Source organism: Pan troglodytes, chromosome 9, assembly GCF_028858775.2.
Source record: "Pan troglodytes isolate AG18354 chromosome 9, NHGRI_mPanTro3-v2.0_pri, whole genome shotgun sequence".
Taxonomy (NCBI): domain Eukaryota; kingdom Metazoa; phylum Chordata; class Mammalia; order Primates; family Hominidae; genus Pan; species Pan troglodytes.
The window spans coordinates 132,976,547-133,264,904 of NC_072407.2; the positions used below are offsets into that span (position 1 = coordinate 132,976,547).

The 288,358-nt window shown below is 42.9% G+C and overlaps 1 long non-coding RNA gene across 1 annotated transcript; it reads right to left on the reverse strand.

Moving 5' to 3' along the window:
• Positions 1 to 137,088: 137,088 nt before the first annotated feature.
• LOC104001383 (uncharacterized) lies at positions 137,089 to 139,645 on the reverse strand. The gene is made up of 3 exons (XR_673159.4): positions 139,287 to 139,645; positions 139,003 to 139,109; positions 137,089 to 138,781 (listed from the first exon to the last, which is right to left on the reverse strand). It is a non-coding gene; the product is annotated as an uncharacterized LOC104001383 (long non-coding RNA).
• Positions 139,646 to 288,358: the final 148,713 nt, after the last annotated feature.

The following is a 288,358-nucleotide window of genomic DNA, read 5'->3' on the forward strand; positions in this document are numbered from 1 at the left end:
CACGAATGCTTGGGAATCAGTGAAAGAATGAGAGCAACATCTCAGGGCTGAATCTCTGAGCCATGTGTATAGGCAAGACTTCATTCTCTACACAGTTCACCCCACTTACTCATTCTCCTTTCTTTTTCTCATTCTTCTTTGCCCTCAACCAGAAGCCTGAGCCTTTCATCTGGTGTTCAGGGAGCCCACTTCTCACCTAGGGCCCAGCGGCTGAATAATCATTACCAATTAGAATACATAGGTATTGTCATTTAGCATAAGTTTTCACAAGGCAGCGTCCTGTCCATACTAAGTAGTTATGCATGTGGGTACACTGGATGGAGGACGCTTTTCAAACAGTGAATTGATTAACCTATTAACTGGTATGTATTGAGTCCATGCAACATGCCTGGTACTAGTGATGTGGGGCTGAGGGAGGAAGAAGTTAGATTTTTATGCAATTGTCACTATTTGGTGCTAACAAAATTACCTCTACACTCAAGGAGTTTTTATATAGCTGGAGTTGCTTAATGGCCATATATTGCAAAAGTGGAGGCCAGGGATAGGTGAACATAACCACCAGAGGATGACAGAAGGAGGGGCTGCTAGGAGGTTGGGGAGCAGAACTTGCCTTGGGTCCTGAAAGTGGGTAATAGTCATATGCTGGAGAATAACACACCCAAACACTGGAGGACACAGCGAGCTCCGTGTGTGGGGCCAACTGGCAAGAGCCTGGTGGAGACCTTGTGCCTGTAGGGAAACAAAGCCACCTGGAGGGGCAGGGGCCAGATCCTAGGGGCAGTTAAGAGTAAGCCTTACCTTACCTTCTTGCTTTGGCTGTTGTAGATTCAGGACAAGCTGGGAATTCCACAGAGTTGTGCTTTGTGGAGATTAGACTAGCAGTGTGGGAAGACCTGTGTGGGAAGCCCTTTTTCTTGATAAGTTTTCTTTTAAGGTTTTTCGTTTTCATCCAAGGATACTAATTAGCAATGAAGGCATGTTAGATTAACTAATTTCCTTGAAAGGATATTTCCTTTAAAGATTACCTAGTCTCACATAAAGAGAGGTCAAGAATAAGCTCCTCGCTGTGTTTACAATTTTGATAGTATCTTCTGAGGCATGCTCCAGCTCTGCTCGGGGCCTCAAAATGCATTCCTAGCGCTCTCATCTTGAGGGAGGTGTCTTGGTGCTGGGCATCTCAAGCCGGAGGTCTCTGCAGATGCTGTTTCCTGAGTAGGGCTCTGATCTGGAGGCTCGTAGCATCTCAGAAGTTCCTCATGCCCAATGTCTGTGAAAATACAAGAAAGCCTTTCACCTAGCCTCTTTTTTTTTTTTTTTTTTTTTTTTTTGCTGTTGAGGGATTTTTACATTTAGTTCAATGACTGGAGGTGACACAGCTCCAACAATGGTCTGCAGTGAGTTGTCTGAGACCACTGGGACACACTTATGGATCTATAAAACAAAGAACAAACAAACAATAAACACGCGTATCACAGCAGAGGGTGGCACTATGTTGAAAATCCTTAAATAAACTCAGACCATGTTCTAAACTGACTTCATAGTGCATAATGGACTCTCCCATCTAGCTTTGTTTTTACGTGAAAACCCATTTTGGATTGCAAGTCAAGGGCTCAGGTGTGCATTTTTCTCTAGTGCAACTGTGAGAAAGGGAAGGGATCTTCTTCACCTTTTCTCTTTGCCTTGAAGAACAAACAGGCTGCTTACAGCCCTGGCAGTGGGACTTGGGAGTCTGGTGACCAGGGACAGCTCAGGTTTACGTCTGCTGTCCTGTGTACCCACGACTGGAGCTTCCAGGGACAGCTCAGGTTTACGCCCACTGTCCTGTGTACCCACAACTAGAGCCTTCTTTCATTTTCAGAAGTTCCCGGTTTGGACAATACATTGAAATACGCAAAACAGCTGATCACCAGAATGACCCTACTTACGAGGCCTTGAGCGCTACAGCAGGGAAGGAAGGCGGTGGCGGGAAGGAGGAGGCACGTGGGGATTTGAGTATGTCTGTAGGGGTGGCGTGCTGGGGGTGCACAGTCTGCTGGTGGCAAGCCCCTGACATCTCCCGGGACAACACCAGCCGGGAAACATTTCTGAAGAAGGTCTCGGCAGCGAGGAATGATGTAAGGGCTGATTTCTACTTAGGAAAAGTGTCCAAAGAGAACAAGAGGAAGGGAAAGAATGAGAAACCCTGAGAAGGGTCTTAAAGAGTCTGCTCCTCTCCTGTCACCGACTCTTCCTCCCTCTGGTATAAGAGGCACTATGTTTTATTTGCTGAAAATTCTGATGAATGAGGGAAGGAATAGAATTCAGCCAGATTCTCAGGGCTCCTGGGTGGTGGGCGGGCACCTCTCAGCCTGGGCAGGCGCTGATTCCTGCAGAACAAAAAATGGCTGTGAAATGCCCACTTGGGAAGGGGTGGCAGAGCCTCCTCAGCCACAGCACCTACTCCTGGGGCTTAGTCCAAGGCAGAACAATCCTATCCATGCTGCCAGTGGTTCCCCTGCTGTCAACAGGGGTTATCATATCAATAAACCCACAAATAATTGCCTCCACCAACTACTCAATTTCCCAGAGAAGCTAATCCCTGAGGAGGAGAAAAAAAAGAGCGAATGAACCACATCATCAGAAGGCAAAGCAGAAGGAAAATCTCCCCTAGAAAAGTCAAGGCAGCACAGGCTTCTCCGTGAGATGATAACGCAACTGCGTGTGTGACTGGGACAGACTCGTAGCTGCAAAGTAGACCGAGGAGGCCGGGAATCGAGGGGTGGCAGGAGAAGGAAAGAGAATCAGCTTTTTGCCCTGTGCGCCTCATGAAATGAATGATCAAAAGTAAATTACAGACTTGCAAATGAGTGGTTAACGACTGAGACAATACGAGTGCAGGGAGAAGCTCATCAGAACACACTGGGCAAGAGCAGGGGAGCGGAGTGCTGAATACAAATGCTTGCTGCAAAACCGAGCATCAGCGCACACGGCCCCCAGCGGAGGGACGGGTCATTCCCCACACCTGTCACGGGCGAGGGGAGAACGTGCTTGTGGAGCCTTCTTTCAAAGGAGGGGGAGAGGAAGAGACTGCATGGAGGGAAAGAACAGCGGAGAGGAAAAACACCAATGTCACGGAGCCCCCAGCTCCCTGGGAAGCTGATGAGACCAGCCCTTTCTTCCCTAGACAGTGGGGTGGGACATCACTGGCAGCTGGACAGGAATGGAGAGCTATTTGTAGCTGGGGTGGTGGGTGGGTAGGAGAGGCTGAGGGAGATAGGTGAATTCTTTGTAGCAACTCACTGGTTCTGGACCCATGGCTGCCCTGAGTTGTAGAAGTCATTGAAGGGAGTGAGGCTGGGGTCGGGGAGCTCCAGAGTCACATAGGATCCTGGTGAAGCCCTGTCAGCTGCTTAGTCCTTCAGCTGCTGCTCATGCCCTGGGAATTTCAATGAAAGCTGGAGAGCTCAAATGTGGGGAGTGTTTTACTGGGAAGGAAGGTGCCAAGGCAGAGCCATGCTGCATAGAGGAATGCGGGCCATATGTATTTCTAGGGGTGAGCACCCATGTAGCAACCTCTCCACTACTTTGTGACAGAAGGAGGGATTTAGTGAACCATTAGAGCTGGCTTCTCCAAAGAAGACCAATCCTACTGCATACTACAGAGCTCTATGCATTCTGTGGACCGTGGTTAATCATGAAATGCGTACGTTTGAACCCTTACGATGTACCAGGTACTCTGCTAGGTGCCAAGGGTACACAAACGGCTCTAATTTGTCCCTGCATTTAGGAAGCTTCCAGTAAAGTAGGGAAGATGGATATACAAATAATTCAGGAATAATTGCATTATAACAGAAGAATTGCAACATGCAGTTCTTTTCCCAGAGGAGAAAAGGACAGCTAACGCTGAGCACCGTGGGAAGCGTTACAGAGGAGGTGGCGAAAGATCCGGGTCTTAAAGTGCCAGATGAGGGTGTGGGGCGAGGGTGGCAGCAGAGGACAGAGTGTACACAGGCACAGAGTTGGGGAAAGAACATGAGGTGCTTAGAGAATGGCAAGCAGTGTAATGTGGCTTGACAGTAGGAGATGAGTGTAGGGGTGAATCCGGAAACTTAGACTGAGGATAGATTGGAGAAGGTCTGTAAGTCATTCCAGAGAGACTGGACCACCTAAGGTTCCTAAGTAGGGGAAGGGCATGCTGCTGTCTGTGTTTGAAAGTCCTCCCTAGCCACGGGGGATTCACACACACAGAGATGCCTGGGGACATTGGTCCTTCGGCGATTGGGTACATCGGCTGTGCCAGGTGCCTACCTGTGTATGGATTGGGACATGTGCAGGAGGAGCAGCATAGGAAGAGTAGATTGGCAGGGAGAGGCTAGCCATGGGTACAGATGTCTCATTCTACATGAGGGAGAGCCACCTACCCCATGCAGGCTAGAGCCAGCCACACATTGGGCTCTTTCCTGAAGAGCACCTGCTCTTCGGGCTTAACTGGTAAATGCCAATACAAAGGGTGTAGGAATGCAGAGCAAAAGAGAGCTATAGGCAAGTCAAAGCAGTCACATTGGCATCTGCCCATAAATTGCCTTAAGAATCAGGAAATCAAGAAGCTTTCCAATAGGTCTGAATTTCTGATAAATTAGCCAAGACAACTAAGATGGTCTCTTTGCTCCTCTTATCACTTAGGCATGGCATTTGCCCTGATTTAATTTTCATGTGTTGACATTTGCAAAGGATGTTGGGACTGGAATCCTTTTGCTGTCCTGGCATGCTGCTATTTAATCGAATCCCATTGATCCTGTAGGTCACGGTTGAAGTGTCACTTCCTCAGAAGAACCTTTCTCAGCTCCACAGGCTGGCTCTGGCTCTCTCGTTTTGTGTCTCTCCTATCTCTTCAGCAATGGTCTGTTTTAGATCCTTTATTATTGTTTTCCCCTCTAATTTCTACTTCAAAACACATCCACCCAATGATGCATTCTCCCAAGGCTTAGGAGCTGGCTAAACGACTGACTGAAGCCAGAAATACACAGATGAAAAATGTAATGTTAGGACTGCCCTTGGTTAAGTGTGTTGCTTAAGTGAAAGGGGGTGGTTAATTCTTTGGATTTCAGGCATTTGTCATTAACTTATGAGAGGTCCTTATTCCCCAGTGGAAAGGGCCACCCAATGCAAAGGGAAAGAATGGGGACATATTTGACTTGGTGGATCTTCTCCATCATCTCTCAAATTCCACAGTATTACTATATGTCCCCAAGAGACCCTCGTATTTCTGATAGCTCTATCACTTCCAAGGCATTGGCTGGAACATATGGCTCCATCCCAAATGAACAGCTACAACCGTTGCTTGCCAGCTTCATTCTCCACTCCTTCCTTTTAAAGATGAGTGTGTTAGGAGCGGCAAAATATCCAGTTATGTCTCCTAGCCTCCTTTGTACCTGGAGGTAGACATGTAACACAGTTATGGCCCATAAGATGTCAGTGGAAGTCATTCTGCAAGGCTTTTGAAAAGGTTTAAGGAAAACTGTTTAAGGGAACTAGACTCAGCTGGCACATGTACCTTTTCCACTTCCCACATGCTGGAACTAGGATGTGGTGACTGGAGCTGGAGCAGCAATCTTGCAACCATGCGGCGAACACCAAGTGAATTCCAGCAACCTTTGCTTTGACACTTTTGAGCCAGTAAATCAATGTTAGCAACTGGCCACATCTGGATTTCTCATTAAGTGAGAAAAATTACCACCAATCTTGTGTAAACCACCATATTTTGGAGTTTTCTGTTACATGTAGTAAAACTGAGTCCTGAGCTGATGCACCCATCCATCCATTATGGTTTGCAAATTATCTTAGTGAGTGAGTCAGTCAATGTTTGTTGAGTGCCTACTGTGTATGGCACTGGGTTGGGCCCTAGGAGACATCCCTTTCTCAAATTATATGAACACCAATAAACAAGTGCAATTGCCTTATGTGGGTCTACAGGACCCTGCTAGACCAAGCTCCTGCCTCCCTCTCTCATACCGTACTTCATTTCCTGCCATTTTCTCCTCTTTTCCTGCAACGAGCTCTAGTCCCACTGGTCAAATCTGTGGAGCACAGTTTTCCTGGGGGCAGGGCTTTTGGGCTTATTATTCTTTCTGCTTGGATGTGCCTCCCTTTCTCTCCCTCTCTCACCCAGCTTTCTGCAGGGCTTCTCAAGACTTCCATAAATACCACCACCTAACCTTTGGACTGTACATCCAAAGCAAGCCCTTTCCTCTTTTCCCTATAATTTTGGATCTCAACACTATAAAAAAAAACCATTCACAGCACAATCACAATTTGAAACTGTTTTATTAATTTTCGGTCTACGTATTTTGTTTTGTTTTACATGTTTGTCTCTCTCTCTCTATGTCCCATCATCCCACCTCCACCTCATCTGAAGACTGTAGACTCTGCAAGAGCAGGACCATTTCTGTATCACCCAGCATTTTATTCTCATGGCACCTGCATAGCATCTTATGTGCTGCCAACATAAAGGGTGTGATATAGTTTGGCTGTGTCCCACCCAAATCTCATCTTGAATTGTAGTTCCCATAATCCCCACACGTCATGGGAGGGACCCGGTGGGAGGTAATTGACTCATGGGGGCGGTTACTCCTTTGCTGCTGTTCTCCTAATAGTGTCTGAGTTCTCAGGAGATTTGATGGTTTTATAAGGGGCTCTTCCCCCTTTTGCTTGGCATGTCTTCTTGCTGCCGCCATGTGAAGAAGGACTTGTTTGCTTCCCCTTCCACCATGATCGTAAGTTTCCTGAGGTCTCCCCAGCCATGCGGAAATGTGAGTCAATTAAACCTCTTTTGTTTATAAATTGCCCAGTCTTGGGTATGTCTTTATTAGCAGCGCGAGAATGAACTAGTACAGGGTGCTCAGTAAGGACAGTCCATCCTCTTTATTCATGGATTTGTATTTGCAAATTTACCTACTCGCTAACATTTATTTGTAACCCCCAAAATTGATACCCGTAGTGATTTTGCAGTTTTTCACACATATATTCAGAGCTGTGAAAAATTTGAGTCACCCGACATGCAAGTTCCCAACTGAGGTGGAACAAGGCGATGCTCTGCCGTCTTGTTTCAGCTCTCAAACAAGTGTCCTTTTCTCAGTCTTTTTAGTGTTATGTTTTTCGCATTTGTGAGCTTTTTCATGGTGATTTTGTTGTTTAAAATAGTCCCCAAGCATAGCGCTGAAGTGCTGTCTAGTGATCCTATATGCAAAAGGGCTGAGATGTGCCTTAGGGACAAATACCCGTGTTAGATAAGCTTTGCCCAGGCATACATTACAGCATTACTGGCCGTGAGTTCAGTGTTAATGAATCAGCAATATATATTAAATAAGGTGTCTCTAAACAGAAACATACACAAAACAAGGTGACGTATTGATCCATTGACAAAAATGTACCCAAAGGCTTGCAGGAACCTAACCCCGTGCTTCCCCCTAGGAGCAAGGCTCCAGTGTTTGTTAGTTCAGTGTTCATGGTGTCTTGGCAGAACTACTGCACATAAGAATTAACTGTATTTGTTGATGAATGTTAAAGTTCGTGCAGGGCACCCTGGGGGCACAGAGGAGGGAATGGGCATCCCCAGCATGCCAGCCAATGCACAGCCTGGCTGTGTTCTCTACACTTGATCTGGCTGATATTGCTGTTGTTTATTAGTGGTTTATTGCAGGTGGAGGGACATTTCCCTAATTCTCTTGGCACCTTCCTGCAGAGAGACTGCAGTGAGTGCCCGAGAATCCACAAGGTGCCCTGAGGTGGTGATGTTTTTGGAAAGGAAATTAAGAGCCAGCACCTCTCCGTGCCTCCCTGTGTCAGACGATTACAGAGAAGAAGAATGACAAGAGAAAATGAAAAGGAAATGGGCTGACAGCCTGCAGAGTGGTATTTCAACTCCAACACAAAACATTCCCTAGTAATTATAGAATAACCTTCATTTAAATGCAAATCAGCCTGTAATTAAGATAAGGGACCTACCATTTGCCAGCATTTTTTTGTTGTTTCTTTTTATTTTTTAAATTTTTGGGGTGACAATTATGGTTTCTCAGTCATTCTTCTGTTTTATTGATGAGCAGTCATTATGTTTATGGATTGTGTTGTGAGTGCAATATCTGGATAACTGCAGAACAGAAATTAGTGTCACTTACTTTCAGCTGCCCCCAGCAAAAGAAAAAAAATGTGCACAGCGCGTGATGTTGACATAAGCAAAACTTCCTAAGTGGCATGGCCCTGGACGACATCAAATAATGTGCCGTCCCAGATCACCAGGAGCCTGAGACAAATGCACTGAGTCCAGAATTACTGGGGGAAACAAACAGCTTTCCTGATGACTTCTAGCAGAGTCGCTGAGCCCTTGCAAAACACCTGCAGTTGAACCAAGCGCTTTTCCTTGGTAGAAAATGGGCAGAATAAAGATACCATTTTTAGACATCGCAATAGGATCCCCAGAAGGAAAAGATGATGACATGACTGTGGTCTGCATGTTAGTTCGTGACACAGGAAGGTAACCTCTTTTGCTAGGTTAACACTGATCACCTCACTGTCAGCTTCTGTTAACTGTGGTTGACTTGTACTCTGGATTAGAGAAAGTCAGATCCCTGGGTTGGACTAAACACAAAAGGGCTATTTGCAAGGTAAGCATTAATTCATTCAATAAATATACGTATACACACACACACACACTCACACACACGTATTCACATCTATCTTTATCTATCTATGTAATCTATCTGATCTCTCCCCCCCTCTCTCTCTGTCTCTGAGAATCAACAAGTGCCAGAACTGTTCTAGATGCTTGGGTATATAGCAGTGACTCCTTTTTAGGCATAAACCTAAAACAAACCCACACAGCACATGCTGCAGATCTCTTCCACAGCCGCACCTGGCTGTGATTCCAGGAACCTCACCCTGAGGCCTGGTCCGGCCACCTCTACCAGTCCCCGCTGCCGCTACCAGTCCCTTTTCTGAACTTATTGACATAGCTTGGAATGGAAGCCTCCTTTTCAGCCAGAAAGCATTGAAAACAGGGGGTTTCAGAGCAGCTGAAAGGTCCAGCAAGTTCAGTGTGTTCTTTTAATTAGCAAGGGGATTGCATTAATAGTTCATTAGCCATCGCTTAATTAAAAAAACCTTTTTCCCCTTAAGGCCAGGCACGGTGGCTCACGCTTGTAATCCCAGCACTTTGGGAGGTCAAGGCCGGTGGATCATGAGGTCAGGAGATAGAGACCATCCTGGCTGACAGGGTGAAACCCCGTCTCTACTAAAAATACAAAAATTTAGCCAGGTGTGGTGGCGGGCGCCTGTAGTCCCAGCTGCTCCGGAGGCTGAGGCAGGAGAATGGCGTGAACCCGGGAGGCGGAGCTTGCAGTGAGCTGAGATCGCGCCACTGCACTCCAGCCTGGGCGACAGAGCGAGACGCCATCTCAAAAAATAAAAACGAAACAACAACAACAACAACAAAACCTTTTCCCCCTTAAAATGTACAGAACTCAAACTAGGACTTCCCAAGGCATTGTTCTTTTCCATTGGTTTGTTAGGCCGTCTGTGTGCCATCCTACATCCTTCAGGAGAAAGGCAGCTACCTCCTTGGTTTTTTGTTTGTTTTGTGTTTTTAATGAAAAAAGCTCTGAAAGGATACAATATATGTCTGGGATTCTTTGCTGAATTGGAGAGTTTGGGACAATTAGCTGGGTAAAGAGAGGACAGACGAATTCAGATGGCAAATCTGACAAGCCTGACACTCCTCACACGGGGTTGTCACCCCCCATCCTACCTTGTCCTCTGCCACCTTCCCTCAATACCAAGAGGATTTCACACAAAAAAAATCATGCATTTTAAATGAACACACCTTGCCTGAAACGTGGTTCCATAGCTTTCCTTGGACTCTTTATCTCTATTAAGTGTTATCTGTTTATCTGGCTATAGATGTTTCCTAGGGAACCTCAGATGCCCTTGATAGGGTTTACACACTGCTACCGAAGACTGAAATGTGTTTGATGGATTAACTGGGGAACTTACAAAACTTTAATGTCTTTTTTTTTTAAGTGTCTAACTTTGTATCCTCTGGGGTGATTGTTAACTTTAAAAGCCATTTCAAGGTTCAATAAAACTAATGGAGGTGAGATGGGCTGAGTAGAGCATTCCGATTCCTGTTCTCACCATTCCTTATCATCCACACGATGAGCTTGCTAGCAACTCTGCAGTCTCCATGCATAATGTAAACTCATCCTTCATTTTTACTCAAATGACACCTCCTCCGTGGAGCCTTCTCTAAGATCCCCCGAGAATACTAGAATTAATTAGATGTTCTGTAAGAATAAGACATCATTCCCCCACCACCCGATGCTATTTGAATACTCCATATTTCTTGGGGTAGAAAATGGACCTTAAAATTGTTGAAATTTATTATTTGGGGAATCATATGCTGCTTCTACATTCTAAGGAGAAAGCTCAGATTTGTTCTGTGCCATTCCTTTGTCCTAGAAAGGGTCACCTTTTTAAGCATTGCTTTTATGCAGCTTTGAGGCAGATAGCAGCCATCATTTTTAAGAATTCTTAAACTTAGGGGAAATAATCTAAATTCAGATGCTTCAGACTTATGTGTTAGATATTCTGTTTAATAATTAAATAAGGCTGTCTTCATATATGTATTTGGAGAGGATGTCATGAAGTTAGCAAATTTTTATTCCTCTGCTTGTGGCCAGAGAGGTGGGATGAGTTACCTGAATAAGAGGGAAGGAAAACAACTGGAAATGGCTCCTGTCCTGGTGGTCAGTGAGCCCGGGTTACCCCGCAAGACGTTGAAAAATAGGGATGACTATTTGGGCCCCTTTGGAGAGACTGGCCACTGTATTCTGGGAAAGTTACTTATCATAGTGTAATTTTAATTTTCCCTTTAATTCTTGTAGGTTCTTTTCCCCTAAACTTCAGTCAAGTCTTAAAAATATTACAGTTCTGTATTAGCTGTGCTTAGAGCCATAAATGGAGATATTTATATCAGCACTTTGAGGGAAAGAACACAGAGGAGCGTCAAAGCAGTGTTGATAGCATCTATGAGAAATCTGAGGTAATGGACAGAGAAACCTGAAGCAATGACTTGGAGAAAAAGCTGCTGAACAGCAATGAAGATGGATTTGTGCAAGGTTTCAGTACTCCTGCTTGAGGAAGGGACTAGACTGCTTGCAGTTTTGCAGATGAGGGCTCAGTACAATAATTTGGTTCTATAATTTATATCCACGTGAGTGATAAGCCCCACCTGCCTTTGGAGTCTGGGGAGAGAATTTACTCATACTCATTCTTTCTGTTTTCTGGCTTCTAACCAGTTAAGTGTGGATCCAAGGATCCTCATGAAGATAGAAATACAGCATTTGCTTTATTACTGGCAAATCTAGTTTGGAGTATACAGGAGAATTCTGTTCTTTTAAACCTTGGAACCTGCAGGATTCTGGCAAGGACTATTAAGTTGCAGCAGGATGAAGTAGAAATGAATATAAAGCCATTTTCAGGTATCTGCAATAGACACTGTTTTAGTTTATTTCCTCGTGACCTAATTGCTCTTAGTGGGCTCCACCTCCCAATATTGTTGCATTGGTGATTAGGTTTCCAACACATAAATTTTGGGAGACACACACAAATCATAGCAGATACTGATACTATTGTTGAGGTTTGTTACATACATTCAAATTGAGCATTCATATATATATATATGAATATATATATATCTCCTTATATTTTGCCATCAGAGTAAGTTCACAAATCTCCTAAATTTCCTCCTTGGATTCCTTAAGGGTCTGTGGAGCCCAGATTAAGAAACCCTTCCCTGGGAAGAAGTTTAATGAAAAGAAAAACATCAACGAGCATTATTTTAGGGACTACCTTTCCAGGTGCATCTCCCTGGAAGGCTAAAGTTGGCCAAGGTCGGGAGGGCAGCTTCCTGGCCCCAAAGACCCTGCTGTATGCCTTACTCTGCTCCAGCTCTGCCCTGACTTGAGCTCTTTTGCTCCCTTCACCAGCTCACCACGGCCTTAGTGGCCTCCCACCGCCTGTCCCGTTCTGAATTTCACATTGTTCTTAAGTGAGAAAAGCTCATTAAATTTCCCCTCACTCTCTTCTGAAGGGAAAGCAAAACAAACACAACAAAAAATGACAGATATCTTTCTAGACGCCTACAAATTCATCTCTTTCTCGGATATTTTAGTTTCACTGTTGACAGCAGTCAGGAAACTTGGTCAGCATTCCTTCATGGATGGTTCATTAGGGATGGGGAAGAAACATCCATGACAGTCACCAACCCAACCCATTGTTGCTGTGAAAACCACAGAGCAAAGAACATGGTCAGGAAAGCACATAGTTGTTAGTGTGGGCTTCCTAATGACCTTCCTGACAAATGCAGTGGGAAAAAAGCCTCCTCTGCCACTTTGTTGCCACGTTTGTCCAATTACCTGTATTTGAACAGGTCAGAGACTGTGAATGTCATCCTGAACCATTTAGCTGAGTACCTACTATGTGCAGGGCGCTGTATAGGGTGCTGTGCTGATTGCCAAGAAGAATTAAATGATAAACGACAGTAAGCATCTGTCTATAGACCCTTCAGAGGATGGAGGAATACAGGTATCATGATGATTAATTGTATGTGTCAACTTGGCTGGCTAATGGTGCCTAGATATGTGGTTAACTATTATTCTGGATGTTTCTGTGAGAGTGTTTCTGGATGTGATTGACATTTAAATTGGTGAACATTAATGAAAGCAGATTGCCCTTTATGATGTGAATGGGTCTTATCCAGTCATTTAATGCCTAGAAGGATCAAAAGGCTGACCTCCCCTGAGCAGAGGAGACCCAGACAGCAGACAGCCTTTGGACTTGACCTGTAACATCAGCTCCTCTCTAGGTCTCCAGCCTGATGGCCCACCCTACAGATTTTGAACTTTGCTGCCTTCATAATTTTGTGAGCCAGTTTCTTAAAATAAGTCTTTCTTTATTTGTATAGCACATTCTATTGGTTCTGTTTCTCTGGGGAGTCTTGACTAATACAGATATCTCTACATCTTTCTCTTCCATCTGTTTTGTTACTTTTAGAGCATCCTTCCCCCACGAAATTGTCTATGTTCAGACTCTCCTATAGCAGCATTGTTCTCTATTTCCTTAGAGACTTGGTGGAGAAATTCATCTACATGTTTAATAGCAGCCTTGGATTTCTGCAAAGAGAGTCCAAGCTTGCAGAAATAGTCTTTGACTTAAAGAAAATAATAAGCAAAATGAAAATGATTATAGAATACGTAAAGATTGGCCAGGCACGGTGGCTCATACCTATAATCCCAGCACTTTGGGAGGCCGAGATGGGCGGATCACAAGGTCAAGAGATCGAGACCATCCTGGCCAACATGGTGAAACTCCATCTCTACTAAAAATGCAAAAATTAGCTGGGCATGGTGGCGTGTGCCTGTAGTCCCGGCTACTTGGGAGGCTGAGGCAGGAGAATTGCTTGAACCCGGGAGGCAGAGGTTGCAGTGAGCTGAGATCGCGCCATTGCACTCCAGCAATGGAGTGCACTCTGCACTCTGGTGACAGAGTGAGACTCCATCACAAAAACAAAAACAAAAACACTCCAGCCTGGCAACAGAGCAAGACTCTGTCTCAAAGGAAAAAAAGAAAAAAAAAGAATATGTGAAGATTTTCTTTCCTACTCACATAATTGGGGTAAAGAGTGATTTTCTCATCTGATAGTACAATTATTATAATCCATGGCTACAGAGAAGGGGCTAACTCCCCCATGTCTAGTTCAGGACTGGAAAAAAAAGGGGCCAACTCACAAATGGGCTTTGGTTCTGATGGTTTCCTGCTGCTCCTACTCTGTATGTTCTCTTCAGGGGCGATCATCCTAATCCATGACTTCGATGACCAATGCCATACTGATGATGCTTAGGGCCCTGACAAGCTCTGGACTCCTGTATTAGTCCATTTTCACACTGATGATAAAGACATACTGGAGACTGGGTAATTTATAAGGAAAAAGAGGTTTAATGGACTCACAGTTCCACATGGCTGCTAAGGCCTCACAATCATGGTGGAAGGTGAAAGGCGTGTCTCACATGGTGGCAGACAAGAGAAGAGAGCTTGTGCAGGGAATCTCCCCTTTTGAAAACCATCAGATCTCGCGATACTTATTCCCTATCATGAGAACAGCATGGGAAAGACCTGCCCCCACGATTCAATTACCTCCCATCAGGTCCCTCTCACAGCAAGTGGGAATTGTGGGAGCTACAATTCAAGATGAGATTTGGGTGGGGACACAGCCAAACTATATCAGCCCCAGACCCGTATGTCTTCTGTATCTTTACATCTCCTCTTGGAAGTCTCATAGGCCTCTTTATGCTAACATGTTCAAATCTAAGTACATCATCTTTCCTACAAATTCCAGATTCTGTCTCCTTCTTGTGTCCTCTGTCTCAGCAAAGTGCTCTGCTTACCCAACTGTGTAAACCAGAAACCTGGGTTCATTAACATAGTTCAAATTTCCCTCTTCGGCTTATTTCCTTCCACTTGTTTTAGTGCAGTTTTTCATCTGCTCAGGACTGGATTATTACAACATCCCTTTCTCTCCTTCACTTTACCTTCATACGGCTGACTGCATGACCTTTCCAGTGTCCATATTGTTGTTCACCCATTTAAAATCCTTTAATGACTTTCTTTCAGTTTCAAGATAATGGTCAAATTTCACAGCATGGTCTATTATTTATGTATTGTTGCCTAACATATAACCCTAAAACTTAAAGCCCAAACATGGTCTCTGAGCATTAAGAATCTGGGAGTAAGCTTGTAGTCAAGCTGTCAGCTGGGGCCGCCATCTCTGAGTGCTTGACTGACTGGGAGATCTTCTTCGTAGCTTACTCACAGGATTATTGGCAGGGGTTTTCAGTTTCTTACTAATCTTGGACATGACCTGCCATCACTTCTGCTGTGTGCTGTTGGTCATACAGACCAGCCTTGATAGAATGCAGGAGGGGACCACACCACTGTCTGAATACCAGGATCACCGTGGGTAGGGCCATTTTGGAGACTATTTTAGCTTCCGTTTCTATTGCACTTCCATATCAACCTCCATCATAACTATTAATTTCTTCCTTGTGCTCTGGATTTTAGCTATGCTAAACTTCCTATGCATTGTGTTTTCAAAATTCTTTGTCACCACTTGCTGTTTTCTCTTCCTGAAAAATCCTTTCTATTCAATTTTTTTTGCCTGGATAACTCTGTTTTGCCTTCTATGACCCTTAACTGCCAAAAGACCTCCCCTGACATCCCTTGACTCCAACTTTAGGTCTTTCTGTATGCTTTCATAGTGCTCCAACTCATCTCCATTGTGCTACACTCCAGTGTGCTACTAGAGTGCACATTGTGCTACTCTACATTTTATTGTAATTATTGGTTTATGAGTCTCCTACACTCTAGTGTGATGTCCCTGAGTTGAGAGATAGTGGATTATTTATCATCCATTTTATTCCCAATATCGAAGTGCTGGAACACAATAGGAGTTTAATAAATGCGTGATGAATGAGTGAATAAATGAATGCCGAGTTTACTGCAGAATATGAATTTTAGGGAGGAAAGAACACAAGCTCTTCTGTCAAATTTTATTATGTCTTAAAATTTTGTGGGTCAGGATTATGGGAAGGCTTCTCCTAGCAATTCTTTTGCTCCATGTGGCGTTAAGTAAAGTCACTCAGCAGTATTTGACTAGTCCGGAAAGTAAAAGATGTCCTCATTCATGACTGGCACCTTGTTAACCATGACTAAAAGGTTAGGCTCGGCTGGGAGTACCCATTGGGGGCTCAACAGAACGGCAGCTCAGGGTAGTCTGATTTCTTGGATGGCTGTTAAGAGCTCTCAGAGATAGTGTTTCAAGAGAGCAAGTAAGAGACTTCAAGGCTCCTTCTGGCCTAGCTTTGGAACATCACGTATACTGCATTTTATAAGTTCCAGCAAGTCACACAGCCAGCCAGTATCCAATGACAGGAGACTACGAGGTCATGAGTAGCAGGTGGCACAGCTCATTGGGAAGCCAACTCTGGACACTAGCTCCCACAACTATAATCAACTATTGTCATGTTTAGCCTATGCTAACTTTCTCTACTATTTTTTTGAATGTGAAAATTTCCAATGTTTCCATCTTGTCTTTGTGAATAAAAAGGAGGAATATGGCTCTACTACTGTACGTTGAGGCAGAAGAGCAGCTGAATGAAAATTATATCCATAGGGTGTTTTACATAAGTAGATGTCAAAGTTAAAGGAAGTCTATACAGGCATGATAGAGGGCTTTGTTCTTTAATTGCAACCTTTTCAATGGATAATTTGATAAAGATTCTCAACTGCAGTGGAATCTCTTTTCTAAGGGCATTTTAGAGGTGTGTAGTATGATTTTCCATTGTCACAATGTCAATCAGATGTTGTTCATTAATATTTAATTCCATCCTGCAATATAAGGGACAGTCCCACACAACAAAGAATTTTCCTGTCTAAAATTTCATTGGCACTCTTGTTGAGAAACACTGAATACATAAAGATATGCCTCTCATATTTGCGGATGTCACAACCTATTATAATTATGATATGAGAGAACTGACTCAATAGCTGATTATGTGGAAAAAATAGAGATTTTAGTTGGATGCAAGAGCCAACTTCATGATATGTCTGCCAAAAATTGCTGCTATCTTGAGCTATATTAATAGAAATTTCAGTCCAGAACACAGAAAGCTATATTAATAGAAATTCCAGTTCACTATATACTGGTCAAAGAGCTCTTGAAGTTTGATGGTCATTTCTGGGCACCTGGTTTTAAAAGTGGCGTAGATAAATCAAAGAATGGCCAAAAGGAGGACAGAAAGTCTGGAAGCCATGCCTTACGAGTGGGGAAACATGAAAGCGATCTTCGAATATTTGAAATGTTGTGTGAAAGAAGGATTGGGCACATCCTTTGAGATTCTAGAAAGCAAAATTAGGTTAAATGAAGAAAGATTTTTTAACCACTAAAACAGTTTTTCAAAAAATGTAGTGTTCTGCCTTGTGTGATAATTATCCCTGCCTTGAAGGGTCCCTGCAGAGAGCAGACAGCCATGGGCCAAGGGGTGGTTTTAAATTAACTGAATATTATGAAGAGAACACCTATATGAAGTAGTACCCTTCAGTTACTTTTCATTATTGTGATTATTTTATGATTAATGGACTCGTATTTATAAAATACTGTGGACACCACCTCTCCATGCTTCTAAAATAATGCCTCAGTTCTTAATACCTTTCTCTAGCTTCATACCCCTAAAGAAATCCCTTAAGCTAGCTAAGATTTCATTTCTTCAATCACAAAATAAGAAATTATGGTGCTTGACATATTTGTTTAACAGGATAGCTATGATCATCAAATTACCCAATAGTTTTAAGCTGTAAAGTCTAAAACAAAGAAATTATTTTTTTTCATCAAAGTTGTGGACTGTCAATATGCATTCCTATAACTGTCTTTTGCCTGAGAGAAATGTTTTAAAATTATTTTTAAAGCCTATTCTAATGACTTGTCATTGTTTTCCAGCTTTCTGATAAGGTGTGAAGGTCTCTAATAGCTGTCAACAGTGTGTCACAGGGAGTGATTTAATTAGCACTTACTGTTCTCTTATTGGTTGGCCTTTATTTGGTCCAATACAAAGCCCAACTTTTAAACCAAGGGAGAAGACAAGAAAGGGTGACGCAGAGATAAGCTTTTGCTTAAAAAATGTTTATTTGGGGGAAAATGTTATCATCATTATCTTCCAAAACACATTATATTACTAAATGTGTATTGGCATCTACTCTCTTACTTTAAGATGGTTCCAGTTTTTGAAATAGCCCAAATCCCCCAGATTGTTACCAGAAATTATCGAAAGGAGAAGAAACACATTCACTTCAGCTGATTTTTGTTGTTGTTTTTGGAGATCCAAGGTAGTCAAATTAGCCTCAAGAAGCCCTTCTGAAGTCTAAGAAGGAAAACCAAATTACTGTTCATTTAATGTTTAACTAAATTTATTATAGCTAGTAGGCTGGTTTTAGGCTGAATTTATGGTACACTAATGTTAGAATTTTACGCATTCTGTGTACACTTGATAGCACATTGGGGTCTCTTGGTATAATCAACATGTACAATATACTTATGCCCATTTTATGTGAGTTGGAACACACTTTTACTATTTTAAATGATTACAGAAGTTTATAGTTATATTTCTCCCCTTAAATTGTTAGTGATGTCTATAATTTATTTGATGCCACATTCTTGATATGGAACACAATTCCGAATTAGCAATCTTCCTACAGGGAAAATTCTACTTGGTTCATAAAATGCATTTTAGTATGAGATTTCTAGGAATGCAGTTACAAAATGAGGCAACCGTCTGCATTTTCACTAGAGGTAAATGGCGTTTTTTTTTTTTTTTTTAACTAAAGATAAAGATGATAGTTCTTCACATGGAACTGCAAATAAGTGAAAGTGAATACTGATTTCTCCTGACGTTGTGAGCGTTGGTCTTCAGTGCCCTTCCATTTAGAGTCATTCCTTCCTTTACCTTCTGCAAGTGTTTTTACTTCAAAAAACAGAGCGGAAAGGAATTTTCGAAAACATCTTGTCCTAGTCTGACCCTGCAGGTATAAAAATGCTGAGGTCGGGGTGTCACAAGTGACTTGCCTCGACCTGTGGGGCTGGGAAAGGCGGGAGCCAGGCTTGAATTCAGATCTGAATTCAAACCCAGGATGATTTTTCCTATTCACATTTCTCCTTACTATTGTGGTGAAACTTGAGGAAGCAAGCAGGAGACAGCATATGTTATTGGATACTAAGTCCCTGCTATAGAAATGCCCCTCCCCAGTCCCGTCCTCCTCTCCAGGTGTTCTGATGATAATCAATAGTGTTCCAGTTATATTGGGCAATGTCTGGGAAGTTCTAAAGCTCTGCCTAGAAAGGGAAAGTGCCATTTGAGTTGCCAGAACAAAATAAATTTGATGGATTCTCTTACCTCTAAGGTACGCTCTTTGTGATAATTACCCCTTTATTCTCTCTGACCCTTCTGGGCCCAAGGCCTCCCATGCCCAGATTAAATGGTTACTATATACTTATTTATGTTCCATCAGCCAATATCCTTCAGCAAGAGTAGCTGCAACCTTGATTTGTTTTCTCCTTTTACAGCGATGTTGCTGGAAGAGGTGGATGGGACATTTAATTTGGCATTAAATTCTGTGCTGGTGCATTGTCCCCTATGGCAAAAGTGGTGTGGAAGGTTTGCATTTATGATTTTGCTCAGTTCAACTCATTTTTATGCCCAGGGAAAGTTTTTGCTCAAGCTTTTCGTGCTTCTATTGCAGTTTTATTTCTGATTTCATAGAGATGATTTCGTAGAGGGAAACAGTCTGCTTTCCCTTTGTATTCAGACTACCATTTTGCATTTGGAAGTGTTGGCAACAACCTTGTTTCTGCGTGTATGTGCAAAAGAAATAGAATGTTTGAATTTTGAGTTCTCTTCTCAAGGGATGTGGTCTGTGTCAGAGGCAGGCATGACAGGGATACCTTGTATCTGTGAGCTTTTGCCATCCAATGTGCCTGGGAGAGAAAGAGATTCCTTTCAGCTCTTCTTTTCCTGTTTCATTCCCTCCTCTGATTTCATAGTGGATGTTGCAGTGGGGGGTCTACCATCAGCAGGATTCACAACCAACTTGTTCTGTGCTTTAGAGTGATCATCTACGGGATGAGGTTGCCTCAAGGCTTTGCTGGATAGCTGCCAGCCCCGAGACCTGCCAACAGTCCCCTTCTTCTCAAGACCTCACAACACTCCAAATTGTTGCTTTCTCTGCAGAGAAATGCTCTTTGCTCTCTATTTCCTCTTACGGTGGCCCTTTGTCCTCAGCACTCGGCCCGAATTCCTTTCTTCACAAACAATAAAAAGGTATGCCCTCAATTTCTTCCTCCCACCCAAGCATTGACCACATTAGCCCTGTAATCTTTTTTTCTTGGCCCTTGTCTACGCTTATTTCCCAGCGTGTCCTTGGTTAGGAGCAGTGTGTGTGTGTGTGTGTGTGTGTGTGTGTGTGTGTGTGTGTGTATAAAGTGAACTGCAGAGGAAGAAAACAAAGAAGGTGCAACAGCGAAAGACTGCAGGGGCAAGCAAGGCTTCTGGAGGGAACTTGGGCCTCACTGCCACTCTCTTGCCTCGTCCAGGGTTTCTTGATCACTGATGTTTCCAAGTTGATATTGGCAGTTTTGAAGAAGCCTTTGTTCTTCGTGTATGTGAGAGAAAGGGACTAAAAAGGATACAAAAACCACAATTGAAGCTGCTAATCCTGAACAGAGCCCGAGGCTGTGGAAGACAAAAAGCATTGTGCAAAATAAATTGCAAAAGAGAAACAAGAAAATTCACAACGGTTTCCTATGCCTGGCCTATTTCTACAATTCTTCTGTTAATGAATATTCGTTTTCTACCTGTAGTTCAGCACACTGTTAGGGAAGAATCAGTCCTCTAACCACACACAGGCTTTCCCCATGCCGGAACATTCCAGTCTTGTATCACTGGGACAGAACCCCCAAGAGCCACAGGGCGAGACACCACAAGTGCTTCCAGCGTCGATCGCTAGATGGAGCCCGTGTTATGCACAAATCCAGCCCCGAGGGTCCTGGGGTAGCTGGTGAAGCCATTAGCGAGAGGGCAGCAATTTTAAAGGGTGATACTTGATTAAGAGAATCCATTTCTCCTCCAGTTAGCCCAGAAGCCCAATTGCTCTTGCAGGTGCTTAAAAATTTTCAGTATGTGGATTCACGTTATTCTCTCTCTCTCTCTCTCCACCTTGATCAACTATTGCAGGTCTGGATGAGCTCCACTGGCAGCGCTGGTCCCTCCAGGCATCTCGGCAGTAGCTGGAAGCCCCACATTTGGGGTGAGACTCTCTGGCTTCATGCGCATGCTGCTTCAGTATAATTAGCTGTCTAACTGCTCACCCACACTGAGCCCATATGTGTGTTACTAATTATGATTTATTTAAAAACTCTGTTTGCCATTCTTTGTTCTCTATTTCCTCTTTATTGAAGGGCCGAGGGAGGGATTTGATTTGGAAGCTGTTCTGAATGGTAGGTTTTACCTTCCTTTGCATTTTCTGGACTTTTCCTTCTAGTTTCAAAATCTAGGCAGCTTCTGTACCTAACTCTCAGCATGCTGACCTGCTGCTTGCTACCTCTCCCTCCAGCAACAAAATGTACCAGGACAGGTGTGGTCACAGCATTTAGAAGGAAGTAGCTATTACATAAACGGCCACATCAACATATCTGCTGCTCCCAAGTCTGTATTTCCAACACAGACATTATACCCAAGCTTCAAACCCATATATACCATTGCTTACTGGACATCTTCACCTAATTGTACACAGGCAGTTCCAACTCAGTGTGTGCAAAACTGGACCCCAAGTCTTAGCCCCAAACTTGTTCTCCTGCTGTACCTCATCTCGTCCAGAGTAGAAACCGCAGATCCTCAAGTCCTCCCTCTCTCTCTCTCTCCATCTTTACCTTCATGTTTGATGGATTTCACTCCCTCCCAGCTCTCTTCCTGTCATGCTTTCTGTTTCCAGTGCTGCTGTTTAAACCAAACCCTCCCATTCCTGCCTATAGCGTGGCAAGGGGCTCCACTTATCTTCCTCTGTCCAGTCCTGAAACTCATATTCCATCCACACCATGGCCAAGCTCATCTAGCCAGTACACCATAGGCTCAAGTTCTTCACCTGTTTAAAGCTGTCAAAGACCCTCACAAGCCTTAGCAGACCTTTCCTGAGAGCACGCTGTCCCTGGCAGGACCCTCATCTCTGGAGGCTGCGCCCACCCCACCTGGTCGCTGCAGCTCCCTCAGGTCACGTTGCCATGTGGCTGCAGCCCCGGAAGGGACTTTCTCTCCCTCCTTGCCTGAATGGGCCCTGTTTACTTCACCCCTCAGCTTGAGCAGAGCCCTATCCCCACAGGTGCATGTTATCTCCTCCTTTGTGTCGCTGCAGTCCCAGAGCATGTTTCTGCCAGGACTGTTGTCACAAGTCCTTGCAATTGCCTCTGCTTGCTTGCCTTCCCCTAGAGACCATAAACTCCACGAGGCCCGCACTGTGCCATGTGACCCACAGGTATCTGCACAGAGTGCCTAGAACAGCACCTGCTAGTAGCTCCAGAAACACTTAGTGAATGAACAGAAGCCACTACTAGCATAGCACTGGAGCGGGGTGGTGCTCATCAATGGCCAGCTGGACTGACTGGTGTTTGCATGTTTAATTGTGTGTGTGTGTGTAAGAGAAAGAGAGAAAGAGAGAGAGGGGGAGGGAGGGAGAGAAAAACAGAGAGAACAGGACTATTTCTGGGGCTCACAGCAGGTCCTCACTTCTCTCCCTTTTAGTTAATTATTATCTAAATGAAGACCCGCAGGGCACATGGCATTTTGCTTGAAGCCTGAGGGAGGTTACCTACAAAGTGAAATATTCATAAAGTATACAGATGTCATACACTACAAATTCATGCCTGAAGGTGAGAAGAATATTTGAGAAAGAGACACCTGAGAAAGCAAAGGACTGCTAATGAGAGACCTGTGATCAGGAGCCCTGGATTCCAGACAGACCTTAACTAGTCACCCTCCTGGGACAAGGAGGGGCAGAGGAAACAGAGATGCCCCGGAAGGTCCCTTTGAGCTCTGAAGCTGTTGACGTTGAGACTGGAATGTGGGTGCAGTACTTTGCGAGTGTGGCAGATATGGGGAAGTGCTGCTCAAGGCCATGGAACTGGCTGCCCAGCTGAGGGGTGTCCCCTCAGCAGTCAGCCCCTTCAGGGTTTGTCTCAACTGCAGCTCACATCTGGTGACCGAGCTGGGTGGAGGTTCAGAGGTCCAGCCTCCTCAGCTTGACAGGAGACAATGCTGATGGGCAGTGGTCACTCCAGAGCCCCCGCTGGCTGGCTGAGGCTTATTCAGGTCAACTTCACAGTTGAGCTTCTCCCTCTTCACAATGATTTCTCTGCCCTTGTTTCTGGCAGCATTGGTCCCTGATTGTATATTATGTTATGCCCCACTCCATCTCAGCATCTGGTGTAGACAACTGAACCTCTGAAGGTGCTAACCTACGATAGTACTAAGATATGGCCTGAAATGCGGCTTTGTAGCTGGATCACTTTCTGATTGGCCAGAGGACTCCTTCATCAGACGTAGGTGAGCAATAGGAAGCTTCTAGCACAAAGTGGGGGTCCAGTACTTAAAACTCACTGGTGGTGTACTGGCACAAGGAAAGGCACTAATGGGCATGATATATCAGGCATTTGAAAAATATGGAGAAAATAGTATAAGGAAAACGAGGGTTATTGACGCACTACAGAGTGAAACTAACCAGTGGTGAGTAACAAGCAATTGAAAGTCTGGTGTGAAAGCCAGAGGGTGTCTTTGGTTGCAGTCAAAGAAACTCGAACACTCAGGTGGGCTGAGAAAGCTGCGCACTAAGCCTAGGACATATCAAGCAAAGTCACTGAGCTTCAGTTGCCTGGTTAACCACCCAACAAAGGTGGTTATGCAATAGACAAGGTCTTGATAGTAACACTTGGGATCCAGGCTGACTGGTCAGGGGCCTGAAGTGACAGAGATTGAAAGACTGGGGACTAGGAGGTCTAGGGTAGCGGCATGTGGATGGGCATGTTCAAGGCGCCATGTTGAAGATCTTCATGTCATTCCTTAATGACCACCAGATATCATCCTCCAGGGAAAGGACACTCAAAAACCGTCAAAACAAAAGAAGCCAGGGAGTTGACATTAGCCATTAGCGTCTGAATGACATGGCCATGGTGGCAGAGGTGGAGGTCCTGCCTGGGTCCAACAACATGGGCTCGCACTCACCAGGACTGATTCCTGCTACTGCTATGTTCAACCTGCCAGCAACAGAGACTAATGCGGAGACTCCAAAATGGCATGATACCTCAAGGAGACCAAATGGACACTTGAAGGCAAGTTGGCTACATTAGGCCCTTTCCTTCCTGACAGAGCCCAGGTTTTATTTCCAGAGAAGTAGACACACGTTTTAGACATGGGTTTGCCTTTCTGACTCTCAGGTCTCAGCCAGCAGTGCTATTACAGAGCATATGGAGGGTTTAATTTGCTAATTCTGAATCCCACATATCATTGTGCCAGAGCAGGGAGCCCAGTTTAAAGTAATGGAGGCATGGGAGTGGTGCCATGACCATGGGATCCATCAGACGCAGCTCATGCCACACTACCCAGGTTCTGCTGAACTCATAGAGCACTGGGGCTTGCTAACAGCGTCAATAGATTACGAGTTTGAGGGCAATATCATGCAAGGATGGGGTGCTGTCCTCAAAGATGCAGTACACTCACTGAACTGAAAACCTTTACATGGAATTTATCCTCAATAGAAGACAAACACATGAGTCCAGGAACCAAGGGGTCGAAGCAGGAATGATCCCACTAGGACATCCCTAATGGCCCTCTGGGGAATACTGCACAACTCTGGGCCCTGCAGAGTTAGAGCTCCTGGTCCCTCTAAAGGTTACACTCACCAGGGAACACAGCCAGATTTCCACTGAAGTATAAGCCATGGCTGTTGGCATTTTGGGAATGTTGTGTTTTTGGATCAATGGACAAGAAGAGGAGTCACAGCTTGGCATCATCAGGAGTGGGTAGAGCTGTCTAACCCAATGGGGCCAGGGAACAATGCCAGTGGGCGTTTCTTGGTACTGCCTTGTCTAACTGTGACTGTAAATGGACAGGCCCAGCACCCCAGCCCCAGGAATGACATGGTGAGCAGAGGCCCAGGCCCCTCCTCTTGGATTAGAGTCAGTTTGCTAGATAAGCCATTGTGGCCAGCAGAGAGGTGCTAGCTGAGGGTAAGGGTGACCTAGACGTGGTTGTGAAGGGTGGAGACGAACAGCATCAATTACAGCTCCAGGACTAACAGGCTGTGGCTTGTCCCAGCAGCTTCCCTGTCCTAAGTTTCCCCTCTGGAACGACGACCCACCAAAATTCTGGAGGAGTTACTCCCCGAACGTACGTGGAGAAATGGATCCAAGTGGCAAAGGGGTAGACTGTGGAAGACTTGGGGGTGTGTCACTCGGATCCCCTCAGGGATCCTGCCCAGATGTGGTGCAGGCATCTTCCCATTCTCAGGTCCTCAGCATCTACCTCTGTAGAAGGAATGGCCTCATCTGAGGTGACGTCGTCCTTTTGGAGGCAGCCTATGTTTGGTGGCTGGGCAAAGTGGGCATATAAGTGCCTTATATTGGCCATTGTGCCCAACATGAGGAAACTTTGTCAGACACTACTCGCTGAGAGTTCCCTGCCACATGGCACCTCCTCTTCCCTCTGCCCAGGCCTGCCTGCTCCCCTTTCTCTCCTAGTTGTTGATTCCTAATGGACACCTTGCATACCGTGCTCTCCTCACAGTCTGCATCCACACAACTCAACCTACAGCACTGTCCACTAGCAAGAACCTTTCTGCCTCTGGCTAGGACAGATTATTATTATTTTTAAAGTTCAATAGCTTTAAGATTACAAATTATTTTTGGTAACCTGGATGAATTGCATAGTGGTGAATTCTGGGATTTTAGTGTACCCATCACCTGAGTAGTGTATATTGTACCTAACAGGTGGTTTTTCATCCCTCACCCCTCTTCACCCCCTCCCCTTGTGAGTATCCAATGTCTATTATACCACTCTGTATGCCTTTGCATACTCATAGCTTAGCTCCCACTTATAAGTAAGAACATGTGGTATTTAGCTTCCCATTCCTAACTTACTTCACTTAGAATAATGGCCGCCAGTTCCATCCAAGTTGCTGCAAAAGAGTTATTTCTTTTTTTATGGCTGAGTAGTAGTCCATGATGCACACACATGTGTAACACACACACACACACACACACCATGTTCTTTATTCTCTCATCAGTTGATGGGCACTTAGGTTGATTCCATATCATTGCAATTGTGAATTGTCCTACAATAAGCAATGACTTCTTTTCTTTTAAGTAGGTACCTAGTAGTGAAATTTCTAGGTAGAATGATAAATCTATTGTTAGTTCTTTGAGAAATCAAGATTCTTCTTGGTTCTTATGTTGAGAGCCTATTGGTCAGTGCTGAGGTTGTGGAGTTGAAGGCAGCCTAAATTCTCCTTGGTAGACCTCTTCTCTAGCTCCTGCTTAGTTCTGAAGCACAATGCATAGAGGGCCAGAGTGGAAAGCATTCTATCTTTAGTTTCAAAGTGAAAATCTCCTATTAATCTTGACCACACATCTGACTCTTGGCTACAAATCCATTTCTTCTCATACATTCACTATGGTCCTTTCAGGGAATTGAAATTCAATTTAGTGAAGGAAGCTTTGATCTAGTGTTCCCGTGATTGGAGAAAAATAGGAGAAAAATCTCTGTTCAAGACCAGGTATATAACAGCTTTGCAACTTGGTTGGCCGAAAAGGGTGAATCAGGATAAATGTACATGTTTGAAAATAACAGCTCTGAGAGAACAACAGCAATAGTAATAGCCGACCCAGCGAATGTGATGTCCAGATCCATTCGGCCACTCTGTCGCCCCCTCCCTGCAGCCTTAGCCACTTTCCCCAGGAAGCTTCCTGGGGCTGGGTCTTACTGAGCAGACATGTAAGGGCCCTGGCTTCTCAGAGAAGCATGGTCACAGTACTCAGAAGGACCAAGAAGTAGGGCTCTGTGAGGTGAACTATGACCATTAGAAATGGGAGATGCAAAGGAGGCAGGAGATATACTGCCGTCTTTTCCTTCCTAAGGGATTGTTCTTAGATGCAGTAGTTCTGTGTGGCCTCTCTGGAGAGGACTTGTGGAATGAACAACCAGCAGAGTTTTCTTGTGAAGCTGTGGCCATCCCATTATCACATGATTTTGGACCTTTCTCTCCCTCCTTGTTTCCCTTCCTTTCCACCTCATTCTTGTTTCCTGGGATTTCACCTACCTCCTTCCCCTTATTAAGGGTTATCACATGAGCTCTGCCTCAGTTTTCCAGGGAACCTAGGCTAAGGAAGTAATGAATACTGAGTTTTGCTAAGTGCCAGGCATCCTTCTTAGTGTGATATGGGTATTAAATCATTTATTCTCCATAGTAACACCATGAAGTAGGTAGTAGTATTATCTCCACCTTACAGATGAAGAAAGTGAAACACAGACAATGTAGATGACTTGCCCGAGGTCACTATGCTAGGAAGTCTTAGACCCAAAAGTCAGATCAGATATTCTGGCTCCTGAATCTGTGCTCCTGCCTCCTGAAGAATGGCCATTGTCAGAGCATTCGCTAAAATTTCCATGTTTCCAGCACCATGTGGACTGGCAGCTCAGAGAACTTTGCTAATGAATAAAGGAGAAGGGTTACTCCTTTGTGAAATGAGACTCTTAACACCCTCTGCCATGAAAGACCACCATTTGTTGAGTATCCATTGTTGCAGAATGGATTCTGAAAATGAATCTATTCATAGATTTTTTTTTTGTTTTTATAGTATGATTGTTGACTGTCAGTTCTGACTGTTGATGAAGGCTCCCAGAGAGCATGGGCCTTTCTCTTTCCTATCTTAAACACACAACATTACACCAGATGTTGATAAGCTCTATGATCTACTAATGTTTTTGCTCAAAACATCAAAAAGAAGCTTGTGGCTGGGTGTGTGGCCTTGAGTGAAATCTGGGGAGAAAGGTGAACCAGGAGAGAAAATATTCTACCAGCTAGCCTGCTAGAAATGCAAGTCTTCCTCGCATGGGTCTATGAACACCTAATATCCTATTCCCATAAGGATCCACAGGCACACTGGAAGTCCATGAAGAGCCTAAAATCTATAAAAATGTTGTGAGTAGGTCAGTATCTGCACTTCCTTTTCAGTCAGGGGAAGACATATAGATTACATCAGATTCTTGAAACTGTTGCTATTATGGATAGTAAACTAAAATTTGAGGCTTGGCATTATTTTTTTCTGGTGGTCTTGTGTAAGTCATTTAACAAACGGGATCTCAGTTTCCTCATATGGAAATAGAACATGGTACTTCCCAATGGCCAAGGTTGTTGTGAAGATCATATGAGATGAAAAATGCCAGTAGAGGAATGGTGTAATCTCTAAAGTATCTTACCAATGTGGGCTAGATGATCATTGTCATTCCTCATCCTCTGAGCCTGAGACCATAAGATACAGAAGGAAGACTCTGACAGTGACTAAGTACATATGTCTTAGGTTTGGTTCATCCAGATGTTGATCTTGGGAAGAGGATTTGAAGGTGAGTAGTTTATTTGGGGTGTGATGTCAGGATGAATTGGTAGAGGAGTGTTTGGGTGAGAGGGGAAGGAAGGAAGGAATCCTATCAGCATGTGATCATAAGCAGGTTGCTTCTGTGAGCAACTAGGACTCAGTCCCAGAGTATAAAAAATGCTTTCCAGTTGTCTGACTTGAGGGCCAAGGATGCTCCTGCAGCCAGAGAAGCTTTCAGGCAAAGAGTCACAGGTGCTTGCACTAGGAGGCCATCTGCATGTACTAGGGTGGCAAGTGCCAAGAGGAAGCATGGGTGGGACATTGACAGCCAACCGTGTCTGCTACAGCGAATTGTAAGCTAGATACGGTCATGTGCATTATCTATATTAACTTCTAAGTCAGTGGTTCCCAAACATAGCTTCTCACCAGAATTACCAGGGAAGTGTAAAAAATGTCAGACTTTGAGACCCATATTTGGGAAATTTTAAATTCAGAATGTCTAGGGCAAGGTCTAAGAATTGACTTTTTTTTTTTTTCAAAGGCTCTATAGGTAATGCTGATTACCAGTCAGTTTGGGGGAAACATGATACTTAAACCATTCAATGCAGGCATTTTAAGGAAATCGATCTTGGTGTGTTCAGTATTTTATACGAAGTTACATCTATATTGGGGTGGAAGCAAGGTTCCAACCCAGTGGTCATCTCTTTACTTCAAGGTCACACTGCCTCTTCAGGGACCTGTTTCTCTTGCAGAGGCCAGGACCACATCTCTTAAACCCCAAGGGAAAGGGTGGGATGCCTGCATTATGAAGTGTGGAGCCCTGAGCCTGCTCCTGCCAGTCATATGGACTGCCTACCAATAGAAGGAGTCTTCTCAGCAGTCTTTCAACACACTTCTTTTCCACCTTGTTCTCTGCAGTGGCCAGATTCTTACCATGCCATGCCTGGATCATTGAAACTTCCTCCTCACCCACCTCCCTGCCTCAGTCCTCACTTCCTCTAGTCCCATGTCTCACTGCAACACACCCTGCATCACCACCCTCTTTCTCAGATGGACAGGGCTCCCCACTCCTGATCTGTAAAATGGAGTCAAAAGCTCTTGGCGGGGTATAAAGTCCTGCATGACCCAGTTTCATTCTGTCTTGTATCTCTTGTAGGATGTATTAGTCAGCCTACAGGGAGGAGAACAGGAACCTCTCTACGTATTTGAACAGAGAAAATATGGAACCAATTAGCCTGGTATTGCAGGACTGAAAATATGAAAAGGGGACACTAAGGTATACAAAGGTTTAACCACAGAAGGAGCTATTGATCCTAAAGCTGGAGGGTCAAAAAGCAGACATTGGAATTATTAGAACCTAGAAACTTAGAGAGCTGTGGAGATATGGCTGAGATTTCTGAGGAGGGAGAAGTACTAGACAGCTGCTAGTAAGTCAGGGTTCAGAGGAGGGTTCTCTCAGGGGAGGTTCTCATACCTCTAAGGAGAAGAGGGGTTACTCAACTTCTGCTGGGATTCAGAAGTTTGGAGAAAGCCCCTTGTGGAACTGGGCTTAGACCTCTAATGAGAGGGAGTCCCCCTGCCATGGCTTGCACTTGTATGAGAGGTCCCGTAAGGCTGGGAGTCCACGATCCTAGAGGTTGGGACACTTGCAGCTGCCAGGATGAAGAGCCATTACTGGGGCAATGCTGATGGGAAGCACAGCCAGCAGGTAGGAGCTCCCTCTCTAGAGCCAGCTCCTTGTGGGTCCTAACAGGCAGCCAGCTCCAAAGGAGGCCCCAGCCCTAGCACCACACAGCTGGGTAGAGAAGGGCGATGAGGAGCTGAGGGGACAACACCTTAATAACTGGCACAACACCTGCAGTGTTAGAGTCACCAAAGATGCTTGGCCCTTATGCATCTCAACTCTTTGGCGAAGGCTATCCTCTCTCTGTGGAATTTTCTTCCCATCCAAAGGTTGTTTGGCTCCCGTCAGCACTCAAATGTCTCCTCCTGTGAAGCCTTCCAGGTCTGCCCCTATTTCTAAATCCCCAAGCCAGAAAAACACCCTTTCCGTATCCAGTTTCCCCTGGCATTCGTGAAATGATCACATTTTATAATAATTACTTGCTTCAGGTCTGTATCTTCTATTTGACCATGAACTTGTCAAGGGAAAGATGTTGCTTTATTTATCTTGATGTCTTCAATAGTTCAATAAGTGTGTATCAAAAGCCCAGATGTCTGAATGAAGCCAGAATGCAGGGGGCAGGTGCAGATTGCCTGCCTGCAGAGCACAAAGCCCAGAGGAGTCCACAGCTCCAGGACAGGTTGGTGGGAGGCTGCCCTCCCTCCCTTTCAATCATAGTAGAAAAACAGGGAAACAAAAACATAAAACAAACATTGTTTCTGGGAATGTTTTAGAATGTAGAAATAGCATTAGATTTCTAACTTCACATACTTTTGGCCAAAGGAAAGTCGAGAATTGGACTCAAACGTCTCCTGTGTGTGAAGCCTTCCAGGGACCATTCAGCACAACTCACTTCCCTATTTCTCCCACTTCTCCACCCTTCTCTTATTTCTGCAGAACCTTGGCTGCTTACCCATAGCAATTACTTCCTGCTGAGGTCTTCAGTAATATTGGTTTGAGGTTCTGAAGTGTATTTTGATGGGAATTCCCAATGGCTGGCAGTCCTTCTAGAATCTGAGGTCTGTATCACTAATGGTGCAATTTTAGACATTTTTTTTTACAAGGGGCTGTGAGTGAAGGTATTTTTGGAAACCTTCATATTCATACTTGTGTTCCTAAAACTCATTTAAATTCTCATCTAGCACATGCTTATCCAGCTTTAGTGTATTCTAAGAATTCTATTAAACGCTTTGGCATGCATTGTATTATCCAAGTCAATCTCTGCAGCAGCTCTGAGGTGGGTATTATTATCCTGTATTTATATCTCAGGAAGCTGGGAGCAGAGAGATCAAATGACATGTTACAAGTGACAGGGCCAGCATCTGAAACCAGTTCTACTAACTCCATGCTTACGGTTCTTTTCTCATGAATTCTGCTTATAGGCGGGCTCAGCTCCAAACTGGATTTGGTCTCCCAGAGAGTCTGAGATTTGAAGGTATCATGATGAAAGAGAATTTTGTCTCAATGTCCAGAAATAGACCATGATACAGAAAGAAAGGCTAAAGTCCTGTGTAAAAGTCCCTTACTTTTCCAGAGGGCAAAGACCTTCGGGTACATATTTCTCCAGAACATTAGCCCCAGGTGGTGCATGAGTCTCCTACTCTGATGAGGAAATTAACTGGAGAGGTGTGGTCCAGGTGCAAGATCCCTGGCTGGGAAACCAGAGGTATTTCCCCAGGGTCACTGGACTTCCCTGATCTTGGGTTTTCTCCATTGAAGAATTAGTGGTTTAAGTGACATGACCTCCAATGCTCCCCTCAGTTCTAAGATAGAACGAATACTGCCTGTTATGGAATGAAGGGCTCTTTGACCTTGAAGGTCAAGGCCTCTGTCGAGTCTTTAAGCACTGTCAAAAGATGATAAAGGGTCAAAAAGATTGGGAACCTTGAGTCTCTGGTTTAAAAATCAGCTTTCTGGGGGTAGAAGACTCAATTTCCAGCTTGCAACCTGTGAAGGAGATGAATTAGCGGGTCTCAGGCCCAGCATGGACAAATGTCCCCAACATTAACTCTAGTCGTCTCAGCCAACCACTCTCCCCAAATCTCTATGGATTACCCCAATCATCGCCCACTCAGCATTTGGAGCTGGTCTTGCGCTGCCCTGATGAAATGCTAAATAATTCATTACATTCTCTTTTCCTGCTATTGTTGCCTTGAACAGCTCTTGACTCTGCCCTTTGCTGCCACTCCCCAGAGCTCATGTGAATTAGGTTTGGGGAAGAAGACATGTGAGGCTCAGAGGATGCCAGTCCCTAGGGGAGGCAGACAAACATAATCTTGGTTTCTATAGCACCCTGAGACCCCAAACTGCGGAGTCTCCCACATCTCTCATCGTAACATTAAGAGCCGCCTTGGAGTTCACCCGAGGACATGTTCCAGGGAAATCATAGAATATTTATTAGCGTTATTACATTTTCTGCAGCACCTTTCATCCCAAAGGATCCCAAAATGCTTTGCTAACAAAATATCCAGGGAGATTTTATCCACTTCTAAAGTCAAGCCACTGTTCCACACTTTCTCCCTCACCACACCCCTTCCATTTGCCTTCCCCCAATCCATTTCTGCCTGGATTGTCATGACTCTTCATTGCTTATTGGGTAACACTCAAATGCCTTCTCCTGGTCGTATGAGTTTCCTGTGACTGCTGTAACAAATTACCACAGACTCAGTGACTGAGAGCAACACACACTTATTGTCACACAGTTCTGAAAGCCAAAAGTCCTAAATGTGTTTCACTGTGCTGAGAACAAGGTGTTGGCAGGGCTGTGCTCCCTCTGGATGTTCTAGGAGAGAACTCATTTCTGTGCCTTTTCCCACTTCTGGGCCTGTATTCCTGCATTCCTTGCCTCATGCCCTTTCCACCACCTTCAAGATGAGCAGCTCAGCATCTTTAATCCTCTCTGTCCAGGCTTCACATTGCCTTCTCCTGTACTATCAAACCTTTCCATCTCCCACTTATAAGGATGTTTGTGATTACATTTAGGGCCCGTCACCAAATCCAGGATAATCTCCTCATCTGCAAAGTCACATTTGCCATAGAAGGAAACATTCACAGGTTCCAGGGATTAGAGCCTAGATATTGTTGGGGACCATGGTTTAGCCTACCATGCCTGGCATTGAAGGCCTTTTCCCCTGACCAAAGTCAGCATCTAATTCCCACCACTCCCCCACAGCAGACTGCACACCACAGCCACACTGAGCTGCTCAGTTTTCTATTCAGAAAGTTTTGCCTGTTTCTGCTTCTGTGTCTGTGCTCTTGATTGTCTCTTTCTTTGGAATGGAAGTGCCTCCTTTCCTCCGTGGCTCCCTGTTCTCCCTGTTTGCCTTCACTGGAGCAAATCCTCTGACTTGGGAGCCATCCCTGCAGCCTCACTGTCCCCTAGTGTGCGCAGTGTTCACTGGCCCCCCCAGGCCAGGATCCCCTCTCACATGGGACACGCTCCTTGTCTTCACATGGACAGCCTTTAGGAAATGCCACATAAATTATTCCCATGGGAATGATAGTACAGGGAAGGGTTTCAGGTTGATTCCACAACTATGCTTTTGACATTCAACATATATTTATTATTCATTTAAAATACTTATGAAGTTCTTCCTCTGAGTCTGGCCTGATTCACATTGATAAAGATGTATGCCTTAGCCCTTAAGGAATTTAAGGCCTGGAGGGGATTAAACAATAATTGCGAGTCCCACCACTGCTGAGTCAGAGGAAGTTCAGGGTGCCATAAGATCATACACAGAGGGCCTATCTGGCCTCGCAGTGGGTGAGAAGTGAGGGAAATTAATTTAGCAATTAGAGATTCTACTAAAAAGACAATCATAATGTTATTATTCATAGCAAAGATCCACCTTCCATTTGCATAGTGCTTCTTATGAGGTGTGACCATAATGTAATAGAATGAGTTTTCTTATAAAAACCAAACATAACAAATTATATTATAGGGAATCTCAGCGTTGGGAAGGACCTTAAAGGTCATATTGTTCAACTTTCTTTCTGATGCAGCTCTTCCCTCTAAACTACACTTAATGCCTGTGCTTGCCTGAATTCTGCTTGAAAATCTCCAAGGAGTGTGGTTTTTCATGAAAGTCTCCTTGGATTTTATGTGTATGTTAGCGAATAGAAAGGAAAGAGGGTACCTTATACTTACTATCTGCATACGTACATATCAATATATAAAATTTGTGTATATATTGTATATATAGATATATCTGTATATATATATGTATATGTATGTGTGTGTGTGTGTGTGTGTGTGTGTGTGTAAAGCAATTGTGCTGCAATTCCAATTCTGCACAATTGTGGAAGTTCCAAAAATGTGTTGGAAAATTGCATTAATGTTAGAACCTATTGGGATGTATGTATATTCTCTCAAAGTGACTACTTTGACCAGGAACACATACATGCATACACAGGTCTGGAGGTATTTAAAAATTATTGTCTTTATAATTATTTCAAAATAATGTTACAGGGTAAACATTCCCATGACGGCTCTTCCTTTTTTTCTAAAATGGAGATTTGTGCTGAAATGAGGGTGGTTTAGTAAAAAGACTGTGAGTCTCAGATGGACATGAGATCAAATCATGGCTCTTCTTCTTAGAAGCTACATGGCCTTAAATACATTATTTAATATTTCTGAGTCTCAATTTCATCTGTAAAATGAGGCTAATATCATTTTCCTTATAGGACAGTTGCAAAAATAAATATGCCTAGCACATAGCAGAAACTTAAATTATTTTCTACTCTTTTATGAAGAAGTTAAGATGGGTCTTATGGCTAGTTTTGTGGTAAATAAAATAAGAAATAAGAATGTAAGATGATTTTTCTAGGGTTTCATAAACTTCTAAATACCAAGGCTGGGTTAGTTGTTTCTGACATGCCCTTTATTTTTCTCCATTGCAAAAGATGTACATGGTTTTTGTTTTTTTAATGGAGAAATACAAATGTCTGCCTATGTGCACATGCACCTTTATCATCTCCTGACACGTTGCCTCACTTTTTGGTTATGTATATTCCCCTACTCAGTTACCTGAGGAAAAATGTATTGGGACCTTCTCTTTTGGAATTGGAACCCATATCAGTTATCTTAGGAGAGAAGCATTTTTTAATAAGAGGGTACATCTTAAGATGTTTAGGATGCTTTGTGATACATGAAAGCTCACCTGAAGTTTGTCATTGTCATCTCTTTGACTTCTAACCCTGCAGTAGTTAGTTTTACTAAAAGGCTGCACCCAATTCCTCCACCTACATGTAATTCATCAAGCAAGCCCACATCACCCTTTGCTGTCATTGAGTGAATCAGATTCAGCATCAGAGATGAAAGGGTTGCTGTGTTATAAGTCATGATTCAGCCAGGGAATCAGAGTCATGGTAAGTGTGGGTAAGATGTTTATGATGGCAATTAGACCTTACACAATTGAGAAGGAACTGGGAAGCAGAGGTCCACACAACGAGTTGGAGGAACAGAATATGAGTCAGTAGCCAATGGACAATCTGAGACTGTGTCCAGTCTCTGAAGTCAACCATAAAGGGGGCATCTTGGAGGACCATGGGAAATGTTGCTTCTATGCAGCTATAGCCTCTGTGCGTCTGCAGCCAGGTGTCTGATGGTGAGCCTGAGTATTTTCTGGGTTACCAGATGTGTCACTTGAGGAGAGGGCTGAATGTGGAATGGAAAAGAGTGAGAAAAAAGTGAAACCCGTCAGGCAATTTGCATGTGTTTATCACTACATCTGACCATGGCAGCTTCAGAGAATATTGGTTGCTGTTTCACTCCTACCTTCCAGATCTTGTGCAAATTTTTCTTTTGGCCGATTCTAACTTGGAAATATATACAGAAGAAATTCTGGGATAAGTTGTTTCAGTTTAACCAAGTTGATGCAGAAGAATCCACCAGCATTGCTTACTGAAGAAGACAGAGCGAAAAGAGCTCTGCTGTATATATTCTTGTCCACTTTCATCGATACTCAGCAGAAAGCACCCTGACCTTCTTGTGATGTAGTCTACCGAGGGGAAATTGCAATTTATTATTTTTCTTATTGTGGTAAAATTCACATGCAATTAAAGGCCTAGATCTCAAGTGCAATTCAATGAGCTTTGAAAAATACATATACAGTGTAATAAACACCGCAGTGAAATCTTGTAAGCTTTGAAACCAGGTAATGTAAGCTCTCCAAATGTATTTTTAAAAATATTGTTTTGGCTATCCTAGGCCCTTTGTAGTTTTATGTAAATGCTGGAATAAATTTATTGATTTGTATAAAATGGCTGGTTGAAATTTTTCATAGGATTGCATTGACTCTATAGAAAATTTGGGGAGATTTGACATTTCAATAATATTGATTCTCCAATCTATCAATAGCTTATTTCTCCTCATTTATTTATTTTTTATCTCTATCAATAATATTTTGTAGTTTTTGATTCACAACTCTGGTACCTCTTCTGTTAATTTTATTCCTAAATATTTTTTGTTTCATAATGTTATTGTAAATGTTATTTTAAAATTTTATTATTCTAATTTTGCATATTGATATTTATATAGTGACTTTATATGCTGTGATCTTACTTTATTTACTTATAAGTTCTAATAGCTTTTTAAAATATAAATTCTTTAGGATTTTCTATGTAAACTATAATAATATCATTGAATAAATGAAATTTCCTCATTTCTAATTTTTATGCTTTTCATTTATTTTTCAAGCTTTATTTTACTGGTTAGCAGTATAATGTAGGATAGATTTAGTTAAAAGGAACATTCACACTTCGTTTATGAAAGAAGGGGGAAGGAGTTCAATATTTCATTATTAAGTATGTTAATCAGGGGGCTTTTTGTAGATGTCCTTTATCACATTAAGAAGAAGTTCCATCTATTTCGACTTTGCTTAGAGTTTCAACTATGAATGGGTGTTGAGTTTTGCCAATTTTTTTTTTTTTTGAGATGGTGTCTTGCTCTGTTTCCCACTGGAGTGCAGTGGCACAATCTTGGTTCACTGCAACCTCTGCCTCATGGGTTCAAACAATTCTCCTGCCACAGCCTCCTGAGTAGCTGGGATTACAGGGGTACACCACCATGCCTGGCTAATTTTTGTATTTTTAGTAGAGACAGAGTTTTATCACATTGGCCAGGCTGGTCTTGAACTCCTGACCTCAAGCGATCCACCTGCCTCCGTCTCTCGAAGTGCTGGGATTACAGAGGTGAGCCACTGCACTTGGCCCCAAATAATTTTTAAGATGATTATATATTGATATAATACACAGTTTTTCTTCTGGATTTTGTTAATATGATGGATCATATTGACTGATTTTTGAATATTAAAGCAATCTTGCATGCCTGGTATGAACCCCACTTGGAAGCTTTGTATAGTGCTAGGTTTAATTTGCTAATATTGTGTGAAAAGTTTTTGTGTTTATGCTCAGGTTTATTTGGCTATAATTTTTTTAAATTAAAGTGTATTTGTTAAGTTTTGATATCATAATTTGGTTGGCTTTGTAAAACGAGATGAAATGATCATTCTTTATTTTCTGAAGTAGTTTATGAATTATTATATTATTTTTTCTCTATGCCATAGAACTAATAGGCCATTTGGATTTTCTTTATGGTTATGAATTTCACTTTAAAAGAAAACTGCATATGGACTATTTTTATGTTCTATAATTTTGTATCAGTTTTATAAAATTGTGTTTTCAAGGATTTTGTTCATTTCATCTAAGTTGTTAAATCTAGAGGCATAAAGTTATTACAATATTCTTTATTATTCTTTTTATGTCTGTAGGATCTGCAGTGATATCCCCCTTTTTATTTCTGATGCTGGTAATTACTATATTCTCTTTTTTTCCTGATTGGTTTTGCTCAGGTTTACTCAACTTTATTAACAATTTAAAGAACCATGTTTTGTTTTGTTTTTTTATTTTGGGTTTAATTTTCTCTTTTTTTCTACCTTTTTATACTGGAAACTTAGATCACCTATTTTCAAAGTAATAAATTCCCTCCTACCACCATTTGAGAGGTATCATACAAATTTTGACATGTTGTGTTTTCGTTATCATTTAGTTCAGTACAGTTATGTCTCAGTATACATGAAGACTTGGTTCCAGGATTCTGGAGTACAACAGAATCTGTGCGTACTCAAGTCTTGCAGATATATACAGAAAGTTTGCCCCCATATACATGAGTTTTGCATCAAGAGAATATTGTATTTTTACCACATTGGGTTGAAAAGAAATTCACGTATAAGTGGACCCCTGCAGCTCAAACTCATGTTGTTCAAGGTTTAACTGTATTTCCTGACTTCTCTTATTAGTTATACTGTGCTCCATGAATTATTTAGAAGTATGTTGCTTAATTTCCAAATATTTGAGCATTTCTGCATACATATAGTTAGTACTTTTGTACTTAATCTTTTGTTGTCAGAGAACATGTGTAAGATTTCAATCTTCTGAAATGTATTGAAACTTATTTTACATATGTTTACAACATATGATTTGTATGTGCTACACATGTATATATGTTATACCATATATGCCTGAAAATATGTCTATTCTATAGTTTTGGGGTTATAGTGTTTTGAAAATTTCAGTTATATCAAGGCAGTTTATATTGTTGTACAAACCTTTTTATTTCCTTTTTGACTTTTTTTCTAGTTATTCTAATAATTTCTGAGTGAGGGATTTAAAAATCTCCAGCTATAACTGTGTATTTTTCTGTTTCTTTCTTTATTCATGTCTTTTCCTGCTTTGTGTATTTTGAAGCTCTAATATTACAAGCACACGCAGTTCTAGGATTGTCATATCTTCCAAAAGAAATAATCTATTTTTACTATTGTGATATATCTCTGTCTTTGGTAAGATTTCTTGTTGTCTCTTTTGTCTGATATCAATATAGCCACACAAGGTTTCTTATGATTACTATTTGTGTGATTTATCTTGTTCCATCCTTTTACTTTCAACCTATCAGGGTCATTGTATTTACCATGCGTGTCTTGTAGACAGGATATAATTGAGTCTTTTTTTGTTTCCTATACAGTCTGAAAATCTATGCCCTTAACTGGAGTTTGGTGCATTTGCTTTAAATGTAATTATTGATGATCCTGGATTTAATGTATCATCTTGCTATTTACTGACTGTTTGCCTCATCTTCTTTGTTTCTGTTTTTCCTTTTCTGCCTTCTTTTGAATTCACCAAATTATTTTAGTATCCAATTTAATTTTTTCTATTGGCTTTTTAGCTTTACCTCTCTATTTTTCATAGTCATTCTAGGAAGCACTAGGAAGTCCTTACCTTTTTACAGTCTACTTAGAGTTAATATTGTACCTTATAATATAAAATGTAAAAATCCTATAAGAGTGTAATTCCATTTACCCTCACTTTTTCTAGTATTGTTTTCATATATTTTACTCTGAAATGTGCTAAAACCATAAAATACATTTTATGCTGTGAAAGCCAATTGTTTATAAAAGAAATTAAGAGAAGAAAAAAATATTATTTTTATCCACATATTTACCTATTCCTGAGCTCTTCATTCTTTCTTGCATATCAGAAGTTCCATTCTTTTGTTCAAAGAGCTTCCTTCGAGTATTACATCATGGAGGCCTGCTGAACATGAATTCTTTCAGTTTTCACCTATCTAAAAATATATTTATTTTATTTTCACTTTGAAGATTATTTTTTGATATCTATAAAGTTCTGGGCAATTTGTTCTTTTTTTTTTCATTCAGCACCACATAGAATTCATTCATTTATCTTCCAGCTTTCATTATTTCTGATGAGAAGTTAGTCATCATTCATATTGTTGTTCTACTATATGCAATGTATGTTTTTCTCCACTGGCTTCTTTAAAGATTTTTTGTTTGTATTTAGGCTTCAGTAATTTATATATAATGCATTAGGGGTTTTAAAAAAATTCTACATCTGGTGCATCAAAATCTCAGAAATCACCACTAAAGAACTTATCCATGTAACGAAAATCCACCTACACCTACAAAAACTATTGAAATAAAAATAGAATAAAATTCTACGTTGGGTTCATTGACTTTAAATTTGAAGGTCAAATTCTTGGCTTATTTGAAAATGTTTGGTTATTATTTAAACATTTTTTCTTCCCTTTTTCTCTCATCTTTTGGAAATTAACTATGGGTATATTACAACACTTAAGATTTTTTTCACAGAACACTAAATTTCTGTTATTTCTATTTATTAAAAAGTCGTTCTCTCTCTCTCAGTTTAAATACTAAATAGGGATATGTACAAGCTCACTGACTATCTCCTCTGCCATCTCTAATTTGTGTGAAGCTCATTCAGCACATTTTATTTCAGATATTGTAATCTCACTATTAGAATGTCCATTTAATTTTTAAAATGTCTTCTGAGACTTCCAAGTACTCAGTTATATTTACATTGTCTTTTAATATTATATTTTCTTTTGACATATTGAGGATAGCTATTTTAATGTTCTTGCTTGCTAATTCCAATGGGGCCATCTTAGGGTCTGCTTCTATTGGCTATTTTTTTTGCATTCTAGTAATTTGTTATTGTATGGTAGACCCTGTAGGTGATACATTGTAAGGAGTCTGGATTACCTTGTCCTTTTTAAAAGAAAGCTGAATTTTGTCCTGGCAGGCAGTTAAATTGTTGGCAGATCTTTTTGAACCTGTTAGGATTGTTTTTATTTGGATTAAATGGGTCAAGTTCAGTTTTATCCTTAGCCCTAGGATGTGGCTCTTTCTTCAGGGCATGGTTCTTACTCCTAAGTGGAGACCTTTCTGAAGTCTCAATGGAATGTCCAAGTCTTACCATAAGGTCTCTATACTCACCTCCTAGAATTATGCAAACTCTAGGATCTTCATTTAGCTCTAAGGCCCAGAGCATCCATTCTCTGCTAGGCCTTGAGCCTTTCACCACTTGAGGTAGCTTCTCTCTGCAGCTCTCTCCCGTTCTTTACCCTGTCACTCAAATTCAAGGAGTTTTAGTAGTTCTGAATGCTGATGTCTGTTTCCAGGTCTCATATGGGCTCACGTGCTCTGCTTGAGCTCCTCCTTCCTGTGTCACCATCTAAAAAGTATCCTTGGTCAGAAAGCTTAATACCTCCTCTGAAGACTGATAATATACATCATCTTCCTGGACCAGTCTACAAGTGAGGGACAGTGAATATTTTGAATGGCAGCTTTTAGGTAAGCAGAGAATATGCAATGGGGGTGCATAAATACGTTTCCTGGAAGCCATTTGTTTGAGGAACTAAGGTCTTTATGTTGCTCAACTGGCTGAATCTCAGGGGTACAGGTAAGTGTGGACTAATGATAGAATGAATGTTAGAAGAGATTTATCACCTAATATGTACCTGAATGCTGCAACATTAAAAACAAAACTATTAAAGTTATTTTTAAAGACAAAGAGGTTAGGGTTGCTTCTTTAGTTTTCAGCAATTGTAAGGTAACCTGTTTAAATAATTAGGGTGGAGGTATAAGTTCATTCTCTTTTGACTAGTAGCCCATCAGGTGGCCAATGGATTGCAACCGTTCCCAGAGATCCTATATTTTTAAACTAATTCTCTTCTGGATTTGAACAACTTATATTTCAACTGCTTCCGAATTCTTTAAAATATTTTGGTCACCAGCTTGTTACAGGTGCTGAATCTCTTGCTCCACATAGGTCACTCATGGGTGAATGCAACATCTGCAATATTTGCTTACTGGAGAAAAGTCATTTACATTCAGAGGTCTCGGTTGCTACAAACATAATTCTGGAAGTAGATCATACATTCCATTTAGCTACTTTGATTCCCTGTGGAAAAAAAAAGGTGTTGAGCTCTTCATCTATATCTTCATTATATCACATTTTATCTTTTATAATGTTTTGATGTAAGATATCTTGTTTGTTTATCTGTTGTTTATTGTCTTGTTTTCTCTGCTGTAATAGTAAGATCTATTAGAACAAAATCCTTGTAGATTTTATCCCTCTTTGGAGTTTAGAATTGGAAATAGTATTTTCTCAGTAATAATTTTTATACATATATCTCATCTTTTCTTGACAGATAACAAATCCTCAAAGAGAGATAGAGTCTTACTCATCTCTAACATGTGCTTGACTGTGGAAGACTGCCAATTAATAATGATTGAGTGATTTACTAAATAAATAAAATCTCTGAACAATGCAGTTAATGTTAGTAAGTATTAAATTTGAAATAGTGCTTGAACGTTCAGCAGTAAGAGAAGAAGGCAAGGTCCAGACCCTGGAAGGGAAGGGAATATATTCCATTTTGTGAAGGTTCCTTCCTGGCCATGGTCAGCAGCCACAAAATTGCCTCTGGTAATTTCTACAGAAACACTGACACTGACTCCAGACAGTTTGTATTTGCATTATGGAGGTCAGGCACTGGAAGTTAGGATTTTGCCGTCTTTTCTTGGCTCTGTTACGCTGTCTTTGCGCAGCATGACCTTGTAGAATCATAGCATCTTTGTGCTATTTTGTCCCTATGGAGATAAGAGAGCAGAAAAGAAGAGCTTTTTTCCCCCTTCCCACATAAGTGTTTGTTTTTAGCCTCATGAATTTGCTAGAGTGCTTAGATACCAAGGTGACAGATGTCAGAGAAAATGTGACAGCAAAATAACTTGTTAGGAAGATATATGGAAGTGAAGTGTATTTCTTGAGGGGTGTGGAGTGTGGGGTCTGGAATAATTTAGTGAAAAGTTGGGAGATCTTTTTATGAATTCAGTAGACAAGTTTAGTCCTGATTCAGATAGGATCTTGGCCAAGGTCAAGGGAATGAGGTAGTTCTAATGGGCATTGATCAGAGTCACCCCATAGGGGTCTTAGGTAAGGCATGAATGGCAGAAGCTGAAGCCAGAAAGAATTAGAATTGAATGTGCCACCTGTCTCCCCCTAACACAATTGGCCTGTTGCGGTGATTGCTGTTCCAAAACAGAGAAGCTGCCTCCAAAGGTGCCACAAATCACAACATGCTACTCCATCTCAAGCATTCTACTGTTTCATTTTTTTTTGTTATAGTAGCAAATAATATTGCTGTGGACAACCAAAGAGATATAGTCTTTCATTTATTTATTTTTGGGCTTCTTTGTTACCTGTGTGTAAGGCTGGGGGGACAGGGAGTAGAGATGATAATGAGGATGGGGGAAAGGCTTAGGGAAGAGACTGGAGGAGTGTGAAGCCTATCTTCATTTTTCTAACCTCTTCATTTGTAGCCACGTCATGAGAAAGAGGTACTGAGAGCAATACAGAGTTGCCATAACAACTAATAAACTGTAATTTGTCAAAGGAGGGGGAATGGAGTCAAGAATACCAAAAACAAACACAAAAAACAAGAAAGGGGGGGTGGGGAGAGAGAGATTTAAGAAAGGGAAGACTGAGTTTTCAGTGAACAGTGAGATGAATGTAAAAGTGTGTTTTAGACTGCCTTAGTGGGGAATATATGATAATGAATTAAAATATAGAAGGGGAGATGAAGAAAATGACAACCATTCATGTAAGGATATATTTTAAAACATGGAAGTTCTCAAAATGAAAGAATTGATTTGAGATAGCAAACTAGGGGAATCTCACACACACACACACATACACTCTCTCTCTCCAGAAGAGAAGGAGCCTGGGACCATCATGCAAGGCCAAATTGATGTAGATGATTTTCACGTTGAGATTTCTAAGGGTGCTCTCCCATGATTGAACTGAGGCATTGTATGTGGGGATGGTAGCATTGTGTCTCCATGGGTCAATGCCTTTTGATGTCCTACCCTTCACCTCACAGACCACAGATCCACACCATCGTCCCTGCCCTTCCAGTTGACTGAAGAAATAAACCAGCAAGAGGCACAGAGCAGAGCAGGGATTCCAGGAAGATGGGATGGGAGGCAGCAGGGACACCTGACGGCTTCTCCCAAAGCCTGGGCTGGGAGGTCCAGAGTTAAGGGCAGTAGTGCAGTCATTCATTCAACAGATATTTTTGGAGTCCCAAGTTTCAGTTATATGTGGGACACAAGGTGCAGAAAAATGATCCATGACAATGGTGAAGCTGAGGTTGTGCTTGTGTCCATAACTGAGAATGAAATGTAGGAAGCAAGGTAGAGAAGGAAACTCATTGTCTCTATACTCTATCCCCAAGCTCTACTGGGAGCCAGAGAGGGAGTGACCCCACGATGGCTGGCCAAGAGCAGGAGATGGATGAAGAAGCTGAGGGATGTTTCTCAGGAAGAAGAGTAACAGGCATATTTTCACGTAGTAAAAGGATTATGGTGTCTGAAACTAGGGGTCAAAGTCTCCAGTGATCAAACTGCTTCCCTCAATCTGCTTCTCTCACCTTCAGCAAGGAACACATAGATCCTTTTTGCTGCTGAGTTGAGCCCACCTTCTCCTTTGTGAGCAGGGAGGACCTTGGTCCCCTTATTGGGCTTGGCAACTGTGCCTCAGAGCAGAATAAGACTGATGAAGTATGGCTGTGCCTGTTTTCCATTAGAAACATTAGCAAACTTGACTACAAAAGGCCACCTTGCAGAACAAAAAACTTGCAATGTGCAAAGTACAATGAAAATCTCCCAGCTGCCAAGACAGAGGACCTTACAGAAGATAGAGCATAAAAGAGATTCTGCACAAAACAAAAGTCAGAACACAATGGTACACATTTGAAGCACATGAAAGGCTGTGTGGCAGCAATACTAAAGAGACATGATTTTCCTACAGAACAGGGGCAGAGGAAGAGCAGAAACCCAATCAGCCAATACGATTGTGGCAGAGAAACAGATCTGGTCCTGTAAAGGGAGAGGGGGGAGAAAGCTTATTTTTTATGAATTAATCTCCAGTTGGTTTTCATAAGTTGTTCAGAAACAAGTGAGCACATGAATAATACATACTGTACACAGGCCCAAAAACACAGAGCTATCTCCAGTTGAGATTGTGAAAATGAAGACATTTTGAGAAAGATAATTGAGTAAATCGACCAGAAGGAAGGCATCTTAAGGTAGAGGCATGAGCAGCAGCAGGGAACAGACACCCCAAGGGGAAAATGTATATTTCTAATTTCCCCAGTTAGCTTGCAGATTCCTGGAGAGCTGGGATAATCTTTTCAACTTTAACAGAATTATATGTTCCCAGGTTATATAAAATAACACTTTGCCTGTAGTAGGTGCTAAAAATATTAATAGATAAATTAATTCAATGTTGATGTGGTAATAAATTTGACTGATAATTATGGTATCATTGGTATGGAAATAAAAAAGTAGAAATCTATGTTCCTGGGACCAACATTGATAAGGGTGAGGCGCCCGTTAGTTGCGTAGATGAATAAATAAATCCAGGGATGATGTGCTTTCAGTGATGTTTTATGTGGTGGTACAATTCATTGATTAGCCAACCAACCTCAAAGTGGCATACCTGCTTTATCTAATGACTGCAATACCGAGCTGAAGTTAGAGGTCCTGCTCAGTGCTTCCACAGAACAATAGTCCCGCAAGAAGCTCTGTGGAAAAAGAATTCCATGGTCAATTAAGCTTAGGAAATGCTGCTTTCTATATTCCTCTCATTATCATTTAAAAGGCTCAGAGAAATCCTACAGTAAATTGCCCTGTTGAACCTTGTTAATCTGATACTTTCCAAACTAAGTTGACCATGGAAGATTTTCTTTTTCTTTATTTCCATCTTCTTCTTTTAACAATATCCATTAGCCTCTTTCAAAACTAGCTTTCTATGAAGTGAACTGTGATGGTTAACATTAGGTGCCAGCTTGACTGGGCTAAGGGATGCCCAGATAGCTGATAAAGCATGATTTCTGGGTGTGTTTGTGAGGGTGTCCCTGGAAGAGATTAGCATTCCATCAGTGGACTGGGTAAGGAAGATCCACCCCCACCAGTGTGGGCAGGCACCATCCAATCTGTTGAGGGATCAAGTAGAACAAAAAGGTAGAAGCATGAATTATCTCTCCTTTCTTAAATTGGGACATTAATTTTCTCCTACCCTTGGACATCAGAGCTCCTTGTTCTCTGGCTTTCACATTCCAAGATTTATACCAATTCTCCCCAGATCTCTGTTGTCAGGCCTTTGGATTCAGGATGAATCACACTACCAGCTTTTGTGGCTCCCCAGCTTGCAGATGGCATATTGTGGGACTTCTCAACCTCATAACCACATGAGCCAATTTCCATAATAAACCTCCTCCTATAGATCTCTATATATCCTATTGGTTCTTTCTCTGGAGAACCCTGACTAAGACATAAGGAACCCTGATTTTGTTGTAATGAATCAGAGTATTCACCAAGTGCCTTCCATGTTCTAGGAATAGGGGTGAGACTAGAAAGGGTGACTAACATGCAGCTCCTTCTCTTAGGGAGCTTGGGATCTTGCAGAAGAGACAAACCATCAACCATTCACAACCATGCCCATCTCCTCTGACCCTGATCATAGGCTGTGTTCCTTCTGAAGTAGAGCCCAGGTGTGACCCAGCAGGATCTTTTCACTCCACCCACTCCAATGCTACATTTCATGTGCCTGCTTTGTATGGGTCATTTCCTCTATTCCTAAGCCAAGCAGCCTTGGGCCCCAACCATGCCCACTGTGAGTGCATGAGGGAAGCTCTGTGCATCTTCTCCACTGAGGCAGCCCCCTCCTGCAAGCTGTTTTCAACGCAGAGGCCCCAGAACAATTCTTACTGTTATTCACAGATCTCTCGGATTTTCTCACACCATAGCTACTGGACAGAGAAACATGAAGTGTCTTTCCACAACTCAAAGTGGATACGAGGGCCTTCTCCAGGGAACTCTGGCTGCCAAAGTTCTCTGGAAATGGTCACATTGACCCTGTTGTGTAGCTACTTTCAGAGCGAAACCTCACAACGAATGAGCCTATACTCTTGAGTCTCTACCAGCAGCCTGGGCTATGGTAGGTGAGGTTGCTATTATTTTCTTACTGTGGAGAAGTTATCTTGAGTATCAGTAACAGAGGGCTGAGCCCATAGAGCATATAGAGTATGTCATCAGCCAATGAGATTAGATGATTCCAGTACTGCACTTACTCTCCAGTACGTGGCAATGCAGTCTTGATGGCTACTCAGTGCTTGCTGCCATATAAAATGAGACTGACACATCCATGCAGAGGGCAGCCACTGCTTCTCCTCCGGGAGGTTTGTAGTGATGGGGAGGAGTCTGCTGCTTCTATTAAAGTTAGTTATTTTCATTTCTGGCCCATTTCTTCATTATCTCCCACTACACACCCACACACATCTGCTGTACACTTCCATCTTACTCACCCTGGTCCCACCCCGAGACCTGCAGCAGAGTTTCAAGATTGGACAGTTGTAGATTCATCAGGTTTGCTACTATGGGACTCCGAGTAGATTAACTTTCCTGAGTCTCCAATTCTCTATCTGGAAGGTGAAGATGATTTCACTTATTGCATAGACTATCAGGTAATTTAATGAGCTGCCAAAGTACAGAGATCCTCCTCCATAGCAAGCACTTAGTTGCTAGTTTCCTCATTCTCCTCAATTTTCCTCCAATAGAAGTCCACAATGTTGGAAATATTTTATATACGTGCTGTTTGGCATGGAAGCTACTTAGACCCAAGTGGCTAAGTAGCATTTGAGATGTGGCCAATGCAACCGAGGTACTGAAATTTCAATTTTATTTAGTTTTATTAATGTGAATAGATGCATACGGCTAGTGGATACCATATTGGTCAGCACATCACTATATAATTTAACTATTAGTTCTTAATACTCAGCACTTCCAGAAGATGAATTAGAGCTCAATCTGGTGTGTGTGTGTGTGTGTGTGTGTGTGTGTGTGTGTGTGTGTGTGGTGCGGGGGTGGTCAATGGCCCTGCAGGGTTTGAAGCCAGCATGAACCATAGAGAACTTCTAGAAATAGGGCCAGGAAAGGAGTACCTGCCTCTCTGCCTCTGAGGCCTGGGAAGAATTCACACACCCATCTAACCAGGGATATACCTCAGGAAATGGAGACTGTGTCTTGGTGGAATTTCAAACACACTTGAGCTTGAAGAAGATGTTTATATATGCTAGAGATGTTTCAAAAATCTTGCCACAAAAATGTAAAGGGACCATCAGACTCCATCTTACTCTATTCCATACAATTGTATCCACCTTTCCAATCGCTGGTCCAAAGATGAAATAACAATATTTGCCAACAAGATTTTAGAGCCTTGCCAATTAACAGAGAACACTACCTAACCCCATATGAAGTCACTTCTCTCTTAGATGTAAGCTAAATTTATAAATGTCAAGGTCTTCAAAATGTTAAAACCATTAGAGATAGAGAGTTGGGGAACTGGGGGGGGAAGGAGAATGTAAATTTGGTGAAAAATTAGAATATCATGCAATATTTATTTTTGTAGTGCAATTTACATATCTAAAATCATTTTGCTAAGAAGAAACATAAAATGTATTATGTATAACTTGATTTGCTCATAAAATTATCATTTAGGTAAAATTAGAGACATGAAGAACTGGAAAAACAAAATGGAAAAAATAGGAAAGAACAGATTTTTTTTTTAACTGATTCATTTTCTTTATATATTTATTTAACAAAAACATTAAGGGGGCATGGGTAAAGTTCCTGCTGAAATATTTTCTTTCTTTCTCTTTCTTTCTTTCCTTCCTTCCATCTTTCCACTTTCCCTCTTCTTCTTTTTCTTTTTCCTTCCTTCCTTGCTTCCCTTTCCTTCCTTCTTTCCTTTACTTCTCCCCCTGCCTCTCTTCCTTCCTCAGTTCCCTCCTTCCTTCCTTCCCTTCCTTCCTTCCCTCCTTCCTTCCTTCCCTTCCTTCTTTCCTTTCCTTCTCCCCCTGCGTCTCTTCTTTCCTCAATTCCTTCCTTCCTTCCTTCCTTTGTTCGCCTCCACCTCTTAGGTCTTTACTTAAATCATTCCCTTTTTGATTTAAGCCCCCTTTGTTGTTAAGGCCCTGCAGTGAGAATAGCTAGCTGCCCTTTTCCTTAAACCACACCCTCAAGTTAGAGTGCTTTTGAGACTTCTCAGGTGTCTCTCTTTTACAGCAGAGCATTGCAAATTCTTCCCCACTCCATGCCTGGTCAACTCCTTCAATTTCTTGCCAGTCTTTCCCCCTGCTCTCAAGCCCAGGGTCCCACAGGCATGGGGGAGCTGGAGTTGCCAAGTGTATCTCCATTTGGCTTCTGTGTGGGCCCACGGATCGGCCGTTTGGTCTGGGCCTATTCTGGTTGGTGGCTGGGGCAGTGCTTTGGTTCTCGCCATTCACTGTGGAAAGAGAAGGAGTTGGGTGGTGAGGAACACAGCTCTAATCAGGGCCCATTTCTCCTAACTGCTCACAAAGTGCCCAGCACTGCCCTAAGCACTTCATATCCATTTCCCCATTTAATCTTCCCCAAACTCTAACATTGCAATGCTATAATTATTCTATTTCATGGATAAAGTGTGGGTTATGGAAAATTAAATCACTTGCCTGAGGTCACACAGCTGGTAAACTGCTAAGCCAGGCCCTTAAGCCTGCATTCAGACCCAGCCTGGTTGACTCCAGTGTCTGGCCTGAAAAGCCACCCAATAGTGCCGTAACAACCACCAGCGGCTTTTATTTCCCCAGGGCTTTATGGCTGAAAACGTCTCACACACACTGACTTATGTGATTCCTGTGCAACAAGGTTAATAAGGAAGATATGGGAAAACTAGTGTTCCCATTTTAGAGATGTGTGGACAGTCAGAGGTCAAAGTCCCTACTCAGAGTCATATAGTAAACGGTGCCACCAGTGTTAAAGCAGGTATTCTGACCAAAAATCTATTTTCTTCTCCACACAACGTTGGGTATGAACAAAGGGAACTGTCTTTGGAATGATGTGCACACACCCGTATGCAAACTTTTCAGACCTGATGCTAGTGCGTGGGGCTGAGGGAGGGTAGGAAGGCTGGCCCAGCTGAGGGAATGTCTACCACTGTCCTGATACAAAATTTACCACAAGCATTGAGAGACATCGAGAGAGAAGGCTTCTGGCTTTTCTTGCTGTTTTTGTTTATTTGTTTCTCCTTTTAAAAATCTTTTTTATGAGGCTGCCATAAAAACACTCATTAGGCAGTGTTGATTTTCATTAATGTTGATTCTCCAAGAGCTTAATCAATCTTCTGTGACCAATGACCTCATTCCCCTGGGAGAAGAAAGCTGTTTAACGAATTAGCTTTACAGATTGTAGGTAAGGCATACAGATGTGAGGTAGCCTGTGTTGCCAAAACAGGATGTGGATTAGTGGTTTAATATGCACAAAAACAATAGCATTAAACAGTCTCCTTGCTGATACCAAAATGCATCATTAGGAAGCAGCTGTCCTCTTTTCCCTGTTGCACCTGCATCCCTCCTCACTCTCCTTCCTCGTGCTCACTTTTACCCTCTGTGAAGTCTGAGCTTTGAAAGCACCTAGAGGCAGCAGCACATCTGAAGTTGGTAGGAGGAAACAAATCACAGATGCACGAGGGATGCGGGAGGGGAGACGAGCACAGCTATGAGTGTGGACGGGAGCCTAGCAACTGCTCTAGGAGCTCTCATTATTCCAAGGCAACTAGAAGAACTTCCTTCCAGACAGTATCCTCGCCCAGGTGTTCCTCGCCAAAAGTTCCATTGTTTATAGGGGCTACGTGCTTTGGGTTAAATTATCATGTCCTCTCCAGGTGGCCTTTTCAAAGGCAGATATTTGGTGGCTAGGTAGCCCAGTCAGTCTGGAAGAAGCCCTGGAGGTCTGAATGAAAGGGAGTCATGGACCTTGGGACAAAGGCTGGGCAAAAACAGCATTTCCCTACATCTCAGTTTGGCTCATGGCTGTGTCTGGTGGCAGCAACTCCCCGCCACAGGCCATGAGGTGTCTGCAGTTGGTGCTGACCGGCTGGTTTTCGCTGTGCTGAAGAGCTGAAAGGGGTCATGGGTCCTTCCTCCACCAGACCCCGGGGGCCTGGAGCCCGGCAGCTCAGGGAGCCAACTATGCTTGGGCACCAGCGCTTTCACTTCCAGAGCTCCTTCCCAGTGAGCACCTGGTTTTATTTTCTTAACATTCCTGTGGGACAAGCAAGGACAAGAAAGGACAGAGTTATTGTTCTTAAGTGCTGAAGAAGAAGGGGCTCAGAGACATAATAATCTGACCATGCCTCCACAGTGGCAGAGGCAGGAGCCTGGAAGCACATTTCTTCTGAGGGGAGAAGGCAAGGTGAGTGAAGCTCTTTCTTTGGGAGACTGGCTGGTGGGGTGGGGTGAGACATCCTGCTGGCTCTAAGTGCCCTTCCCTTTCTGGCTTCTGACCTTGTCCCCTTGGACTTGGGCACTGAGCTTGCTGCCCAGCTGAGGTTCAGATGAGTGGCACGTCTGTGTGCCCCTTTAGGGTCTCTCAGAACAGGACAAATGTATGCCCTGCTTTCCACCTGAGGCTGACCTTTGAAATGCCCTAGCCTTTCTTCTAGCCTCACATCTCCTAGAGATGTGGGGAGGGGCACCTGGAGATGCTTGGAGCCCCATCCATGCAACTCTCCTCCTTGCCTCAGCCATGTCCCTAGATGGCCTGGCTTATACAATCAGGAGCCTCCTCCCTCAGCCTCCTGCTCAGCAGCCTGCAGTGCAGTCCCATGTCCAAAATCAGGCCACTGTTGTCAGCTCTGCAGCCACACGCCACTGTGTGTCAGCCCCAGCCTGGCTGCAGAATCCTGCAGAATGGGTTGCAGTCCTGGGGTGAGAGAGATCACAGACACAGGTCCCTGTAAATTCACTCTGGTGGTGCAGGAAGCTGGTGAGACCACCAACTTTCTGCAGGCCTCTTTTCACTTAGTTAAACTGATCAAATACATTTTGAGTACCTACTACATACAAAGTCCATTAATAGGCCCTGGGGATGGGGGCAGACCAACAAGAGTCAGATAGTCCCTGACCGCAGTGGGCTTTCTTGTTCCATGTGGAGGCCCTTTTGCCTGTGGCTTTTATGGATCTAGGGCATTTGATAGCTTCTGTGTTTCCTGAAGTGGTAGCCCTCCCATTAGTTCTGCGTCCCCCATCCTTTACTCTTAGTGTACTAGCTATTCAATAGGATCCACCACTGTGCCCAGTGCTGAGTTGGTCCTTAATAATAATTGATGAACGACAGATAAATGGACCTCTTTGGTAGAGCCGCAAATATACCCCTGTCTAGCTCCTGGGAAGAGGATCCCTATTGCTCATCTGCTGCCATGTCTTGAGTGCCTACTGCATGTGAAGCGTGTGCTAAATGGTGTGGATAGGCCATCTCCAACCTTCACAACAGTGCTATCCCCAGTTACAGATGAGGAAGGGAAAATGCAGAGAAGTTAACTCATTGGTGTAGGATTATAATCAGAAACAGGCCAATTCAGGATTCAAGCTCATACTTTCAGACTCCAGAGCCATGGTCTGTCCCCCACTGGTTGTGACCAGGCCTAAACAATAGGTAGGATGAGTTTCTACCTATTGGTTATTATATAAGAAAAGTCAAGCAGGGAAGGTGAAGTCACAGCCCAACTGCCCACTGGAACAGTGACATCTTGATCACTGTTTCAGATCACTACCCAGGAAAAGCTGTAACTCATGGGATAAATCAGGCTCCTATCTTCCCCTGAGGCTCTGGGAAGCCTTAAGCCAAGGACTTGCACTTATCTTCTAGGGGATCAAGGGTGCAAGATAGTGTAGAAAACAGCCTTGCAGGCTGTCTCCTCAGACTGAACTGAAACTGGCATTCAAATACTTCCCAAAGATTGCAGAACTGCTCCCCAAGAGCAATGACTTTCAGCTGCAGCCATCCCTTGGACTGGAAGTGAGGCAGTGACCTCAAGGTGAAAGTCTCCATATCCCATTACCAATCCAATTACCTGGCACTTGCAGGTTAGATGGGAACTGCCAGACCGGAACCCAGCCATGGATCATTTAGACCTGTGTCTTGTCTCTGACAGTACTCAGGGCCGAGCGTCTCACTCAGGTGCTTCTTATTGTCAGCCTGCCGACACACCAGCACACTTTCCCTTAAATGAGGGAATAGAGCTGGTAATGGGGATGGTGAGCAGCAAGAAACCCACTCTATTACCAATGCTCCCACCCAGCCCCAGCCCCAGCCTGTATCCCTGGATTCATTAGTTCATTGAACAAATATTTACTGAGCAGCTACTATACACTAGGCAGTACTAGGCAGAGGATATGGTGATGAGCAAAGTCTCTGATCTCCTGGACTTCCATTGTAGTGGGAGAGTGCAGGCAGTTGCACAGATGGTCATGCATCATGACATTCGTTATCAATACAGTGTGATAAAGGGGGCAGACAGTGATGAAGAGTTGGTGATTTGTATACTGGGTGGTCAGAGAAGTCTCTCGGACAAGTTGACATTTCAGCAGAGGCTTGAAGGCATTGTAGGAGAAAGACATGACTATCTGAAGATATGTGGGGGACACCTGTCTTTGTCTTTTATACTGGGGGTTGATGCTGGAAGCAGAAATGTAAGCAGGCACAAAATAGAAATACATTTGCAGTGCACGAGGAATAGTGGAAGAGCAACGTGGCTGGTGTGGCTGGATAGGAATGAGTGAAGGGAGAGGTGGAGGTGACTTCAGAGAGGTTTGGGCCCTGGAGGACTTATGGACCATTGTTTGGCCATGGCTTTTACTCTGAGGGATGCAGGAAGTCACTTGAAGTGTTTTGAGCAGTGTAGAACACAGTAACTAAGCATTCATTAAACATGCCTTCAGATAAATATTTGTTGAATGAATACATGAAATACTTGTTGGATGACTGAAAGAACAAATATCACTGAATCACATGAGTAAGTACACAGAGATTTCGAGAATAACATATCTGTCCATATTTGCTCAGAAGAGAGCAAAGTCTTCTCACTGAAAGAGTGATTAACTATCAGCCGCAACCCAAATGGAGGGTAGATGGTGGTAGAGGAAGAAAAGTGAGGGTAGACAGGGCACACAACAGAAAGCCTGCAGCCCAGTATCCTTTGAGGACTGGGGTCTGGAGAGAAGGTGAGCACCGCAGGGATTTTTAAGTTTTGACATGAAATCACAGACCCTCTAGATGAGGCCACTTCTTTTGGAGACGTGGGATAGGTGCCCTGTGCTGGGTGTGGTTTGAGATGCTCTTTTGGTTTTCACCCCAAATATCTACCTGCCCCCTGTCTCAGTGCTTGGAATGCCACATCATAGTGCCATCCTTTTCTTGAGCCTCAGAGTCATTTTTTTTCTTTGAGAGTATCTTCTCAAACAGAATGGGAGGATAAATCCCTTCTGTGTTCTTCCCCTCTTTTCAGCAAGGGTTCTCTTCAAATGTTGCTTTTAAAAGATGCCTTTCTTTAGTCTTCTCCTTGACTCCCTTTCTTACAAAATGAACAGCTGCCTTCTTCCCTCTATCTGCATCCACAGTTCTATAGAGGACCCTGGGCCACTGTCCTGAGATCAACAGTTTGCATTCCTCTCTCCCTTCCAGACCAGAAGTTTTTTGATGCCAAGAAGCATATAATATCCTCTTTGTCTTCAGCACCCAGCACAGTGCCTGCAAAGTGTTTGTTTTTCTTTTCCTTCTCTCTTTTTTAATATTTCCTTCCATTTTTTGTTGTTTTCTTGCTTTTGTTTTTAATCAACCAGAATGAAAGTTTTTAAGAGCATATTTTTCAATCTCAGGAACAGTCTGGGGGGAACAATTAATACAACAAAAGAGAATGGAGCTTGAATAGAGAATCCAAATCTTAGCCTTAGTTTCTTCATCAATCAAGTGGGACCCCTGATACCCACTTCCTTGATTTAGTGTGAGAAATGAATCATATGACTATTGAAACTGTTCTGCAAGTTATAAAATATCTTTGTGAAATTTTAGACACATTTTTGACAAAAAAAAAAAATAGCTGTCTTAAAACAGGTGCAACCAGGCCCAGGAGCCTGGCTTGAGATTCTTGTTGCTGTGTTGGCACCTCACACATAAGGTGAATGAAGACTAAGTGTGAATGCAGGAAGCTGCTAAGTCACCTAGGCTGCCAACAAGCTGGGATGTAAGTTTTGGATGCACAAGTCCTTGGGCATATCAGATACATACAAGAATCTTACTGAGTTGTGAGCCTCTCAAGTGACTGAATTTTTTTTACAGCTTTGGTTTTTATTATATAGGTAGTGCATGATCACACCAAACAGTTAGAAAATACAGGCAATGCTTCTGGATATAAAAATCAGCTCTATTCTACCACCTGTTGATGTTTCAGTGGTTCTCCTCCTGAGCCCTTTTTCTACAATACAGGCCTTTTAGAGGCCCTACTTGCAGGGGTACCTGCAAAAGCCAGGCAAGAGGGTTGGGAGTAGGGGTGGGCTATGGGCACATGCTCAGGTATGGACAGGCAATGATGTGGCTGCCTACAGCCTGACTCTGACCCCACACTCCCACTTCCTTCGGCCTAGTCAGCACAGTAGGGGCCCAGGCTGGCCATCTGTCTCATGGGATCGAGCTGCCAGAACAACCATCCATGTTATATTCTATTGTCTAACAGCTGGATGCCTCTGAACTCGCATTTCCCTTCTCTTCATCTCCTTTCCCAGACTTTCTGGTGCTGTCTTTGCCTGCCGTAGGAGGTCCCAGACATGGCACCTTGCCTACACATCTGATATTGCTCCATCTCAGTCTCAGAACATAAGTATCTGCCTTCTCTGGAGACTTCACAGGCTTGACTAATTTACCTACTAGAATGTTACTACTTGATTGACTGAACCTACAAAAAACAAACCCATGCTGATCAATAGAGAAATAATTTTGCAAATTGTGGGCATAAATCTTTAGCGATCTGTGTGCATTGCCATTTGTTAAAATACTGAAAAGGTAAATCAATTTTCTTTATTAAAACACAATTGCTTCATCTATTGCTAGTTTAGGCAGAAGCCAGGAGGCAGGGTATGGGGAGGTGTGAGGGAGGAGGTTTTGGAAGGCTTTTTTGCACTTCACTTAGGGGTCACTTGTTAGTCTGAAAAAAGGGTCAAGTGTTGGGGAGGAGATGAAAGCTTTCAGGCTGGCAAATGCCTTAGTGTTAGAAGAAGACACAGTCACGGGCTGGTGTGACATGTGGGGAGGCCGGGACTGAGATCGTGGAAGAGGAGTTAACGGAACAGCAAGAAACCTCTTATCGTCATCATTCCAGAGCACATCAGCCAGGATAAGTCAGATGAAAGCTGCGGCAACAGACTCAAAACTACAGTGGCTTTGTCACCAAGGTGTATTTTTTGCTTACACTACACAGGCATTGCTCGTCAGTGGGGGATGAGGCTGCTGGAGGAGCCACAGCCTCAAAGTTGGCTACTCAACATGCCAGACAGAGAGAGAGGAGAGTAGAGGCATGCCTTGACTCCTGAAGCTACCACTTGGAAGTGGAATCCCTGTCTTCTGTTCTCACTTCAGTGGCCAAGGAAAAGGGCATGGGGATGCACAGTCCTATCACACGCCCTGACGGCAGAGAGGCAGAGTGCTCGCCTCTGCTGACGACCACCAGACATTGTAAATGGGGACCTCTATTTTATGGTATCTTACACTGTGAGATGATGTTATGTCACCACATCTGTGAGCACAGGGTGCACACTATTTCTGATTCATCTTTGCAGCTGACACATAGCATGAAATAAAAAATGTTTGCTTTACAGACTAAGTTAATTAATTGGTGGACAATAAAGGTTGGGAAGCCACAGGACTTTGTACAATGACATGATGAGGGAACTGCACAGTTGCACCCGTGGAAGCATCTTATGATCTGGCATGGGTGACACTGTTTTTTTTTTTTTTTTTTTTTTTTCAGCCTTTTATTGTGCTCACCACTGGGCTAAGGTCTTTGAGTGCATTATCTTATTTAATTTTTTCAGTAACCCTCCCATCATGTATTTTCAATTTAGAAACTCATTCCCCTCCACAATAAAGATCATCATAAATTTTGGAGATGACAGGCCCCTCCCAACTCCTATCACCATCATATCATGATAAAGTCAAAAGGACCAGACACTGTTGGTAGCCTTGGAAGAGTCACTAGCATTTTCTGGGCCTTAGTTTTCTAATTAGTTAAAAAAGAATTGGATAAACTATCCTCTAAGATCCTTTCAAATTTTCTTGCTCCACAGACTTTTGATGACTTGCCTCCAGCAGTTTGCTGGGTTAACTGGAGAGCTAAACAGGGGGCTCTCCTGGTGTCAGTGTGCACAGTAAGTTACCACCGAGCCCATGTGAGGAAGAGTACAACTCAGAGAAGCCAAGTTTTAAATCCACAGTGTCACTAGATATAATATTGTTCAGCTGAAGGCTTTCCAGTACTAACAAACTATCATGAATGTTGAATTTCAAGAGGCCATGTATGTCTCCTATGTGACAGAGAATGTGTTCAGGAAGTGTCTGAGGAGGGAGGTTTCAGAGACAATGTCAAGATATATTTCATTCAACTTCATGGCCATAGGCCATATTTGGATGTTTGCGCCCCTTACTCCCCTTAAAGGATCTCGAAACTATGAGAAAATGAGGTGTGGCCCTGGCTACTCTGCTGCTAACTGCTCTGCTTGAAAATGATACTGAGCCAAGTGATGAAAGTCCCTTTGGCCATACCTGGGAAGGACAGGGTCTTAGGCCATGTCCTCTTTGGATTTAATACGACAGAATGACAGGGCCAAGCGTTTAGTGAACTGAGGTGGACACAGAAATCCAAGGCATTGTGGTAGAGCAGGCATGGGAAGCTGTGCTTGTTCATCCATTAAAATGTCCCAGACATCCTCAAAGTCTCTTAGACAAGTATGAAGAGACTTATAATTGTTGAATATTCGCTATGTGCCAGAAACTATTGTTAGCACTTCACAAGCATTATTTAATTCAATCCTCTTCATATCAACACCATGCAGAAGAGGAAACTGAGGTACAGAGAGTTTATTTAAGGAAATTACCAAGGACCCACAGGCAATAAAAGCCAGAATTTGTAGCAAGGTGGTAAATTCCCACTCTCAGCTAACATGTTTTGCAATCTCAGTGTGTCCAGGCCATTTAAAATGCCACATGGGATCGTGTCTTGCTTATATAAGAATATCAAAATAGCACACAGAAACCATGTGGAGGTGATTTTCTAACCCTCAAGCTCTGGGTTGTCTGCTGTAGCTATTTCTCAGGTCTCTTCCCTGAGGTCCTGGCAAGCAGGAACAGTGTCTCCATCATTCCTGTTTTCCTAGCACTTAGCACCCGCTACATGGCAGGTGCTCATTAACTATTTGCTAAAGAAGAAATGTGGCTAGAGCTGTTCTCTACATTTTACAAAGGATTTGAAAAGTCTGGGACTAGGTTCTTGGATAATACAAAGGACGGTTAATGAAAACCCAAATATATGAGGGGTTGGGAGTGAAATGTGGTCTGATTTTTAAATTTAATCTAGTGAAAAGGAGGCTGGGGAGATATAGGAATGGTTTGTACCTTGAGGTTTTTGTAATTCTGAACCCATTTATCAAATGTCTTTTAGGCACCCACTACCTGTCCAGCATGGTCCTAGGTGCAGTGAACAAAAGGCTAAGGCAGCCCCTCAGGGGCTCAGGTGCCACCTCTACCTCCACCCGCCTTGCACAGACACAGTGGAAGCTTCAGGGGCTGTGGCTTTTTTCGTTCCCTGGAGTGCAGTGAACAATGGGAAGCAGCCCCAGGACCTGCAGCTCCTCAAGATCCTTAAAAACAGAAGACTTCTTAATGTAGGAGTCCTGCCCAGAGAGGAGAGAAATCAGTTCATGTCTGTCAGAGGGAAACAGCTAATGAAATCACAGTGGTGATTTTTAAAATTTTCACTGCTTTTTCAGTAGTTGTTAGTGAAACTCCGGGTTCTGTGGGGCTGCTAGAGCCTGGAGGAGGAAAGAGTGTGGAAAGGGGAAGGCTCAGAGGGAGGGCTGAGATTTCCATCAGAAGAAGCTTGTATTGTTCTATTATTTATTTATTGGGTCCGTAGATGATTTTTTTCTTGTTAAAAAAAAAGAGCACCTGTATTAGATCATTCTCATGCTGCTAATAAAGATACTCGAGACTGAGAAATGTATAAAGGAAAGAGGTTTAATGGACTCACAGTTCCACATGGCTTGGGAGGCCTCACAATCATGGCGGAAGACGAAGGAAGAACAAGGGATGTCGTACATGGTAGCAGGCAAGAGAACTTGTGCGGGGGAACTCCCATTTATAAAACTATCAGATCTCATGAGACTTATTCACTACCTTGAGAACAGTATGGGGGAAACCACTCCCATGGTTCAATTATCCCCACTTGGCCCCATACTTGACACATGGGGATTATTACAATTCCAGGCGAGAATTGGGTGGGGACATAGCCAAACCATATCAGCACCCTACTTCTTCAAACAACAAGCAGGCACAAATGGTTTAAAAGGTCCGGGTTTAGGATTTCGCCCTGTGTGGTCCTTCCCCTCATCAGCACTCGTGTGAGAAATGGAGGACAGGAAACTTCCTTCCTCAGAGATGAGGGGAGGGTGGCTGCAAGGGGAATTCGGCTGCTGTATTGATTTCCTGAAACAAAACATTCACTGATGCAAATGTGCAGGCACCAGCCTCTGAGCTAAAAAGAAGGCATTGGACTTTTCTGACAAATAAAACTAGAACCACAATAGGCAAAGCTTCAGGGAAGGAGGATAATCACCATTTTCTTGAAGACAGTGGATCTAGAGTGAAGGGAAGTGGGTACCCGGAAGCACTGTTGGCATGAGATGGCTGCTTAGGGGTGGAAGAGGAGGCTAGCAGGGATGGGATTTCCCTTAGTCCATTTAAGTTGCTCGAAAAATACCATAAACTAGGGGACTAATAAACAACAGAAATTTATTTCTCACACTTCTAGAGGCTGGGAAGTCCAAGATCAAAGCACTGTATTCAGTGTCTGGTGAGGGCTACTTCCTGGTTCACAGATGTCATCCTCACATCATGGAAGGGATGAGGGGTCTCCCTGGGGCATCTTTTATAAGGATACTAATCCCATTTGTGAGAGCTCCACCCTCATGACTTAATCATATCCCAAAGCCCCTACCTCCTAATAGCATCACCATGGAGGTGAGAATTTCAGCATATACACTTTGGGGAGACATAAGCATTCAGACCATAGCAGGGTCCACCCGTCTTTTTAGGTTCTATATTTCTAGACTAATGAAGAGACAGAGAAAACATGGTGGAATATAGTAGGCTGCAAGGCAGAGAACTTTGGGTTCAAACTCTAGTTCTGAGCCAGGTGCAGTGGCTCATGCCTGCAATCCCAGCACTTTGGGAGGCTGAGGCAAGTGAATCACCTGAGGTCAGGAGTTTGAGACCAGCTTGGCCAACATGGTGAAACTCTTTCTTTACTAAAAATATAAAAATTAGCTGGGCATGGTGGCACACACCTGTAGTCCCAGCTACTCGGGAGGCTGAGGCAGAAGAATCACAGGAACCCGGGAGGCAGAGGTTGCAGTGGGCTGAGATCATGCTATTGTACTCCAGCCTGGGCAACAGAGCAAGACTCTGTCTCAAAAAAAAAAAAAAAAAAAAAAAGGCCCACAAATCCTAGTTCTGCTATTTAATACCCAAGAGGATGCTGGCATTTTAGAGCTTCCCTGCAGGACCTTTCCCCACTTAGAAGCTGGGATGCCACGTGGGTATTAACTGATACCATAGGTAAACGCATCTGACACAGGCTCAGCACACTGTAGTTGGAATCATTTTAAAACAAACTCTTGTAAAGTCCTTCTTAGAGGGACAGATCCTTTCTAAGGGGAAGATATAATACACGACAGGTAAAACTTGTGTGCAGAGCAGGCGGTCCATGCCCAGTGTATTGAGAAGGTGGGCAGAAAATCTCCTGGAAAAGCATGCATGGGTAAGTGTGATTTTGTGAGGCGCACAGGGGAGTTATGTGGGAGTTATGAAGGAACGGAGGTGGGTGGGGGAGGACCATGCTTCATGGTAATAGAGAGGGCCCAGTACCAGGCATTATGAGAAACCACTTCTCCATCCATCAGTCTGTCTTATCACGCCAGCGGGAGGGCAAGCTTGGAATCTGAGAAGGGCAGGCTCTGGCTTGGCCGTGAATGATGGGCCAGGATTCCGCAGGCACTTTCTGGGGGTGGCAGGAGAGAAGTGATGGAGGATTCTGGGAGAGCTGGTGGTTCCAACTGACAAGATAATGGAGTGAGTAGTGGAAGAAAAAATAAAGGAGAAGAAGGAAGAAATCCATGATAAATCTACCTTTCACAGACAGTGGAGAAAGATAAACTCTCTTTCTAACCGTTAAAAATGGCTTTTCCCTCTTTCCGTTTTTCAAGTTCATTGAAAGTGACACTAAGTTGGTGCTTTGCTTCCCACTTTGCCCCCTTTACTGCAGACTTTCTGATCTTTCCTATGGGGGACCCCCTCAAGGTCTTTTTTATGTCCATGTTCACATGTGTGGGAAATTACGGTGTAGAACAGCTCATGCTGGTTACAATCTGAAGTTAGTGCAGGGAAGGACTAACTGGTTCTTCCAAGGACCAGCTCAGCCCTTATGCCTGGTGTACTCCTTCTGAAATGCCAACCCAGCATTTATGCAAATCACTAGTCTGTCTCTCTTATTCTCTCCCTTGTACTTTTAATGTCTTCATTATTTTTCTGTAAGTGTTTACAATTCAACTTCCACTGTAACAGTGAGTTTACGTTTGTAATATTTGCTTTACATGTCATGAAGGTATGAATTATTATCTACATTGTATTGGTGAGAAACCTAAGGTTCAGAGTATTTAGTTAGGATTAAAGTCAGCTTGCAAGTAACATTTATTTATCTCTCATTTTAAATAAAGTTTTGAAGCACACAGTGCAGGGGTAGTTTGATGGCCTCATGAAACTACTGTTAGATATTTAGGCTCCACCATCCCTAGATGTGGCCCCCATCCAAACAGTTCCACAAGGGCAGCTAGATATAACTGCAGCTACTGTATATAAATTTCAAGTAGCAGCAAGAAGAACCAAATCAAGAAAGGGCAAAATCTTACACAGCTGTCACTTTGACCTCACCAGCTGGAACCTGGTCATGCGGCCAGTTTAAAGGGGACTAGAACATATTCTCTTTATTCCAAATGATCATGTTCAAGCTAAAAACAGGGGTTTTATTACTAAGAAAGAAGTGGACAGCAAATCTTGGTGGGCTCACATGTGTCTTGCCAGGGTCATAGACCAGCAAGGGAAAGAACCTAAACCTAGTTCTTTGATTTAAGGCCCCACCTTCTGTCCATGACATGAGAGTGTCCTGAGGGGAACAGGCTGGGCACTGCAGAACCATAACTGAAAGGTGAGATATGGTTTCTGCCCTGAAAGACTGCAATCTTTGATAAATTTATAAAATATATAATAACTGTTAAACAGTGTTTAAGTATCAAGGGAAGGAACCTGTATAGTAAATGCATTGGGAGATCAAATTAAAGAAGTATTTCCATGTGGGCTGGAACTGCCAAGGAAGGTTCCATGAGTGAGGGTTTGAAGTCAATTTTGAGGGCTTGCTTGCTTCATATACAGAGGGAATGGATTCTTTGACTGGGAGCTTGTTAAAGAGGCTGGTTTCTTATCTTTGGAGAATAACATGACTGTCAAATCAGAGCAGTTCTACTGATGTCTGAGCTAAAATAAAATAAAATAAGCCTTTCCTTCTGCACAAATATACTCTGAAACCTCTTAACTGCAATAATAATATCTATCCACAAACATCTCTTATAGTAATAGTAGTAGCTAGAATTTAATGAGCACTTATGTGCCCTGAGCCATCACATATATCAGCTACTTATTTCTCCCACAGCCTTATGGGGTAGGACTTACGTGCTTCCATTTCACAGTCAAGGAAACTGAAGCTTACAGAGGTTTGGTAACTTGCCCATGATCCCGTATTTGATAAGCATTAGAGCTAATGTTTGAATCCAAGCACTCTGGTTTCAGAATCTGCATTCTTCACCATGAGGTTACATAACTTTCCCTGCAGCAGCCCTTGTTTCTGGAAACGTATTTCTTTAAAGCTGCAAACTGAGAATTGTTCATGCTCTCAGAGAAGTGGTTAGGCTGGTCATGAGAGTGATTTTGCAGTTTGTTTGTTTGTTTGCTTGATTATGGGTGGAGTTATTGTGTCCAGAATTTCTACCCAACTCTTCTGATTTTAAAAACAAAAAATGAAGATTGGAGTCCAGAGGTTTGCGGAAGTCTTTGTACCTTCCTTGGTTTTCACTTCTGCGTTGTGGTGCATTTTGAAGTTTCCAGTGAAGTTCTGCTGAGCTGTGCTGCACGGTGCTAATGCTCAAGCCCTTTCTAATCCACTTGCTCTCCATTTTCAAAACTCTAAAACATAGAACCAGGATCAGCTCAAGACACTGCAGCCACTTCATCTTGTGCCTGCATAGCTCCAGATACCACTTCACAGCCCTTAGATCAGTAATGCTCGAGATATGCAGCTTGCAGACAGCCTCCACTCCCACATCCTTGAGCTGCCCTGTAAAGACAGTCTGCACCCATTCCACAAGCATTTGCTAAGCACTTGCTATGTGCCACACATAGCATTGTGCCTGGAGACACAAAGGCAAATAAGATATTGGCCCTCAGACAGCTCGGTCAGGGTGGAGGTTCTTAACATGAGATCCCTGAATGGTTTTCAGTGGATATGTAAACACCCTGAATCTCAACACAGTATGTTCATATCTGCCAAGATGCTCACATTTTTCACAAGGCAGAAATTTTATACTTTTCATCAAATCCTATAAGGAAGAGTTTATCATCCAGAAAAGATTAAGAATCACTGACAATGTAGTCAAGACAGAAATCTAAAGAAATAATCACAACATAATATCAGAAATGTTATGATGAGAAGCATGAATGCATTGCCCTAAAAATACAGAGGTAGGAGCAAGCAACACTTTTGCATCTGGGGATTGAGGTGGCTCAGGGCTTCCTTAGCAGATGATGTCATCTGGGGATGAGTAAGTAGGAATTTGATGGAAGGGAAGCCGAGGAGGAAGGCATTCTACGGTATGAACTCAGAGACCCAGAAGATCTAAGCTGTCTTGTACCAAGAGAATGCATATCTAGATTTTGATGTTGAGTATACAGGCTGTGAGGATTTGGGTGCTGGTAATATGAGATCCATATAATCACGCCTAGGATTTTCTGGGTCGGTGGGAAGGGTGGCTACCAAGGACAGTGGTAGTTGAAAGTGGGTAGAGGAGAGAAGCCCAGATATACCTCTAATACTAAGCAGCAGAAATTTGACCTTAGGAGACAGGCTGTCTGCGCCTCAGAGGTCAACTTCACATTTCAGCTTCCTCTTCCTGAAAACTGGGCATGATAAATAAATCATGCAATCTTCCCTTCACACCCTGCCCCAAATGAAAACATTCACTGTTACCACCACTTCACAACCAGCCACGGTGGCCCCTGACAATCAATTACCCACCGGAGATGAAATTATTGTTTAATGGCTCCTGGAATGGGCTCCCACTCTGACATTCATCACAATCAATAATGCATCAGCAGGGACAAAAGAAATTACCTGCCTCCTGCTAAGTGAAAGAGTCCATTTATATGCAGCACACAGCCCCTTCACACCTACTGAGCAGGCCACCACAGGTGGGTGTCCACATTACGGAGCTCCTCACTCCATAGAGATCAGTAAGTGGGCTCTTGGGTGAGAGGACAAACACGACTACCCACTCATGCTCGGCTGAGTACGGGCAGGTCTTGTGGGTGTGCCAGAGATGGGCATGGTGAACAAGCAATGATGGTTTATCAATTTACAATGAGCCAGTTGCCACTCTGCCTTCCCCTATTTTTTCACTGTATATTGCATTTTCTCTGAAGATGGACAGGAAACAATTTCCTTATAGATATTTAATGCACCACTGGGTTTGGCTTTTGGTGAATCCTGGCTCTGTAACTTCCTGGCAGAATGACTATAGGTAAATTTTTCACCTCTTTGATTTGAGTTTCTCATCCATAAAATGGGGCCAAATAGTACTGAGCTTAAAAGACTGTTCTGAGGATTAAATGATACTGTCACAGGATCCTTGGGGTGTTGCTTTTCAGGCTGGCAACCTCTGTGGCCAGTAGCGAGTGTCTTTGCCTGAGTTTTGCTCAGGCCTGCTGGGCGCACTTGGCCTGGCAGGCTGTGCTCAGCTTGCACTACTGGCCCGGATCCCATGACTGCCAAAGGCGAGCAGAGCAGCAAGGGTTGAGGGAGTGAGTGTGGAGTCCAGCCATTACGCACAGCCAGGCATACTGGCTGTGGCAGGGCAGGCAGCTCCAGGCGCTGGCCCCTGTGAGGCTCCCTGTGAGGCTGCGGCTGGACCAGGTGTACCATAAGCAGCTTCCACGGCAGGCACTGGGGAATACGGCAGTGCCCAGAAGCTTGGAGATGCCGGGAAGTGCGGAGCCCCAAGGAGGGTGTCAGAGCCCTGACTCCAGAAGCTCCTAGGTCTGGGCTTCCTGAGAGGCTGCAGCTCTTCTATCCTTCTCTCTTCTCTCTTTCTTGCCACCTGCAACATGGTGAGCAAGGGGCATATTTCAGCCATGTTTGTATTACAGCTCTTTCAGCCCCACCACTTGGGCTTGTCTAAGTTTTTGTCCCATGTCCAGGAAGAATGAGGTATGTGGACAAGTGGAGGGTGAGCAAGGTGAAGAGGAGCTTTATTGAGTGACAGAAGAGCTCAGAGGAGACCTGCAGTGGGTAGCTCCTCTCTGCAGGCAGGGTGTCCTGATGAGTGTTCAGCTCTCAGCAGAGAGAAGACCCTGGGGTGAGCAGCTCTTCTCTGCAGCTGGCTGTCCTGTAGTCTCCTAGAGTCTAGCTGAGTCCAGGGCTTTTAAGGGCCTCAGTGAGGAGGAAGTGTGTACCAACTGGCCCATGAGCAGCCAGGAGCAGGCCTGGAAAAAGCACCACAAGTTCCCACTCTGGTCCTTCGGACCAGCAGCCCAGTCCCCAGGCTTCAGGCCCTTCCTGGCTTGAAGGTGGGACTTCACTGGGGATCTGCCTACTTCTGCCCAGGAGCTCAGCCTCCTGACTTGTTCATGGCACCCAGGCTGCTCATGCTAAGAGGCATCTATAGGCCAGCGCTCAGCTGCCCTTAGCACCCCCTTGGCCTTCCTCCTGAGCTCGTTGGCATCCAGCATCCAAAGGGGGCCAAGGTGGCAGGGGGCTGGGGTGTGGGCTGGGGTGTCAGCACTGCCCCAAGTGTGTGCAAAATTGGCTGGGCTGTGATAGTGCCCAGGCTTGGCCCCAATCTTGCTCCAAGATTAGAGTGAGTGCCAGAAAGAGGCCAGACAGTGGGAGCAGACATCTCTGAGCCTGTGGGGGAAGGTGGGGGCCTTCTGGTCCCCAAAGATCACAGGGATGCCTGGGTCCACAGCCATGACTTGGGCAGCTGCAGCTGTATCCAGAAGGGCAGGACTCCTGCCTGCTCTTGGCCCCCACAGGCTCCATGAACCTGCAGCCCCAGCCGTGCCTCCCCCACTGCAGCTGGCGTCATGGCAGCAGCTGCTCCAGATGGGCTGCCTCTGACATCAATACATTATACATATGTAATAGGCATTCCCTTCCTTTCCCACCCGTATTTGAAAGAATATTCTATAGATAGTGTGACTTATCCTGATATTGCTGATGGGTAAGGTTAATCTAAATGACAAGTCAAGAGAATAATATGTCCCCAAATCTTAGGGAGCTTCTATGCTACTTCAATCTTTATACATCAGCAAATAGCATACAGAGACCATTTGTACTATTAAAACAGCTCAGAGCCATTTTAACCGAACCAGACACAAGGCCTCCTCTCTCTCCCTTTTTCATCCATCGATTCACCCACACATCTATCATCCATCCAACCATCCATTCATCCATCTATTCATTCATTCCTCTATTGGATTTTTATTGGGTGCTGACTATTAACCAGGTACTATGTTAGGTCCTGAAAATATACAGATAAAATAAAAATATACTATTCTTTGTCTCTGAGAACTTACAGTATTGTGGATAAAAAGTTCTGAGTAGATAATCTTAGAGTGAGCAGTGTAGCAAGTACCATGTCTTCTAGGCTAGTTGTGAAAGGCTTCAATGAGGAAGTGATATGTGAACTCACCCCTCTGGAGAGGAGGGAGTTTGCTAGTGTACAAGATAGGGAGGTCCCTTAGGTAGAGGGATGCATCTTACTGATACTTGATCATGGATTCTCCAGTGAGTTTCTTACTTTTTTTCACAATCCTAATATTTTGTGCTGTGTTCATTTTACAGATGGGTAAACTAATTTAAGGGAAGTTAAGTGGCTTGTCTGAAATCATAGAGAGATTGTAGATAAAGCTGGAATTGAAGTTCCCTTGTCCCGATTCCCAGTCTTGGGTTTCTTTTTTCTTTTTCTATTTCTTTTTCTTCTTAGAAGTTATTTGTGGAGTAACAATTTTGTTGCATAAAGTTATTTTTCTGCTTTATTGAGGTATAACTGAAAAATATATATTCAAGAAGGACATGTGATAATTTGGTATATGTATATATTGCATAATGATTGCCACAATCAAGTTAATAAACATATCCATCACCACACTTAGTTACCCTTTCGTGTGTGTGTGTGCGTGTGTGGCAAGGACATAAGATCTATTCTCTTAGCAAATTTCTAGTAAACGATACAGAATTATGCTGTACATTAGATCTCCAAAACTTATTCATCTTATAACTAAAGGTTTGTAGCCTTTGACTGACACCTTCCCATTTCTTCCATGTCCCAGCCCTTGGCAACCACTGTTCTACTCTCTGTTCTGAGTTTGACATTTTTAGATTCCACGTATAAGTGAGATCATACAGTATTTGTCTTTCTGTGTCTGGCTTATTTCACTTAACATAATGCTTTCCAGATTCATTCATGTCATTGTAAATGGCAGAATGTCCTTCTTTTATTATAGCTGAATAGTATTCTATTGTGTATATATGCTGCATTTTCCTTACCCATTCATCTATCAGAGGAGACATAGGTGGTTTCTGTATCTTGGCTATTGTGAATAATGCTGCAGTAAACATGGGAATTCCAGTATCACTGATTTCATTTCCAGACTGGTGTTTTTAACCTTTGCTGTTGCTCTGTGGTGCCTTACATAAAGGAGCGGACTCACTCAGCCTCCACTGACCTGCATTGGGGTCCCCACCCTGCTAGGCCGTAGTGAGGGAGGAGTTAACATAAGGACGAAAAACACTGTAACGTAAGACATGCAAATAAATGATAGCAGTGCCACAGTAAGCTTAGAAGGAGTATAACAAGCACTAAGGACCACAGAGAAAGGAATTATTCACTTTTGGAGGAGAGGGGAAGGCTCCCCAAGACAAGATGATATTTGAGGGGTTAATAACAGCTATCTTTGCTGGAATCTGTCTAGCTCAGCTCACTGTTGCCTTGAAGTAACGATAAATTCTAAGATGATACAATTTTAACATCGCCCCTGTTTGTTACCCAGCTGCTCCACCTTTATGATGGGCTTCCTGATTGAGGAAAGCTGGGGTCTGCCCTTCAACTACAGTCTTCATGCTTTCCTGTCAGAGGTCACTCTTGAGCCCAAGTCTGGATGCCTGGCAATACTGAAGCAATAGGCTTGTGTAGATGCAGGACTCTCTGTTCACACAGGAGTGTTTTATTGTGATTAAAACACGTTATTCCTTAAAACAACAATTTATATTGGTAATTACACGGCGAAGTCCATCAGCTTTGTGCTCTGAAGGGTGCAACATTATTGTCGAGAAACTTGATTGCTTGCTCTTGTTTTATAATCTTGGCTTGCACTTTAGGCTCTATCCTAAATATTAACAGAGAAATCAAGAATGAGACAGTGATAAATCTAGAATACATGGATGTGCTTTACCCACAGGTTCCTGCTTCCTTACAGAGATGGGCAGTGGGATGAGAAACCAAACCAGTGACGCGTTAGATGCTTAAGAATGAGGAGTGTGAACCATGGGAACCTGCTGATCAGAGATAGAAGCCCAGACAGATTCAGCCACATGCCACATGCCAAGGCAAACTCTTCCTGCCTTCAGTCACACCTGATGCTTCCCCTGACTTCATTTTAAATTCATTTTCCCATTGGCTAAACATCCTGAAATTCCACCATTGGACATTCATTCCTTTGGATTGATGAGACCTAATTCTAGCTGATTCACTGTCTTTCCTTCTCCCTTCTGTCTCCCTTGCTCTTTCTCAATACAAATATAGGATCATTTTACTTGTAGTTTTACAAAACTCAAATTAAGTAAGTACATTTTTCTGTAACTTGTTTTTCACTTAACAATATATCATAGAAATCCCTCTGGGTCAATAGATATAGATCGAACAAGAACACATTTTTTATTAGCTGAAAAATATTTTATGGTATGAGTGTTCTACAGGGTATAAAATCATTCCCTTATTGAGGAGCATTCAGTTTATTTCCACTTGTAGTCACTACAAACTATGCTATAATAAACATCTTTTATATATATTTTTTAGTACTCTGCCTTCATATCTGTGGGTGAGTGAGATTCAGTGAACCAACCGTATGTATATTTTGAATTTCTGAGTTTTAATAGATCTAATCAGGTCACTGTAGCAGTGTAGTTTGAGAATGTCTTACCCCTGCATTCTCGCCAGCACTGGCTCCAGGGTCAAAGGACAGTGATGATCTCAAAGGATGCAGAAAATGCCTTCGATAAAATTCAACATCCCTTCATGCTAAAAACTCTCAATAAACTAGGTATTGATGGAATGTATCTCAAAATAATAAGAGCTATTTATGACCAACCCACAGCCAGTATCATACTGAATGGGTAAAGCCTGGAAACATTCCCTTTGAAAACTGGCATAAGACAAGGATGCCCTCTCTCACCACTCCTATTCAACATAGTATTGGAAGTTCTGGCCAGGGAAATCAGGCAAGAGAAAGAAGTAAAGGATATTCGAATAGGAAGAGAGGAAGTCAAATTGTCTCCGTTTGCAGTTGACATGATTGTCTATTTAGAGAACCCCATCATCTCAGCCCAAAATCTCCTTAAGCTGATAAGCAACTTCAGCAAAGTCTCAGGATACAAAATCGATGTGCAAAAATCACCAGCATTCCTATACACCAATAACAGACAAACAGCCAAATCATGAGCGAACTCCCATTCACAATTGCTACAAAGAGAATAAAATACCTAGGAATACAACTTACAAGGGATGTGAAGGACCTCTTCAAGGAGAACCACGAACCACTGCTCAAGGAAATAAGAGGGCACAAACAAATGGAAAAACATTCTATGCTCATGGATAGGAAGAATCAATATCATGAAAATGGCCATACTGTCCAAAGTAATTTATAGATTCAATGCTATCCCCATCAAGCTACCACTGACTTTCTTCACAGAGTTAGAAAAAACTACTTTAAATGTCATATGGAGCAAAAACAGAGCCTGTATAGCCAAGACAATCCTAAGCAAAAAGAACAAAGCTGAAAGCATCACCCTACATGACTTCAAACTATACTATAAGGACAGTAACTAAAACAGCATGGTACTGGTACGAAAACAGATATATAGACCTATGGAAGAGAATAGAGGCCTCAGAAATAACACCACACATCTACAACCATCTGATCTTTGACAAATCTGACAAAAACAAGAAACGGGGAAAGGATTTCCTGTTTAATAAATGGTGTTGGGAAAATTGGCTAGCCATATGCAGAAAATTGAGACTGAACCCCTTCCTTATACCTTGTACAAAAATTAACTCAAGGTGGATTAAAGACTTAAGTGTAAGACTAAAACCATAAAAACCCTGGAGGAAAACCTAGGCAATACCTTTCAGGACATAGGCATGGGCAAAGGCTTCATGACTAAAACACCAAAAGCAATGGCAACAAAAGCCAAAATTGACAAATGGGATCTAATTAAACTAAAGAGCTTCTGCACAGCAAAAGAAACTGTCATCAGAGTGAACAGGCAACATGCAGAATGGAATAAAATTTTTGCAATCTATCCATCTGATAAAGGGCTATATTCAGAATCTACAAGGAACTTAAACAAATTTACAGGAAAAACAAACAACCCCATTAAATGTGGGCAAAGGATATGAACAGACACTTTCCAAAAGAAGACATTTAATGGCCAAGAAACATATGAAAAAAAGCTCATCATCACTGGTCATTAGAGAAATGAAAATTGAAACCACAATGAGATACCATCTCACACCACTTAGAATGGCAATCATTAAAAAGCCGGGAAACAACAGATGCTGGAGAGGATGTGGAGAAATAGGAACACTTGTACACTGTTGGTGGGACTGTAAATTAGTTCAACCATTGTGGAAGACGGTGTGGCAATTCCTCAAGGATCTATAACCAGAAATACCATTTGACCCAGCAATCCCATTACTGGGTATATACCCAAAGGGTTATAAATCATTCTTCCATAAAGACACATGCACATGTATGTTTATTGCAACACTATTCACAATAGCAAAGACTTGGCACCAATCCAAATGCCCATCAATGATAGAATGGATAAAGAAAATGTGCCACGTATACACCATGGAATACTATGCAGCCATAAAAAAGGATGACTTCATGTCCTTTGCAGGGACATGGATTAATCTGGAAACCATCACTGTCAGAAAACTAACACGGGAACAGAAAACCAAACACCACATGTTCTCACTCATAAGTGGGAGGTGAACAATGAGAACATATGGGCACAGGAATGGGAACATCACGTATGGGGGCCTGTTGTGGGGTGGGGGGCAAGGGGAGGGATAGCATCAGAAGAAATACATAATGTAAATGACCAGTTGATGGGTGCGGCAAACCACCATGGCATATGTATACCTATGTAATAAACTTGCACTTTCTGCCCATGTATCCCAGAACTTAAAGTATAATAAAAAATAAAAAATGCAAATACTCCTGGAAGGGTGTTTAACTAGCAGTCAAATAGCAATGCCTCAAATTTGTATAATGTTTTTGCAGTTGACAAAATGCTTTCTATCACATATATTATCTCATCTAACCCCACAGCAGAACCTCAGGCCCAGAATGCAAAGTGATTTGCCCAAGGCCAGAAGGCTAATTGATACCAGAGTGACTTCAATGCAAAATTGATCGCTCCAGGGCACTTTCCCATAGACCTAGCCCCATTTTTACCTGTGGGTATAAATTATTTTCTCGCAAGATGCAGTGAAAAGAGTGGTGCGTCTATGCCCCTGGCCTGGCCCTGCCACTAAAGACCTGGCTATATTGGGGCAAGTTGCTTCACTTCTTGAGATTCCAATTACTCTGTAAAATAATGGATTAAGTTATATGCTCTCCAAGGTCCCTTCCAGCTCTAAGAGTAAAGATGGAGCAATGCTGACTGACGGAGGCTAACAGGCGTGCATGCAGAGGCCCAAGGGAAAGGAATCCTTTTTTTTATTTTTTGAAATGGGGTCTCATTCTGTTGCCCAAGCTGGAGTTCAATGGCACAATCTCAGCTCACTGCAACCTCTGCCTTCCGGGTTCAAGCAATTCTCCTGACTCAGACTCCTGAGTAGCTGGGATTACAGGCGCCCACCACTGCGACTGGCTAATTTTTGTATTTTTAGTAGAGACAGTGTTTCACCATGTTGGCCAGGCTGGTCCCGAACTCCCAACCTCATGTGATCCACCCACCTCAGCCTCCCAAAGTGCTGGGATTACAGGCGTGAGCCACTGCACCCCAAAGTGCTGGGATTACAGGCGTGAGCCACTGCACCCGGCCAGAAAAGGAATTCTAACTGGGGTAGGGAGCACACTGGGCAATGGGAGAAAGGAATTCTTTATAATCATGGAACACAGTGCAGACCACAAGGGTTTTTTTTTGTACACTGAGGTTGAAACAACAAAGGTTGAAATTTGCCTAACATAAAGCCTGGCATGTGACTCCTGCCAGTGTTTGGCACTGGGAGGATTGATTCTGAGTAGTTGCAGGTCAGGGCAGGCAGGAACTGGGGAAAATACCCAAATGATCTTGGAGCATGAGGTCATCAATTTCTTATAAGTTCTGGCATTTAAAAGCTTACCATGTGCCAGGCAGAAGGTTAGTGGCTTGATACACATTTTGCCATCTGCCCTGATGGATGGTCCTGTTCTCTATGAGGGTCTTTCTGGCAGATTACAGCTTCTCTGTTTTGTTGTTGTTGTTGTTTTGAGATAGGGTCTCGCTCTGTCACCGAGGCTGGAGTGCAGTGGTGCAATCACTACTCACTGCAGCCTTGACCTCCTAGGCTCAAGCTATCCTTCCACCTCAGCCTCCTGAGCAGCTGGGACCGCAGGCATGTGCCACCATGCCTGGCTATTTTTTCTTTTTAAAATGTAGAGAAGGGGTTTTTTCATGTTGCCCAAGCTGATCTTGAACTCCTAGCCTCAAACGATCCTTCCACCTTGCCCTCTCAAAGTGCTGGGATTGCAGGCCTGAGCCCCCGCACCTGGCCTCTGGCAGATTCTTTAATAAGTCAAATACGTCTATTCAATTTACCACTGAGACGACGTTTAGAAACCTCATGCTGAAGTCAGGTCAATGAAAACTCCTGGATATTTTTCATATAACTTGTTGTCAATTCAGTCTCACCTGTTCTGTTAATTAAGAGTTTTTTTTCTGATTACAAAATAGCACATGCTGATTTACGGATTTTAAAGGTATAAGTATTAAAATGAGTATAAATAGATGTCTAGTCATTAAAACTTAAAAAAATATACAATTGAGGTCCTTCTATGTGTATATAATTTGGGGTCCTGCTTTTTTCCACTTAGTATTATAACATCAGCATTATTCTGCTCCCTTCAACATAGATGAAGCTTGTAGTCCACACATTGCCATTAGATGCAGGTGGAGAAGCTGGGAAGATAAAATATTTTCACAGATGTGCATTATCTTTCAAAACAAGGAATTTATCCACTGTTGAAATGAGGTCCCTTGGATCTTAGTATCTTTACAATCAAGAGAGCAATTTTTCCCCTGAGGGCAGGTGGGGAACATATTATGAAAAGGTCAATGGCAGTTTCCTCTCTGGGGACTGAGGCTGCCTTTGGGAGAAGAGGCCTAGGAGTTCCCTCTCCATGACCACGTTTTCCTGACTGTCTTCGAGGAGACAAAATAGTGGAATAAAGACTGTTGGGTGTAGCACCGTCATGTGGTTTATTTCTCTATGAAAGATTTCAGGATGTGGGGTGACTAGGCTGAACATGCATACCTTAAAATTTCTGCATGTTTGTACAATTTAATTTGGAAACTAAATGTATGTGAAAATACTTTGAAACTGTAAAGCGACATCCAAATAACATTAAGATTATTATTGCCATTAAATGTAATTTGGTTGCTTGGGAACGTCTTTTTCAGACTGTATTTTAAAGACTTAAATAGTTATGAACATTGATTAGGCTACATCAGTTTCTCTATCTGTAAAATGAGCATAATGATAATAATAATGCCTACTTTATTTTTTTGAGGATCAAAGAAATAATGTGGGAAAAAGTGCTTTGTAAACTGCAGAGTAAGACCAGATGCTAATAGTTATTGTTAAATTAGCCACCCTTCCTACCTTTTTGTTATCAGAGGCTTTTAAAGCAAGCCTTCTATATCTTCAATTTATAGTGAGGAGAGAAAGAATGAGTCCTGGCCATTGGTCAAAAGTGATTCTTTTTTTATTTTTTTGAGGCAGAGTCTCTCTCTGTCATCCAGGCTGGAGTTCAGTGGCATGATCTCAGCTCACTGTAACCTCTGCTTCCTGGGTTTAAGCAATTTTCCTGCCTCAGCTTTCTGAATATCTGGGACCACAGGTGCACGCCACCATGCCAGCTAACTTTTTGTATTTTTAGTAGAGTCCGCGTTTCGCTATGTTGGCCAGGCTGGTCTCGAACCCCTGGGTGATCCACCCTCCTTGGCCTCCCAGAGTCCTGGGATTACAGGTGTAAGCCACTGCACCCAGTTAAAAGTGATTTTTTATACTGGTGCTTGGAGGATAAAGTGGAGAGATTGACTCTTGTCCTGACATCTCATGGCTATGTCCCTTAAGATAATTGCCGAGGGCTGGGTGCAATGGCTCACACCTATAATCCCAGCACTTTGGGAGGCCGAGGCGGGTGGATCACGAGGTCAGGAGATCGAGACCATTCTGGCTAACACGATGAAACCCTGTCTCTACTAAAAGGACAAAAAATTAGCCGGGCGTGGTGGCACATGCCTGTAGTCCCAGCTACTTGGGAGGGTGATACAGGAGAATCGCTTGAACCCAGGAGGTGGAAGTTGCAGTGAGCTGAGATTGCACCACTGCACTCCAGCCTGCTAGGCGACAGAGTGAGACTCCATCTCAAAAAAACAAAAAAAAAAAAGGAAAAAAGGAAAAGTGCTCAGAACTTTCTGAGCCATATATTAGATACATTATACGTATTTATGCATGTATATGTGGTAAGGATTAAGTAGCATATTATGTGCTTGGAAGATCATCATGATTGGTTAATGATTATTATGAGTTGAAGGTTATCTTTCATTTTCTGATAAAAGGACAATTATCAAATATTTTTCCTGTTCAAGGGGAGCAGGTTCAGACTGGCCAATTGGGGGACCTGAGGCTGCTACAGAATGTTTCTCTAAAAACTCCCTGTGGCTCCAGTGATACTGTTTCTGCTTCCAAACACATATGTTTACCACTGCCTTCATTAACAAGAATGCAACTAAGCAAACGGTGATCCTGGGAATTACATTATGGGACCTTGATTTTTTTTTAAACTCAAAATAGCAGGCGATGTCCTTGAAACCAAATAATTTGGGGGGAAACTAAGGCAAGGAACAGGTCTGTGGCTCTGGTTTTGCTTTGTATTCCTTTTGTTGGGGGAGAGGCAGGAGTCTCGCCTCTTGACTCACATGGAGCTGGCCCGGAGCTTGGAATTCTCCTCACAGTTCTCTCTTGATTTGTTATCCTACTCAGTCTAATTCAGACTCAGGGGGCTGCCCGATGGCTGCAGGAGGGCTCTCCAGGCTGAGAATTCTGTTAAGTTAGGAGGAGGGAAGTTGCATCTGAGGTCAGGTTTCTTACATAGAGGATGCAGAGCCCAGGGGAATTGAAGCAATGTTTCTGAGCAACGTGGGAAGATGAAGCTGGGGATGTAGGGGTGGAGCTGAGCAAGTGCTGAGGTCAAACCAGGGAAAGGAGGAGAGAGAAAGGGAGGCAAATAGAAATCACAAGGTGCCTGTGCTTAGCTGTAATCTAACATGACTTTCCCCTCCGTAGGCAAAGGGGGGCACATGATGTTAACATTCATTATCATGTCATATTCGATTGACTGCCAGAATTTATTATACTTTCTGTTGTTACACACCGAATACTGACAAAACCCATTCCCTTGCCCAAGAAAGGTCTCTGCTTTCTAATCTTCACAGAATAACAGGGAGGTGGAAGGCCATCAATACCAGAGTAATGAGTGTCACAGTGAGGCCAGGGCTGAGGCACCTTAATTCCAGAAACAGCAGGGGAAGGATGGAAGAGGAGGCGATGGAGGTATGTGTGCCTACCTCAAGATAATGAAGCCCTGAGGAGGGGCTGAGCCTCTAACTAGGTGCAGAGGGTGCAGCTAGAGGGGCTCATTCACCGTGGGGCTGTCAGGACATGGATCAACAATGTGGCTTCAGACAATCTTTGGCTAAGTACCGAGGACAGCAGCAGCGGAAGTCGAAGCCATTTCTAACATTGAAAGAATCCAGCCTGCAGGTGAAAATGCATGTTGCCTACATTCATTAATCAACTCCAAATTATTTACTGAGCACCCACTATGGACCAGGCACTGTGCTAAGTTCCTAGGGATAGAGGAATACACAGACATAATTCTTCAGAATGTAGCAGTCTAGTGAGAGAAACCATCTAACAGCTCTTGGACAATGTGCAAAATTCTTTAATGGAGTTTCATTTAGTCACTTGAATATTTATTAAAACTGATTATTTAAGACGTTGAGCTAGATGCTAGAAATGTGAAGATAAAACAGGATCATTGTCCTCCAGGCCTTCCGAGAGAGTGCTGGGGGAGCACAGAGACAGGATCCATTCTGAAGGGGGAGAGAGGGGCTGGGTGCAGGAGCTGACTCTTAGAGGGTCACTAGTTGTCAGGCAGAAGTGGGGAAAAGGGGCTGAAGAAGAGAGATCAGCAGGTGAAAAGGCTCAGAGTAAGAAAGAGAAAGTCCAGTTGAGAAACTGCCGCATGTTCTGGGGGTCTAGAGCGTAGGAGTCCTGTGAGGGGAGGGGCCTGGAGAAGTCGCCTGTCCCCACTCCACAAGGTGACATCAGCAGGATGTGTATGGCCTCAGGAAAGTCATTGATCAAGGCAGCATTTTCCTTGTATCCTATCCATTTCCCCCTTTAGGGCCCCCTTTCCCATTTCTTTATTTTATTTTTTATTGATACATAATATTTGTACATATTTATGGGGTACATGTGGTATTTTATTACATGCATAGAATGTGTAATCATCAAGCCAGAGTATTTGGGGTGTCCATCACTTCAAGTATTTAGTTTTTATATGTATTGGGAACATTCAAGTCCTCTCTTCTGGCTATTTTGAGATATACGACACATTGTTATCAACTACACTCACCCTACTCTGCTGTGAAACATTAGAAAGTATAATTTCTATCTAACTGTATATTTGTACCCATTAACCAACCTCTTTTTTTTTTTTTTTTCTTGAGATGGAGTCTCGCTCTGTCTCCCAGGCTGGAGTGCAGTGGTGCAATCTAGGCTCACTGCAAGCTCTGCCTCCTGGGTTCATGCCATTCTCCTGCCTCAGCCTCCCGAGTAGCTGGGATTACAGGCGCCTGCCACCACGCCTGGCTAATTTTTTTTTTTTTTTTTTTAAGTAGAGACGGGGTTTCACTGTGTTAGCCAGGATGGTCTCGATCTCCTGTCCTCATGATCCTCCCGCCTCAGCCTCCCAAAGTGCTGGGATTACAGGCTTGAGCCACCACACCCGGCCCCAACATCTCTTTATAACACCTCTGCACACACACCCTTCCTAGCCTCTGGCACCTATCATCCTATTCTCTGCTCCAGAAGATCAAGCTTTTTCACTCCCACATATGAGTGAGAAGATGGCAATATTTGTCTTTCTATGACTGACTTATTCTACTGAACATAACGACCTCCAGTTCCATCTATGTGCCTGCAAATGGCATAATTTTATCCTTTTTTCTGGTTGAATAATATTCCATCATGTATATTACCACCTTTCCTTTATCTGTTTGTCTGTTGACAGGCAACTAGGGTTGATTCTATATCTCTGTTATAGTGAATAGTGCTGCAATAAATATAGGAGTGCAGGTATAACTTTGGTACACTGATTTGTTTTCCTTTGGATAAATATCTACTAGTGGGATCGCTATATTTTTGGTAGCTCTATTTTTAATTTTTGAGACACTTTCATACCGTTTTCCATAGTGGCTGTACTAGTTTACATTTCCACCAAGAGTGTAGAAGAGTTCCCTTTTCTCCATATCCTTGCAGATCTGTTATTTTCTGTCTTTTTTAATAATGGCCATTCTAATTGGGGTAAGATGATATTTTACTGCGGTTTTCATTTGCATTTTCCTGGTGATTAGTGATGTTGAGAATTTTTCAAATATCTGTTGGTCATTTGTATGTCCTCTTTGAGAAATGTCTATTCATCTCAAGTCCTTTGCCCACTTTTTAATGGGATGATTTATTTTTTTCCTGTTGAGCTGTTTGAGTTCCCTTGTATATTCTGGATATGTCCGTTATCAGATGAATAGTTTGAAAATGTTTTCTCCTATTCTGTAGGTTGTCTTTTCACTCTGGTGATTGTTTCCTTTGCTGTACAAAAGCTGTTTAGTTTAATGTAGTCCCATTTGTCTATTTTTGTTTTCATTGCCTGTGCTTTTGAAGTCTTAGCTATAAATTCCTTGCCTAGACCAATATCCCAAAGTGTTCTCTGTTTTCTTCCAGTAGCTTTGGGTCTTACATTTAAATCTTTAACCTATTTTGAATTAATTTTTGTATATGATAAGCTATAGGAGTCCAGTTTCATTCTTCTGAATGCGGTTATTCAATTTTCCCAGAACCATTTATTGACAAGGATGTCCTTTCCCCGGTGTATGTTCTTGGTGCCTTTATCAAATATTAGTTGGCTCTACATATGTGTATTTATCTCTGGGTTCTCTATTCTGTTCCATTGGTCTATGTGTCTGATTTATGTTAATACTATGCTGTTTTGATTACTATAGTCTTGAAATATATTTTGTGTACATATATTTCAACAAATATATATATTTATAATCACTATATATTTCAAGTTTTATCTGTTTATATTTAAAATTATTATTAATCTATGAGGGCTTATTTCTGTCATTTCATTAATTGATTTCTGGCTGTGTAGTATATCCTTTGTTCTATTGTTGCTATCTTATTGTTTACTCATTATAGTTTGGTAGTTTCCTGTAGAGTAACATTTGAATTCTTTCTCTTCCTTATTCTGACTAGGATTTCCAGTACTATGTTGAATAGGAGTGGTGAAAGTGGGCATCCTTGCCTTGTTCCAGTTCTTAGAGGAAAGGCTTTCAGCATTTCCCCATTCAGTATGATGCTAGCTGTGGGTTTATCATATATGGCCTTTATTATGTTGAGATATGTTCCTTCTATGCCTAGTTTATTGAGAGTTTCTACCATGAAGCAGTGTTGAATTTTATCTAATGCTTTTTCTGCATCTATTGAGGTGATCATATTCATTCATTCTGTTGATGTGATGTATCTCATTTATTGATTTGCATATGATGAACCATCCTTGCATCCCTTGAGTAAATTCCACTTAATCATGGTGTGTTATCTTTTTGATGGGCTGTTGGATTCGGTTGGCTAGTATTTTGTTGAGGATTTTTGTGTCTATGTTCATCAAGAATATTGACCTGTAGTTTTCTTGTTGTGCCCTTGTTTTGTTTTGGTATCAGGGTAATGCTGGCCTCATTAGAATTAGGGAGAATTCCCTCCTCTTCAATTCTTTGATATAGTTTGAGTAGAATAGATGTTAGTTCTTCTGTGAAAGTTTGGTAGAATTTGGCACTGAAGCCATCCAGCCCTAGACTTTTCTTTGTTGGAAGACTTTTTTATTACTGATTCAATCTAATTTGGGTCTTATTACTCATTATTAGTCTGTTCAGATTTTCTATTTCTTCCTAATTTAATCTCGGTAGATTGTACATCTCCAGGAATTTATTCATTTTCTCTGGGTTTACCAGTTTGTTAGTGTGTAGTTGTTCATAATAGTCTCTGATAATCTTTTGTATTTCTTGAGTATCAGTTGTAATGTCTCCTTTTTCATTTCTGATTTTGTTTATTTGATCTCTCTCTTTATGGTTAGTCTAGCCAGCAGGTTATCAATTTTATCTGTTCAAAAAAATCCAATTTTTCATTTTGTTGATTCTTTTTTTCTTCTTAATTTCTATTTCATTTAGTTCTGCTTGGATATATATTATTTCTTTCCTTCTACTAATTTTGGATTTAGCTAATTCCTGCTTTTCTAGCTTCTTGAGGTGCATCATTAGGTTGTTTATTTGAAATCTTTCTACTTTTTTGATATAGGTGTTTCTTGCTGTAAACTTCCCTCTTAGCATTGTTTTTACTGTATCCCAGAGGTTTTGATATTTTGTGTTTTGATTTTTATTTGTTCCAAGATTTTTTTTGACTTTTTCCTTAACTTTATTTGTTAAGTAATCGTCGTTCAGAAGCATGTTGTTTAATTTCATGTGTCTGTACAGTTTCCAAAGTTCCTCATGTTACTGACTTCTAGTTTTATTTCATCATGATCTGAGAAGATACTTTATACGATTTCAATTTTTAAAAATTTGTTGAGAATTGTTTTATGTCCTAACATATAGTCTATCCTGGAGAATGTTTCATGTCCTGATGAGAAGAAAGTGTATTTTGTAGCAATTAGATAAAATGTTCTGTGAATGTATGTTAGGTCTATTTGGTCTAATGTGCAATTTAAATAAGTTTCTTTGTTAATTTTCTGTCTAGATGATCTATCTAATGCTGATAGTGGGGTGTTCAAGTCCTTAACTATTATTGTATTACAGTCTCTTTCTTTAGATAAAATAATATTTGCTTTACATATCTGGGTGCTATAATTTTGGGTGCATATAGATTTAGAATTGTTATATCCTCTTGCTGAATTGACCCCTTTATATTTACATGATGACTATCTTTGTCTCTTTTCATGCCTTTTGACGTGAAGTCTGTTTTATCTAATGTAAACGTAGCCACCTCTACTCATTTTTGGTTCTTGTCTGCATACATGAGGGATATCTTTTTTATTCTTTTACTTTCAGTTCGTTTGTGTCTTTACAAGTGAGATAAGTTTCTTATAGGAAGCATATTGTTGGGCCATGTTTTTTTTAAATCCATTCAGCCAATATGTATCTTCTTAAAAAAATTAGAGATGGGGGTCTCGCTTTGTCACACAGACTATAGTGCAGTGGCATGATCATAGCTCACTGCTGCCTTGAACTCCTTGGCTCAAGGGATCCTCCTGGCTCAGCCTCCCAAAATGCTGGGATTACAGGAATGAGCAATGGTGTCTGGCCTCCAGTTTGGATATTTGAAGTGGAAAGTTTTATCTGTTTGTATTTAAGGTTATTATTAATAATTGTGGGCTTATTCCTGTCATTTTATTAATTGATTTCTGGCTGTTTTTTATATCACGTGTTCCATTCTTGATCTCTTATTGTTCATCATTTTGGTTTGGTGGTTTTCTGTAGAGTAACATTTGAGTTCTTTCTCTTCCTTATTTGTATATTTGCTCTACCAGTGGATTTTATACTTTCATGTATTTTCATGATGGTAAATATTGCCCTTTTGCATCCATGTGTGGGACTTCCTTAAACATTTCTTGTAGGGTTGGTCTAGTAGTAGTAAATTCCCTTAGCTCTTGCTTGTCTGGGAAAGACCTTATTTCTCCTTCATTTATGAAGAGCAACTTTGCTGGGTATAGTATCCTTGGCGACAATTTTTTTTTTTCTTTCAGCACTTTGAATATGTAATCCCACCTATCCTGGCCAGTAAGGTTTCTGGTGAGAAATCTGTTAATCTGATGGGATTCCCTTATAAGTGAGTATACATTTTCTCTTGCTGTTTCTATAAATTCTCTCTTTGTCTTTGACTTTTGACAGTTTCAGTATAATGTGTCACAGAGAAGAACGTTTTGAATTGTATATGTATGGAAATCTCTGTGCTTTTTGTATCTTGATGTCTAAAGTTCTTGCTAGACTTGAAACATTTTTAGCTATTATTTAGTTAAATTGGATTTATATCCCTTTCATTTTATCTTTGCCTTCTGAAACTTCAAGAAATCAAATTTTTTGTTACTTTATGGTGTCTTATATGTCATTATAAGGATTTGTTTATTCTTTTTATCTTTATTTTTGTCTGACTGGGTTATTTCAAAAGAGCTGACTTCAAGTTCTGAAATTTTTTCTTATGCTTGATCTAGTTTGTTGTTGAAGTTTTCAAATGTATTTATTATTTTATTTAATAAGTCCTTCAGTTCCAGAACCTCTGTTTGATTCTTTTAAATGGTATCTGTACTTTTGGTAAATTTCTCACTCATATCCTGCATTGTTTTTCTGATTTCTTTGTATTGTTTTTCTGTATTCTCTTATATCACACTCAGCTTCCTTAGTACCAAAATTTCTAATTCTCTTTCCAGAATTAGAACTTCATAAATTTCTTTTTGATTGAAATCTGTTGTTGGAGAGTTGTTGCAATCCTTTATCGCCTTTGGAGGTGTCCTGTTTCCTTGCCTTTTCATGTTTCCTGTGCCCTTATATTGACATCTATGCATCTAGTATAGTGGTTGCTTCTTTCAATTCTTTGAATTGGGTTTTGCAAGGGAGGAATTTTGCCTGAAGAAGTACCTATGGCATTGGTTGGGTAGGGCACATTGGCTTTGACTCTGGTTGCATGTAGTACTATATTCTCCTTGTGATTTTTTCATCTGTAAGCCATGTCAGTGGTATCTGTGATTTCCTCAGTGGTTTAGGGTGCAATTGTTAGTGAAGGCTGTAGGAAAGTTTTACTGGGGATGAGGATACCAGGTGGGCCTGTCTTTGGGTCCCCAGTGGTAGCAGCAGTGGCCCAAGCTTGCCTGTCCTTGGATGCTAGGGTGGCATATGCTGGCACTGGTGCTAGTGGGTCCAGGGAATCCTAATCTCGGACCTCCAGGTAATTTGCTCATGTTGGTAGTGACGGCAATGGGCTGGTGAATGGGCAGGTTCTTGGGCCCTTGGGCAGAGGGTGTGATGTGAATAACATCAGTAGCAGTGGTGAGCCAACCTTCTGGCTCCCAAGCAGACCATGCTGGTGTTGCAGGGCCTGCAATGGGTTTAGTGTGCCAGTCTCCAAGCCCACAGGTGGCACATGCAGGCGTATGCCAGCTGTGGTGGTAACAGCAGGTTGGATGGGCCTGGCCTGCAGCCCTCAGGAGAAGTGCTCAGGTGCCAATTGTGGTGGACTAGGTTGGGTGGTCTCCAAGCCCACAGATCATGTGCTCAGGTACTTGGAATGGGGTATGGAGTAGGTCTGGAAAGACCTGTTCTTCAGCCTCCAGTGGTGCATGTAGATGCTGGCTGTGATAGGCAGAGGCACAGTGATCACCAGGCCCCTGGTGGAATGCTAGGGCAGGGGTGGCAGCAGCTGTGCCACAGCCTTGCTATGGGGGAGGGCAGGCCTCCTTTTGGTGACAGTAGCCACTTGCAGTTGGCTGGGGAGTGCATATTTTTCTCATGCTTTGGACCTTGTGGTGGCAATATGCAGTGGCGGCAGCTGTAGAAAGGACAATTTATCCTTGGGGTGTGTGAAAATACATGGTGGCTTTGCTGCTGGGGGGAGCAGGGTTGTTGCCAATGGCTTGCTCTTCAGCCCTGGTGGCAGCAGCCAGCTGTGGTGCTGGCCGTGGGCAACAGTGGCTGTGGGCAGGAAATGTCAATGGGGATTCAGGGATGTGGAGATACAGAGGCAGTTGGGCAGCCTGGTAGGATGCAGCCTGCTAGGGCCTGGGCTCTCTATGTGGCATCTTGCTGTGGCTCTTTAGTACATGGGAAGGGGGATGTAGGACCCAGTGTGAGCTTCCTGTCTGGAGCAGTGCCTTCAAAGTTTCCAGGCAGCTCCTTTTGATAGCCTCAGGGCCTATGAGGATCTAGGGGCTCTTGCATGGCTAGAATTGCAGGAGTCTGTGGTGAAAATGTGGGCCACTGCGGGCCTCTCACTTACCCTTTATCCATATTGATGAGCCCCTCCAGGCTCCCAGACAATCCTGGCAAACCAGGCTGTCCTGTCTCCCTCTCCTTCCTTGCTTTTGGTGTTTCCTGTCATTTCTGTGTTGAATTCCAGTGTTCTCCCTTAGATGATCTGTCTGAGATTTCTCTTTTTCCCATCTCTACTCTACCTTATCTTTTTAAAAACATTTTCCTCTTTTAAAAATTATTTTTAATTAACACATAATAATTGTAGCTTTTTATGGGATACAGTGTGATATTTTAATACATGTATATAATGTAGAATAACCAAATCAAGGTAATTAGCATATCTATCACCTAATCTTAAAGTATATTTTCGTAAGCATTTTCATCTGCGTATTAGGTGAGAATATTTGATGAGTCCAAGGGGAATTACATTAATGAAGACTCCTAAAGATTGGACAGACTTCAGACTTCACACCCTAGAGTACTGGGTGGGAATGTAGGGGCAGGCAGTGGATTTTTCCAACCTCGCAAATTAAATTATCTGCTTGTGATACTCATCTGCTTGTGGGAGGTGAGAACAGAGAAAGTGAACCCTGGGTGCTCTGAATCCAGGCAAAGGCCTGATTAGAGAAACCAGACTGCTAAAGGCCTCTGCTATGTCCTGGCCTGAATTTCCAAGGATAGATTCTCTTTTATTTTATTTTTATTTCTATATTTGGAGAGAGAAAATTCCAGAAAGAGGTTTTGTTTTTTACATTTATCTCAGCCCTAAAGAACATCATGAGGAGTTAAAAATATCCTTGATGGGGGTCCAGAGACTCAAGGTTTTAAATTCTGAAGAAATAGCTCTCATATGGAAAGCTGGGGGTTTATTTATATTAGAACGATTCAGATTTGCTGGAGCCCTAAGGATGGGTCAACTGAGGTAAAGTAATCTTACCAGTTTTCTGTAAACTTAAGGATACATTTGCATCTTTGTTTGTAGAAATTAAAATAATCATTTACATACACATTTGCATGCCGTACCAACTCTGTGTACCTAAGATTAAATTCATTAGTACCTCTGATATGTAAGTTGTAGCTAACTAGTAGCAACAATGTTGTATTGTGGAATGGGCTCAGGTTCTGAAGTCTTTGAAGTAGAATTGGGTCTAAATTTGACACCTGCTGCTCATGGCTATAGGACTTCTCTTCGAAAGTCAGTTTCTTCATAAACAAACACTGGTGAAACAATATCTACCTCAACTATTTATCGTTTAATTCTCAGATAGTTAAAAATAGATACAATGTGCCTAGCACAATGCGCAACACAAAGAAGGTGTGCAATATAAATGTGATCCTTCAGCAGCTCAGGAGTGTGGCCAAAGCGAGAAGAGAGAGCATCAAGAGCAACCCTTAGCTGGGGCCTCTGTCTTCCTCAGGTTAGTTCTCTGAAGAAGGGATGGTTAATCCACTGTATGGTCCTGAGTGCATGGCCTGACACTCTCAACTCTCCGTGGTTTGTCACCCTTCTCAGGGGCTCACTCATCTTCCTAACCAACTTGGATTCATATTCAGAACTATATCTGCTTACAATGGGAGCTCTCCATGTCTTTGTCCCTCTGTCACTCCTTCAAGAGCACTTGTTAAAGTCCAGCTTCCTGCTTACTGCATGTATGTGTGGACCATTCCTGAAACAACCGAAGATGACTGGAGAAAAAGATTCATAACCTCATTGTGTTAGCTGGAATCTCTAGGAAGCAGAAGCCAAGATGGAGCATGAAGTGGCTTGTAGGAGAGGGTAGCTCCCCTTAGAGATGATGTTGGGAGGGAGCAGGAGGAGGCAAGGATAAGTTTCGGAATGCAAGGCAGGTTTAACATGTGCGAGGGAGCAGGAAGAGCCTTGGATTATGCTGCAATTCTGAGATAGTCTTGGCTAACCCAACGAGGAGTTTTGAGATCCCTTCCATGCTCAGTCACGAGCTGGGAGCTGCAAAGAAGAGCATGGCCTTGGCTCACATGTTCTCATGGATCCTGAATGCACTCCACAGGAAGCTGTCGTCCAACTACCTTTCCCCAGCCAACTACCCATTCTCTCTTGAAGGGCATCTGAGTTACACATCTCCTTGGTGACTACACATGACTGCAGGGGTTTCTTTAAATTAAGACCAAAAATATCAAATGGGCCAATCCTACCACTTTCCCTTATATAATTCATTCTCCTCCCTCTGAGATTACTTCACATCTTCTCTTCTCATGTCAAAGTTCTCCCCCTCTCTTCCTTTCCTACCTAGGTAATTTCTATACCTTATTTCCCTGCAACAATAGAAATGGTCAGAAACAATCCACTATTCTAACTCTATTACCCTTTCTAGGTCTGCTGCCACACGCTCTGCCTTCTTGCCCACAGCAGTGATGAGCTGTGCCTGCTCCCATCTGAAGCCACCCTCCACTCTTGTGCTGGATCCCCTCCCGCTTGATTGCTCAACAATCTAGCTCCTTTTCTCCCCTCATTATCCCAACAGAGAAGTATCTAGTGATCATCCTGACTCAGTTCACATCTTACTTCTCTGTCTCAGAGTAATACTCTGTGAGCTGATTGTCCAAATGCTTCAGCTTAATTTCTTCACTTCCAATTTTTTCTTGATCTCATTCCAATGAAGATTTTGTCTCCACCATGCTAGTAATTTTTCTTGTCAAGGTTATCTCAGACTACACCTTATTTGAATTCCAGGCACATTTGGCAGGGGATTTTTGTTTGCTTGCTTTTTTTGTTTTTTGAAACCCTTTCTTTACTTGATTTCTGAGATGCTGTGCTCTTGGTTTTCTTCTTCTTCACTGGTCACTCCTTAGCCTCTGTCTTAGGCTGTTGAGGCATTTAGATATTTCTTAAACTGGGTGACTTATAAACAACAGTAACTTATTTCCCACAGTTTTGGAGTCTAGGAATCCAAGATCAAGGTGCTGGCAGATTTGGTGTCTGGTGAGGGCTCTCTTTCTGATTCGTGGATGGTGCCTTCTCGCTGTGTCCTTACATGGTGGAAACGGTGAGGCAGCTCTCTGGGGCTGGGTTTCTTTTATAAGGACATTAATCCCATTCATGAGAACTTAACCGTTACGACCTAGTCACCTCCTAAAGGCCCTACCTCCTGATATCACATTGCAGATGAGGATTTCAACATATGAATTCTGCAAGACACGAACAGACCATAGAGAGTGTCCATTATTAGTTTCTCCTAATCTCCATAATCTCATAAATTGGAGTGCTGCAAGGACTGGTTTTCATAGCTCAATCCTGTATAAAGTTGTTCCCTGTCTTTAGCATCTATTTACTGACATCTTTCATCTCTAGCCTCTTCTCTTTGTTGAACTCCAGACCGGTGTGTCCAATCATCTCCACTTGGATATCTAATAATATTTGAAAATCAACAATTCAAAACAAAATTTTTGAATGTTGCCCTTTCTCTAAAACTCCCTCTCCCATTTACCCAGATATTCAGATCACAACTCTTACAGTTGTCTTTGACTGCTCTTTGACGCCAACATCTATACTAGCAGCAAATGATCCAGGGTTGACTTTTGAAATGTATCGGGGATATGATTCCTTTCACGCCCTCTAGCTCCACCTTCTACTCCAAGCCAAACCACCTCTCCTGGCACTGCTTGGATAGCCCCTCACTAATCTCACCACAGTCTCTAGTGCATCCCTAGGCTCTATTCTTCACACAGCAGGAAGTCTGCTCAAAAGTCTCCCAGTGGTTGCCATCTCCTAGTATTTAAATTATAAACTATCCCTACATTTAGTGGCCTAAAGCAGCAACCATTTTTGTTATATCTCATAGTTTGTGGACTGGGAATCCAGGCAAGGCTGAATGAGGTGATTCTACATGGCATCAACTGAGGGCACTCAAGAGGATTTGGCTTGAGGCTGGCCTGGCATAGAGTGTTCAAGACAGCTTCACTCTCATGATCAGCACTTTAGAGGGGGAATTGAAAGGCTGGGAACCACTGGGCCCAGAGGGACCCCCTCTTTCTCACCACGTAGTCCAAAACTCCCCAGCAGGACTTCTGTGTGGTTGCTAAGGGCTCCCAGAGACCAGAATGTCATCTGGCAATTCTGCTAAAACCTAGGTCCTCAACCAGCTCAGCATTCCTTCCACCACTGTCCATGGCAAAAGCTGTCATATGCCAGCCAGTATCCAAGGGGAGGAGAAATACACCTCTCATCTCCATGGGATATGTGGCCTCCTTGAATTCACCAAATTAAAAATACAATTGTGTGACTTAAAGCCACAGAAATTTATTTTTTTGCAGTTCTGGAGGTCAAAAGTCCTAAATCAAGTCGTCTATGGAGTTGTGCTCCTTCCAGAGGCTTTAGGGGAGAATCTGTCTTTGCCTTTTCTAGTTTCTCATGGCTCCAGGCATATCTTGGCCTGTGGCACTATAATTTCAACCACTGCCTTCAACTTCTCATGGCCTTCTCTTTCATGGGTGTCTCTTTTGCATGTCTTTTATAAGGAAACATTGGATTTAGAGTCTTCATGGATGATCTAGGATGAATCTCATCTTGAGATCCTGAATTACATCTGCAAAACTCTTTTTCCATATAGTGCCATATTCACTTATTCTAGATTTTATAATAGAATGTGGACATATCTTTTGAGGGGTCCACCATCCAACTCACTACAACTTGTCCAATAAGAATTTGGATCTAAAATTCAGGGGAGCAGAAGGCTCTTGGCAGCAGCTGCAGGCTCTCGTCTTGAGGTTCTCTTCGGTGGAGTACAATGCTCCACATTATTGGATTCTGGTTGCCACTCCAGCTGCATTTCCTTTGCTCCGTTCATTCCAGTCATCCTAGCTTCCTTGCTGATTTTTCAATATTCTTCCAATACAAGATATTTGCACTTGCTGGAAAATCTCCAAAGCATTTACACAAATCAAATCTCCCCCTGTTCATTCAGGCATCTGTTCAAACGCCACTGCTCAGAGAAGTCTCTCACCTGGCCTGGCCCAGCTCCATCCCTGTACCCCACCCAACTGCTGGTCATTGTCATTGTCACCTGACCTGCCATTACCTATGATTTGCTTATTCTTTATCATTCCATTAGAATGGACTTTTTCTGTTTCACATGCCACTGAAACTTCAGCCCCTAGAAGAGTGTTTAGTACTTCAAAGTCCCTAAGAAATGTTTGTTAAACTTTGAGGAAATCAAGGAACTCCTTTGTCTTCAAGGAGCTTAGCAGGGATATTGAGAAACCAGGTAGAGATGGAGTTACTCTTATTTTCCCAGCCTGCTCATTAGAAACGGTTTAACTTGACTTGTGTTTATTTCCTATAATTGCCTGTGGGAATCAAGGGGAAGAAAAGTCCCCAAAGCAGCGATAGAAAAGGGGGTCTGGGGGCTTCCTTCCCATTGCTAACACCGGCAGCCCCCAGTGCCCTCTGCATGGCTTAAGTACATGAATGTAGTCAGGGTCTCAGTAGAGGGAGTTTTGGGTTTACAAAGGCTCTTGTCTTGTGATGGTGGGATGTGGGTAGGGCTGCAATGTTTAGTTAGAACAGATCCCTTCTACTGAGAATTCCAGGATGAAAATGAGTTTAAAATACCATGGTTCTGCCAGTAGGCTGTTTTATTCTTCATTAAATCCCCAGCACAGAGCCTAATGCCTGTCACATTATAGCCAGTCAATAAATATTAGGAAAATAATGAATTCTATTGAGAGTTATATACATGGCATCTGTTACAATCAAATGTGAGACTTGATGCTGCTGATGGGACCCTGGCCAATTCCAAGCACTACTTATAGGATGGGCTCTGGGCCAAAGGGGACAGGGGCATCCTGGAGAAGTCTGTTTCATCCTACCCTCACTCCTGCAAGATGGTTACTATTGCTGTAGTTGAAGCCACAGAGACCCCACATGAGCTGGCTAAAGCACAATGGCCACCATGAACGAAGCACTGTGGGGGATCTTACAGAATCCATGGGTCTGAGCCAGCCAGGAAACCCAGCTGGGTCTCAGGAGGAAGTCGAGCTGGAGCCTGAGATGCTGGCAGCATCCCTCTATCTTGCATCTCAGTGTTTCCCTGCTGCATGTTGGCATCTTTCTCTCCTACTGGATAATGGTTTTCTACATATGGCCAAAAACATGGCCACGAGCAACATTCAAGATTTATGGCTTTAGTGAAAACAGGAAGGCTCATGTGATTCTCATAGACTCAACTTCAGAAATTGAGGAGAAGGGAATTATCAGTCCAGCGGGTTACAGGTGTCACATCCTGAACAAATCCACCATGGTTAGAGGTTGGGTCATGTAAGAACACAGCATCTCATGTGGAACTGCATGAATTGGAGGGAGGGAAGTATGGCTCTCCTAGAAGGGCAGCACACTGTTGAGATGACAATGCTATAGTTCTCTGCCACAGCCCCTGGAATAGGTGCAGTGGATCCACATGCAGGGCCTTCTGAGGGACAGTTGCTGCATTTTCCTCCACACGGCCATACTTTCTGTCTGCAGATGATTGTGCATTGTCCAAAGGCCAGCACATCCCTATACTTCATAGGTCATGCACTGGTCCAAAAGGAAATCATGGGCTAAATCAAATTCTTTTCTAGGAAGTTTGGAATTGGGAAACTTGGAGATTGACGGAGTAAGCAGCGGAGCAGAGGCAGAAGGGGTGCTTTGGGAGATGACACCAGGTAGACTTGGGCTCAGCAGGGTAGCCAAAGCCACACATAGCTCAGACATGGGAGGAGGCAGCAGTCATATGGAAGCAAAGGAAGCTGCTCAGTGGCATGAGCCTGGAACCTGTGGATACAGAGACAGAGGCCAGCTGTCATGATAGAAGGGAGGGTGAGGGGGGGTGGGGTCAGAGATATGATCCTTATGAAAGGGAGCAGCCACTGGTTCCCAGGGCTTCCTGGATTCCTGCTGGCATTCTCAGTCTCATTCTGCAATCTGAGAATAAACTCTTCTGTATGAGTAAGCTTGAGTAGGTTTCCTTGAAACCAGGACACATTTCAAGGAAAAGTTCATCTTTATCATTTCCTGTCCCACATCTCTGGTTGTGTGTTCTGTTTCCTGCTCAGGCCAGGTTCTGGAGCACAGGTTAGAAAATCAAGGGACTGGGTGTTCACGGTGAAAGGTAAGGAAGTGAAGATTCCTCTCATTTTACAAGTGAGGAAACTGGTGGCCATATAGTTAGACATCTTGCGGGAGGTCAGGCTGTGGACGAAATAATTCAAACCAGTTCCTTTGACTCTACGCCAATGACTTCTCATTCTGTCACAGCACCCTCACCTTCGGTTGCCTGCACCAAAACTGATAGGGTTCTAGGGTCCTAGGACTCTAATAGATGGGACAGAATAGCATTTATAAGAAAAACTCTACAGAGAGAAAGTATGCTTTTGCTTAGGCCTCAGTAAACGTGACACCTTGTTTGGAAGAAAGTTTAAATTTCCTTGCTATGTAGTCACACACACACACACACACACACACACACACACACAAAACTCATGAAGAGAAAAAGTACATAGTTCTACACTGACTCATTATTCTCCCTGAAAAAATATGTTTTTATTATGATAATTTTCCCAGAGTGATTGATTGAATACTTTAATACTATGAAGAATATGATTTTTAAAAATTATCTTTCTACCTTAATTTTACTATTTAATTTAAATGTAGCATTTGTTGCATAATCAGTACCTGTGGTGGGTCAAATGGTGGCCCCTGAAAAGATATGCCCATGTCCTAATATCTAGAGCCTGTGGCTGTGACCTTCTTTGGAAAAAGAGTCTTTTCAGAGGTAGTTAAATTAAAGATCTTAAGAAGAGATCATCCTGATCATCTTGATGGGCCCTACATCCAATGCTAGTGTCCTGGTAAGAGAGAAGAGAAGTCAGAGGCACAGAGAGGTGAAGATGGAAGCAGAGATTGCAGGGTAGCCCCACACCGTGCAACACCTGGAGCCACCAGAAGCTGGAGAGGCAGGGAAGGAATTTCCCCCAGAGCCTTCAGGGGAGCTCAGATCTGCCGACACCTTGAAGTTGAGCTTCTGACTTGCAGAACTGAGAAAGAATAAAATTCTGTTGTTTAAAGCCACGTAGTTTGTGCTAATTTCTCATGGCAGCCACGGGAAACTAGTACGGTATCCCTACTTTTTCCTTTAAGAAAATCTTTCTTTTCTGTTGCTTTTATTCTCTCAAGCTAATTCATAATATTTGCTTTGTGACTTGGTTATGTTTTTAAAAGCATTTATTGAGTATTTTCAGTATGTTTCAGACATTATGTTGAGTGCTTGATGGGATTATGTTGTTTAAACTTCACTACAAATTTCTGAATTTTTAACATTCTACCCTCTTTCTGTGTGCAGGAAGTCTTAGAGAGGTTACACTGTTTTTTGGTGGTCACAAAGCTGGAAGGTGGAATGATCGGGATTTGACCTTGGGCATCTCATCCTGCAGGCTTGGTTTTGAATGAGAAGCTGCTATTCCAGCTGCTTAAGGCCTGAGAGACTTAGTCACCCTGGGAAACCTGGTTGCCCCTGTGGCTCGTTATTTGCTTGCCTGAACCGATCTGCATGGGGTGGCACCTGTGCACTGTCCCTGGCATGCCAGTGCCTCCCTTGCCAAAAACAGCCACCTTCCTCTGTGCACCTTCTCTGGGCATCTCAGCTTCTGTTCACCTCACATCTGTATCCGAGGCTCTTCCTCCAGTCTGAAATGACCTGAGAGGTACCTGTGGAGATGGTTCCAATGTGACATGCCCTGAGCATCTCTGTCCAGTAAGGTTAAGGTTACGATGTAGCAAGCAGTGTCATAATCTATGAGGGCCTTCCTCTCAGCTGATAGAGTGAATTAACATTACTTTTTGCATAAAATATTAGGAATCATCCTTTAAATTCTTCTGTTAATTGTATTAAAGAGCTAGGGTTAGGCTTTTTCTTTCTCTCCTTTAAATCTTCTGAGCCTTGAAAATGGAATTTGAGTAAAGAAAAGCATTTGTCGAACACTCTTACACAGCAGTTTTCTTATGTCAAACTTGGCTGGTTAGGATTGTAACAATCCTTAAAGAATTGTTTTCTTGGCATAAGGTGGCGTTTCTTGATCTAAGTTGACAGGAAGGTAAACAGAGCAATTAAACTCCGGACTACCTCTTTCCTCAGACTCTATTGGATTTGTTCATGTATTTGTGCTGTCTGGGAGTCCCCTGGCTGTCCATGTCATTAACAATCCCCTTTCTGCCAAGCCCCTCACAAGTGATGTAAGATATTTGAAGACAACCTAACAACGTTCTAAAGCATTGAGGAAACAGGAGAGCAACGTAAACATCATGGCTAATGCTAGCTTTAAATTAAAAACACTATTCCTAACACACACACACCTCCCAAAATTAAAAAAAAGAAGTGCATATCTAGTGGAGATTATTTATGTAAATGCTTTAAAGAATGGGCCTAAAGATATTTTTCTTCTCAGCAGCCTTTTGAGCAGTTTCTATCTTTTTCATCTGTTTTCATCTAAGCTGCACTTTAATGTCTTTTAACTGTATAGTTTTATGTGTCACCACTGATGCTAGTCGCCAGATAAATACAGCAGAGCGCTGGCATAGATCTTCTTTATGGGGTATATATACACAAAGTTGCTTCTGCATTTGTACACGTGCTCCATATTTTTGGAACCTGAAGCTGACAGGAGAAATAATAAACCAACTTTGTAAAGTAACATATTCCCAATAGTTTAAGGCATTGAAGAAACCTTGGCAACCCTGTTTATTATGATGTATAGACAGCATTCATTCAGCAGCAAACATTTATTTTGTCATTACCAAGTTCTAGGCCCTCTGCTAGGCACTGGGGATCCCACCATGAGTAAAATATGGGCTGTGCTTGAGACTGTTAAGGTCTTGAGAGGCAGGCCTGGGTATAAAGGAACTGAAAGAACACAATGCAATAATTTAAATAGAGTATCTTGGGAGCACAGAGAGGAACACAGCCAACATTTTCTAGGAGGACAGTCAGAAAAGGCCTCAGAGCACAACCAAATTCAGCATCTTCCTGAGAAACAAAGAGTTAACCGAGGTAGATTCAGAGCTGAAAATAACATTTATTCTACCAAAAAAAAAAAAAATAGGACAGTAAATGGGTGACAAATTGCTCCATGTTTATTTCTTTAAAAATGGAAATATTATAAGCCACCATGAACAGTTTTTCCTGTTTGCCAAAGTCTTCCTCTAGCTCACGTGGAAGAAGGAAATCATAAAAAGTAGCTGTGATAGCTGCCTTCAAATATCGGAGGTGTGTCATGTGGGGAAAGAATAACACTTGCTCAGAGGTGCTCCAGAGCATCATGGCTGGGACCCAGGGGCAACACTGACAAGTAAGTAGATTCTAGCTTCATGTGACCAACAGTGCTTGTCTCCCATGCCCAGCTCCCTTGTGGGCAGTGAGCTCTCCATCATCGGGAAGATTCAAGACCAGCTAGAGGACCATGTCTGTAGGAAATACCCAATGGGCTTTTCATTGGAAACATGCATTTGTGCTAGATTAGGGAGCAGAAGGATATTTTGGGGGAAAGGGTGAGACAAGAGGGCACAGCGGTGGCATTTAGGACAAAGGATTCTTGCTTCTTCCTTGAGGTCTCCAAGTGGAATAATTGTACGTCATTATCCACTCATACTTCTTCAGGCCTCAGGAGGGAAAGAGGTATGGATATTATCATTCCAATCCTCCAGAGGAGGAAGCCTCTAAAACACAGCAAGGGTAACATCTACCTTTCATCAAGGTAGGAGCACGAGGCTTATTTCATTATGAGATGGCGGGGGCTTGCAGATTCTCAGAAGAAAGGGAGGCAGAAGGGCAAAGTAGTGTTTATTTATAAAGCCAGATTTTACATACAGTGCCCGCCAAGGATTTAGTGCCGCGCATCAAGTGAATAAATCCCTCCAGTGTCAGAGACATAAGACGTTGTCAAGCTGCCTGTGAGACAATGTGATCATAAAGTCTTAGAACCGAAATACCTCCAGTCACCTTGGTAAGAAAATAATCCGCTCTCAAGTGATGCTTTGAAGTTTAATGGAGTTGCTCCCTATCCAGTAAATGAAATCTGGTGTTGTTCTGAGACGGTGGTGTGCTGTTGCAAGAGTGGAGCAGGCAGGCTCCTTTCTCTCTCACTCCCAGTCCTCCCCAGGCTGACCCCAATCTGCTTTTATAGCCCCATTTCCCATAACTGTCCTCCACAAAGCACATGCCTCAGCCAAACCATCTACTCAGCCTGCCCAGGAAGGCCATGAAGAAGAATTCAAGCCAGGGGACCTGCCAGGGCGGGGCAGGGAGTGCCTTCTTCCCTTGAACGTGGTTTTGCCCAAACAGGCAGGATAAAGTCAAAACAAAGGCCAGACTAGATTTGGTTATGTAGTCAGAGTTAGAGTCAATAATCAGCTCTGCATCTGGCCAGGTGAGCAGGGGTAGAAGTCTTGTAGAAATGTCTATCCTAACAGCAAGACTCTGGCAATGTCATGGCTGAATCCATGAGGGTGCAGAAAACAGGATAGGACATATATGGTGATTAGTTTGAGGTCAGAAAAGGAGGCTCAGAGGCTGGAGCTGGGGTATCAGCCAGCGCAAAGGCCATGAAGTCATAGGATTTACCCCTGGAAAAAGGAGTTTCCCTGAAAGAGCTTGCAACCCAATGCCATTTCATTGTAGGATCAATCTAGACAGGGCTGAGTCTCATTAAGACAACCTTCTTTGCAGAAGGGAAGGGCACACCCAGGCCTCTTGTTTCTGCATGCTGGAATTCTGATGCCAATCATCAGGAAGGATCTGACCTTGTGGACCTGACATTTAGATATAACGATGGCCAGAGAGGCTCCTCAACATGGAGCTCTGTGAAGGAGACAAAAGGATTTAATTGTGATAGACTCACAATGTGTAATGAGAACTGTCCACAGTTCATTTTTCATTGCAGCATAGAGCAAAGGCAGTGCTGTGAATGCTGAGATAGGCGTTCAGCTTCTTTTCACCAAGGAATTGGCAATAATCCTTAATGTGGTTTAACCCACTTAGTCCTGACATAGTCTGGCTCTCTCTTGAGTGTTACCCATATCGCCTTTGACTCAATATTGGAGCTAAGATAAATATTTCTTGCTGAAGGAGCTTATCTGCCAACACACATTTTCCCTAAGGACAGTTTTAAGGCCTGGGCCATTATTAGTTGAGTTCTCTGGGAAGCCATACTTTCCTTTAATATGTTGCTCAAACAGCTGGTTATGATGGACATGTCCTTGAGGCACATTTGACCCCTCTCTTAGATAGATGAGCCTAGGCAGATGGGCAGAAATTAGATCAAAAGGTCTTTCAGACCAATGGGAAAGCTGAGCCCACTGCCCTAGCTTCAGACTGTGGGCACTGGGGGTCACTGAGGGTGAATAAGCAGGGAAGTGGATAGGTCAAGAAGGAGAGCATGGATGGTGGATGGCAGAGAAGCTGAATCCCAAGCACCTGTGGGCTAGGTATCTAATTTATCTCTCTTGAGGCTGGGCCCATTTCATCCCCCACCAGGCCGATCATGTCCCAGGCAGAACAGGGTGCTGGACGTGGAGTGCCTAGTGCGCCCACGGTGCACAGACATAGAAGGAGATTCTCAAATACCTGAATTTGGAGATTCAGAGTAGAAATTAACAAAAATAGAATTTGGCGGTGTAGCAGTTCTTGGGGATGGGAACAGTCAGTCTTGTATCTGAAAATTTGGAAAAAAGAAGCCATTATATAAGGAATCAGACTTTGCCCTTAATTTGCCTGGCAGCTGATGCTTTTTGACGTGAGTACAGTACAATTCTTTGGCCTCTGGAGCCTGTGAGATTTCATGTTTCTAGAAAGAGTTTGCTCATGGCTGGCCCAGGGGTGGAGAAATGAGGGAGGGGACTTAATGCAAAACTCTGTTCTCTTATTGAGAGGCCTGGAAGTGTTCTTCCACCACCACCAAGTTCATCTCCCATAAGAAGCCTCTAGTGTTCTTCTATCACCACCAAGTTTATCTCACATAAGATTACCTCTAAGAAGCCTCTTCTGTGAGGTGGACTTGGTGGTGGTAGAAGAACATTTCCAGGCTTCTCAATCTACCACCCCCAAGCGTTCTTCTACCACCACCAAGTTCATTTTGCATAAGAAGCTCTAGGGTTTTTCCAAGTTCATGGTGAGATGAACTTGGTGGTGGTGGTGGAAGAACACTGGAGTGTTCTCGGAGGTGATTAGTCTTTTCTTTCTGGCTGTTTGCGTAGGATGATGAGGAAGGGACAAGGGCAATTGAAGTAGCAAAGTGAAGATGAATTTCTGTCAAAACTATGAAATATACCTGGGTGCTCAAAGATGATCTGCTGGGGTAAGGTTATGGAGGTGGAAAGTCCTTTGGTTAGAAGAAAGTAGGACCTGTTATGAGTAATACCACTGACTGTAAAGCTGAAATTGTTACCCCGATATGGGTGGTGTCAGTAATAGAAGACACCAGCCATGGAACAGGGCCAATTCAAACTTGGCAAAGATTAAAGGAGATTTTCAGGTTTTCTAGATTTTCTTTTGGCACAAATGGACCTTCACAAATAGCTTGATATTTTGGCATCTTGATTAATGATCACAAAGTCTCTGTCTCTGAAGTATAAAGGATAGATTGGAATTAGTGAGAAGAGGGATAGGTGGTAAAAAGGAGGAAACCCTAACATGCCTCAGAAAGAAAACACTATGCTCTGAAGCTCAGGAGCAAGAAGGAGTGTATTGCCTTCACCCGTGGAAGGTATTTCAGTATGACAGAGTAAAGGGTGAGGAGTCATGAGAAACAGGTTCATGGAAATCCTTGTAGGTCATTTTAAAGAATGTAAGCAATGAAGGCCTTTAATGAGTTTTAAACTACAGAATACGGTGACGTGCTCAGATTTGGAGTTCAGGTAGCTAACAATGGTAGAAGGCTTGAGGACAGAAGGTCTAGGAAATGAAACAGACAAGAGATGCTGAATATCTGAACTGAGGCCTTGAGTGCAGGTGTGGAGATGATGAGAAAGATGAAAAAACCAAAAAGAAAAATTGGCCTGAGCTGGAAATGCATGACTATGACAAGTGTTTGCATGGGAGAAGACAAAGATGACTGCCAGGCTTCTGGATTAGATGGTGGGTCCATCACAGCAAAGGTTGAAACAATCAATTATATTAGGGAAATCAGGCAAGGGAGAAGGTTTTGGGTAAATAGGGGCACCCGTTTTTAGATATGCTGAGTATGAGGTATTGTGAGACAAGCCAGAAAAATTACCCATGTAAGTTCTCGTAGGAGGTCAAGACTGGAGATTTGGATTTAGGATATATTAACTCTTGGGTGGCAATGAAGGTAATGAAGTGGAGCTAAGGGGAAGCCTTAAGTGTATATGGTCAAGAACACATGGGGCCTATGTTGTTCAGGTGTTCACGGCATCAGAGAACCATTCATTCCCTCCCTATTTGGACAACTTGGCCAGATGCTGACTCAGAAGCTCAAGGTGAACTCCTTGGATCAGGTGGACACCAGCGCTAAATCCCAGCCTTTCTAATAGTGTCATTTCTTGAAAAAAGGAGGTTTCCAGTGCTATGTTGTCAGCTAGGTGTTCCCTGCCAACTTCTCCACTCTCCTGTAAACGTGCAATGCAATACAAATTTATATAAAGTGACAGGGTCTCTCTCCTGGAGTCCTTTCCATGGTGGTAGCCATGGACTCCGTGCAGCCCTGTTGAGCCTGGACAGAGCTCTTCGTGGATAAGAACCAGGGTTGTATGCACTTTGCTACTCTTATCTCATTGGTTTTTCCTCAAGAATTCTTTTATACATTTTCAATGCATGACATTTGTGGTGGTGGTGGTAGTGGTGGATGTGTGTGTGCACATGTGTGTGTCTGTGCCCTTTTTGCATGACATACATTCTTACCTGATTTGGGGGGTAGGCTTGGCCAATGAATGAAATGACCTGAAAGCCAAGGTCCTCGCTAAATATACCCAGGAACCTCACTGGGAATTAGTTTGAAAGATTAGGAGCATGTAATTTATTCCAGTTGGAAATTACTGCAGGATTTTATGCAAGGGAATGACATGTTTTCCAAATTTCTTTTGGAGTATTGGCATAATCAAAATCCCATAATCAAAATGAAAACCAGACCCCTAAAGAATATCTTTGAAAGGAGAGTCTCATAGTAGGATAGGGGTTCTGGAACCTAGGGCTCGAATTCTGCCTGTAGAAACCCTTTTTTGTGAGTTTCTTTCTGACTTCTACTGTATTGGCCAAATCATTTTTTCCTCAGACCCTTTCCCTTGCGTGTTCTCAACATGCCCCTGAGACAAGGTCCAGTGTTCTCACCCATTATTTTGAAATGTTATGAACACTCAGTAACTCAAATACAACTTTGTTAAGATTTAGGGTTTGTTTGTTTGTTTGTTTTGTTTTTGAGGCAGGGTCTTTCTCTGTCACCCAGGCTGGAGTGCAGTGGTGTAATCTTGGCTTACTGCAACCTCTGCCTCCCAGGCTCAAGCGATCCTCCTACCTCAGCCTCCCAAGTAGCTGGGACCACAGGTGCATGCCACAACACCTGGCTAATTTTTTGTATTTTTGATAGAGACAGGGTTTCACCAGGTTGCCCAGGCTGGTCTTGAACTCTTGACCTCAAGCAATCTACCTCAGCCTCCCAAAGTGCTGGGATTATAGGTGTGAGCCACCATGCCTGGCAAAAATTTAGTTTTTTAAAATGACAATTATTTAATAGCAAATAATTATTGAATGTTCACTCGCAGGAGGGAATTATCTTGAGTGCATTACACGCAATCACTTAGCCTTTGTAACAACCCCATAAGGTAAGTCCTGTGATGACTCCCATCTTAAGGGTAATGAAGGAAGGTAGAGAAAGAGTAAATAACTTTTCCAAGATTATTCAGCTAATTAGTGATGGAGTCAGGTTATGAATGAAAACAGCTTGCCTCCTGGTCTCTTGCTCTGTTACTCTGATACACAGCCTTCTAGAAATAAACAGAGTTATAACATGTATCTAAGGGATTATACAACCTACAGCCTGGCCTCTCAAGTTGACAGATCCCTTTCCAGGAAGAGTCCATGACAGGTGGGGAGTAATTCCTCCCTTTTTGCTCCTAGACTCGTCCCTTGTTCTGGGTATCAGTTCAACACCCGTCACCTACTTTCTACATTCTGGAGTCCTGCCCGAGGCATCTGTTCTGTCTGGGAGATTGTCGACAGGAATTATGTTCTTTTTCTGTGTTGAGCCTACCTCCATGAAGGAGCAGGTCCCAGCTCTGTAATTCCATCCAGCGAGCAAATGCAAAAGACTTGCAGAGATTGTCTGCCCGTTGGGGGGGTCAGGCTGGTAATTTCCTGATTCCTCTAGTACAACTTTCCACTTTCTTCCTTTTTTCGGGGGGGGTATGGGGTGGTTCTTCTTGTAATGTTTTCTTGGCTGAAGCATGATGCCTGTTTCAATCTCCTCTGGATAGTTCATAAGTGCCTAGAGGACGGTGATCTGTCCTCTCTGTATCACTTAATGCATATTTGCACACACTGGGCTCATACGAAGTTAGTGTTAGATGAATGAATGAGGGCATGAGTAAAATTAATATAGGTCAGTCCTGTTTAGCATCCAGCCTCCTGCCCTCATGTCCCCCTCTCTCAATTTTTTAATCTGTTGAACGCTTTTAAAATCAGGTCACATAACTTAGTAGTACCTTAATATATTCTTCCAGAATCTTCTATTAATTAACTTAGTGATTTAACAACACTGGACTTTATTGTCGTTTTATAGTGCTTTGCTAATCCTTCATTTTTATGCTCGTTTTATTTCCCTACCCCCTAATCTGAAATAATTTTTTACTATCTTCCATGCAGCACTTTTTTCCCTCATAATCAATATTAATTTCATTCTAAGATCATATTTTGAGATGGAGCTGTTTGCTTGGTTCAAGTTGGGAGATCAAGAGGCAGTTTGTAGAATCTGTGTTTTCAAAGAAAATTTCTTATTAAGATAATTATCTGCTAGGCTAGCAGGATAATTTCAATCACATTGTTGCAGAACTCACAAGTGGATGTGTTTCCACTTCAAGGTGACTCGGTCACTCTCTGAGAGAGACTGTCACAGCTTGGGAGAAGCTAGCACAGGCAGAAAAGGAAAGGAATCCAACAGGCAGGTGGCGTTCACCCCATTGCCCTGGATTTCTGTACAGTTGGCATGGCCAGGCTTGGTATAGGGAGCCAAAAGCCCATCTCTCCAAGCTCTGGGAAGCATTTGACACGCTGTATGGAGTGAAGGTTCTAGGAACAAAGCCATCAATGGGAAAGGGCCAACGAAAGAAAAAGATGGGAGAGAGCTGGCCGAGAGATATCAAAGGTAATATTCAGGAGAATTGCAGTGATCTGAAAACACTGCTTTGGATATTTGTGGGAAATTTGTGCTCTAAATTCCAAGTACATTATGAATGCAAGATACTCCATTTGTCATAAAAACTTAAAAAGGTTTCAGTAGAATTTTTTAAAGATGAATAATAGGATTAACTTATTCATCACTTAAAAAGCTAAGTTGTTGCTATACAACTGCAGAACAGAAACAAAATAAAAAATCATTTCTGTTCTTTCTGGAATCAGCATTTCTGAAAATTCAGGACAAGCCTTTCTTTTCTTGGCTTTATTTATTTTTTGGAGGATCAGGAGAATGTTATCAATTGGGTAATTATGCAAAGGTTTGCACAGGGAAAATGCAGAAAATGAACAAAACTCTGTAAAAAGGAAACATATATAGCATCATGGCTTATTTAAGAAGGAGGCCTTCTGATTTATAAATACATCATGAGATGATGAGGCTGGAGGCAGAGCGAGCATTCTGAGGATAGAAATGGACTTTGTTTTCTCTGTGTTTACGCAAGTCTTTTTTTTTCTTTTTCTTATTCTCTGTTTTAAACAGCTAAATGGAAACTGCCCTAGCATCCTCTCTCTCTCTCTCTCTTTTCCTTTGTCACCCTTCTCTTTCTTCCATGTCTTTTTCTCTCTCTTCCTCCTCCATTGCTCTCTTCTTCTCTCTCTTGCTCGATGCTCTTTCAAAATTGCTCCCTCAGGTATCTCCCCAAATGCACACTGATTTTTGTTTTATTTTATTTTGGTTTGTTTTTTAATTTTTATTTTAGATTCAGGGGGTACATGGGCAGGTGCATCATAAGGGTATGCTCTATGGTACTGAGGTTTGGGTTTCTGTTGACTTGGTTACCCAGAGAGTGAGCACAGTACCCAGCAGGAAGTTTTTCAGCCCTTGTCCCACTTTCCTCCCTGCATTTGGAGTCACCAGTGTCTTTTGTTCCCATCTTTATGTTTGTGTGTACCCACTGTTATCTCCCACTTGTAAGTGAGAACATGTGATACTTGGTTTTCTGTTTCTGCATTAATTTGCTTAGGATAATGGCCTCCAACTGCACCCACATTGCTGCAAAGGACATGATTTCATTCATTTTTATGGCTGCATACTATTCCATGGTGTATACAGACCACGTTGTCTTTATCTAATCAACCTAAAATTACGTTATTTTCTTCAGGCTTTATTTCTTCTGGGTGGGCTTACTGATTTGAATGCTGAGACTCATAGCAGTAGGTACCCATTAAATATATTTTAATTTATGTATTGCTATGAAGCTTCTATCATGATGCATTTTATATTTTTCTTTCCATTATTTAACTTGACCTTCAAAAGCACCCTGGGAAGGAGGTAGAAGTATCTCCTCCTGTTTTGTAGCCAGGGAAACTCAAAGATGACTTCACAGCTCAGGCTTCCGTGCCATGTGAGCGGGAGACCTCAGAACCGGAGCCATGTTTTAAAATTTCAAGCTTGTGGCCCTTTCCACCCTTTCCAGCTCCTGTGGAATTCTGCAGTAATCTCCTAACTTGTCTCCCACTTTTACTCTTGTGTATCTGCAAAGTGTTCTCAAGGTAGAAGCCCCCACGGCCTTTTTAAGGTGCAGATCTGATATTGCCATACCTTGGCATAAAAGCCTTCACGTTACTCATGGATAAAGACCAACGTATTTAACCCACCTACAGGCTCTGTATGGCTCGACCCAGGTGCCTGCCTCTCAGAGCTGCCCCTAGCTCCCCTTCGTTCCCTCCACTTCAGCACATCGCTGTTCTTTCAGCAGCGTGCTCTGCTCTGCCCCCTCCCACCATGGGCTTTTTATTCTCTCTGTATGAGATGATTTTTTCTTCCCCTTACTGCCTTCCAGTATTGGCTCAAGCACTGATTCTTCTTAAAAAAATCTCTATCTTCCCCTCCAACATAGGGCAGATCTCTCTCTTCTATGATCTCAGGGCACAGTAGAAATTTCACCTTCATTGGATGAAATATTACATACATTACACACGTTTGATTAGTATTTATCTCCTCTAATAGACCTTAAGATCCATGAGGCCAGGGGCTATGTCTTTATTTGTTTGTAATTTTGTCTCAATAGATTCACAAAAAGTATTTGTGCCAGTGAGTAAAATTGAGCTCTGCAGGGGCCCAGTGAATATAATTTTCCTATGTGATTCATCTTGGGGGGATGTGGCTCTGGGCCTGATCAATGTAACAATTTCTTTAGAACACAGTGATTGATTAAGTCTGAAAAACAATGATTAAGTATGAAAATTGAGGACAGTTCAAGATAATCTCGAAGATTAAAATGAAAAGGTAAGAGGACGTAAGTCTCCAAAAGTAGAGTCAAATACTATGACTTTGGTGACGTCTTTCCCAATCCACTCAGGTCCAGTTGGGTGTTTCCTGCTCTTTCCCTCAACCATCTTGTACACTCTGATTATTTAAATGACTATCTCCCCAAGTTGACTCTGACCTTTGCCTCTTAGGGCAAGAATCATGCCTGTCCACCTCTTCACATGACTTCGAACATGGTGGGCATTTAGCTAGTATTTGCTGAATGAATGAATTTGTACCTATTTAGGAAAGCCAGGCCATACCTATATATCATCAGGAAGAACTGACCCAGGTAATGTTGGGCAAGGGTTGAAAGGATGTTAACGGATGGATCACGCGCTAACTGGGATTCAATTGCGATGTCCTTTGGTTACATCTTTCCCTTGTAATACATCTGTTTCACTGAAGGTGACGAGAGATAGGTTTTAAGAATCTTATTGTTCTTATTGTGCTCATCTCAGGTTCATTTTATCTTCCACAGAAAACCTGTGGTTTGCTGAAAAAATGGTAGGTTTTGTTGTCATACAAATCTTGGTTCTAATTCTTGTCATTTGTTGGGTCTGTAACCTCAGGCCATTCTTGTCACTTGTTGGGTCTGTGACCTCAGGCCATTCTTGTCACTTGTTGGGTCTGTAACCTCAGACAATTGTTGTCACTTGTTGGGTCTGTGACCTCAGACAATCCTTGTCATTTGTTGAATCTGTGACCTCAGACAATTCTTGTCATTTGTTGGGTCTGTGACCTCAGACAATTCACCCGGGCTTTAGATTGCTCACTATGGAATAGAGATAATAATATCTTCTTCTTGAGGTTGTCACCTAGCTTGTGAGACAGGCACACCTTTCATTACCCTGTGAATGTTCTCAGCCTTTCCTTTTCCTACTCCATATAGCCCCAACCACCCCATCAAAGAAAATGTCTTTGTTGGCAGCCAGTAAAGCTTTTCTTCCTCCTTCATCCAAATGAGAATTCTGTCTTTGACAGCTGGTTATGCAGTTTTTGTGATATAGAATCCACTGAATGAGTAGAGAGAGACTTGACTGGAAAGGTAGGAGGTAGCAGAGAAAGGAATGAAAGACTAGGGCCTGGTGGCAGGGGCTCCAGAAGGGACCCGAGGACACTGGAAGGGGAAGGTCTAAAGGAGGGCTCCAAGGTAGTAGCTGTGGGGCAGAGGAGAGCTGGAGTTGGGAGTCAAGGTGGTTTGACTGTTTGTTCTGGGGAAGTGTTGCTCTATATTATGAATTGGTTTCTCTTTTATATAGTTCAAAGAGTTAAAGTTGCAATCCTCTTGACCCTTATTTATGACTTGCAGACTATGATAATTTACATGAATGGACTACTCCAGAATTGGGTAGGTAGAGGCCCAGATCTTAGTAGGTGTAAACCGAAATAAGATAATGTATGCAAAGCTCCTTGGGCATTGCTTGGAACATGGAAGACACTTAATACATTAATCCCATTGTCCCCACACCCAGTGGTCTTACTGATACAGTCCTGGGTTAGGTTGACAAAGTGATGTGGCAGATGAAGGAAATCACTGATGCAGATCACTTCTAAAGCTCCTTTTGCTTCAATTATTTCACTATTTCTAAGGAAAATGGTGTTTAGGGCTTGAATTATTTGGATAGTTGATAAGTGGCCACTTTACTTGCCCTAAAGTGAGAAAGCACTGCAGGGCCTGTTGCAAATTTGGCTTCTGTGGGTTGCCTTTCTTTTCTAGGTTGTTGATTGAAAATAGTGAATAAGACCTGATATTCTCAAGCCAGCTGCCAATCATGAGTTAGATCCTCAAGTCCCATTGGCTAGATTTGAGGTGGTGTGCAGGTCAGCCTCTGGGGCTGCAGCTACATGATGATTCAAACTTCCAGAGCTGGGCTGACCTTTCCAATTGACATTGGCAGGTTCAGGGCTCTGCAGAAGGGGATGCAGCTCTGAATGGCAGTTTAAAAAGGAGAATAAGCAGAACAAGAAGAAGAATAAATCAAAAACAAATAAATAAAACACAAGAAGAGAAAGGAGATTTCAACATCAAAGGAAATAAATGCTATGAAAGATAAAGAGAAGATTCTGACTATTTAGTCCTCGTTGGTGGCTCCCATCGCCTTTCCCTTTTGACACTCTTGTCTGCATTCTGGGGAAAACGGAGGAAAACATTCTCACTGATTTTTGTCAAGTGAAAGATGCTTAATATGGTAATCAGTCCCTTCTGAGGAGCATGTGAGTAGAAGCTCAGCCCCAGCAGCAATGATTATACAGTCCCTAATTGTCTCTGGTGTCGGCTCAGACCAAAGAAGATGAAGGCAAGAGGGGGGAGCCACCAAAAGAGGGAATCTTAATCATGTACCATGGGGCATTCTGAACTTCTCAAACCATGTGGGTGGAAAGCTGGTGATGGGGGAACTGTACAAATCCTAGTTTTTAACTTGACACTTAATGAAACTGATTTTTGATCTTTGCTTTTGTTTTTAATTTTTATAGCTTGATTCCCCCAGAAGGATTTGGGCACTTGTTTAGGAACCTGCGCTGAATCCTAATCTGCTTGTTTCCTCATGAAGTTCCTCCACTGGAGTTTTGTTAAAAAGCATGATGGATGACCTTTAAACAGGAGTGACCAGCTCCTGAAGCTTGGCGGGGCATCCTCCTGCCCAGTGCAGTAACATTAGGTATCCACACTGAGTCTGCAGCAGGCGAAAGGACGGTGTTAATTTGCAGGGCACCAAGCAAAGAGGACAAGGCAGCTAACACTTAAAGCCTGACCTCTCTGATGGCTTGCAGAAAAGGATTTTTAAAGGCAGGGGTAAATTTCAGGAAAGCAGAAATTAAAGGCAAAAATTGTTAAATCCGTGCAAGACGTTTCATATTGGTTTTGGCCTAAATGGGTGGGATATCTTGAAGGAGTAGGGGCTTATAGGTCAAAGGTGAATTCAAAGATTTTCTGATTTGCAGTTGGTTAAGGAAGAGAAGCTTTGCTTAAAAATTGGGGTCAGCAGAAAAGCATGTGAGCTCTGGCTCATGGGTGTGACTTCCTCAGGCCCTTCAGGAAGAAATTTAGAACAAAGAATGGAGGGTTCAGCCTTCAGTTCCCCTCTATCTGAGGTCTGTGTGCCAGTGGATCTGTTTGGTGGGGGTCTGGGTTTCTGAGAAACAATCAGGAACACAGGTTAAGATGGCTATCTGTAGCTTCTATAGGCAACCAAACATCTCCTGACTCTACCTTCCTTGGCTATCGTTTTAAGTTACTATTACATTCTTGCTTATCAAATTACTCATTTACTTTTTAAGGCAAGCCAGGTGCCTGGAGTTTCCTTTGAAGGAATTCAAGATTTTCTTTTGTGTTCATGCTGGCTGGTAGCAGGTATAGGACTATAAGAAGGGTCTCTGCTCCATCTCAGGACTAGGCAGCAGCAGCTGCTGCTCTCTCCTCTAGGCCAATAAAAATAAGCCTTCACCTTCAGATGCATTTGGGAGTCACTCCTGAAAAGTCAACATTGCTAAGAAGCCCTAACATGATCTCTCACCATTCATTCACCACTGAGCCATTCAGCCCTTTACCTGGAGGCAAAATACCCTGGTGAAAAGTGTGAGCTCTGGAGCCAAGTGACCTGCCCAGTTACATGCTAGCTGTGTGGCCTTGGGAAAGAGAGACAGTTACTACGTACTCAGTGGAGTTGTAGTGAGGATATGCATCTGTGGGGATGGGCAGGCAGACACATTGTATTAGTTTGTCTTCACACTGCTGATAAAGACATATCCAAGACTGGGTAATTTATAAAGAAACAGCAGTTTAATGGACTTACAGTTCCATATGGCTGGGGAGGCCTCACAATCATGGCGGAAGGCAAAAGGCACATCTCAGATGGCAGCAGACAAGAGAGAATGACGGCCACAGGAAAGGGGTTTTCCCACCAGATCTCATGAGATTTACTCACTACCACGAGAACAGTGTGGAGGAAACTGCTTCCATGATTCAGTTATCTCCCACCAGGTCCCTCCCACAACATGTGGGAATTATGGGAACTACAATGCAAGATGAGATTTGGGTGGGGACACAGCCAAACCATATCAGACATTGATAGAGAAATGGAAAGAGAGAGCAAACAAGAGGGTCCTGCTCAGCGCTGGTCACATAACCGACACTCAGAACAGGTAGTAGTGTTCAGCCTCCCTGCAAACACAGTGCCAACTCTAAGCTGGCACTGAGCTAGGTACTGAGGTAGCAAAAATAAAATATATGCATCCTAGGAAGAAACTGTTTGGGAATCTAACATTATTTTTAATCTCCTGCATATAGAAACAACAGACTACACCATGATCTCTGCAAAGGCATCAGCTATGCCTGAGGTGGTTGTATAGCACAAGATGTAGGCAGGCATTTTCAAGCAAAAGATTTTAAGGAAAATCTCGTCTTGTCATTTCTTGAAGGACTGCAGAAGAAGTAGGACTTTGGTGTAATAATGACTCTATAGTGTAATTTCTTAAAAGAATTGTTCAGTCTTAATTGAGAAGTGATTAATACATAAATTTCAGGCATCCATAGCAGAGCTTAATGGAAGAAGATATTTTGGGGTGGGAGAGGGAATGGAGACTTTACGAGTGTCCCATAAATCCCTGCTTCTGAAACTGTACTGTGAACAGACATCACTCAGGAATCTTGTTAAAATGCAAATTTTGTAGTTGGTCTGAGGTGGGGCTTAAGAGCCTGAATTTCTGAAGTCCCCCGGTGCTGCTGGTGCCGCTGGTCCTGTGACTGCACTTTGAGTAACAAGGTAATAAACACAACATTTCGGTAGCTATGTCTACCCCTGCAGGGAGGGAGCATTGCCCCTCTGTCAGCAGGAAGGTGGGTGTGATTCATGAAACTTCCTTCTTGGACTACATTTTCTATCCCATTGGTCCTGCTTCAGCTAAAAACCCCGCTTGACTCATCAGGTAAACTCTCTCCAACCTCCTAGAAACACATCTCCCAGAGAGACAACTGAACAATGACTCCTCGTGGGCTTCTATTTGGAGCTCAGCAGGTGAGAGATTGCACGACTTCCTTGGATTGCACCAGCAAGAATTCTATCTCTGCTGGCTGCAGCTCTTCCCATGTTTGGACGACAATGATTAAAGGCCCATGCGTTTCCAGCGAAGTGTTGATGATTGGCTGGCAGGCTTGAAAACACCCACTTTTCCAGAGGTTGGTAAGCATTGGGGAAATATTTTTCATGCTGAGCAGGACTATGTAAGTTGCCCAGCATCTGGAACAAATTGCTGTATGGATACCTGGGCTGTGGAGGATCAGGTGAGAAAAGGCTGCTATTCTTTGAAAAAATAAAAATAAAAATAAACAGCATCCTGACTTGCAGGCGAGGGAAGGGCAGCCACAGGATCCTGGGATGCTGTGGGGCTTCCCTGTCCAGTTGTGGGGAGCAGCATTCCCCTGGTAGTGTTGGGAGGAGAAGCCCCCTTGCTAGAAACCCAGAAAGCAGAGTTTTGCAGGGAAAATGGAAAAATGTTCACTCTGAAGAGGGAAGTGGGGCTCACTATGGACTCCAGAGCATGTGAATCACGCTGTGGCTCCAAGTCCCAGACAATAGTCATTATTTCATTTTATTTATTTATTTTTAGAGACAGTTTCTTGCTCTGTTGCCCAGGCTTCAGTGCAGTGGCGCCATCATAGCTTACTACAGCCTCGAATTCCCCGGGCTCAAGTGATCCTCCCACCCCAGGGTCCCAAAGGGTTGGGACTACAGGCACACGCATGCACTCTCAGCTACTTGTAGAGACAGGGTCTGGTCATATTGCTCAGGCTGGTCGCAAACTCCTGGGTTCAAGCAATCCTTCCACCTCGGCCTCCTAAGGCACTGGGATTCCAAGTGTGAGCCACCATGCTGAGCTCCGGACGCTAGTAACAATAACTAAAAGCTGTCCCCTGCCAAGAGCATTTAAGTGCTGGGGGCTGTGCCTGGTTCTTATTTGCATTACTCTGTTAATCCTCAGAGCAATTATTTGAAGTAAGTTAGATGCTTTTCTAGCCCCATTTTATTGGGGAAAAAATTGAGGCCTAGAGAAATGAAGTGAATTGCTCAAGAACACACAGCTGGTAAGTGGAGCCCATGATAACTGAAGAGACTTGGCAGTATCCTGGGAATGCAAGTGTTTGCAGATTGGGAAGCAACAGGAATGGGCACCTGAAGCAACAGGGATGGGGTCAGCAGGTCTCTTCTTCTTTGGCAGGCCCTCCTCCTGGCAACATCAGCCCGCCCCTCGGCACCGAGGGGAATTCTGCCCTCTTTGTGGGCGCTTTCCTCCCACCCTAGAGCCTCTTCCACCCCACCAAGTATTGGTTCCTGTCCCCAGTTCTTTCCCCTTAGGAATATCTCCCCACCTTTAGCCATCAGAAGCTGCATGTCCCACTTTCACTGCCTCTTGTCTGTGACAAGAGTGACAGGGAGAAAGGCTGATAAAACTGGTCCACGCTGCTGCGCGGCTGAGAGTGGGCTGGCTCCGGCAACCTGATGGCACCCCTCTTCCCTGGCAAGAGGGCACTTAGCAAACACGACACAGGCAATACAGCAACCAGCAAAGCCCTAGTTCCTGAGTTAGTGACACACGGCTCCTGCTCCTACCCAGGCCCACAAGCTGAGGCACATCATGCACTTAGCCCAGCAGCTGCTATAAAGATTCGTGCTCTCCGCACTTCGTGCCACTCATCAATCAGTCCTTCGACTTGCTTTTGGTCTGCTTCTTCTCCCGATGTTCTCAACTCTTCAGAATTTTGCTCCAATGTGTCATCGCTTCCCATTTCTTTAACAATTTATTTCCTTCGATTTCTTCTTTTCTGCCCAGAATTTTACTGTTCCTCCTGTGGTAGGTGGGAAAAAAATGCCCCCCTAAAGATGTATTCATGTCCTAATTCCTGGGACCTGTGAATATTGCCTTACAAGGCAGAGGAGTGAACATCATCTTCATTGGCAAAAGATGTGATTAAGTTAAATTTGTTGGAAGGAGGAACGTGTTCTATATCATCAGGGTGGTCCTAAATCCAATCATAAGTGACCTTATGGAGAGAAGCAGAGGGAGTTTTGAGACTGGCACGCAGAGAAGGTGAAGATAGGGACTGACACTGGAGTGATGCAGCCACAAGTCGCAGAGTGCACACAGCCACCAGAAGCTGCAGAAGGCAAGGAATAGACTTTCTTCTGGAAGCTACAGAGGGCGTATGGCCTGTCGACATCTTGGTTTTGGGCTTATGGCTTCTAGAACCATGGAAGAATGAATTTCTGTTGTTTGATGATGCCGGTTTATGGCAGTTTGTTATGGCAACCCTGGGGGGTGAATACACCTCCTCCCTGAGCCCTGGCTCTCTCCTGCAGTGGCTGCATTTCTTTCATACCTGTATCATCTCTCTGCCCTGAAATTTGGTTTCAACTGCCCTGATAAGGCCAGCTGCAGCCTCTTAACTCTCTAATGTCTAGGCCAGGCCTGTGGTGTTCCATGCAGCTTCCTTCCTCTCCAATGTTACTTCTAATTTTGCCCATCTTTTCTGTGTAACTGTTCCTTTCTTTTGGGCTTCCATTTCTCTGTCAATCTTTGAAGCACTGGCTGTCATCTGGATTCCCCTTGTTGACCCACTGTCCTCTATGTCCACATCGCCTACTCGTAAGATTTAGCTAGAAGGCCCATTGATGTGGTTCAGATATTCATCCCTTCCAAATGTCATGTTAAAATCTGGTCTCCAGTGTTGGAGTAGGGGCCTGGTGGGAGGTGTTTGGGTCTTGGACGTAGAGCTCTCATGCATAGTTTGTTGCCATCCTTGCAGTGATAAGTGGGTTATCACTCTATCAGTTCCCAGGAGACCTGATTGTTAAAAAGAGCCTGGCACCTTCCTCCCTTCTCTCTCTCACTCCCTGTCTTGCCATGCAACATGCTGGCTCCCCTTCCCCTTCTGCCATGACTGGGAACTTCCTGAGGTCCTCGCCAGAAGGAGATGCCAGCACCATGCTTCTTGTACAGCCTGCAGAACCTTGAACCAATTAAACCTCTTTTCTTGATAAATTATTTAGCTTCAGGTAGTGTTTTATAGCAATGCAAATAGACAAGTGGACTAAGACGCGTGGTCGTTGGCAAGGGCTGTGTTCAAGTCTTATTCCAAACCTCAATCACTACTTCTCCTCTTCTGCTCCCAACTCCCACAACCTAAGCTGACTCTACCTCTTTTGGTTTTGTTAGAATCAAAAGTAGCAATCATCCATGGCCACTAAACCAAGAGGCGCATCAGACACAGCAGGACCATTGACACAGCAGGGCTCCTGTGCAGGCCTTTAATCAAGGCCCTCATTGGCTGCTGTCCTGGCTTTCCAAACATTCTTTGTCTTACACTGTGGAACACAGCCAGAGCTGGGACCAGAAAAGGGTTCTCTGTCCCTGGGGGTCATATATAGGCCTCACTCAGACTTTCTACCAGGTTATTCCAGTGCTTATCCAATGGCTTCTGAAAAAATGCAGGCCACTCCTTCAGCAGGAGACCAGCCCCCTAGCCACTGGCTTGCCTGGGCACACCATGCCCTCAGTATTCATGCTGCCTGTTGCTAACAGGTAAGAAAGGGGCAGCACAATGCTGTGAGCAGAGCCAGTAAGGGGTGAGCCTGGGACTGGTGGCTTCATAGCTCAGCAACAGGTGGGAGGAACCGCACAGCTGCAACCAGAGCCCGGGAAGTGCTGTTATCTATAACAGGCTAGGCCCAGCCTTTATATTTTTAGTCACCTTCTATCAACTCTTAAAGCTGGGAATCAGAATCAGTTCTCTGATTATACTTACTTAGGCCAAAAACAGGATGTAGGTATTTTCAGCATTCAGACAGCCTTCCCGGGCTAGGACGAGCTATCAGCTATAATCATGTGCGCAACTAGCAGATCTTTACTTCCAGCCTAGGCAGCTCCTCTGAACTCCAGCCTAAAGTCGCTCCTGCCTTGATACCCTGCATACTCCTCAGGCTCAGGCTCCAAATGAAATGAATTCTCTTTCTTCCCCTCTATTTAAAATGTTTTCCTAAATTACTTACCTTATTAGTCAGCAACCCCATCCACTAGCGGCCGATGCTGGACCCTAGGGAACCTCTTGACTCCTCCCTCTCTCCTTACCCCTATCCTAGCATTCCGGGGTCCCTTCTGCAGGCTTCCTAAATCTCGCCCCTGCCCTTCAGTGCTACAGCTCCCTTAGCCATATGCCTCAGTCAAATTCTCCATCTCCCTGTAACTCAGTTTCTCTTGTATAAAATAGAAATCTTCATAGTGGCTTCCTGGTAGAGTTATTGTAAACATTAAATATGAAAAACTTTTAAGAGCTTTGAATGGTGTCTGGCACATAACAAATACTACATAAATATTAGTGGTATTATATTAAAATCTTTATCATCTTCTATATATTAAACTACTGGGTTACTGACAGTGGATTGGGCCTTCTGCCTTATTTTGTCCTGTTCAAATCTATTCTTTCCAGAGCTACCAGAGTGATTGATGATTTAATACACAAATCTAATCATATCATCCCTTTTAAAAACCTCTTCAATGGTTTCCCCATTACTTACAGGATAAGAGAGTTTCCTAACAAGGTAAACGAGCCCCTCCATGACATGACTACTCCTCGACTCCTCAGCTTCAACCCAGCATTTTCTGACACACTTTATGTTCCATCTGCACTAAACCATGTAAAAAATCACTTAATCCTTGGGGAGGAGGTAGGTACCTGTGCTCACAAGCTCTTTTTCTGATGTGCCCCACCCCACCTTCAGCCCACACCTTTCTTCCAGTGGCTGACCCTCATCAGTTTGGGACTTAGTTCACGTGCCCCTTGTACCTTTTCTCACCATCTTTAGATACTGGGCCGAGTGCCCCTAACTTACAGCCCTGAGCATACTGATATAGAATGTAACCAGCTGCAGAGGGAATTATGTGTTTATCTCCTCTACATCTTTTTCTGCTTTGGATCCCAGTGTGTGGCATGGGACATAGTGAATGTTTCCAAAATGCTTGCTCTGCTTAATTGTCTCCTCTGTCTAGGATTAGCTAAAATTCCAGAGTGGGTTCACAGAAGCCATAGCTTTGCCACTTTGATGAATCTGGAAAGCCAGAAAGCAGGCCTGCCATGCTCTACCACACATGCTGAGACCTGTACAACTCCAGGGCTTTCCACGCGGGTAGATAGTGTGTTTGGCAGCTCCTGGAACTCGGTGGTATAGTGGCCTCCTGGAGAGGCCACGGCAATATGAACACCATCATTAGGAAGCAATTGCTCTGAACACCGTTAACACAAAACATTTAAGGTCAGTTAAGGCTAAAGAGTCCAGGTGGTAAAATGCTGGGACCAGAGGGCAGAAGACTGAAACACTGGAAGGAGACAGGGCTTGGGGACTAGAACGTCTGTGGAGGTGGCCTCCAGAGGCACGGCTGCAAGGGATGGGCACAGGTCCAGAAGGGTCCTTGCTCCAGGTAGACGGTGGGGCATGCAGGGACTTCAGCTGGGTTGCCTGCTTCTGCCTCTGGGCGGTCATAACGGATAAGCCTTCCAGTCCAAGAAAGAACATGAAATTGAGCAATGCCAGGTGACGGTGCCTCTCTGTGGCTCTGTAGGGTGTGGAGGGCTAGACTCCAGTCCTGCCAGGAAGGATGACCCACCGGAACCAAGGAGGGGTGACGTGGGCACCTCTTGGTCATGTGAACACTGTGGGGCAGGTAGTGGGGTGAGGGAGGCATTGTCACAGTGGCCATGGGTACCCAGGCCATCCTCAGGTGCTTTCTCCCAAGAGGGAGTGGAACCTAGAAGCCGTCAGCAGTGATAGGGTCCTCAGGCAGCCGAGCCTGGGTGCTGGGATGCTGGCTGGGGAAGGCAGCTTATTCTGCACCTCACACCCTCAGTGAGAGGACGCAGTGTCATTTTAGAAGGGTTTTCCAGGGAAAACAAGACCCCTTCCATATGGAATGTACACATGGATCACAAGAGGTGTCCTTGTTTCAGAAATATTCAAATGAGTAGTTCAGGAAGTAGGGAAGGCAAATCCCGCAGACAGGCACTTAGGGGAAGGCAGAGGCGGCAGCCCTCAGCCAGCTGTGCATGCCCAGGACTGCAGAGGATCCTGGCGGGCAGGCAGAGAACCCCATCCCTACGGAGACCCTCATCCCTCCCTGCTCGGCTTATGTTCTGAAGCACTGACTTAGACTGCAAAGCCCCAGAATGGCTCTGCTCTCCTCCGCCCTCCAAGCAGGGCTGGGCCAGGATTTTCCCTTTGCTTCAACATTTTCCAGGATTTCCCAAGAAGATCCTATACTCCTCAGTTGCCTGTCCAAGGGCTTTGTGCCACTATCTGTCACTGACACACTTCCTGGTATCCGAGAAGCGGTCGAGCAGCAGGACAGCTGCCTGTCCCTTTTTTGGGATCTTTTTGTGCTGGGTCTTCATCATTTCCTGGTTTGCTACCCCAGATGACGGATATTCCAGAAGCACTCTCTTTGCCTCCTGTACATTGGCAGAGAAGCAATTTATCACTGCATTTTAAAAAACCCTCATTAAGGCAAATTAAGGCAGCAAAGCCGACAACAGAGGGTTTTTGAAAAAAATAGTGTTCATGAAATATTTATTAAAACAGCCATTGTAATAAATATTTGAAAACCAGTTATTAACGTTAAATCATATCAGTGTCAAGCATACGTTACACGCTGTCTGTTCTGCTAATTGAGTGTCGGGGTCAGATGCTCCTTCTCCTGGCAGGTCAGCAGGAGCAGCATGCCTGTGAGCCGTGATAACTTCCCAAAGTCTCCACCGAACACCACTCCAGAACCGAGATCATCCAGCAACAGGGAAGCTCCGGGAACGCGGGGCCTTCTCACAGCTTCCTGCCCACCTACGGAGACTGACAGGACAGGGGCTTGGGACAAAAACATCAGCACCAGGAGGGGAATTAAGGGATCCCTTAAGACAGAGAGTTGTCTCTGCCAGTGTTGACGATTTCTTTGGAGATGGGAGTAGCAGAGTTATAGAATGACTGAATTCTAGGAATCACTAGAGATACTATGGAACAAGCCCTTATACCCAGCCCAGTGTGATTTAAAACTACACCACACATGGTTTTGCTTCTATTTGTTTTCCTTTTCCTTCTCCATAAACACATCATGTCCATGTGTGACTACAGCCCGTCATGACACCTGTAAATCCTATAACACACACAGGACATTTATAAAGACACCATGGGCACCCTGACCTTTCAGCCTCAGCTCCAGCTTCCCCCTCAGCCCGTCCCCGCATGTCCTTCTCTCAGTGTTATTGGCCACTATCCTGCCACGTGTTTGCTCATTTCCATTTTTACCTCCTGGATTGTGTTTTTTAGTTTTCTTTAACACAAATTATAAAGACCAAAGCACAAATAGTCTACAAACTGAGGACAGACATAGTCATTTTAACCCTCCCTTTGAGGTTCATCAGTATCACTGTTGGCTTCCTTACCTGTCTACCTGCCTCTGAACTGAGCACTGTCCAACGTGTTCATTCCAGTGGAGTCGCTGACTTTTCTTCCATTCCTGATGCTCTATGAGCTCCTCCTTCCAGCCATGGGGCTGTTGAATATGCCATTCCTTGGCCTGGCTTGCTGTCCCCTCAACCTTAGCCATCAGCTCCCTTCTTCTCTCTCTCCAGTCACAGCTCAGGTGCCACCTTAGGCTTCCATGGCACCATGTGCCTCATATAGACCTCATCACAACTGTCATTTGATATTCATCTGTGGGACTATCAGACCAATGTCTGTTTGTCCAACGAACTGGATGATCCATGAGAGACAGGATCCATGTAATTTATCCCCTCTTGAAGCCTAGCATTTAGCACAGAGCCTGACACATAGCAGGTGCAAATAAATGTGTGTTTAGTGAATAAATTAATGAGTGAATAAATAAGTGGATCCTCTCACAACTATTAATATGTTCCCTCTGGATATTTTGTATAAGTTCCTACATTATGAAATCATTTAAACATGCACACAAATGTGAGTGTGTGTGTATGTGTGTGTGTGTGTGTATATATATATACACATTTGTGTGTATATATACATTTGTGTGTGTGTATATATATACATTTGTGTGTATATATATATACATTTGTATATATATGTAACATTTGTAAACCACTATATGTAATATCATTTATTTACTACATAAAACCAAACAATATGACATATTCCTGTGTTATTATTTCCACTGAGGCAGAACTCTGAGGCTCAGAAAGCTTAGGTCATTTGTTTAGGGTCATACGGCTCATGAAGAGTAGATCCTAGGCTTCTGATTTTATGCTTTCTCGACTACATCTTGCAGCTTCTTCTAAAGTTATATGATTTGTGAAAGGCTCAAGTGCATAAGTCACAGTGACTATATGGATATAAAAAATGAATTTTCTTTGGGTTATCCGTTCCTCCCTTGCTCATTTCTTATGACTTCCACCCAAGATTCCTGACAACTGGGTCTAAGGTAAGTTTGTTGTGTCTATAAAAGCATGGATAAAAGGCAATGGTAGGAATTGCATCTGAAAAGTGGAACATCAGTGTGCTTTGTACTTTGCACAGCAGAGTCCTGAGAAAGCTGGGAGCAGGGATCTTACTTAAATGGATTCAAGTTTCTGAGTCCTTAACAGTTCCAAAGCCTGCAAAGATGCTATCGCAATGTACCAGTAAACATAATAATAAGAAAGCTGTTCAAACCTGATGAGGGGCAAAGCCAATGATTATTTTTCAATATAATATAAACTGAATGATTCGCCAGTGGGGCAAGATAATTATCCCATGAGCTTTCCTGAAAGAACAGAATAAATGTGCATTCTACAAACCACAGTCTCAGATGAAGCAAAGCAAGAAAATAAATCTTAATGTCAGGATAATAACAGATACAGTAAAATCAATATTGATTATTTGGAGAAAAAGGCAGTAAAAATGTTAAGTTCTAACGCTAAAATTATACTAAAAAGCTAGAGTTTAAACACAGAGTATGGGTCTGGAATGCATATAAAGCATTTTCTGAGCACCAGTACAGATATTTTATTTCTAGTGTCAACACACTCTGCTTTATGGGAGGATACGGCTGCGTGTTTAGAGGCCTCAGAAGCAGAAGGCGGTGATAGTCCCAACGGTTTCGATTAATTGGGATCTCGTGGGGTCTGTAAATCTCTTACCTTTGTTTTTGGCCCTGTCATATTTCTCCATGGCCGTGGGGACAGGATGGAGATATATGTGTCCTTCACATTGATATAAGTGAAAAGAAGAAACAAAGAGCAGAAACTGCCAGAAAAACAGTGAACTCAGCTCCTCTGTAATAAGATGTATAATGCTAAGCAGGTCACTCACTCGTCTCGCTGCTTCTGTGACGTGAAGGTATCTTTGCAGCTAGGTTAAAGAACCATTTATCCATGGAGGCTCTGCAACCCACAGAGAAAGGAAACTGAAGACCAAGCAGAAGTAAAATGCAAGATAATTTAGTTTATTTTGAAACAGAAAGTGTCCTGAAGCTCGTTAAGCATACCCATTTTAACAATGAGAAAGCATAGTCCAGTTCAGTGAGGCTGCGCCGTGTGCTCTGAGATGTGCATGTATGTACAGACACAGTGCACCTTTCCAGTGCTGTTGAGATGAGGGGAGCAGGAGGGTGTCAGGGGAGGAAAGGTGACAAAGAGTGCATTTGCAGGACGAGGACAGAATGGAGCTCAGAGAGAGAGATGGTTGCATAGGGGAAGATGCTGATGACAGAAACATGCTGGGATCAAGAGTCTTGCCCCTTCTTCTGACTGTTTTGTTTGTTTTTATTATTATTATTTTAGTTTAGCTTAGTTTTATGTGACGGTATTAATTGTATATGTTTATGGGGTACAATGTGATGTTTTGATAGATGTATACATTGTGGAATGATTGAGTCAAGCTAATTAATATATTCGTCACCTCACCTACTTATTTTTTTGTGGTGAGAATATTGAAAATCTCTTTTAGCAATTTTGAAATATACAAGACATTATTATTATTATTATTATTTTGTGATGGAGTCTCACTCTGCCACCCAAGCTGGAGTGCAGTGGCGCGATTTCGGCTCAATGCAACCTCCGTCTCCCGGGTTCAGGTGATTCTGCTGCCTTAGCATCCCAAGTAGCTGGGACTACAGGCGCTCGCCACCACCCTCAGCTAATTTTATTCTTTATTTTTAGTAGTAGAGACAGGGTTTCGCTATGTTGGCCAGGCTGGCCTCAAACTCCTGACCTCGTGATCCGCCTGCCTTGGCCTCCCAAAGTGCCGGGATTACAGGCATAAGCCACTGCGCCCAGTCGACATTATTATTAATTTAGTTACTATGCTCTGCAATATATCACTAAGACTCATCTGTCCCATCTAATGGAAACTTTTCACTCTTTGACCTACATCTCCCCGTTCTCCAACCCCCTCTGTCCCTCAGTCCCTGGTAAGTACCATTCTACTCTCCACTTTTATGAGTTTGGCTTGTTTAAATTCCACATATACGTGAGATCGTGTGGTATTTGTCTTTCTGTGCCTGACTTACTTCACTTAGCACGATGTCCTCCAGACTCCTCCATGCTGTTCCAAATGGCAGGATCTCCTTCTGTTTGCAGCTGCACAGTGTCTTATTGTGTATAAATACCAACTATTACTCAGTCTCTCTTGGCCCGGTCCTCTTTTCTAAAATAAGGAAGAAATGGAGAGATGACACCTCAACCCCAATGCCCCAAAGTCTACAGTGTTCTGGAATCCCAACGTGTTCCTCACCCGGGCCCTATACCTTGGCGATGCTTCCTATTATCACTACAAATCCACCTTGAACATTGTCTATTCAGCTTTAATCGAGATAATATATGCATATTGTAATAAATCAAGTGTTATAAACAGCCCCTGGCCCCACCCCCTATTCCCTCTATTGTCAGTCATGTTCTGTCCTTTTAGAGTGGTGATTCTCTCCTGGTTGCACTTTCCATTGGCCTGGGACCTTTCAAAAAACCTCAACACTCCAACCTCATCCTAATGGAATTAAATCAATCAGAATCTCAGGGGTGGGACACAGACATCAGTATTGTTTAAGGCCCCCAGATCCTTGTGTTGTGTAGCCAGGGTTGAAACCATGTCCTAATCTAGGGCCTCACAATAGAACCTAGGAAGTATGCTTAAAACTTTTTCTTCGTTTACCAGTTGTAGTCAATCTTAATTTACTTCTGATATAAATGATGAGAATTTAGGTTATCAATGCTCCTCCTACACACACACACACACACACACACTATATATATATACATTATATATATATATATAATGTATGTATATATGTATCCTTCTCAATATTTGAAAATTTTATTGTTTTTTAAGAGATTACGCTATTTGGTTACACTAAATATATATACTTAAAAATATATTTAAAAATATATTTTTATATTATACTTAATATATATATACTTAAATAAAAATATATATACTTAAAAATATATTTAAAAAAATAAGGATTTTTACAGCATCAACTTTTGATGCTATCATTTGATTATTCTCTAGTGGACATGAGGGTATTAATGTCTCTAAATTGTTATTCTTTATTTTCTTCCCCTACTATATCACACTCTTTTTCTCTCGCTTTGTCAAGGCTGATAAATCATTCACATGCTGCACTGCAGCCACAAGCAAGGCTTCTGTTCTTTGTCCACAGATTTTATTTAAAAGTTGAAAATTAATAAACAGCATTTACATTATTCTGACCACGAAACGTATTATTCAATCTCTGGCCAAGGAGAGGGCTGGGATTACATTTCCTTCTCTATGGGAGGTCCCTCTAGGAGACTATTCCTAGATTCTAAGTCAAATAGATTCTTTTCTTACACCCCATCATTTGCTTAAAATCATGCCTAGTTTATACTGTTTTCTATTTAGAACGTGCATTTTTATGCTGTTTTAGAGAAATTAATATCTTTTTATGGTTGTGCCATTGTCTTTATCATGCCCTCGGTTATTTTTCAAACTCTCAATGAGACCCTCTGTCTTCATGAGTCCTCTGTTTGTCTTTTCCACTCCCGTCCTGGAGCGCCATCCTTCTCCCCCAACTCTATGGATCACCTTTAGGCTCCATACACAGCAGTCATGATGAATGGCCTCTGCTGCCCTCTTAAGTGGGATTTTCTGGTTTTTGGATCAAGTTTTTCTATTCTGGGATCATCCCTATGATGGAGTCCATTCTCAAACAATTTCCCAAGAAAAGGTGTTTGAGAAGTAACATTTTTTATTCTTACATTCTAAAAGCAACTTTATTCTACTTGTTGATAGTAGAATATCATCTGAGTAGCAATCATCTAGACTTAGTTGATTGTCTAGATGAGCATAGAATTCTGGATTAAAATTATATTCCTCCTGAACATTGAAAGCACACCTTCATTGTTTTCCTGAATCCAGGTTGCTGCTAATTGAGAATCAGATGGGATGCATGTTTGATTCTTATTCTTTGTAGGTAACTTTTTTTTTTTTTTTGGTCCATCCGGAAGCTTTTCTGTTTGTCTGTGACATTATGTTTAGTTGCAGTTCTTTTTCTTTGGAGTATGCTGGACACTCTAGGAGCTCATTTAATCTAAAGTCTCATGTCTTTGATCTGCAGAAACTCTCATTTCTTGTTTCATTGACAATCCTTTCCTTCAATTTGTTTATTCTCTCTTTCTATGTAGGATGTGCATTAGTTGGATGTTACATCTCTTGAATTGCTCCTCTGTAGCTTAGTTGTCCTTATAATTTCTTTTCTTTGACTCTGTGCTTTGTATTCTAGGAGCTTTTCTTAATATTGTTTTCTACTCATAGCACTTTAAATTGTCAGTTGCATTTTAATATTTATGAGCTTATTCTTATGCTCCCATTGTTCCCTTTTCATCGTGGAGAAAGTATCTTTGTCAGTCTCTCTGAGATGGTGATGATGATGATGGTAATGGTGAAAGTTCTATTCTGTTTCTTAAATCATGTCTTTTCTCCCAGAGCCCTTTGATTTTGTCTTTTTCCTGCTTGTAGTTCTCCTTATATACAAATACTCCTTGTTTAGTTGTTAACACTGATGAAAGAATAATGGGAATTTTGCTCTGAATGGCATGGAGAAAAGCCAGAAGAAGAGTACAAGCATGCTTAACTAAAAACTCTAACTTTCCACATTTTGTTCAATTTCCTTAGGGAACTTTTTTCCTCCTTTTTTCAGTTTAACTTTTCATTCTTCAATGCCTGCTCACTCCCAGCCCAGACCCTTGTAGAGTTTCATGGGGCAGTCTAGACCCCACTTCACCTGCTGGCCCCTTGTAGCTAATGGCGTTTTGTACTTGCGTCCTTAGACAGCCTGCTTTCTGTCTCCAAGAAATGTATTAAAACTTCTTATTGCTTAGTGACGCCCCCATGTCCTAGCCCTCTTTACTTAGCTTACATGTTAGTTTATTTCTTTTTACACTTCTACGCTTTTGTTTCAATTGTTCTTTAGATGGGACTGGAGGTAAATGGGTATGTGCCTAGCCCACCATTTTAATCTTAGCAGAGTACAATTTGTCAAATTATTGCTTAATAAAAGTTCCCCAATTCTCATATAACCATAATTTTTCTGAATTTCTGTTCTGGGTAGGACAGCTATCGGCAAAGAAAAGTATTTTCTGGGCAATTGTCAGAAATCCAAACAATATTAACCTAAGCCAAATGAAACCTAGCTAAGGACTGTAGGATCATCTCTTCTATGATGGGCATACCCTGATTATAAAACCACAGTTCCAGAGAATTTTAGAATCAGGTGGAACTTTTTTGGGTTATCTGGTAAGAGCTTCTCATTATAAGAATGAGTAAGCTCCAGCTCAGGGACACTGACCTGCCCAAATCATGCAGCAATGAAGCCAAATCTACAAACTCTCATTCCACTGTTATTTCCACTATACTACTCTTAATTTTAATTAAATTGCTATTGATTAAAATATAATCCCAATCCTTTAACTGGTGGTTAAAAGGCCGTATTTGAATAGGCAGAGCTCAAGAAAGACTAATGTGATCACAGAAGAAAACCATAATTTTGTAACAGCTACTTTAAAATAAAATTCAAACTTTTTAGTATGTTTCTGTGGGGATCACATGGTAGATTCAAGATGAAGACATATTCACTTTTATCTCTGGTTTCAATATGGCATTTTTGGGGGGTCTAGACCTGCAGAATCATGGCCTGCAATGGCCCCACCAGAGCAAAGCAGTGTGATCCAGAGATCCTGGCTGCTGTCAATGGGGAGCAAGTGCCTTGAAGGTGGCCCAAGGAGGGCACATCCACTAGCCAATGGCTCCTACTGCCATACCAGACAAGAGACCCATGGTCCCAGGTTTCCCAAGAGATTTCTCTAAAGGAAAGTGAATAGTTGGTGTTATTTACAAAGCAAATCATCAGAGTTAGCTGGAGACCACAGTTTTTTGTTGTTAAAGAAATAAAAGAAAAAAGAAAGAAAGGATAATGAAGCCGAGCTCAGGCCTGGATCACATAAAAGCTGATGTAAAACAGATTTACAGCAGTGCACTGCATGCTTTTATGTGAGACTGAGCTCAGAGGGGGCACATCCATCTCTGAGGAAGCCAAAGTGAGCAAGATTTAAAAGGCGGCCTTTCTTTGTTCCATAATAGGTTGGACACTTCAGAGTAAAAGAATCAAAAGGTGTTAAGGATGATATTTATAACAGCAACATTGCACACCTATTTTGGTAATAGGCTTTAAGTACTTAAGACATAGAATCATCTTATATTTCATGTGCTAGGCTGTGTCTCTTCCTTTGTAAATTTGTCACATAGGAGTGATGTCAACACAGCTTGCAAATAAATGGTTGTCAAACCAGAAGGTTGATGTCCAGGGCTTAAGTTAGCTTACTGTCGTAAAGATCTTAAATTCCCAGGATGATTCAGGGAGCATGTAAATGGATTGTTTCACAGGACAGAGGAGCTTACCTACATTATGTGAACAACCTTGTTAATAATTACAAAGTTTAGCCTTCTAGAAGTTAAGTCTGTATATCATGAACTATTCAGAAATTTGATCCATCCAAAAAGGTCCCCTCTGACCTCGGTTTTTTCTTAGGCCTGCAGGTAGAGTTAGAAACACCTGCAATCATTTCTGCAGGGTGGTCTTTGCTTTTTAAGTGCAGTTAGATTTTTGGGGGGTTCTTCACAAGGTCACCAACACCTTTGGACTCTTCAGTTTTCTTTTAGGTGACTGGAAAGGAGAGAAGGAAGAGGCAGCTGAGTAGAGCAGGGGAAACTGAGAAGCTTTTACTAGTGTGATAAAGCGGGAGGAGAGGCTAGACTCTGATATTGCACTTGTATCACGAAAGAAGCCAGGGAACTTCCCCATTCATGTACACATAAGGAATTGCTGCAGAAAATAAAGGCAGGTTATGCCGGATGAGGTGAAAATGTGTTTCAGAGTCAAATAAGGGCACCTGAGCTTTGTAGAGAAAGTTAAAATGAGAACAATGTCTTTGTCCATATTGAGTGCATAACAATTAGGTGAGACAGAAGAGAAGATAGAAGACATATGGAGAGGAAAAGTTGATGAGTTTCCCCACTTCTGGTGTGAAAAGTTCATCAACTGAAAAGCCAAGAGTGCATGAATAACTAGGTAATAATGCATTTCACTGTCATCATCGCTGCCTTAATTCATTCCTCCCCCACCTACCCCTTGCTCCTGTCTTAGGTTCATAAAATGAATGTACATTTTTTGGTGTCTGTTGGATCCCAAAGTTTTCTTATGAACTCCCTGTAAGGGTCAGTGACAAGTTTCCATTGTTTGAAAGAGAATAAGAACCTAAAAGGATTATAAAACCAGACTTGCCCTGGGCCTGTGCTGTCCCACTGAGCAACACAGACCGATCTGAAGGCACTAGGTCATCTTGAGGGCCTTGATGATCTCTTCACATCCAGAGGGAATATGAATCAACATTTTCTTCCTTTTGTTGCAGGAGTTTTCGTAGCTTTCAATGCACCAACTTGTGGTTTTCCACAAGACCCCACAAATGTACATTAATAAATATGTGTATATTTGAAATTTTGCAAAAGTTGTATACCGTCTTCCCTCCTTGTCAGTCGGGGATACAGTAATAGCAGTAGTGAGTATAAAAACAACATTTATACACAGGCATGTCCTCTTTTTCTGGAATATCTCTGAGTAGACAAGAGAGCTGTTAACCCGCCAATTTATGTGTATTTCTCTCCAGGGTGAACTGAGACCAGATGTTCATCACACCAAACTAAGTACACATTTGGTAATTATCTGGTGAATTTTGTTCAGTGGGGACAGCTCTGGGCCTAAAGAATGTGAGCCGTTTTGATGTAGTCTTGTCCACTTTCCTTCCTGAGTTTCTCTGAATCTCTCACCCGAGTTCCCCTTGGGGCTCACACTCCTCCGTGAATGACTGGTCTTCATCTAGCTCTGTGCTAGTGGATGATCTCCTGCTTAGGTTTGTACTCCCCAGTCTCCTGAAGGCTCCATGAACAATTTACAGTGTAAATGACAGGGGGAATTTCATTAGGGTGATAGAATTTAATTATCCACTTTTAGCATTGAGCGAAGATGCAAGGCTAACAGCTCCACACTTGCCAGAAGTGCCCGGGGACCATCTTCTCTGAAGATGAGTGTGCTTGGTGTGTTCAGAGCCTGGGTTTTCATGCTTCTTCTGCAAACCCACAGAGAATCTGCTCCTCTCCCCACTGCCAGACTCACTTCAAACCCTGCTGGGTACTGAGCCCGAATCCCAGGCAGAGAATTCCAGTCATTAGATCTCACAAAAGCTTTTTATTTTGATCATGTTTCCATTTATCTTGTTTTTGTCACTTACTCTTTTATTCCCAGTCCTATAGATGACCAGGTCACTGTATTGCCATCTTCAATAGCTGAGTTCTATTTCTCTTTGAGTTATTTTTTATGGTTGGATTTGCCGGTTTTAGGGGGAAAATAGAATCATTTCAGTTTTGCCCCTATTTGAACTTATTTTGTGCCTACGTACCTCCCACTGAAGCAGGGGGAAGATGTGCGGTGCTTGACATTCAGAACGACCTTGTGTCGATGGAGAGCTCCTATTGGCCCCAGGGTGATGGTGTCAGCCTTGAAAACCTTTCTTCCTAACTTTCGAGATGACTTTCGTAGGATCACATGGCCTGAATAATACATGCTATGTAAGCACCAGAGCATTTAAATGTATGAAACTTGCTAGAATTTTCTTAGTTTACTGATTTCTCCCCAATACCCTGTTTGATTTACCCATTGTGTAACCTGTATGGTGATCTCGGATGATGGAAGAAGAAAAAGCCCTAAAATTTGCCAGAATCCCTTTTGAAAATATCTTCGTGTCCCTTCTCACAGTTGGGATGACTTTTACCTTTGTAGCTCAAAGCCCTAAACTGTCCTGAATTCCAGATTTGTTTACCTAAGTGCCTAAGTGACATATCCACTCAGGCATCTAACAGACCTCTCAAAGCTAGCATTTATCTGCATCTTGATTTTGCCACCAAACCTACACCTTCCCTCGTTCTTATCTTAACAAATGATGGAGCCATTGACTTAGTAGCTCAAGCAACCACATTGAATTGCTTAAGCAAGAATAGAGGATGCTGTCCTTGCCTCCTTTTATCTCCATTGCATCCTGCCAAAGATAAAATCTAATGGCCAATCCTTACACTTCTGTCTCAAAAATTTATCTCAGATCTGTCTTTCCCTATCTCTCCTGCTACTCTAGTCTCAATTACCATAAACTTTTACTTGCATTTCTGCAAAAGCTTTTCATCTTTTCTTGTTCTTATCTATCTACATCTATCTATCTATCTATCTATCTATCTATCTATCTATCTATCTATCATCTATCTATTGACCTATCTATCTAATCCATCTATTGAGCTATCTATCAATCTATTATCTATCTACCTATCTACACTTGTCTAATTTTAAAATAGTTAATAAAATGACTTTTCTCATGGCTTAATAAAACATAAAAGGACATATGGTAAAAAGTGCACCTCACAATACTGTACCACATCTATTCTCTAAGTAACAAATATGAAATTTAAAAATAGCAACTTTTAAGCCAAAACATATGTAATGACCAATTTTGATCATTTTTGACCTTCAAAAATGTCATTTGAATATGGTTTTATCTACTAGTTTCTTATAATTTCTTTCAGCTACATGAGAGTACATAAAACATATAATTTATGTCCCCACTATTTTACACAAAAAACAGTACCCTTTAGATTTGGTTTATCCCAACTTCTTCATTTAATAATAGACTGGAGACATTTTGTTAACAGTAAGGAAAGAATTGTTTTTTAAACAACTATTTACCAGTTCCATTGTATGGCTATACCATTATTAATTCACCGCCTCACCCATTGATGGACATTTAGGCTGTTTCTAATATTTTGCCATCACACAATGCTGCAGTGGATAATGTTGTACATCCATTGCTTCGTGAGCACTTGCGGAGTTCTTTCACTCTTCACTTTCTCCAATTCATTTTCCAACAACCAAAGTCATCTTTTAAAAGCGTAATTCTAACAATGCTACTCTTATGCTTAAACTCCTCCAATGACTTCCCATAATGTTCAAAATAAAAGCCCAGTGCCCCATGCCAGGACCATGTGGTACAAATGACCAGCTGCTGCCAACCTCCTTCCTCTCCTGTGCCCTCCCCTGTGCCACCACACTCCAGCCTTCTCTGCGTTTCTCAAACATGCCAAGTGTATTCTATGTTGTAGGGTGAGGCAGCAGTTGCCCAGAATATTCTCTCCTGGGTTTTTCTATTGCGGACTCCCTGTCATCCAGGTTTTGGTTTGAATGCGGTGGTGTGTCGGTAAATGTTAAACAGGCAGCTGTCCCGGGAAAAAGGAAGCCATGATGTGGGGCATTTACCAATTTGTGTAAATATTCTACCATGGCCTAAAGATACGGGAGTGATGTCAAACAGCTCACCAACTTGTGGAAATTTTAATAATCCATTCTTCTGAGCTGTTAGCTGCCTCCAGTTTAGCAGTGCTTGAGATGATGTTTTTTCCTCTGAAGTAAGCTCCAATGATGGTTAAACCTGTTTGTTTGTTTTAAATTTCTGTCTTAACCATATCACTAGCATAGAATCTTTTCTTCTTCATTTACTTACTTACTTACTTGACTATTGAATGATTCCTGCACCCCCACTCAACCAACACACACACACACACACACGCACACACACACACACCCCTACCTAAGTTTCATGAAAGCAAGGACCTTGTCTGTTTTTTCAGTGCTTTATTTCCTGTGTTCACATTGGTATTTTGGCACATAATATGTACTCAGAAAATGCTGGTAGAACGAATATATGAATAAATGAATTTCAATCAGTAATTAACTCCCCAGTTTAATTCTGACCCCAAATGCTTTGCCATGGTCCTGACTAGAATTTACCTGAATGTGTCCCACAAATCTGATGCCACTCTCCTAAGTGCAGTCACCTTTAACGTTTCTTGGTGTGTGGCCACTGTTTTTTTGATTGCTTGGATTGGCAATTTCTCTGTACTCAGATTGCACGAGGCCTGTCCAGCTGCACAGCCTACCTATCCTAGTCCACAAGTTCTGCTCAGTCATCTCCTCCCACAAAAGGCAATTCCAATGCCCATGTCTGCATGTTTGCATAGGTATTTACCTGCTTCTATCTGAGCATTTACTCCACCCCTTCTTTCTAATGTCAATCCTTCACAGCCCAATTCTTATCCTCTTTCCTCCATGAAGTATTTTCCTTTCTATTCAACTCATACAGATTTTTCCCTTCTCCAAACTTCTGTTGAGTCTAAAGTTGAGAAAATTGCCACCTTTGGCCTAAAACAGAGGGTACATCTTAACTATGGACTGTATGCTCTGGGGATGTTAACAAATTAGTATTAATTTCCTGTGGGTGATTATGACACTGGGGTTATGTAGGAGAATGTCTTTATTCTTGGATAATACCTGCTGAAGAATTGAAGGATAAAGTGTCATAATGTCTACAATTTACTTGCAAATTATTTTTGATATGTGAGAGAGAGAGAGGAAAATGGAGCAAAATATTAATAATTGGTATATCTAGATGCTGAGTATGTAGATATTTATCACTATATTATACTTTCATTATTTCTGTAAGTTTGGCATTTTCAAAATGAAAAGTTGAGAGATAAACTGGTGAATTAGAAATATCTATTAGGCTTTAAAGCATACAGTTGTCTGGTTCCCACTCTTGAAGATCTATAGCTTCTGGCTCAGTAAGTCTAGGTGGTTAAGTTCAGGTGTATGTGTTTTTATAAAACTCCGCAGAAGATGCTGACATGGAGTCAGGTTTCTTTGAAGCCCAGTCTGAGTCCATGGGCTTCGCTGGGCAATAGCCCTTAGGGAAGAGGAGTCAGGGGAGCAGAATAGGACTGTGGAGAGAAGCCAGGCAGGGATGGGCTTCGCTGGAGCCTGACTTCAGGCTGAGCCTGTGGGAGAGTTCTGGAGCACAAGTCACACTGCAGACTTGGTCCCACGTGGACGCAAGAGGCTGGTCTTCTGTATCCCTAGGCCATTCAGGTTTGCTGAGGTCTGATTTGGAAGAGGGGCTGGTGTGGTGGGTGGTAGCTGCCCACATGAAGGTTTGGCCAAGGATGACTCTCTGGAGAGACAGCTGTGAGTTACTCATCAATGCTCCAGAGGGGGCACAGGGTTCCCTCCAGTCGAGGGGACCTGGGCAGACACCAGCAGGCTTCAGCACATGTGGCCGAGTGTTGAAAAGTACTGCTGTCAAACAGCACGGGCTGGAAATGTATTGCTCCTTACTTCATGAGCCCTAACTCTCCAACTTGAGGCAGGGACCATGCCCGAGGCTATTAATGACCTCTCCAGAGGCTGGCACCTGTTGGGCACATTCTAAACAGCCAGTGCATACTCACTGGCTAAGGGAACTGGCTTGTTTCATACCCCTACAACAGCATCCACCCAAGCCATAAGAGACATTTCCTTAGGAGACAGGAATTCTTGACTCTGGTGTTGTGAGGAGGAGGGTGTAGAAGGCTAAGAAATGGAGCTTACCACTTGCTCAAGAATTCCACGTTATAATTGTCAGCTCCTGTTTTTCATTATCTGCTCTGTATCAAACTACTTAGAGCAATACATATTATTTTAGTTGGGGTCTCTTCAGAAGCAAAGATTTAAATAGTTGGTTTGGGAGGTGATTCCAGCACACACCAGTAGAAGAGTGAGCTGACATGGGAAGGGAAGGTAACCAGTACAAGGCACATCACCAAGTGAGATGCCACCCTGGGACTCAGTCCCTCTGGGAAGTGCTGGGCCCAGCGTAGAATATGTGCCTCAGCGCCATGTAACTCATGATACTAGGGTGCTAAGATACTTATATGCCAATCACATCAAAGTTTGCATGTGGGATTAGGGAGGTCTTTAATTCTCCAGTTCCAGGCCAGCGCTGCGTGGGGGCAGAGCAGTTTCTGGTCACAGAAGAAAGCCCTCAGGCGACACGATGCAGAAACACTGCAACAGTAAAAAATGGCATTTGCAACCCTGATCCCATTTCATTTTACCTATAATAGCCCTTTAGCAATATCCTCTTCTATAGACTAGGAAGGGGGACCAGAGGAAGCTCAAGAGCTTCCAAACTGTAGCTATTTAGTAGCCATCAAAGCAAAATTTGAACACTGGTAGGCTCTGTCCCAAAAGTCAGTGCTCTTACCTGATACAGGTCCTAAAGCTTTCATGGGTGGTGACTATCACGATTATAAGTGCTGAGTGAACGGATGGCCTAGGACGTTTGGCAGCTCTCTTCAGGCCAGAGCTCAGTGGTGAATAAAAATCCACCAGGCGTCAGTAAATTGGAAATGGGCTTAGAGGCAACGTACACCCTACTAAGTAGCAAAGGTCAGCTTGTCTAGAGAAGCATTCATGCAGGAGCCAGCTGGCACTGAGTGATTTCTCTGGCACTGCCTAAGCCTCTAGGAACACGCATCGTCATTTCTGTCGGTCACAGCTCTAGCCTGCGTGGGGTTCCAGTGACTGCCTCCTCAACCTTCACGTCAGCACCAAGCCCCTCACTCATGTCATTCTGCACCTCACCAGCTGTCTGTCAGGACCCTGACAGCTCTCTTCTAGAGGAGTCTCAGCTCAGTTGTGTTGATTGAAGACTTCTGCAATTCATAAGCACAAAAAAAGAAAACCAATGGGGAGGTCAGGAAAGAGAAACTTGGAGAAGAGCTCCAAGATAATTTACTAGGTAACAGCCTTAAGAGAGCAAGCTTTCGCTATTGCAAGGATTTCTGCATTCAGGGTATTCATGTGTCTCTGATGTCTCAGGATTATTTTTGGTTGGTTTCACCAGCATGCCGGGTCACTGGGTTGACTAGTCCTGGGACACCATTCATATGAAAGTCTATGTCCATTGCATGGCCCACATGCTGTGTTTACTGAGCCAGCTGGGTCTACAGCTGGAATATGTAGATCTGAGTCTTTAGAAAGAAGCGGTTGAGTCTCCGTTGCCATGAAATAGTGGCCAAAACAAAACAAAACAAACAAACCTTTGGTAAGTTGCAAACTCACAGCATTTAAGAGAAGACCAGAGGTTGGAGGATAATCCTAGAAAGCTTAGCCAGAGTGGGTGGGAAGCAGGAAGATGGATTAGATGTTCTCTAAATTTCTTTCCCAACTCTAAGGTCATGCAATTTTAAATCTCAAGACAGAATACTTTTGATCCCTGTTCATAAAATAAATTTAAGAAAGTACTAATGTATTGTTTACATGATAAAACTCATATATAGTAGTCCTCCTCTATCCAAGGAGGATACATTGCAAGACCCCTAGTGGATGTCTGAATCTGCAAACAGTACTGAACCCCAGCTATACTGTATTTTTTTTCTGTACTTACATACCTGTGATAAAGTTTAATTTATCAATTAGGCATGGTAAGAAACTAACAATAACTAATAATCGAACAGAACAATTATTACAATATACTCTAATAAAAGTTATGTGAACATAGTGCCTCTCTCACTCTCTCTCAAAATATCTTATTGTATTGTACTCACTGATTTTCAGACCGCAGTTGACCTCAGGAAACTGTAACCTTGAAAAGCAAAATTGCAATAAGAAGGTACTACTATATACATAGATATTTGCAAAGGATGACATTAAAATATAAATACATATGCTAACTTTTTTTCTAGGTCCCTGATGAATAAACTTACACCACCCTTGAGGTATAAATATTGTAGTTTGGATACGACTGCTATAGGTGCAAATTCTTTCCTTCCCTGTTTCACCTAATACTGCTTTATAGTACCAAAGGGATTTTGACAAAACAAAATTTTTAGGAGGGCACTGTGCAGAGCCATTCAGAGTACAAGAGCTCTGGAGTCAGAGAGCCCCAGGTTTAAATCCTGGCTCCATTCATGTTTAGCCACATGACCCTCCATTTGTTGCTTAACTTATTAAGCCTCAGTTTTTTCACTTGTAAAAATAGGCCTAATTATAATCACAGTACCCATCTTCCAAGATTGTTGAGACAATGGAGGTAAAGCATGTAAAATGCTTAGGAATATCCTGGCGCATAGTAAGCATATAATAAATGGCAACTACCGTTCATTTTCAAATGAATCTGCCCCCGCCCCGAGTCCACCCCAAAAACTTCTCCTTCCCCAGTACACAGTACTTATTGCTGGACTGGCTCAAAGATCCAAGCCCCTTACTGGGCTATGACACTGCTGTGAGGGCTCTGGTGCCTGCTGCTTCCCCCTGGAGGCCTCCAGGTCCTGAGAAGTGCCTCTCAGACAAGTTCTTAGGATGGTCCCTGGAAACTACCTGGTTGCTTTCAGGTGTGGCCTCCTCCTGCCCAGCGTCACCATCCTGGGATTCAATGATACAGAGAAAAGAGTCTTCCTGTTGTAAGAAATGCATAGGCCCAGTGACAAGGAGGAAGTTTCCAGAAAGAACCACTCTAACTTTGAAGAGAACTTGGAGTTTTCTTCCTCCTTCTCCACTACTCTCATCACATGCGTTTGATCCTGGAGAGTGAAGTTTCTTTCTTTTCACTATCATTTATTTTCTTTTTTGAAGCACAATGTATTATAAATTTTCCTGAAAATTTTTTTCTTGGTCAAGATGAAAAATAAGAGGTGAAACCAGAATCTGGAAATTATGAATCCGAGCGTCAATTTGTTCATCTGTAAACTGGGGACTCAACTTAGGATTTAAAAAAACAGCCGACGTAAGGAAGTGTGCTTTGTATACATTTCCATATGTAAGGAAGGGATTACTTTTGGCTCTTCCTCGAGGGGAAATGGTATGATAAAATTGTGAGCAACAAACCAGGAAGTCTGTTTTGATCCTCCATTCCTCTGTGGGGTCTATCATTGACAGAGAGAGCACCCTGGAGAGCCAGAGAGTGCTAAGGCAAGAACGGGAGGGAGGGAGGGAGAGAGAGGGAGAGGCTTCTCCATATAATTTAAGGAAGCGGGCTTCAGAATGAGAGGGGAGCAAAATGAAGGGTGAGGAATGTAACTATTATAATTCTGATCTATTGCACCATCTAAAAAAGACATCTATTTGAACTCCTGTACAAGCAGCAATTACCTGGAAAATAAATGTAATAAGGATCTCCTAAGTTGGCAGTAAAATTAGCATCGCTGAATTTTAATTAATAGTCCAGCTTGGAGAAATATACTACTCCGTCTGATGGAAAGAATGGCCTCATCCATGGAGCACGCTCTCTCAAATCAGAGCTTTCAGCAGGTATTTTGTTTTCCCTCCATTTCCCAGAGATTTTGGCAACTCCAGCATCACTGGGAGAACCAGTGGGTAAGCATACTGTAGCAGCCCGTCCAAAAGAAATGCTGTTGGTCACATGCTGCCTCTGTGGACCTCGGTTTCCCCATTTGCAAAATAATGGAATGGTGTGTTGTGGATGGGAAAGATTTGAATCTCTTGTGTTCCTTTAGCTTAATATTTTTTGTGTTTTTGTCCAGACACCTGTTCTTTTTAGGTTCCTCTGTTTTCTGTATTAAACACTGCCACAGTAACAGTGACGTAGACAATGGTGGTGGGGAAGAGGGGTTTTATCGAGAACCTAGGATGTGTGGGCACTGGATGAGAGGCTTTGCAACCATTACTGATTCTGGTCTTCATGACCTCCCTTTGAAGTGGCTTTTATTTGTGTCCCCATTTCACGGATGAGGAGAGACTGCTAAGCCGAGCCTTGTTCAAGGCCATACAGCTGGCCACCAAATGGTTGTGGTGGTCATAGGATGAAGAAAATTAAATAACGTTTTTTTCACTGGAACTCTTAGGAACCCCACTGCTCCTTTTGAAAGTCAGAGAAATGTCTTGCCTCTGGGACTTTTAAATTTCGCAGGGTGAAGTCTTACAAGATTCACCAGCCCCTCACCCATCACATTCCCCTACGGATTCGCTGCTCCTCCCATTTCCGCTTAGTGCAACTATTTTCTCATTGTAGTACTCTGAAAATGTTCAGATCACCTTTGGTTATCTCTTCCTCATTCTTCATATCCAAGCATTCATCAAATTCTCTGCTTTCATTACTTAATTCAGTGCTAATATGTCAGATACTGCATGAGAAACTTAATCATAATAGCTCCTTGATTTATATAGTGTTTTGGATTTTCAAAGAGCATTCACGTGCATTATCTTATTTAATCCTCACAATGGCCCTTGAAATAGATGATGTATATTTTACAGATAAAGAGATGGAAGCTCAGAGAGGACCAAAGTCGGATAGCTAGTGTGAAGAAGAGTTGTATTATCACCCACATCCAAGTTTAAAGGCCAGTGTTCCAAGTAACATAGTCTTCCTCAGTGTCTCCTATGTCTGCCTTACTTTATTCATTTCCACAGTTTCTTACAAGTTCCAATCCATACCATCTCACCTCTGCTTTCTACGGCAGCCTTGTGGTCGGCATCCTTGATTCCTGTCTCTCTATTTTGAACCAGATTTAAACTCCAGTTCCTTGTTTTTAAACCTATGGTTGATCCTTATTATTTTGGATCTAAGTTATATTCCTCTATAAATCTTTCAAGGTTCTCCATTATCTGTCCTGATTCTGCACTTGCAAGCATGTGTCCCACCTTCCTCAACTCATCTGTGTATCTCCAGAACCTAGCTCCATGCCGTGCACATGGAAAAGCACTCAACACTTCGAGCACATTTTCATGACCCTCTACATTCTATTCTCATCAATAAAAGACTAATTTTTTAAAGAGCCAACTGCACCATGTTAGAATAATCCTAAATTCTGTTTAATACTTACAGTTTATATCTTTGCTATTCAAAGTGTGGACCAGAAGGATACACATCACATCAAAGCTTGTAAGAAATGCAGGATCTTGGCAACCTTGGGCTTAATCAAGATCTGAATATTAACAAGGCCCTAGGTTACTGGTATGCATATTAAGTTTGAGAAGCACTGGGCAAAAGATTCTAGTCACGATGTAATGGGCCAAGTAGAGGCTCTAATTCATAAGTGCCTGAGTTTGAATCCCAGCTCTGCTACTTACTGGCTTTGTAAACTTGATTAAACTTGTAAAGTTCCTTGGGTCTCTATTTCCTTATTTGTAAAATGAGATGAGTAATAGTTCACTGACTTTGAGTCAGGCATTTTGTATGCATTATCATTGCATTTTGGATATTCCTATTGTATTTTTTGAGATGCGAACACTGAGGCAGTGTGGTATAGTCAGGTAACACAACACATTAGCTGGCAGAGTTGCAGTTCAAACCCACATCCATCTGATGACAGATAAGTGACATTTCCACTTCAGTTTCCCATTCTATATGCTCTATTGTTGGGTTTGATCACATATTATTGTGAAGACCAAATGAGATTCAGGTTGTTCTGGGTTTCCTACCCTGTAAAACTACATAGAAATGTTATTAGTTATTCATATTATTGCTTGCTTAAGTTGTTCTCTAATCACTTTACATATTTTACTTTGTTTCCTTGTAGCTATCAGTGTCCTTCCTTATTGCTTGGATATTTGAAGAATGTGAGGTACCACTTCTTGCTGCAAACAAGAAATTCAAGTACACAGTGAATGTACATGTGGATGCTTGCACAGGTTGATTAGTGATGGGCCAGAGAGGGAATGAAAGGAGTCAGAAGATAGAGGAGAATAAGATCAGTTGGCATTTGATTTATCCAGGGAAGAGAAAAGTATGAAAGAAAAATGATTAGAAGTAGGTCTAGGAAAGTAAACAAGATGAACCTAGAGGGTTTTAGATTATTTAAGTAGGAAGTAGAGAAAATTTTTGAGAATGGCTTAGGCTTAAAAAGCTAGGAAATAAACTGGTCATTGGGTTTTAGATACGAATTTCCCTAAAATGTGAAATGAGTGTAGTATTTTTTTCAGGAAGCTGGGCTTTCTCACACCATGCTGTTTGTCCTTTTGTATATAAATGTATCATTCACCCATCACTGCTGCTGTGGAAGTTCTAAGATGTGGGGAATAATAGAGTGATCAAAGCCTTAGCAACATCTAGGAACCAGAGACAGGAGGCATTTCTCCTGGAGGTGTTAGTGTCATTTGTCGTATCACCAAATGCACATCTACGGTGATTCTGGACCATTTTCCTGCCTTGATGAATGGAGTGGTCACCACTGTGTTGAAGATACAGCCATCAAAAGGCAGCTGAATTGTGCCTTCTTTCATGTGCACCCCTCTGGGCTACTCTGTTCTCAGTCATGGGGGAGAAAACAGCACATCTGATTCCCCAATAGTAGAAGGAGATTTAGAATCTGGGAAGAGAGCAAATAACTAGCAGCTTAGGATGTCTGGGATTACTTTACATGTTAGTCTCAACCCATTGATTGTGTGTAGAAAGCTGTCAAGAAAGAATATCTTACAGAATGGAAGCCAAGAGAGTCTAGGTGGTGGAGACAGCTGAATTCCTATGAATCTAAGGAGAAAATCCAGACTTTCTTCCTAAGCTGGATCAAGCTGGACGGTACCCCTACAATGTGTATGTATAACTTGCAGATTTACATTTTGTCGGTATTCCCATGATCCTCACACCGTCCGCAGCTGGACTGTTAGCCCATGACTGAGAAGATATAAGGGAAAGTATTGAAAGAACTTCCAATGCCCAGTTTAAGGAGTAAACAAAGAGAGCATCACACACTTTGGTTTAGAAATAACTTTGTATTTCATTCCACCTCCCAGTTGAATAATAATCTGCTTGAGGGCAGGGATCAGGACCACTGAACTATAAAGAGAAAATTATAACCCGAGTCTGATCTGAGACTGAAAATACTTGTGTTCAAACTCAGCACTTTGCTATTTAATTGCAGTATGCTCTGCAAATGTACTTAATCTTAATCTATAAAATGTAAAATTAACACATGTCATGGTTGTTCGGGTAAAGTATGATGATATCTGAGAACATTTTTGTAACCGTTGACTTACTTGTTTTTGTGTTTGAAACTCTGTTTCACCTATAGCAACTTTAAAAATTAGTAAGAGTAACTTATTGTTTGCTTTGTGCTAGGCATTGCACTAAAGATGTCATATACATTCTCTACTCCTTGGAGTATCATTTTGAAGTAGATAATATTTTTGTCCACATTTGACAGATGAGTAAATTGGGGCTTAAAAAATTAATGAATGAACCTCAGATAGTGTAACTGCTGCATGATGAAGCCAGGACTTAAATTTCCATCTGTCTCTTTAAAGCTTGAACCACCTTGATCTCTCAACTCTAGCATCACAAGGAATGATTGGTTGGTATTCTTAAGGACCTGTGGTTAGATTTATAATAGTCTGAGGGAGGAGCAGGAGTGTTGGGTGAGCAGATCTTTGTTTCTGCAAAGGTCACAGGCCAATATCTTTGGAGACAAAGGCCTTTCATAGGGGGGTTCAGTTAACTTTGAATTTCAGATAAACAGTATTTTTAAACTATATCTCATACAATATTTGGAATATACTTATACTAATAATTATTTGTTATATTTTTATTTGCTAAATCTGGCAATGCCAATATAGGAAATCATCAGCCCCAGAATGAAATAGAGTTTTCCAGAACCCCCCTCAGGGCTTGGCTGGAATCTGAGCAGTGATTCTGGAAGTGGGAGAGATGAAGGTCAGTGAGGCACAGTGATGAAGGTCAGCGGGGCACAGCGATGAATGTCAGCGGGGCACAGTGATGAAGGTCAGCGGGGCACAGTGATGAAGGTCAATGGGGCAAGCCTCCATTGGTCCTCAGGACATCCATATACCAAGCCTTTCTCCACCCTGTCTGGACAGGCTGCCACCTCCGCCTGCCTGCTGGCCATGTGGTTGCAGCAATATGCCCTTTGTGCCCAGGCTTTAAACCAGAATTGGTCAGAGTCATTGCAGCAAAAATGGGTGTCACCTTCAAGAACCAAAGATTTGGGCAGAGACATGGCCATGAAACAGGGTAATGTCTTACAACTATCTATAGGAGCAGGGGGTGTGGAGATTATTTACATGTAAAAACTGAAAACCAATTCATCCATAGCTAATTTCAGCTCAGACCAGCAGGAAAATTGCTGTTCAAATTGGTATTTCTATTGCCAGGTTTATTGACAAACATGAAATAAAAAAGCCTCTTTGCTTTACGAATTTGTTGTAAACTTAAAAAAAGTAGAAAGGGCGTTTATATTCCGCAGTTGGTGGCATACTGGATTTTGACACACCTTTTCTTTTGTTAAGTGTGAAAATGCTGTGGTTGTTGAGCCAGGATACAGCCCCATTCCATGAAGAGCAGTGTGGCTCTGAGTCTTTGGATAGAAACTTTCATCAGTGCATGCTTCGGTGCATTCTTCCCTCCTCCCAGGAGGCCTGTCCTCATTTCAAAGCTGGGGAAAGCAGGAGCCAGATAAGGGAAGTGACTTTCCCAAGGTCACAGACGGACAAATGTGCTAGCTGCTGGGCAGAGCAGAGCTCATATCCTCTACAGCTGGGCCTGCACCACCTTCCCCCCACCATCCCCCAAACCTCCCCCGCAACCTGGCCAGGGAAGCCCAGGATGCCTAGACCAGCCCCTCAAAACAGTGGGCACTTTCCCGCCTCTCCTCACCAGTTCACAGCCACCTTATCGCCTGAAAGCCTGCTCCTCTTCTCCGTCACTGTTGTCTCCCAGCCCTTTCTCACTGGTGTTTGCAATCCTTCTTGGCTTCACTCAGTCTGAAATATGAAGGGATCATAACTTGTGGGTTCGTACAAGAAGCCAGCAGCCCTTCCATAATTGCCACTGACGTGGAAATACAGGAGCAAATGAGTAGCGATTCATATGTCGCCGCATGAAAGAACAAAAACCTCTACCGAGGAATTAAAGCCATAAATATCCTACAGGGCTCCTACCTGTGAGCTTGTTCCTGACATCTGGAATGGCAGCTCACTGGAGCCACTCTGCTGTCAGCATCCTGCTCCACGCTGGCTGCAGTGAAGCTGTGAGAGCAGAAGGGACCAAAAGGGGAAGTGCGAGGAGCCAGGCCTGAGGGTGGGGGACTTCCAAGGGAAACCTGGTGACAAACAGGTCACTTTCCCTTACCATGACCACAGCGACTAAGAGGCCCAGACTCACTCACTCCCTCTTGGAGCCGCCCCGAAAGCCTGCCTGCCACAAGAGTTCCTGTCCTTGCGAGAGGCGGAGCAGCTTTGTGGCTGATCTCCCATCTGGTTGACAGGAATGACAGCTCAGAGTTGTGCTCCTGGAGGGGAAAGTGCTGAGGGCAGAGAAGAGGAAAGAAACTGCAGCTAGGGGTTGCCCACGCGGTCGTGGCAGGCTCTAACAGGCTGCAGAGATGAGGGAAGCAGGCAGGAAGCTCAGAAGAAAGCCAATCGATGACCCTTAGAAGGTGGGAATTTTACTAATGGGGCTCTCTCTTGGCAGATGTTTACTATTTCTGGAGGTGGGAGGGATGCTGGCGGCGGGGATTGCATCCTATGCTGGAAGCAGCTGTTGAATGTGATTCTGTCATTGTGGCAGGGATTCCCAGGCTTGGTGCTTTTTCCTGGGACCAACAGTATTTGCTAAATGAAATGGATCCTTAGCTACTCATGACAATTTGCCCAGTGTTTTTTTGTTTTGTTTTGTTTCATCGTTTCTGGCTACTGTTATGAAGTGAAAGCACAGTGTTTTCTAGGGGCCCTGAGTTGAGTACTGATTGGATGGGTACTGACTGGAGACATTTCACCTTTGCTTACCCTGTATCTCTATCCATCGTTCAACAGGTGTGCTAGTATGATTGAGCTCCTGGATGCAGACCAATTCTAGTAAGCCATTCCTCATAAGGATGGCCTTGGTGGTTGCTGGAAACTCTCATAGGCCCTTTGTGCCTTAGTTTTTTTATTGGAAAAATAGGAGGCCGGGCGCGGTGGCTCACGTCTGTAATCCCAGCCCTTTGGGAGGCTGAGGTGGGTGGATCACGAGGTCAGGAGTTCGAGACCAGCCTGGCCAATTTGCTGAAACCCCGTCTCTACTGAAAATATAAAAATTAGCTGGGCGTGATGGCACGTGCCTGTAATCCCAGCTACTCAGGAGGCTGAGGCAGCAGAATCGCTTGAACACAGGAGGCAGAGGTTGTAATGGGCTGAGATCGCACCACTGCACTCCAGCCTGGTGACAAAGCGAGACCCCGTCTCAAAAAAAAAAAAAAAAAAAAAGGAAAAAAAATATTAGCTTGTTCATTTGGGCTGCTATAACAAAATATCTTAGACTGGAGGTGGCTTATAAACAACAGAAATTTATTTCTCACCGTTCTGGAGGCTGGGAGGTCCAAGGTCAAGGCACTGGCAGATTTGGTGTCTGGCGAGGGCAACCTTCTTCTCACTGTGTCCTCACATGGTGGAAGAGATAAGGGCACTTTCTAGGTCGTCTCTTATAAGGACACTAATGCCATTTGTGAGGGCTTCATCCGCATGGTCTAATCACCTCCCAAAGATTTTACCTCCTTACAATATCACTATGGGGATTAGGATTTCAACATATAAATTTTGGAGAGAGGTACGTTTCAGGCCATTGTACAGCTGCACGTCCTTTTGTGATTGCTAAAGTAAGTAAGGATCTGAGATTTGAGGTCTAAAGAGCTGTCTTCCTCCTGTCGTTTACCCAGACGAAAGCAGCTGAGCTTTTGTCTTCCTGGTTCTACATAAAATTGGGATGGATGAAAATGAAGAAAATGGAAAGGAGTTCTTCCCTACAATAATTTAGGGATAGAATTGAAAATGCCATATTTTTATGTATAAACCAATTTTGAGATTCTATGAAAGGAAGATAAAAATAAACAGCAGGATTCAAGATAGATGCAGGCTATCCTGTTTTACATCAAGGCAAAAATGAGTAGGCATTAGTTCAAAACATCTCCCTACTCCTGGCTGTCATGTAGCTTCCACTTTTAGGCCCCAGTGTGGGTGATGACCAGCAGAGAAAAAAACTAGGGATTTTAAGTTGACCTACTCTGCAGGAAAGCCTAATGCTACAGCTGCCAAACTAGTTAAACATACCTGCCTTTTGACCCATCTGTGGCACCTCACCAAGACCTTGATATAGATGGACTCTTCTTTGCCTTAACATTTAAACATGTTGCTCTAACATTCCTTGAGTTTTCTTCTCTTTTAAGACATAGTGGTGCAGCTTGGTAAGAAAGAAAGAGTGTGGGCTTAGAACAGAGTTTCAGCTCCACATCCTGACTTCCCTACCAGTAAACCATGTGACCTAAAGTAAACTTTCTTCTCTATGTCCCATGGTCTTACCTAAAAGTAAGGATACTAATCCTCGCCTGCCGGTGTTGTGGAAGGGTAGGGGACCATGCCTTTGCTCAGCAGATGCTGGGCACTGAATTAATTTTTTCCTGTGCTCCTTATTCCTGGAAGTTGTCAGCACATGCCACTGCTTCTGCTAAAGGAGAGAGCAAATAACGTGGCAATATAAGCTAATTTTGTGTTTATTTTTGTAAGGGAGAATGGCTGCTTTTAGACTCACCACTTCCAACTTACAATCCAAGATAGTATGTTCACTGAAGAAGCAAAGATACTACATTTGACCTACTAGGCACCCAGGAAGTGAATGAATAGTCATGCAAGTAAAACATCAAAGACTTGAAAAATTATTCTAGGGGTTTTCTGTTCAGAGGTCCAATCTTTAGGGTGTAAAAATTAAGTAAATAAGAAAATTATGTTTAAATCTTTTAAAAATATTTTGTAAATTCCCATTAAAGATACTGTATCTAGGGGAGTATATATCATATCTTGCCATCTATGTGAAATAATGGGATGGAAAGGCATATGTGTTTTCTTATATATGATGGACTGTTTCTGGAATGATTCAGAAGAAATTGGTAACTGGGTGACACCAGGAAGAAGAACTTAGTGTGAATCAGGAATCAGAGGAAACTATTTCACTGGGTGCTCTTTGGCCCTTTTGAATTTTGAACTACAAATGTATTGATTAGCTCTTCACAGTAAAAATAAAGAAAATTAAAACTTCAAGTAGAGATTGTATCTTGTGAAAATCAATGTACTTTCTGTTCATTTCTAAGAAGTTAAATATTTGTAAAACTATGCCATGGCAAATGTACTTCAAAAATACAATGTCGACTCTAGTTAATACCCAGAGAAAATCCCCTTATTTTGTACCCATTATTATGCTGTTATGCTGGCTCACCAAGGATTTAACTCTCAGAGTAGTCCTATTACCCCTGTGAATTCTGTGTGTGTGTGTGTGTGTGTGTGTGTGTGTGTGTGTGTAGAGACTTCCCTGGCTAGGGCTCAGCCCTAATGAGGCTGAGGTCTTGGGTCTGACCTGCAGATGACAAGTTAATTGCACTCTGTTCTGGGGGCACAGAGTGTGCCTTTCACCCTGATTAGCTGCTTGTGCATGTGGCCGTTGGCCTTGCAGCTTGCAGTGGCAACCCTGGGTGCAAGCCTGATGAAATCCACACAAGTCCATCTCTGAGTAGAACGACAAGTGGGAGGTCAGGGGAGCGCCCACGTAAGGGTGGAGGCAATCTGGGTGAGGGTGGGGGAATATACGGGATACTTACAAACCAGCGCTCCCCTGCAGCGGGGATAGGTCTGCCAATCCATTTTCTGCCCACTGCCCTCTTCTGTTCACGCTCTTGACTTTTAAACTTTGTGGTTAGAGTTGGTGCAAGTGCTTAAGTGGGCTGGGATGGGGGTAGAGGTGTTGCAAAAATGCCTACCGAGCTTTATTGGAAGTTCTAACTAAATATCTGAACACATTTTGGGAGTCGGCAGGTCTGGGATTAATTCCTCCTCTGCATTCTGCCTCAGATCAGCACTTGTGATATTTTAGACATGAGAAAGTTTTCAGAGTGTCATGCAGGGTGTGTGTATGTGCATGTATGTGCATGCCCGGTGTGGGGCGTGTGTGTGGGAGATGCAGAATGTGAAGGCTGTGCCTCCCTTCTCAGTACTGAAAGTTTTCTAGATACCACTGAGGGTGGGAGTGGGCTGGGGAGAGGGGGTGGTTGTAGTCTAACCATATCTGTGCCCCCTACAAAGTCCCACATAAGAGTCCCAGGCTCGCATAGTGACAACCAGGTTGGAATCACAGTTTTAATAACATACACTTGTAAAACTTTATTTTTCTAGCCCTGCTTCCATGCTAACTGTTTCATTCACTAGGACTGGACAACCCTTGGACATAGGCTTATCTTTATTTTGCATATGAAGAAACTGGGGCCAGTCTCGAGAGTCTCCTTCAATATCAAGTCTTGAGACTCACACTATTTCTCATCTATGAATAAGAGGTTTGGGGATATTTGGTATTTCTGCATCATGGTCTGGTTCAGAAGCCAGGAAAACATGGTAAGAGTAGGGAGCTTGCTCACAGATTCAATTATATTCCTTGAAGAACATTTTCACTGGAGCCTGGATTTAAGCCAAATTTGGGGCCAGTTCTCATTTCACCTGAAGTTAGTCCTAATAGCTACCTGTTAGTGTTCATTGGTGCTTACCTAGCAGGAAGTTATTGGTAAATATCATGTGTTTACCCAGTAATTACACACCCATGCGAATTACTCACTAATTACACTCAGCAGGTGCAAAAGTCATTAACCACAACACGTCCCTGGCACTGGGGGTAAAGGAGGCAGACCATGTTGTATTAACTTAGTAACTGCTTATTATTCACCCTATCTGAGGCTAGTTTCATCTCAGAACAATGAGAAAGAGCTGTGTGGTCCATCTGCTGAAGCCATTTGTCATTGCAAGTCAAGGACAGAGCTGGACACGGGGCAGTGTGGGTGTGATTGGCCTCTCATTCTCCTTGTGTGAACTACGTGAACAGACAGACCAGGGGGGATACTGGAGGTCTCAGGCTAGCCCTGGTGGCAGAAGAGCTGGCCTTAACAGCCATGTGGCCGTGACCCATGTGGGTCTGTCCTCAGCAAATTTAAAATCCTTAGGCCAGCCTCCCAATGCCCAGCATGTTCCTCAGCTGCTGTGTGCTCAGGGAATTGAAACTAATTTTCATATTAGCCCTAAGCAAAGCATAATTAGAAAGATAAATCTTCAGCAACTTTCTCCTACCCAGGCCTCTCCACTGCCACCTCCCACCCCCGTCCCACCTCCCTGCCATCATGTATTATGAAGCCCAATATAAATGGCTTTGAGATTATCTGTAGTAATACTAAACATATTTGTTCGGCTAATTGAAAGTTGGTTGAAAGTCAGGCAGGGAGCAGTGGTGTGAGCCCTGTGAGGTGTCCTGCCTCCAAATGCTGGGAGGAGGAGACAGCTTGGTGGGGACCTTCCCTGCTCATTCCTTCAGATGTGCAGCCCTCACATCATTTGTTCCTGGAGCAGATGCTGGCTTATCATGGCCACAAGGACCTATAAAACCAATGGTGAGATATTTCTTGCATGGAATAAGGCTCCCTTAGATTTCAAATGTCCATCTTCATCTCTGGAAAAAACTGTTCATCTTTCACAGCTTTATGTCACTGCAGAGAGACTCTCCTTGTTTTTGCTTGGTCTCCTGAAGGAGGAGACCAAGATGGCAGGCATGTGTCTGGCAACTTAAGGAAGGAGTGTCCATGGGGGAAATCAGATTGGCTTCCCCTGGGGGCAGGAACCGTGGTCTGGAATGATGGCCAGGAAGTGGGCTGCTGTCTACCCACCCACGGGTTAGGGAGAGCTGGGCTCTCTGTAGACATGAAGACAGCTAGATTCTCAATTAAGGAGAGAAAAGGGGCTTTATGATTTAGGGGGAACTTGGCCTGTGGACTGGATGACTAAGAACTTCCTGCTTTACTCTGTTGAAAATGGGCTTGGCTAATGATGCTAGGCCATCTTGGATAGGAAGACCAAACTCTATTTCCTAGTTCTTCTTTATCTTTCTTCCAGGAACCAGCACGAGGTTGCCTTCTAATTCACGTGTCTCATCATTTCACTGAAGATGTATGGAACGCTTCCCCCTTTAAAAGTGTTAAGTACTTTGCTGTCAGCATCACCATCACAGCCTGCGAAGTCGACACTAAAGAGAGAGAAGTGGAAAAGGCAAAGTAAGAACAAAAGCCAGCCACGTCACAGGGCTCAGAACTCGTCCTGACAGCTGGCCCCTCCCTCCCCAGGCCTGACATGAAAGGGCCCTTTCCAAGCTCGCTGGAGACTCTCTGACCCCCATTTCTTCCGGTCCTGAGCCCCAGCTATTGTGGTTTCCCTGCGGACACCTCAGATATCACCGACAGCAGACCAGAATCCCGAGCCTTCTGTTCTTCACATATTTCCCACACCTTTTTTACCCTACAACTGTCATCTTTGGCTTTCTTTAAAAATTTCTACTCTTTATATTACGAGGTGTTAAAAACAGGGAGGTGGGGGCGTGGATCTTAGCTCAATTAGGGAACTCTGGAGTCAGCTTTCTCCCGACAGCAACACCCCCATTCCTCACCCTGCCCCAAGTTCAAGTTCTAAACCTGGAGCGTTCCACCAACCCGCTTGCCCTCATTCTCTGCGGTGCATACCCCCAGATCTCTCCTGTTAAGTCTCCCAGTTATCCCCAATTTCGTGATCTGTGGTTGGTGCTCTAAAGAAACAGGCAGGATCTCGCTAGCACCCTAATCTTGAAGCTCTGACTGCGTGGGTCAGGGAGCTCTGAGAAAGGAAAGCCTGTGCAGAAGGTTGAGGTAGAAGGAGGTGTGTGCATCGCAGCTTAATCCCCACTCTCTGGGCTGCAGGTGATTCTAAGGCACTCGCAAGTACACCACATATAGTACACGCACTCCTCCGTGCCTTTTCTCCGGCTCTTTCCCCTGCCTGGGATTTCTTTCTCTACTTTTTTTTTGTGGGGAGATATTCTTGGTTCTCATTCATGGATCATTCAGGGTTAACCCCTTTTTTCATGCTTTCCCCAGTGATCTTGAGGCTGACTTAATCCCTCTCTCCTGTGATTCCCTGTTGCCCTTAGCCATAGACAAAGCATGTGGGGACAGGGGGTGGTTCTTCCACTAGTTTGCAGGCTTGTCTGTGAGATCTGGTTCTCATTTAACATTCCTAGTGCCAAGAGTGATACCAAGACACAAAGTAGGTCCTGAATGAGGCCAGAGTGAATGTAACTCCCAAAGGAAGCCAGCACTTTCCAAGCATCACCTTGACCTTTCTAAACACAGTCCCAGGGCTTTGTGGGAAGAGGACTGACATCTATTAGTATCCACTATGTGCTAAACGCTGCGATAAGTCCCTTACACCTGTTCCTTCACTTAATTCTTGGAGTAAGTGAAATGGGCATTTTCATTCTTTTTAAGAGATGCAGAATTACTTACAGAGGTTAAGGTAGCTTAGGCTGAAAAATTGCAGATTTCCTATGCAAACCCACGTTTCTCTAGCTCTAAAGGATGTATGTTTTCCCAGCCTTTGCTGTCTCCTCAGGGAGCTGAGCAGGAAAAGAGTATTTCCTCTTCGCCAGGAGCACCCACTTCTGAGACCTACTTTGTTCCACCTTCATGGGGATTTGTCCATCCCTTTTGCAGAGATTGATGGACCCTGCATGGGGGAGATCGGGTACATTCTCTTCCTTCAGGGTACCTCTTTTAAGTCACTGACGTAAACAAACAATTTCCCACCAAATCCCAGGTTCTCCGTTATGCGCTGTCTTCTATTTTCCGGCCGCGTCTGCAATCGGTTGCATGGAGAAAGTCTGCCTGGCTCTGGAGTGGAAACTCCACGAATTCACTTTGAATGTGGGGAATTCACAATCGCTGCTTGAAAACAGTCCCTCTGAGCTGGCCCACCCCGCTTCTCTCTTGTTAAAATGCCACTTATTTGGCTTTTCAGCCATATACAGGTTTTATACGATCTATTATGTGGTGCTTTAATTACTGTTGTTTATTGATTATGATTGTATTCGAATTTCCATGGATTGCCAAGAATGACTTGGCAAAGGGCACACAAAGACAATATTATAATATCATTACCAGGAAGGCAGTAGGCCTGGGTTACAGTGTGAAAAGCTAAGTAGCAACTGAAGGGAAGGGACGGTCCTCCTGACTGGTGTGGCTGGCGTGTAATTGCGAGTCTGCAGTGGGTTGCTCATGGGGCCTTTGTTTGGAGTAAATGCTCCTAGAAGGAAGCAGCTGAGAATCTTCCCCAGTGTTGTGTAGCACTTGGTAGGACTTCAGTGAAATGTGCTATACTTCCCGTACAAAAATAACAGCAGCCCGCTCTCAGTGTGTTTGCCAGCAATAATGATGCCTGTGCTGGGATCCGGCTATATATACCTTTGCACCGGATTCCCACTGTGATCAGGGCCACAGATCCAGAGAAAGAAACTGTCCCACATGAGGACCATTGCTCTCCACTCATCAGCCTCATATTATAAATGGCCACCAGCATGCAGGGTTCATTTACACTAAACCTCAATGCTCTGTGAAAGGGCTTTGCTAGAAGCTGTACTCGCTGGACCATCACAGCTCGCTTATTGGCCACTGATTTATTGAAATTTTCATAAACGCCCGTCCTGTGGTAGGTACTCCTCTCTCCCACCCCCCAACCTTAGCAGTTAGGGATAAGGAGTACATGGTCGTAGCTACAAGGAATTTAAAGATCTAGCGCCTATCTTCATGGAGCTTAGCATCTGGTGGGGGTAGACAGAAACCGAAAACAACAACAATGTCACCCAATAGGTGTTCAGGGTTTGACTTCATCACCCTCTACACTCTGATAATACTAGATCATTACCAAGTGGTCTGCATTCACGTTCGGAGCTGCAGAACCAAAATGTCAATGCATTCCCTGCCCCCAGAATCACATATTTATTCTCAGAAAAGATGAGCTAAAAATCAGCTCTTTGAGGAAGGAGCCACTTCGCTTGCTCACAGTTCCAGTGGTTACTAGTCTCTGCCTTCAGTCAGAGAAGGCATCCTGCTTCTTCCTTCAGAACTTTGGGCTTTTTGGCAGAAAAGATACTGGAGGAAAAGTGTAGATCTGCCAGAATTGAATAAAAACATCTTCAGAGAGGACAGATAAAAGGGAAGAGAGCAGCAGGTCCTAAATGGGCAGATAGGCAGCCCTATGAAGAGAGCCGCCTTCAGGGTAGTAGGTTGAGGACTGAGCAGAGGTCTGGGGTGGTGGGCATGGGGGGAGAGTCAGGGCACAGCCTTCTCCACGGAGAAATGGAGGAAGCCAGCCGTATGTGTGCAGGGTGGCTGGGTGCCAGGCGGGCACGGGGAATCTTCAAGGGGATAAATACTCAGAGATTTCCAACCCTTTTGGGATGAGTGCCAGGGAAAGAGGCCAAGATTCCAGGGAACACAGCCAGGACAGGGTTATTATAATCCCTAGGAGGATTCATTTGCCAGCTACTGAAGCAAAAGCAAGCAGCACCCTGAAATGGAGACTAGCTATTTCGGAGCAATTAGCCATTGGTGCCTGCTGCTGTCTTTGGAGAAGCTCCAGAAGCCAGTAGGGTAGAAAGGAGGGCAGGGAGCCCTGGTCTGCTGCAGGGGAGATGACTCCATCTTTGGTATCTCCCCACCTGACAGCTCCCTGCAAATCCAACACCAGACCTGAGATCTGAAGGGCTTCTGCTCCTACTGGGTTCATGCCCTGCCCTCAGGACAGCACTGAGCCATCACAGGCGACACATAAACAGAACAGTCCCTGGCTGCCCAAGAGCGTAAAGTCCAGAATGTTAGAGCTGACCAGATTCTCTTCTCACATCAGGATTTTGAGCCTGGCACACATTAATACTTTAGAGAATTTGCCTTTGGGGGACAATGAATCACCCCAAATTATTCTATGTATACGCATTGTATATGTATATGTATAAAATTGTTCTATGTATATGCATTTTTTTTCTGGTGAGAAGATCCAAATATTTATTAGAATTTCAAAGGGTCTGTTATTTGTTTATACTACTTTGTCCATTCTTAGTCAAACAGAGAAAGGCTAAAGAGGTCCTTACCCCACCCATATTCTCATTATTGCTGTCAAATGTCACTCATCAACATGGCCTCTTTAAGGGTAGTCCAACAAGACCTGGACATTTTTGGGGTGAAGGCAGGATGGGGGACAATTGCACTTAAAAACTTTAAGCTCCTGCTCCATAAAGGATTCACCAGTGCCTTTTTTCTCTCCACATTGCCTGTTCGGAAAACTTTCCAGGCTCTGGTCTCACTGACTTCTGTGCCTTTGGGGTTTCTTTCCGGACATCCTGGGCCTTGGAGCCTCTGGTGACAGCTTTAGCTCATTTGCTTTGGTCTGAGATCCTGCAAAATCCTGAGGCATGGCTTGTGTCCACTGCCCTGTGTATCTCTCCTGCTTTCCAATGGGCTTGGCTACTCCCTGGAAAAAATCCACTGGAGTAGAAAGAGATTAGGTGCTATTGCAGTTGAATAAAACAGCAATAAACTTCCAGCTTTATGGAGCTAGAGAGGCAGTGTATGTCTGCGTTTTGTTTCACAGCACTGGATACAAGAAGAACGGGTTGGGTGGGTGCTGCTCCACCTGCGTGGATAGATGAGGCCGGAGGGGAGCCAGGCAATGCATACGGTGTGGAGATGCTATCCTAGTGGTAATAATGTTTAAAACTTTTATGCCAATATAAAGGAGTCCTCAGCAACTCTTGAAGGAGGATCTCTTTTGTGCACCGCAAAGTAACTCTCCAAGTCTTTGTTGTGTGTACTCACCGTTCTCCATCCTGATCTTTTTCCCACAGCCCTCCACTTTCAGCTGCCTCCCCAAAACAGAGCTGTTGCTCAGGTGCTGCCCATAGCTAGGGCTGGGGCACGATGCCTTCACCCAGAGCTAGGAAGATACCAGATACCTTGTGATAAGGTCATTGGAGGGGATTAGCACTTTCTAGGCTGAAGTTGAACTGGAATTACCTCTTGAGGAATCACATATCTATGGACCTGTGCTGGCACTGCAACAGTGGAGAGAAGAGCACGACCCCAGCGATATTCTGCAGGAAGCAGCTCCAGCAAGTTCTGTGCTGGATGCTGAAGGGCGAGAAGAGAGAGGCGGTAATGGGGTATCACAGAGGGGTTTGCGTGGCTAATCCCAAGGGCTTCAGCTTCAGTCCCATCCCAACCACTAAGGAAGCGATGAAGCTGCCTGTGACTCTCCGTGTCCCTGGAAGGATGGGCGGGGAGCCGGGGACACAGGCGCAGGACACAGCAGCAGTATGGGAGCTGCTGCTGGGTCTGTTCTCTTTGAAACTGGATGAAGTGGGAGAAATAGGGGAAGAAGGGGAACGGCTGCATCGTCACTGTGTTTATTTCTGACCCCCCTAGAGGACAGTAACTGTGCAGGTGGCCCCGCCTCCCAGTCTTGCATATCTGTGCATTTCCTCACCTCCCCTTCCTGATCTTGCTTCCCAAGGACTCACATTGAAGAAGTTGGTATTTCTGGAGCACTCACTTTATGGGAGACAATCTAAGGAAGAGGTAGTTTAGGATGAAACAAGTTTTTTAAAGCCTAACGGAGGTGAGGCCTCTGCCCCGACACAGGTCCCCTAGCCTTAGGACCAGGTCATGCCCCACTGCACCTAGACGCATCCCACCTGTCTGGCACTCTTTGTGCACCAGCCTTGGCTCCTTGCTCCTCCTCAGGTTCCCAGGTGCAGGAACCTGCTTTGCATGCCTTCCTCCCTCCATCCCATGTAGCCAGCCCAGGGCTCTGAGGAGCGACGGGGGCCAGGCAGCAAGGGGGCAGGGCAAGTCATTCCTTGGTGCCTCCCCCTTCCCAAGGTGCTCCTCTCACCACCGCTCTGAGCATTTGTCTACAGGTCGAAGACACAGGGGCACACACCGGATGTGCCCGCAGCAAGACAGCACTCTGATTTCTGTGCTCTAAAGATGAAGGAGCTTATTGCATATAAATGATCATGCGTCTTTCAATGGCTTTGCTAGTATCATCAGCTGGTTGGCTGGAGACGTGCCTGTCTCCTCCCTGGGTCACCGCCAAGTTACCATTCTTTGCCAGAGTTATCTTCTGATCAGGACTCTGGGCTCAGGTCATGCCTGAGGTAGTCCTTTAGTTCCCGCTTGGGCAGCATAACTATCAAAGCCCTCCTGGACACCTGGGTGTGATGCAGGCAGCCAGGGGAGGGGGTCAGATGGCCCAGCCTTAGGCCGAGAAGTCCAGGGGGTGGCTCTGGGGCAGGACCTGGGGCTCCTGCCCGTGCTGCCTGCCCAGCCACAGGCGGCCTCTGCTAATGGGAGGGAACTGTTGTCAGGCACAGCTGAGCCCAGCTCCTAGGGACTGGCACATGCCACAGAGGCCTGCAGGGCTGACAGGAAGTTGGTAGCGGGCGCGGGCACAGTCTGCCACCCTTGCCTGAGAGGCAGGGTCTGGCTCCTGCACCATCTGAACATCTTGATTTGCTGCTAATGAGCAGCCGACACCCACCAAACCATGGGGCCCGCAGCAGCTGAGACCAGAGCCTCCAGACCCTGGGTCACAGGGATCCACAGAACCCACGGCCATGCCTACCCCGAAGCTGACTGGCAGGGCCTCCAGCCCGCGAGGGGCAAGGGCCTGGCTGCGGGCCCAGCTGCAGGCCCGAGGGAGGCCAGGGGAGGCCTGGCTCCCCAGCTCGGGTGCCACGGAGCCCCGCAGCTGGCTGCACCCAGATCTCCTGAGGTGGAGCAAGGATGAAGTCCCAGCCTCATTATCCTGCTTCAAATCCTCTCCATGCCTGCACATGCTGGATGCTGTTATCTCCATTTTATGGACAAAGGAATGGAGCTGAGGAAGGGGAGACAGCCGGGAAACAGCTCACAGGCAGCAAGGCTGGGAAGCGACCCCAGGGGGCACTTGGCTGCAGAATTTGTACTTGACAGACTTGAAGATGGTGTCGCTTAAAAAAAGACAAAAGTAGGATTTGTCTTTCTGTGCCTGGCTTCTTTCACTAAGCATGGTGTCCTCCAACATGTTCATTCATGTTGTCACGTGTGGCAGGATTCCTTCTTTTTGAAGGCTGAATCATATTCTATTGTATGCATAGACCACATGTTAAAACCCATTCCTGTGTTGCTGGGCCCTTAGGTTATCTCCACATCTCGGCTGTTGTGAGTAGCGCCGCCATGACCATGGCAGTGCAGATAACTCTTTCAGATCCTGATCTCAACTCTTTTGGAGAAACAGGCATAAGTGGGGTTGCTGAATCGTGTGGTGGTTCTGTGATTCCATAGAGGCATCTAAAATAGTCCTACTTCTAGAAGCAAGAATAGAATGGTGGCTGTAGGGTGGGGGTATAAATGTTAGTTATGCAAGATGAATAAGTTCTAGAGGTCTGCCGGGCAACAATATGCTTACAGATAACCACGATGTATTCTCCACTTAAAACATCTGTTCAATTCGGAAGATAGATCTCACATTATTTTCTTATCACAATACAATATTTGTTTTTGAAAAAAAGGAAAGAAGGAAAGAACCCATGATGACCCCATCAGCATATCATTCATGAATTTCCTTCAAACATTATGATTCTCAATATAAGGAATACTGGGGAGAGTAGAGTAGTAGTTATCTTGTACTCACCTGATACGTGTAAAGCATGCCTTTATATCTGTCATCATATTTGATCCTCATAACCACTTTCATGAGGTGCGTATTTTCTAGGTTTTTCAGGTGTGCCTAAAACCCAAGGTCCAGGTGAGTAGGAGGCTCACTGGTCGCACAGCCTGCCCCCGCCTTTGGGTGCTGGCTCAAGTGTGCTTCCCATCTGGCACCTGGAGCCATTGGCAGAATCGGTGTTGGGATGGGCACCGATCTATCCCAGGTCTTTGCTCTGCTTTCAAGCCCCTTACTGCCCAGCTTTGACCCGGTGCATGCTGATGAGTCTGTTCTAATCACTGCTCATTTTTGCAGTGTCATCCTTCAAATCCATTTGTTCCATTATTTGATTAATCCAGGGGATTAAGCCAATGCGCAGAAGCTTTGATGTGGCAGGAGGAGTGTTTAAGCATTTCTCTCTCCCACTTGAAGTGCTTCTCCCTCCTGGTGGTACTGGGGAAGGAGAGGCAGGGCACACGCAGGTGAGAGAGAGCATGTGGCCCTGCAGATAAGAAAGGCAGCACAAATGAAGGGAATGATCTGGAGCCTCACAGTTTTTTACTGGAAGTAAAAAATCAATCCATGACCTTAAAGAAGTTTATGAATTTCTAGCTTAGGAATCAATGCACATCGATTTTTGGGTCTCTGCTTGGGTTGTGCATGTACTCTATCAAGCGAGGAAAGCTGTATTTTGCTGGGGTTGGATTGGGGATGAGCAAGTGCCATTTCTGCCACATTGCCAAGAGTCAAAAAGAAAAATGAAAAAAAAAATCTTTTGCCCAGTGAAGGTCTCAGTCCAGAGCCTGGGTCTACTGGCTGTGCCTGCCAATTTCAGGGTTCTAAGGTAGCTCCGTCAGAGGATGAGCATCATGCATTCCTGAAAGCAGGATCCTGATTTTTCCTCCCCAACCCCTTTCCATGGCCCCAAACATTTCCACCTACAACCCCCCTTTCCCAAGGTGGTTTTCTAAGCTTTGATTTACAGGGTGAAGGGTTGCTAGGAGAAGAAACGGTGGGAGATAAACAGAACGTGTCATGGAAAGGCACCTTCATAATTTCCATTTGAACAGCATATCTTCCATTGGAAGAACACTCTTCCGTACATTATGTCCTTTGATCATCGACCTCTGGAGCTGGCTGGAGCATGTATCAGCTCCTCATTTACAAACAGGGCATGGTGGTTAAGGAAGCTTGGGCCTTGATTAAGACCCTCTAGCTGATAGGGCCACACCCAGCACTTTACCCAGCATGTGTTCATCCTAGTCTCCTACACTGGGCTGGCTCCTGTGATACGCAGAGGACAGAACAGCTCGGCTGTTATGGAACCTCCAGGCTAAAGGAGAACAACCTTTACGTGTAGGGCAAATGTGTCAGCATGTACATGAAGCATGTGAAGGAGGTAACATGTTGGAGTCAGTGTACAAGAATACTTGCTCAGGGACCCTGAGGTAGAGAGGCCGGCAAAGACATCCTGAAGGTACGGCCTGGGTTGCTGCAGGAGTTGAGTCACCCTGGGGATGCCAGGTTCAGCATCCCCAGCACTGAGCAGCAGTCATGGGGCGCAGGCTCACAGGGCGGCTCAGCTGCTGGGGACACCGCCATCAGGGATGGCCCTGGCACGTGGCACGTCATGCCGCAGGGGATCTCTGCATCCTAGCACCCCACATTCCTGCTCTTGAGCAGGACTGCCATTGCCTGGTGCCTTGTCCAGAAGCCCAGTGTCCTGCTGTCTTCCCTTCCAAGTCTGCTCAGTCAACAGCTCTTATTTTTTCTCTCCATTTTTTAGACGACTTTAATAAGAATTATTAGTCTCACAACTGCTTTCTTCAAGAGCTGTATCTCGAATATTTATTCTTTTTTATTTTTTGGTTGTGATACAAAAAATATGAGTTCTAGTCTCATAAAAATTTTTTAAGTGAACCGCATGTTGTTAACTCTAAGGACAATGCCATACGGCAGATTTCTAGAACTTATTCATCTTGTAGGACCAAAACCTTACACACAGTGAACAGCAAATTCCTCTTTCCTCCCCACATGCCTTGGCGACTGCCATTCTGCTCTTTGCTTCCATGAATGTGACTACTTTAGATACCACATGGAAGTGAGATCATGCAGTATTTGTCTTTCTGTGTCTGGCTTATTTCCTGTAACACATTATCTTCCAGGTTCATTCATGTTGCCACGTATGGCAGGATTTCCTACTTTTTAAAGGCTGAGTAATGTTCCAGGTCAGTGTTCTTTATCCATTCACCTGTGTATGGACATTTAGGTTGTTTCTATATCTTGGCTCGTGTGAATAGTGCTGCAATGAACATGGGTGTGTAGATAATTTTTGAGATCTTGCTTTCAATTATTTTGGATAAATACCCAGAAGTGGGATTGCTGGATCATATGGTGGTTCTATTTTTAATTTTTTGAGCATCTTACATTTTTCTTGAATCTGGAGTCCATCCTCCTCTCTTATTCCCCCATCTTTCTTAGTTCATTCAGGATCTCATAATTTCTTACATGAAATACTGGTGTCTCTTCCTTCCATGTGTATATTATTTAATTTTTTAAATGGCCATTGCTGTGGAGTAACCAACTTTAGCTATTAATAATGATTTCTCCTGTTTTTTATTTATCCACTTTCTTTCCTCCTTAAAACAATAAGTCAGAAGCACTGGCCAGCACTATGGGCATGAGGGGACCCCTGAGTGGGGGACGGTCCGCCTGCTGCCTGGAATTGCTGGAGCACTTCCCAATCCTTGGCTCAATCTGTGAGGCAGCATCGCCTCAAAATCTGTGGTTAAAGTTTTCTAACAACTTTATCAGACAGGACACTTAAAGGGAGTTCCAAAAATGTGATCAGTCTTATGCATCTAAACTGGTGGCTGCAGTTCCCAGACACTAGCTCCGTGTATTATCAATAAATCTGAGAGACACTGAGATGTCATGTTGAAACAGAGCAGAGCCTCATTCCTCTCCCTGCACAACCCTCACCCACAGGAGCCAGAGGGGGCTTGCCAGGAAGTATATCTCATCATTTCACTCCCAAATTTAAACCCTCAGGGCCTCTGCATGTCTGCATATTTGAGGCCACAAGTCTTAGTAGGGTCCTGGGTGCCTCAGCCCCAGCCACCTGTCCCCCCAGCCTGCTTCCTCACTAGCCAGCCTCTCTGTTCTGTTCCCTTCATGGAACCACTTACCAACCGCAGCAGGCCCATGCCCTTCCATGCCCTTTATCAGACAACAGCTCTCCTCTCCCAATCCCCTTGTCTCCTGGACAACTTCCAATCGACCTTAAACTCTTGTCCTCAGACATGAATTCTTCCAGAAAGCCCTGCCTGATTCCCCGGGCTGGGCCCTGACTCACCTCCCATGGCAACTTCTCAGAGCTGTCAAGCTGCAGGGCAGCTCCACGGTGGGCTTAGCGTTCAGTGGGCCAGGCTGCTGGGCCAGGCCATGACGTTGTCAGCGCAGGCTGGTGACAGGCAGAGATGGTCCTTCAGGAGAAACTTGCCCCTCCACTCTTTACAGCACGGAGGGCACAGTGGGTGGAGATGAATTTGAGGCCTTTCGAGGGTTGGCTTCCATCAGGCTGCTAGCACAGAAAAATATATACCAGTAGCTTAAAATGAAAGATCAAGAAATAAGGTGTTAGCCAAAGTGACTTCTGGCAAGAACGGTTAGTACTTTGGGAATAAAGTTTCCTCCCTTTACTTGGGCCTGTGAGTCCTTCTTTTCACTGAGGTCTAATCAGGTTGGGTTCCCTTTGGGCAAGTCCTAGAACCTGAGAGAGAGACAGAGAGACAAGTCTCCCCACCCCCACATCCCCAAAGGAGTAACAAGCTCCAGAGAAAGAGGAGGGAGGGAGCCATAGACCATTATGTGTGATTTCCATTTTCCCATCCCTCATTCTCTCCGTAAGTTCTTTCACATTGTCACCAGATAATTCAGCCAGCCCTTGGACATGGGGGTGGGAGGTGTTAGACTGGAAAACCTTGAGCTGATAATGATTAGGGACTCTGATCAGTGTCCATCACCACATTTGCTTGATTTTGAGGACTAGATTGGGAAGGGTTGGAAACGGAGGCTGCACAGACGATTGTGCAGAAGGGGCGCTGGCATGGGGCATCCAGGGGGTTTGTTCCTTGGAGGGAGATGGCAGAAGCTCCCAGCCTCCTCCTGCAGGCAGCAGGCAGCAGGCAGCAAATATTCATCAGCCCTTGGTGGCCCTTGTGGCTGGAAGCCAGTCTTCCATCAGCACTGGCGTCACTTCTGAGCATCCTTTCTGCTTTTGTGGGCGCATAGCTCCGAGCGAGTGTATGCATGATGTGTGCTGCGATGGGTCCATGCATATATATGGATGAAGAACATAGAGAAGAAAACGTGTTGTTTTCTTTCTTCTCTCTCAAGTGTTTGCCCTCATTTTGTGTGGAAGGGAGCGTCAATTGGAGGATGCCTGGCTCACAATGGTGTGGAGCTTCCCGGTGCCAAACTGAGTGTGTATGGAAAAGGAAGGGCAGGGAGGGGCTCAAACGCAATCTGCAGAGCGGACTCCTAATCAGAGCAGCCCATTCCACAGGCTGACTGGGAAACGTGAACACCAACCCTCAGTGCTGCCTGGGAACACTTGCTGAGAATACACACCAGCTCCGTGGTCAGTTAATGGTGCTCTTCGGGCTTGGGCCACAGTACAGCGAAGGAATGCAGCCAGGAAATGACAAGGGTGGCGGCTGGGGCAGACCAAAAAGCACAGAGAAGGGGTGAGCCTCACAAGTTGTCAGGCTTCCTGATTTATTTTGTGGAAAATAAAATTCACTAAAAAAATACAATAAAGGGGAAAATAAACAGATTAAAGCCCGAATGAGCCAGCTCCTTGCAAACCAGCCATTCTACTCCTGATGGAGAAGGCAGCTGAGGGAATTAGCGAGCTTAATCCCTCCAGCCAGCAGCTACAGGCCGTCCTGGGGCTGGATAGCTCTCTTTCAAGATATTCCTTTTAATATGTATTCTGGGGGGATCATAGCATAGGGGAGTGAGGAGCTATAAATAAATAAATAAATATATATATATATATATATTTTTTTTTTTCTTCTTGTTGGGCTAGACAAGAGGTTCCCAACCACAGCACTATGGAAATTTGGGGCTGGATCATTCTTGCTGTGGGGCCTGTGCATTGGTGGATGTTTAGCCATGTCCAAAGTCTCTACCTACCAGATGCCGGTGGTTCCCCCGTTGCCAGATGTAGCAACCAAAAATGCCTCCAGATGTCCCCCAAAGTCAAATGTCCCCTGTGGGGGAGGAATTGCCCCTGGTTGAGGAACCCTGAGCTATACTCTGTTCTGGGACTTGACATGTATTATCTGGCTCAGTTCTCACTGCAGGCACAGTTTTCCCTTCCATTTGACAGAGAAGAAACCAGCCTGGGACTAGTTTCCAGGTCTACCTGATTCCAAGGCCTGGAGTCTTTCTGTTACGGGCCTCTCCACTGGAGCAGAGTCTGTTCCACTATTCCTGACTGATCTGTCCTCTGCATCACAGTCACTAATGGGGGAGCCCTTCTGGGTCCAGTTTGACCTCAGCTGTGACTTCAAGAATATATGGAAGGCCTCCTTTTCCTCTTTTTATATTTTTATTTTATTTTATTTTGTTTTATTTTTTTGAGATGCAATCTCACTCTTGTCACCAGGCTGGAGTGCAGTGGCGTGATCTCGGCTCACTGCAACCTCCGACTCCCAGTTTCAAGCAATTCTCCTGCCTCAGCCTCCCAAGTAGCTGGGACTACAGGTGTGCACCACCATGCCCAGCTAATTTTTGTATTTTTAGTAGGGACGGGGTTTCACCATATTGGCCAGGATAGTCTTGATCTCTTGACCTCATGATCTGCCTGCCTTGGCCTCCCAAAGTGCTGGGATTACCAGTGTGAGCCACTGCGCCCGGCATCTTCCCTCATCTTAACTTCAACCACACCAGATAGTCTATGATTAGAGAGTCTATATTTTAGCTTTAAGTTAAACCTTAGTCTGCTGGGGTAGGTTAGGGGATGGGAGAGGGAAGAACCTGGAAGGGATGATCCATTAAGCTGATTCATATCTCAGTATGAATAAATTTACTAGACCCAAACTGGAAGTGCCCTTTCCTCCCAGCCCCCACATCAATCAGAATAATACTGAAGTAGGAGACTTTGTAAGCAAAAGCACAATGGGATATCCCTCCTTCCTGGTATTAGAAACCTTAGAAATAAAAATACTGTGTGCATTCATTAGGTTTCCAGTAGCTCACTATGATAATCTTTGTAGAAATACTATCATTATGGTAGAATTAGTACCACTAGTAGTATTCTCAATGGAGGAAACAGTGCATAAGAATTGAAATGTTTCTAAGTGGTCATCATTGATATGTATTTTTATTTCTCAGTTAAGGGCCTTATCTATTTCTGCCTGAAAATTTTGAATGGTCCGTAAACAGGTCTCCCTGGCTCCAGTCTCCAGCCTATCCATTTGTCCCATCTTTGCCCTTCACATTTATGTGAGACTGACTTCCCATATTATCAATCCACCCATGCCTTTCCGCTTTCCATGCTTGGAAGGCTCCCTCTCAAACCTCGAGATAAATTTCACATTCCTTGGCATGACTCACAAGACTTTTCTTAATGTGCGTTAGCCCTACTCCTTGCTACTCCCACATCAAGCTTATATTTCAATCACACAGAACTAATGGAAATTATCCAAATGCATTTGGTTTCCTCATTCCTTTATAAACCTTTGCACCTGCTATACACTCTGCCTGGAATAATTTTCTCATTTTTCTCCATCTGGCTAACTCTTTCTTGTCCTTGAAGACTTAGCAAGGATCTCTTCCTTCCGGACAGTTTCCCTAACTCCCTTTTCCCTTGTCCACTCCATTTGCCTTCCACAGCACCCCATGTAGGCCACAGTGAGATCCCATGTCCTACCACAGGAAAATTACTCCTTCACTAGCCTATGAGCCTCTCCAGAGCAGGGAATGTATCATCATTTTATCCTCAGTGCCTAGCACATGCCTGACATAAAGGAGATGGAAGAGCTATTCAATCAATATTTGCAAGATGGCCGGCTAGCTGGCTGTGGTTTAGCCCAATCATTTTCCTTCTTCTTTCGACACCCTGACTTAGATAATACTCAGATTTTTAAATCTATTGAAAACCCTCTCAATCAGATCTTCAGAACTGTTAAATTATTTTGGGGGGATCAGCTATTTTTATTACCCCTCTGTGGAGTGTTAATCAATTAAGCCTCCATGTTCAGCCTCTTCCACTATTCAGATGCTTAAAAGCCAGAGGGACTGAAGTTGGAAAGCAGAGTGGATGTCAGGATTAAAGCAAAGGGAGCATCTTCCACCTTTGCTGGATTTGAAGTTCGCTTCTGATACATGTGCATTGTTTATTATCATTTATGGTTACTTTACAGGTTCAAAATGATGGAGAGTTGTTGACATTGGGTTTCAATCATACCATGAGGTCTTTGTCTTCCTGGTTGGCTATTTGTCTCTTTCCTAACAGCAAGATGTTTCCTTGCATGCTGTAGGTGCTGTATAATTGTGGACCCACTATCTGACTGACATCAGTAGCAGGTTCTTCTGCATGAGGGCAGAGAATGAAAAGAAACCCGATTAGGTTGCCTTATCCTGACATAGGTCGTGGTAAGATTTCAGTCTGTGCCGAGCTGAGCATGCTACACGGAAACTCTTTATTTATTAATTTATTTTGTCTGCCCGCCCACCTTTCTTCACAGCTGCAAATGTCTTTTGATAACAACTGTGGATTATGAAGGGTGTTAGAAATGTGTTAGGAACAGAAGGTTCGGAATTCTGTTCAGCTGTTAATAACTTGTGAGTTGTGTCAGCGTGCATAGCAGCAGCAAGCACTGAGCTAGAGATGGTGGCATGGGCACTGCCTCTGGGCCCAATGCCCGTGGACCTCACTTTCAGTGAGGGTTTATCAGGGGTGCTGCCAGCCACCTAAGGGAAGGGTCCTGTGTCATGGGATCCTGGAAGAAATCATGTGTCTGATGTCATCTGCAGAAGGAAAGGAGTTTTCTTCTCCCTTGGCTACAGTAAATCCATTTGTCAGCCAAATGTAGTACCAACTTGGCAGTCCAAATGGTCAGGATGTGAAGGGAATTAATAAAAACTTTATAGTAGCACAAATGAATCTAAAACAGGCACTATAGGTAATGGGCTGTGTTCATTAAAAAAAAAAAAGTAACTGAATTAGTATCTCCTTTCCCTATTTAAGTCCAGGGAGAAGGGGCAGGATAATGTTTGTAAGGTCTTTTTGAGGAAGATGGTGTTGCATTGTCCCTGAAGAGGAAGGATTAGATAGTATTGTTTGCATTGCAGAAGCAAAAACTGTACATTCAGAGACAGAACTGGAGCTTTCCCAGAGACAGTTGAGGGAGAGACCCATTCTTCAGCATCCCCAGGTGCAAGGCTGGATTCCACAAAACAGGCTGCGGGGAAGAACATAGACAAGTATACCCAAAGCAGAGTGCCGGAGAGAGGGATAGCAGATCACAAGTACCAAGGGCCAGTGCTGGGCAGAGATGTCTGCAGATGGCTGCAGAAATAGAAAAAATAAATATCGGGACAATCATTTGACTCTATGGAAGGAGAGAGAGGAGGCCTCAAATTATTGAGATTCGTAGCTGGGAGCTTAGAGCAGATTAAGTCTGATTTTGAGAAATAAAGTAAAGTGACATTTATTGGATTCTGGTAGCATACCAGCTACATATTCTCGGAGAGGCTCCGAACATCATAGAAACATGGGAGCAAAAATAAACAGATTGTTGATGAAACTCCATGTCATGCCAGCAACTGTACATAATACTAAAAATTGTATTCTGAAAAATTCTGATAGTCCATGTTTTTATAGGGGTTTAGAATTTGTTGCTGCTCTCTAGCTTTCCTCACTAAGAAAGGAGAGAATAGAGAAGTAATTTGGGATCATCAGTCTATTTTGGTTTTTATATGGAAGCCACATTCAAGCTTGCCTCTTGTTGGAGATAAAGGTCTAATCTTAGAATCCATGTCTCACTGCCATGAAGAAGGCCAAGTGCTGTGGTTAAAGAGCACTCACTCTGGAGTAAAAGGCGTGTGCCTGGGTTCCCATCTCTGCTCTGCACCTTGGTAGCTGAAGGACATTGGTGAAGTCCCTTAGCTCTGCACTCTCATGTTGTCTCCATCTGGGAAATGCAGTTCTTAGTAGTCCCTACTTCACAGTGCAGTGGAGGGTTAAGATGTGATGGCACTTGCTTTTTTTCTTTTTCTTTTTCTTTTTTTTTTTTTTTTTTTTGAGATGGAGTCTCGCTCTGTCACCAGGCTGGAGTGCAGTGGCACAATCTTGGCTCACTGCAACCTCTGCCTCCTGGGTTCAAGCAATTCTCCTGCCTCAGCCTCCCGAGTAGCTGGGACTACAGGGTCGTGCCACCATGCCTGGCTAATTTTTGTATTTTTAGTAGAAATGGGGTTTCACCATGTTGGTCAGGATGGTCTCGATCTCTTGACCTCATGATCTGCCCACCTTGGCCTCCCAAAGTGCTGGGATTACAGGCGTGAGCCACCACGCCGGGCTGGCACTTGCATTTTAATAGAGGAGAAAAGAAATACTTATTTCTATCAATAAAGAAATATTACTCTAGTTTTAAGTAATGAAAAGTGATACAAAATAAGTCAGGCAACAGATTAGAGGGGTGGGCAGAGAGCGGTGGTTCTTTATGTCAGGCGGTCAAGGAAGGCTCACTTCCAGAATGTAAATTAGTACAGCCACTGTGGAGAACAGTATGGAGGTTTCCCAACAAACTAAAATAAAACTACCATATGATCCAGCAGTCTCACAGCTGGGTATATATCCCCCTAAAAGGAAATCAGTCTACTGAAGAGACGTCTGTGCTCACATGTTTGTTGCAGCACTGTTCACAAAAACCAACATTTGGAAGCAACCCGAGTGTCCATCAACAGACTAACAGATAGAGAAAATGTGGTACATAGTGGAGTACTATTCAGTCATAAAAAAGAATGAGATCCTGTCATTTGGAACAAGCTGGATGGAATTGGAGGACATCATGTTAAGTGAAATAAGCCAAACACAAAAAAACAAACTTCCTACGTTCTTACTTATCTGTGGGAGCTAAAAATTAACATAAGTGAACTCATGGAGATAGAAAGTCGAATGATAATTGTCAGAGGTTGGGAAGGGTAATGGTGATGGGGAGGGGGAAGTGGAGATAATTAATGGGTACAAAAATTTAGTTAGATAGAATAAATAAGACCTGGTATTTGATACCACAACAGGGTGACGACAGTCAATAAGAATTTATCATAAATTTGAAAATTACTAAAAGAGTGTAACTGGAATGTTTAAAATGCAAAGAAATGATTAATGCTTGAGGTGATACCCCAGCTACCCTAATGTGATTACTATACATTGTATGCTTGTATCCAAAGACCTCATGTACTCCATAAATATACACATCTACTATGTACCCATAAAAATAACACAGAATAAAATTAAAATAAATTAAGAAAGGCTCACTCTCAGATGGCCTTTTGGCAGAGACTACTGGAGGTGGTGGGGGCAGTGCAGAAATGAGCCGATACAAATAAAGCCCAGACTATCTTTCCCGCACAAAGTGAATGTCCCATAACTGCCTGCTGCCCTGTTCCTCAGATATACAGAATCTGATTCAGGACAAAGTGTCTGTTCAGGAACATAGAGCTTGGTAGGATAGACTTTTTACTGTCTTTCTTGTATCTAAGTCTGTAAGTCCACAGGCCTCTGACATTAACACAGGGTATAATAATTTTCTACCTTGGAGATGCTTTAACTATCAAGGCATGGCTCTTGAAAGACTGGACAAGCAAATACAAAGAATGAGATGTAAAAGAAACAAGGGGATACACACAGGGAAGATTAAAAAGAAAGCATGTGTGTGTGTGTGGCGGGGGAGGAGAGTGAGAGAGACAGAGAGGAGGAAGAAAGCAAACATAACAATGGAAATGAGATGGGAACAGGTGTAGAAATGAAGAGACGCTTTTGAAAAAATTTAATAAATATAAAATAATAAACACAAATATAAACTATATAACTCAAAATAAAGGATGTATTTTGAGTTAATGGGTTGCAGTGGATTCTCAGTGGGTTTTTGAGCCCCGAGTTGCTTGCAGTGCATTAGCTGGACTGTGTAAGGAATTGGCTCCCAGAAAGGCAGGATCATTTGTTCTCAGTTCTGTGTGTTCCCTACCCTCCTACTGCTCTGATGTCAACTTTTGACATTTTCCATCGTGCAATTTATACACTATCACCTGCCAGCCTTCCCATAGTACTCGTGTTTGTTTGATCTCATACAAACTCCCCTCTCCGATCTGTTGATGAAATAATAAACCTGGGACCTTTGAAGATGGTGCACTGCAGGAGAGCACAAATGAAAATCTTTCCTCGATACTTAAGCGTTATGAATGCCGAGGCCCCAGTGCTGATTTGGTCTACATTGTACACTTCCTTTTAGACACATTTAGAAAAATCCATCAAGCAGGAGTCCCTAAAAGCCTGTAATTTTCCAGCCAATATGGGCAACACACCACATTGGTAATGGAAGATTCTTGTAAAGCAGCATGATCCTGAGCAAAGCTATCTGTTTATTTGATTTAAATTGTTTTAAGTACTTTTGAGTTCCTGGTGCGATGGCAGGAAGCTCACATGATTTAACTGGAAGTCATAGAACTGACCCTCGAAAAACTTAATGTCCCAAAGAACATTGCTTATTGAGGACACTCCTATTTCCAAAACACGTTTTTGATCTCTCACAGCACTAGCTGAAAATCTGAGCAACTCAATGGGTTGTTGAGTACATTTTAGGCTCTTTAACCTGGAATTCACAGTTTTCCCCAGCCTGAGTTCAGGAATCTTCCAGCCTATCTCACACTTCTCTTTCATGGAAACCTTCTGTTCTGACCCCATTGGCTAACTCATAGCTCCTGAAGGCTTCTAGTCCTTACAAACACAATCTCTGCTGTCCATACCCATCCATTCTTGAGAAGTTACTGCAAACCCCACTTTTTCCAAGCATCCTCTTGCGACTCTGTTTTTTCTTCTAAATACACTAGTTTTTAGAGTAGTTTTAGATCACAACAGAATTGAGAGGAAGGTACAGAGAGTCTCCATATACCTGTGTCCCAACACGAGCATAGCCTCCCCATTATCAACACCCCCCACCAGAGTGGCACATTTGTTACAATTGATGAACCTACATCAGCACATCATTGTCACCCAAAGTCCATAATTGGCACTGGGGTGCACTCTTGATTCTATACATTCTGTGGGTCTGAACACATGTACGATGACATGCATCCACCATTACAGTCTCATATAGAGTAGTTCCACTAAAAATCCTCTGTGCTCTGTCTATGCATCTTTCCCTTCCCTTACCCCCTGGCAACCAGTGATCCTATTATTGTCTCCAGAGTTTTGCCTTTTCCTGAATGTCATACAGTTAGCATCATACAGATCATACAGATTCCTTTTTAGATTGGCTTCTTTCACTTGGTAATATACATTTAAGTTTCCTCCAGGTTTTTTTCATGTCTCAATAGCTCATTTCTTTTTAGCTCTGAATAATATTCCATTATCTAGGTATATACCACACCTCACTGCTCCTTTTAAATCTCTGGTGGTTCTTACTGTCTAAACCTATTCTGTCAGATGCAGGAGCCACTAGCTACATATGGCTGTTTATGTTTAAAATAATTTAAATTAATCACAATTAAAAATTCAGTTCCTCAGTCTCACTAGTCATTGAAACTGTCAATAGCCACAAGTGGTGAGTGATTACTGCATTTAGACAGCCCAGATGTGGAGCATAGAAGGTTCTATTGGATAGTGCTGCTATGGACTATTGACTTGGTCATTAGATATGATAATGTATTGAGGTTCTACTGTAGTTAAATACTTTGCCATATTAACATGCATTAACTCATTTACTCTTACTAACAACTGTGAAAGGAAAATAAATCTCAGGACCCCGAAATCACTAAGCCAAAGGGAAAAGTCAAGCTGGGAACTGCTTAGGGCAAACCTGCCTTCCATTACATTTTTGAAAAGGGTAACTACTAAGATAAGGAAGCTACATACCTCCCTCACAATTTGACCATAAGGAAATTCCTTGTGGACAAAGGACAGACAGGACTCAAAGTCATCCCTCTGCTCACATGAGACAAATGCCTATCTGATTGCTTCCTTTGCCCTATCGTTTCACTAAGCCAGATTAAGGCATAAGTGACTATTCCTGTAAATTGTGTATTCAGTGAAAGACTAATTAGAAACTGAAAAGAATGCAACGATTTGTGTTTTATCTAGCTATGACCTGGAAGCCCCCTCCCAACTTCGAGCTGTCCCACCTTTCTGGATGGAACCAATGTACATCTGACATATATTGATTGATATCTCATGTCTCCCTAAAATGTAGAAAACAGAGCTGTGCCTCAACCACCTTGGGCACATCTTGTCAGGGCCTCCTGAGTCTGTGTCATGGGCGCGTCCTTAACCATGGCAAAATAAACTTTCTAAATTGATTGAGACCTGTCTCAGATACTCGGTTTACACAACCAACTGAGGATGGTGCTCTTATAATTCCCGTCCTGACTCCAAGGTTCTGCTCTTACATAAGTCATTGTCCTACCTCCCATTTGCTGTGATATCTCCTATCTCTCATTGCCTCAAATTTTACTTCATTTCTAATCATAAAATACCTAAATTGAAAATGGCCTGCAGATTGTCCCTCCCAACACTCTCATTATATAGATGAGAAAACAGAGATCTCAAAATGGGAATACCTTATCCAAGATTGCAAAAGTCAGGTCTTTGGCAGAACAGGGATGAGAAGTGAAGTTCCCTAATTGCCAGTCCGTTGAAGCCTTGTTTAGCCCTGTTTTCTAGAAGGTGGGGGTTGTTTCACAGTTTTGTAGCCCCATAGCAATTAGTATAAAACCTTTGAATTAGATAGTGTTTGAGACAAAAGTATGCATCTGCATTTGTCACAGGGCAAGAAGAGCAGGGGGTGTGGTCTAGTTTCCTCAAGCAGGGAGTTGTGGGAGGTAAGATTAAGAGTATCTTTCACACGCTTCCCTGGGCTGAAATCTGGCTTCTTCTCAGGACCCAGAGCAGATGTGAGGTGATGTTAAACAATGAGGTGGTAGGCAATCAATGACAATAACTTATTTATTCAACAGCATTCAACAGATATTTATTCATTGAGCACCCCCTGTATGCCAAATGCTGAGATGGGTTCTAGGGTCCAAGTGTCAGTAAGAAAACCTGGGAAAAGATGTGCACACTCAAAACTAACACTAGGAGACAAAGGACAGTTGGGAGCAGCAGGAGCATGGCTGGGGATGGGAGGAGGAAGAACAAGTTGTCTTTTGCAAAGACAAACCCTGAGGCTGATGAAGCGGCCTCCTCAGAGAATGCCTGGTAAATGCTAAAAGCGAGATCAATTTCTGACTTTTCCACTGTGCAGGAGAAGCCTCCTGACCTCAATGGAGGATCCCTGAGCTATAGAACTGACGGGGGCTTCATATTTGCAGCTGGAATTTACACGCGCCTCTGCCCTCTTCCACGGCCAAGGTTCCCTTCAAATGGACATTTGAGCATGCTCTGATTTTCAGCACTCCCTGGGGAAAAGAAAGAAGAAACCGGGCTGGCAGAATGGAGGTGAGGGAGGAGGTGGCTCTCTTCAGTATGTACTCCCCTCCTGAGCCTGGCCAAGAGCTCATGCACTCTTTCCCCTGCCCTCTTCCTCTGTGTGCCCACTCTTCTGTCACTGTTCCTGCTCAGCCCTCCCTTCTGCCTTGTTTCCTAGCCATCATCCTACTCCAGACCCTGATTTCTAATGACAAAATCTCAGAGAATACTGGCTGCAGCCCAGGGGTGGGTGTTTCCCACCTTTCAGCTCATCTTCTTACCCCCTACCCTTGTCCTGTTTGGTCTATTCTCAGCCCTCTGACCAGAGTGACCCTTTTAAACATTGGTTGCATCATGTCATTCCGCAACTCAGAACCCTCTAATGGCTTCCATCCACCCTGAGAGTAGACTCCAGCCCCTTTCAAAGGACTACAAGGCTTTATGGCCTGACCCCCAGCTGTCACGCTCCCTCCTGCTCAGCCAGTTCCAGCCAAACTGGCCTTCCTGCTGTCCCTCAGGCATCGTGAGCACGCCTGGCCAAGGGCTGCGCTCAGCTCTTCCCTCTTGCTGCACACCCCCGTAGCTCTCGCTCCTTAGTGTCCTTCACTATAGACCAGCTGGGTTAGACAGAGAGCTCCCAAGGAGAGAAGATGGGAAAGATGGCCAATGTCACCTTATCAGAGCACTGTTTCTTAACATGTCTGGTTATCTGCAGCCTCTTTACTTGGTTTGAGTGTTTTTCTCCAGAGCACATATCAGACACGGCTGAATCCAGGGGCTCTGGCACTTTGGAAATCTTGCCCGCCATGCCCTGTTCCAGTGTCATTCCTCTTTCCCCAGCATTGCAAGAGGCCACCTGCTTCTCTCGGCTTTCACCCCCACCCAGCATCCTCCATGCCAAGAACATGCTTCCTAGCCAATGGTTCCTGGAAAAACACAAGAGCTGACTCCCATGGGGCCACCTTGAGATGGGGCCTGTTTACCACTCTGTGTGGTGAGCGGGGAGGACCATTCTGCCTAACTAGGCCTGGGCCTCCCATCTGTCTCTGAAAGGAAGTGGGAGTAGAATCAGCTCCTCCCAAAACACAGGGCTTGAGATGGACAGGAAATGGGTCCCGAAGGAAAATCCAGTCCCAGTCCGCCCGTTAGGAGAAGAGGAAATGAGTACTGAACATGTGAAAAGAACCCATATTCACTAGACCCTGCAAACCCTTCCACAAGTGCGTCCAAGCCTCTTCTCCCTAGGGCCATCCTGTCTGCATCCTGCAATCATTTTGAACTCATTAAATATCCCCTCTGATCTGCTACTTTCCTGTTTGTAAGTCTGTGGTCCTTAGAGGTTAAAGTCCAAATATCCTAAACTAGCATTAGAAGCCCAGCACAGTGGCCTGGCCTCTCCCCTCTGTCTCTGTGTGGCTTCTCTGTGTGGTCCTCCAGATACACTCACTGCCTGCTGTTGCTTCCCATGCTTTTCCTGATGTGCTATGGTGCCTGTGACCTCCTATGTGAGAACTTCCTGCAACACTCGGACACACTTTGCTAAAACTCTTTAGTGTTTATCATCTCCGCATTCTCTGTATCTTCTCTTGTGTTGTTAGGTGTTCACTCGCGACTTCGCCTTCCATTCCCCCAACCCTGCTGTAGGCTACTTGAGAGTGGGGGCCATTTTGCATATTCCTTAGTAGCAAAAATGCTTCCTAGCCAATTGTTCCTGGAAAAAACCTTAGCATATGTTGGGAACTCAAGAAACCATTACTGATTGTGTAAATGCCATCGTCCTAAATTTCAGCCTTATTCCAAAGAAGCTGTTTCCTCTTCACCAAGTCTCCCAGATGGATGCCTGGACCTAGGGTTGTGTTGCATTGAGAAGTCAATGGGTCGTCTGAGAAAGCTGAAAACTGAAAGACTCTCCACTCTGTATCCCCACCTTCTCCCTGGCTCCTTTTGCAAAGTTAGGATTTTCTCACCAGGGTTTAATATAATCCCCTGAATTTTTGCTATTTGCCTTCTGTTTTCTGGAGACGAGTTCCAGGGCTCTCATCTGGGCTCAAGAGAGTAGAATGTAGATATTCAGAGAAGCAGAATGACCTGCTTTCTGCATCTCTACCCTCTACTCCACTCCTCACCAATTTTGTGTCTCTCAGAGCTCTGCTCCTGTTCTCACTGTCTCTCAGGTACTGCTGGGTATAGTAAACCTTGTCTTCCAGCAAGGAGGTCGGGCTGGATAACTTACTAGCCAGGTGACCTTGAGCAAATTATTGCTGTGACCTCTCTGAGTCTCAGTTTTTAAATTTGTAAAATAGGGATATAATATGAATTTCACAACTATTATGCAGATCAAATGAATAAGGAGTGAAAAAGCTTCTAACTGTGCCAGACACAAGGTAAGCACTCAATAAATATTAACTGCTTAGAATCTCTCTGTCAGACTCTGCCTCTCTTTCATTACAGCTGACATGAGGTTGCCATCTAGTGGGCTCCCTGCTGACAGCTGTGAAGGGCTAAGCAGTGATGGGTGCCCCACAAGGACCAAGACCCCAGGGGCTCCTGAGGCAGGGAGCTTGGATGTCTGCCTGAATCTGAGTGTAAGCATTTGGATTTCTCACTTGTGTGGCTCCATAGCTCAGTCCTGAGGCGAGATCTCTCACACATCTCTGGCAGCTCCTTCCTAACCACGGAGAAGAAACCCTAACCTGACTCTCACTTGGCTCTTGGTCATGCTTCCCACCAACTCCTGCTTTGTGCTGTAGTGGCAAGCAAGGCACGAAGGCTCTGTTTGGTTTGGAGAGTTCAGTTTTATTAAGCTCAGGGTCTCCCCTATTTTCAGCAGTTTTCCTGATTACCAGATGGATTGGGTGTGCTGAGGGGGCATGGCCAGTGTTTCTATGGAGCAGAATACCTTTGAGTGAATGGGAATCAAACAAAACCAAGAGTGCCTCTTTGAGACTAAAATCCTACCATCAAAACAAGCCTTTGGCCAATCAGAACCCTGTTCTTAACCATAAAGAAATTGAGAAACTTGAGGCCACAGAGGAGGAAGAAATTCACCAGCAGTCAGAAGTCATTAACACCACACAGCATGTCAGCACTGTTATGCAGATGCCCCTCCAAAATTATCACTGTGGGCATGCGGCTGGGAGAGTCCTGTATTGGGTGCCTGCCCCCCAGAGCTCTGGGACCACATCAACATGTCAAAGCATAATATGAAAGGGTCTCAGGAATCTTGAAGGAAAAACATGCTTAACTTTAGCTGGGCTTTCATCAAATTAGGTTGGCAGGAAAATGCTTTTTTTTTCCTGCAGAACAACTATTAACACTCCATAGAGCTATTGTTTCTCAGAACATATTGTAAACAATACAGAGTTATACACAGCTCTGTGCTAGATTGTGTGTAAAACTGTAGGAGTTCATTCATCCACTCAAACATATTTCTGAGCACCTGCTGAGCACTAAACCCTGATGCAGCAATGAGAAGAACACAATTCTTTCCCTCGTGGAGCTTGCATTCTTGTGGGGAGAGACAGGCCATAAGTGAATATGTAAAACATTTGATACATCAGATGGTTATGCCTATGGTGGACAGCAGTAATCTCTACCTGATGTGAAGTGCACAGGGGTTCAAAGGGTGAGGGTGATGGACTGATATTTTACATAGAGTGGTCAGGGAACTTTCTGAAGGAGATTGGCCATGTGGTCATTGGATGGAAAAGCATTCCAAGCAGAGGAAACATCCCTGAGGGCCTAGTTCCAGAGGCTGGAGTGTGCTTGCTGCATTTGAAGGATTGCAAGGAAGTCAAGGAGCCTGTCAAGTGAGAGGTGGGGTGTGGGGAGAGGAGATTAAGGGATAAAGGAGGCAATGGTCAGAGTGGGATATTGAAATGACATTGGAAGAGGCTTCAAGAGTGGGGGGAAGGCAGGGAGGTCAGGAGTGAAGGAAAGAGTTGAATCACGTCTGGAGGATGGGTAGAGTGTGGATATTTAAAGAAAAGAAAGGAAGGAAGGAAAGAAAGAAAGAAAAAGAAAGAAAGAGAAAGAAAGCTTTCTAGACATGAGCAACAGTCATGAAGAAAGATGGAAGGTCGAGAGCAGAGTATGTCCTCTGAACTTGGCTTCATAGGATGTGGGTTCAAGCCCCATGTGTGTACCTCAGCGTCCACAATGACAGAATGGGAGAGTGGCACAGACCTCCCTGTGACATGCAGTTAATTGTGTGCCAGCATGGCACGTGCTAAAGAAAGGTGAGAGTGCATTATTAAGAGAGGGAGATTTTATCAATGACCCTGCAGAAACAGGTGACTCAGGGATCCAGCACTTCCCCAGCACCAGAGGTGAATGTATGAGCTGCCGTGTTCCTTCCTGATTTAGATAGAGGCAGGTGGCTGGTCTCTGTGACAGGTGTATGCTTTTCTTGGTCTAAATGGCTTCTCTCAATCCCAACCCCTTAAATGAGATATTAATTAGGTATTATTGTCCATCATATTTTAGAAAGTGGGGAACTATGAGAGCACTTAGATGTTCGAAGTATTTCGGCAAATCAGCTCTTGGAAGAAGGGTTGAGATAGAACTGCCTGGTTCTGTTCATATTCTTGTTGAAAATGACTCATTTCCAGAAGTTAGATAAGCTTTCTTTTTTTATTTTTAATTGTGGTGAAATATACGTAACATAAAATTTTTCATATTAACTACTTTTAAGTGTAGAATTCAATAGTGTTAAGTACACTCACATTGTTGTGTAACCAATCTCCAGAAGTCTTTTCATCTTACAAAGCTGAAAGCCATTAATCACCCATTAATCACCTCCCCATTCCCCCTTCCCCCAGCTCCTAGCAGCCACTCTTCTTTCTGTCTCTGTGACTTCAGCTGCTTTAGGTACCTCATGTCTCTGACTTCAACTGCTTTAGGCACCTCATATAAGTGGACTCATACAGTAGTCATCTTATTGTGATTGGCTTTTTTTTCATGTTGCATAATGTCCTCAATGCTGTAATGTGTATTCACATTCATCCATGCTGCAATGTGTGTCAGAATTTCTTTCCTTTTTAAGACTGAACAATATTCAATTGTAGATATATTTGTTTAACCATTCAGCTGTCAAAGGATGCAGCTTGGGTGGCTTTCGCCATTTGGCTATTGTGAATAATGCTGCTGTGAACATGGGTGTACAAATATCCCTTTGGATCCCTATTTTCAATTGTTTTAGGTATATGCCCAGAAGGAAAATTGCTGGATCATACAGTAATTCTATTTTTAATTTTTTGAGGAAGCTCCATACTGTTTTCCAAGCAGCTATTCCATTTTACGTTCCCATCAGCAGTTCACAGGGGTGCTAAAATCGATACATCCTCCTCAACACTTATTTTCTGTTTATTATTATTATTTTTCATAGTAGCCATCCTCATGGGTATAAAGTTGTGTCTTGTTGTGGTTTTAATTTGCATTTCCCTAATGATCAGTGATGTTGAACATTTTTTTCATGTGCTTATTGACCATTTGCGTACCTTCTTTGGAGAAATGTTTACTCAAGTCCTTTGTCCACTTTTTAATATGGCTGGCTGTTTGCTAGCCAAGCATTTTTATTGACCACTGAGCTAAGGTAATAAGTATAAAGAAATAGGCCAAGCTGGGCTAAGAGTTTATCTGTTCAGACTCCAACATTCCAGCTGGTGACTTCCTCACCAACTCACCGCCATGATCAAGCCTCATGCTCAGGGTGGCTGTGGATGCTTATGTTGAGAAAGGAGTGACTGGTGAAACCAGGAAACCAGGGCAGACTTTAGGACCCTAGCTTTTATCCAAACTGAGGTTGAAAGATAAATTATTTGTGTTAAAAACGCAACAACAAACAACGACGCGTCCTTTTCCTTTTGCCCTCTCGGCCCAATCTGAAGCATTGCCACTACAGCCACCCCAGCAATTATTACCATTTCCCTCTAACTGTCACTGTTACTATCCCCAGACATGGATCAAGGGCTTACTGCGTCTCACATATGCACCCCAAGTGCTTAATACATCTGGCGCCCCTGTGGCTAGAATCAACCTGTATTCAAATCCCATAAGTGAGAAATAACCAGCCATTCAAGTCATTTGAATGGCTGAATATACTACATGTCTGAAAATGAGAAGAATATCTGAGTGTTTCTTTCTCTTATGTTTTCATCCGTACCAGAGAATAATGAAGCTTGTCTTTAAAATTTTTAAACAGAAGCTTTGGTCAGGCTGGGTGGTTTACAGAGATTAACTTAACCTCCTTGTAGTGTTCAGAAACTAACCAGAAGGCTCTCCGAAGCCAAGCAATTTTATAATTAAGTGGTAACTGTTTTTTTTGGAGGGCTTTTTCTTTCCTGGGTAGCCTAGAGAAAGATAAACAGCTGCAGGAATCAATAAGCATCAAGGTCATAGGCTGAATTATTTACTGATTCTCTGCTGTTTAAAACTTTCCTCTCTACAAGGAAAAACTGTGTCTACTTCACAGAAGATTTAGAACGTACCTGGTTTAGTTTCACGGTTGTTGTTACTGTCTTTACCTTTTTAATGGCCGAGCAACATCACTGCCTTCCTAACAGAGCCTCGCAAATGGGAGAGTGGGAGGATCTGATGACCCGGCTCATTCACCAAGCTGGGTCAGGATGGGGGAAGCCTGAATGGGCTCTGAGCAGTAGGAAGCACAAAGTGGGTGAGGTGAACCACAAAAGATGTGAGCCAGCTGCACGCAGGTTCATCATTGTGCATCTCCCTGGCGGCTGCAGCGTCTTCCATCGGGTCTCCAACTTTCTTCTTTTCCATGCTCCACCCACAATGGATTCTCCAGTCTATCATCAAAATGGCCTCTTCTCGGCTGGGCGTGGTGGCTCACGCCTATAATCCCAGCACTTTAGGAGGCCAAGGCGGGCAGATCACGAGGTCAGGAGATCGAGACCATCCTGGCTAACATGGTGAAACCCCGTCTCTATTAAAAATACAAAAAAGTCAGCCGGGCTTGGTGGCAGGCTCCTGTAGTCCCAGCTGCTGGGGAGGCTGAGGCAAGAGAATGGCGTGAACCCCGGAGATGGAGTTTGCAGTGAGCAGAGATGGTGCCACCGCACTCCAGCCTGGGCGACAGAGTCAGACTCTGTCTCAAAAAAAAAAAAAAAAAAAAAAAAAAAAAAGATATCTTCTCAACCCTCATCTGTTAAGACTTTTGTGAAGAAGTCTTCTGCGCCTTCCTCGCCCTCTCTGGAGTATCTAAATCAATCTACATTCTCTGTGAGAGCTGCAGCTGCTGTCCCCCTGCACATCTCCTGGCCACAAATCCGGTTGCTCTCTGCCTTTCTCCCTAAACTCTTACCATACATCTTTGAGTTCCTCAAACACATCTTGCTCTTTCCCCTCAGGTTGTACTCAACTGTTGGTTCTGCTAGAATAACTTACCTCTCCTTCCCAGGGCAGGCCCTCCTCATCCAAGTTCTAACAGCCCATACCTTTTGAAGCTAACACATTTCACAACCCTCATTAGCGGTCTTGAGTCGTTGCAGGTGAAAACCATGTCCACACGATGTCTATTATATCACTAATAATAGTTCAATGCTGAGCCCATAATAGATAGTCAATAAATATTTGTGTAGCTAATAAAGGAGTCTCGTAAGTTACCATGGACTACTGAGAAAGAAAAAGAGCTCAGAGAAATGTCGCCCACTAAAATGTTGCTGTAAAATTCTAACTGCCTGTCTGAAAGCACCTTGCTTGCCTTTGATTGAACTTCACACTGACAGGAAATAGTTGTGACTGCTGCAAGAAAGCACAATATTTTCAAATTTAGTACTAAAAACTTGATATATTAGGAGACAGTTGTCTATTCATAAGAGGATTGTGATTCCTCTAAGCAAAACTGGCCACTTCCGTGTATTTTACTATTGAATCAATTTGTATACAGCCTTCAAGGAATATACCTGTTCTATAAAACAACAAGACACCTGTATCAAAAATATCCACTTTTTGATGGGTCACTAGCTCTTCCGAATATTAGCATGTTGGTTATCAGAGAAGGGAGTAAAAGGAGCTTGGAGGGACAATGTAGTCTTGATATTCCGGCCCTCTACCAATTCTGAATTAGCTGAGTTAGAAGCACCTACATCCAAAGTCAGATTGACTTATTGTTATTTCATGTTCTTTTCAGGCATAGTCCCAGTTTGTTTTGTTTTTTCCTTTGGTAGGTAAGGCTGATAGGTAGCTCTGAGTTTGCTAAAGCACCTCTATCAATCTAAGTGGTGTCAAATATTTGGATGAAAGCTATTTGAGATTATGTAAATAAAATATCTGCATAAATAACACAGGAGTTTTCTTTTCACTTGTATTTTGGGTGCTTTGCAGATGAATTGAAAACATGTGGTTTCCTGGTTGGAAGATGTTACTCTCAGGCCTTGGGTGTTAATTGTGGTTCCAGGCCAGGCACCAGATCTGTGCTCAGTGCTCTCTACTAGCCAGGAATGGTTTTTGAAAGAGCTTCTTGATCTGCATTAAGGGTGTAGATCCCAATGATGTATTCATTTTCTCTTTTTCCTTTCTCTCTTCTTCACCCCAGCAACTATTAATGAACTCAAAATCAATCTGTCTGGTTGCTTGATGAGATTAGAGGACTTTCACTGGTCTTGTAACTGCTCATAGGAAACCAGATGAAGCAATCAGTTTATTGTGAACTCTCTTTCTCTCTCTGTATCTCTGCTATTGATTAAGTAATGCCACCCTGGGGCTTGTTCCTGATAAAGCTGCTTCAGAGAAAGCAAAATGATGGGCCTCCACACAATCCTGGCAATTATTCTCCATCCCGGCACCAGAGCAGGGATAGCTTAACATAAGCAAGGCAACATGTTGATGCTAAGCAGTCCCTCCTGAGAATCTTGGTTTTAATCTGCAATAGTGTTTATTTTGAGACAAGATTTTTCCAGAAGTTAGGCAGGGGCTGGGAGGCTCTACAGGCTATACCACTGGCTGTTTGAAAGGATTCGAATAACTTGATAGTAGGAATCCAATGCAGCTTTGCTGAGTGTTCCAAACTCCAACCCTTCATATGATCTTAATTATTCTAATCCTAATATACAGAGACTGAAGGTTAGTTATGTCTCCATAATGACTCCTGAGGACAAAAGGAGAGTGTTAGAAACAGGAAAACAGGAGCAGCTGAAGCTGGGAGGCAAGAAAATCTGCAGCCCAGAAGAAGCTAGGTGTGGGGCCAGGCTTAGGAAAGCCTGTGTAGTATGGAGAACAGGCACACCCTTCCCCTTTCATGAGGCAGCCTGCAGAGGTTGAGAAGGATGAGGGGCTCACCCTGAGCCTAACAAATTGACACTGGAATCTATATATGTCTATTGTTTTCTTTTACTGAAAATCCGCATTAACAGCTTTCCCTAGGGGGTCTTCACTTCTTTAGAGACTAACAATCAACTGCATGTGTTTTAAAGAAGTAAGTGGACTCTATCATGGATAAAGTTCGCGACAGTAAAAGTAGGGGCTGGATTCTTTTCCAGAGTCCTTGTTCCCAGTTTAAAAAGTAACAGCAATTTCTCATTGTTTTCTTTAAATAGGGATAATACAGGGATTGCAGGAGAAATTTGAGTTACTACGCAAATTTATCAGCTCTCTTGGGCAAAGAAAATTAAAGAGGTACTATACAGTATTAGTTAGGATTTATTGTAAGCTGCTATTACAAAGAAAGCCACCCAGTAATATAGAGCTTAAACAAAAATGGAAATCTCAGCCACTTTATCACAGTGTTTCTCAGCCAATGGGAAGATGGACAGAAGCATGGAGCTCACATACAGATTCCTTTTAAAGCACAACCAGGAAATGACAGAGCTTTGTCACATGGCCGCACAGCCAGGCAAGGCTGGAAAGTCAGCCTTCCGCTGGGTACCAATGTTCAGAGACTAAAGACAGGAGTTCTGCTATTAAAGGAAGAAGGATAAAGTGATATTGGTGTACAATTTGAAGGCTGTGCCACAGGTAGAAGTAAAGTAAGACAAAATGGAACTCAAATTAACATATCAATCTGCTTGGATCAAGATAGCAACTGAAGAATAAAAGAGAAGGACTAAAGAGAAATTTAGATAAATAAATTAGATAAAGAGGGGCAAACAAAGTTGTATATACTGGAAGGAAGGATTGGAACAGGAAAGGAGTACGTAGTCTACTTTCTAGTTTTTAAAAATTCAAGTCCAAAGTTGCTGAAACAGGGCTTAACTTTAATCAGCTGGGATGCTTGATAATAGGAATCCCATATGAAAATTCATTTTAATTGGGCTGGAATTGAAAATCTATAATTCTGTAGCCCTTTATTTTGAAATGCCCTTCTTTATTCGTGGTGATATCTTTGGTTCTACTTTGTTTTTCATATTAATATAGCATCTCCAGCTTCCTTATGGTTAATTTTTGCATGACATATGTTTAAAGCACATCTTTTTTTGATATTAAAAGATTTCTAGTAGACAACATGTAGTTTGGTATTGCTTGTGTATTCAGTCTGACAACATTTGCCTTTTTCTTTGTGCATTTAGACCATTTACATTTAATATAATTATTGATATAATTGGTTTTAAGCCTATCATCCTACTACTTGTTTTGTATTTGTCTCATGTGTTCTTTAGATTTATTTCATCATTTTCTGCTACTATTTGGATAAAAGATAGATTTTCTACTATTCCATTTATATCCACCGTTGGCTTATTAGCTATATATCTTATTTACTTTTCTTTTAATGGTTGTTCTAGGGTTTATAATATGCACTTAAGGTATCATAGACTGCCTTGAAATAATATTATTTCTTGTGTAATGTAAAAAATGAAACGAATGTCCTTACATTTCCCCCTCCCATTCTTTATGCTGTTGTGATCATACATTTTACTTCTACATATATTATAAAATCCCATTATACATTGGTTTCTTTTTGCTTTGAACATTCATTTATCTGATAAAGAAATTAAAAAGAAAAAAGAAAATATTGGCCTCTTTAAGTGCTCTTTGTTTTATGTGTAGGTCTATGTTTCCATCTGTCGTTATTTTCCTTCTGCCCAAACAACTTGTTTCAATATTTCATATAGGAATGATTTACTGGTAGTAAATTCTTTCAGTTTTTGCTTGTCTGCAAAAGATTTTATTTTGTCTTCATTTTTAGGGACTATTTTCACTGAATGTAGTCTTTTTCTCTTTTTAATAGTTTTAAGATGTTATTCTATTGATTTAAAGCTTGCATAGTTCCCTGCTCTAATTTTTATTACATAAAGTGACTTCTTTTTCCTCCAGCAGTGTTTAATATTTGTTTAATATTTCATCTTTATCACCAGTTTTAAGCAATTTGATTACAATGTGCCTCAGCGAGGTTTTCTTTGTGTTTATTCTGTGTGGAGTTCATTGACCTTATTTCGTTTCTGAGTTTATAGTTTTTATAAAATTTTTTAAAAACTTGAGCCATTATATTTTAAAAATAATTTTATACCTTATTCTCTTTTCCTTTTCTTTCTACTCCTCCTGTTACATGTATATTAGGCCGCTAAATATTGTCCCCAAATCACTGTGGCTCTATTTATTTTCTTAGCAGTCTTTTTTCTCTGGATGCTTTATTTTAGATAGGTTCTATTATCGTCTTCATGTTTACTGATCTTTTCTTCCACAGTGTCTAATCTGTTGTTACTTTCATCCAGTAAAACTATTACTTTATAAATTGTAGTTTTTATTTCCACGGCAAGGGTTGGCAAATTTTTATCTAAACAACAAGCTAATAAATATTTTAGGATTCCCAGGCTAGTTTCCTCCTTTCTGGAACTCTGTCCTACAACATTCAGTTGCCACAGGTTTCTTGAACTCTGTTCTCTCTCCTTGATTCGTGAAGGCTATTACATATCGTTAGGGTTACCCTTCCTGAATGCAGTTTAGAAATTTCCTCCAGAAATGTTCTCTTCTTTCAGCAATTATTATTTTTTGTTTTTGTTGTTTAATGTCTGAAAACTGTTAATTCATACATTTTGTTTAGTATTCATACATTTGTTTGTTTAGTTTTCTGATTATTATTATGGTCAGTTAAGCCCAATTTTTGTTACCCCATCATGGCAGGAAGCAGCAGCCTTCTCAGCCCTCCAAAAAGGAGCGGTCACAAGAGAATCCCTGTTGTATATTTACATGCAGCTTCTTAATATATTCTTCTATGACAAAATGGCTAATTGTTTAAGCCTCTAACTAATAGATGTGTAATAAGTGAAAGAATCCTGGTAGGTTTGGTGATGTCTGACCTTTTTCATGGAATGATGCTACTCTAGGTTCAGTAGTGGTTGACATCATGAGATTATACAGAAATAGTAGTTGTAATCTGAATTTTTTAAATGGAGAATTAATGTTCACTAAAATACATTGGGAAAACATTCTGCTGAATACTGGCCAATTATATCACATGGCAGAAATATTATTGAAAAAGTAATTTTTACTAAAAACTCAAAATGACAATAGCAAGTATGAATTCAAAATTACACTCATTTATTTCCACATTAACACTATTTTAAATACATTTATGGTATATATTTTGAATGAACTGCAACTATGAGGGACAAAGGAGGTGTGCTTCTGGGTGAGGGTTTAGGGTGTATAAGCAGATATTCTAAATGAAGCCTAGTAATTGAAGTTTGATGCATGTTGTAGGGATTCTCCTTTGACTTAAATATTGAGCAGCCACGCAAGTTGTAGCTGAAAGAATAAATATCCGTTCAACTTTGTCTTTTAGTTCCTCCATGTTGGAAGCAGCTAGGACTGGGGACTGTCTGGACCTAGAGTTGGTGCTCATCGTCCTGATGGTGAAGGAAAGAGCAAGGCATCTGAGTCATTTTGGAAGGTCTCTTTTTTGACAAACAAGATACTTTAGGGGGCTGTCTCTAAAAGGGCATATACACTGGGTACACAGCCATATTGGGGCTTCTCTACAGAGGATATTTCAGAAGTTTTGCAGGTGGTCACTGTTTTGACAACCGATGCATCACTGGTTTTGTCAAAAGTGCAAGGCTAGAGTTGTCAAGTAGAGAAGCCAAGCATGTTGAATATTGAACCTCAATGCTGGTGTGACCTTGCATTGTGGGTTTTTTTTTCTTTTGTTTTGTTTTTTGAGACAGGGTCTTGCTCTGTCACCCAGGCTGGGATTCAGTGGTGCCATCAAGGTTCACTGCAACCTCAACCTCCCAAGCTCAAGTGATCCTCCCACTTCACCCTCCCAAGTAGCTGGGACTATAGGCGCACATCATCATGCCTATATGCTAATTTTTTTTATTTTTTGTGGAGATGGAGTCTCACCATGTTGCCCAGGCTGGTCTTGAACTCCTGAGCTTAAGTGATCTGCCAACCTCGGCCTTCCAAAGTGCTGGAATTGCAGGCGTGAGCCACGGTGCCTGGCCAGTGTTTGTGTTTTCCTTTTGTTGTTTGTTTTAGTGATGAAGAGAAGAAAGAAAATCAGTAAGGAAAATTCCTGTATAAAGGCTGAAATGTATTTTGTGTTTTTTCTTCCCATCATCCAGGGTTAGATAACCACAAAAGCACTCTTTTATAGCACTTAGGGTAAAAGATATTGTAAAAATATCCTCTGTGAAACACCTTAAGGTCATTCGAGACCAAAATTATTCCCACTGTACTTAAGCTTAGTTTCCGTTTCTCATCTCCAGAAAAGTTGAAAGTAACACTACTTAGAAGTGGTCTGTGGACTGGGGCCAAGCCACAAAACATGAGCTACATGGACAAACCAAAAATAAGCATTTAGAAATTTTCATAAAAATGTTTGTAACTTTATGTCTATTCCTTTTAATCTAATCATAAAGAATTTGGACTAGTACTTTACACATCTTTTAAGATTTTGTTTCATATTCCTGATAACTTATTTCTCTTTCTTTTCTTTTCCTTTCTTTCTTTCTTTCTTTTCTTCTTTCTTTCTTCCTTTCTTTTTCGATTTTACAAAAGTATTTGATCCACAATGGATTGGGGGAACAAAAAGAAAAAAACACCTTGGCCCTCCCTGTATTATTTGATTTTTTTTTTGCAATTTCTTATAAATCTATAATTATTTCAAATAAGAAGTAAAAACAAAACCAAAATAGGACAAAAGAAAATGTAAATAAAAAGCTGGTCCTTGACCACAGATAGTTAGAGAATCAGTAGCCTTGGACCCAATCAGCTACATGTGGGAAGAGCAACTTATAAAGGAGAAAAAACATCTTAAGGTCATGGTCAGTAGTTACGGCTGGATTCGTCAGGATATAATGTGGTGCTATCTTTTTTATCTGTTGTGTATTGCTACAATAATGCTGTGTAAGAAAAGCAGATAAACAAACACAAAGCCCTGTGGCATCAAACAATAGACATTCATTTAGCTCACTGGCAACTCTTCTGGGCTGGAATCTCATGTCTCTGCAGTCAGCTAGTGGCTCTCTGGGAGGAACTGGTCTAGGATGGCCTCTCATTAATGGTCTGGCCCCAGTCCCTGTGGTCTCCTATTCTCCAGCAGACAAGCTTGGCCTTGTTCTTATGACCGTCACAGGGTTCCAAGAGAGCACACAGAGGAATGCAAGGCCTCTCGAGGCCTGGGCTTGGAACTGGGATGCGGTCATTCTTACTGCAGGACCAGACTGGATTCTAGGAGTGGAGGAGTGTGCTGCACTTGAAAGGGCAATGGATAAAGAAAGGGAAAGGATTGGGGCCATTTTGAAACAGCTGACCAGGACCTGGCTCATTGCTTGAGCTTCCACATTCTCTGCGATATCAGGATGATCTCAGATTCCAGATGCTAGTGCTTGTCGTCACTACCCTAAGGACTGCTGATGAAATATTGCCCCTTTCCTTCAAGTAACCAAAATAGACACAACTAATTGATTCGTGTACTCTGCTCATTAACTCGAATGTGGCTTTTAGAATCTTTCAGAATTGGATTTATGTGTTGAAATCTATCACTCAATACTACAATTATGGACACACAGCAGGTGGCTCAGGAGTCCCACAGCCCCTTCAGAGGGTGCAGGACATGCACTGGTGGTTAGAGGTGGTGGTGACCATACCCTCTCAGATATAAATCTTGACCCTTCACAGGTTACTGTGGCCCAGTTACAAGGCCCGAGAGCATCTACTACCTATTGAAAAGCAGATTACAGCCAGACATTTGTCAAGGAAAATGTGTTCTCCCACATAGGACAAGCAGCCTTAGGTTGCACGTGGGGTCTTCCAAGCTTCTCTGGGTGAAGACACAGTGTATTTCTGTTAGTTTTGAGGTTATCAATTATAATAGGTGTGGTTACAATAATAGAAGTTCTCAGGAATGGCATAAAAGGATGCTGAATGCTTTAGGTCACACACTGGGTCTGAATTCCAAGCATTCATAAAATCGTTTTGTGTATGCTCTCCCATAGTCTTGGAGAAAAGAAGCAGAAGGCATGGGGACTGGAAGTTGTGAGGTATGGTGAGGCTTTTGCTGATACAGGAATGATGTCCTCACCCACTGGGCCATAGGAGTGGCCTCCCAGGATCAAAGAACATGGGGAGTCAGCACTGGTGAGCCATGGAGACTGGGTGGGGGCGGGGTGGAATTCCTGACAAGGGAGAAGGTCTCCCTACCTTGGCATTCTCTGAGGTTTGCCTCTATAACAATGACAAAGCTTCCAAAGAACAATTATGGAACCCTGGGGACTTCAGAAAGGCAGAAACTGTTCATCACCTTTTCCTCCGCAGTATCTCTGTGCTAGACACCATAATAAGAATGTCACGCAATCATTATGAACATTTACCCCATTCCTGTGAGACTCTAGCCACGTGTTAGAGAGAGCTGAGAAAGAAGTTTGTTGCCCAAGGTTCCACAGGGGACAGTATATAGCTCAGATATGTGACACTGAAATTTATATCCTTAACCATTTCTAACACTCTATGGCCTTGTAAGGATTTGAGAACTGTGGAAAAGGGAGGGGTTCGTTTTGTTTGTCCCAGAGAAAAACACAAACTTCCAAGGTGGACGAACTGCACAGACTTTGGATAAAAGGGAAGGTTGAAGCAGCCATAGCTAAATCACAGGCACACCATGAACCTGAGCCACTTTCCTCTGCAGTCCATTGAAGGCACAACAGACCCCCTGTAGTCTTCCCAATGTGCTTTGGTCAACCAAGGAGGACTCAGCCCACTGAAATGCAGGCAGACTAAGAAGGGTGTCTGTAGGGGCCAGTAGAACAGGCTTCGGGGCTCAGATGCACGAAAAGCCTCTACAGAGGTGGGATTTGGAGATTGACAAGCTCCCTGGGGCTTCATAGAGGAAGAATTGCTCATTACACGAGTCCAGTGAAAGGGAGCTTGTGTGTATGACAGCAGGCAGGGGAGGAAAAATACTATAAGGAAATGTAAACAGGTCCTAGAAGTCCATCTGGTCGATCATTCTGGGACAGCAACAGCAACCTGCCTGGCGTGAAAAGGTCCCCAACGTGGAAGCTGAGACATGGGCAGAGTTCAGATTTTAGAGAATGGTGTCCTTCAGCTCCCCAAAACCTCAGTTACCAGAACCAAGACAGACCATCAGAAGGGAAAGCCTGAGAATAAGGTCAGCTTGAGGATGTCACGTGATGATCCCTCAGTTCCCCCAACAGAGGACTGTATTAGTTCCACTCCCCCCACACAGGCCTGAATCACTGTGGATTCATGCAGAGGGATCAAAATGTCCAGATATTGATGGCAGAAGGCTTGGGGCCAGGAGACAGAAAATCCAGATGGTTTTTATAGTTGAAAAGGGGAGAGATTTTTCTCATTCTTGGTGTATTCTCTGCCTCTATTTTGCTTTCATGGAGATCCAAGATTTCAGAAAGAGGGTCTGCCGAACTTTATTTAAATTTTTGTTCTTTTATGTTGCAGTATTTTGAATCAGTAAACTGTCACAGTTTTTTATTGGCTGGACCCAGGAAAGCATGAAACTGGCTGGAATTGCAGGAGATATTTGAGTTAGACACGTCAGAGGACTTCCTGGCCTGAAGGGCACCAGCATGAGAGAATAAAGTTATTTCTGTCACTGTCATACTTGCTTTTTTTTCTCTGCCCTTTTCCTCTCTCTTTGGAACATTTTTTTCTCATTCCTCCTGCATTTCACTCACTGATTTCAGCCAGAACGAAGAAAGAGCTTCATTACTATGAACTTGCTTGTGGCTGGAGGAATTGAAGTGGAGACGCTGACTCCCGTGAGCTTGGAGACTGCAGGGATGACAACCTTATGTGAAATTGATGTGTTCTCATTTTTGTGGAGTATGACTATATTTCTGTACATTTTATTTCACCCTTTAAACATTTATGTTCCTGTGTTACGATTAATTAAGTGTAGTAAAATGAAGTGTTTGCAAAGTTAAAAAAAAAAAAAAAACCCTCAATCCTCTGGAGTCTTTGTACTGCACGTTCTTTTTGCTCTTGCCAGTCCTTATTTCTCTTTGCTCTTTTCTTCGATTTGTCACCTTTCTTTATTCCTTCCTTTTGTTCCTCTGGGCCAGTCCTTCAATCCCCACTCCATTAAAGGCCTTGCTGACGCAGAATACTTTCAAGGCAACAGGGCTTTATTCCAACTAGATAATCAACTCTCCTCTCTTTCCTCCTCTCCCCTCTCCTCCCTTTCCCTCCCCTCCTCTCCTCTCTTTTTCTCCTCTTTCATTTTCACTCATTTCATCTCCTTCTGTTTCTTCATGTCATCTGATGCCTCCCATAATATGTTTTGGTTTTTGAGATGGAGTCTCCCTCTGTCACCCAGGCTGGAGTGCAATGGCGCGATATTGGCTCACTGCAACCTTTGCCTCCCAGGTTCAAGTGATTCTCCTGCCTCAGCCTCCCAAGTAGCTGGGACTACAGGTGCGTGCCGCCACACCTGGCTAAGTTTTGTATTTTTTAAGTAGAGATGGGGTTGGCCAAGCTGGTCTCAAACTCCTGACCTCAAGTGATCCACCCGCCTCGGCCTCCCAAAGTGTTGGAATTACAGGTGTGAGCCACAGTGCCCAGCCCCATAATATGTTTTATCAAGATAATAGCAGTGACGACCACAGTCCATCTGTAATGTCACAAACCAAGGGAAACCCAGTGAGAGAGGCCAGCAGATTTCTCCTGGCCCCAGGTGCCTATTCGGTCAGCTAGGAAGATGAGTTAGGAGCTAAGAACATTCTTGGATCATCCTCTCTGACATGCAGGCCGACAGTCTTAATGAAGTAACTGGAAGTACGAGAAAAATTTACCCCCACACTTTATTGCTTAAACCTTCCTATACTTAATTCTGAATCAGTCAGAAGAAAGGCTTTGTAGAATGTGATTTTAGAGATGCCTCTATACATGGTTTAGTAAATTTACTAAGTGCTTCTGAAAAGGACTTAAAGCAACTACTGAACAAACACTCATTTATCTAAGTCAGTATTTCTCAAACTTCAAAGAACCTAAGGCGCACTTGGTGGGCTTAGTAGACTGCATTTTCCCAGGCCTCACCTCTAAAGAGCCTGGCTCAGGATATCTGAGAAAGGAGCCAGGGAGCTGCATATTAAACAAGGTCCCCAGGTGACTCTGAAGCGGAAGGTTCACGGACTGCACTCTGAGAAGCCGAGTTTAAATGAATAAAAGCTGTCATTATTCTTGAGATGAAGGTGAGGAAAAAAATCGTGACTACTCCCTGATATCACACGAGTACTGAGTGCTCGCTGTATGTAAAGTTCTGTGCTAGGCAGTGAGTGGGAGGCGAGGAAATAGAAGCCGAGGTCCGTATCAGCAGTTCGCCATCTGTCTTTAATTGCTCCTCCAAGTTTTGAAACAGGGCTAATTTATCCATGTCACAATGTGCTTGGGTACCCACTTCTGCATTCGCTTTCCTAGGCCTCCTACATTCGGTGTTTGACTACTGTATAAACACAGAAACTAATCAGGAAAATAAGGTAATACTTATATTATTAATGGTTGTAGTAGTAGTAGGAGTAGCTGAATGCAGGTCCTGGGCTATGTCCAACTGAAAGATGTCCTGTGGTCTATATGAAAATGACGCTAAACACATTTCATAGCATGGCCTTTCTTTTAAAATTCTTTGAAAGTAGGAAAGATATCATGCATGCCTCCCTCTTGCCTTTGATCAGAAATGGTGTTTGCATGCCTGCCATTCTGCTTCTGACCACAGCTGGGATCTCGGAGCAGGGATCTCAGGGCTGCATCCCTGAGGTGGGCCTAAGCCCCAGTGGCTCCCACTGGGAGAGTTTCTCTGGTGGCTTTAAAACTCCTCAGCAGTCACCCTGATTGCATGAGATCTGCTTCTTGCCTTCCTCTCAATGACGGTTTAGTAGTCAAAGATGAGTGGAATGTTCTTGTTGCATGTCTCAGGGCAAGATAATTTCCTTCCCTTTGTTTCACCTGCGAACTGTGCACACCCAGCCTAGAGCCAGGCTGGTCAGATGCTCTGAAACACCCGCAGGCTCCTGAGAGGCAGAGGCTGCAGGAGCGCAGCTCTTCAGTCCTCGGGAGTGTGCAGCTGCCAGGTGGGGGCATCAGGACTGGGGGATGTGTGTGTGTGTGTGTGTGTGTGTGGGCGCGCGCGTGCACGCGCACTCGTGCGTTTGTGTGTGTAGTCACAGCTGTGCCCATCCCTGCCCCAGTGAAAGCTATGGATTTAATCCCCAAGCGTACTCAATGAATCAAATGCAGGTATGGATTGTGGACCCCAGAAAGCCCGTCCATGTACTCCAGGTAAGAAATGCTGGTCAAGGTGGAGAAGAAATATCTTTGTATTTCTTGAATGTAAGTGGGGGACAAGGCCTATAAAAGGTAGCTCTCAGAAAGGTGGGTGAGTCACAGAGGTGATTTGCAGCACCTTAAACTGGAAGTTCTACGGACACTGGGAGTTCCTTTATGTGATATTTTAATCGTTTTCACTCTGGCCTGACAGGGTTCAAAGTGTGCATGAAAAAAAGTCATTATTTAAAAATTAATGCATGTATAATATTTAATCACTTTTGTCCATTCAAAATATATTATACACATACATTTTTTGAGTGCCTATTAGTGTATTGCATAGGACTAGGGTGGGGAAAGGAATTACTATTTATCAATCAATTATAGGTTGAGTCTTTTAACTGATTCATTGCTTTTCACAGTGATGCTGACGTGTTTATTTTTTACCCCCATCTTACATCGAGGGCGTAAAAGCTGAGAGAGTTTAGATTACTGACCCAAGATCACGCAGCTCGTGACAGTGGTACTGGTCTTGATTTCAGAAAGCCTTTTTTCTTTGCCCTCTGCCTTCTGCCCCGTGGCCTTGAACCACCCTCCTGTCAGGGGCCACGAAAGAATCACAGAACTGAGCACAAAATACAGCCCCAGGTGTGCCTCATCTGGTCCTCCCAGCAACCAGCCCAACTGGCAGCTGCAATTGGAATCACATCTCTACTGTAGAGAAGCCGAGTGAACATTTCCAGTTAGTGTCAGGGACAGTGCCAGCACCCAGGCAGCTGTATGCCTACCCCGTGTGCTTTCCACTGCCACTGTTATCTTACATTCCTACTGCGGACACCCACTACCTCCTGCAAAGACATCCTGCTTCCGGCTGGTCCCTCCCACTGCCCTGCCTGCTGCGCTCGGAGGAGCACATCCCTGGTGCCTCACAGGATGGGGGCCTGCAATGCCTCCCTGACTCCAGGTGTATGTCTGAGGAGGTAACACCCTCCTCACTATTCATCACATAACAGAAAACTCTTTGGGAAAAAATAAATTAAATCCAGACCCCCCCCCCCCAAAAAAAAAAAACCGCAACCCTTTCCTCCAAGTTAATTAATTTGAGCACTATTTTCAGGAAAAGCGTTTCTTAAATCCCTATCGCTGAAGGCAATTTTCTTGCCACAATCACTCCGTGTTCCTGACAGAAAGGAGCATAATCACTCCTTGACAGAAGGTGACTGGCAGAAAGAGGGCTGAGGGGAAAGTGAGTTTCTATAGCCATGGAGGAGCTGCAAGCGCCTCAGAGGACACCTCGCCCCCAAGGAGGCTCTAGCGCCTGACCAAGGAGGTCTCTCTGCAGGGCATGTTGACTGCTGTGTGTGTCTGTGTGGGAGGCATGTGTGTGTGTGCATGTGTCTGCGTGTGCATGTGCCTGTGCACATGTGTGCATGTGTGTGCATGCACGTGGGAGTGGTGTGCTGGTGGATGGAGAGAGGGGCAGGATCTTTGCCTCCACAGGGATCCTGGACACACATCGGATCCTTGACAGGGTACAGGGTTGCTGGCCTCGTGCAGGCTGGTTTGCCTGGGCCACACATGCTGGCATGTGCAGCGATCTGCTGAACTCAAGGCTCTACCACGCATTGGAGGGCCACACGTCCTTGGTTCCCTCCATGCCTACTTTAGTGCCTCAGCATCCTTCCAACTGCAAGTTGGAAGTTGCAGCTGGGCTCTCTCGGGGTTGGAATCGACTATTATTGATGGGAGAGCTGTGATGGAGCTTTTCCCACACCTGGAAACGGGGGTAAAATGTACGATCAGCATGGGGGAGCATGCCATTTCTCCTTCTGCTTGGAGGCAGCCAGAAAACCGTCTCAGCCCCAGTGCCCTTAGCCATTAAGAGTAATAATAGGTTCCATTAATCAAGCAATCAAGCACTAGGCTAAGCATTTTATGTGTTTGCATACATTATTTCTTATAATCTTTCAACAACCCTGAGAAGTTGCTATTCTAATCACTAGTTTACAGATGAGAAAACTGAGGCTCATGGGGAACATGACTCACGCAATTCATGCAACACAGCCAGAACTTGATCCCCAGAATACATTACTGTCAAAGCCCCGCTCTTAACCAGTCCACTCTGATGCAGCCTGCTGTCCAGGTTAGGCACTCCTCAGGCCATGGGCTGATGCAAAAGGAATGGTGGTCCCTGAATGGCCTTGACTGGGAGGACCTTAAGAATGAGGGGCTTCTTCTGTCCTCCAGAACTGAAGATTTATCTGACTTTGGATAGGGCAAGAATATTTTTCCTTCCCCAACTAACGGACAGAATTCATTCCTTCACTGGTGGGTGAAGTGATGCTAATGAGAGAGAGTCCTGTGAAGAGCAAAGCAACAACATCTGAATGTACCTGTGTGCACCGGGGCCGAGGTGAAGAACAGCAAATGGTAGGCAAAGGCCCACGGGATGCCTTTGCTCCTTGCCAGCATGCTTACATCATCGTTGAGGCTCAAATGATACAAGAATAAATTAAGGATAAAATACTTGCCTCTCTGGGTTTTGTGAGCATTAAATAAAATAATATATGTAAATGGCTGAACACAGTGCCAGGCTTAAAGAAGTGCTCAGGAAAGGGTAACTAGCATTATTAATTATTTCCTTCTCCAGGTGGTAAGTAGCAGTTCTTGCTGCACTTCTGCACCTGTAAGCACCAGGGCTTGGAGCCAGGTGTGTCTAGATCCCATCTGGACCTGCCAGACTTGTGACATTGAGTACCATACTTCCCTGAGACCCATGTTTCTCATTTGCAAAAGGGGAACTTCATGGTCTCTACCATCTAAGGTGGTGTATAGGAAAAGGGAAAGAGGGGCTGGGCGCAGTGGCTCATGCCTGTAGTCCCAGCACTTTGGGAGGCTGAGGCAGGTGGATCACAAGGTCAGGAGATTGAAACCATCCTGGCCAACATGGTGAAACCCTGTCTCTACTAAAATACAAACAATTAGTGGGGCATGGTGGTGCACACCTGTAGTCCCAGCTACTGGAGAGGCTGATGCAGGGGAATCGCTTGAACCCAGGAGGCGGAGGTTTCAGTGAGCCGAGATTGCACCACTGCACTCCAGCCTGGTGACAGAGTGAGATCCCGTCTCAAAAAAAAAAAAAAAAAAAAAAAAGAAAGAAAGAAAGAAAAGAAAACAGAAAAGGTAAAGAGGAAAGAGGAGAGAACACATCTAAAGCACAGTGCGAAGTCATGGCACTGAGTAGGTGCTCAATAAACAGCAGCTATTTTTGTTATCATCATTATTATGCTTGTACTGCTTACGCATCAGAAAAATCTGTAGGTGTTGTCCAAGTTCCTGTTGAAACCTAGGAGTTGCAGAGAGTATCTTCATTGCCTGGAGATGAGAATATCAGCACAATTCATAGTTCATTAGAGGAAGCGGTGTGTTGTTAAATGAGTCCCCTAGGAGTTAAGGACACTTCTAAAAATTGTTTCAAGTCAGTCTATGGAGTATAAAGCAAGGACAGAAAATAGTCTTTTCCTCAGGCCTCTTTTGTGCTTATGTTTTGACTTTGGTCTGAGCACAGCTTCCATCTGAGGAGGTGCCTGTCTCCTCTCTTCTCCAAATCATATGGATTGGGGACGCATGACTCTGGGTCCTTGCACGTCACCTGAGAAGCATCTGCTAATAAGAGTGCAGAATGTGATCACCTTGCACTAGCCCCACGGCTTTATCCATATCCCTCAGCCTTGTCTCTCAGACCAAGCCAGACTGAAAGGTTTCTGTGTTTCTAGTCCTTCCTCTCCTATGTCCTAAATTTATTTATTTAAATTTTATGCCCTTCTCCACTTTGGATATATTTGTCTTCAATCCATCCATCTACACACGTTTGTCTAATTCAGTGGCTCTCAACCTAGCATATGTTTGAATCACTTGGGAGAATTTAAGCATAGGAATCTGAATTGGGGGTGGGAAGGAGGGGTCTTGGGTATCGGTTTCTCTTTTACAGCTTCCCAGGTAACTATGCAACCCCATTTGAGAATTAGTAATCTAGTTCTTTCTCTACGTTGGCAAAAATACCAGCCTTGCAAGATTGATGAGGAAATCCAAACTGAGATCATGTCTGTGGAAGCTCCTTGTCAGCTATACAGCAACATACATACATATGTCTCTTGTTGCCTTTGGCTTTTAGACAGATCTACACGTTGGCTTCCAGATGCACTGCTGCAGGTGAGCAGTGAACAGTTTTTGCTGTCAGTCCTCATCTCCCCACTTGCTGCTTTCCACAACCTCCGTTCCTCTCTGACTCTCCCTGGGCAACTTGTGTGGACCTCCATCTGCCTCAGGGTGTCTCCCCAGCCTGGCTGACTTCAGAGGTGACTTCATGCTGCAGATCCATGGAGCAGGACACAGCCCTCAAATTCGTGTGGCTTGTAAACTGATATAGTTACTGAAATGAAATAGTTACTGACAGGGACAAAGGTGGCCCTCTGTGTCCTATCTTGTCCACCTAGGGCACTGCTATGTGGAAGCGGGCCTTTTGGCCAGGTCTACCAGATGATTAACACTTTCATAAAAACCAGCACCTTACAGCTGTGTTCATCAAATCAGACAGTGCCTGTGTCAAATCCACTGTCTCCCAGTGTTGCCCTGTCCCTGATTTCCACACATGAAATCAATTACCACACATTAGCGGATGTTTAACACCTTAACGGAGCATTTTTCTCTACCATTGTTTGCGTAGAGGGGACATGAGGAATCATTATCAAGTGACCAGCAATGGATTTTGTATTGGCAGAGAGGAGAGGCTGGAGCTTAGTGAAGTGAATTCAGAATGCCCCAGGGAACATTACAAGGTCCCTATGCCGGGGCTCCTGGTGGCTGAAGAGGTTGAGAAAGCTGCACGTGGAGTGCGGATTCACTGGAAAATTCTGAAAGTCCATGTGCAAATCTGGGGAATGCCAATCACTTCCTCTGAATCTCATAGATGTACACCTCGGCTCACACTCACATTCTCCAGCCATCCTGCCTAGTGCTGGCTTTTGCTCATGGTAGGCTTCACACAGCACGTTCCTCACCCGAGGAGGAACAGTGTCATTCTGGAAGGCATGGTGACATGGCTTGGCTGTGTCCCCACGCAAATCTCATCTTGAATTGTAGCTCCTATAATCCTCATGTGTTGTGGGAGGGACCTGGTGGGAGGTAATTGAATCACGAGGGGCAGGTTTTTCCCATGTGGTTCTTCTGATAGTGAATAAGTCTCATGGGATCTGATGGTTTAATAAAGGGCAGTTTCCCTGCACACCCTCTCTTGCCTGCAGCTGTGTAAAACATGCCTTTGTTCCTCCTTCATCTTCCTCCATGATTGTGAGGCCTCCCTACCTATGTGGAACTGTGAGTGCATTAAACTTCTTTATAAATTACCCAGTCTGGGGTATTTCTTCACAGTTGTATGAAAATGGACTAATAGAAATGGGCTTGAAATCAGACCATAATGACATGAATCCCAGCCCCAGTCACTTCAAGGCTATGGGGCTTCAGACAAGTCACCCAACCTTTTTAAACTTCAATGTCTTCATCTATAAAATGGGGGTCCTACCCAATAGGACTGGCCTTGGAAGAAATAGAATTAGAAAAGCTCAAACATATAAAAGCATTTAATTCTGTGCTTGGTGCTACTTCATAAACGTCAATAAATATTTTAGAATAAAAGTTTTCTTCTCTCTCTTCCTTTAATCACAGAGCCACTTGTCCTTCAATCATACTAAGTATCTTCTCAGCAATATCATTTCTGGAGTCAGCTCTTTCTCTTCCTCCCCCTCCTCCACCCTCGTCAGCAAAGGGGCTGGCCTGGCTTCTCTCTAAAATCCTTCCCAGCTCCGGTCCTAAATGTGGCTGATGAATTCAAATAAACACATACACATACACCCCCACCTCTCTTACATGCACAAAGACAAAGAAAACGGATGAAGGTTAATTTTTTTGGCCCCTTCTCATAATGACTCATCCATAACGATTTCTACTGGTTGTATTTTCTTCTGTGACAGAAACAATTTACTGCATTCTTGCAGAGCCCATTTTCTCAGCGTGATCTAGTTGTGTGGTGGTTTGGGAAGTAATTTACTGATACTTTGCTTCAAAATAGCTTACAAAGACAAAGGGGTTTTGTTGACACCAAGGTGCGTTCCTTATGGGCTAGAAAAATAGGATAAAACCATTTAAAAAGTAAAAACATGGTATTACCATCACTTTGAACTTCAGTTGTAAATCACAGACCCCTAGTTGAGACTGGCCTCTCCTCCCCTTCATTTCTGCATCTTGCTCTGTGTGCCAGCACTGGACTGTTTGTCTGCATGGGCAAATTCACATTCCATCTTGTTGGAAGCAACTTTCGTATTTGATTATATTCCTCATCCTTGGAATGCCAATGTATGACTTTCTTCCATTTCTTACCTTTCACTCTATGAAAAACAAGCAGCCATTGCAAGGCCTGTAACTAAGCAGAGTCACAGAGCCCTCACCTCCCTGGGTTCTGTCCTTGGTCCCAGCTCCTTTTTTTCCCTTGGGCATTCCTCAGCCTGGTAGTATTGATTCTACAGTAGTTCCCCCAGTCCTCTCTTCAGGCTGCAGACTAGAGAGCTGCCCGGAGGATCCTTACCAGTCCTTGGCTTTCGGCAGAAGCAGTGATGCTGTCCTCCTCATCCTCATCCTCATCCTGTCCAGGGAGGGAGCATCCTTAGCCTCTCTCCATAATCCGCTCCAGCCTGAGCTCTCCAAATTAGACAGGATTTAGGCTTCTTCTTGGTCTTAGAGTTGGCAGGCATTTGTTATTGGTTTTGCCCAAGGTTTTATACTCATTTTAAAATTAATGATTTTAGAATTTTATAATGGGCAAGGTTTATGATCATCAGTCTAATCTTATAAGCCTAAATCCTAAACCAACATGAATTATGCTCAGGGTGGCCTAAGCAGCTGCACAGATCTTTGATTTCCTGAGAAGTGGACATGAGTAGGGAGGAGAGAGGAGCAGCTATTGTCAGCTCCACACTGTGCCCTCCCCGACTGGGGGACTGTGGAAATTGACTTCTAAAGGAGAGGGCTCCAAGGCCCTAACATAGGTTACCTTTGTTAGTAGGTTTGCTTAAGTTGCACTGATGAAATTAGAACGTGATTTCCTCTATTTTTTCAACAACTGTTAGGTTACTATGCTGAGTTTCTGGGCATTTTGTAGTCTACATTTAACCATTTGCTCATTCCCAAGCATCTGTGGAAGGCCTACTACATGTAAGATGCCGTGCTGGAAGCTTCAGAAAAGATTTTTTTTCAATGGCCACTACTTTGGAGATGCTCCCAGTTTAGTGGGGGAGGGCAGTGTTCTCAGACATGTAAGTATTAAAGTTCTTTTCTTTCTATATTTGTTATTTTCTGCTCCTTTAGCTGACTAGATGGGGCTCAAGTGGTTGGGCTTCTCAAGTGTCACTGAGTTAATATGAGTAATGTTCCCATCTGCATTCATTTCTGATTCCTGACATCTTGACTGTTTCTTTCCTCTTTCTCTTCCTGCCAACATGATATAAGAAGATAGACATTTATTTCTAAACCAAAGTACCGAGAAATGACCCATGAAACTGTCTTAGGAGAGGTCACGTTTCAAAAAAGTAGTCTAGAATCCTGCCTGTCTCATTTTTGTCTGTCCTGATTTCCTTGCAGCCTGGGCATGCGCTAATTTGTTCTGCATTATCCTGTGACAACTCGGTTGCAAGGACAGAAAGTTAATTCTCTATTAGTCAGGTCTCCAGAGCTACGTAGTCAGGTAAAAAGTCCAATGGGTCTTCAGATAGGATATTTAAGGCCCAAATTGTATCACTTCCACTCACCCACTGCCCAGACCCACAGCCAGCACCAGCTTTCTTGAGTGGCCTGGGAGGGACAGCACCAAGACGACGCTGACTGTGATCACACAGTTTACCACTGGACCTCTTCTGGGCTACTTGGCCAAATTAAGGCCATTATCTTCCTTGTCCCTCTTTCATGAAGGCTGCTGAGCTCAGCTAAGTGGCCCTGGGACCCTGTGGAGAAGGCTGACAGTCTTCTTGATCTGCCAGGAAGCCTGGGAGAGACACATATCTAGTTAATAATAGAATCAGCTACTTGACAAGGCTCTTTTAATTTATTAGAGGGATGCCTCAGATAGCAGGTGGTTGGTACCAGGGAGGAAAAAAATGGGGGAGTAGTGTTTCTATTTTGCATATGGCATTGGCTTGTGAAGCTACTTCCACCCCTAATCCCTTTGACCCTTTTGTAGCTCAGCTGACCAACAGGGGAATACTTATTTATAGTGTCCCTTCCCCTCCTCTAACTGAGATCAATGCATTTTATTTAATTGGCGTCACCCCATCATATTAGAACATTTAGAATTTGTCTTTATGGCCTTCTTTATACCCCAGGAAGGGCTCTTGAGGGCAACGCAAAAGGGCAGCTTTGGGTGTTGAACGGGGTCTCCATTAATTTGGGATGAACTGAGTGTCAGAAAATTGAGTTTTAAGGGCAGCCTAGGAAACTTGTCAATTTCAAGCTGTCTGCTGTGGAGCCAAAGCATCCTTAGTTGCTGGATTTTGGAGGCTTGTTTACGTTGGTTTATGTAATAGCTACAGTCCCCCAGGTTGATTAAGTAATTTCTTCATTTAGAACATCCTAAATTGCATGACATTTGAGAGATTTCCTTGACCTTGTCAAGGGCAGATGCTCACTTTCTTGCTTTTCCTTATTCTTTGCTTAAAGACAACAGACTGCTTTCTCCCTCACGGCAACTAGAGGTGAGTGGAAATGACCACAGATGTTTTATGATTCTCAAGCCCTTGCAGTTGTCCTCCCTAAACTGGCGAATAGCTTCTCTCCTGTGTGTTCTTGTTCTGTCTTCTGTAATTTTTCCTCCCATTTTCTTTCCAAGTCAAAATCTTTGCCCTTTATGTGAAGCATAATAATACTTAGCATTTATGCAACACTTTGCATTTTTAGGGTCCCAAATGATCAGTAATGAGCTAATCCACACATGGTGATGGTTGTGCAGCAGGCCAGCTGTTACCCCATTGCACAGATGAGAAAACCAAGGTCCCAGTACAGCAGCTCCCAATTGAAAGCCAGGCAACGCTTGCACATCTGAGTCCCTGGCTTCAAGTGAAGGCTTCCTTCGCACTTGGCTCCCAGGAGTAAAATCGAGAGAGAAAGAGAAGGATCAGAAGTTAAATTTTCCCTACATGCTTTCTTTATTAAAATTTAACCTGTTCCCATTTTCAACTATTTCTTTAATAACCTGCCTGAGCCATAGAGAATTCCAGTCCAGTTCAACAGGAAGCTGCCTGCATTCCACTTCCAGTGCCACCCATGACTTAATAAGCCCTTCCTTGCTCCTGTCACCAACGTCATCAATGGAAGTTGTACATGCTTCAGGACTCAGGACACTTTCCTCCCCAATGTCTCTTTCTTGTCTTCTTGGGCCAACAGCTGGCTGGTTATCACAATCATTTGAGTGCACCCACCTTCTAGGGCAGTCTCCTAGGCTGTATTTGGTTAGCTTATTTATGAGGATGTCACATAGGCAGAATCAACAACCTTCCTGTTCTTGAGCTCTAATATGTTTATTGTGTCATCACTTCTACAAGAATCATCTTCCTCTTCGAGACAGGAGTAACCTGGGTGGGTCAGAAACAATGTGCTTCTTTCAAAGCCACACTGGTATTTCCCAGCACTCTGCGGTTTGTCTGTCTCCCAATTGATTCTCTTTTGATTTGCCCTGAGAGTCTTTCTCATAGGAAAATCAGGTTTTGTTATCAATCTCTAACTTTCCAAGTCGCCTTCCTGCCTTTTTAAAACCTACATTGCATTTATTTGTTTCTTGTCTTTGGAAACCTTATCCAGTCCTTCATGAATTCTCAAAAACAGGATTTGTTGAAACTACAATTCCATCAGTCAGTTTTTAATGACATGTCCACTAAGTTATAAGACTGTGGATGGCAAGGACAATATTTTATTTGATTTTTAAAAAAATTCTCCATGGTGCTGAATACTATGCCCTGGCAGATGAACAGGTGCTTAAAACCTGTGTGAAATGCATCTGCCCAGCCCTGTAAGATTCTAGGTCCTCCATGAACAGACACTTCTCAAAAGAAGACATTTATGCAGCCAAAAAACACATGAAAAAATGCTCATCATCACTGGCCATCAGAGAAATGCAAATCAAAACCACTATGAGATATCATCTCACACCAGTTAGAATGGCAATCATTAAAAAGTCAGGAAACAACAGGTGCTGGAGAGGATGTGGAGAAACAGGAACACTTTTACACTGTTTGTGGGACTGTAAACTAGTTAAACCCTTGTGGAAGTCAGTGTGGCGATTCCTCAGGGATCTAGAACTAGAAATACCATTTGACCCAGCCATCCCATTACTGGGTATATACCCAAATGACTATAAATCATGCTGCTATAAAGACACATGCACACGTATGTTTATTGCGGCATTATTCACAATAGCAAAGACTTGGAACCAACCCAAATGTCCAACAATGATAGACTGGATTAAGAAAATGTGGCACATATACACCATGGAATACTATGCAGCCATAAAAAATGATGAGTTCATGTCCTTTGTAGGGACATGGATGAAATTGGATACCATCATTCTCAGTAAACTATCGCAAGAACAAAAAACCAAACACCGCATATTCTCACTCATAGGTGGGGATTGAACAATGAGATCACATGGACACAGGAAGGGGAATATCACATTCTGGGGACTGTGGTGGGGAGGGGGGAGGGGGGAGGGATAGCATTGGGAGATATACCTAATGCTAGATGACGAGTTAGTGGGTGCAGCGCACCAGCATGTCACATGTATACATATGTAACTAACCTGCACAATGTGCACATGTACCCTAAAACTTAAAGTATAATTAAAAAAAAAAAAAGATTCTAGGTCCTCTGGGAAATACTACAAAATATATTATCTTGTCCAACCTTCTAGGAATTTTCAATTTAGGTGGGCAAGCGAGTCTTACATCCATGAAACTTTTAGAAAATAGTAAATGACAATATGATCAAGGGCCAGAATGGACAATAAAGACTGTGTGTATAATGCTCCAGTAAGTAAGATAATTAACAATGGGATCTTATAGTTGGCTAAACTGGCAATGTACTCCAAATGCAGCTGCAGGCATTGGAGGGTGGGCCTCGATCTGGGCTTTGGAGTCAGACAGATTTGGATTTAAATCTGAGGCTTCTGCAATCAAGTAGCTGTGTGATTCGGACAAGTTGCTTAACCCTTGTAAGCCTTGGGTTACTTATCTGTCATATAGGAATAATCCTACTTCTAATAATGCATTCCTATGAGGATGTAAACTCCAACAGGAAAGAGAGTGCTGTCTCTTTTGTTCACTGCTCTACTCCTATTGGCTAGAAGACCAATGACGATTTGTTGATGCAATCAACCTCACCAGGTTTTCATTAGTTTAGGTAATATACATAAATTAAAAGTTGAATGCAATGCTGAGCATAATATGTGCTCAATACAATTTTAAAATCATTATTGTAGCTTCACTTGGGTTTGGCAGTACCTAACCTTCTGGCCATGTAATCCTTGAGTTCTGTTTCCTGTAGCAATGAGCCCATAGCAATGAACCTAAGTGCTGATATTCTAAAAGAATATCAGATCTGTAGAAAGCTGTCCGTATATTCTGACCTGCTTTGTGTATTTCTTCAATTACTTCGCCTTACTATTGTATCTTCATTTGTTTGTTTAAATCTTTTGAATCTGGATTTCTTTGTTATTTTCCCCCAGATTTTGTGACTCACTTGAATCATGTCTTTTTCCATTGCCTCTCTGGCATCTTGATAGTTGTAGGTGATTTTCTTATGAAAGACCAGTGCCCACTGTGAGGCCATGGGACACAGCCCGAAGCCCTTTAGCTCCTGGATAACTAGCTAATAGTTCCGTAGAAGGAATGTCCTCAGGCTTCCTGAGGACTGGAATGACTCCTTGGCAGAGGTGAAGCATTTTTTAATCCATCTGAGTTATTTAAAGTTTAAGACAGGGATAACCTACATGAGAGACAGTATTTTCTTGAAGAATACAGACTTGGGGTCCAGGCTCTGCTATTTGCTAGATTTACAACTTTGGAGAAATTAACCTCTTTGGTTTTCCATTTCTTTTTCAGTTAAACTGTGGTGAAAAAATACCTATCAAATAGGGTTATGGTGAGTGTTAAGAAAACCGATGTGTGCAAAGCACATATATATTTTGTTTTTATTTTTGTCTGTTTCATGTTTTCAGAAACCATGATCAAAGCATTCATAAGTTCTCCAAAAGGGATCCATTGGTCCTCAAAGCACTTTTCACACATAAAGAGGAGGATGCTCAAAGAGCTAATTTCTTGCAACTGACCTCTAAGTGTGGCTAGTACTTTCAGGCACTGCAGGGGGCTGGCTGCTGTAAAGGATACCAAAGACTGTGGAATTCACACTCTAAGGAGCCAAGACTAACAGGAATACACGAGACTACAGTGAGCAGCACAGATAGCAGTTAATGAGAGCTCAATTAGGTGGTGCAAAAACCTAAGTGCTGAGAGGAAGGTCAATGAGAGCTGAGTGCGCTAGAAAGGGTTTGACTGCAGATGCTCTGGAGGCTTCCCCAGCCCTTGAAAAAGTACACTTGAGGGAGGAGATAGGATGAGGCTTTTGTTGGCAGCGTACTGAAAAAAAAAAAAAAAAAAAAAAAAAAAAAGATTTTCTTGGAATCAGCCCCACCAGATGACTTAGGGATACTATAAAAATGAGGCCATACTCACTACCTGGAAGTCAAGAGACCTCAGCAGCCCAGGAGAAGGCCATGGTGGGAGCACACGAAGACTAAGCTGGGACCACCTGTAGTGGCAAAAATCAATACCTAACACTCAATGCCCAGATGCAGATGGGGTTCTGGCCGTCAGGGGGCACTGTAGCAGAAGCCCTGGAGCCCCAGCTGTGCGTAGTCCGGGCCACCGCGTTTCAGGACTCCAGGGAGTGCCGTTCACGTCGCGTACACTGGGAAGGTGCCACCTAAAGTCGGCACAAAGTGGCGGCCCCGAGTGTAGTTCATCCCGCATGATAGTGTCTCCTCCAGTCAATATAAACCCTGGGAAGATGCCATGTGTAGCGAAATATTCCTGCAAACTCTATCGAAACATGTCAGTTTTCCTCGATCAGCACAAGAGGAGTGTTCAATAAAACAGCGTGTAAGGTTAATTACCAGGGCATTCCACATAGTGCAATCACTTTGTTAGTATCACAACCTTTTATATGTCATGTGTGACAACACTGCAAAGTGGTTTGCACTGTTCATTAACTGTAACTTGGAACTTCCTTCATTTGAAAGTGGGCATTTATAGGTACACCCCCAGATCCTGAGCAGGTGGAGATTGTTTTAAAAGGGGGATGGAGGTGACAGTTTCCCCACCTGTCTTCACTAACATGCTTGCTCTTGCTTTTTAATTTTTTTCTTTCTTCCTTCTCTTTTGTCTTTATCCTTCGCTTTCTTTCTCCTTTCCTTCTTCCTTCTGTTGACAAAGGTGAAATGAGTAAGATGCTTTTTAAGGAGCTCTGGGTGAGTGCACTACCTTCTACTCTAGAAAACCTGAATGAAAATGGGCTGGCTGCAGAAACCAGGAACTTGTCTGATCCCTACGTGTATTATTCCCTTTTCCTTGTTCTATGCTATTTCTCGTGCTGCCTTTGTGCCTTTGATTCCTGACTTTTTTTTTTTTATGGATTTTGTATACGCTGGAATTCAGATGCTTTCAACATTTTTTTGACTGAAGCCCAGTATGACATAGATTTTATAGCTTCAGCTCAGAACACACACAGAACTACACACTCACATACTCACATAACAAACAAAAGAATCACTGAATAACATTTAATCTTAAGATGGAGGATGTACGCTGACATTTTATATTCTAATCTGTCTCTTCCTATTTTATTTCATCTATTCAATTTCACTTACAAAAACACTCAACTATAGCTCACTAGATTTATTTCATAGCTAATTAATGGATCATAACTGATAATTTGAAAAACTGTTTTAAATGATTATTAACTCCTGAATTACTCCTGTCTCTTAGTGGTCTTTCATTCCTACCCAATTTCAGCATATGCTTGATTGGATTATTTTCTTGAAATCCGAATGGTGACACCAATAGCATAGATTAAAGAGCAGATGAAAAAAATACAAAAGAGCATGCAAACAAGTTTGAAGTACATTAAGTTGGTCTAAAAAGCTTGAAATCTCACATTTTATTCAATATTTTAAAAGGTTTTTCCTTATAGTATTATAATCTCTACCTGTATGTGAAGAAAATCCTGACAGGCTCATGACATTTTTGCTCACTGTTAAGCAGGTATACACACTGGCCAGTCAGAATGAACACAGGCAGTAGGCAATCTCTGTGACAGGACTGTGGCTGGCTGGTTCAATATCAGATTAGTTCTTAAGCAACAGATCTTCTATTTAAGTTACAAATGCAATCTGAGTTTGGAAATTAGAATATGCAGTCTAGGATTTTCATCACCATTCTGAACTGAATTTAACATTAAATCAACCCTGCAGCAGTGTGACAGTAACCTTCCTCCCAACCCGCTTGGAACTTGAAGACAGCCTCTGATGGGGCTGGGCAGAGGAACCTAGGAGGAAGGATGGTCACAGGAACAGGGGCGTCCTTCCCTTCCCCGTAGAGCAATCAGGCCCTGGCAGCTGAGGAAAGGTGCATGTTCATGACAAAAGAACAACATGAGGTCCCACGGATCCTGCTTGCCATTGTATTTCTCTCACACTCTGGCGGGAGCCTTCTTGGGCAAGACTCAAAGGAGGTCAGGCCCAGTTCTCTTGCTCTGGCATGGCCATGCCTGAGTGTAGGAAGAATTGCTCACTCAGACTAACTGGGAGTGCAGGCTAATTGGGGGCCACCTTCCTATTCCACCTTTCCCTGTGAGTCAGGTTCTGGCCACTTGCCCTGACACTGACCACTAGAAACTCAGCCTTACAACCTCTCTTGGGAAAAGAAGGAAGCCCCTCCATCCACTACCCCCAGGGGCTGAGTCTGAAAGCATAGTGATAGCTATTGGTAAAGGAAAACTCATCATATCCTCCCTTGACCCTTTATGTCCTGAAAGCAGGAAAAGTGTAGCACCGTACAGAGTTTTTATTAATGTCCTTGTGTAATCTACACTGTCTGACCACTTACTTTGGAATTTTCTACCTACTGCATCTTGGCATCTCTGCTAAAACTTCAATTTTTCTATCTTGTCACTCTGTGAAGAGCATTTAAAGTTACATGTGATTATGAAGAAAACATAACGGAATTTTTTGGGGCATTGTAACTCTTTGTATTATTGTAAGCCAGGTCAAATTAATTAATTTCAAATTCGTCAATTGCATTTGCATCACTTAATTATATCTTTCTTGACAATAGATCTGTTGTATTTTTTTTCTTTACAAAATTCATGTAAACTTATTTCAGAATAATCCTTTTATATTTAGGATTCACTACTAAAATAACAGCAAAATGAAATCTGCAGCTCACTCTTTTCAGTCTTCACAAATGAAATCTTAAAGTAGATATTCCAAAAAAGGAGACTGGGTAGCCTTCTGCTCAGTTACCACAATGGGACTTGGAGGGTCAGGGAAGTTCAAGATAAAAATCCCCACTCCCAAATTATTCGCCACACCCAACTTTGTCAAGCTAAGTATGAAGGAAGGGGAGGAAAAGGGAAGGCAGCTGTCAGTCATTGCAAGCTGTCATAAGGAAGTACCATAAACTGGGTGGCTTATGAACAACTAACAGTTATCTCTCACACTTCTGAAGGCTGGAAGTCCAAGATCAAGGGGCCAGCAGACTCTGTTCTGATGAGGGTCCATTTCTTGCTTCTTGGTTTAGACATCCGTCTTCTCACGGCATCCTTACACGGCAAAAGAGGATCAGAGAGCTTTCTGGAGTCTCTTTTATAAGGGGACTAATCCTATTCCTAAGTTCTCCACCCTCATGCTCTAATCACCTCCCAAAGGCCCCACCTCCATCACACTGGAGGTCATAATTCAACACATGAATTTTGAGGGAGACACAAACATTCAGTTCATAACACAGCCAAGTTAAGCCATAAAGTCAGGAAAATAAAGGACCCACCATGGTTCAGGAGATCAGGCTGGAGGTTCAGGACATCAGGCTGGAGAGAATAAGAAGACTAGGGAGGGTCTGCAGAGCTGCCAAGAGGACCTGCCACTTTCTGTGTTCTTAACAATGGCAGGTACAGTCAATTTCCTAGTGCACTTGAGCCCGGCTCCAGGTGACCCTGTGTGTCCAGTCCACAGGTACCTAGTCTTCCTGCCTCCTGCTTGCTCCCACCCTCCCCAGGTGTAACAGCCAGTCATGGGAAGACAACTGTCATTCAGCTTTGATCCAGCATTCCAGGGGGCAATATTTTCCTGTTTTACTTTCTTTTGATGGAGACTAAAATATTTTTACTATTAAGCAGCTACTACCTGAATAATAAGAATCTATTTTTGGGGTGAGGGTTATCGGGGGAGATTATATGGGAGCTCTATGTGAATTGTAGAGGAACACAGAGAATAAGTGTAAGCTGAGGGCAAAAGATCGCTATTTAAAAAAAATGACTTCATCCACTTGTGCATTATAAGGGAGTAGAGGTTTTATCTCAGGGAAGATGACTCTTTTGTTTAGGAAAGGCAATTAATAGGCCTTTGGGTTAGGCTCCAAAGCCCAGTCTGCAGTGGAGGATTGAGACAAAAAGGAATTAAATCCTTCTGCATAATAAAACAGAAACCTGGACCAGAGAGCTGTGTCACATTTAAAGCAGTACAGTCCAAACTGGAATTCCAGGTCTTTGCCAGATCTTCAACAGAGCCCAAGGTGCTTGAGCACTCAGTGACCCTTGGGAGCTTCTAGATTTCCTTCCTCCAAGGTTGTTTCTTTCATACAAACCATCCCATGTCATCGTCTCCATCTTGCTTGGAAGATAAAAGTCCATCTTCATCTCGCTCCCAGTTCCCACCATCTTGCAGGACCTCCTACTAATGGGTCAAGCCCCCAGAGCAAGGGCCTTGGAGGGCATGATCCGTACTCCATGGTGACTGCAGTTCTGAGAATTCTTTCACATGGCTATTGTCTTTTCTCTTCCAGTGAGCAGAGGAAGGTGGGGAAGCTTGGTAACATGCACCTGCTGAACCCCACATGGGCATGATGGGGACAATTATATGCTTTTACATAGTAATAAGTTGCTATTGTCCTGAAAGTTATTGGAAATTGCATGGAAAGGAATGGAATTTAGGCACCCCAGGAGCCTAGGTAGTCTGACAATGATAGGTGCTCTGGGGATAGAGGACAGGACAAGACCATGCCCTGTGGCTTCAGGGCAATTCCCAAAGACAGGGGAGAGGGGAGCCCCTGTGCTCCGAGACAAATCAGCGACTATTTAGGAATAGTGGCATCTGGAATTAAATTTGATACAGTTTCTCTTAGAGCCTAACATTTCCCTCTTTTCTCCAAAACAGCCATCCTTGAAAATGGATCTTTGGGGCATGAGGAGCAGATTGAGGTGAAGAAATGCAGAGCTAGGATGGCGGAGGGAAAGAGAGGGAGACTGAGAGCCCAGGGGATTCGGAAATCCGGAGGACTGTGCTGGACGTTCTAACAGGAGAGAGCCACTCAGGAAGACTGGATGACTGGGGCATACTTAGATGATGGAAGAAATGATGGTGATGATAACCCTCAAGGAAATAATTCACCTCCAGTAACATCAGAGCTGTCTTTTAGGTTCTGAAGTTAGCACAGGCCCTTATGAGCGGAGGGGCAGCTGTTCATTATCCTTACCTACTCCGCTTCACCCCAAGGTGGTCCCCTGTCTCACTGGTGTCAATCAACGGCAAAGATCCTGTCCTCTAACTACCTGCAAAAACACTACTTAAGGTGTCGCCCCCTCTTCATGGGAGTAGACATATTCTCCTTCTCTCTCTTCCTCTCTCCCCACTCTCCATCTTGTGATTGATTCATCTGACACCTCTGAGATGATCTTTCACTCACAAATACAGATGTTCTTTAAACTTCTAATTTTTCCCCTTCATTTGGATCCCTTGCTTAGTTGCTTCAAGAAATGTCTCCCCCCTTTTGTCTTCCTGGCCTCTCAACTTCTTCTTTTCCTCCCTGCCTCACCCTGTTTCTCTTGCTCCCTTTCTCAATCAGAAGGGAAAAGCAAAAACCAACTTTTATTATGGGGGATAAGTAGAAGTAGTGCCAGCTATATACCTGTATCAAGCAAAAGTCAAGGCATAAGCTTTGAAGTGAAATGAGGCGCATTCAGCAGCCTGAACCGTCAGCCTCAACAGCTCTTGACATAACCTAAAGCCTCCTTCAAGAGCACTGCACCGTCTCCACTACCTCCTCATTCCTGTCCAGTTAATCTTACTTTCCTCAAGAATGAACTTCCGTGTGTGTGTATGTATGTGAGAGAGACAGAGAGAGAAAGAGAGAGAAAGAGTGTGTGTGAAAGCGAGAGGAAGAGACAGACAGGGAGAGGGAGAGAAACATTTTTATTGTTCTACTGTTTGGTTTAATTATGGGTATTGAACTGTTGTTTTCTACAAAGTTTCCTTGCAACTCCATAATACCAGTAGCACATTTTGAGTTAGATGTGCATTTGTGGGCTAGGCTAGAGCACTATTTATAACATCGTTTCTATGGGAAAGTTTATTCCAGGTCCCAAGCAACTAACTTAAAAATGAACTTTTTGATTACAACTTGGAACAAAGCATATACATTGGAAAGTGCTTGCTCATGAATATGTAGGCTAGGTTTGTGGGGTAAGTTGGTATACGGTTCAGCTAGCACACTGGCATTTTCTCTATGTTCTCCTACCTGTTCTCAGCAAACAAATGGCAATTGGTCATGCTCTGGGCAATTTACTGATGCAGAACCACTGGTGACAAGGTAGATGGACCCCTACTTTACTTAAGGGGCTCACATTCAAGTGCATAGTCCTAGGATCCTGTGAAAGGTGAGTTCCACGGAAATGGTTATTCTTGTAGAAATACAATCTACAGAAGGGCTCTGAAGTCAATTTCTTTTCTGGTAGGCCTTGGGAGGAAGCGTCTTATAATAGCCAACACCCAAGTGCTCTTTTGCGAGCTTATATGGGTAACCTTAAACTACTCAATTTAACTTTTCAGACTTTTCACAAGGAGGGTTATCATGAGATAAAAGAAAGCAGAATTTTACTGGGAAAATGTAATAAGCATGATATGCATACACACACACACCTTTCATTTTACAATCCTTGTGATTTATTGGTTGTACTAAAGTTGGTCAATGGAGGATATTTTCCTGAGCTAACAGGAGTTTGTGCCACATGGATTGGAGATTTTAATCTTCCAAGCATTTACCTCCAGTGATGATCATCTGGGGAAAAAAGAAGTTGCCAGGGCAATGCTGTCCCAGCCCCCAGCTCCCAGAATGAGTCCCCTGTGGAGAGCCATTTACACTTAGGAAGAAATGTGATCACCTCATGCTTACTGTGGTGTTTGGGGTGATTTGAATTGCAGTGTGGTGTATCCAATCCATAGAGTAAAGAAAACAGAACCAGTATCATTAAAGCTTGACATGTTGAAATAAGTGGCCTGGGACTGGCTTCCACGGTGATAAGAGATTCATCTGGTAGCACCAGAGTAAAAGAAGTCTCACTAAACACTGGCTGGGCAGCTGCTGCTCGGTGTGAGCATCCCGGGGATGCAAGGGTGGGGGAGGTATGTATATATTTTTTTTCTTTCTGGTCACTGATTTTCTGTCTTAGATAAATGATTCATTGGAACGCCATTCTCTATTAGGAGAGGATCCAGCTTTCTTCCTTTGAGGGTCAGAAATGTTTACAAATTCCTCTAAATTATTTCCCTACTCCCTTAAAAGATAAGGAGTTGATTTGCCTAGGGCTATTGCAAAAGGGTTCTGTCCACAGAGCATTAGCAGCTCCTGATATACAGGCACATTTGAAGCGGCTGGCGGCACCACCCTTAATAACACTCTTCTTTACAAAGTGCTCATTGTTAAATATTTATGAAGCCTTGCAAGATGGGCCCCGATCACTGCTAGGGCAGATATAAGTTCCTTGCTCTCCCCCAGTGTGTGGAGCTGCTCTGCAGAAGGTGGGTGCAGCGTCTTTCCACTCCACCCCTCTGTGATGCTGCTGAAACTGCATGTCTCTGAGCTGATGAAATCACACTCTCAGGGGAGGGCTGCCTGCAGAGGTGCTGGCAACAGAGCCAAAGCGGGAGGGGTGGGGGGTGGAGGGATGCGCTTCGTTCCCAAGTAAGAGCCAAGGCAGGCTCCCACCATCACAATCTTTTAAATATTAATAGGATCCAAAAATATATTCATAAAAAATGAACAAAACTAAAATAAAAGGAAGAGCAATAGACTGGGGAAACGTTTGCTGTAAAGACGAAAAATTAAAGGTTAGTCTTTCTCTCTCATTGCCCCCCCTCCCCACCACGCACAGCTCACTCGGGTACACAGCCCCCTGCAACAACAGCAGAGGCGCAGGACCCATTGGGAAGAGAGAAGAGTCGCTGAGCCTGAATGTGCTGGTGCAACACCTGGGGTCTTGTCGCCTGAAGTTTCCAGGGCAGGAGGCCTGGGAGGAGCCTGAGGTTCTGATCCCAGCACAGGCTCCCAGGTGAAGCATTTCACTAGCATCCCTGTGAAGAGACCACCAAACAGGCTTTGTGTGAGCAACAAGGCTGTTTATTTCACCTGGGTGCAGGCGGGCTGAGTCTGAAAATAGAGTCAGCGAAGGGAGATAGGGGTGGGGCCGTTTTATAAGATTTGGGTAGGTAAAGGAAACTTACAGTCAAAGGGGGGTTGTTCTCTGGCGGGCAGGAGTGGGGGTCACAAGGTGCTCAGTAGGGGAGCTTTTGAGCCAGGAGAAGGAATTTCACAAGATAATGTCATCAGTTAAAACAGGAACAGGCCATTTTCATTTCTTTTGTGGTGGAATGTCATCAGTTAAGGCAGGAACCGGCCATCTGGATGTGTACGTGCAGGTCACAGGGGATATGATGGCTTAGCTTGGGCTCAGAGGCCTGACATTCCTGTCTTCTTATATTAATAAGAAAAATAAAATGAAATACTAGTAAAGTGTTGGGACGGCAAAAATTTTGGGGGATGGTATGGAGAGATAACAGGCGGTGTTTCTCAGGGCTGCTTCAAGTGGGATTAGGGGTGGCATGGGAACCTAGAGTGAAAGAGATTAAGCTGAAGGAAGATTTTGTGGTAAGGGGTGATATTGTGGGACTGTTAGAAGAAAGATTTGTCATTTAGAATTATTGCTGATGACCTGGATACGGTTTTGTGTGAATTGAAAAACTAAACAGAGTAAGAGAAGGAGAAAAACAGGTATTAAAGGTCTAAGAATTGGGAGGACCCAGGACATCTAATTAGAGAGTGCCTAAAGAGATTCAGCATAGTCCTGCCAGCAAAGATTATTTATTTACTTCAAGAGTTAAGAGTGGCAGTTTGGGGATAGCACCAGGAGGTATCAGTTGTGATGGCTTGGAGAAGCAGTGTAAACCGGCAGTGTAAACTAGAGCAGGGCATGTCTGAGTAGTTGAGAACGGTGAATAGGAGTATGACTAGATAGAAGATAGTAGGGATGACAAGTTTTTTGGGGCACAGTCCAAGACGGTCTGGTGTCTGGAATGAGACTGGGGCCTAATAAAAAGGAGCGTCTATACAGGAGCTCAAATGGACTGTACCCTGTAGCATTCTGAGGACAGGCCTGAATTCTGAGAAGGGAAATGGTGAAAGTATTGTCCAGTCCTTTTTAAGTTGGTGGCTGAGCTTGGTGAGGCGTGTTTTTAAAAGACCATTAGTCTGTTCTACCTTTCCTGAAGACTGAGGACTGTAAGGGATATAAAGGTTTCACTGAATACCAAGAGCCTAAAAAATGCTTGGTTGATTTGACTAATAAAGGCTGGTCTGTTATCAGACTGTATAGAGGTGGGAAGCCCAAACTGAGGAATTATGTCTTACAGAAGGGAAGAAATGACCGTGGTGGACTTCTCAGACCCTGTAGGAAAGGCCTCTACCCATCCAGTGAAAGTGTCTATCTAGACTAAGAGGTATTTTAGTTATCTGACTTGGGGCGTGTTGAGTAAAGCTAATTTGCCAGTCCTAGGCGGGGGCAAATCTCTGAGCTTGATGTGTAGGGAAGGGAGGGGGCCTGAATAATCCCTGAGGAGTAGTAGAATAGCAGATGGAACACTGAGAAGTTATTTCCTTGAGGATAGATTTCCACGATGGAAAGGAAATGAGAAGTTCTAAGAGGTGGGCTAGTGGCTAGTAGTATAGCATAGCCTGCCTTTGTTGGTGTGTGGCAATTAGGCCTGGTGGAACTGCCATCAATAAACCAAGTGTGATCAGGGTGAGAAACAGGGAAGAAGGAAATGTGGGGAAATGGGGTGAACATCAGGCGGATCAGAGAGATACAGTCATGGGGGTCAGGTGTGGTATCCAGAATAATGTGGGAGGCTGGATTGAAGTCCAGGCCAAGAACAATGGTAATTGTGGGATTCAACAAAGAGTGAGTATAGCTGAAGGAGCCGGGGAGCAGACAGTATATGTGTCAGGTGTGAGGAAGAAAATAGATTTTGGAAGTTATGAGAACTGTAGAGAGTGAGTTGAGCATAGTTTGTGATTTTTGAGGGCCTCTAAAAGTATTAAAGCAGCGGCAGCCGCTGCACGCAGACATGAGGGCTAGGCTAAAACAGTAAGGTCAAGTCGTTTGGACAGAAAGGCTACAGGGTGTGGTCCCATCTCTTGTGTAAGAATTCTGACCTCACTAACCATGCCTAGGAAGGAAAGGAGTTGTTGTTTTGTAAGGGATTGAGGTTGGGAGATTAGTCGGACACGATCAGCAGGGAGAGCACGTGTGTTTTTATGAGCATTATGCTGAGATAGGTAACAGATGAGGATGAAATTTGGGCTTGACTGAAGTAATGGGGGCTGTCTGTGAAGCCTTGCGGCAGTACAACCCAGGTAATTTGCTGAGCCTAATGGGTGTCAGGGTCAGTCCAAGTGAAAGCGAAGAGAGGCTGGGATGAGGGGTGCAAAGGAATAGTAAAGAAAGCATGTTTGAGATCCAGAACAGAATAATGGGTTGTAGAGGCAGGTATTGAGGATAGGAGAGTATATGGGTTTGGCACCATGGGGTGGATAGGCAAAACAATTTGGTTGATAAGGTGCAGATCCTGAACTAACCTGTAAGCCTTGTCTGGTTTTAGGACAGGTAAAATGGAATGGTAAGGAGAGTTTATAGGCTTTAAAAGGCCATGCTCTAACAGGTGAGTGATAACAGGCTTTAATCCTTTAAAGCATGCTGTGGGATGGGATATTGGCATTGAGCGGGGTAAGGGTGATTAGGTTTTAATGGGATGGTAAGGGGTGCATGATCGGTCACTAAGTGGGGAGTAGATGTGTTTTATACTTGTGGGTTACGGTGGGGAGATACAAGGGGAGGATGTGAAGGAGGCTTTGAACTGGGGGAAAAGGTGGCAATGAGGTGTGGCTGTAGCCCAGGAATAGTCAAGGAAGCAGATAATTTAGTTAAAGTGTCTCGGCCTAATAAGGGAACTGGGCAGGTGGGGATAATTAAAAAGGAGTGCTTAAAAGAGTATTGTCTAAATTGGCACCAGAGCTGGAGAGTTTTCAGAGGTTTAGAAGCCTGGCCGTCAATGCCTACAACAGTTATGGAGGCAAGGGAAACAGGCCTTTGAAAGGAAGGTAATGTGGAGTGGGTAGCCTCCATATTGATTAAGAAGGGGACAGACTTACCTTCCACTGTGAGAGTTACCTGAAGGTCGGCGTCCGTGACGGTTTAGGGGTCTTCTGAGGTGATTGGGCAGTGTCAGCCTTCAGCTGCTAAGCCGGGAAGATCTGGGAAGGCGTCAGAGAGCTTTGGGCCAGAGTTCCAGGGGCTCCGGGAGTGGCTGCCAGGTGAGTTGAACAGTCCAATTTTCAGTGGGGTCCTGCACAGATGTGATGCGGCTTAGGAGGAATCCTGGGCTGCGGGCATTCCTTGGCCCAGTGGCCAGATTTCCGGCACTTGTAGCAAACTCCTGGGGTAGGTTCTGGAGGAACGCCTGGCCACTGTGGTTCAGGCGTTTGGAAGTTCTTGTGTGCTGGAGATGTGGCTGGGGTTTGTCTCACAGTGGAGGCAAGGAATTGCAGCTTTTTTCTATTATTGTACACCTTGAAGGCCAGGTTAATTAAGTCCTGTTGTGGCGTTTGAGGGCCGGAATTTAATTTTTGGAGTTTTATTTAAAGTCGGGAGTGGATTGGGTAATAAAATGTATATTGAGAATAAGATGGCCTTTTTACTTTTTAGGGTCTAGGGCTGTAAAGCATCTCAGGGTTGCTACTAAAGGGGCCATGAACTGGGCTGGGTTTTTTTGTATTTGATGAAAAAGAGCCTAAACATTAACTGATTTGGGAGAGGTCGGATAAAGAAAAAGGAGCATTAACCTTGACTATGCCTTTAGCTCCAGCCACCTGTTTAAGAGAAAATTGCTGGGTAGGTGGGGGAGGGCTAGTCGTGGAAACAAACTGTAAGACGGACCGGGTGTGAGGAGGGGAGGTGATAAAAGGATTATAGGGTGGAGGAGCGGAGGCTGAGGAAGAATTGGGACCTAGCTTGGCCTGGCTAGGAGGGGAGAGGTCAGATGGGTCTGTAGAAAAGGAAGATTAGAAAGACTCAGCGACGCTTGGGGTTGGGACTGAGGGGACAGGCGGGAGGGAAAGAAGGAGGATCTGGGACAAGTCACATTGGGAACAGAGACTAGGAAGGGACCAATGTGTAAAAGAATGCCTGGACATCAGGCACCTCAGACCGTTTGCCCATTTTATGACAAGAATTATTTAGATATTGTAGGATGGAAAAATCGAAAGTGCCATTTTCTGGCTATTTGGAACCACTGTCAAGTTTGTATTGGGGTCAAGCAGCCTTGTAGAAGAAAATAGGGCATTTAGGTTTTAGGTCAGGTGTGAGTTGAAGAGGTTTTAGGTTTTCAAGAACACAGGCTAAGGGAGAAAAAGGAGGAATGGAGGGTGGAATATTGCCTATAGTGAAGGAGGCAAGCCCAGAGAAAAGAGAGAGTAGAGACATGGAGGGAAGGGTTTCAGGGGTTCTTACCCTCCAGAAAAGTGGGAAAGGGGTTGAGGCACAGAAATAAGGGGTTGGGGTGCAGAGATAAGAGGTTGGGGCATGGAAATAAGGGATTGGGGCACAGAGATAAGAGGTGGGGCATGGAAATAAGGGATCGGGGCACAGAGATAAGTGGTCAGGGCACGGAAATGAGGGATGGGGCACAGAGATAAGAGGTTGGGGCATGGAAATAAGGGATCGGGGTGCAGAGATAAGAGGCCGGGGTGTGGAAATAAGGGATCGGGGGGTTCTTGCCCCCTAGAAAAGTGGTTGCCACTAAGGGTGAAGGAGAAGGGGTTGGGGGTTTCTTGCCTCCCAGAAAAGCGGAGAAGGGTTAGAGACATGGAGAGAAGGAGTTGAGGGGTTCTTGCTTCCCAGAAAAGCAGTACTTGCTTCTAAGGGTGAAGGACCAAGACAGGCATCCCCGTGTGGCCAGACACCTCTGACATGTGGGTGAATAATCAGAGAGGCATCCCTTCAATGATTAAACACCAAGGGAAGTCTGCCTTACCGAGTCCGTGACTGGCGCCAGAGTTTTGGGTCCACGGATAAAACGTGTCTCCTTTGTCTCTACCAGAAAATGAAAGTAATTGAAATTAAGAGAAGGGAGAGATTGAAGGATGGTGCCAAGATTGAAAGGAGAAAGTGTTTGAGGGATAGTGAGAGAGGTTGGAGAAGAGAGTAAGAAGAGGCCGCTTACCTGATTTAAAATTGGTGAGATGTTCCTTGGGCTGGTGGGTCTGAGGACCCAAGGTCGTAGGTGGATCTTTTTCATGGAGCAAAGAGCAGGAGGACAGGGGATTGATCTCCCAAGGGAGGTTCCCTGATCCAAGTCACAGCACCAAATTTCACTCATGTCCATGCGAAGAGACCACCAAACAGGCTTTGTGTGAGCAAGAAGGCTGTTTATTTCACCTGGGTGCAGGCGGGCTGAGTCTGAAAATAGAGTCAGCGAAGGGAGATAGGGGTGGGGACATTTTATAAGATTTGGGTAGGTAAAGGAAAATTATAATCAAAGAGGGGTTCTCTGGCGGGCAGGAGTGGGGGTCATAAGTTGATCAGTAGGGGAGCTTTTGAGCCAGGATGAGCCAGGAGAAGGAATTTCACAAGATAATGTCATCAGTTCAGGCAGGAACAGGCCATTTTCATTTCTTTTGTGGTGGAATGTCATCAGTTAAGGCAGGAACCAGCCATCTGGATGTGTACATGCAGGTCACAGGGGATATGATGGCTTAGCTTAGGCTCAGAGGCCTGACAAAGCAGGAGCTGCCGCTGTGGCCCGTGCTGGCCCACCTGGAGAAGGAAGGTCTGGAGCCCCCTCCCACAGCATGTCCTGAGACGGTGGCTTGTTCTGCATCTGTGATGCCCAACACACTTGCCATGACCTAGGCCTGGAGAGCTAGCTAGTGTGGCTGAGTGTGACCAAGGGGCCAGGGTTTTAACTTTTGTTCATTCACTTAGTTTACATGTAAATAGCCTTTTCTTTTCTTTTTTTTTTCTTTTTATTTATTTATTTATTTATTTATTTATTTATTTATTTATTTTTGAGAGGAAGTCTCTGTCACCCAGGCTGGAGCTTAGTGGTGCGATCTCACCTCCCTGCAGCCTCCGCCTCCTGGGTTCAAGTGATTCTCCTGCCTCAGCCTCCCAAGTAACTGGGACTACAGGTGCCCACTGCCATGCCCAGCTAATTTTTGTATTTTTAGTAGAGACGGTTTCATCATGTTGGCCAGGCTGGTCTCGAACTCCTGACCTCAGGTGATTTGCCCCACTCGGCCTCCTAAAGTGCTGGGATTACAGGCATGAACCACCGCACTTGGCTGTAAATAGCTGTAAATAGCCATATGTAACTAAGGGCTGCCTGTGGGAGAGCTGAGGAAGAGGCTCTGACAGTCAGCTTGGGAGCCAGTTCTTGCCCATGGAAGGGAATGCCTGCAACTGGGTCCCGAGTCCAAGCCCCTTGGGAACTCTCAGTGCCCAGCAGGCTCCTCCCACCCTGCTCGTGTGCTTCTGTGCCAAGTCCCTGACTGAGCTGCCACCTTGCTCTCTGGCTTGTCCTCCTGCTCCCCAGTGAGTGGTGCCAGCCCCAAAATGGCACCTGGCAATCAAGGACTGTGACAACCTGCCCCTCTCCTGCACACGCCTGCCTTTGAGAACTCCACTCTGTCCAAAACCCCAGATGCTACCAGGGCCCTGCCTCTGGTCAGATGTCCTCAGTATTTGAATAGCATCTCTTTGAGTGCCTCTGCAGACGCCTTGCCCGCAGAGTGGGTGGATCCACATCAGTCCCCACGGACCCAAGAGCACGGTCCTCCCCACCCTGTGCTTCGGGTTGTCGCCACGTGTTCTTGTGAGTGTGGCAAGGCAGCTTGAAGCAGCGAGAAGGAACTCAGGCTCCAAGTGCAGAAAAACATAGACGCAAAACCTGACTTGCTTCTTCCTATCTGTAAGGTCTTGGGCAATTGTAACTTTTCTGAGTGTCAATATCGTCTCCCCATCATGGAGTTAACATTGTATCTACCTTTCAGTAATATAAGGACTAGATATAGTATTTGCAAAATGTGTTCTGTAAATGACATCTGTTGATGAGGAAGAGGAAGATGATAATAATGTAAATATAATTATATGCTTTACTTCTTCAGCTAGACCCACCACCTCCACCTCCACCTATTCCTAGTTTTTTCTCTTTTCTCAATGACCCCACAATAGTCCCAAAGATTTAAAAAACAAAATATATGGGGACAATTCCTAAGAGAAATTGCCAGATTTACTTTACTAAGTAGAGCACAAGTGAGAAACAACACAAACACTAAAAGAAAAATTTTGGAAATATGCTTAAACCTGCTAATCATTAAATTAGTGAAGAGAAAACCACTGCTCAAACTATTAAAGAGCCTGCTAGAGCAACAGAATTCTGTACTGGCAGCATTGTAAATTGGTATAAGAATTCCAGAAAGCAATCTGCTAAGAGTCATTCATTCAGTAGACAAGTATTGAATGCCTACCAACTGGATATTTTGTTAGGCTCTGGGGATACAGAATGAATAAGGCCAGATCCTTATTCCCAAAAGCTTATGAAATGGTTGGCATACATAACGTGTAATCACAAAACTCCATCTTACTTCTTGACTCAGTAACCACAAGTAAATAATATTTAAAAAGTATTTTCATATATTGATGTGCATTGCTAAACCATCTATAATAGTGAAAGACTAGCTACCTGCTACCCAAATACCCAAACAAGCAATGTTTAAAATTAGAATAATTTATTAATAGAATATAAGTTAACAGTGAAATCCAAATTACACATATGAGAACTATAGAGACATGACAAATAATGCCAAATGGAAAGAATACAAAATAGCATTTATATAATAATTAAGTATGAAAAGTCGTGCATGAATAACCTAAGAATCAGATATCAGTGAATTTTATCAACGGGGATTTCGTTTCGAGTGGAGGAAGAGGATTGTGGCAGTCACGAGAGCCCCTGATGTTGACTGTCTTCACATCCCACCCTTCCTACTTCCCAGATCGTGGTATCATGGTAGGATGGCAAGTTACTGACCTTTTTGAAGTCAGGCAAAGTCATGAGATTTGCTTAGGCCAAAAACATGTAAGCGTAAGAGCCACATGGTTTTTCTCAGGGTGGTCTTTCTCTTAAAGTGAAGCCAGTTCTCTTCATATGGACAATTTACCACATTCCTTTCTTGCTACCGTCACAACTGACAGCACTTTATATGTTAGATGTTCTGTCAACCTGAATTCTGGAGTAAAGGGATATGAAACAGAGGCCCAGATGACCTGAAATGTATACTTGGCAAGTGTGAAAAATAAAATTTTGTTATTTTGAGCCCTGAAATGCTTTTTCTAACCAATATCCCGATCAGTACAGGTATGTGTGTTGTTGTTGTTTTTTTTAAACTTTGTAGACAGCTTATTACTTCTGAAGGGATCCTGACATGGCTTTGCAGAGCTGTAACAGATCACAGGGTGCCATGAGCTTTATGTCCTTAGACCCACCACCTAGGAGAACTCCTTGCACGTCTGCAAGCATGAAAGGGTCTGAACACCACCTGGTGTGTTCCAAGCCAGTAGTTCTAAAACTTTTTGGTCTCTGGAACCCTTTATGTCCTTCAAAAACATGAGGTTCTTGGTGTATAGCAGGGTTACCAATTTGTGTACATTAATTTTGTATCCTGAAACCTTGCTGAATTCATTTATCAGTAGCTGTGCTACACACCAAGAGTGACCAAGCTGAGAATCAAATCAACAGCTCAACCCCCTTTTACAATAGCTACAAATAAATAAAACACTTAGGAATGTATCTAACCAAGGAGGTGAAAGACCTCTATAAGGAAAACTACAAAACACTACTGAAAGAAATCATAGATGACACAAACAAAAGGAAACACATCCCATGCTTGTGGATGGGTAGAATCAATATTGTGAAAATGACCATCCTGCCAAAAGCAATCTACAAATTCAATGCAATTCCCATAAAAATACCACCATCATGGCCGGGCGCAGTGGCTCACACCTGTAATTCCAGTACTTTAGGAGGCCCAGGCAGGTGGATTACAAGGTCAGGAGATGAAGACCATCTTGGCTAACAGGGTGAAACCAAGTCTCTACTAAAAATACAAAAAAATTAGCTGGGCATGGTGGTGGGCACCTGTAGTCCCAGCTACTTGGGAGGCTGAGGCAGGAGAATGGTGGGAACCTGGGAGGTAGAACTTGCAGTGAGCTGAGATCGTGCCACTACACTCCAGCACCTGGGTGATAGAGCAAGACTCTGTCTCAAAAAAAAAAAAAAAAAAAAAGTACCACCATCATTCTTCACAGAATAAGAAAAGAAAATCCTAAAATTCATATGGAACCAAAAAAGAGCCCACATAGCCAAAGCAAGACTAAGCAAAAGGAACAAATCTGGAGGCATCACGTGACCTGACTTCAAACTATAATATAAGGCCATAGTCACCAAAACAGCATGGTGCTGGTATAAAAATAGGCACATAGACCAATGGAACTGAACAGAGAACCCAGAAATAAAGCCAAATACTCACAGCCAACTCATCTTCAACAAAGCAAACAAAAACTTATTGTGGGGAAAGGACACGCTATTCAACAAATGGTGATGGGATAATTGGCAAGCCACATGCAGAAGAATGAAACTAGATCCTCATCTCTCACCTTATACAAAAATCAACTCAAGATGGATCAAGAACTTAAATCTAAGACCTGAAACCCTAAAAATTCTAGAAGACAACATCGGAAAAACTCTTCTGGACATTAGCTTAGGCAAAGACTTTATAACCAAGAACCCAAAAGCAAATGCAACAGAAATAATGACTAATAGGTAGGACTTCATTAAACTAAAACGTTTCTGCACAGCAAAAGAAACCATCATCAGAGTAAACAGACAACCCACAGACAATCTATGGAGATTGTGGAGACAATCTTCACAATTTACACATCTGATGAAGGACTAATATCCAGCAACTATAGTGAACTCAAACAAATTAGCAAGAAAAAAAGCAATCCCATCAAAAAGTGGTCTAAGGACATGAATAGACAATTTTCAAAAGAAGATATACAAATGACTAACAAACATATGAAAAAATGGTCAACTTCACTGATGATCAGGGTAATGCAAATCAAAACAGCAGTGCAATACCACCTTACTCCTGCAAGAGTGGCCATAATAAAAAAAAAAATAGATGTTGGCAGGGATGCGGTGAAAAGGGAACACTTTTACACTGCTGGTGGGAATGTAAACTAGTACAACTACTATGGAAAACAGTGTGGAAATTCCTTAAAGAACTAAAAGTAGAACTACCATTTGATCCAGCAATCCCACTACATTGACCCAGATAATCCTCTGGGTAAATACCCAGAGGAAAAGAAGTCATTATACAAAAAAGATACTTGCACACACGTTTATAGCTGTGCAATTCCACAGTTGCAAAAATATGGAACCAGCCCAAATGTTTATCAGTCAATAAGTGGATAAAGAAATTCTACCATATATATATGATATATATAATATATATATGTGTGTATATATATTATATATATAGGTATCTCATATATATATTATATGATATATATATCTCATATATGATATATATCTCATATATATCTTAATATGAGATATATATCTCTTATATATGAGATATATATCTCATATATCTCTTATATATCTCATATATGTCATATATATCTCATATATATCTTATATATATATCTCATATATATCTTATATATATATCTCATATATATCTTATGATATATATATCTCATATATATCTTATGATATATATATCTCATATATATCTTATGATATATATATCTCATATATATCTTATGATATATATATCTCATATATATCTTATGATATATATATCTCATATATATCTTATGATATATATATCTCATATATATCTTATGATATATATATCTCATATATATCTTATGATATATATATCTCATATATATCTTATGATATATATATCTCATATATATCTTATGATATATATATCTCATATATATCTTATGATATATATATCTCATATATATCTTATGATATATATATCTCATATATATCTTATGATATATATATCTCATATATATCTTATGATATATATATCTCATATATATCTTATGATATATATATCTCATATATATCTTATGATATATATATCTCATATATATCTTATGATATATATATCTCATATATATCTTATGATATATATATCTCATATATATCTTATGATATATATATCTCATATATATCTTATGATATATATATCTCATATATAGCTTATGATATATATATCTCATATATAGCTTATGATATATATATCTCATATATAGCTTATGATATATATATCTCATATATAGCTTATGATATATATATCTCATATATAGCTTATGATTATATATCTCATATATAGCTTATGATTATATATCTCATATATAGCTTATGTATATCTCATATATAGCTTATGTATATCTCATATATAGCTTACGATATATATATATCTCATATATAGCTTACGATATATATATATCTCATATATAGCTTACGATATATAAATCTCATATATAGCTTACGATATACATATCTCATATATAGCTTATGATATATATCTCATATATAGCTTATATATATCTCATCTATATCTTATGATATATATATCTCATATAATGATATATATATCTCATATATAATGATACATATATCTCATATATATCTTATATATATATCTCATATATATCTTATGATATATATATCTCATATATATCTTATATATATCTCATATATATCTTATATATATCTTATATATATCTCATATATATCTCATATATATCTCATATATATCTCACATATATCTCACATATATCTCACATATATCTCACATATATCTCACATATATCTCACATATATCTCATCTCATCTATATCTTATATATATCCTATATATGGTATATCTCATATATATCCTATATATGGTATATCTCATATATATCCTGTATATGGTATATCTCATATATATCCTGTATATGGTATATCTCATATATCCTATATATGGTATATCTCATATATATCCTATATATGGTATATCTCATATATATCCTATATATGGTATATCTCATATATATCCTATATATGGTATATCTCATATATATCCTATATATGGTATATCTCATATATATCCTATATATGGTATATCTCATATATATCCTATATATGGTATATCTCATATATATCCTATATATGGTATATCTCATATATATCCTATATATGGTATATCTCATATATATCCTATATATGGTATATCTCATATATATCCTATATATGGTATATCTCATATATATCCTATATATGATATATATCTCTCATATATATCTTATATATATCTCTCATATGTTAGTCATTTGTAAAAATGTTCCCTTTTATATATATGTATATATGTATATGTATATATATACACATATATATGTGTATATATATACATATACATATATACATATATATAAAAGGGAACATTTTTACAAATGACTAACATATGTGTATATATATGTGTATGTATACATACACATAAATATGTGTATATATATACATATATACTCGGTATATGTATACATATATATACATGGTATATGTATACATACATACACGGTACATGTATACATATATACACGGTATATGTATACATATATGTACACGGTATATGTATACATATATGTACACGGTATATGTATACATATATATACACGGTATATGTATACATATATACATGGTATATGTATACATATATACACGGTATATATATATATGGTGTGTATATATATACATATACACGGTATATATATGGTGTGTATATATATACATACATATACACGGTATATATATATGGTGTGTATATATATACATACATATACACGGTATATATATATGGTGTGTATATATATACATATATATACACTGTATATATATGGTGTGTATATATATACATACATATACACGGTATATATATATGGTGTGTATATACATACATATACACGGTATATATATATGGTGTGTATATATATACATACATATACATGGTATATATATATGGTGTGTATATATATACCGTAGAACACTATTCAGCCATAAAAAGGAGCAAAACAATGGCATTTGCAGCAAACTGGATGGAATTGAAGACGGTTATTCTAAGTGAAGTAACTCAGGAATGGATAGTCAAACGTCGTATATTCTCACTGATAAGTGGGAGCTAAGCTATGAGGATGCAAAGGCATAAGAATGATACAATGGACTTTGGGGACTCGGGGAAAGGGTGCGAGGTGGGTGAGGGATAAAAGACTACACATTGGGTACAGCATACACTGCTCGGGTGATGGGTGCACCAAAATCTCGCAGATCACCACTGAAGAACTTACTCATGTAAGCAAACACAACCTGTTTCTCAAAACCCCATGAAAAGAAAAGAAAAATGAATAAAATAAAAAACTAAAAACAAATGAGGTTCTTAAAAGGAATTAATATTACATGTGGGTTATTGCTGTGAATGTTGCCATATTAGCAATAAAAACTGAAAGAAACAAGAGTATCAATTAATGTAAAAGCAACAAAATTCCTTTACATAGTAACAAAAAAAGAATACCATATTTTCACAAATAAAAAAAAGAGAATGTGTCATTATTTTACATTTTGCCAGTATCATTAATGTCTGATTTAATAGAATTTAGCTAGGCACTCATTTCTGTTTTTGTATTCAATCTGTTGGAATAAGTTGTTTTGACCAAAGTATCTGAAAATTTGGCCTTATACAGATATGTAGTAGGGAAAGGGAGAAATACTCTAACAGACTTTTCAGGTAACTGTGGCTATTCTTCTTTGACACTGACCCATAATTGACACGTAGTAGTAGCTTTTTAAAGGCCAATGAGATATGGAATCTGACACAATATCAGGAAACTTTCATACTGTGTTATATAAAAATTATTGGTTTATTTTATACTTTTTTATTATAGTTTAAGTTCTGGGATACATGTGCAGAACGTGCAGGTTTGTTACATAAGTAGAAATGTGCCACGGTGGTTTGCTGCACCCATCAACCAGTCATCTACATTAGATATTTATCCTAATGCCATCCCTCCCCTTGCCCCCTACCCCACAACAGGCCCTAGTGTGTGATGTTCTCCTCCCTGTGTCCATGCGTTCTCATTGTTGAACTCCCAGTTATAAGTTGAACATGTAGTGTTTGGTTTTCTGTTCTGTGTTAGTTTGCTGAGAATAATAGTTTCCAGCTTCATCCATGTCCCTGCAAAGGATATGAACTCATTTTTTTATGGCTGCATAGTATTCCATGGTGTATATGTGCCACATTTTTTTTATCCAATCTATCATTGATGGGCATTTGGGTTGGTTCCAAGTCTTTGCTATTGTGAATAGTGCTGCAATAGACATACATGTGCATGTGTCTTTACAGTAGAATGATTTATAACCTTTTGGGTATATACCGAGTAATGAGATTGCTATGTCAAATGATATTTCTAGTTCTAGATCCTTGAGGAATCACCACACTGCCTTCCACAATGGTGGAATTAATTTAGACTCCCACCAACAGTGTATAAATGTTCCTATTTCCCCACATCCTCTCCAGCATCTGTTGCTTCCTGACTTTTTAATGATCACCCTTCTAACCGGTGTGAGATGGTATCTCATTGTGGTTTTGATTTACATTTCTCTAATGACAAGTGAGGATGAGCTTTTTTTCATGATTATTGGCTGCATAAATGTCTTCTTTTGAGAAGTGTCTGTTCATATCCTTTGCCCACTTTTTGATTTTTTTTCTTGTAAATTTGTTTAAGTTCCTTGTAGATTCTGGATATTAGCCCTTTGTCAGATGGATAGATTTCAAAAATTTTCTCCCATTCTGTAGGTTGCCTGTTCATTCTGATGGTAGTTTCTTTTGTTGTGTAGAAGCTAGTTTGCTTAATTAGATCCCATTTGTCAATTTTAGCTTTTGTTGCCATTGCTTTTGGTGTTTTAGTCATGTAGCTTTTGTCCATGCTTATGTCCTGAATGGTATTGCCTAGGTTTTCTTCTAGGGTTTTTATGGTTTGGCCTTACATTTAAGTCTTTAATGCATCTTGAGTTAATCTTTGTATAAGGTATAAAGAAGGGGTCCAGTTTCAGTTTTCTGCATATGGTTAGCCTGTTTTCCCAGCACCATTTATTAAATAGGAAATCCTTTCCCCATTACTTGTTTTTGTCAAGTTTGTCAAAGATCAGCTGGTTGTAGATGTGTGGTGTTACTTCTGAGGCCTCTGTTCTGTTCCATTGGTCTATATATCTGTTTTGGTATGAAGTACCATGCTGTTTTGGTTACTGTAGCCTTGTAGTATAGTTTGAAGTCAGGTAGGGTGATGCCTTCAGCTTTGTTCTTTTTGCCTAGGATTGTCTTGGCTATTCAGGCTCTTTTTTTGGTTCCATATGAAATTTAAAGTAGTTTTTTCTAATTCTGTGAAGAAAGTCAATGGTAGCTTGATGGGGATAGCATTGAATCTGTAAATTACTTTGGACAGTATGACCGTTTTAACGATATTATTTCTTCCCATCCATAAGTGTGGGATGTTTTTCCATTTGTTTGTGTCCTCTCTTATTTCCTTGAACAGTGGTTTGTAGTTCTCCTTAAAGAGGACCTTCACATCCCTTGTAAGTTGGATTCCTAGGTATTTTATTTTCTTTGTAGCAGTTGTGAATGGGAGTTCACTCATGATTTGGCTCTCTGCCTATTATTGGCATATAAGAATGCTTGTGATTTTTGCGCATTGATTTCTTATCCTGAGATTTTGCTGAAATTGCTTATCAGCTTAAGAAGATTTTGGGCTGAGACAATGGGGTTTTCTAAATATACAATCATGTCATCTGCAAACAGAGACAATTTGACTTTCTCTCTTCCTATCTGAATATTTTCCCTTGCCTAATTGCCCTGGCCAGAGCTTCCAATACTATGTTGAATAGGAGTGGTGAGAGAGGGCATCCTTGTCCTGTGCTGATTTTCAAAGGAAGTACTTCCAGCTTTTGCCCATTCATTATGATATTGGCTGTGGGTTTGTCATAAATAGCCCGTATTATTTTGAGATATGTTCCATTAATACCTAGTTTACTGAGTGTTTTTAGCGTGGAGGGGTGTTGAATTTTATCAAAGGCCTTTTCTGCATCTATTGAGATAATCATGTGGTTTTTGTCTTTGCTCCTGTATGTGTAATGGATTACATTTATTGATTTGCTTGAACCAGCCTTGCATCCCAGGGATGAAGCCACCTTGATAGTGGTGGATAAGCTTTTTAATGTGCTGCTGGATTTGGTTTGCCAGTATTTTATTGAAGATTTTCACACCAATGTTCATCAAGGATGTTAGTCTGAAATTTTCTTTTTTTGTTGTGTCTATACCAGGTTTTGGTATCAGGATGATGCTGGCCTCATAAAATGAGTTAGGGAGGAGTCCCTCTTTTTCTATTGTTTGGAATAGTTTTAGAAGGAATGGTACCAGCTCTTCCTTTTACCTCTTGTAGAATTTGGCTGTGAATCCATCTGGTCCTGGGCTTTTTTGGATGGTAGGCTATAAATTACTGACTCAATTTCAGAACTTCTTATTGGTCTATTCAGGGATTCAACTTCTTCCTGGTTTAGCCTTGGGAAGGTGTATGTCTCTAGGATTTTATTAATTTCTTCTAGATTTTCTAGTTTATTTGCGTACAGGTGTTTACAGTATTCTCTGACGGTAGTTGGTATTTCTGTGGAATCAGAGGTGGTATCTTTTATCATTTTTTATTGTGTCTATTTCATTCTTCTCTCTTTTCTTCTTTATTTGTCTAGCTAGCAGTCTATTTTGTTAACCTTTTCAAAAAAACAGCTCTTGGATTCATTGATTTTTTTGAAGGGTTTTTTATGTCTCTCTCTCCTTCAGTTCTGCCCTGATCTTAGCTATTTCCTGTTTTCTGCTAGCTTTTGAATTTGTTTGCTCTTGCTTCTCTAGTTCTTTAAATTGTGATGTTAGGGTGTCAATTTTAGATCCTTCCCACTTTCTACTGTGAGCATTTAGTGATATAAATTTCCCTCCAAACACTGCTTTAGCTGTGTCCCAGAGATTCTGGTACATTGTGTCTTTGTTCTCATTGGTTTCAAAGAACTTATTTATTTATGTCTTAATTTCATTATTTACCCTGTAGTTATTCAGGAGCAGGTTGTTCAGTTCCCATGTTGTTGTGTGGTTTTAAGTGAGTGTCTTAATACCGAGTTTTAATTTGATTGCACTGTGGTCTGAGAGACTGTTATGATTTCCATTCTTTTGCATTTGCTGAGGAGTATTTTACTTCCAATTATGTGGTCAATTTCAGAATAAGTGCTATTTGGTGCTGAGAATAATGTATATTTGTTGACTTGGGGTGGAGAGTTCTGTAGATGTATATTAGGTCCACTTGTTCCAGAGCTGAGTTCAAGTCCTGAATATTCGTGTTAATTTTCTGTCTCATTGATCTGTCTAATATTGACAGTGGGGTGTTAAAGTCTCCCACAATTATTGTGTGGGAGTCTAAGTCTCTTTGTTGGTCTCTAAGAACTTGCTTTATTAATCTGGGTGCTCCTGTATTGGGTTCATATATATTTAGGATATTTAGCTCTTCTTGTTGCATTGATCCCTTTACCATTATGTAATACCCTTCTTTGTCGTTTTTTATCTTTGTTGGTTCAAAGTCTGTTTTATCAGAGACTAGGATTGCAATCCCTGCCTTTTTTGTTGGTTTATTTGTTTGCTTTCCATTTGCTTGGTAAATATCCCTCCATCCCTTTATTTTGAGCCTATATGTGTCTTTGCATGTGAGATAGGTCTCCTGAGTACAGCACACCGATGGGTCTTGACTCTATACAGTTTGCCAGTCTGTGTCTTTTAACTGGGGCATTTAGTCCATTTACATTTAAGGTTTATATTGTTATGTGTGAATTTGATCCTGTCATTATGATACTAGCTGGTTATTTTGCCCATTAGTTGATGCGGTTTTTTCATAGTGTCAATGGTCTTTATATTTTGGTATGTTTTTGCAGTGGCTAATACTGGTTTTTCCTTTCCACATTAAGTGCTTCCTTCAGGAGCCCTTGCAAGGCAGGCCTGGTGATGACAAAATGCCTCAGCATTTGCTTGTCTGTGAAGGATTTTATTTCTCCTTCACTTATGAAGCTTAGTTTGGCTGGATATGAAATTCTGGGTTGAAAATTATTTTCTTTAAGAATGTTGAATGTTGGCCCCCACTCTCTTCTGGCTTGTAGAGTTTCTGGAGAGAGATCTGCTGTTAGTCTGATGGGCTTCCCTTTGTGGGTAACCTGACCTTTCTCTCTGGCTGCCCTTAACATTTTTTCCTTTGTTTCAGCCTTGGCGAATCTGATGATTATGTGTCTTTGGGTTGCTCTTCTTGAGTATCTTTGTGGTGTTCTCTGTATTTCCTGAATTTGAATGTTGGCCTGTCTTGCTAGGTTGGGGAAGTTCTCCTGGATAATATCCTGAAGTGTGCTTTCTAACTTGGTTCCATTCTCCCCATCACTTTTAGGTACACCAATCAAACGTAGGTTTGGTCCTTTTGCATAGACCCATATTTCTTGGAGGATTTCTTCACTCCTTTTTATTCTTTTTCCTCTAATCTTGTGTTTGCGCTTTATTTCATTAAGTTGATCTTCAGTCTCTGATATCCTTTCTTCCACTTGATCGATTTGGCTATTGCTAACTTGTGTATGCTTCACTAAGTTCTCATGCTGTGTTTTTCAGCTCCATCAGGTAATTCTTCTCTAAACTGGTTATTCTAGTTAGCAATTCCTGTAACCTTTTTTCAAGGTTCTTAGCTTCCTTGAATTGGGTTAGAATATGCTCCTTTAGCTCAGAGGAGTTTGTTATTACTCACCTATGAAGCCTACTTCTGTCACTTCGTCAAACTCATTCTCCATCCAGTTTTGTTCCCTTGCTGGCGAGGAGTTGTGATCCCTTGGAGGAGAAGAGGTGTTCTGGTTTTTGGAATTTGCAGCCTTTTTGCACTGGTTTTTCCTCATCTTCTTGGATTTATCTACCTTTGGTCTTTGATGTTGGTGACCTTTGGATAGGGTTTTTGCATGGTCATCCTTTTTGTTGATGTTGATGCTATTGCTTTCTATTTGTTAGTTTTCTTTCTAACAGGCCCCTCTTCCGCAGGTCTGCTGGATTTTGCTGGAGGTCCACTCCAGACCCTGTGTGCCTTGGTATCACCAACAGAGGCTGTAGAACGGCAAAGATTGCTGCCTGCTCCTTCCTCTGGAGGCTTCGTCCCAGAGGGGCCCCTGCCAGATGCCAGTTGGACCTCTGCTGTATGAGGTGTCTGTCGACCCCTGCTGGGAGATATCTCCCCGTCAGGAGGCCCGGGGGTCAGGGACTCACTTGAGGAGGCAATCTGTCCCTTAGCAGGGCTCTAGCGCTGTGCTGGGAGGTGTGCTGCTCTCATGAGAGCCAGCAGTCAGGAGCGTTTAAGTCTGCTGAAGCTGCACCCAGAGCCACCCCTTCCACCAGGTGCTCTGTCCCAGGGAGATGGGAGTTTTATCTAAAGCCCCTGACTGGGGCTGCTGCCTTTCAGAGATGACCTGCCCAGTGAGGAGAAATCTAGAGAGGCAGTCTGGCTCTATATTCTACTCTTAATAGATATTTTACCTATGCCTAATTTCATAACATCAGGCACTGGACACTAAAAAATACTAGTGTGCTGAGTTATTCAGCTCTTCCAAAAGCTGACACATTCCATTACACAGTATCAAAAAAATCACATTTATTAATATAATTACTGATTACATCAGAAAAGTCTGAGTATCGGAAAGCTGTCAAGCTCACCGTGGTAGACACATGTTTTTTTATTCTGATTTTTGCTCAGAAGTTCAACTTTTATCATTGGCAACCAGTACTCTCAGCTGTTTTCCTTTAAGTGACAGGCTCACTTTGCTCATTTTTGAGAAAATGCCTGCCAAATGCCCAAGTCTGAATAACCACAGTTTGTCTGGAATTTGTTATTTCAAGCAAAGATTGTGTTACAAGGAAGAAAGTGGCTAGTTCAGCGCACAGCTCAGTAGCACGAGTGCTGTCCCTTGAAACAGCCATCGTACTTCAGTTAGCAGCATATGTGCTTTATTGATTTGCCACACACAATATGAAAAGGGTCTGTATTTAAGGAATGAGATTTAATAAAATTAATCATTTTTCCTGTTTCATCAAAGAGCATGCTTAAGTGAGCGGGCTTCTCTTGCCCTCACTGTGAGTGTGTGGCGATGAAGAAGAACCCCATGGCTGCTGATAAATTTGGGTGCCCCTGGCTTGATTTGTGCTATGGGGCCAGCAGTTTTACCCACAATTACTTTATTTCATCAGTGCAAATGTCAACAGAGGTTAAAAATGAAATAGCTTTCTTAGTATGATTATTAAAATAATTTTGACCGCAAAGTCTCCTGAAAGTGTGTCCAAGACTCCCAGGGTTCTCTGCAAACACACGACTGTTGCAGTTGATTGCAAAAGTGGCCTGTCACAATAGCATCAGCACTCCTCTTCTTCACTATCCTGCTTTTGAGAATCCATCTGGCCTTGGGGAGGGCACTTTATCTATTGAGCTTCAGTTTCCTTGTTTGCAAAACAGTAGCATTCATTGACTTATTTATTCATGCATTCAACAAATATTTACTGTCCTGTGTTATATGCACTGCTAGTGCATAAGGCCTTGAGAATAAAGCCATTAAAAGACAAAGTTCTTGCACTCACTTTATGACCTAGAGGAGACCAAAACAATACGTGTGTGTGTGTGTATGAGTATTTATTTAGATAAAAACAATATGTAAATATTTAACAAATAAATAAATGAATGAAACCACTACCCTGTTGTATGCACTAGAGATTTCATTTGGTAAATTAAATGAACCAAAGGGCTCTGATAAGATTTAGGGGAGTGGGTGGCACAGTGGACACAGGATGGCCAAGGAAGCTTCTGTTCTGAGAAAGTGACATTCAAGCTAAGACCTAAGGGGTTGAAGCTACCAGGCAGGTATCTTTCCAACTCAGATTTCTTCTGATTTTGACAGTGCCCAGTGGGGCACCTGAGAAATGTCTTCGGGTTCTAAAAGGGGTGGTGAATAAGTGTTGGAAAGGGATAAATAATACCAGTATTAATTAACATATTAAGCACATATTGTCTTCTGGGCAATGTTTTAAAGAACTTATTTTTATGAAATAATTTAATCTTTACAATAACTTACTGAAGTAAGGTTCTATTACTCCCATTTTGTGGAAGATAAAATTGAGACCCAGAGGTCCCACAGCTAGGAAACAGCAGAGACACGATTCAGACTCAGGAAGTCTGATTCAACAGGTATTCGCCATTTCCTGAAGTAGATAGGAAGTATTTTACTATTTCTAAAGCACATAGAAATCCCAAGATATGAGTACGTATTATCGTTATTATTGATATAAATATATTTTTAAAATACATAAAACTAAGTAATATAAATTGAGTTATTTTTAAAAATTATTTCACAAATTATAGAACATGTTATCTACAGAGCTGGATAAAATTGTAAGGGTAACAACGGGAAGAAAGTTGGAGCTATATTGAAGGGCTAAGGCAAAGAAAAGTATGAACTGCCTGTTTTTGGCCTTTTTTTAAGCATGAAAGGGAAAGGTTAGTGATCTGAGTGTGTAAGGTGTTGGCTCTCTAAACTGCTCCGCTTGAAGGGCTATTCTAAGAGCAAAGTGTGGAGGACTCTATGATTGTGCGTAACTGGGGCACACCTCGGGACGGCTCTTTGGATCCATTTGTTCCAGCTGCCTCTGAGCTCTGGAAGATGCTTCCGCTTGCCCTTCCCTGAAATCCTTCTCTGCATTATTAAAGAGGCTTCCCTGTTCCCTGCTCATTCACGCGCACTAATCTTGGCCCAAGGAGAAGTTGGGAGCGAGGTCTGGCTGTATTTTCTCTGAGAGGCAGCACGGAGAGAGCTGCTTTTGAAATTCTCTACTTGACAGTTTTGCAGCTGAGCACCAGGCATGGTCTGTGAAGGCCAAGTTTTTATTAGCAGCGGCTTTTCTTCTTGCTCTTAGGCTAAGGTGATCCTGGAACACAGGCATGCTTGGTCTTGAGTTTCTCTTGGGAGAAACAATGGGTTTTGTTCCTTCTCTGTTTCTTAAGCAGCATGCTCTAAATTGGGTCCATTTTCTCAGGATGAAATTTTTTAAAACCAGAAGGCAAGGGTTTGGAGAACCTAAAGAAAACCATTAGCTGAACAAGAGGGCACAGTGAATAAATAATTTTCAGAATTTCAGAGGCAGTAGATGATAACGTAGACACATGGAGTTGGAGATGAAGGTTAATGTAGAGTCAACACGGTTGGGGGGTTCTGAACTGAAGACCTGGCGCATTTTGACAAGCTACCTTACGTTTCCTGCCAACAGACCCAATAAGCATTCTGATTTGTCATAGGTTTATGTCGTGTGTTTTTTAGCAAGTGCATTTTTATCAGTGTGGACAAAACGTGAATCTGGATATCTTAATGCTGCTCTCCTTGGAGCAGCATCTGAGCCATCAGCAAAGAGAATGGGAGTCAGTCATTCACTCAACCAGTGGTAACAGAGCTGGGCACAGACAGTGTGCAGCAAATCAGACAGAGCCTGCCCTTGCCCCAAGGAGCTGCCTACACCTATGTAGATGCTGTGCATGGCATTTCCTCCTGCTGACATGCACATTTAGTGAAGTTACTACTGTTAAGATAAATATGAACACTTCATCCTTACAAAAGAGCTAAATAAATGCCTTATTATTACTATTGCAACTGATAGTGGGTGATATGGTTTGGCTATGTCCCCACCCAAATCTCATCTTGAATTGTAGCTCCCATAATTCTCACATGTTGTGGGAGGTAATTGAATCATCGGGGCGGTTTTCCCTCTGCTATTCTTCTGATAGTGAAGAAGTCTCCTGAGATCTGATTGTTTTGTAAGGGGAAACCCCTTTCACTTGGTTCTCATTCTGTCTGTTACCTGCCACCATGTAAGATGTGTGTCTCGCCTTCTGCCATGATTGTGAGGCTTCCCCAGCCATGTGGAACTCTGAGTCCATTAAACCTCTTTCCTTTATGTGCAGGGGGCCTTTATACATTACCCAGTCTTGGGTATGTCTTCATTAGCAGCGTGAGAACAAACAAATACCGTGGGTAATGGTAGTAAATAACTAAGCATATGTATACCAAGGGTTATTTATGCTGAAGGAAAATGAGTGCAGGTTTTTCATAAGAATGTGGTAAATACAAATTTTAGGTATAAACTCTTTCTTCTTCCCCCTACCCCAGAAGATCTAGTTTTCATGTGCCTATGACCCTTCTTGCCAAGATTTAGGCGTTAGCTTTCTGTAAGCACTGTCCTTGGGGGAGTTTAGATAAATACTAAAAAGTATAAATTTCTGTGTTATTAAATATATAATTTAATGTGCAGCAGAAACAATGGTCTTGAAAATTTTTGATTTGCAAGTGCTGGGCTTCAGAGAGAAGAAAAGGCTCAGGGCATAAAATATGTGCCACTCCAGCAGCTGGGTGGAAAATGCATGAGAGAGAACAATTTAGGCTCCACACAACCAGAAGAGGTGACCGTTTCCAGTTGCAATGGTTTCCAGAGAGGTGTGGAAGTGAATATGAAGACAATGTCAAAGCTACGACATCAGGAAATAGGACCCCTCCCCTCCATCCCATCCTAGGATCAAGGGTGGGTGGAATATCCAAGAAGATAAGCTTAATATGAGGATGACAGAGAGGTTTCTACCTTCCTTCCCAGCTGCAGGTGTACTTGGGCAGGGGCTGCCTTAGCTACAGGGTAGTCTGCGTTGAGAGAGGTGCTAGACAGATGGGCCCAGGGGCAGCTTCACAGCATACATGCAGCATGGTCCAGTGCCAAAAGAGCAACTGGGAGGTCCTGAGCCTGCAGCAAGGCACTAAGGGATGAGAGAGTAGGTAGAACTGGAGTAGCCTGTGCCTAAAACAGAGAGGATGCACAGTGTTTGCTCCTGGATCTCACAGAACATTCTGGAATGGTGGATATCAACAAAAGACACTAGGGGAAAATGACAAGGACCAGAGGAGGCAAGTACATCCCAAAGGTAACTGACAAATGTGGAGGGCAGGAAGGAGCCAGGTAGCAACCCCTGCAATAGTCCTGGATGGTAATATGCCTCCCCTCTTCCCCATCCTGTTTTGTTCTGACCACCGTCAGGATTGGGGGGTTGCATCCGAATGTGTGCTAGATGACAGCTCTAAGGTGATGTGTTAACAACAAGAGCTATAATCACTTAATTTATAGGGAAACTGTAGGGGGATATTGGAAAACTGGACAATGGACAGAACTTTTAAATAGTTAACGTGAAGACAGACTATACATACACGCACGTGCGCACACACACATAGCACTCACACATATTCAGTCACTGAGGCAATTTCTGCTTATAGTGGAGAAACCAATCACATCAGTGACCAGGCTAAACCTATGCATTTTGTGGGTGAATTTAAATTTCAAGTGAGTGCAGAGTGTTTTGGATTATCTCTGCCAAGTTGCTGCCTAGCATGGCATGCCATTCATGTGCCTAGATCAATATAAATATGGATACCCCTGTATGAATTAGGCAGGGAAAGTGGGACAATTTGACAGCCCCTTGCTGAGACACAGCAGCTTCCATCCCTGGGAAGGGCCTGAATAGCCCAGTGCAGCCCTGATGGACTATAAGCAAGAAAACAGCAGCCCGGAAAATGCAGATGCTTTGGAGATGCTGGCTTGACAGACTGAAGCCTGTTTGTCAAACAGGCTGTCACCTATCAGAGTTTTAAATAGGAGCTTTCTATGGGATGTTACGTAACTTGCTGGCTCACAACAGCCCCAGTGGAATGGAATGGGGGGGGCGGGGGGGCGGGGGGGCAGCGCCAATGAGAAGCAGCTGCGGGATAGAGGACAAGGCCCTGCTATTCTTTTCCTTAATGGATTCCCTGCCTCCTGCATTGCCATACTTGAACACACAACATGGGAATGGAGGTGCCTGCTCTTTAAGGGCTGTGTCAATCAAGCAAGGGACATTACATGTGGCAAAGTTGGAAAGAGAGCAGGGTAGAAAGATATAGGTTCTCTGTGGTGGCTGGTCCCTTGGGCTAGTGCCCTGGGCGATGCGGGGGGCTCACCCCAGTGCTGCCCCTGGTCTACCAGGCTGGCATTGCCCTCCTACATACCATGTCCCAACTGAAGGCTGATGGTTGAACTCAGTTCTCCCCCTTTGGGAAGGGACGTAGGTTCAGTTCCACAGAGGGTGTGAGATGAGATGTTCATATGTTTGAAATCATGTAATGGTGTGTGGTTTTTTTTTTAATGTTCTCTGGACATAATATTGCTGCTTTGGTTTGTCTTCTCTTCCAAGGAGGACCTAGTTCTTTTTTTCTTTTTTTGGGAGATGGAGTCTCACTCTGTTGCCCAGGCTGGAGTGCAGCGGTGCAATCTTGGCCCACTGCAAGCTCCGCCTCCCAGGTTCACACCATTCTCCTGCCTCATCCTCCCGAGTAGCTGGGACTACAGGCGCCCGCCACCACGCCTGGCTAATTTTTGTATTTTTAGTAGAGACGGGGTTTCACCCTGTCAGCCAGGATGGTCTCGATCTCTTGACCTTGTGATCCGCCCATCTCAGCCTCCCAAAGTGCTGGGATTACAGGCGTGAGCCACCATGCCAGGCCTAGGACCTAGTTCTTTACTGCCCCTTCAGTCAAGTTGAATCCAGTGAGAGAATCATCAGTCACAACTTACCCTATGTCAAGGTGTAGTCCTGAGAATCTATTAGTAAAGTAAGTTTGGAGATGAGTTTTATTTTAGAGGCCGTAGGGGAGTTGGCTATTTTAAAGACTCCTGATGTAAGAGCGAATAATTCTATTGTGATGGGATGAATCACTCTCTACTTTCTGATTTATCTGTTTTATGAGTTTGGAATTTTACATATTAAGTTGTTCTTCCCTTATGTGTATTAGCCACATATTGCTGAGTCATCAAAGGGCCTGAAGCAGAAAGGAAGACTTTGGATGTAAGTTTTCACATAATCAAATTTTATGTAACCAAAAAGAAGAGCCCTGTTAATAGGTAAAGGGGCTGTACTAAAGTGACTGGAATTTTCATACATTTGTAGCAGTCACCCTGTGTTATATTGGGGTGACAGCATTCTCTGACATGGAAAGTTGAAGATGGTATACATAAGCTGTTGTTGAAAATTCATACGGATTGGTTATTGAGGCTGTCATAATTGAGTTGCAGTGTGGTGGTAGCTATGCCAGTGGAATAGCAGCAGTGGCTGGCAACACCCAGTTGTAGTGTACTATTTACAAAAACACAGTGATAACTTTCCTTGGTTAATCCCCTCCCACACTGACTCTGGGTCTGCCCATGCAATTTCTGATGGCTGATAAGATAATAGCAAATCGGGCATACCCAACAGCCTGAACATTTCTCGTGTTTTGTGGTTTGCCCTTTTTGGCTGCTCTGGTGGATCCTGGGAACACCACCATGAGAAGGAGCTCAGGCTAACCTGTGGATAATGTGAGACATAGGAACAAGTCACCTTTATTGCCCCAGCAGACTTCCCCAACCACCAAATGAGGGAAGGCATCCTAGAACACATGGCTTCGTTTGAGCCACCAGCCGGTCACAGTGATCAACCAAACCATTCCAGACAAACTGCCCAAAACTGTCCAGGCACCCTACCAGCATTCATGAAAAATAAGAAATGTTTGTTGTTCAAAGCCACAGGTTAGGGGCAATTTGTTAGGCAGCAAAAGCTAACTGATATACAAGTTAAGATCAGTAAGTTGTAGTATTTTGTTGGGGAGAGGAGAATTGTTGGGATGACTTGAAGTTGATCCTGCTTGGATACCAAAGCCATGTAGCCCAGCAATAACTTCATTATATAATGGGGAATTTAAATACTAAAGAATTAATTTAGAAAAACTTACAGGGATTATGGTTAAATTAGACAGTTTTATTAAATAGTTAACCTAGTCACATATATAAATGATTGAAATATTTATAATACAGGTGTGATGCTATCTCACAAAGGGATTAGCAGATTCCTGCAGCTATGGACAACTACAGGCAAAGTCTCAGAGTTGGTCCTATCTTGTACAGGTTTCTCCTGGTCCTTCATATTTGTCCCTGCAGCCTGGTCATCATCTTATGTGATAATAATGTCTCTAGAGAATGTTGGCTACCAGTGCTCTGCAATATCCCTCTTAACTAATTAAAGTCAAATTTATGTTGTTTCAGCCATTTTCTTTTAAAAGCTGCTGCTGCTACTGTTATGCTGTTATTATTAGTAGTGTTTGTTATATCTTTCAGCTATTCCTGTATTTTTGCCTTTGCATATCCACACATTGCAGGGCACTGTGGGTGTGAGACATTTGCTTCAGTCTTGTTAGGAAAAGCAACTTTCCTTTAATCTGCTGTGCTGTGTACTTGAGGCATAGCATTGATCCATGCTGGTGACAGCTTTCCCTGACCTCCACTGACAGTGAGCTGTATGACCTTTCTGTGGGCTGTTTGCACCCACTTCTCAATCCTGCAATCTCCCTTTAGTCATCTGCCTCCTAAACTTAGGTTTTGAACTTCCTGGAATGTTAAGGGACTCTGCTCTGGCTATGCAGTTGTCCACCTCCCTAACCACATGTTCTGCTTGTGCTGACCAAATTAAGCACACTGACGACACCCACCCCTGGCTAACTTGACCCCTTCAAGAACAGCAGAGGCCCCCGACGGCTACCCTTCTGCCCTTTCTTCTCATCCTCAGATTCAAGGATTCCTCTCATTATTCTGACCCTCTGGTCAATTAATTTTGCATTCTCCTCATAGCCTACTGGGGTGGCTATGTCTCTTGCCCTGTTCATTTTGAATGAGCAGGCCCATAATAGTCCCAATAATCCTGTTGTGATGGCTAACTTTGTCTGTCAACCTGACCAGTGTGCCCAGACATCTGGTCACACATTGTAGTTGTGCCTGTGAGGGTGTTTTGTGTGGGATTAACGTTTAAATTGGTGGATGGAGTGAAGCAAATGGCCCTCCCTATTGTGGGTGAGTGCCTTGTCAATTTTTGTGTTGCTATGAAAGAATACCTGAGGCTGGATCATTTATAAAGAAAAGGGTCTGACTTGGTTCATGGGTCTGTAGGCTGTACAGGAAGCATGGCGCCAGCATCTGCTTCTGGTGAGGGCCTCTGGAAGCTTCCACTCGTGGTGGAAGTTGAATAGAAGCTGACATGGAGAGATTATATGGCAGTAAGTGAGAGAAAGGGGTGGAAGGTGTCAGGTGCTTTTTAACAACTATAATTCTTTTGGAAACTAATATAGTGAGAAGAGAACTCAGCCATCACCAGGAGGACTGCACTAAGCCTTCATGAGAGATCTTCCCCCATGACCCAAACACACCTGACCAGGCCCACCTCCAACACTGGTGATCACATTTCAACATGAAACGGTGGCATATCCAAACCATAGAAGTGGCATATCCAAACCATAGAAGTAGGCCTCATCCAAGCCACTGAATATGGAACAAGACTGCTGAGTAAGGAGGAACTCCTCCTGCCTGATGACTTGAGCCAGGACATTGCTTTTACTCCAGCCTTCAGATTCAGACAGAAACACTAGTCGCCTTGGGTCTTGAGCCTCCTGGCTTTTGGGCTGGAGCTACACATTGGTTCTCCTGGGTCTCCAGCTTGCTGGCTGAAGATTTTGGGACTTCTTAGCTTGTAGAATCATGTGAGCCAATTTCTCTCTTTCTCTACACACACACACACACACACACACACCATATTAGTTCTGCTTCTTTGGAGAACTCTAATATATATTAATTTGTAAATTGTTTGTCCCAGGATAAAATAACAAACCTTTCTCTCATTTTTTTCTTTTTACTCTTTGAAAAGTGTCCCCCTTCTCTTACAGTTGTTGAACAAAGCATAAATGGTCATGCTTAACATACATCATCCAAGTCATAAATTCAATTTATTCTAGAAGAAACTGTCAACGAACATTCTAAAATTCTTTAATCCTTTTTCGGTCCATGATAAGTGATTTTTATTGAAATTTGACTTGAGAAGACATTAACTTGGAAATAAGTAGTCCTCTCATGAGCTATTTTATAGAATTGTAAAGAAAACAAAACTGCTTTGCGAGAAAGCGGGGAGAGGCTGAGCAGAGATGTGCATGGGTTGTGGTGAGAATGAGCCCTGTGGAGAGGAAACTTAATTGGACCTCTTATTCTAGGCTGCGATCTAGAGGAAAATGAATTTAATTCAGGCTATTTCTGTGGCAAAAACTTAGTGATGCCCCTGAATTAGGCCTTGAGTGATTTAAAAATTAGAGAAACAATTTAACCTGAGAATAACAAAGAGTGGCCTATGCCATAGGCAGGATGGGCTGAGCTTCTCAGTGCCAAAGGGGCCAAGAGAAAGAGCTCCAGGCTACTGGGGGCTGAGGTGAGAAAGAAATAGACAGGAGGTTCCCAGGAGCTGTCCAGGCTCCATGCAGGATGAAAGCCATGCCAAACAGATTTGAACAACATGAGGCTGCATCCTTGTGACTTCCTCATTTATATACAATTCCACTCCAAGGTTCTCTGCCACTCTGCCACAATAGCAGATGCTCCATTGACCGCCTGTGTTGTGCTGGAAAGGACACAGTGTGGGGAGTCAACCCCAGAGTCCAGCTAGAGGTGGGGAGGGGACACATATTTGGAGGGAAGACTGGTCATCCAGGGCCTGGCAAACAGGTCACAGAGCCGTGTTCAAATGCCTGCAGAGGATAATTCTATATCAGATTTGCCAAGAGGTGCATATCACTTCGGGGTCTGTGAAGAGAAGGGCATTCCGGCAAAGAGACTCGCTCTTTTGAACACTGGTGGATTTCCTGGTCGCAGGGCAGGACAGCGAGGAGAACAATGCTTTTTTGGAACTGGACTCTCTATGCTGCGTCCTTCTTCTGTTTTCTGCTCAAATCTGCTGGTTCCTCAGCTGTCTCCTGTTTAGGTTTGATGTGGAAGTCTGGGGCATCCCACTACTAATAGATGCCAGATTGGGAGCTGCCTGCAGCCAGGAGCCTGGTTTCAAGCCTGCTTATTAATGGGTTACATCTCCAGTAGCATCTCTGTGTCTGTGTCGCAGAGAGGGCAGCCACATGGGAAGCAAAGAGCTTTACCTTGGTGCCTCCTGGAGGTGCTTCAGGAAGAGTAGACAGGAGGGAGGCTCCAAGCTGGGAGGCAGGCAGAGCTTTCAGACCCGTAGTAGGGTGAGTTGGGAGGCGGGCAGAATTTCCACACCCACAGCATGGTGAAGAGTGGCAGGCATGAGTGCCCTCGGGCAGGTGCTCACTCGCTGACATGCTCATCATACCTCTGACCCAGCAAAGGGTTTTGCCTTGCCCTGTTTAGTGAGCCCGTTGAGGGAGTTTCTCTTGTTGCAATCTGGTGTGTAAGTGTATAAGAGAAAAGTATTCTGAAAGTAGAAGAGAAAAGGGGAGAAAAATCACACTTCCCAGAGCTCTTCTATAAGCAGGGAGAATTTTCCAGCTGGTATCAGTGGCGAAATAAGTTAAAAGAGCTCAGATACTTAGCTAGTATGAGAAAACTAGAATTGTTCTTGTCAAGATTAGCAATACCTCCACTAAAAAAAAAAAAGATCATATACGTTGACTTTCTTCAGTTTATTTAATTCTTTAATATTTTGGGCATTGTCATTCACTTTCTTCTTTTTGAAACTGGTCTTCAAGTAAGTTTTTGACTCAACTGTAATATATACATATAGATACAGGAAAATGCACAAATTAGAAGTGTATATATAAATTAGTTTTCATAAAGTCAGAATATGCATGGAACCACCACCAAGGAAATAAGACACTGCCAACACCACAGGAGTCCCCTCATATCATTTCCTCTTCACCTGCCACGTCTCCAAAGGTAACTGCTAGCCCGATCTCTAATGCCATCAATTGGCTTGGCCAGTTTGAGTGCTCTACAAAAATGGGATCATATATTGTGTATTCTTTTGTTTCTGGCTTGCAGTGCTAAATAGTAGGTCTGTAGGATTCATCCATGTTTTGCATATAGCTGTAGTTTGTTTATTCTTGTGTAGTATTTCATTCCATAGATAAAATTTAATGGAGCATTGCAGTGTTAATAGACATTTGGGTTATTTCCAATTTGTGTCTACTATGAATCCTACTTTTATGAAAACCATCATGCATATTTTTTGGTGCCTATATGCACACATTTCTTTTGGTCATGTACCTAGAAGAGAAATTTCTGGGTCATACATCTACCTTCAGTACGTATTGTACATACTGCAAAATCGTGTTCCAGAGTGGTTGTGACAACTTATACTCCCACAATCAGTGTATGACAGTTCCAGTTGCTCCGTCTCTTCGATGACACTTGGTATTTGTCTTTTTGATGTAAGATGTAGTCATATTTCATTATTTTAAGTCATAGTTCTGTGATTGCTAATGAAACTAAGCACTTTATGATTATTTGGTATTTAGAGTTCTTATTTTGTGAAAGTCCTATTCAAATCTTTTTAGACAGAACTTTCAGAAAGTTAGAATTAGATTATCTGATATCACCCAATGTTATCTAACATTTGCTCACTTTTTAAAATTAAAATTTTGCTCACTTTTTAAATCAAAATTATGTCTTTTCCTAATGATGTAAAGGCATAATGAATATATTCTGGATATGAGTTCTTTATCAGTTATATATATTGCAAATATTTCTTTCCACTCTATGGCTTTGATTTTTACTTTTGAGGGTGTGAAAACATACATTTTTAATTTTAATACAGTCCATTTTTCTCTAGGATAGTATTGTTTATATCCTTTCAAAAATTTACATAAATCAAGGTTATGTAACTAGTGTTCTTTCTATCTCCTAGAAAATTTATTTTGTTTTCCTTTTACATTAGAAACTAAAGTCCATCTGAAATTTACTTTTGTATATGACATGAGGTAGAGAGTAAAATTTTATTCTTTCCAACATTGATATTAAATTCATTCAGCACCATTTATTGGAAAGATTATCCTTCCTTTACTCTGCCACAGTACCAACTTTTTCATAAACCAAGTGACTGTATTTATGTAGACTTATTTCCGGGCTCTCTGTCCAATCACTGCACACACTGCACTTTCTTAATTAGTGTACCTTTATAGCTGCACGGAATGAGTCATGGTATTTAGCAAGTTAAGTCCCCTAACATTGTTCTTCTTTTTCCAGATAGCTTTGGTTATTTTTAGCCCTTTGTATTCTGATAATGTAAGTATCAACTGGTCAATTTCCACCAAAACCTACTGCAGAGATATTGATTCATACTGCATGGAATCTATGCATTAATTAAAGAAGAATTGGCAGCTTTAAAATATTAAATCATTAAGTCACCAATAAATAACGTGGTCTATTTCACCATATATTCAGATTTTCTTTAATTTCTCTTAGTAAAAATTTATAGTTTTCTTGTATAAATATTGTACATCTTTTTGTTAAGTTTATTCCTAGTGTTTGATGGTATATAAACAATATAGTATTATAAAAATCTCATTATTGGTGGTATGTAGAAATATAACTATTTTTGTGTAATTAATCTGGTAATTATTGATTTGCTATACCTGTGTATTAATTATAATACTTGCTTTTTGTAGATCATTTTACGTTTTCTAGGCTCCCCATCATGCTACCTGTGAATAATGATGGTTTTATTTCTTTCATTCCGATTATGATGCCCTTTTTTTACCTGCCTATTTCATAGTCTGTAATTTTCAGTACAGTCTTGAATAAAGATGGTGATAATGGGTATCTTTGTCTTGTTCTTAGACTCATAGGAAAGTTTTCAAAATTCCATTACATGTTAGTGCCATAGTTGCTTTTTGTTGTTGTTGTTGTTGATAATTGTCATCAAATTAAGAAAGCGCTCCTATATTTCTATTTTCGTAAGAATTTTGTGTCATTTTTTATCATAAATGGTGTTGAATGCCATCAAGTCTTTTGCATCTAAGGAAATAATATCTTTTATTTAGTCTACAATGTGCTCAATTATATTATTTTGTTTTAGATTTGTGAAACTGATTTTGAGAAAGAAGGCATGTACTTTTATCTCTTTTATAATATTTGGGTCATGTTTTGATAAGAAAGTTATGTTGGCCTCATAAAACTAATTAAGTTCAATCTGCTGTGTAACACATTTATTGGGTTTATAATTTCAGAGTTTATTTTCCAGTTCAAGAATTTCTGCTAGAGATAGGTGTAGAGATTGCATTCTCCAGTGAAATTCTTCATCTTGTTATTCATTTTACTGAACATATTAATTACAACTATTTTACGTTCAGTTTTGAAAAGCCCAATCTGTATCATATGTGACTTTTTTCTGTTACTATTTTTATTTTTATTTTGTCAATTAATATATTTGGTATTTTAAAAAAATATCAGACATCTCATATAAATAATTAAATGGCTCTGGCTAATGTTGTCTTTCGACAGAGCAGTTTACCTTACTCTCTGGCAGCCATTAGAATAGAAACAAAACACATCGATCCAATCACAAAGTGAGCTAACAAAGGCAAGGTTCCTCACTGCAAAGCCACCTCTGGGTCTTTCTTACTCCTAGGATCTAGCCCTTCAAAGATACTGACTGAGATCCAGAATATAGCAAGTGCCTCCAACACATTATTAAATGAATGAATAAGGAAATGAATGTTGGTAATAAAGGAGGAGGGTAACTCTGAAAAGAACGATGAGAAAATAAACATTTCCAAGTGATAAATATGGTTCAAGAATAAAGGAGAGGAGGGATCACCCATGGTAAAAAGTTTCTAGCCTGTGAGTACTCGTACTACTGATAGCAGAGTCAGTCACTGGAAGCATAATGGAGGTATTTGGAATGAAGACAGTTCGAGGGAGGAAATAAGGCAGAATATGAGTACCATTTTCAGCTAGATAACATTGGGTGATATCAGATAATCTAACTGCAGACTTATGGTAGATGGCTAAATATATGGGATATGAATCAGTGCTCTGAACTGAAAGAGAAAGATGTCAAGTTACCCCCAGCCTGAAAGTTACAGAGTGGGCCAATTTTATAAGTTTATATAGATATGCCAGCTGTTTAGAATGACATTTGTGGATATAGCAGGAGGAAATTTGGACCAAATGAAAACAAAAACTAAAACTTGAAAGTTCTGCCTTTTGAAAAGTCTAGCTATGACTTGAGTTCCCTTCTAAGTTCAAAGAGACTTTGAATGAACAAGCAGAAGATATTTGTTCATTATTCTGAGAGGAAACCCTTAAGGGGCTGTCTTCCCTGCTCACCCTCCTGGATCCCTCAGTCCCAGGACCACTAAGCATGGTAAAAGGAAACATTTTTTAAATAAAAGAAATCACTTTATTGCTTCCTCAGTACTCCCTACATAAGCTCTTGGGTATTTTTTTAAGTTCTTGATTAGTCCACATTCCTGATCACCTTGATTGTTCTTATATTTGCCTTACTGCACATCTACATGTTAATCAAATACATAATTCAGTACCAGAATATGTAGTTTGGCCACAAAACTCACCTATGTGGCATGGTAAACATTGTGTTGAAAGTTATTGAACCATTTAAATTTATTTAAATTCATGATTTCCAATTGTGGACCTTTATATTTTCTGTGGAAAATATTCTAGGTAGTCTCATGGTAGCCCAGAACCACATTTCTCTCTTTCTGAGAGTTGATAGAGCAGGGCTCCAAGTCATTGTGGTTTCCGCTAAGACTCCAACATGAATTACAGCCCTGTGTTCCAGGAGCCCTTTAGTATCCTAGGGTTTGTAATAGATGTTTCTAATTCTCATGAAATTATTGAACAAACATCAAGGAAAGATGTTTTACAATGTAAAGCTAATGCAGAGGGTCGTTAACATTGTTATTATAGACAATCACCATGATTTAGCCAAGACCTTTGACAAGGGTATACACCTGTCTGTGAATAATAGGTCTCTGTTTATTACCCAAGCTATTAATTAGACTAAGACTAAAGATGGGGTGGGGTGCATGCTCCAGAGAGTGTCTAAATGGCTGAGAGCATGAGCTAAGAGGTTGCAGTGACTCCTTCATAGATGGGTTATCAGCTGCTCCTGTTCTGCTGTGGGCACAGACATAACAAGAGACCTTACGTCACCTGAATGCCCTACCCCTAAACTCAAATTGCATCCTCTCCCAGAATTCCACATAAAGTGAACTCTAAAAGCAACTTGTATCATTTCTACTATTGTGACGTATCCTTACCACTATTTTGGGTATTTGGATCTCCTGAAATGTATGCCTTTCTCTAACATACTTCACCAGTGCTGAGTTATTTCTTCTTCATTGTCAGGACAGAATATCTATTATAGGAATAACTTGAGTCTCAGGTTGAATTTTGGTAAAGTAAGTGAGAAATTACCTTGTAGCATTTTTATTTTTTTTTAATTCTTATTTTTGAGATGGAGTCTCACTCTGTTTCCCAGGCTGGAGTGCAGAGTCACAATCTTGGCTCACTGCAAGCTCTGCCTCCCAGGTTCACGCCATTCTCCTGCCTCAGCCTCCCGAGTAGCTGGGACTACAGGCACCTGACACTATGCCCAGCTATTTTTTTTTTCTAGTTTTAGTAGAGATGGGGTTTCACCATGTTAGCCAGGATGGTCTCGATCTCCTGACCTCGTGATCCACCTGCCTCGGCCTCCCAAAGTGCTGGGATTACAGGCGTGAGCCACCGCGCCCGGCCCACCTTGCAGTATTTTTTTTTTAATTAAAAAGTAAAATAATACTTCTTTAGAAGAATATAAAATAAAAAATGTACCTTAATTAACTACCACAAGAACAAATCAAACAATACCAAAATGTTTGATAAATGGCCAAGGAAAACACACATGAGCTATGCATTGTCTTTCTTAATTAACTTGTAACCCATTTACCTGTCGCTCAAGACTGCTCACAGCTGGGCTTTCTATAAAGCCATCTATATACTCTGGAGCTGGGTAGCAAGCTTCCATTGTCCCCTGCTCCATCTCTTACACATGTCATTCACAGGTTGGTAGGTTCAGAGTCGGTGTCCTTGTCCCTTTTTCTTACTGCTTGTACAGCTTCTCTGTTCTCCATTATGGCTCATTATTTGAGTGGATCTTTCTTTCCATTTCTTGGTGGTTGGGTCATTATCCATATCAGTCATTGTAACCTACACTAATGCCTTTAAATTCTTACTGTATGTCAGATATTAATACATTTCCAAACGCTTTAAATGAATTGTCTAATTTAATACTCACGGGAATTTGATTCCTTGTTTTTGGATGAAGATATGGAGGCTTTGGAGGTACTACACTGACTGTCCCCACAGGAGGTTAATGGCACAGCTGTGAGGGAGGCACACCCAGTCTTTTCTCTACTTTCCTGCTTGCAGAGAGACTGTAGTAAATCCCTCAACTTTGATGTGCCCGTGAGTTTTATTACAATGCAGATTCTGGGATCTGGGATGGGCTGAGAGTCTACATTTTTAACACACTCTGTGGGGAGGATGGTGTCACTGGTCCTGGATCACCTCTGACTGCCCAAGGCCAAGAGGGAATTCTTTCTTCCTTCAGGAATGGGGTGGGGGGAATGGAGGGTAGGAAAATTTGCCTCACATCAACTAAAATCCGAAAGTTTCTTTCTAGTCCTACCCTATTGCATTTTCTAAATCCTTAAGGGGTAATAAATTTAGTCTTTTTTTTTTTTTTTTTCCCCTCTCTGCCTCCGTCTCAACAGACTGCCCCTGTGGACAGCATGGGGGAGGGCTCTGTGTGTTCCAGAGGGTCTAGCACAGCGTTGCCCCTCTGTTTTTCAGCAAACACCCCTGGAGGATGAGCTGCAATTGGGCAAGCACAGAACGTTTGATCTTCTTAGAAAGGCTCTCTATTGTTTGCTTCAAAAATGCCCCAAGGCTGCCAGTTTCCCCAGTTGAGGCTTTAAACATATGATGTCCATTTATCTATTTTCAGTCCTTTCAAATTCCTTCTCATTCTTGTGATTTGGGACAGGGGAGAGGGCAGCACCTGAATGGCCGCTCCTCGCCATTCATTATCCAATAGATCTCTATTAAGCCAAAGAATTTTTCTGCAATTGTTTCTTTCCTTCTCTGGATAAAGACCTCCTTTCACCCATTATGTCTCTGATCATTTCGCTGCCCTTTTCTGAAACTTCACTTTGTTGGCTCTGCTTTCTTTGAGGCAAAGATGATCAAAGCAGCTCTAAGCATGCCGGCAGTTTTTACAATAAATAGCATTTTCTGGGTTATTTTTCATTTCCATTTTAATGCAGCTCACTCACTTTGCTGGTGCTTTAAACTGTCCCCGTGCATTCCCTATGGATTTATATCAAACAGAAAAGTCATTTCAGATTACATCAGAATACTTGTCCCTATCCCAAATTCACCTTAATTTTGTGATTGAAAAGATTCAGTAAATTGTGGCTCCGTAATGGTTTCCTTTTCTTTTTCCTTTTCACCTCTTTGTTGTTGTTGTTGTTGTTGAGTTTGTTGGAAGCACAGTGATCTGCTGCCATAGCCAGGAGTAAATTTGAGTAGCATCAGGCATTTACGAGTTTTTCAAGCTTCATCAAATCGTAGACATTTCCCTTGACAAAATAGTGCTTCTGGAGCTTGTGACACTTCTCACTTTCTGGGTATTCCAAACGGATAATGAATCACCTACCAGTTGCATCTGTTTCTGCTTTTTCAACTCCAGCTTACTCTTACTACTACTGCAACTGTTTGCCAGGTAAGAGCAGTTTCTATTAATGGCTAAAATTCACTGAGCACTTACTATGTGCCAGGCATATTTTAAGAATGTTACGTGTGTTAACTCATTTAGTCCTGTCTATGACACTTTGATAGGTTCAATTATTATCCCATTTTACAGATAAAAAAATTAAGGTGCCCAGAGCACTTGACTATGGCCATATAGCTAGTAAGTGGAAGAGGCAGGATTCAACCCAGTCACTCTGGTTCCAGAGCCTGAACTTTTGAAAACCAATCACCTTCTTACTATGCAATAGGCAAGCATTCAATGCTTTCTATGCTTTTCTATGCCTTACCTAAATTTCAGTGATAGTATGCCCTATTTGAAGAACTTCATGTTTCTATCTCTCATCCAAATGAAGCGATATCTCAGTCTGTTACAAAGACCTTACTAATAAAGGAGTAAGCAAAGCTCAGAGCCTCCAGCTACAAATCATTGAGGCAATGCCATGCTTGTCACATTGGATATTAAAGGGTTTGCCCATAGTAGACACTGAGCACTTTGAGGACGGGGCCATGCTTTCTTCATCTATATATCAAATCTGTACTAGTCTCTGAGGAAGGTTTAAACGCACTTCTTTCAATGGTCCAGGGATTGATTCAAAGCCACGTAGTATCTGAGAGGAGTGAGTGTGGAAGGCTGGGTGTGGAGCTCCTAATTGAACTACTTCCTTTATTGCAAGGGCTCTGGAAGGTGTTTCCACATTCACCTTGTTTTTTCTAAATTCTTTTTCTTCTCCCTGCACTTTGAACAATCCTTTCCCTGCTTGTGCCTGCAAATTTTGTAGCTTCCTCTGATCAAACGTTGTTGTCTTTAGAAGAAAGGGAGATTCTGGTTTTGATGTAACTGTTGACTGTACAGAACTGAGGGGCTGAGCTCATTTTCCCCCAAAGTTCCTCTTATGCCTATAATTCAATACACTGTCACTGTAAGGATTCAAAGACCCCCGTTTGTTCCATCCAGGAAATCAATTCAATTGACTGTTTTTTGTGAGCTAGCACCCTCGCCTCAGAGAGGTCCTCCTCACACTGCTTTTATATTCTGCAGCTCTTGCGGGTGGCAGGGAAGGGTGGAGGACCCAAATAATTCACCTCAAATTCTTGGTGGGCGTGGGATTCATCAAGACATCTCAGTTTCCCCATCATGCCCCAGGCATGTCCCTCAGTGTTCAGAGAGGACAATACTTACCTTGCAAAGCTGTCGGTTGGTGAGCCTGCTCCTGTACAATGCCAAACGCAGTGCCCAAGCATAATAATCAGTTTTGAAAGTGTTGAAATCCTTTCTTGCTGTTCCCTTACTTTTCTCTCCCATCTCTATTTCCTGTTGACTCTATACTCTGAGCAGAGAGAATGAAAGTTGTTATGCTAGTGTACAGAAAGCAAAACTGAGGCAGAGAAAGACTGGCCTTTGGTTTGATTTCATAACAGTTCAAAGCACAGGCCTAGCACTTGGCTCGGCGACAATTGATCACAGCTGCCTTTACTCTCAGTCAAGGACATTCACTCTCCCTTGTGGGGAGTTGAGTTCCAGAAATCCAAATGCAAATATAAAATCATATCAAAGAGTGTTTAATATAACATAGTAACGATAATAATGACACTTGCATTCATGTAGGGCTTTCACTGACTGACCATGCTGTACAAAGTATACTTGTAGATCACCTTCTTCCAAACTCACATCAACAGAGTGCTATTTCATTGGTGCAGTACAAAGTTAAATCAGCAGGAAATCTTTCAGTGACAGGTAACAGAGGTTCATTTTATGTTTTATCATAACAAAGATGTGCTGGTTGGTAGTGGCTTATGTAGATTTAGCAGCTTAATAATGTCAGGGATCAAGGTCAGTATGTCTGCAATGCTATTGACCTTTTCATGGTCATAAAATGGCTGCAGCAGTGCCAGAAATCATGGCCTGCATTCCAGTTAGGAAGCATGGCACAGAGTCTTCTTCTATCAGGGAGGAAAACCCTTCCTGTTTCCATCTTATTGCGTAAAATAGGATTAATGGGTTGAGCTATGTTTCCTAAGATCAAAAGATCCCCTCTGACTCCTAAATAAATATGGGGCAAAATTCTGCCTGTTAGCAAGAAGAACCAGGTTTTGGGGAGGCAATTAGCAGTACCTGACACAAAAGGACGTTGGCCTAGAAGTAAAATGAACAAAGAAGTCAGGTCTTTTTCTTCCATTTGCTAACTGAGGCACATTGTAAAACTCCTTATGCCTCTTTGCGCTCACCTATAAATTAGGGATAATAATAGCCTATTCCTCTCACAGGGATGGAGTGAGAAAATATACATATGCAGAAATGTTTTGAAGATTGTAACATACTGTGGAAAAGCAAATTATTACATCTAGGGCATTTTTTTCACTTGAGGGGATATTTAAAAAGCATAAAACTGTCTCTTCCTAATGTGACTCATAACTAGATAGAAAACCCAAGCTATTCATATGCAAAATTTGGAGTAATCTAAGGTTTAGCTATCAACTCAAGACAACAATAGTAAAGTTATTAAAAGCAGTAAAAAGGAACAATAAAATATAATGGTTAAGAGATTCATAGTTACACATATCCGAGTTGAAGTCCCAATTTCAGCATATCCGAGTTGTGTGATCTTGGGCAATCCACTTATTTTCTGAGTCTTACTTTCCTCATCTGTAAAACAGAAATAATTCCTCCCTCACAATGCTTTTGAGGTATTACATCACTTGAAATATATACAAAAGAACACTTAGCACAGTGGCTGGCATTGGAGATGAACTTAATAAATGTTAATTAACAAATAGCAGTCATTACGTGATTTACTAGAAATTTCTCCTCCCTTTAATGCTTCCTCCATCCCTTCTAGAGCCAGGTGTTCCATGTCTCAGGGCAGTGACGGCCTTTTAACATATTGAACGTGTCCTGAATTATCTCAACACTCACATTAGTTACCCCAAGCTCCAGATTAACCTTTTCCCAGGATGGTTATTGACAATCTACTCTCAGTCTTTGCCTCCTGTCTCTTGATTTGTTTTGGATTTACAAGGAGACTCTGTTTTCAGCCCTGAGGTTGCAAATGAACTCATTCCTCTCTTTGCCTGAATCTTGGCCCCTTGTGACTTACTGAGTGAAAATGGCCCTAGCTTTGTTTTCAACTGGCTTGGAGGACAGCAGGGAATAAGACATGGCAAAATGTCAAGAGGCCTGTCAGGAGAAGGGAGACTCTCAGATATGGGCCCCTCTATCCTGTGTCAGTCCCTATTATACCTGCATGAAGATGTTTTTAGAATTCTGGGAGAAAAGGAAGAAGGTTGCCAATTGCCTTAGGATTTTTGGCATAATTCTTTTCATCTTAAAACAATGTTTTACATGTGAAGGCTGTTGTTTGAAGACTTGTCTGAAGCTGGTTTTCTTCATTAGAAATATAAACAGTCACTGAATTACAACAGGAGCACACTGTAATTTAAGTTAGAATGGCAGGAGGGCTGGTCCATGGAACAGGGGTTTTAACCCTGGATGGGTTAAAAAAGAGGCTGCACATACCCCTCCTCTGCTATAAAACAGGAGAGATTTTATTATTATTGTTATTTTGAGACAGAGTCTCACTCTGTCACCCAGGCTGGAGTGCAGAGTGCAATGGTGCGATCCCGGCTCACTGCAACCTCTGCCTCCCGGGTTCAAGCGATTCTCCTGCCTCAGCCTTCCGAGTAGCTGGGATTACAGGCATCCACCACCATGCCGGCTAATTTTTGTATGTTTAATAGAAACAGGGTTTCACCATGTTGGCCAGGCTGGTCTTGAACTCCTGACCTCAGGTGATCTGCCTGCCTCAGCCTCCCAAAGTGCTGGGATTACAGGCACCCACCACCACGCTGGCTAATTTTTGTATTTTTAGTAGAAACAGGGTTTCGCCATGTTGGCCAGGCTGGTCTTGAACTCCTGACTTCAGGTGATCCGCTCACCTCAGCCTCCCAAAGTGCTGGGATTACAGGTGTGAGCTACCGCGCCCGGCCTAAAACAGGAGAGTTCTTATGTAATGTCAATCATTGTCTTTCTTAGCATCCCTTAGCTATAGCCACTCATGCTTCCTAATCTGAGTGTATTCCTCCCTCCCTACCTCTTGGCTAGAAACAGCAGTGGAATGGCAAGCTCAGGCCCATTGGGTGGTGGAGAAGAAACTGCAATGATGAGCTTGGGATAGACCAGCAACTCCAGATACCCACCAAATTGCAGCCTCCTCTCCTTCTTCCCAACAATTCCTACACGGTATTCAATCTGAAGGGTGGATTTCCTGGTTTTTACATTCAGAGCTAGTGTTCATTTTAGAACCAGGATCTGTTTATCTGGGCTTTGCGCCTGCTCTTTCTTACCAACCTCCTCCAGCAAGGGCTGAAACGGGCTTCATTCTTTAGCCCTGAGCTAGGTCCCATTGTGAGTGGATGATCCCTGTGCCCAGAAAGCCCAGTTGCTATTGTCATCCTGAGCATGTGCCACCAGTGCCTATGTTGGGCGCACGGACAGGACAGCTGAGCTGCCAGCTACCAGAATCACATGAACTTCTTCCTGTCAGCCTTTGTCATCCTCTTTCTACAGAGCCCCCAAAACTAAAAGCCTGAGCTTGCTCTGTAGCTAATCCACCTGAACCATGAGAAATCATATCTTCGTGCATGAACTTTCAGATACATTTAGAGCCAAGCTTTCTGTAATACCCTGGGCTACCATACCTGAGGAATACGGCCACATGCACAGGTGCTGGGACAGACATAACCGGATTCGAGTCCTGAGTCTGCACATGCTAGCTCTGTGTCCTTAGGCAAGTCACTTCCTTTTCTGAGCCCTCAATTCCTCACCTGCAAATGACATAACGAGACCCACCTTCATAGTGATGCAATGCATCTGACACACTCAGACTAGTGCCTGGTACACAGTAAGCGGCAATACAAAGTACTCATTATATTACCATGCATGATTCGGGAAGGTAAACCTTTTGTTTAATCCTGTGATACCTGGCTGCAATTTCAAACATAGTTTTAAACATTGAAATAAGCAGAGTTGCATTGTGAAGCAGAGTACAACATTCATATAAATCTTTCAGATAAAACAGGTAACTTCCCAAAACTTTCTTTCTGTTGTGCGTTGCTTTGGGCTCCCCCTCTGACAGCCTGAGGGGAGAAGCTTTTTTCTCTGCTCTTCAAGGTATTTCAAAGACTTCGGTAATAAACAATAAAGCTTAAGTCAGAAAGGGAAGAATACAGGAAATACATTTGCAGGGAGAAGATCAATGTGTTAGCTACGGATGGTTAAGAAGGAGGTTTAGATTATTTTTGGCTCTTTTTACACAGACATTTACCCCTATTTCCTTGGTCATCTCTGTCCAGCCCCTCCTACCAAACAAATGCTCCCTTCAGGGCTGTAGGGAAGATATTGTGGGAATTGTTATCTGGAGGGAAGCTGGTTTGGAAGCTTTGAGAGTAGGAGTAAGTTTCTCAAATTCTTTGGACCTCAGTTTTCTCATCTGGCAAACGGGGTTTCTAATACTTACCTCACAGCATTGTGGGATTAGATATATGTCTCTAAGCTACCACCCACGTTTCCCAGCCCTACCCAGAATCAGAGCTGTTACCAGGCTGGCCACAGTCACCTCCACCATGACCTGGGCTCCTGCAACATCCTCCCAGCCAGCGTCCCTATTTCTGTTCTTTCTCACCCTGCCTCCAATAACCAGAGTCCAGCCAGCACATTTTTGAGGAACTGCACTAGCTTCGTACCTTTTATCTCTTGCAGCCCTCTTTTGGCTTTGCATTATGCTTGGAATAAAATCCAGGCTCCTTACCAGCATTTGCCCAGGCTGCCTCTCCTCCTCATGCTCCAACCTTCTCCCCAGGACCACACTTCACTTCTTTGTGTTCCTGAGCACATTCCTGTCCTAGAAACTCAGCCTGCCAGCCCCTCTCCCAGTTGCCCTTTGTTCTGGTCACCTTGAGGCTGATCCATTCACATCCTTCAAGTCCCCGATGAAATGCCACTTCCTGTGTAAGACAGAAGGCAATGGAACCCCAGCAAGAGACGGTGAGCCCTGAACTAGAGCCTCTAGCTGATTTCCCTCCTCCTGGCCTCACTCTTTTCAAACCCAACCTCCGCATGGCTCAGAGAAAGAGAGCTAAAGCATGAACGGATCACTCTTCTTCTTAAATCTCCTAATTCCTCCCCGCCATTTGGAGGATAATGTTCAAGCTCATGAATTTGGCCCGTAAGACCTACCACAATGCTTCTGCAGCCCTAGCTCCCTTGTGACCATCTGGTCACAGCCCAAGCTCCCACTATCCCAATCTGTTTTGCTTTCATGCTATCATTTCTCAGTTCGGTATCTTTTGTTCACGTTGCCCTGTGTACCTGCTGTGCCCCCCTGGCACCTCCTCCAGGAAGCCAAGCCACCCAGTTTGCCTCAGATGCCCACCTGGTATCCCCATCAATCTCTGGGCCTAACCTGAAGCTACCTCTCTGCTTAGTGTCATTTCTTGATGTCTTTATGACCCTAGGGTCTCACTAGACTCCTGCTTCTCAGCATCTCTGCACTGCCCAAGGTGCACAGTGCACCCCTGGAGTGTTACTCAATGTTTGCTGAATGAGTGAATAAATAAATGAACCTGTGATTCCATAACAAACTATTTCTTGGTGCATTTGCTTCTTTGATTCATTTTGGGCATTATGAACTCTCTTCTGCTTTGCTAATATAACATAATGTACATACTCATCTGACTATATTTTGGTCAGCTAATCGATTCTGTTTGCTACTCCCTTGTCTTTTATGTGCTTCTATGCAGCTGTGTGAAATGATACCCATAGCTGTCATTTATTCAGCACTTACTCTGTGCCAGACACTATTTAAAGGCTTCTTTCCATGTGTTAAGTCTTGTAATTTTTTAAAGAACCTTCTCAAGGAAGTATTATTATTATCATCATTCCTTGTTGTAGATGATAAATCATAGGCAGAGGGCCTAATTTCCCCCATCATGCATAACTGGTACAAGGCAATACCAGTCTCGGGGCCTATGCACTGCTGCTCTAGGGCCTGGCACTAATCACTGGATGGCATTTTCCTTCTTCTGCCAGAACCAACCTCTTCTCTTGGTGAGGCAGCCCGGAACATCACTTGTCCTCATTTTGGTGTTCATAGGACCAGTCCAAGGCACATTTTGTGTTTTCCATGTTCACATTTGTCCTTTCAACATCCTTGTTTTTCCTTTTTCTTACCTGGTGCCGTCATATGACTCCTTTATACTTAGGGTAGTGGACCAAAATAATCTGGAATGCCTCATAAAGCACAGACCATGCATCACACTCCAGACTCTCTGATTCAGGAGGTCTGTAATGGGGCCCAAGGTCTGGGGCTTCTCACAAGTTCCCAGGTGGTGCTGCTGCTGCTGGTTCGGGGGCCGTGCACTGAGACCTATAGTCCAAGGCCACCTGCAGCTCTGCCCTACCCCACCTCCCAAGCACATGGCCTTCCATGTTCTTTTCTGATTTTCGCACTCCCAGTCTCCAGTTTTACTTGTTCTAGTGCTTATTGCCCCAGGGATTTGCTCTGGCCCCTGAACACTTGATGTATGTAAAAGTGTTGTGTATAGTTAGGTATTTTGTTACCCCAACTAAGTAGCTGATTTGCTTCTGTCTGGAAGGGTGGGTGGAGGGCATCCTGGGTGGAAGGAAGAGGTAGGCGAATGGGTGATACTCAAGCGCTCACCTGCATGCATCACACCATGTTGGTAAATCTTTCCCACCTCTGTGCAGGTCTGGCCTTGGCAGGGATCCATGGAAGTAACCGACAACCCTCCTTTTCACCCACAATTCTGCAGAGAAGCCCAGCCTTATCTATGCCTCGTTCTTACTGCACACCACTCAGGGAATCACATTAAAGCAAATAATGAGATTTGCATACAGGCATTAGACAAAGAATAGACTCCCTAAGCAGGAAACCACACAGCCCGTAATTGCTGTAGGTATCTAAGGTGTCAGGCCTCTGCTACCCAGTGAGGCTGCAAACCAGCTTTTTCATCATAAAGGAATGAGCTGCCAATGATTTTCATAGCTTGATTAACGCTCTTCAAACCGATCTCCATTGGATGCAGAAGTGAAGCCCGAGGAAGATGGATGTTTCCTATTACTTGACGTAATGACTGTGAGGCAAGCTAATGAAACCTTTACAGCCCAAGTTTACAGGAAAAAAACCAACAAACACAGATCAATACCTGAGTTACAGTTCCAATGCATTGATAAATGGATGACAGGCTGTGGGCCTGGCCCCAGCATAAAAAAAGAGAGCAGGAAGAAAGGTTGGGGGATGTTGAAAGGGAACGGGAGGCAGAAAGAAGAAGAAGGGTTAAACCACAGTGTGGACTGATGGGCCCAAGGGCACCAAGAGGAGGTTGTAAATCTGAGCACGTGTATGTCAAGGGAAAGAGAAGGACCAGACAGCCAGGAGGTGAGAGGAAGTAAAAAGTGGGCAGGCTGCACAGCCAGACTTCCTTCACTCAAGGAATCGGGTCCACAAGTGAGGCTGGGACGCACATCCTGGCCAGGCTGCTCTCATCATGAAATGGGCAGCCCTTCTGATTTTCCCCTGCACTAATTAAAACTTCAGCCCCACTGCTTGCATTCCCAGTTCTCATTATGATTTTCTTCTGGTGACACAGGCATCCCTTTGTTTCCTGAGTCCTAGAATCAGGTCCCCGACAAGGAACAACGATGCCTGGACTCAGCTTCAGCCTCTGTTCTTCTACCGTTCAGAAGCCACCCTCCGGCAAGGTGACCCCGGCTGCTGGATGGGGCAAGCCCAGGAATTCTCGGCTTCTGACACATCACGCATTCATCTTCTCCGACAGTGTTCCCATGCACAACTTGTGGTTCGGGTTGGAAATGCAAAGTGGAAAAATGTGTAGCAGTAACCCCTCCTCCAAGCCCTCAGTCTCTGTGCTCATATTCACTGAGACTACTGACCCCCCACTTCCCACTCGCCGGCCCCTCCTCCTCCCCTTCCAACATAATATGCTGTTTACTTATTTATTGTGTTCATTTTCCATCTCACCCAAATCTATTCTAGAAAAGGTTTTGTTTTGTTTTGTTATTTTTGAGTGTTTTGTCCATTGTTGTACCCCCAGTACTTAGCTTCCCATTTGCTACGCAGCAGACACTCAGTAGATATTGGTTGAGTGAAGAAATGATTGAAGACCAGTCATCATGCTTTTGTCCTAGCCTCACTGGGAACCAGCTATACAGCTATTGCCCTGTGTCTCAGTTTCCTTATTGGGAAATGGGGATAATAATCTCTAAAGAAACAGATGGATGCATATATGCAAACTATTTATATGTTTGTATATTCCTATCTGTAAAGTGTTTGTATATTCACATATGTAAAGTAAAAAATGTAAAACATTGGATAAATATAATGGATGCACACTATTTACAGTGCATGGACACCTGTCATGATAAACAAACTGGAGAAGGAATCACTAGCAAATAGGTCATATCGATATGTGTGTGCCCCCATGAAAACCTCCACGTTGTTGAAAGTGCTACCTGCTCTAATCTCCTGTTTGTGAAGATTAGCCCTATTTCTCCATCCAAAAAGAAGTTATCTTGGGGGCCCAGCACCCCACAAAATCAGATCCCAGGCCATTGCACTATGTCTAAGGGGTATGTTGTATAAGATGTGCACGTAGTGGAAATTGGACAAAGGGCACTATATATAGAATGTGAAAGTGGAGTTTTCAGGACCTGTGCTTTAAATATCAGGCATGACATCGTCACCAGCACCTCCAGGAGCGGAGCCGGAGGCAGGATTCTCTGGGGAGTGCATTTCCTCCAGTTCTGCTGATGCAGGAGAGAAGGATGAATCAGCAGTAGGCGGCTGAAAGTTTTGATAATCACAATTTGCTCTGGGTGATCAAGTGGGGCCTGGATGGAGGGAAACAATTGGATATCTAACTAGGCTAAGCAAGAGGGCTCAGGGGACTGGCAGGAGAAGGATACAGTGCTTTTACCTCCTGATCAAGCTTTTCCCATCTGGTCATTTTATTTGTCAATTTTTCCCATTTCATTTACCAGGCTGTTCCCTGACTGTTACCTCCTCTGGCAAATAGCTCAGCCAATCATTCTGCCTTGGGAAGGATGTCTGGCTAAAGTGCCCAATGTGGCCCCACCTAGGCCTTTTCCTATGAGTACCCCTCTCTGTGGCCCAAGATCCTCTCCAGCTCCCCCATGATATTAGGTGTGGGATCCACAACATGCCTGCGGCAGAGAAACCCAGACACTCTCATCCTGCCCTTTTCTTTCCTCATGAAACAGCGTTGTGGGTTGGGTGGGAAAGGGGCTGAGGGGGTGAGTTTAGAGAGAGGAGGCTGGAAATGAGATTCCCAGCTCCATCATTATTAGCAATGTGACTTTGGGGATATTGCCACACCTCTCTGAGCCCCATCTTCCTTCATACCAAGATGATAATCTCTCTCTCATAGTCTCTGGTGAGAACCAGAGAGCAGGAGACACAAGTGCTGACCCATAGTAGGTGAGGGGTACACGACTATTGAGTATACACAATGGTCTCTCGAGAGCTGTCTCTACTCTTGAATTTTTGAATTCCTAAAACCAGAAGGGAAGAAAAACCAACATTGAATAAAAGTGCTAGACTGTAGTAGGTGCCTGTGTATGTCATCATATCACTCCCCCCAACAGACTTATAAACTGAAGAGTAGTAGTCCACTGCTCTGGTTTGCATATGTCTCCCAAAAAGCGTGTGTTGGAAACATAATCCTCAAGGCAACAGTGTTGAGAGGTGGAGCCTGATAAGAAGTGATTAGACCACAAGGGCTGTATGGTTATGAATGGATTAATACCATTATTACAGAAGTGGGATCTTTAAAAAATAATGAGTTTGCCCCCCTTTTGTCTCTCTCTCACTCTCTCTTGCCATTCTACTTTCTGCCATGATGATACAGCAAGAAGGTCCTTGCCAGATACCACCTCTTGATCTTGGGCTTCTCAACCTCCAGAACTCTGAGCCAATAAGTTTCTGTTCATTATAAATCACCTAGTCTGTGGTACTCTATTAAAGCAGCCCAAAATAGATGAGGAAACTGAATTACAGAGAGAATTACTAACTTGTGCAAGGTTAGGCTGCTGATAAATCACAGAGCTGGAGCTCCATACTGGTTTTGATTTCAAAGTCCATCCCTTTCCCCATCACTAGGCTGAATCCTAGGAGACTGAAGGTTAACCAGAGAAAATTCCAGACTGCATGACTAGTAGAGTTTGCCCACAACCCCTAGGCATGAGACACGTGGTTTGTAAATCACATTGCACTTGCCAGTATGTCTGCTGCCACCACCTCACTGCACAATAATGAGAACCACCTGCTGCAAAACAAAGCAAGGAAAAGAAAAGAAAGCTTCACAGTGGTCTGGAAATAGCTGCAATTAACAGTAGCACTCTAGCCCAGCACATAGGCAGATCATGAGGCAGCCACAAGGCATAGCCCTCTGCAGCCAGGGCCTGGGCAGAATAACCTAGTGGAGAGTGGTACCCATGGACCTCCAGCCTTGGATTTGATAAAGAGAAAAAGATGAGCTAATATTCATTAAACTCCTAATATGTGTCCCTCATGGTACTATATACCTCCCTATACTGTACTTTATTTGCTTCTGAAAATAATCTTGCACAGTGTATCTTACTCCCATTCTACAAATAAGAAAACTGAGGCTTAACAAAGTCACCCATCTGGAGAGCAGAGTCAGTAGCTAAGTAAAAGAATTCAGCAGAAGTACTGAGAACTGACCAAAGGCAGAGTCCAGAGAAACAAAGGGAGGGAGAGAAGTTCCTACGCATATACTAGTTGTATTTGCTGTAAAGTACTCCCTGTCTACCCAACCCCATCCTAACCTAAAGAACTACTATTCAACCTTTGAGAGTTAAGTAAGTCATCACCTCTCTGAAGCCTTTCCCAACATCCCCAGTTAGGTCTTGTAATCTAAGGACCTGACAAAGTGCTTAGAATACTAGCGCCTGCCTAATAAGTGTTCGATATTTGTCGACAGATAAATAAGTGACTAAGCAAAAGTCTAGAGCTGTGTTGTGCAACAGAATTCTCGCAATAATAGGGATGTACTTTAATCTGTGTTGTCCAGAGCAGCAGCCAGCAGCAACATGTGGCTTTGGCTGTTGTATAGGACAACACATGTCTGGATACCTGGTGCTTTCTGTGCTCCCGCCATTGCTGCCATCAGAAAACTCATTAACCACGAAGGCTGTGGGGGCCAATCAGGCCCAGCTGATTCTGCATTGAGTAAATCCAGCCATGCTCCTTGGAATGTGGCTAGCTCATCCTGTAATGCTTTTTGGGAACTTCTACTTTTGTTAGCTATTTGTTCAAGATAGCAATTTATAAGGAAATATGAGAATTTGATTCTCTGTGAGCACCAAATCCTTCCATGACAGTAAGATAGGCATCTTCATCTCTTCATAGGGTCATTTTGGGTCCATTTTACTTCTCAGCTCAGCACTGTGGGAAGCCGACCACAGATGGACAAAGCTCAAGCATTCACAGTCTCGAAAAAGGGATTTAGGGTAGAGATTAGGGCACAGAGAGGGCAACACCAAGGTTGAAGGCATCTCCTTGGGAACACTTTATTATCTTCCAGGGTTCAAATATTAGGGCACTTCAATAAGTATTCCAGGAATTGGGACTTTAGGAACATATCGATACTCATTTAGATTGATCTATTCCTTCTTCCAGAGTACGTGACCTACCTTGAAGTTCAATAAAGAGTAAGGAATGGCAGGAGGTGAGGCAGGAGCTTTGACACTCCGTAGACAGCTTTCACACAGAGCTGTTAAGCCAACTCTGAAGGGATAGCAATCTACTTCCTGCCCTCCAGTGTGGTTGAAGAAGGAAATCAGAGAGGGCTAGTGGCCCCTGGGTGATGTGAGGTCCCTGGGTTTTAAGTAATAGAATCACTGTTCTTCCCAGCTGGACTGGGCTACTGTGACAGGCACTCGCTGGAGGCACCCTGTGTCTCAGCTCTGTTCTGACCTGAGAGCTCGCACTCACAATTGTAGACTATGCACTGGAGTTCTATAACTGTCCCTTTATCATATGTAAATTGTACCTCAATAAAGTTGATCTTAAAAGAAAAAAAAGACACTGACCTGAGAGCTCGCTCTTGGAGAAGGCTGTTGAGGCTCTCTTCAGGATGTGAAGAAGGTGTAATAGTGGCTTTCACCCAGCTTGGCGGCCCTGGTTCTAGATGTTTGTGGTTTGCTTGGATATTAGGTGTAAGGGAGATAGAGTGTGGGAGGCTGAGACAGCCCTGTGGGTGATTCTGGGATGCCAGGCAGAGCTGGGTCTCACTCTGTCTCTGAATTCTGCCCCTAACTCCCCACAGTGGGGCCACATATATTTTCCATCATGGAGCGCTCCTGTTCTCCCCACTTTCCTATTCCAGGCCCCCTTTCCTCTTGAGATGCAAATACACTTTTCCTTTCCAGTCTGAGCAGTACAAGATTCTCTAAATTAGGGTGCTGACTCTAGGAAGAAATGCTTAGTGAATGATGGCTCATGGTTGCTAAGCAAATCTGAGCTGCCTGACTTCTGCATGGAGTTCTCGGGATTCTCCATGGAGTGACTAAGAACGGAACAAATCATTTGGCCCAGAGTAGTGGGTTTCTGTGCTATTAGTCGAGGCAGCTTAGTGTAACAGAAAAAGCAGTTTTTTCTTTTACTGGTTGTCAGGAGTTCTCTAGATCTGCCTCTGTCACTGCCTAACTCGAGAGCTATGACCTCTCAGAGCCTCAGTTGCCTAATCGATCGAAAGAGGGCATCGGATCAGATTTTATGCTTGTTGAGCTGTATTTCTCAGAGAGAACACGGTGGAATGGTGGTAGGTGGGACACTGGAATCCCCACTTCTGCTTCCAGTGGATTACTTATGTGTTTATCTCTTTTATTGATTTACATCTCTGCATAAGATTTGGTTTGAAAAAATATTTGATGGCTAAAAATAATCTGAAGTCCCTGGACTAGATGATCTCTAAGGTGCCCTTGTAGCTCTATAATTTTAATGTAGCACCTGCTAATTGGATCTGATCATAAACCCAGGTCAGAGACTAACAGCTTGAGGTAAGAAGTCTTGAGGCTGTGTTTCAACTCATTTTAGCAATTTGCTCACTTCTATACATCTGACCCTTGGGGTTAAATCTGTAGCTGTTTTTGTGTGTGAGAATTTGTGTTTGTGAGTCCTCTAGAGCACTGAGAAAGTGTGCTAAAGATGTCTCTCTCATTTCGTTTTCCCTCTGAGGGGCCTGTAGGATGGCACACAGGTCTGCAAGGGAGACTGAGCTTTCTACCTTTGCCTGGAGACTTCTGATGCCTTTGCCCCAGGAGGGCTCACCACACGGGGAGTCAGGACCACCTTCATTTGTGGGTCATGGGAGATGTTGTACCTTATTCCCCCTCTGAAAAAATAATAATGACTCATGAAGCACTGGCCAGGGTCAACCACAAAGATAGATAGATCTAATGACTTTTTCACAAATACCTATCCTATGCTCTAACACTTCAATTCACCTCTTCCTGTCCCTCTACAATTTGGATTTGTGCTCTAGGAATTACAATAGGGAACCCACTCTTGGAGTGAGAGCTAAAGAACTCCTCTACCTCAAAGTGTCTTTTTTTTTCTTTTAAGATCAACTTTATTGAGGTACAATTTACATATGATAAAGGGACAGTTATAGAACTCCAGTGCATAGTCTACAAATTTTGAGAAATATGTTTTCATGTGAATACTCCCCAATCAAGATAATGGAGCATTTCCATCACCCACTCCACCACCATATCCACCACCATGGCATACCATTGGTAGGCTAGTATAGCATGGTGGTGAGGAGTGAGTGGTTGGCTGATGGAAATGCTCTGTGTTTTGATTAGGTTTGGATTACATGGAATTTACATGCATCAAAATTCATGCAACTGAGCACTTGAAATGTGTGCAATTTACAGTTGAAATTGAGAAAGCTTAAGTAAATGCCTTAATACCACACATTTATTAAGTGACTGACCCCAAACCTGACCCAAGGACCATTGAATTTCAATGCCATCCTCATCACTACCATGTTACCCTGCCTCCCCTCATGACTGTATTCATAGATGGAGGTAGTGCAGGTTGGGAACTAGCACTCTGGCTTAACCTTTTCATTGTATAAAGAAGAAAACAAACTGTTAGAGGTAGGGCAATTAATGTAGCAGATTGGTAGTGAAGCCCAGACCAGATCCCATATTCAGGGTTTCTCAGTCTAGTGAGGGAGCTAAGAATGGCAGTGTCCATATCATTATATCAGTTATGAGTTGTCATATCACAGAACTTGCTTGAACATGAAGAGCTGTCAGTGCCCTATTTGATTACAGTGATTATTCCTATGAATATGGAGTGCTTTACAGTCATACTTCTCTCACAGAAGATACATGGAATCAGGTGGAGATCTTGTTAAAGTACAGATTCTGATGAAGGAAGTCTTGGGAATCCCAAAAACATTTTGAAGAATTCAAAACCAAAATTAAGTATATTATATTAAAAAATTCCCATAAGATTTCCTCTCTTCCCGTGGGGGAAACACACACACACACACACACGCACACACACACACGCACACACCAGCCTTGACCCCAGGTATCAGTGAGCTTCTGATATCAGCCTTAACTTGATCACCAAAGTCTTGACTATAAGACAAATTCCTGGACATGGATTGATTGGTCATACCCACAAACCACAACTGAATGTTTTATTGGCTTACATTTTCCAGCTGAAATTAGATACCACAGGATTGACTATTTTGATTGACTTTGCATCTGGGTCAGTCAAAATTGCGGGTCCCAGGGAAGGGCTATGTTGCGCTAAGAGATTTTCATTTTGTGCCGCCAGAACCACTTTTGGCGAGTGATTGATTGATAGATCCCAATCCAAATCTAATTGCTCATGCTTTCTGCCCAGAAGGATTCGGGATGTATTGATCTCTGTCCAAGCTCATCTGGGGAGAACAATGCTTCTATAATGGAGAGAGTGCCACTTGGGGTCCTGCATTGTGCTGCTTTTGTTTCTCCTGCCAACTCAGACCAAGGCTTTATCTGCAGAACTTTCGGCAGCTGGCAGGCATGATTCTCTGCCGGAGACAAATTTGATTCCCCATTCCACTGCCTGTCCTTTGATGGCAAATTCATTTAGGCACATTACAGTCATACAGATGCAGACTGACCCAGTTAGCTCTACATGCCTTGTGAATCCAGTTAATTGTATATCAACTAATTGCATAATTCATTTATTAATGGACTGAATTAAAATCCAAGTGTTGCAGCTCCTCTTCAGGATTAGTGAGAAGAAAAGCCTTGGGAGAATTTCATTTTTCAGATCCATGATCCTCCCCTCTCCAAAATATATTCTCTCTCTCTTTTTCATTTGGGAAAAGAACTATTCCACGAAACAATTAAGGATGAGATAAAAAATAAAACATAGTTACATTACTAAAACTGCCGTTTTTTTTCTTTGAGACAGTCTCACTCTGTCGCCCAGGCTGGTGTGCAATGGCACAACCTCGGCTCACTGCAACCTCTGCCTCCCAGGTTCAAGTGATTCTCTGGCCTCAGCTTCCCCAGTAGCTGAGATTACAGGCATGTGCCACCATGCCTGGCTAATTTTTGTATTTTTAGTAGAAACGAGGTTTCACCATGTTGACCAGGCTGGTCTGAAACTCCTGACCTCAAGTGATTTGCCCAGCTCGGCCTCCCAAAGTGCTGGGATTACAGGCGTGAGCCACCATGCCGGGCCCTAAAAATGTTAATTCTTTATATCCACCTGCATAACATTAGGATATAAATATTAACAGATTACATTGGTGCCCCCCAAAACAATAGTTTTGAGAACACATATTTTGAGTTTAGAAGAGGGTCCAGATTTTCCTGTGTACCTCTAGGTGACTCCTCATGGGATGACTGTGCTTGCCAAGTGGTTGGGGTCACATGAGCTTAACCCCTGAAAACCTGAAAAAGCTCACTCCAACCCAATTTCATTGCTTTCATTCTGTCTTCACTGTGGGTCCAGAAAAAAATGACCTCTGGTTCTAGAGAGAAAATATTCCCTCTCCATTCCTTGTTTTACATCCTTCTCCACCTCCCAGAGTCCTAATTTTCTGCCTTAGGATAAAGTCTCTTCCCTAAGAGATTCTCAGTGTGCCACACAAATTCCTTTTAGGGGAAGCACAGCCATGCCTCCAGGAGTGTATTCTGTCCCTATATCCAGATGAATAGTTAGAAAGTGATCTTCCAGTGGAATGTTTTCCAGTATATGGATTGGTAAGTCCTGTATATTATTATCTTGTATATTAATAATAATAATAATGCCTTACCTTTCTATTGTTTTTATAATTTCCAATGGACTTGTATTTTCTGAGCCAATTCTACCAACCTCCTGGGAGGGAGGCATTATTAGATATTACCAAGAAGAAGATCAAATACCTAAGAGGGTAATTCAGTCCCTAAGGAGTGAAAATAGCTATTAAGAACTGAGGCTTCTCAATCGGTTGACCTGAGTCCAATTCTTGGCTCCTTCGTTCACACACTGTGTGCCTGAGACAATTTGCTGGACTTTTCTGAGATTGTTTTCTCACATATGAAGTCAAATTTGTAATAGTCCCACTCCACTGGAGTGTCTTGAAGCTTAAATGAAATAATGGAAGGAAAGACTAGTGACTGGCTCATAGCAAGTGCTGATAGACCGTGTTGTTACTATTAACCGACTCAGTCAGAATTGCCCAAAATAGACAGAGCTTGAAGCCAGATCTTGTGATTGTAAGTCTTGTGTTCTTTCCCACCGTTTCATATTTTTGGTTAAATTCTGCAATTGACCCCAAATCATGCATTTTGGTGTTAGATTTGTGCTGAACTTTCTCTCAATTCCTATAAAATATGATTCAATCATAGTGCATGACTTGGGAGGAGGAAGTTTTCAATGGTTGAAAAATAGAAATAAAAACATTCATAGAGCCATATAGCTGCAGCCTCCACGAGTTTAGTAGAACAAATGCCATGTACCCAAGACAAAACTATCTCAAGCAGAATAAATTTGCCTTTTTATGCTGAGAGGAAGCTGAAATGAAGCTTTCAGGGTCTCGGTGTCACTGGCATCATCTTTATGTTCTTAAATGAAAACAGAGAAAGGATTTGCTTTATTACAGAAGAAAGGGCCAAATGTGTTTGCTTTCAAGTACAGAATAAAATGAAATGCATATTCTCAGGGAGGAACTTCATTTTGATTACCCGTCTGGAAAAGGAGAGCAGGAAACGGCCGCCCATACCCATCCTGGCCCCCCATCTTCCTCTTTTTATTTGTTATTGAAGCAAATGAGGCCAATTGTTGGAAATTTCTGTGCAGCCCTGAATGCCTCAATTGTGACTCTCACAGAGATTAATGCATTTAATTTACCTCTTTGGTATATTCGAGACACTATTCAGCAGCCAATTGGGAGTTCCTTGCCCTGTAAGCTGCTCCATGATGAGATACACTCTGGCTGTCTCTACCTCACATGCTGCAGAGGACTTCAGTTCAGCCCAGGGAGGAGGAGGGTGGCCCTGCATTTCCAGGCTCCCTTCCCCTCCTCCACAGGTGGCCATTAGTGAAGAAAATTGGAAAGAGCTGAACTACAAGGGCAGATGAGCCAAAAGACCTGCATGTACCATCTTTCTGGGCATTATGGACTGTCTTCTCCCACAGTGTTCTCGTCAGTAAATAAGTCACTTCTATTTAAGTAAAAGGTCCCTATGTATGGGGCAAATCAAGGGGACTAAGTAGTTTTCCTATGGATCAAGTAGTTTTTAACTTTTTGATATAAAGTACTGACTTTGGCATTATTTCCAAGAGAGATAACACTTTCTGTCCTTGTTTCTTTATTCCCAAGTGTTTAATGAGTACCTACCTTAAGCCAGGGACAGCACTAGGTCTGAGGATAGAGTAGGGACAAGAGACACGGGGTTCCTGCCGTCTGTGCCCTAGCCTGTTGGATGGTACACAAACAAACACACACAAGTCTACCTCATTACAGTTTTGATAAATGTCACGAGAGAAACACACAGATGACCTAATCTAGACTGGAGGATTCCAGGGAAATTCTCTTTGAGGAAATATGTTATAAAATATATTTTGAATGATGATTGAGAGCCAAGAGATAAGGAGCATTTCATGGTTGAGGGGAGAGTAGGATATAGGTGTCATCGCTTTCAGCTTTCAGCTTGCTCCATGGCAGGTGTCTCATCAGGCTGGGGTTGGTCCTTTTGCTGCATCTCTAAAATCTAGGCACATTAGGGCTAGCACACATGAATTGCCACGGGGAAGCTATTCTGGGAGGCCCTCTTTGATCTTATGGTCTCTAGGAGGCCCTCTTTGATCTTATGGTTTCCAGTCTTAAGTGCATTGCATTGTCTTAAGAGCTCCGTGGGAAGAGAGATATTTTCCTATTTATTTTCAACATTTCCTGGGTGTCTACCCTCAGTATATGGCTATAACTTGCTTGATCTACTCTCTCAAAAGGATAGGAGAATATTATAGCTACCCTTCGCTCTATTCTTCCAACCCCACTAGGAGTATTTTCAGAAGGAAATAACACCCAAAGATTTACCTTTAGAAATTGAGAAATGGAGCTTTAGCCCAAGACTTCCTCAGATAACTTTATGCAGTGTCAAAATACAGATAAAGTACCTATACATTTCCCTACTCATACATACATTTCCCCTGATACTCAGAAAATATCCTGATGAGGCCACTTCAAAAGATGAAACTCAGCACGAACATAGTAGGTGATCCCTGCAGAAGGTGAGCAAATTTTCTAGGCCAAAGCAAGGTCTCAAATCCAATTTCTCACACACATTATAATATGGTGAGGATTTCTCCCATGGCTAGAAGCAAACACAGCTTTAAAAATTCAAATCATGGATAATTCATGCAGAATTGGAAACTAACGTTTTTAAAAATGTTAAATGAATGTTTCAAAGCCAACTTCAAGTATAAATTGAGTTCCTAACTTGCTGCATGCTATTGGGAGCTCGTTGTTTCTATTGGGGCCTTAGTCCTTGAAGTTTCCAATATGGGACTACTGCCATCAAAATACTGTTTTCCCAATTGTAATACAGATGAAGGACTTCAGAAACACCAGAGGAGGGTACTGTCTGAAACAGTTTATTGATTATTTGCATCCCTTGTTAGGGAGAGTGGACCGAGGGTTGGGACACCTAGGCCTCCCTCAAAGCCCTTTAACAGCCTGACTGTAGGAACTGGAGGAAAGTGCGGCCCCTCCCCTGCCTCTGTGACTTTGTTGTCTAGCAGGAATTGTAATCGCGCTCTCTCCCTCCCTGCTTGCCCTAACCTGACTGCAGGGACTGCGAGCTCTAAGGAGGAGAAACATCATGGGGAGTGATATGTGAGCCTCGGAAGGCTTCATCATTCACTCTGAAATGCTGGCACCGAGTCAAGTTAGTTCTTATGTGACATTAAAAACCTCACTTCAGTGAGGAAAACAAACAGATAAAGAATAGCAGCTAATGACTTTGGAAGGCCAGAGAGCATCTGAAGTATTGTTTTTTAAAATGCAATAGATTTTAAAAGGCATTTCCAATAATGAATATGTCATCCAATTACTGCACTCTTCTCATTCTGAACACCTGTCCCAGTGATTCTCAATCCCCAAAGTGACTTTTATTTTTAACGATATTTATTATCATGAGTGTTATCACATTAGATGAAATCAGCTGGAGATAGAGGCTGCATTCACTGATGGCATGGAGGCACCGTGCCCTGGGGAGGCTGTTTTTCGTCCTCCTTTGGATACTGTAGCTGCTTTACACTGCTGTCTTTGACAGTCCCCAGTGGACACGGAGGACCATCTCATAACCACTCTTCAGGGTAAGATCGCCCTAGGGTGCCCCATGACTGTCATCTCAAAGGATCCCTGGTATTTCACAAAGCACTTGCTTGGAGAAAAATGTAAGAACAGCCTCACTTAGCGTCCAAAGACCAGGGCTTTGGGGAATGGGAGTAAGTAGCTATGTCACCACCATGTGGCATTTCCCATTTGCTTCTGAGGAACTGCTAGAGAATTGTCAAGAAAGCAGAGAGGCAACAAGGGCAATGACTCAAAAATGCCTTCAGTGCGTCCTTTTTGTTCTTCAGGTAGGGCCCAGAAATCAGGCAAATGCTACTTACACAGTTCCTACAATGTCCCTAGCATTGGACCTGTCACCTATCCTTACAAAGGATCTAATTGGGAAGCAAAACTAGCCCATATTAAACAGCATTTCATAAAAGAAAATTCTTTAGTTATTTATTCAATAATCACTGAAGGCCTACTATGCATTTTACATGAGAGACTTGATATACCAAGTTGAATTAAGACAAAATTCCTGTATTTAAGACAGTTCTGAGTAGAAAGGCTTGAGTAAGTAAACAAAGTGGCTGGGAAGCTTGAACTGGGTGGAGCCCACCACAGCTCAATGAGGCCTGCCTGCCTCTGTAGACTACACCTCTTGGGGCAGGGCATAGCTGAACAAAAGGCAGCAGAAACTTCTGCAAACTTAAAGGACCCTGTCTGACAGCTCTGAAGAGAGCAGTGGTTCTCCCGGCATGGTGTTTGAACCCTGAGAATGGACAGACTGCCTCCTCAAGTGGGTCCCTGACCCCTGTGTAGCCTAACTGGGAGACACCTCCCAGTAGGGGCTGACCGAGACCTCATACAGCTGGGTGTCCCTCTGAGACAAAGCTTCCAGAGGAAGGATCAGGCACCAATATTTGCTGTTCGGCAATATCTGCTGTTCTGCAGCCTCTGCTGGTGATACCCAGGAAAACAGCGTCTGGAGTGGACCTCCAGCAAACTCCAACGGACCTGCAGCTGAGAGACCTGACTGTGAGAAGGAAAACTAACAAATAGAAAGGAATAGCATCAACATCAACAAAAAGGACATCCACACCAAAACCCCATCTGTAGGTCACCATCATCAAAGACCAAAGGTAGATAAAACCACAAAGATGGGGAGAAACCAGAGCAGAAAAGCTGAAAATTCTAAAAACCAGAGTGCCTCTTTTCCTCCAAAGGATTGCAGCTCCTCACCAGCAATGGTACAAATCTTGTTGTAGAATGACGAGTTGACAGAAGTAGGCTTCAGAAGGTCAGTAATAACAAACTTCTCTGAGCTAAAGGAGGATGTTTGAACCCATCGCAAGGAAGCTAAAAACCTTGAAAAAAGATTAGACGAATGGCTAAGTAGAATAAACAGTGTAGAGAAGACCATAAATGACCTGATCGAGCTGAAAACCATGGCACGAGAACTATGTGATGCATACACAAACTTCAATAGCTGATTCGATCAAGTGGAAGAAAAGGTATCAGTGATTGAAGATCAAATGAACGAAATGAAGTGAGAAGAGAAGTTTAGAGAAAAAAGAGTAAAAAGACGTGAACAAATCCTCCAAGAAATATGGGACTATGTGAAACGACCAAATCTATGTTTGATTGGTGTATCTGAAAGCGACAGGGAGAATGGAACCAAGCTGGAAAACACTCTTCAGGATATTATCCAGGAGAACTTCCCCAACCTAGCAAGGCAGGCCAACATTCGAATTCAGGAAATACAGAGAACACCACAGAGATACTCCTCAAGAAGAGCAACCCCAAGACACATAATTTTCAGATTTACCAAGGTTGAAATGAAGGAAAAAATTTGAAGGGCAGCCAGAGAGAAAGGTCAGGTTACTCACAAAGAGAAGTCCATCAGACTAAAAGCAGAAACGGTACAAGCCAGAAGAGAGTGGGGGCCAATATTCAACATTCTTAAAGAAAAGAATTTTCAACCTAGAATTTCATATCCAGCCAAACTAAGCTTCAGAAGTGAAGGAGAAATAAAATCCTTTACAGACAAGCAAAAGCTCAGAGATTTTGTCATCACCAGGCCTCCCTTACAAGAGCTCCTGAAGGAAGCACTAAACATGGAAAGGAACAAACGTTGCATGCCACTGCAAAAACAAGCCAAATTGTAAAGACCACTGATGCTAGGAAGAAACTACATCAACAATGGGCAAAATAACCAGCTAGCATCATAATGAGAGGATAAAATTCACACATAACAACATTAGCCTTACTTGTAAATGGGCTAAATGCCCCAATTAAAAGACACAAACTAGCAAATTGGATAGAATCAAGACCCATCGGTGTGCTGTATTCAGGAGACCCATCTCATGTGCAGAGACACACATAGGCTCAAAATTAAGGGATGGAAGAAGATCTACCAAGCAAATGGAAAGCAAAAAAAGCAGGGGTTGCAATCCTACTCTCTGATAAAACAGACTTTAAACCAACAAAGACCAAAAGAGACAAAGAAGGCCATTACATAATGGTAAAGGGATCAATTCAACAAGAAGAGCTAACTATCCTAAATATATATGCACCCAACACAGGAGCATCCAGATTCATAAAGCAAGTCCTTAGAGACCTACAAAGAGATTTAGACTCCCACACAATAATAATGGGAGACTTTAACACCCCATTGTTGATACTAGACAGATCAATGAGACAGAAGGTTAACAAGGATATCCAGGACTTGAACTCAGCTCCGCACCAAGTGGACCTAATAGACATCTACAGCACTCTCCACCCCAAATCAATGGAATATACATTCTTCTCAGCAGCACATCACACTTATTCCAAAATTGACCACATAGTTGGAAGTAAAGCACTCCTCAGCAAATGTAAAAGAACAGAAATCACAACAAATTTTCTCTCGGACCACACTGCAATCAAATTAGAACTCAGGATTAAGAAACTCACTGAAAACCACACAACTACATGGAAACTGAACAACCTGCTCCTGAATGACTAATGGTTAAGCAACGAAATGAAGGCAGAAATAAAGATGTCCTTTGAAACCAATGAGAACAAAGACACAACATACCAGAATCTCTGGGACACATTTAAAGCAGTGTGCAGAGGGAAATTTATAGCACTAAATGCCTACAAGAGAAAGCAGGAAAGATCTAAGATCAACACCCTAACATCACAATTAAAAGAACTAGAGAAGCAAAAGCAAACAAATTCAAAAGCTAGCAGAAGGCAAGAAATAACTAAGGTCAGAGCAGAACTGAAGGAGATAGAGAAACAAAAAAACCTTCAAAAAATCAATGAATCCAGGAGCTGTTTTTTTTTAAAGATTAACCAAATAGATAGTCCACTAGCAAGACTAATAAAGAAGAAAAGAGAGAAGAATCAAATAGATGCAATAAAAAATGATAAGGGAGATATCACCACCGATCCCACAGAAATGCAAACTACCATCAGATAATACTATAAACACCTCTACACAAATAAACTAGAAAATTTAGAAGAAATGGATAAATTGCTGGACACATACACCCTCCCAAGACTAAACCTGGAAGACATTGAATCCCTGAGTAGACCAATAACAGGCTCTGAAATTGAGGCAATAATTAATAGCCTACCAAAAAAAGTCCAGGACCAGATGGATTCACAGCCGAATTCTACCAGAGGTACAAACAGGAGCTGGTACCATTCTTTCTGAAACTATTCCAATCAATAGAAAAAGAGGGAGTCCTCCCTAACTCATTTTATGAGCCAGCATCATCCTGATACCAGAGACACAACAACAACAAAAAAAGGGAATTTTAGACTAATATCCCTAATGAACATTGATGTGAAAATCCTCAATAAAATACTGGCAAACCGAATCCAGCAGCACATCAAAAAGCTTATCCACCACGATCAAGTTGGCTTCATCCCTGGGATGCAAGGCTGGTTCAACATATGCAAATCAATAAACATAATCCATCACATAAAGAGAACCAAAGACAAAAACCACAAGACTATCTCAATAGATGCAGAAAAGGCCTTTGACAAAATTCAACAGTGCTTCATGCTAAAAACTCTCAATAAACTAGGTATTGATGGAATGTGTCTCAAAATAATAAGAGCTATTTGTGACAAATCCACAGCCAAAATCAAACTGAATGGGCAAAAACTGGAAGCATTCCCTCTGAAAACTGGCACAAGACAGGGATGCCCTCTCTCACCATGCCTATTCAATATAGTGTTGGAAGTTCTGGCCAGGGCAATCAGGCAAGAGAAAGAAATAAAGGGTATTCAGTTAGGAAAAGAGGAAGTCAAATTGTCCCTGTTTGCAGATGACATGATTGTGTATTTAGAAAACCCCATCGTCTCAGCCCAAAATCTCCTTAAGCTGATAAGCAACTTCAGCAAAGTCTCAGGATACAAAAATCAATGTGCAAAAATCACAAGCATTCCTGTACACCAATAACAGACAAACAGAGAGCCAAATCATGAGTGAACTCCCATTCACAATTGCTGCAAAGAGAATAAAATACCTGGGAATCCAACTTACAAGGGATGTGAAGGACTTCTTCAAGGAGAACTACAAACCACTGCTCAATGAAATAAAAGAGGACACAAATGGAAGAACATTCTATGCTCATGGATAGGAAGAATCAATATCATGAAAATGGCCATACTGCCTAAGGTAATTTATAGATTCAATGCCATCCCCATCAAGCTACCAATGACTTTCTTCATAGAATTGGAAAAACTACTTTAAAGTCATATAGAACCAAAAAAGAGCCCACATTGCCAAGACAATCCTAAGCAAAAAGAACAAAGCTGGAGGCATCAGGCTACCTGACTTCAAACTATACTACAAGGCTACAGTAACCAAAACAGCATGGTACTGGTATCAAAACAGAGATATAGACCAATGGAACAGAACAGAGGCCTCAGAAATAACACCACACATCTACAACCAGCTGATCTTCGACAAACTTGACAAAAACAAGAAATGGAGAAAGGATTCCCTATTTAATACATGGTGCTGGGAAAACTGGCTAGCCATATGTAGAAAGCTGAAACTGGATCCCTTCCTTACACCTTATACAAAAATTAATTCAGGATGGATTAAAGACTTAAATGTTAGATCTAAAACCATAAAAACCCTAGAAGAAAACCTAGATAATACCATTCCGGTCATAGGCATGGGCAAGGACTTCATGACTAAAACACCAAAAGCAATGTCAACAAAAGCCAAAATAGACAAATGGGATCTAATTAAACTAAAGAGCTTCTGCACAGCAAAAGAAGCTGCCAGCAGAGTGAACAGGCAACCTACAGAATGGGAGAAAATGTTTGCAATCTACCCATCTGACAAAGGCTAATATCCAGAAGCTACAAAGAACTTAAACAAACTTACAAGAAAAAAATCTAACAACCCCATCAAAAAATTGGCAAAGAATATGAACAGACACTTTTCCAGAGGAGACATTTATGCAGCCAACAGACACATGAAAAAATGCTCATCATCACTGGTGTCATCACAGAAATGCAAATCAAAACCACAATGAGATACCATCTCATACCAGTTAGAATGGTGATCTTTAAAGTCAGGAAACAACAGGTGCTGGAGAGGATGTGGAGAAATAGGAACGCTTTTACACTGTTTGTGGGACTGTCAACTAGTTCAACCATCGTGGAAGACAATGTAGTGATTCTTCAAGGAACTAGAACTAGAAATACCATTTGACCCAGTGATCCCATTACTGGGTATATACTCAAAGGATTATAAATCATGCTACTATAAAGACACATGCACAAGTATGTTTATTGTGGCACTATTCACAATAGCAAAGACTTGGAACCAACCCAAATGTCCATCAATGATAGACTGGATTAAGAAATTGTGGCACATATACACCATGGAATACTATGCAGCCATAAAAAAGGATGAGTTCATGTCCTTTGCAGGGACATGGATGAAGCTGGAAATCATCATTCTGAGCAAACTATCTCAAGGACAGAAAACCAGACACCGCATGTTCTCACTCATAGGTGGGAACTGAACGATGAGAACACTTGGACACAGGGTGGGGAACATCACTCCCCGGAGCCTGTCATGGGGTGGGGGGATGGGGGAGGGATGGCATTGGGAGAAATACCTAATGTAAATGACGAGTTAACGTGTGCAGCAAACCAACATGGCACATGTATACCTATGTAAGAAACCTGCACGTTGTGCACATGTTCCCTAGAACTTAAAGTACAATAATAAAAAAAAAGAAACTTCTGATTCTAGTGTGCTTTAGTATCTAGGGGATACTAGAATCTAAACTATGTTTAGATTAGACTGTAAACTAATCTAATTTCATAGTTTAGATAGGAATGATAACAATAATATTTTAAGTACCTGGAAAATATTGAACTACTCAATCTATAGACATTTTATAGACAAGACTATAAAGCACACAGAAATAACTTGCCCAAGATCACACAGATACTAATGAGTAGATTTGGGATTGGAACCTAAGAAGTTGGTGTCCAGAATGCAGGCATTTAACCACCATGCTCTACAGCTTCCCCCAAAGATGGGCGACAAGGATAAAATAACTACCCTTTTTGAATGCTTAAACTGTAGGCTGCCAATGTGCTAACCATTTAATATGTCATCATAGAATTTAGTGTTTAGAACTACCCAGTCAGGTGCTCATGAATCTTGATTGTAAGAAGTAGGCTTAAGTAAAAAGAAGAATTTACACAAGTAGATCATAAGATGAAAGAATGCAGGGCAGATCCTCCAGCAATAGTGACTGGAACTAGAGATATGTACACTGTTAGGATTCTCCTTTTTTCTCATTCTTGTTCTCTCTCTTATTCTCCATTCTCTCTCTCCCTTCTCTCTTTCTGCTTCTCTCTCCCTCTCTCTCATCTTTTATCCTTGCTCACCGCTTTCTCTCCTTTCTCTCTTCCTCCTCTTCCTCCTCCTTTTTCTTCTCCTCCTCCCCCTCCCCCTCCCCTCCTTCTCCTTCCTCTTCATCTTCTTCTTCTTCTTCTTTCAGTCTCTCTCTCCATGTCATTTTTCTCCACCTTCCATTTCACCTTCACTGCCTCACTCTTATCTACTACATACAAACTTTTTTTTCACATGTAAGAGACAAAGAAATAAAGCAGCCCATGGCTGATACATTTACATCTTTACCATCAGTGTAATAGGTTTCTCCCTCAGCTCTAAGAAAATTCTCAGTAAAGACATAGATTGGCTTTCATTCTATCAAGTCTAAAGACTAAACAAGTCTAAGACTAAGCACAATGAATAGTAAAGGAAGGTCATAAGAAGATTGTCATTCCCATTCAGGCCACACATTAGACTGAAGGGTATGGGAAGTGAGTATTTTCCCCTAAAAAGCGGGTAAGTAGGGGTGCCCACTGAGAGAATCATTAGGAACTTAATAACCAGCCTAGTATGTGGCTATAAAGTATAGGTTTGTTGATATCCTTTATTGCAGATGATAAATTGAGAATGAGATGAGTTAAGAAATTTGCTGAAAGCATCATCTATTGCTCATAAGAGATCTGAACAAGGTGGAATATATGGTGTGGCCTGGATCCTAAGCCATACTGGCATGTTGTCAGGAGTTGAACTATTTAATAATCATCCAGGAAGAGACAGTGCCCACTCTGCTTATTGAAGAAAGAGCAGAATTCGGAGTGGCAGAGAGAAAATTATTCCAGGAAAAACCACAGGAGGCAGAAGAAAGAGTTAAGCTGACATGAAGGAGGCTCAGGAAGAGGCCAGTCTCAAGGAAGTGGAGTGTTTTTTGCTGTTGTCAGAATAATGGGACTGCCATTTGAGTCCCTTCATGGAGGCCAATGGGATAATGGGTTCTTTGTACCCAGTGCACAAATGCTGCCTCATGGTTGGCACCAAGGTGATTTGCAGAGCCTTCTCTGTGGAGCTAATACCTGTGGCTGAAAGATCAGAGTTCCCTCAAAAGAGCAGTGCATGATCTTGAGGCTAATCATCTGTCATCACCCTCCTGGGGAATAAGTGAGTGTTCTTTTTTTTTTTTTTTTGAGACCGAGTCTTGCTCTGTCACCCAGCTGGAGTGCAGTGGCGCAATCTCGGCTCACTGCAAACTCTGCCTCTCCTGGGTTCAAGTGATTCTCCTGCCTCAGCCTACAGAGTAGCTGGGATTACAGGTGCATGCCACAATGCCTGGCTAAGTTTTGTATTTTTAGTAGAGATGAGGTGTCAGTATGTTGGCCAGGCTGGTCTCAAACTCCTGACCTCAAGTGATCTGCCCACCTCGGCCTCCCAAATTGTTGGGATTACAGGTGCAAGCCACCGTGCCTGGCCAGGTATTCATATTTTTATCCAAACTTGGAGATCACAGCCTTGACATGCATTTTCTTCCATGCCTCATGTCCTCACAGTTTGGAAATTAGAAAAACAAGGATGCCCAGGTGACCTATGCCTACCAGAGTCTATGACTAAGCCATGTATCTGTGATTCAGACACAAACCTGCTTTGAAACTGGAGCTTCCCCTGAACCCTGGGTTACCAATTCTCATCTCTAGATTCTGTGGTCATGCCTAGTTCAAATCATTCTTCCTAAGTCTTCCCTGCCCAAGTCACTTTCTGTAAGAAACTTTGTTTCAGCCTCAACTGACTCTCTTTTTTCTCCTTTTCTAGGCTTCTGACAGTCTTTACTAAGTGCTGCTTCTGAATTTTCTCCATTTCATCCTTTCTTCTTTCCTAATCAGCACCTTCTCTTCCTGTCTCTGTCCTCTCCCTCTGGTCACATCTCCATTTGTGCTTCCTGGCTTTTGCGTTTCTGGTTGGCAACTAATGGATCTTCTATCGTCAGAAACCGTCTTCTAGCTCTTTCTGCCAAGTGGGCTGGAGCCCCCAGGAATGTGCCCAGTCTCTTGTAAATTTAACCCCAATCACAAAATCACCAGAGCCTCTAAAAAGAAGGCCCCAGAATCCACCATGGGTGGCTTTGCTGCCTCCACCCAGGGAACAAATACCGCTTGCTCATTGAGAAGTTTCTGGGTTTGTATCTCTGCTTTGACCTCAGTCAAAGTCCCTCTACTTAACCATCACTATTGGGGACTTTTTAAATGACCCCACAGAATCTGTTTTATTCCCACAGTCTTCTTGTAGAACAAAGACAGGGGCTGTCTTCTGAGAAGGAAGGAGAGAATCAGAAACAAGCAAACAAATTAAAAAAAAAAAAAACTGCTGCAAATCTTTAAAAATACAAATTGTGAACCTTGTATCTGTACTTCCTATGCCCTCTCACCTCTAGAGCACAAACGGAATATATTCCCAGGCTCTATGTGGGTCAGCCTCAGAGCTCTATTGTTTTTCAAGACCAAGTCCAACATCTAAAAAGTAATTGAAGTTTCTAAAGTCTTTATTCATCTCTTAAAGGGGATAGTGCTTCTTTATGATACTCCATGACTTCTCTTTCTGTCTTACTGCCTTCTTTTTTTTTTTTTTTTTTTTTTTTTGAGTCAGAGTCTTGCTCTGTTGCCTGAACTGGGCAACAGAGCAAGACTCTTGCACCACACTGGGCTAAATTTTTAACTTTTTTGTGCGGATGGGCTCTCACTCTGTTACTCAGGCTGGAATGCAGTGGTGAGATCATAGACCACTGCAGCCTCAAGCTCCTGATCTCAAGCTATTCTCCTGCCTTGGCCTCCCAAAGCATTGAGATTACAAGTGTGAGCCACTGTACCTAGCCTACATTGGTTTTTGTTATGTCTTCAGATTGACCCTTTGACCTTTTTTTTTTTTTTTTTTGCTTTTTCCATTGCTAAGATTTGTGTTACCAACTACAGCAGAGAATATTAACCCAGCAAGAAGAGCTATTCTGAAACATGGGTATCCGTGTGTGTGTGTGTTTGTGTGTGTCCTAATACTTTATTAAATGCTTCTTCTGCTATATAAGTTTACCTGTTTTTTTAAATAAAGTCAGCAATTGAGTTGCCATGGGACTTTGGCCCAGGGAGACACTTACAGGCTGCAATTTGGTTTTGAGAGACTACTCTCCTGTGTTGGAAGCATATTTGCACATTTTGACACAATGTGCATACAATTCTTAAAGAAATTCCCAGCTTGATTTCCCAGCAAGACAGATTTTGGTACTTCTGAGCTCTAGAGGTGGAGGTGGACTGGCTTTCATCTAAGTTGTTTCAAGTCACTTGGCAAATATTTCAATAAAATCTCCTGCTGGTGAGAAAGGCATTCCTCTAGTAATTCATAATGTTTGTTGAAAGTTTCCTCTCTGTAGATTCAGAAGTTTCCCAGTGTAGGATAAGTGTAGCTGACAAAATCTCCTGCCTTCAAGAAGCTTGGAATTGAGGAGAGATCTCTTTCTTTTTCTTTCCCTCATGTATAAGTATACACATTCATACAATACAGAAACTCTTATCAATCTACATGTAAGCAGCTATGAAATAGAATTCAAACTTAGTATACATCCTTTAAGTATATTAGGCGATTTGTTGAGACTTCCTGGATGAGAAGCTAAGTGAAATTATATTTTCAAAAGCTGCACTTCATAAATATTTGTTTTTGAAACTTAAATTATTTATTTTTTATATCATTACAGAATGCAAAATTATTAAAATCAAATATGAAACTTTCCTCTCAAAATTATAGTCCAGCCAATCATTTTTGATTCACTCATTTCTCAATTATGTATCAATCCCTGACTTTGTACTGGGCTGGGAACTCAGGATAAACAGATGAATAAGCCATGACCCTTACCCTCAAGCCCAGCTTCCATGGAAGCAACAACTATGGAAATAGCATCTTAGCAAGCATGTGGCGAGCCTAACCATGGAGGCTGCATGGTGATTATGGCAGCATGGAGTATGGATGCACACATTGGGTAATGGGGCAATTAAAGAAGATTCTTGAAGAAAGTGAAGCCTCAGATGTCTTGTCAAGGGCCTGTAGGAGTTAGCCAGGCAAACACTAGTTAGGAAGAGCATTGTAGCAGAAGCCACAGAGAAGCAACGACAGAGATGAGACACGGCCCAGGCAGCTATATGTGTGTTTGTGTTGGGGTGGGGTGGTTGACCTCAAGTTGTTTAAGCGCAAATTCCTAAGAAGGTTGTATTGATAGACAAGAGTGAACAGATAGGTAGACGCCAGATAAGGGAGGTCTTATGAGCCATGTGAAGGATCTTGAACTTTCCCTGTAGGCAGAGTGGATGATGGTGGTGGATGGTGATTTTAGTCTGGGAGTAATTTCGCCAGATTTTTACTTGACATAGCTCACTCTGTGATGAGGCCGCATTAGGGAAAAATTAGCAGACGGGGAATCAGTTAGAGATCTGCTGCGCTAATCCTGGTGAGAAACAATGGGTGGATAAATTAGGGAAATTGTCTTAGGGATGAAAGAAAAAGAGTCTAGAAATCCCTAAGAGATAAAACTAGCAGGGATTGGAAAGTGATTTTTAATCATGAATCATCTTAGCAAATGCCAACTCTGTTCTTCCACTTGATCAGTTCAAAGGCCCTTGGAGTCACCTTTGGCTCCATTTCTCTCCAATAGAGAGGCCTGTCCTTTAGGATTCAGCACCTCCACTGCCAGGACTGTGGACCTCACTGCTAGTGTTTCTCAGTGAGAGTGTCGCGGTGGCCTCCTGGTGGGTCTTGTGGCTTCTCCCCTCCCCCTCCTTCAGGTTATTCTCTGGAATGCAGAGATCCTATTAACACATGCCCAGTCAAAATCCCCCATAGCTCCCCATCTCACTCAGTAGAAACCGAAGTCCTCAAAATCCCCTTCAAGCCTGCATGACTGACAGCTCCCCTGCTCCGTACCCCTCCTGCCTGTCTTCTCTCCCACCATTCCTTCCGCTCTGGGCACCTGCACCTCCTTTGTCCTCCTATTGGCCAGGTGTGCTCCCACCCAGGGCCTGGACCCTTGCCGTCTGCTGGTGCTGGAGGCTCTTCCCTTGGTGAACGCGTGGCTCACTCGCTCATTTCTTGCAGTTGTGTCTTCACCTGCCAGCTCGGCAAGTCCTTTCCAGACACCCACGTGGCACTGCCGTGCCTCCGATGCATTCTATCCCCTTCCACTTCATGTCTCTCCTTGACCCTCTCACAAGCTGACGTATTTCAGCTATCTTCCTTACTGACTGCCTCCTCAGAAGTGTTGTCTGCTCTGTTCTGAGCTGTATCCGTAGTGCTAGAACGGTGCCTTTCATATACAGGGTGTTCAGTAAACTTCTGTTGTTGAATGAATAAGTAAACAAGAGAAATTGATCTGATAGAGAGGTAAGAGAAGGGGGAAGTGTGAGAGTCTGTGTGGACGGTGGTGTGACCAAGTGTGACAAAGGGCACAGAGATAGGAGGGGACGTGAGAGGTGTTGATGAGGTCTGCAGTGTGATGTGCTCTGTAGATGTTATCATTTGAGACAATAGAACACAGGAGTGTTCATGGAGGATTCCACAGGACAACATGCCTATGAAAGCAGGAGTCCACTGGATATTATGATGAACAGAGAAACAAATGTACAGACACCCCCAACCCATGCCATATCAGGAGGCAGTGCATCCCAGGTGGTTGAGCGAAGACGTTTTCAGCAAGATTCTGAGGGAATGGAAGAGTTTACATTGATGGGGAAGGCTGTCCAGGCATGAGAAACACCAGGGAGAAGGGACAAGAGCAGTGAACCATTTGTTTATCTTTTTATAATGAAACATCCACCCTTGGGTGCTCTATCCAACAGCCAGCTTGTTTTCCTATCATGGATGAGGCAAAGGCATCTAGTCCAGCTTGGATGAAAATGCTCAGAGCCCAGGTGCACTGCTTGGCAGGCACAGAGTGGGATGTTTCTGTTCCCACAACCTCTGTCCTTCTGCTCGCCTCCAGGACAGACACGCTTAGGCTCCTCGTACTTATCTGTGTGCAAACACCACACAGACACTCGGAGAGACAGCCAGTGGTCTGCATTTTCTAATGTGAGCTTATGCTGTGCAAACAGCTTTATTGTCAGCCCGCATGCACAGAAAGGCCCACAGCAAACAGATGCTCAGCCCCACCCCTTCTTACTGGGGTCCTCGTGAGACATTCGGAGCACGAGGTATTAACATTCCCCACCCACAATAAGTACATTTCATGCCTCATATTCACCTCCTATACCCTGCTCCATACAACATTGCCCAGCGTATAGCACTCTTAATTCTTTCCAATCATTCCTATAGCCGACCATACTCTCTCTGTGTGTGTGTGTGTGTGTGTGCGTGCGTGCGCGTACATGCATGCAAGTATGTGTGTGTGTAAGCACTGCTATGGTTAACGACACACTATTCCAAAACATAGCACCCTGGCATTTGAGAAAACAGCAGAAGCAGGAAGATTGCTTTCACTTCCCCCAAGTCATTTTCCCCTGAAGCAGGTCATGAGATCCCTCATTCCAGAGATGCCCTTCCTCTACCTGGAGGGAAGGAGCACCCTTATCTCTGAAGACACCTTAACACCGAGCAGAATCTGAACAAACAGGGCCTTGTTAACTCCATCCCCAGTTTATTGGCATTAGATCAAACCCTTATGTCCAATCACACTTCCCCGCAGCTGTCCACTCTTCATCAGACCTCAGCAGAAAAACGCACGCATTCTCTTGTTTTGGGAGGTGTTTATTTCTGAAGGCTCTCACGTTATATAAAATTTGTGTTAAATACATACGTCTGCTTTTCTCTTGTCAATCTGTTTTATAATATGTGGTAACATGAAAAAGTATTTGTTTTTCCTACAGTATACATGTATATTAATTGTATTGATATGTATAGATGTGCATATATAGGTATATACATTTTCAGATCTTGGATAGCTGACACAGGAAAGTTAATATCACACTGAGAGTGTGTGCTGCAGAGTCTTCAGAGCTGGGTCAAACTTCAGCTCTGCCAGTTACTAACTTTTGATTTTAAATGAGGTATGTAACATGTATAAGCCTTCCTTCTTATCTGGAAAATGGGGATAATAATATATGCCTTTCAGAGTTTGAAAATAATCCATTAAGCGAAGGAAGATAGTGTCGGGCTGAATGTTACTGTTATCGTTAAAAGTATAATAAAATACCATTGGACCTTTAACAGAATAAGAGATACATGTAAAATTGGAAAGGAAAGAAATCTGTGGAGACAGAAATGTAAGTTGGTGTGTTGTGTGTTTGCTTCTGTGATAAAGCACTCAAGGGCCTCATTCGGCCCGGGAACCCTGGAGAGTTCTCTGGGGAAGGCACCTTCTTGGACTGTGCTGCTGAGAACATTTGGGATGGGATGGTCCAGCCAGCAGTGTCCTGGCATTCAGCCCTGTGTCCTTCCAGAAGCTGGTGGCAGGGCTAACTGTGACCATCTGCCAGGTACCCTCAGTCGAGCTTATGGGGTCAGCTGAGGTTCTAGAGGGGTCTGGTCTTGACAGACTCACATTTCCTAGAGCCATGTTCCAATAGACATGGAGGGGCTGTCCTCATCTCTTGTTTAAAAACATTTTCTCTTTGCCCATCCTCTTGATGCCTCTCCTCACAGGAGGCAGGGATAGAAGGCGAGGCACAGGCCACACGGGGCTCAGAGAGCCTCCGCCCTGATGCAGAGCCTGGGTGGCCAGGAGGTGTGGAACATGCAGGTCCACTGGCTCTTGCATTCCTCGGGCCTCTGGTGGAAAGCAAATAAAAGATTCTGCTCTCTGGGGCTCTTAAGCCATCCTCCCTGGAAGCCAGTTCTACTCAAAAATGTTTAATTAGCATGCTCCCACCTTCCTAAAAATAGGAAAGAAAAATCAATAAGCACTAAATGGCTACAATCCTTGGATCAAAGTGATTTTAAGTAAGGTTGTCTTCAGCTTTAGACCCTCTCTCGCACCCTCCATCTGCAAGCAGAAGACGCAAACTTGGTCCTCACACCTGCATGGGTGCTCATGGCAGCAATGGGTCCTGTTAACCTGCAGAGGTTACCAGCTGGATTTGTAAGTAAAAAGGGACATTTCAAAGTCTACTTCCAAACCCTTGTGCCTTCAACTCTGGTGCTGAGATGTTTGCTAAGCTCAGATATTTGAGATGAGGAGGGCGTGTGGATCCAATCAATGTAATTAATTCTGACAACCTAGGTCCTAGGGTCTTTGCACGGGCTGCCTCTGCCTGGGATGCTCTTGCCCTTGGGTGCAGGGCTAGCTGTCTCACTTCCTTAGGTCCTGACTCATACACCACTTCCTCAGCGAGGCTTTTCCTGATCCGACATTCCAAAGTTTCCCCAGGTTGAAACATCTCATTCCCCTCTTCTGCCCCATTTGTATTCCTTACTGCTGACCACTTTCTAACAAGGTAGATATTTTACTGACTTGACTTGTTTATTGTCTGTCTCCCTCTCGAGGAGGTGAAGAAGAGATTTTTGTCTGTGTGGAGCTCTAATGTATTCCAAGCCCTTGGAACAGTGCCTGGCATTTAGAAGGAATTCAGTCAGTATTGACTGGAGGACATCCAATAGTTAAGAACCGGCCTTTACGGGCATCTCGGAGGCTCAGATTCCAGGTCCACCTCTTAACAGCTCTTCACCTTGGGCAATCCTTTAACTTAGCCTCTCTGCATGGGTCTCTTCATCTGTAAAATGGGGATGATAGTATAGTACCTGCTTCACAGAGCTGTTACAAAGATTAAGTGTGTCGATATGTAAAGTATATAGAACAGAGCTCTGACGCATGATGTGTGCTTTAAAAGTGTTTTTATGACTGTCATTATTTAAAAAAGACATTCAGTAATTATTAAGTACTTACTATATTCTGGGAACCACATCATGAACATATAAAGCAGTTAGAATAGTATGTGGCACATATTAAGTACGTAATAAATATTAAGTACTATTTTATTTTATGTCTTTTGATACTCAAAACCACACAGATACTATTATTAATAGATGCTATTACTATTATTATTATTACATTTGGTGAGGTTACTTCACTCCCTCAAATCCAGCCTGCTGGTAAGGCTTAGATCCACAGAGCCATCCCCAAGCACCCCACAGCCATGCCTTTGTTATGGGACTACCCACCTGCCTCTATCCTGTTTCCAAGGCACGGGTGCTGTTGCTTACATATGGGCTGGTCCTTTTTTGCCTAGTTGTTGGTTTTAATGGCTATGAGAGAACACCCTGAGGCTCCTTGGATCACCCTCCACCCCTAAAAGTTCAAATTCAATCCAAGCCTATTCTCTCTCTTACAGGATGAGTTACATGTAATTTATCATATGGGTCCTGTTGCTTGAAATTGTTTAAATTGGCTCAATACAGACACTATAAATCCAGAGCACAAAGCTTCTGAACCGACCTGGTTTGGGAACTGAGGCTGTGGCTTTTCCCTGAGGGCTTGCAGTATATTTGCTGCCCTATATAACCAAAATTGTATCCTGTTCCTTCCTGCAGCACCTGCTACCTGGCAGAGCCACACTATCTTCCCTCACAGCCGAGGCTGATGGGGCTGGGAAAGAAGCCCCACAGAGCCGTGGCTGGGGTTGTGGAACAGGCAGAGGCAAGTGCTCACACCTTCCTACTGTCTTAGGGTGGAGATGAGTTTTCAGAGCTGAGGGTGGGGAGGCAGGCAGTCAGCAGTGGGGGAGGCAGTCAGTTTTGAGTGGCAGCACTGCCTCTAGGGATATTTCCAAGCATCACCCATGACTAGGTTTCAGTTTCTTTTGCATCATGGGCTGAAATACCCTCTTGCCCCAGTAAGGGCAGGCCAACATGGCCAAGAGGCCTTGCTGCCATTTAGGAAACAGTGTCCTGAATTTGTAGCTACTGGGTCCAGAGCTTATCCCAGGAGGAATTGTGCGACTGAGTTGCAGGAGAGCCTTTTGTGTGGAGGCAAGCTAGTGATTAAGATTTGAACTGCCCCTGCATCAAGTTCAACAAGATAGGCACTGTCTAAGTGGGGCAACTGGAGAAGTCACCATAGGTAGGATCAGGGAAGGGGAGATACAGAGGAATGGCTGCATCCATGCAGCACTGCAAGAAAAAGACAAATCCGTATGCTGATGGGGCTCTATCCGTGGGAAGAACAAGCAGAGGAGCACAGTCCACCAAAGCCACGGGTGCAGGATGAGAGGAAGGCAGAGTTGAAGGGAACATGACCTGTAAGAGAAAATGGAGCATTGGAGGGAAGGGGAAAGTGGCCCCACTAACTCACAGAGCTGAGCAATGTTGCAAAGAAAGCTTCCCTTGCGGGGAGGCCCAAGCGTTGGCTGCAGAAGTGGCCTTAGCTCTTGTCATCGCCACCCCTGTGTCAGAGGTGAGGCTGATAGCAGGCCAAGGAGTCAAGGAGGCACCGAAGCTAAGGGCAGGCAGATGGCACAGCCAGCTCTATGCGTCCTGGAAGGCCCTTCCCGCCCCCACATAAATTCCATAGCTTATTTGCTCTTTCTTCCTTTTATTTTTGTCTTAAATGTAAAATTTGGTGTCACTCTTCTGGGGTAAACAACAAACTGGTCTTTGGAAGGGATCCACTTGAATAGCAAATATTACAAAGCAAAAGTGACGAGTGCAAATGCGTCCTCTTATGAGGGCATCAGAACCTTGCTCAGCTGCCCCATTGGAGGACACATGGAAAGCTCAGCTTCCAGGGCAGGAAAGGCCGATGGTATCCCCTTCTCCTGGGGCTCAGTAGGCACAACCCGGGGGTCTAAGGGTATGGTAGCAGGCAGCGCCTCCTAATGGGTAACCCTGGACAAACGAGCCTAGGGAGGGAGAGGTGAGTGTGCTGGGCTAAGGAAGCGCCAGGCAGAGCTGGTAAAGAGGCTCAGCATCATGAGAACAAACAGCTGGGCCCCAGAAAAGAAACATGGCAGCCCCAAGTCAACTACGGAGCTCCGTGGTCTCCAGCTGTCTCATTCCTTTGCTGTTTCCCACCATGAATCAGGGGTCATTTCTCACGGGTCATTTCTCCCCCATTTCCTCTTTCCTCTCTGCACAAGATGGAATCTCAGAACTCCCAAGCATTTTAATTTTTTTTAATGAGGAAGCAGCGAGCTGACAAATTTCTTGGAGCACAATAATAAAACATCAGAGAAAAGTAGAACAGTCTCATATAGATTTTTCTCAGTCCATTTTGCCTCCTAAATATTCATCCGAAATAGTGTATTAAACAGTAAAAAATAACAATGCTTTATTATGCAGTACACACACTCCAGTGTGCGTGGCACCGTTGTGACACCTGGACTCCTTGTCTGTCCGTTTGTTTTTCCTTCTGTTTCCTCTTCTCTCATTGGAGTGAGGAAAGAAGAGGGGAAAGGGGAGCACTTAGAAGAAGGGGCACAGAGGGGCAGAAGGACCAGGTTGGGGCAAAAGAGAGAAGAGGAAGACAGAACACAGAGGGGAGAGGGGCAAGGGCATTAGTGCTCAAACACCTGCCATAAATTAAAATCCTGAAATCACACTCCTGGTCAATAGTTTTTGAATTTTTTTTAATAGAGAGGAGAAATGTAAAAGTGGCTAGGAGTGGAGCTAAAGGCAAATTTGGTTTTTCTCATTAGACTAAGACTATTTTCTGTTTTTGGCAAATCAGATTCTGCTTTGAAAGTAAAGAGGTGGGTGGTGTAAGCTAAAAATAAAATCCTAAGCCCTTGCCATAGGCTGAGTGGACCCCTTCTTGGCAAACGGGGCCCCAGAAAAACCTTAAAAACTTAGCTCCCAGCCACAGCAAGATGGGAGGTCAAGCACGTTGTGCTGCGTCCCCTCCCTTTTGCGTTTAGATACAACCACCAACCAGCATTAGCAGAGACCATAAGACAGATGGAACGGACGCTCTGTGGCAACAAGATTTCAAATGATAAACAGGACCTAAGGCCGTGCCAGGCAGCAGTTAAATCATGCACCCCAGACTTAAAGCGTAAGCTAGGTTCCAATCGCCACAAGGGTCTTTCTTTTTCTCCAGCAGTTAAACAAGCCCTGGCCTTGAGAGAAGCAAAATTAAAACATACACAACTCATCAGCTCGCAGAGGCTGACTAACAGACCCCTGTTTCACCAGCCATGACAACACCTTTCATTAGACAGGGACTGATTTCAGTAACTTCCTCCAGGTAAGAACACTGACCATGCAGTGGTTCCGGCTGGTTTACAGAGACTGTGCACTTGCGTGCCTTCATGTCCTGAGACCTTTTGACAAATAAGACCTAATTGTAATACATTTAAATGCTCCGTCTCCACCCCAAAGTGAACATGGGTCATATGTTACATGCATGTTTGTTCAGTACGTGTGTGTCGGGATCACCTTCGTGAATATTCATAGCTCCTCCTGTCACCTGTTAAACAGGTATGTTTAGCCAACCCATTCAGCATAAAGCTGTTAGTCCAGCAAATCCTCCTGTGAAGTGCCTGCCTGGGTTTGGCCGAGGCAGGTCTCTCAGCCCAGGGGATGGCCCTCTTGCAGGCTGTAACCCTCTATAAGAAATAAAGTCTCTCCCTTTCCTTTTCTAAATTTATAAATTTGGATTTTTTTTAAAGTTACCAGTGGTGTGGGAGCTTTTATGTATTCTCTAAGCAGAGTAGGAAGAGAATCCCAGAATTAGAAAATATGGAATAATCAGATTCTGTTTAACGCCTTTCCTGGCATCCAGGGAGATTACACCTAAGCCACTTAAGCTGAAGTCTCAAGGGTTGCAGTTGGTCCCATTTCTATTAAAATCTTGCCTAACAGGAGAGCACAGTAACTTTTTTTTATTAAAGAGGAAAAGAAAAAAGCTGATGATGATGCTAGTCTAACTCTAAATGATACTAGTTCATCTAATCACTCAACGATGCAGTATGTTTACCATCTAATTTCATCCAAAACACCCTAAACTGAAAATAAAGTGCTGCTTAATAGACATGCAAAGATGTCATTTCATTTTGCTGAATGTTCTAGTAGCAACTACTAATTATTTCAATGTACTTTTTTTCTGTAATTATTTGGAACAAACTATTCAGCACTCCCCTATTAACTTCAGAAATATTTCAGTGTCCTACAGAAATTCAGTAGTATAAATTTAAATAGCTTTTTCCCTCCTTTCTTCAATGTGCTGGGAGGACAGCTGGATGAGGTTGAGGGAGGAAACACATCTTGTACAAACAGAAACAACCAAAGAAGAGTAAGAAAGAAAGAAATCCCACCCCTGAACTCTCTCCTTTTACATCTGGGCCCCTTTCTTCCCACATTCAATTTTCTTCAGGTTCCTGCGGGCAGGGTTATAGAGCTAACCCCCCAGATCTTCCTTTGGATGCTGAAGGACTGAGCAGCCAGCAGAGAAATGGCAGACACAGGGAGCAGGGCTGTCAAGGAAAGCAGTTGGGAGGAACTCTGTCGTCTTCCTGGGGTGTTTTTTAATCAGTCTCCTCCAGAGCCAACCCCTGATTCCTGTTGATATCATTTAGAATGAAGAAGATGGGGTCAGGCGTGGTGGTGCATGCCTGTAATCCCAGCACTTTGGAAGGCCGAGGCAGGCAGATCACTTGAGGTCAGGAGTTCTAGACCAGTCTGGCCAACATGGTGAAACCCCATCTCTACTAAAAATACAAAAATTAGCTGGGTGTGGTGACACACCCCTGTAGTCCCAGCTACTGGGGAGGCTGAGGCAGGAGAATTGCCTGAACCCAGGGAGCAGAGGTTGCAGTGAGCCAAGATCGTGGCATTGCACTCCAGCCTGGGTGGCCAGAGAGAGGGACCACTCCTAGCCACCCGAGGAGCTGGATTGCTAGGCTTGGCTGATCCTGACAGGGGCTCCAATGTCCGTCTGAAAAGGAGGGCAATATCCCATCCATTCCTCTTCAGGGCACACTCTACCCTGAGGGCCACATCACAGCCACAACTTCAGCAGCACAGGGCTAAGAGGGGCTGAGCGTTGGCAGGTACTGAGTGGTGCACCAAGTGTCCTACCCAAGGAACAGCAAGGCTGAGAGGATCTCATCTAGCATCCTCATTTGACCAACCTGTGGCATAAACCTTAGGAGCAGGAGATTTTCCCAGAGCAAGAGGAAGAAATGATAACAGCAGGTGAACTCACCACCAGCATTTGGGTTTCTGCTGCGAGTGTATTCACTGCTCCTGAGTCCACACATCTTCATTAAAACCTCGTCATGCATAGCGAGCACTGCTGAGAGAGCTTGTCATTTTACAATGCTCTTGTGCCTACATTCACCTATGTGAGAGTGACTACCAGGTGTGGGAGTAGGGAAGCCCAGCTCCCCCGTGGGCACAGCTCTGAGGAATGCCTTACCTGAGATAAGGCTAAAGCGAGCCTCTGGGGTCTCCTGCTTGTCTGGTTTCTCCTCTTCCCTGTCCTGTCCCTCTACCTCCAATGGATCCTTCGGGAGCTCTTTCTTAATAAATCACTTGCATGTGATGAAAATAAAACATAAAACATGGCATGT